At 60.5% G+C, this 260,948-nt stretch overlaps 27 protein-coding genes across 31 annotated transcripts; 9 read left to right on the top strand and 18 right to left on the bottom strand.

Moving 5' to 3' along the window:
• Positions 1-313: 313 nt before the first annotated feature.
• TBC1D20 (TBC1 domain family member 20) lies at positions 314-7,698 on the bottom strand. Its single transcript, XM_032198222.1, has 8 exons — positions 7,564-7,698; positions 6,531-6,716; positions 5,611-5,691; positions 4,524-4,710; positions 3,619-3,720; positions 2,814-2,955; positions 2,365-2,549; positions 314-2,162 (listed from the first exon to the last, which is right to left on the bottom strand). Exons 1-8 carry the CDS (start codon positions 7,604-7,606, stop codon positions 1,907-1,909), a joined length of 1,182 nt encoding a protein of 393 aa, XP_032054113.1. The 5' UTR covers positions 7,607-7,698; the 3' UTR covers positions 314-1,906.
• A 1,255-nt stretch (positions 7,699-8,953) lies between these two features.
• Positions 8,954-26,556, bottom strand: CSNK2A1 (casein kinase 2 alpha 1). The gene is made up of 13 exons (XM_032198223.1): positions 26,492-26,556; positions 17,380-17,591; positions 16,285-16,396; positions 15,269-15,370; positions 14,823-14,873; positions 14,172-14,231; positions 13,445-13,528; positions 12,974-13,084; positions 12,123-12,224; positions 11,460-11,560; positions 10,637-10,785; positions 9,753-9,839; positions 8,954-9,265 (listed from the first exon to the last, which is right to left on the bottom strand). Exons 2-13 carry the CDS (start codon positions 17,478-17,480, stop codon positions 9,150-9,152), a joined length of 1,176 nt encoding a protein of 391 aa, XP_032054114.1. The 5' UTR covers positions 17,481-17,591; positions 26,492-26,556; the 3' UTR covers positions 8,954-9,149.
• Positions 26,557-33,470: 6,914 nt separating this feature from the next.
• Positions 33,471-36,235, bottom strand: TCF15 (transcription factor 15). Its single transcript, XM_032198457.1, has 2 exons — positions 35,759-36,235; positions 33,471-33,654 (listed from the first exon to the last, which is right to left on the bottom strand). Exons 1-2 carry the CDS (start codon positions 36,233-36,235, stop codon positions 33,580-33,582), a joined length of 552 nt encoding a protein of 183 aa, XP_032054348.1. The 3' UTR covers positions 33,471-33,579.
• Positions 36,236-41,307: 5,072 nt separating this feature from the next.
• On the bottom strand, positions 41,308-42,181 carry SRXN1 (sulfiredoxin 1). The gene is made up of 3 exons (XM_032198283.1): positions 41,975-42,181; positions 41,530-41,811; positions 41,308-41,339 (listed from the first exon to the last, which is right to left on the bottom strand). Exons 1-2 carry the CDS (start codon positions 42,170-42,172, stop codon positions 41,608-41,610), a joined length of 402 nt encoding a protein of 133 aa, XP_032054174.1. The 5' UTR covers positions 42,173-42,181; the 3' UTR covers positions 41,308-41,339; positions 41,530-41,607.
• An 819-nt stretch (positions 42,182-43,000) lies between these two features.
• SCRT2 (scratch family transcriptional repressor 2) lies at positions 43,001-47,340 on the bottom strand. The gene is made up of 3 exons (XM_032198320.1): positions 47,217-47,340; positions 44,371-45,057; positions 43,001-43,763 (listed from the first exon to the last, which is right to left on the bottom strand). Exons 1-3 carry the CDS (start codon positions 47,338-47,340, stop codon positions 43,024-43,026), a joined length of 1,551 nt encoding a protein of 516 aa, XP_032054211.1. The 3' UTR covers positions 43,001-43,023.
• A 3,856-nt stretch (positions 47,341-51,196) lies between these two features.
• Positions 51,197-53,903, bottom strand: SLC52A3 (solute carrier family 52 member 3). 2 transcript variants are annotated; one of them, XM_032198341.1, is made up of 4 exons: positions 53,791-53,903; positions 51,785-52,856; positions 51,550-51,673; positions 51,197-51,444 (listed from the first exon to the last, which is right to left on the bottom strand). In XM_032198341.1, exons 2-4 carry the CDS (start codon positions 52,810-52,812, stop codon positions 51,232-51,234), a joined length of 1,365 nt encoding a protein of 454 aa, XP_032054232.1. In that variant the 5' UTR covers positions 52,813-52,856; positions 53,791-53,903; the 3' UTR covers positions 51,197-51,231. The 2 variants fall into 2 exon arrangements, with proteins under 2 accessions (XP_032054232.1, XP_032054233.1); XM_032198342.1 differs by having other exon boundaries at positions 53,841-53,903.
• A 6,665-nt stretch (positions 53,904-60,568) lies between these two features.
• Positions 60,569-61,618, top strand: FAM110A (family with sequence similarity 110 member A). Its single transcript, XM_032198492.1, has one exon. It carries the CDS (start codon positions 60,569-60,571, stop codon positions 61,616-61,618), a length of 1,050 nt encoding a protein of 349 aa, XP_032054383.1.
• Positions 61,619-65,324: 3,706 nt separating this feature from the next.
• Positions 65,325-72,511, bottom strand: ANGPT4 (angiopoietin 4). Its single transcript, XM_032198372.1, has 9 exons — positions 72,102-72,511; positions 68,653-68,808; positions 68,345-68,466; positions 67,829-68,061; positions 67,193-67,308; positions 66,921-67,022; positions 66,677-66,843; positions 66,067-66,197; positions 65,325-65,964 (listed from the first exon to the last, which is right to left on the bottom strand). Exons 1-9 carry the CDS (start codon positions 72,396-72,398, stop codon positions 65,804-65,806), a joined length of 1,485 nt encoding a protein of 494 aa, XP_032054263.1. The 5' UTR covers positions 72,399-72,511; the 3' UTR covers positions 65,325-65,803.
• Positions 72,512-77,129: 4,618 nt separating this feature from the next.
• RSPO4 (R-spondin 4) lies at positions 77,130-81,337 on the bottom strand. Its single transcript, XM_032198564.1, has 5 exons — positions 81,259-81,337; positions 78,505-78,693; positions 78,186-78,329; positions 77,902-78,096; positions 77,130-77,146 (listed from the first exon to the last, which is right to left on the bottom strand). Exons 1-5 carry the CDS (start codon positions 81,335-81,337, stop codon positions 77,130-77,132), a joined length of 624 nt encoding a protein of 207 aa, XP_032054455.1.
• Positions 81,338-100,817: 19,480 nt separating this feature from the next.
• On the top strand, positions 100,818-106,987 carry PSMF1 (proteasome inhibitor subunit 1). The gene is made up of 7 exons (XM_032198632.1): positions 100,818-100,957; positions 101,672-101,824; positions 102,286-102,368; positions 102,851-103,036; positions 103,880-103,933; positions 105,613-105,771; positions 105,910-106,987. The coding sequence occupies exons 1-7, from the start codon at positions 100,829-100,831 to the stop codon at positions 105,959-105,961; spliced, it is 816 nt and encodes a 271-aa protein (XP_032054523.1). The 5' UTR covers positions 100,818-100,828; the 3' UTR covers positions 105,962-106,987.
• Positions 106,988-115,730: 8,743 nt separating this feature from the next.
• LOC116495540 (double-strand-break repair protein rad21-like protein 1) lies at positions 115,731-124,883 on the top strand. Its single transcript, XM_032198074.1, has 7 exons — positions 115,731-115,957; positions 117,497-117,626; positions 118,978-119,077; positions 119,496-119,602; positions 120,718-120,819; positions 121,638-121,751; positions 124,624-124,883. The coding sequence occupies exons 1-7, from the start codon at positions 115,814-115,816 to the stop codon at positions 124,641-124,643; spliced, it is 717 nt and encodes a 238-aa protein (XP_032053965.1). The 5' UTR covers positions 115,731-115,813; the 3' UTR covers positions 124,644-124,883.
• A 194-nt stretch (positions 124,884-125,077) lies between these two features.
• LOC116495845 (double-strand-break repair protein rad21-like protein 1) lies at positions 125,078-128,182 on the top strand. Its single transcript, XM_032198563.1, has 4 exons — positions 125,078-125,189; positions 125,874-125,960; positions 126,655-126,732; positions 127,994-128,182. Exons 1-4 carry the CDS (start codon positions 125,136-125,138, stop codon positions 128,180-128,182), a joined length of 408 nt encoding a protein of 135 aa, XP_032054454.1. The 5' UTR covers positions 125,078-125,135.
• Positions 128,183-131,232: 3,050 nt separating this feature from the next.
• On the top strand, positions 131,233-154,468 carry SNPH (syntaphilin). 3 transcript variants are annotated; one of them, XM_032198303.1, is made up of 8 exons: positions 131,233-131,320; positions 131,430-131,488; positions 138,393-138,470; positions 139,260-139,460; positions 140,635-140,784; positions 141,419-142,675; positions 144,508-144,509; positions 154,457-154,468. In XM_032198303.1, the coding sequence occupies exons 3-6, from the start codon at positions 138,427-138,429 to the stop codon at positions 142,557-142,559; spliced, it is 1,536 nt and encodes a 511-aa protein (XP_032054194.1). In that variant the 5' UTR covers positions 131,233-131,320; positions 131,430-131,488; positions 138,393-138,426; the 3' UTR covers positions 142,560-142,675; positions 144,508-144,509; positions 154,457-154,468. The 3 variants fall into 3 exon arrangements, with proteins under 3 accessions (XP_032054194.1, XP_032054193.1, XP_032054192.1); XM_032198301.1 differs by lacking the exons at positions 131,233-131,320; positions 131,430-131,488 and adding an exon at positions 132,160-132,274; XM_032198302.1 differs by lacking the exons at positions 131,233-131,320; positions 144,508-144,509; positions 154,457-154,468 and having other exon boundaries at positions 131,438-131,488; positions 141,419-142,704.
• SDCBP2 (syndecan binding protein 2) lies at positions 144,489-147,160 on the bottom strand. The gene is made up of 7 exons (XM_032198561.1): positions 147,107-147,160; positions 146,568-146,699; positions 146,208-146,369; positions 145,322-145,497; positions 145,072-145,243; positions 144,658-144,749; positions 144,489-144,543 (listed from the first exon to the last, which is right to left on the bottom strand). Exons 1-7 carry the CDS (start codon positions 147,158-147,160, stop codon positions 144,489-144,491), a joined length of 843 nt encoding a protein of 280 aa, XP_032054452.1.
• Positions 150,092-158,976, bottom strand: FKBP1A (FKBP prolyl isomerase 1A). 2 transcript variants are annotated; one of them, XM_032198304.1, is made up of 5 exons: positions 158,884-158,976; positions 158,688-158,735; positions 152,611-152,723; positions 151,716-151,868; positions 150,092-151,278 (listed from the first exon to the last, which is right to left on the bottom strand). In XM_032198304.1, exons 1-4 carry the CDS (start codon positions 158,918-158,920, stop codon positions 151,740-151,742), a joined length of 327 nt encoding a protein of 108 aa, XP_032054195.1. In that variant the 5' UTR covers positions 158,921-158,976; the 3' UTR covers positions 150,092-151,278; positions 151,716-151,739. The 2 variants fall into 2 exon arrangements, with proteins under 2 accessions (XP_032054195.1, XP_032054196.1); XM_032198305.1 differs by having other exon boundaries at positions 150,092-151,274.
• Positions 158,977-161,307: 2,331 nt separating this feature from the next.
• LOC116495843 (sodium-dependent lysophosphatidylcholine symporter 1-like) lies at positions 161,308-165,662 on the bottom strand. The gene is made up of 11 exons (XM_032198560.1): positions 165,606-165,662; positions 165,156-165,280; positions 164,379-164,511; positions 163,977-164,055; positions 162,914-163,035; positions 162,719-162,802; positions 162,514-162,597; positions 162,241-162,353; positions 161,962-162,105; positions 161,545-161,721; positions 161,308-161,359 (listed from the first exon to the last, which is right to left on the bottom strand). The coding sequence occupies exons 1-11, from the start codon at positions 165,660-165,662 to the stop codon at positions 161,317-161,319; spliced, it is 1,161 nt and encodes a 386-aa protein (XP_032054451.1). The 3' UTR covers positions 161,308-161,316.
• A 9,514-nt stretch (positions 165,663-175,176) lies between these two features.
• On the bottom strand, positions 175,177-182,043 carry NSFL1C (NSFL1 cofactor). Its single transcript, XM_032198232.1, has 9 exons — positions 181,884-182,043; positions 181,401-181,498; positions 180,369-180,443; positions 179,044-179,209; positions 178,593-178,685; positions 177,802-177,911; positions 177,207-177,344; positions 176,538-176,702; positions 175,177-175,511 (listed from the first exon to the last, which is right to left on the bottom strand). Exons 1-9 carry the CDS (start codon positions 181,983-181,985, stop codon positions 175,349-175,351), a joined length of 1,110 nt encoding a protein of 369 aa, XP_032054123.1. The 5' UTR covers positions 181,986-182,043; the 3' UTR covers positions 175,177-175,348.
• Positions 182,044-183,273: 1,230 nt separating this feature from the next.
• Positions 183,274-187,745, bottom strand: LOC116495842 (signal-regulatory protein beta-1-like). Its single transcript, XM_032198559.1, has 6 exons — positions 187,685-187,745; positions 186,977-187,327; positions 186,487-186,801; positions 186,039-186,380; positions 183,604-183,969; positions 183,274-183,377 (listed from the first exon to the last, which is right to left on the bottom strand). The coding sequence occupies exons 1-6, from the start codon at positions 187,743-187,745 to the stop codon at positions 183,274-183,276; spliced, it is 1,539 nt and encodes a 512-aa protein (XP_032054450.1).
• Positions 187,746-189,002: 1,257 nt separating this feature from the next.
• On the bottom strand, positions 189,003-191,096 carry LOC116495841 (tyrosine-protein phosphatase non-receptor type substrate 1-like). The gene is made up of 5 exons (XM_032198558.1): positions 191,036-191,096; positions 190,317-190,664; positions 189,832-190,146; positions 189,384-189,725; positions 189,003-189,106 (listed from the first exon to the last, which is right to left on the bottom strand). Exons 1-5 carry the CDS (start codon positions 191,094-191,096, stop codon positions 189,003-189,005), a joined length of 1,170 nt encoding a protein of 389 aa, XP_032054449.1.
• Positions 191,097-192,353: 1,257 nt separating this feature from the next.
• Positions 192,354-194,026, bottom strand: LOC116495840 (tyrosine-protein phosphatase non-receptor type substrate 1-like). The gene is made up of 4 exons (XM_032198557.1): positions 193,669-194,026; positions 193,184-193,498; positions 192,769-193,077; positions 192,354-192,457 (listed from the first exon to the last, which is right to left on the bottom strand). Exons 1-4 carry the CDS (start codon positions 194,024-194,026, stop codon positions 192,354-192,356), a joined length of 1,086 nt encoding a protein of 361 aa, XP_032054448.1.
• A 2,059-nt stretch (positions 194,027-196,085) lies between these two features.
• Positions 196,086-197,821, bottom strand: LOC116495839 (tyrosine-protein phosphatase non-receptor type substrate 1-like). Its single transcript, XM_032198556.1, has 4 exons — positions 197,755-197,821; positions 197,027-197,383; positions 196,542-196,856; positions 196,086-196,435 (listed from the first exon to the last, which is right to left on the bottom strand). The coding sequence occupies exons 1-4, from the start codon at positions 197,819-197,821 to the stop codon at positions 196,086-196,088; spliced, it is 1,089 nt and encodes a 362-aa protein (XP_032054447.1).
• Positions 197,822-199,076: 1,255 nt separating this feature from the next.
• LOC116495837 (tyrosine-protein phosphatase non-receptor type substrate 1-like) lies at positions 199,077-200,962 on the bottom strand. The gene is made up of 5 exons (XM_032198554.1): positions 200,902-200,962; positions 200,179-200,529; positions 199,694-200,008; positions 199,255-199,587; positions 199,077-199,180 (listed from the first exon to the last, which is right to left on the bottom strand). Exons 1-5 carry the CDS (start codon positions 200,960-200,962, stop codon positions 199,077-199,079), a joined length of 1,164 nt encoding a protein of 387 aa, XP_032054445.1.
• Positions 200,963-201,541: 579 nt separating this feature from the next.
• LOC116495916 (tyrosine-protein phosphatase non-receptor type substrate 1-like) lies at positions 201,542-204,285 on the top strand. Its single transcript, XM_032198659.1, has 5 exons — positions 201,542-201,633; positions 202,352-202,696; positions 202,832-203,027; positions 203,436-203,475; positions 203,749-204,285. Exons 1-5 carry the CDS (start codon positions 201,555-201,557, stop codon positions 203,872-203,874), a joined length of 786 nt encoding a protein of 261 aa, XP_032054550.1. The 5' UTR covers positions 201,542-201,554; the 3' UTR covers positions 203,875-204,285.
• A 10,437-nt stretch (positions 204,286-214,722) lies between these two features.
• Positions 214,723-224,964, top strand: LOC116495915 (tyrosine-protein phosphatase non-receptor type substrate 1-like). Its single transcript, XM_032198658.1, has 9 exons — positions 214,723-214,762; positions 215,115-215,200; positions 220,782-221,126; positions 221,297-221,611; positions 221,718-222,059; positions 222,309-222,410; positions 222,834-222,855; positions 222,966-223,005; positions 223,715-224,964. Exons 2-9 carry the CDS (start codon positions 215,128-215,130, stop codon positions 223,967-223,969), a joined length of 1,494 nt encoding a protein of 497 aa, XP_032054549.1. The 5' UTR covers positions 214,723-214,762; positions 215,115-215,127; the 3' UTR covers positions 223,970-224,964.
• Positions 224,965-226,338: 1,374 nt separating this feature from the next.
• On the bottom strand, positions 226,339-230,413 carry PDYN (prodynorphin). Its single transcript, XM_032198458.1, has 3 exons — positions 230,335-230,413; positions 227,395-227,542; positions 226,339-227,171 (listed from the first exon to the last, which is right to left on the bottom strand). The coding sequence occupies exons 2-3, from the start codon at positions 227,521-227,523 to the stop codon at positions 226,608-226,610; spliced, it is 693 nt and encodes a 230-aa protein (XP_032054349.1). The 5' UTR covers positions 227,524-227,542; positions 230,335-230,413; the 3' UTR covers positions 226,339-226,607.
• A 3,554-nt stretch (positions 230,414-233,967) lies between these two features.
• STK35 (serine/threonine kinase 35) lies at positions 233,968-245,703 on the top strand. Its single transcript, XM_032198312.1, has 3 exons — positions 233,968-234,424; positions 238,631-239,381; positions 243,524-245,703. The coding sequence occupies exons 1-2, from the start codon at positions 233,983-233,985 to the stop codon at positions 239,344-239,346; spliced, it is 1,158 nt and encodes a 385-aa protein (XP_032054203.1). The 5' UTR covers positions 233,968-233,982; the 3' UTR covers positions 239,347-239,381; positions 243,524-245,703.
• Positions 245,704-251,348: 5,645 nt separating this feature from the next.
• Positions 251,349-259,351, top strand: FNDC11 (fibronectin type III domain containing 11). The gene is made up of 4 exons (XM_032198553.1): positions 251,349-251,449; positions 253,275-253,328; positions 256,319-256,380; positions 258,375-259,351. Exons 1-4 carry the CDS (start codon positions 251,349-251,351, stop codon positions 259,349-259,351), a joined length of 1,194 nt encoding a protein of 397 aa, XP_032054444.1.
• The last annotated feature ends 1,597 nt before the right edge of the window (positions 259,352-260,948 follow it).

Raw genomic sequence — 260,948 nt, 5'->3', positions numbered from 1 at the left:
ATAAAAATAACCCCGGCCTCGCTGGTAAACACGGCCCCAGGGCACTGCCAGGGGGGGCACCGTGCCCGGGCAGCACCGGGATCTCCTCCTGCCCTGGGTTATTTCCAGCCCGGTGGCACCGCTGGCGTGGGGACAGCGGGGACGGGGAGCGCGCGGCACGAGCAGGACCTGGCGTCCCCCCAGCCCTGGTGGCAGCACAAAAGCCTCTCCTTTGGCTCTGCTGCTCCCGCTCCTCTTCCCACGCGCTGCAGGATCGGCGCTGCCCCTGCCCAAGGAGAGGGAGAAGAGTTTAGTTAAGTGTTTTATTTTACAGTTTTGAGGGTTTGTACAAATCCGCATTTACACAGGTCTGTATAAGTCTGTACAGAGTCAACTGAAGCACCCCAGGAGACCACCTCCCGCCCCCAAAACAACGCAGGAACTAAAGTGCAGGGTGGGCAGCGCGCGGGACCGCGGGAGCTGCCCCTCAACCGGGGGCAGCGGGGGCCTGAAGTGCCCCGGGTGGGGGGCGGGACCCCCGGCAGCACCCCCGGCTCATGGCACGGCCACCACCAACTCTCCCGTACCACCAATTTCTAAAGTGCTAAGTCACAGCCTGCCCCCCCCTCACCGCTGCTGCCCGGCAGGATCTCACCCCGCTGCCTTCACCCATGGGATCCCAGAGCCCCCAGGAGCAGCGGGGACACCCCCAGGGGTGAGGGAACGGCTCCTGCTGCCCCCCCCCTGCACCAGGTGAGCCCCCGGAGCAACCCGACGCACAATTCGGCTGGGGACAGGAGGGGGCTGAGCCTCACGGGGCTGAGTTCTCCTCCATAACCAGGAATCTGCAACTCCTCCACGCTGGTTTTTGAGGCGTGCAGCCCCCCCCGGGCACGGCACAGGCGGCTTTGGGCACGAGGCATTGAGGGGGGAGAAGCGGCAGGGGGCAGGTAAGGGCACTTGCGGGAGGGTTTAGCAGCTCGGGGGAGAGGTAGAGGCAGGTAGTGTCTGTTGGCTTCGTGTTGGGGGGCAGGGAGATATTTAGGAAAATGCTGCCGAGCTTCCCCAGCAGGCAGGGAGCAGCCAGGCTAGCAGGGGACAGGCAGGGGACGGGGGATGCAGGGGTCGGGGTGGTCTTACGGGAAATCCCTCACGTTATCCCGAGGGGTGATGCTGCTCTGGGCAGTTTGTGGGGGAAGAACTGTGACAGGCTCCTACACCCACGACTCCTGTCCTGTGCAAACTGGTTGGAAAGGTGGAAAAAGGCTTTTTCCACCTCAGAACCCGCTCCCAGAGCTGTGAGAGGCTGCAGGGAGTGCTAGAGGATGAGGGACTCTCATCTCACCTGGTCCAGGACCCTGCTCCCTGCAGTGGTCCCACGGATGTGCCCCTGTCCCCTGTCCCCTGCCCCACAAACTGACCAGACCACAAGGACGAGGGAGCAAACGGAGTCCCGGAGTGTTGGGCGTGGGAGACGGCCTCAGGGCAGGGCGCTGGGACAGGACTGCCTCTACTCAGAGGTGCCTGAAGGAAAGAGAAAGGTCAGAGCACTGGAGGAGGTGAGAGAAGGCAGGAGCCCTGGCAGCGGGAGGCGACGTGGAGCCAGAGGGCTCCTCGGGAGTGTAAGAGCCCCTCTGCCCTGCACACACACACACACACAACATCACCCTGCTGTGACACCCTCGCTCCAACAGAGGCCGTGGGATCGCTTGGGCAGAGCCCTCGTGGTCACCTGCAGGGGGTTGAGGGGACGAGGCGAGCGTGGGTGCGGGCAGCAATCCTCCCGGGCTGCTCACCACCAGTCTCCTGCCAAGGCCAAGAACAGAAACCCTCAGGGAGGTCGCTTCCAGACACGTCCTTTCCTCCACCATCGTCCCGGATCGACGGCGCGGGGTGCGCAGACGGGGGAAAAGCACGGCCCTGGGCTTCAGGGGAAAATCTGCAGCTCGAATTTGGGAGCCCACTCCAGGGCGCTCTTCACCACGGCCAGGGCGGCTGCTCCCAGAGCGACCGTCAGCCCCATCACCGCCAGCTTGACAAAGCGGTTGGTCCTGGGCTTGGTCAGGATGGATTTTGTCCTCTCCTCCCCTCGGAGCCGCTCCCTGAAGCGCTGTCTCAACACAGTGTCCGGTCTCTGCTGCACTGAAGCCAGCTCAAAGTCCTTAAAAGTGGAAGCCGCGGTTCTGCAAGAGAAGGAGAGGGTCGAGGAGTGACCCAGGGGGATGAGGAGCACCCCAGGGGGACGAGGAGCACCCCAGGGGGATGAGGAGTGACCCAGGGGGACGAGGAGTGACCCAGGGGGACGAGGAGTGCTCCCTCCACCAAGGGAGGACCCGGCCAGGGGACCACGCAGGACACAGAGCTCCCCGTGCTCCCTGCACTCACCGTTCAGCCTGCTGCTGCTCTGCCTCCCTGGCGAGCTCGGATGGAGGAAACTGGACAAAAAGGTCCCCGGCTCTGCTGATCAGAGTCTCGTAAGGAAGGTCCTGTGGGATCTGGGACAGGAGGTGGTGCACAGAGGCCATGTCGCACTCGCAGTCCAGGACTTCTTGCTCCCGGTACAGCACGATCTGCGGGGAGGACAGAGAGCCCTGAGCACGGCCAGGGAAGCAGGGCTGACTCCTTGCCACCCGCCAGAACACATTTCAGAGCCAGAAGAGGAAAGAATTTCACTCCTTTCTGGAAGACCTGCCCTTCCTGGAGGGGATGCGCTGCCCCAAAGCACTGCCCCGCTGGGACAGGGCACAGCAGGGCGATGGTTTCACCCTCGGCAGCCCCCAGCACCCCGCCGTGGTTTGGTTAAGCCAACCCCCGTCCCTCCAGCCAGCACCTACCACGGCAGCAAAATAAATGGGCATCAGGGGGTGGCAGGCCAGGAAGAAGTCGTATAATCGCACGACGTGCCTGAAGTCGGACAGAACGTGCCCAAACCAGGTGATCAGCCAGCTGAGAGCAAAGATGGTTCCCACTTCGGCACTGTGGGGAGAGAGAAGCTGTCAGGGTGGCCCCGAGGCAGTGCTAAAACCACCCCGGGAGGTCCCTGCGTGGTGCCTCTGCTCCCAGGAGACAGCCCCGGCTGTCAGAGGAGCATCTGGAGCTCAGCACACATCCACCGACCTCTGACACCCACCCAAAGCAAGGCGCTTCCACTGCTTGGCTCACCCTGGCCTGGTGACACCTGACATCCAGAAGCATGGTCAACTTTCCAGATTCTTTTCCACCCTAAAACTTAACCCATTTCTGGGAATTTGCAACCCGACTTGGTCATTCTGGCCATGAAATGGAACAGAGCCTCGCCCAGAAAAGGACTCTTGTCTGAATCTTCCAACTTACCTCCCTGCTTCTGCTTTACTCTGCCTGTATGGCACGATCTGCAACCCCCAGCTACTCCATAGGGACCGCTGGGGGGAAGATGCTGCCACTGAAAACCCCCCAGTACAGGCAGGATACATTTGGGTCTGCTTGGAAGCAGAGCTCTGTGTGGCTTTGGCCTGTTCCACCTGCTCTGGGCCAACTTATTCTGAAGCCACGGTGGTGCTGGGGCTTGCTGGTGCACTACTGGGGCTTGCTGGTGCAGTACTGGGGCTTGCTGGTGCAGTACTGGGGGTTACTGGGGTTTACTGGCCCTGGTGTGCGTACCTCTGCATGAAGTCGTGCACCTCGGGGTTCACCTGGTCTATGATGGGCATCAGGTAATTCAAGATGTGCTTGGTGTTATCCATCGTTGGGTCCATGAAATCCCTGGGGGAAAAAAAAAAAAAAAGATTTAAAAAGAACTCTGTCAAGCCATGAGGTCAGCGAGCTCTCCTCGGGGGAGGAAGCCAGAAGGTAAATAAATGTACTTGTAATAATCAGCTCTGCTGGAAGGGTGGCCTCCAGCCCCGGGACATTCTCTGTTTTTGGGACTGCCCCCTCCCCACTGACAGGGGCACAGAGATCTGGGATCCAAAGGTTTGGTGTGCACAGAAAACCTGCACCCAGATTTTCATTGTGGTGCCAGCTGACACTTCTTTCTCTGCGGTATGTGTGAGCCCTGAAGCCTTTCCAGCACCCAAAACCCAATTTTGAAGGGGGAAAATCCCTCTGAGGCACTCCCTGGCTGAGGGCTCGTTCCCATTTCGGTGCACAGCCAGGAGAAGCACCTACCCCAGGGCTCAGGGCTGGGCAGACCACACGTTCAGCACACAACTGCCCAGGGCTCTGAGTGGGAAGCCCTGAGAGAGAGGCCCTGACAGGAGAGACAGCCAGGGCACTGTGAATAATGCGTGTGCGCCGGCTGCTTCGTCTGCAGGATGATCTAAATTAACCGACAGCCCTCAATTATCCCTTCCCCACAGCACAGCTCCCTGCAGCTCCACGTGCTCTCACGCAGCCGCGCTGCTCCCCACAGCACCCCTCTGGGGACGGACACGATGGGTGCCAACCCCAGCCTGCAGCTCTGCCTCGCAGGCTCCTGCACCACGCTCTGGGGCAGCCCCCTCTGCCCCCACGGCCCCCCGTGAGCCCCCAGGGGGCTCGCAGCAGCTCCTCGTCCCCCCCAGTACCTGAGGTGGTGCGTCGAGAGCTTCTCCACCAGAGCCGTGGCCAGCCTGTCACCAACCACCAGCAGGAAGGTGACCACGATGTCGTGGTAGCCCTGGTAGTAGTGCAGCTGGGGGTTGCGTTGGAGGACGTGGAGGATGATATCGATGAGCTCCTCCTGCAGCCCTTCCCTCTGGTCATCCGGCATCCCTGCGGGGACAGCAGCGGGGTGACAGGCTGGGGAGGACCCGCGGCACGTTTATCTGCCTGCCCTGTCACAGAGGATGTGGCACAGCCAGCGCTGCTGAGGACATTTTAATCATTTTTAATTTCCCAGGGGCTCTAGGAAAAAATTAGACGGGACCCATTTTCACAGAAACCGTGCCAGCTGCCTCAGATTGCGAGGCCTCAATCAGCTCGGTTTTATACTGGTCTGCTGCTAACAACACGTGTTTAGGGACAGGATGTCACGGGAAAAACATTGTTCCTGCCACGCACAGCTGCAGCCGGGTTTTGGCAGCCCCTGTCAACAGATCAAATGCCCAGAGGCCAAGCAGAAAGTCCCAGCGGAGGTCCCCGCAGCGACAAAGTTCTCCTTTTCCCCTACTTCGCTGATGCTTCTAAAAATAGGCGGGAGGCTGCCATTCAAGGGCAGAAAAAAAAAAAAAAAAAAAGAAAAAGAAAAAAAAATACAGAAATAGCAGCAGACCCTTCAGGAGCCGAGCTCGCACGCTCCGAGAATCGCAGTGAATCAACTGCTTGTGCAAAACAAAGGCGGCAGAAGGGGGAAGCAGCTTCTGGCCAGAAATAACGACTGCTCTGCTCTGCAGTCAGAGAGCTGCTGGATTACAGCTTTTATAAATAGCCCAGCAGGGCCCCCAGCAGAACTAAACAACTGCAGAGGCGTTCCGCTTCCGAAGGTGAGGGGCTCTCTTTGATCTGCTGCTCGAGGCACGGAGGGAAACCCGACTCTGAGCCCGCTCTGAACCAGAATTTGCTCCGATCGCCAGCAACCACGGCTTCCTAGAAGCTCTAAAGCAGAATTTGCTCCGATCACCACCCGTGGCTGTCTGCAGTCAGCCCCTCTGCCCCTCCGTGTGCCCCTCTCACCTGGGGGGAAGCGGCGCAGGGAGCGCCGCACGTCCAGCAGCACCTGCTGGTAATCTTTGTTGTCCTCTCGCAGCTCCTTTCCTGCTGGGAAGAAGAGGAAGGTGGTTAACAGAGAGGGGCAGAGCTGCCAGGATGGGCGCCGGGCAAAGGAGCAGGGAGAAGGGGATGTGCACGGCCTCGTCCTGGCTCGTGCAGGCTTCTCCCTGCATCACACCAGCCCTGGGCACGAGCTGCTCTCAGCGTGAGGAAACCAAACCATTATTTTGTGAAATAACACACATTAGAACACTTGGACACCGCTCCCAGAGCCCCTGGAAGCATCCTGGCTCCAGGTTCGCAGCAGCTCAGCACACCACACTGCGGACACCACGGGGAATGGTTTGCTGAAAGAAATCCGGGGAAAAAAACAAACCCTGGTAGCTGCGATGGCTACAACAGAAGGGAAAAGAATTTGCTGGCGTACCAAGTTACCTCTGCTGGCACAAAAATGAAACGAAATATAAATTAAATTCTCTTCTGACCAAACGCCACGCAAGCTCGGTGCAAACTCTTTCAGCTACGCCTGGCAGACACCCCTCAGGGTATCCGGGCCCGCCTCAGGGCTGGAAGGACAGAAATTAAGCCTGATACTTTGCTACTGATTAACGAGCGTAGGCCAGCCAGCTGCACGAGGCCACAGGAACCCCATCGAGAGCAAATTTGTTTCCAGCGCCGTCCCTGCAGATAACAAGGCCCCCGCAGCACAATGGGAGCGTTGTTTTAGGAAGCCGAGCGCCTCCTGCTCAGCCCTTTAGGTAGGACACGGAGCGTGTGAGGCTCTGGTGCTTGTTCTACAGCACAAATCCCCTTCCCACGTGGGTTCAGGGAGGAAATACGCGCGGGGGGAAGGTGAGGGAGAGCCTCCAAGCCCTGCTCCGTACCTGGCAGGGGGGGCAGCTCGTCCGTGTTGACGCTGAGCAGCTTCGGCCACACTTTGCAGCGGATCTCATCCGTCAGGAGCCCCCCTTCGCTGATGGCCATGCGCCTGAGGGCGGCCACGTCGATGGGGTCGCTGTTGAGGGCCTGGTAGATCTCCGCCACTTTTCTCTTCTTCTTGGCGTCGAAATCTGCGAGGAGAGAACGGGGAGGGGGTCACCATGGGAGAAAGGGGCCAGGGGGGGGGTACACCAGGGGGGGGAGGTGGCACAGGGACACAGCAGGACGGGCCCTGGTGGCACAGCCCCGTGCAGCCGGGAGCCCCCCCGGTGCCCCCAGCTCGGGAGCTGCCCCCCAGACCCGGTACCGGGACCCAGAGGGACGAGGACCTCGATGAGGGGTGGGGGCATTGGGGTTGTGGGGGGGGGATCCAGTCGGTGCCCGCTGCCACCGGGTGCTGTGCTGGGTGGCACCGGGGGCAGGGTCCAAAGCTGCCGTCCTGCCCCCAAAATGGCAATTTTTAGGCACTTTTTGGGTGAAAACGACCCAAAACAGCTTGCTGCAGCCAACAGGTGCCGGTGCAGCCCCGGGGACACCCCCAGCCCCCGGTGCGCCCCCCCAGCAGAAGCTCTGGGAGCAGAAATCAGTCCCGGGGGGGGGGGGGGGGATCCCGTTACCGGGCTGGGGGCAGCCCCGAGGGGGTCCCCCGGTAAAACGGCGGCTGGGCCCGGCCCACAGCCCCTTACCGGCGGCCGGTACGGGCCCCACAGCCTCGGGGGGGGCTTCAGGGGGGGGGGGCGCAGGCCTCAGGCCCCGTGTCCCGGGGCTCGGGGGGGCCCAACGGGGCCGGGCCCGGTCCCACCCCCGGTACCGGGCGCTGCCCACGGTACCGTGTTCCCCCCATCCCCCCTCCTCCCCATCCCCTCCCCTCCCCGTCCCGTGCCCCCCTCACACACACACACCGCCTCCCCTCCCCCCCCACTCCCCCCGGTCCCCGGTATTCCCGGCGGTACCGGAACCACCAGGCCCGGCCCCTACCGTGTCCGCCGACCCCGTTACGAGGCGGGCTCCTTCGGGCCATGTCCCTGGGCGCATACCGGGCCGGGCCGGGCCCAGCACCGGGACCGGGACCGGGACCGGGACAGGGCCGGGGCCTCTCCCGGTGCTCCCGCCCCCACCCCCGCCCCTCCGCCGGCGGCGCGCGGCCGCACGTCACGGGGGCAGCACCGCGCATGCGCCGCCGCGTGGCGCCGCGCTCACGCATGCGCAGTGCCCACCCCGCGCAAGCCCCGCCCCATCTCCCCTTCCCGCCCAATCTCCCCTCATGAGGGGACCGCGCCCCCCCCCCCCCCCCCCCCCCCCCTCAGTGTGTGTGTGTGTGACGGGAGCCGCCCCCGAGACAGGGAGCCGCCAATGTGACCTCGATAAATAAAACCAAATGTTTATTTACACCAAAATTCCAACACTGGAGCTTTCACATATGAAGGACAAAAGGAAGAGATATATACACAGCGGGGCCGGAATAAAGAAGGGGGGGGTGGTGGTGGTGGTGGTGGGTGGGGGGGGTGCTGAGGGACCCCACTGAGGGCACCGGCGGCTGCTGCTGGCTCCTGCCCCGGGCACCGTGAGGGGACCAAAAGGGGACACTGAGGGGACACACCCAGGGCACCGGTGTCCTCCGCCCGTGGCACAGGCTGGGATGGGGGTGAAGAATTCAGGGGTTTGGGTCTGACCCTGGGTGCTGCAGCTCTCAGGTAGCCACGGGCTCAAAACCTAGAGAAATGGCTTAAAAATGAGATTTGTTGAGAAGAAAGGGGGAGCTTGAGGGGTAGGAAAAGCTCTGGGGGGAGAAAGGAGCGGAGCAGGGCGCTGCCTCCTCCCCCCGAGCAGCTGGGGAAGCAGTGGGATGAGGAGCGTGGTGGTTGAGGAACCTCCTGGTTCGTAATTCCGTGGTTTTAAGACTAAAATTACATGCAAAGGGGTGAGGCGGCACCGTGGGTGAGCCAGGAGTCAATCTTTTAGAGATTTAGAGGCAGCTTTTAGGTTTAGGCCACCTCTCTGTGCACCGGGGGTGTCTCCTCAGCGGGCCCCGAGTAAAGCCAGGGGTCAGGAGCCCCCCTCCTGCCTCACGGAGACCTGGGGTGGGGGGCTCCGGGCAGCACGAGCCCCCAGGGCCTTAGGCTGGTGGAGGAGGAATGTGGGAAGGTGGAGAGATTTCCAGCAGGATGCAAGAGCTGGGAAATGCTGTCGATTCGGTTTTGTTCTTAAATGAGGAGTTTTTTGTGTGGTTTTTTTTTTTTTTTTTTTTTTTTTAAGGGGGGAGGGGGAGTGGGTGGGGTGGGGTGGGAAACTGTCCAAGAAATATTCCATCTGTAGGTATTTTCAGGGAATCCCCTGAGTTACGAAAAGTTCAAGTAAAAAAAAAAAAAAAAAAAAAAGAAAAAAAATCAGCCTATAATAATTTTGTATATAATGACTGAACTACTATAAATCCACAAGCAACAGTTCAGACACGGTGCCTCCAAAGCGTTCATCCCCTCCCTTCCCCTGCCAGGCACGAGCTGCGTCCTGAGGAGAGGCGGAGGGGGAAACCTCTTCCCCACCTGACTCGGCAGAGCCCATCACTACTGCTGAGCGCCGGCAGCAGCTGGAACGGGCATCCCCAGCGTGGTGGTGGCAGAAATGACGGGCGAGCCTGCTAGAGGTCCAAGGGGCGAAGGTGTTGGCACTGAAGAAATCCCTGGAACAGAGACGGGTAAGCAAGAATTAGAGGGAAACCGGCGCGTGGCATCAGGACGGCTCAGCTTCCCCAAGGCTGGTAGCTTTGTAGGTCAGTTTGGTGGCACTCGGTTGTATTTTCAGAGCTTCCAAGATTAGCGGAGATGGAAGATCTTTTACTGCTCTCTGCAGCTCAGATTTGTGTATGGTCAAGCGTCACAAAGGGCAGATGTGGCCCTGCGTGGCAGGATCGCTGCCCTTCAAGCTACTGCCAGAACATCCACCTGCAAAGCACTTTTTACAGGCAAGACCAGAAAAGCAGGTCAGGCTGCGGTGAGCCCTCGCTTCTCTCTCCCACCTGCTTCTTCACGGCCCTCCTTGGCCTCGTCCTGAGTGCCAGGAGCTCAGCCCCAGCTGCAGAACTCACCCTCTTGGATCCCTCCACCCACACAGCTCGTACAAAGGCTTTAACACACCACGCACCAGGAGGAGTCAATGGCAGAACTGACCTGACATCATACTCGCACTGCTGACAGGAGTGCTGCCACCCGGCATGTTGGAGGAGCTCATCCGAGCCTGGTCTTTCACAATGGGATCTAGGAAGAGCACACCAACCACCCTTAGGTGCCGCCTTGCCAGACAGCAGCTGAAGCACCCTGCCCGTGAGCACAGCCAGTGCTGGCAAGCTGCCTACATCAAGTAACACCAACCATCATCAACCCCTTTCCCCTCCCAAAACTACTGGAGCAGATGAGGGAATTTCGGATGTGTCCTTCCCCATACTGAGTTCAGTACACCCTGCATCTGTATTTCGACAGATTTAGCTGTTTCTCCAACTCTCACTTTCAAAGCTTTCAGCTGAACCGAGCAAATGTTCATACTGGCACTGCTCCACAGCTGTTCCCAGAAAGCCACATCTTGAGATTTGTGAGACATCGGCAAACATTTGAACATGTTTACTAGCAAAAGTTTCATTTTCGCATGCAAAAGCAAGACCTCGATAAACCATCCACTAAAGATACATATTTAGCCACAAAGTGAGTTAAAAGGACCTGTTTTTCAAACCAGAGCTACCTGGTTTTATCCAACACAGGAGTCGATATGCCCAGACACCTGCTGAAATTAGCACGGGCTTAGCACCAAGGAGTTCTTAACACCGTGCTGCTGATTCACTGGCCTGACACAGGCACGTCACAGTTTCCTCAGCAGCTGCAGGTGGCAGTGGCCTACTTCACCCATCACAGAATCAAGTAGTTTCAGCTCCATCACAATTATTCGCAAAGCCCAGGCTTATTACGTTGCCCTTCTTGGCTCTTATCTGCACAACCGACTGGAATGGAGATTTCCCAGAGGCAGAGGAGGAGCTGTTTGCACAGCAAGAGCTGCTACTTACAGAAGTAGGGGTGTTCCATGGCTTCTCTCGCTGTGAGTCGTGACTGGTGATCATATCGCAACAGCTTATCTAAGAAATCCAGAGCTTCTGGACTCACCAGGTGCTGGTTCTCGCTATGAACAAAGCGCTCCCATCGCTTACGGGAGTGTCTGCAGAAAAACAAACGGATACAAGAATGAAACCAGGCAGAGGACTTCACTTTTGAAAAGCAAGGACTGCACCAGCTGCCCAGCTCCCAGACGGGGTGCTGCTTGGTGTGGCAGCAAGGGGGCAGAGGCACGGAAAAGCAGAGCAGCAGTACACCGTGTCACCACGCGGCGGCACAGCGCCACAGCTGTGGCAGCACGGGAAACCAAGTTTAGAATGAAATTATAAACCTGAAGTCTCAGGTTCTGCTCTTTTGTACCCCCCCAGCATTTGTTCTTTGCAGTTTTGGCACTTCACAAGGAAAAAGATATAAAAATGCTACCAGCAGCAACTGGTTTTCTGTACTGCAGTCCCGAGAAACATAAATTTCTCTTATTTTTCTGCTACAATTCTGAAAGTAGTGTTTGCTCATCATGGTCTATACTCTGGCAGTTCCTTTATTACCTAGATGATATTTAAAAATCTTTCCTCAAGTGCATCTGCAGCTCAAGGCCCGTAGGCAGCACTAGCAAAAGGGACTGAAAGCACAAAGTACCAGGCCTTAAGGGTCCTGGCTCCAAGTTCTCCCTTCAGCAGAAGTTTTTTTGTTTCCTTCAAGCTCTGCTGACAAAGCAGCAGATGTCCAGGTCTAATTAAGAACTCACAAGCATTTAGGCTGCTTCAGAAGTTGGCTCACCTGCCCAGGATGTCATTGAAACGTGGATCCAGTTCGACGTTGTATTTGTCAATGTAGTCATAGAGGTCTTCTGTGCCCAGCACTTTGGCTATCCTCACCAGCTAGGAGCAAACAAAAACGAGTCACTGCTGTGAGGGAATGCCAGAGCAAGCATAAAGACACTGCAGCACATTCCCTTGGAGCTTGTATGTGGTCTCAGTGGTCCCAGCCAGCAGCCACGGGGTCGTCTCGTGGCTCCGACTGCTCCAGCAAAGCAGTCACAGGCACCAGAAACACAGCTCTGCTCAGCTGGGGCTCAGGAAGCCAAGGCAGCCAGGAGGGAGCTGAGTTCTCTGGACACTGAAGCTTAAAGGTGGACAGGGCAGGGGCTTTTCATGTAATATGTAACCTCAGGAGGAGCAGATCTACATACCAGAACACACCAGCCTTAATATAACTACGGTTATAACTTTTCTAGATACCTACTGAGTTCATAAATACAAAGCAAATCTCTTTCTATTTACTGGGTTAGATAATATCGCATGCTTTTAAGAAGGAACGTGGCTTCAAACCAAGCAAAGAAGCCAGTAGAGAAATACTTAAATTCTTTGGATCCCTTGATAGAAGCACGAGCAGAAAACCTTCCTTCCCAGAGAACAGAGATTGAACATGACCAGCTCTCACCTGATCATAGTTGTCATGGCCATGGAAAAATGGCTCCTTTCGGAATATCATACTAGCCAACATGCAACCCAAGCTCCACATATCCAGACTGTAATCATACATCTGTACAAAACCAGAAGGACAATTCAATTTCTAAGGAATTAAGCAGAAAAGACTTCCAATACTAACAGCCCCCCCTCCCTCCCCAGTGGTACAGACATGGCATGTGACACTGGGAACAGACTGAAACGTGTTTATCACCAGACCTCTGCTCAGCTCACTTTCCCAGTCACTCAAACTGGGATTACAGCAATTAGCAGAACCGCAGGGATCCCATTTCCATCTTTCTCCATAAAGATATCAAAGATCCAGTGCCTCTTTCTACTCTCAGTGCAGCCTCCAATGTTATCAATCACCGAGAGACACGGGCGGAGAAGGGAGGCCTAATGGCAAGCACCAGAAAGTGCTGACTCCACAAGGTCTAACACTAACACTGACATTTCCAGCCCACAGCATTTCCATAAAGCAAACTGCCATCGGATTATGGGATGTTTTTATAGCTTTACAAGTTCACACAGCAGTAGCTATTCTCCCGAGGACTTTGTTTCATTCCTGTCACTTACTGCAAAAGTGGCCTTGATAAAAAATAAAATCCAACAGTTGTATTCCAGGATCCATGACAACAGTTCTGCAGCTCATCCTCAGATAATTCACTGGTTTCTTTAATCAGTGGCTCTAAAGCCATTTAGATTTATTTTAGAATAGGTCATATTTAGTTTCAGGTCTCTAAATATCTGAATTTCTTGTTCACTGCCTTGAAATGGCACGGGCTTTCTGTACACACGTCAGTGATAAATGCTGGTCATTCTTACCTGATAATCTACCAGGAGCTCAGGTCCTTTGAAATATCTGGAAGCCACTCTGACATTGTACTCTTGGCCAGGGTGATAGAATTCAGCCAAACCCCAGTCTATTAGTCTAAGCTAGAAACAGAAGAAAACAAAGAAAAATGGCTCAAAGGATGCACCAGCTCTCCATTTTCTGAACCACACTACAAATGAGTTTAGCTGGAAGCTTCATTTACAAGTTTTCTATTTTCGGTTACTTTGAAGCAGATTGGAATCTCTCTTTAGGTATTCTCCCCACACCAACATCAACTGGTCTAAATAAAATTCCTCTCCTTACCAGCCCTCTAGAAACCCATTACAGGATTTCAGTTTTTTCACATGATAGAAGCGCAGTCTCCCTTGAATTTATCTGCTAGTTCCTCTACACAGCAGTACCCAAAATGAAGCCCTGGTCTCCCCAGAGAAAAAAAGCAGGACCCCTCCCTGCCCCGTTACCTTTCTGTGCTCATGGTCAATCATGACGTTGTGAGGTTTCACATCTCTGTGCATGATTCCCATGCTATGGCAGTAATCTAGAGCCTGTAAGTGAAAGCAAAGGACTCGAATAGCAAGAACCTTGCAAGTTCCATCGTATTCAAAGTGAATGTTCCACATATATCAAGGCTAACTAGGTAGCACGACTCTGCTGCCCAGGGTTACATCCTTGACTACTCACAGACAACACCTCTAGAGCCCCCTCTCAAAGTTAAGCATCAGCAACAGAAGCGTTTGGCTTCACCTCGTTTGCTTCCTCATAAAAATGGAATTCCAGAGCCTCTAATAGACCCTAGTGGAAAAAAAAAAAAAGCATCCCCTTCCCCAGACTCCTAAGAGGAAAATAATTGCTTCAGAGGAACAAATACACCCGACCCACATGACATTAAAGCAAAAACCCAGCCAGTTACAGTTTACAGTTTTGTTTTCAGAGGCTTTTGATTTAGGATCCAGAGTTATCTCAGTGTATCCAAACAACAATTTCCTATCCTCAAAAGAGGAGTAGAATTTGTTGCAGAAACAAGGCTAAACAATTGATACTTGACTCGATGTAGATTTTTCTATGCAATTCTTCCAGAGGCTCTCTCTTCCCTTTCCCCCATTAGTGTGACAACACAACCATCCCTATAGGATTAGCTGAGTACAAATCCTAAAAACAACCTGTTGAAGCAGCAAAACACCGTCTTACCTTCAAAATCTCATACATGTAGAATCGAATATCATAATCTGTTAATGTCTGGTATAATTGCTGTGGAAAAAAACACATTACATCAGCGCTCAACACTGAGGACAAACACCACGTCCGTGCCAATCCAGAAAAACCCAGCCCTGTTCTCTGCTGCTGCAGCCCTCCAAGCCCACTTGAATGACCAGGAAACACTCCCCCAGTTACCCTGATCCCACAGACGTTCAGTCTGTTCCTCTCTCCTTACAAATCACATACACAGCTTACTTCCCTCGGGCTGCACTTGCCCACTAGCAGCACGAGGCATTACGCCTGCAGACGGGGTCTCAAAAAAGGCCAAGGGTGCTCTCAGCCCGAGTAAAGCTACGACAGGCACCGGCGGGCCATGAGGTAACAGGAATTTGCTCCAAGGGTTACAATACCACTTGGAATCCGGATTCTCCTCGTGTAACTTCTGTGGCAAAATGGTGCTAAGGGATTAATTACAAACTTCTGCTTTACTTCCCAAGTAAATTCATCTTTAAAGACAGCTGGTATGGCGGAAGGAAGTGAGTAAAGAACTTGCCTGTCCCCTATGTGCTTGCCTCTTCCCAGAACAAGACTACAAGTGGCTTTCGAATGGAAAACATTAGAAGTGCACAACCCATACCGTACCTTAAAGTCTGTGTTGTTTACATGTTCAAAAACCAAAGCAGGGGTCCGAGACTGAAACAGAAAAAAAGTTAAGTCTTGTTGAGATAAATTGCTTTCATTTAGGATAATTCAATCATTTTTACTCTAAAACCCCCCTCTGCCTCAGACATAGTTGCAATTGCCCTCAGATAGGGGGAACAGAGCCAGAGCCTGCAGCAGTACTGCCTGCAGAACAAATTAACTTCTCAGTTCACTGGTACCTCCTCCTTACAGAGTGAGGGGCTGAAGTGACCCGCAGGGGAAGGGCCTCTACAAGGAGTTAATCAGATTAAGGGGTGATCTGATTACGGGATTCAAAAGCACGATTTAAGAGCAGGAGAAAACAAAAAGCCAAATCAGAGCTGAAGCCAAACACAGCAACTTCACCCACGACCCCAAGGAACCCTTTGGGTTCCTTCCATACTCACCACAGGGTCTTTTACTATATCTGCAAGAGTGATTATATTGGGACCGCCTCGCAAGTTTTCTAAGATCTTGATTTCACGCTTGATTTTCTTCTTTTTAACAGGCTGAAGAACAGAAACCCAAAGCATAAGACAAAGTGTCCCAGTAAAGTGAGGCACATAGCTCAACGTCTAGATGGCAAAGGTATGTGACTGTAAGTTCACAAAATACATCAGAAGCTTTGCAAATTAACTCCAAACAGCTGGACTTGTTACCTGACTATGCATCATTCCAGTAAGGGCTCAAGCATCTGCAGGCTCCTTTCTTATGATACATTCTTGACAGCCAGAAACATTAGTTTCATGTGAAAAAGAGTTATGAATTTGGCTTTTTAATTTTTTTTTTTTTAAAGGGAAGTTGTCTGAACATGATCCAATAGTCAAAAACTTGTTAACTGGCGTGTGGTAAACGTCTAACTCTGAGAAGTCCTCCAGCTACCTGAGGGCCACTAAACGAAGGCGTTTCACCAATCACGTCTGTGGAACAACCCGTTTCCAGGAGACCCTAACTCAGTCTGGAAAGATATTATGGCTACAACGGAACGTGCAAAGCAGAAATGAAAAATTTAAGGTTAGCAGTCAGTGAGTTTAATCGTTGGCTTTAAAGGACAACGATCCCCTCAGCTCAGAGGTCTCCATCCACCTGAAAGCACGCCAGGGCACTGGTGGTTGGAGGAGGTGAGAATTCTCTGGTCAGCTCTTGAAGACTTTTCTAGCTCCAAGTAAAAATGTGTTGCACATCAGGGCTTCTTTACGATAAAGGCTAATTCCTTGCAGGCAGAAATTTAACTCAGTAACGAAGCACAGGGTTTCTTATTAGGAGGTTAAAATAACAGCCTGTTTCACCGAATGAGGCTCTGAAGCCAGACTTTAAGGATTTCAGTTTTAGAACATAAAAGCATTTTAGACCAAATGCTGCATTTTCTGACCTCCCAATCACCTCAAGACAGATTCCACGTTTTGCCCAAATCCCTGCTCACCTTGAGAATTTTAACAACTACTTTTTCATTATTTGTTATGTTGATGGCTTCAAATACTTCACTGTATTTGCCCCGGCCTAACTTGCGAACTAGCTGGTAGTCATCTTGATTCCTGCGGAGATAAAAAGGTAAAGTTCCAAAGAGTTCATCATTTGCATCAGAGTTCACATGGCACTCCTCAATCACTGACTCACCTTGCAGACAAGGTGGCTTAACGAGCACCTGAAATCGGAACGTGATGATTAAGAATTAAGAACCAGGCAGCTTCTCTTTGCCCAAGTCAGATTCAATCCACAAACTGTTTCTTTTTGCCGTAAGGGACACGAGCCCATCTGCATTTCAGCAAATTTGAGCCATGCCTTTCAGCAGTCCATAGATTTGGAAGCTACGTTTTCCCTAATATAACATTAAAATATCAATAAAGCCATAAAGGCCAAAACTTCAGGGCTGGCCCGCTTAGAAAGAGTCTGGGCACGAGGCACCAGTAACGCTCAGAAGCCAGCTCGCACTTCAGGAAAGTGGAACTGCAGCAAAGCTGAGGCCAGGCCTCAGCCCGAGCCCTGCTGCACAAAGCAGGAACACAGAGCTAGGAAACTGGCAGCGCTGCCATCTGATTCTTGGACGGTTTAGTCATGAGATCAATTTAGACGCCTCCTTCCTTCAAGGAGGAGCGTACGTGTGTCTTTTGTAGTCACTTGCAGAGAGCAGAGCAACAAGTGAAAAAACACCATGACCTAATTCAGTTTGCTGAGTCTCTTCACTCCTCCAAGTCTGAAACAAAACCTTTTCACTTCTTTTCGGCCCTACACCCAGGACCATTTAGCGTGTTTCAGAGAAAAAAAAGACTTCTTTCCCTCTGGGAGGACAAGTTTCCTGGCTACCTGGCAAAAACTCCTCAAACCAAGCTCTCAAGGGAGATGCTAAAAATGCTTTCGCACTGCTGGGGATCTCAAATTTTGACAAGAAACACTCTCAGGTACGCAACAGGTTATTCCACCATCTGCGATCCCAAAGAAAAGCTGAGATCCCAACACGTGCCACGCACACACATCTGCCAAAGAGCACGAAAGAGCCCAGTGCAGCCCCGGGACTTACCCCCACTCAACAACATGCGACTCGTAGTCCCAGTACTCCCGGGGTCTGTGTGTGTTCACATCCGTGTAAACCCTGGCCCTGCTCGGCACGGGTCCCGACATATCAGACAGGTTGGCAGGTGGGAGTGAGGAGATGTCTGAAACCAGGGGCCACCCGAACTCCGAGGCTGGACAGAGGAGAAAGGCCTCAGACAGGCCTCAAGATTCTTCCAACTGCGGAGAGAAAATAAAACCCAAAGGTTAAAATCTCAAGACACTATAAAAATACTGAAGTTAATCATTAAAAGCTGCTGAAAAGGAGAAGCTGGAGCCCAGCCACGGGTCTGGGATCGTTCGTCGGGCCCTGGAAGCCGCCTGCCTGCCCTCCCTCACACAGCACAGCACCGCTCAGCCCCGCCAGGAGCAGGAACACCCCGCGCACACCTCAGCCACTTTGGGCACCGAGTTCCTGGCTTATGGCTGCAGAGATAACTTCCCCAAGGGGAAGGAACGCGGCGTGCTCCCTATCAGCTCAGGGCCTCCTCCCCTCGGCCCCGCAGCGAGGGCTCCTCCCGCGGCGTGCGGAGCAGAAAATCCACGAGCCGTGCCCCCCTCGCAAGGTGCTGGCCATCGCCGCTGCCAACAGCTGACGGATTTCCAAGGTCACCCGTGCGGCCTAAATTAGGCACATCCCCAAGTCTCGATTTCTGGAAGCACCACTTTGCGTTTAAAGCAGAGCCCTGGGAGTCTTGGGAGTCAGCTCGGCTCCCCTGCTGTCCCCACGTTCAGTTTTTTTGTTAAAAATTCAGCAATCGGAGCTCAGGACCCTGGGAAGATCTCACTGAGGCCGGTCGTTACAAAGCATTTGAAGACGCTCAGAGGATTTTTTGTCAGAGGCAGCCAGGAGCAGTGCTGCTGCTCCCTATATGACAAAGAAACGCCCCAGTCTGTGCCCATTTAGGACTGGGACGCACTGGAAGGACACCGGTCACAGAGCAGCTCTCTGCTGGGCCTCCCCAAGACCAGCCTGGTGTCGGTTCCCTCATCCAGTGATGTAGGGAAGTTTACCTCAACTTTTACTTCCCTTAAAGAGGAATCATGGTCAAAACCTGGGTTCCTCAGTAAAACCAAACTCAGTGGTGCATGGTTGAAGCTTCTTTCTGGAGCACACCGCTTTCTAGGGGCCTTGTGAAGGCCGCAGAGAGCCTCGGCAGGACCTAAATACCCAAATAATGGGGAACATCATCACCTCCCAGCCAGGCTTGGGGCGTGCTTCCAACTCTGCTGATACATACCCTGCAGGGGTACAACGCCCTGAGGTGAGGAAAGACACCTACAGGTGACCCTGGTAGTATTACCCAACGTTAGAAAGCACAGATTTTATGGTGGCATAACAGCATTCAGTCGAGAATCCCAGCTCCTGTATCAAAACCTGATTGTTGAGACTGAATTTAAGCCTCCTAGTTTTTATAAATCCAGCCTAGCTACCACAAGCATGCTTGCCATCACTGGTAAAGTCAATAAAGCCCGCTGAAAACCGGGCAAGATGTCTGATTTTTTAGGGCAGACAGCCCCACACTTCAACAAACGCTGCCAGGCGCTCTGATCTCGTACCAGAGGCACTGCCCTGCCTGACAGCAGGCCCCTGGCACCCCTCAAATCCCCCACCAGATGTGGAAGCTGACACGGGCATAAAACATTTAAATACAAGACTGTCAGCTGCCAAATCCACTCGTGAGGAAGGAAGCCGTGCTGCGGGGTGGAGGAGCTCGGTTGGGGTCTGGCAGGGCTGTGCAGGGGGCAGAGCTGGAATTGAAATCCCCGGGGATGGTTTGCTGGAGGAAGTAACAGCAGCATTCATCAGAAATTAATCAGAGAGAGCTGGAAATGGACTCGGAGCGGCTCGGTGAGGCTATCGGGATGCATTGCACGAGAAAATTCCAGGAGAATCCTGCTGGTGGCAGCTTCCTGCTGGTCCCTTTGGTGCCTGCTGCAAGGATCCCAGCGAGAGCTGCTGGCTACGAGGGCAGGGGGTGACCCAAGGGCAGGGCTCTGACGTCCTTCCCCATTTCACGCTGCTCCCCCAGCAGCTGGTCCCGCATTCAGATGCAGAAACATTCCCATTTCTCTTCTTGCCATGGACTAAGCCTCCTCTAGTGGCACAAAGCCTGGTAACGGGGCTCATTTTGTGACCGACTGACAGGCAAATCCTTCGAGGGCGGCTCCAGGTGGGGCAGGGCAGCAGGAATCCAGCCCCGGGGGCACGAAGGGACACAAAATCCGCAGCAGGGACGGGACCAGGCTCAGCGCAGCAACGCACGGGACACTTCAGCCAGGTGGCGGGTAAGCAAAGAACATGAAATATTACTAAAAATCAATTCCCAAAGCGTTATTCCCCTAACAAAACACATTCCTGAAGATCAGGCAATCACCCAAGACCTCACAGATTTGTGTCCACGACTCGGATGCCCAGGAGGCAGCCGGACACCCAACAGCCACCCGTGGAGGGCAGCAGAAGGGGCAGCTTTACCAGCACACTCCCAATTTCAACATTTCATCCTGGTTTTGTTTCTCCTCGTTCCTTGTGCTTCCAGCTTGCTCTTTCATCTGCCCAGTGCTGGGGTGGGAAGCAACGGAGGCCACGCACGCCTAAGATGACTTGGCAGTTTTGCCCACGGCTGCTCCACGTCGTTCAGCTGAGAAAGATCATTGTTTCAGCAGGGGGGAAAAAAAAAAAAAAGGAGAAATCAATCTCATTATCTAAAGATAGATCAAACTTCAGAGCGGATATTTTCTTGTCATGGAGCTGCAGCCTCGCACAAGCTCCGTGCTGTAACAGACAGCTCAGAGAGGGTTTTTTTTTGTTGTTTTTTTTTCAGGAAATCATCGACTGGAGCTTCTAAGAATGGCACCCAGCGCCCGTGAAGGCAGGTATCGCCGTCTGCTGCTCCTGACGGGGAAAGAGGAAAGAATCTGCAGAGAGGATTTGGGTTTGAAGCAGTTGCTGCCGTGCACAAACTTCCTGGCCTGAGAACTTCCCACTTTGTCTACTCAAAGTGCTAGGGAACCGATTCTGCTTTCCTTGGGGATGATTTCGTAGCGGATCCCAGCTCTCTGAGGTAAAGGACAGCTGAGGACAAGTATCAGGTACAGGTGTGGTCACACAACATCAGTTCAGCTTGCAGTTTTCAGGCCAAAAATCTACAGCAGGAGTGGCAACTACACCTCAACAAACAGTGTCCCGAGCACATTGAAGGGTCAGCTGTGCTGCTGCGGTCAGAAGCTGAAGAGAAGAGGTGATTTATTAATTCCTGCATAAACGAGAGCATCAGAGGATAACTTACAGTGGCAGGGACTGCCCCAAGCTGCTCGGCAGCACCACGGCACCCGCTGCACCCACACGCAGCTCAAGTGCCACCAAGGGGCTGCCTGCAGCTGCCATCGCTGCCACCAGGAGATGCTCCAGCATTTGGGGTGATGTGGAGCCAAGCTGAAGTGTCCAAGGCTCAGGAGAACACAGCACAGCTCTGAAAATCATCCTCTCTCTCTGGCAAAGTGCTCAGCTGAGGAATAGGACACGAGTGCTACACGGCAGGGAGCAGCGAGGACAAAGCCCTCGGTCACCCGCCTGGCACCGCCGGGGCACGGAGCAGCTCCTCTGCTCGGGGTGATGCCCCCAGGCACACCAAAGACATCTCCGGGTGGCTCCTGGTGGCAGCTCTGCCACTTGAGCTCGTGCAGGAGGTGCTGCGGGTGGTTTCACTCAGACCTGCCCTTAGAAAGGCCTCGAAGGATCAGCGTGAGCTCCTTCATCGCTGACAGACCACGGGCAGGCAGCAGCCGGGGCATTTGGCAGCCCGGAACCAAGGGAATGTTCCTGCCCCTCATCCCCAGCTGCAGCCAGGCCTCACCTTTCACTGAAACAGCCCAAAGCCAGGCTCTGAAATCACAATTAGACAACGTGCTTCGTTAGTGGGGAACGTTCCAGTTATCAGCCATGCAGCCCGCCGATCCCTCGCCTATGAAGCCACCCAGGGACGGCGTGCTCGATTCTGCAGCACTCAGAGAACCTCAAACCAGGCAGGTGCCCCTGAAATTAAAAGCTCAGGACATGTTTCAACACCACAGTGCAGCCGACCAGCAGCCAGCATCAAGCAAATCCCGCGTTAACCCTAAAGGAAGAAGCAACAGTAACAGACTTCACCAAAAACCTGTGCTCTGTCTCGCAACAGAAACCCAATTCCTGCATTTTCCTACCGCTGGAACTGCAGCACGACGAGCACGGAGCAGATGACCTCCAGAAGTCCCTCGCAGCCTATATTTTTCTACGATTTTATAGCCGAAATAGAAACAAGCCTGGATTAACAGAGCTGACATTTTACATCCTTTCCCGAAACCCATTTACCTACTAAAGGGACAGCACCAGTAGAGAAGCAGATTTTAAAAACCTAATGGAGCTGAAAAAAAGCTGAGGTTCGAGACCAAACTTTTCTCTTGATATTTTCTGGAACGGCGCTGTCTGCCCGAACTCTGTTTTTTTTCCACCAAAATTATTTTCCAGATTTCTTTTAAATAGCTGCCCGTGTCCGGCTGCGGAGAAATAATAAAGGCTAATGCAGAAAGACCTCGAATTTTCCCTTAAAAAAAGAGACAGAAAGAGTTGTTACTGAGTTGAAAGGAAGACACGATCAGCCATTGGGGAGAAGAGCTGACAGGCTGAGAAACATCTTGGAGCAATTCTGTGCTAGCGAGCGCGGCGCTTCCCCTGCCCGCGTTTCTAATTCCTCCCCCAAATTCCTCGCGGCGCCTGCCAACGACGAAGTCACCCCTTGGAAGAGGGGCCACGAGCTAAGGGGAGTCACAGAACCACGAAAACGTTTTTACTTTAACTCCACGTTTGATGGCAACGCCACAGCCCTGGGTGAAGCTCAGCTCTGCTGCTCCACAAACCCGGCAGCAGCTCAGCCCCAACCTTCCCGCTCTGAGCTCCTCCAGCTCCGTTTTAGGGGAGCTCACAGGGATCCCCCACAGGTTCCCGGAGTCCCAGCCGAGCTGGACAGCCATCCCCCAAAATTCCTCACATTTTCAGAGCTCCGGGGCTGCACGAGTACCTGGGCCAGGCGGCCGGGGTGTCCTCCAGCAACAGGAGGCTGCCAGGGACAGGAAGGTTCCTCGCCGCGTCTCCTCGGGGTTATTCGGAGCAGCTGGGCAGCCCTGAAGCTCTTTTCTTCCCTCCCTCCCATAAAATCGCGGCCTCTCCCTCGTATCTGAGCACCAACCTGGTTCAAAGACCAAGGGAAAGCTTTTCCTGACACACCACCCCCGAGGCTTGCCTGGAACGAGGCGCAGCAGCCGGCGACACCGGGCCCTTGAGGCTCCCAGCCCCTCGGAGCAGGGGGCATCGGCACTGCCACCGCGTCAGAATTGTGCCACAAGCAACGAAAAAGGGCTAAAAAGCCAGCTGGGAACAGCCAACAAATAAAAATGGGATAGCCAAGAGTGGCCAAACGGTGCTGCTGGCAGCCCTCTGCCCTCGGGGGCTCCACCGTCGTAAAAGCTCGACCGTTGTAATTAGCGCTCAGCCAGGGGGTTGTTTCCCCTCCCTAATTAGCATGGGGAGTTCTGCCAGCCCCGTGGCTCAGCTGACTGAGCCCCGTGGCTCCTGGGCGCTGTGATGGAGCAAAAATTTGTTCGGCCAGCCCGGAGGCAGAAGTTCCTGAGGCCAGGGGATAAAAACGGGGCTGTGCGGCGTGGAGCTGCTTCAAAAAATCCTCGGATCCTCTGTGCCCACCACGCAGGCAGTGCTCTGTGTCCCTGCACCCCGCAGGCTCAGGAGGAATCGCCCAGAAAAGCCCCCAGGCAGCGTTCAGAGGTGGCTCGGGATGAAGATGTGTCTCTGTGGCTTGCTGGATGCACTCACAGCTTCCGAAATGCCCCAAATTTGTGGCTTTTAGTTTGCAGCTTGCTTGGTGCTGATATAGGCTCCACACAACTCCGTCAGCGAGCGAGGGGAGCTCCCTGCCTCCTGGCAGGTCACCCGGGCGGTGTACAATGCACGAGGCAGGGCTGAAACGTCACGGGGAGAGAAATCTGGCGAGGCTGTAAGAAAACGAGCGGTGCCCGAGCTTTTCCTTCCCATGCCCGAGGTTCCTTGGCCGTGCTCATCCTCCTCCGGCCCACGGAGACGCCCCGGTGGTGGCTGCAGCACCCCCAAAGCACAGCCACCTCCCAGCCCAGCACGTCCCAGCTCCATCCCTGCCCCTTTTACTGGTCGCTACTGGTGAATAATTCATTTAAAAAAGGGAGAAATCGGCCGTGAGGTCATAACCTACCGCTCAAGCGACAAAATTCTGCGGGAAATTATCGAAATCCTCCCCTCCCCAGTAGGGACCTGGGCCAGTGCTGGCTGCACAGAGCCCCGAGGTGGCCCCTCAGCTCCCCACAGCAGCCTGGACAAGGGGGCAGGCACACGGCGGGCTCCCTTTGGGGCTGAAAAGCAGAGATCCTTGCCCCTACAGGTGCATGGAGAACCCCGTTTCTCCTCAATCCTTCCTGCTGACGGGTCTGGCACCTCGACGGAGCCCAGAACCTGTCCCCAAGGCTGGGGTCGCTCTGTTTGCAGCCCCAGGACCACCGCCAGCTGCGGGCGGCCGCCGCCTCCTCTTCCAAGCAGCTTCCCCGGATCCCAAAGCAGCTCGCCAGCCCCGCAGTCGGGTTCTGCAAATTCCAGGCAAGTCAGCTCTTGGAAAGCCCTGGAAGGAGATACCCAAGCTGAGGAGAGTTATCCAAGGGGCGTCTCGTGGTCACAGACAACGTTTGCAGCCAGCCCGGGGGCACAGCAGCCCCTGCTGACCCTAAAACCCGCGGGGTTATTCTCTCAGGACCAGCAAACCCGAGCAGCTTTGGGGTTTTCTCACCCCTCCAGACCCCAAAGCTGATGCCTCAGGGCACGGGGCTCAGAAATGATGATCCGTGGAGGGGGTGGGTCCCATAACCCAGAAACAGTCCCTGCCCCGCCAGCGATGTGGCACGAATGGAGCCCGCTGCCACAATGTCACCCAAACGCTTCTTGTCTTCCTCCCGTGTTCCTCGGGGGACGCCAGGGAAGGCAGGAGGAGAAAACGAGCTCTGTGAGGAGAGAACGCAGCAAAACCTCGGGTGGAAGGCGTGAGGAGACCGAATTCAACACGGCTGGGAGGAGAGTTACCTCCCCGTGCCCCTCACCGCTTCGGAAATGGTTTCTTTCTCTGTTATCCCACCAATTTGATGGCACATTTCGCTGTTGAAATTCCCCCAATTCCCCCCACGAACCCATTCCACACCCCCTGAGCGGCACTACCTGGAAGCCACCTGGAATCTCACCCTTTTTCCTCAAACACAGGAGCTTCATCAGCCCCCCCTGCACAGATCCCACCTCCAGGACATTTCACAGAATGCCCCTTGAGCCGTTTTCCTTCACATTTTCCAGATTTCAGTGCCGGTGTCACCATCCCTGGTGCAGAGCTGTACCCCCAGACCCTGCCCGCCGGGCTCCTGAGCACCAATTTTGCCGTTTTCTGCACCGTGCCCACACCAACAGCACTCGGGGGGAGCAATTTTTCTCTTTCTACATGCCCTACACCCCAAACCATGCCAGCAGACTCACACCCGACCCCTAAACCGACCAGCAACACAGCACAGCCCCCAACCCTGCAAAAACCCCGATATTTTCCGCAACTATTGCACTTTTAAGGAGCCTCCTGAGCACCAGGAGCTGCTGCCTGCCCCGACACAGCACCACGGCTCCCTCTGCATGCCTGGAGCAGCCCCCAAAGCCCCTCCACAAACGGTGCTGCCACCCCCAGCGGGGTCTGACCCCAAAACCACACACCCAAGCCCCCAGGTGGGTCACAAATCACCCCGAGGACCAACCTCCCGTCACACGGGGGCCCCTCCGAGCCCCCAGACGAGGCACAGAGGGTGGCTCTGCTCCCCGACACGGCTCAGAAGGGACTCAGCGGCCCTCGTGAGCTCTGCCCAGCCCCACCGCTGCCGTCAGCAGAAAGCCCAGCAGCGGCTGTTTGTAATCCAAACTTCACGGGTCGGGCCCCGAGCCCTCGCTAAGGAAGCGTAATCTGCCGGGCGGCACGCACGGGGTTTCATAATCCGAGCTGCCCTTTCGTTTACAGAGCCCATTTCACCAGCAGCCTGCTGCCCCGGGGCACAAGGCGCTGGATTACAGCACTGGGGGGGCACCGACCCCCCCCGGGGTATTTAGGAGAGGGGTGGGTGTGCGATCGCCCCCCGCCCTGCAGCCCCAAGGCTCTCCTCGCCCCTCGATTCGGGGTAAAAAGGGGGGAGCCCCGCCGGGGGCAGGCAGGGGAGGGGAAGCCCTGAGGGTGAGGAACGCTGAGAGGGCCCCTCGGATGGCTGGGGGAGGGGAGAGCTGCCTGGGGCCTCCCTGTGCAGATAAGGGGGAGCCCTGGGACCGGCTCCATAAGCAGCCCCGTAGCCTACCCCACAGCCTGGCCTACATGGGCAGCCCTACAACCAGCCCCATAGACTACCCTACAACGGGGCCCACAGCCTGCCCTACAACCAGCCCCATGGGAAGCCCCATAGGCAGCCCTATAACCTGCCCTACAACCGACCCCATGGGCAGCCCTACAACCAGCCCCATAGACCACCCTACAACCAGCCCCATGAGCAGCCCCATAGGCGGCCCTACAACCAGCCCCAAAGCCTTCCCTATGGGCAGCCCTATAACCTGCCCTACAACCGGCCCCGTAAGCAGCCCTACAACCAGCCCCACACCCTTCCTTATGGGCAGCCCCATAGCCTGCCCTACACCCGGCCCCATAAGCAGCCCCCGGCCAGCCCCACTCCCCCAATGCCCTCACCCCCTCCCAGCACACCCCCCAGCCCCCCCCTTCCCCCCTCCGCCCCCCAACCCCCCCCACTCCCCTCCCCCACCCCCCCACCCCCCTCTGCTCCTCCTGAGGCGCTCCCCCAGGCCCGGCCCCACAGGCGCGGCCCGTGCGAAGCGGGGAGCGCGGCGGCGGCTCCTCCCCCTCGCCCTATGGACCCAGAGAAGTTCGGGGCGAGCCTCGGAGCCTTTCGGGGCCGGGCCGGGCCTCAACGGGCCCCGCCGGTACCTGCCGGAGCCGCCGCCCGCCGGGCGCACACAGACAATATGGCGGAGGCACAAGGCTCGGCCGCCAGCCGCAGGGACCAGAGCGAGGCAGCGCCGGAAGCGGAAGTCACCACAGAGAGGCGCTGGGCGGGAGGGGGTGCGCCGCGGGGGATTCTGGGGGTTGTAGTTCTGATGGGAGGGTGGGGGGGGTTAAAAGGGGAGGCCGCGGTGAGGCCTGGAATAGACAAAGGGGGGTGAAGGGGGTGAAGGGGGTCCCGGGGGGGTGAGGGGGTGAGGGGGTGAGGGGGGGTTCGGGTGGAGGAATGGGGGGGACAGGAGGAGGCCTGGGTGTGAGGCGCGGCCTGTGCGCGGGGCCCGCCGCCAGGGGGCAACTGAGGCCCGTGAGGCCTGAGGGGGGCCCCGGGAACGGGCTCGGGCCTGCACCGGGCACGGTCGGGGCCTCCCCGGCAGCACCGGGCAGGGGGGAGGCTGCGGGCACGGGGCTGGGCTGGGGCAGGAGCCGGGGGGGTGCTCTGAGGGATGAGGGGTGGGGGAGGCAGCGGGGGGACGCGGAGCTGCGGAGTCAGAGAAACGCGGAGTGACAGTGCCAGAGTCACAAAACCACAAAATCCCAGAATCACAAAATCGCAGAATCCCAGAAGGACAGAAACACAAAATCGCAGAATGACAGCCACAGAATCCCAGAGCCGCAGAACCACAGAAACACAGCATGACAGAATCCCAGAATCACAAAGTCCCAGAGTCCCAGAGTAACAAATTCCCGAAATCACAAAATCCCAGAATCATAAAGTCCCAGAATCCCAGAATGACAATCACAAAACCACAGAATCACATAATCACAGAAACACAGAATGACAGTATCCCAGAATCACAAAATCCCAGAATCCCAGAATGACAGAATCACAAAATCACTGAATGACAGAAACACAGAAGCACAAAATCCCGGAATCCCGGAATCACAAAATCACAGAATGACAGAATCCCATAATCGCAGAATCCCAGAACCACAGAATCACATAATCACAGAAAGATGGGACGACAGAATCCTAGAATCCCAGAGTCACAGAATGCCAAAATCCCAGAATCACAGTATCACAGAATGCCAGAATCCCAGAACCACAGAATCCCAGAATCCCAGTATGACAGAATTCCATAATCCCAGAATGACAGAATCCTATAATCACAGAATCACCAAATCCCCGAATCCCATAATCCCAGAACCACCTCGGCCAGAAGACGCCTCCCAGCTCACCCCGTCCCACCTCCACCCTCACACCAACTCCTCCACACCTTAAACCCAGCCTGGCCCCCTCCAAAACCACACCGAGCCCCCCCCAAATCCCCCCCTTGTAGGGCTGCACCCCAACTCGTGCCCCCTGCTTGGGGACACGCGTGGCCTCGTGCTGGAGCACACCATGGAGACCACCCAGTGCCAGCAGCCATCCTATGGGGCCGGGGGGCTCGTGCTCAGCCTCACCCCCAGCCCCCTGCCCTTAGGACCCTACCCGGAGCCCACGTGCCCGAGCCCCCGCGGCCTCGTGGCGAGCCGCACACCCACGGGTGTCCCTCCCTCCCGCAGCCCCCCTCAGCCCCGGGGTCACTGCCATTAGGTAAAGGAGCAGCCCGTCTTGGCGGGGGTATCTCCCTCTTGTGCTTTCCTTGTATTGTACGGGCCTAGGGTCATCGAGGAAATCTTACGGGGCCTTCTGCTGCCGAGCGGTCACGGGGGGAAGCCCGGCCCCCTTCCCCCCATTGTCAGCGGCCGGGCTGTATCCTCGCTCCGAGCCCCGGCCCCTAAAAATAACCCTTTGTCAGGCGATTGTTCCGACACCTTCGCGGCCGCATTGACGTGGGCCGGAGCGGGAGAGAGATGGGGTAGGTGGAGGGGAAGGGCTGGAGGTGCCCCATGGGACCGCTCCGGGTCGTCGCCGCTGATAACAGCTCCTGGCAGGGAAAAAAAAAGGGGGGGTGGGGGGGTGAAAACGGGCTCCAGGCACGCGTGGCTCCGTGCCGAAGGGCTCCAACACGCCCCTGCCCGCTGCTCACCTCTCCCCCACCTGCCCCAACCACGTTTTGGGGTCACCCCGGGTGCCCCCGTGGCCCGGTGGTGGCCGAAGAGGGGACACCTTGCTCGGGGGGGTCACAGAATCAAAGCACTCCACTGGATCCCGTAGCACAGACCCCGTTTGGGGGCCAACCCAACACCCCCAAACCATCGCCACGATTTGGCCAAGCCAACCCCGGCCCCACAAGGAGCCCCTCTTGGTTCCCTATGGAGCTCCCTATGGAGCATGCTGCATTTGGGGTGCCCACAGCTCCTGGGGCTGGGGTCCGAGGGGTCCCTTACACCCCGGGGGACCCCCATCCTATTATCCCTCCTTGCCACTTGCCGTCAGCTGGAGGTGCCCGAGCCCCCCGGGGCCCACCCCAGCTGCAGGAACGGGGCTTTTATTTCCCATGAGCTGGAGCAGGTCTGGATTAAAATAACCCGCTGGCCCTGATCCCTTTTCTCGTGCCACGGGAGACGCCGTGCCTGCACCACCCTGAGCCTCAACCCCGGGCTCTGCACGGCACCGGGGCCATGCCCAGGACCCCCAGGACCCCCAGGACCCCCAGGATTCCCAGATCCCCTCTACCTGCCCGTTTTGGCCAGCCCCAAACCCGACCGAACCCTTTGGGGCCGTGGTGCGGGGCACGGGGCCAGCCCCGCTCTGATTACCCCCCCCCCCTAGCTCTTTTTCCTTTTTCTCCCTTAATTTACCGAGGGCTAAATCCAAATATTACAACTTCCCCTCCTCGCCGCTGGTTTACGCAGGCGGCCCCCGGCCCGGGCATTGTCTTATTGTTTGCGGAGGGAAGCTCCAGCGGGAGATTAACCTGGCGTTCACCCCGCTGCGCCTTCACACCCTGTCCCTACTGGGGGGGGGGGGGGGCCCCGCGCCCCAGGGGAGCACGGGGGGCACGGGGGGACACGGGGACAGGGAGCCACGGGGCGGCCGCAGCGGGGGATGCGGGGGGGTTTGGGGGATTTGGGGGGTTTGGGGGATGTGGAGGGTTTGGGGGATGCAGGGGACGCAGGGGATTTGGGGGATTTGGGGGATTTGGGGGGGGATTTGGGGGATTTGGGGGATTTTGGGGCTCGGCTGCTCCAGGGCTCTGCTGGTCGTGGGGGGGGGGTGAGGAGCTGGGGGGGTGCTCCGGGGGTGCCTTGGTCCTTTTCCTTCCACAGGACCAAGGGGGATGTGGCAGGTTTGGGGGACAGGGGCTGTGGGGTGGGTATCTTGTCCCGTCCCATCCCATCCCATCCCATCCCATCCCATCCCATCCCATCCCATCCCATCCCACCCACCCCTCGTCCTCGCCCCCCATTCCCCTCCCCACCACCCCCTGGGGACCCTTTTAGGGGTCAGCTTCGCTCTGGGGCCATTTAGGACACGATTGGGGGCTGCGTCCTGAGCCCCTGCTCCGGGCAGAGCACAGAGGGGCTGCCACGGCACAGGGCAGGAGGAGGGATGGATCCTGGGGGTGGATCCCAGGGGTGGACCCTGGGGGTGGATCCCAGGGCTGGATCCTGGGGATGAGTCCTTGTGGATGGATCCTGGGGGTGAAATCTGGGGATGGATCCTGAGGATGGATCCCAGGGATGGATCCTTGCGATGGGTCCTGGGGATGGATCTTGAGGTGGATCCCAGACCTCGATCCCAGGGCTGGATCCCATGGGTGGATCCCAGGGGTGGATCCTGGGGATGGGTCCTTGTGGATGGATCCTGGGGGTGAAATCTGGGGATGGGTCCTGGGGGTGGATCCTGGGGTGGATCCTGAGGACGGATCCCAGATATCGATCCTGGGAATGGATCCCAGGGCTGGATCCCAGAGCTGGATCCCAGGGCTGGATCCTGGGGCTGGAATCTGGGGTGGATCCTGAGGACAAATCCCAAATATCGATCCTGGGTGGGGCTGGATCCCGGGGCTGGATCCCATGGGTAGATCCCAGGGATGGATCCTGGGGATGAGTCCTTGTGGATGGATCCTAGGGTTGGAATCTGGGGTGGATCCTGAGGACAAATCCCAAATATCGATCCTGGGTGGGGCTGGATCCCAGAGCTGGATCCCAGGGATAGATCCTGGGGCTGGATCCCGGGGCTGGATCCCATGGGTGGATCCCAGCCCCTTCCAGCAGCCCCACACCAAGCCCCCCCCGGCAGCTCGGCCGCGGCCCCGCTGCATTCCTGCCTCGCCGGCCCGGCAAGGTTACAGTGCTGAAACAGAGGCTGAAATATTTGGGAGGGGAATGGAGCAGGGAGAAAAAAAAAAACAAAAAAAAAAAACAGAGATCTATAAAAAGACCGTTTAAAAACACGAGTTAAAGAAAAAAAAAATAATAAAATAAAATAAAAAAACAACAACTAAAAAATCCAAATAGCAGGCGCGGCGTGCAGCTGCGGTCCTGGTTCCAGTTCCCAGGTGATGTCAGGCCTGGAGCGCCTCCAGCCCCGGCCCCTCGGAGACGGTGTTTGTGGGTTCAGCGCTGAGTGTTTTTCCTTCCTGAGGCTCGGGGACACCTTCCTGTCCCAGAGAGGGCGGCCAAGAAGCCGTTCCGAGGGGGTCGGCGCTCAGGAAAGGGGAGAGGATGGGAGGGGAGCGCGGCAGGCGGCGCGGCGCGGGGCTGGCGGCACCCATGGGTGCCCCCCGCTCGGCCCCCCAGGGTGGGCACCCGGCTCCCATCGGCGCCTCTGAGTCACCGTTTCCCTCTGGTTGCACTGGGAGGGGCTGGAATGCACTGGGACGGGCGGGCTGCTGGCACTGGGACGTGCTGGGAGCCGTGGTTGGGTACTGGGAGGTGCTGGGACATACTGGGATACGTGGCCCTGGCGCTGGGATGTGCAGATTTTGCACTGGGACACACTGGGACCCAAGGCCCTGGCACTGGGACGTGCTGGGATGCACTGATCCTGCACTGGGATTTACTGGGACCCAATGCTCCAGCACTGGGACATGCTGGGATGTGCAGATACTGCACTGGGACACATAGCCCTGGCACTGGGATGTACTGGTATGTGCTGATCCTGCACTGGGACTTGCTGGGATCCGAGACACTGACACTGGGACATACTGGGATGCCCAGACCCTGCACTGGGACACACTGGGACCCAACACCCTGGCACTGGGACATACTGGTGCTCAAGCCCCAGTCCCCGAGAGCCACTGGGACGCCTGACACGCACCGGACCCAGTACTGGGGACACACTGGGACCCGTGCTCGTGCTGCTGGGACCCCCGGGACCCCCGGGACCCCCACCCTCAGCACGGGGACATGGGGGGGAAGGGGGGGGCACAGCGGGACCAGCACCGAGCTCAGCACCGCAGGGACCGGGGGGCACGCGGGGGGGTCCCGGGCAGCCCGGTGGGGACCGAACCCTTTCATCTCCGGGGCTGTTTGCAGAGCGTGCCCCCCCCCCGTGCCCTTGCCCCTGCCCCCCGATAAACCCGAGGGCAGGGATTCTGTGTCCGGGGCTGTTTGGAGAATCTCACGGCTGTTTATTGGGGTCTGGGACGCATTAGACACGCTGAGAACAAACCTCTCCCACCCACCCCGCTCCCTGCCTGGGACTCGCTCTCACAGCTGCGCTGCGCTGTCAGCTCCATAAATCAAACCCGGGGGGGGGGGAATTGGAAAAAGGGGGGGGGGTCACAGCCAGCCCGGCCCCGCTTCACGGGGGGCCGAGGGGTGCCAGAGGGCTCCCACCGTCGCCCCTAATCTAAATTGGGACCCTCGGGGGCACCCCTGCTTCCCTCCTGCCCCGGGGTCGTGCCCCGGGGACCCCCGGCGTGTCCAAGCCCCGTCCGCAGCTGCTTCGGCTCCGTGGGACGCGGGGTCCCTGGGGGCTGCGTGCCCCCGAGCCCGGTGCTGTTCCCAGGCTCAGCTCCCCGTGGCGAGCAGGGTCCTGGGGGGGGGGGGGGTGGGAGCAGGCTGGGAACCCCCCCATGTCCCCGCCTGACCCCGTGTAGGTGCTGCTGCTGCAGCCGTGTCGTGGTGGTGGCGGTGGTGGTGGCGGTGTCCCAAAAAGAAGAAGGGGCAGGAGCAGTGAGATGAGCCCCAACGCATCGCCTGGGCACCACGGCGCTGTGGCAGAGCCGTGGCACAGCCACGGGTCCCACGCATCCCAAATGCCCCACGCATCCCATACATCCCACGCATCCCATACATCCCACGCATCCCAAATGCATCACGCATCCCATGCACACAACGTGTTCCACGCATCCCCTGCATCCCATGCGCCCCAAATGCCCCATCCATCCCATGCATCCCATACAACCCATGCATCCCATGCACCCCATGCATTCCATGCACCCCATGCGCCCCATATATCCCATTCATCCCATGCATCCCATACAACCCATGCACTCCATGCACCCAATGCACCCCATGCACCCCCTATGTCCCATCCATCCCATCCATCCCATGCATCCCACAGCACAGCCCGGTGTTGACCACCTTGGGGCTCTCCACAACCCAAACCCTTTTGGGACCAGAGCCATCTGCAGGGTTTGGGGCCACGGGGACAGCTGTGCCGGGGGTCTCACACCCACAGGACCACGGGGACAGCGCGTGGCTGCGCCCTACCCATGTCACAGAATCACGGAGCTGCTCTGGGCGCAGGGCTTTGGGGCCGTGGCCGTTTTGGGAACCCCACTCCGCGCCGGGACAGCAGGCAGGCAGCATCATATCAGAAAAATAAGATATTTTTTTTATTTTCCAAGCGGCTGCGTGTGCACACAGAGCGCCCGCGGGGCCGCGCCGCCGTCCCCCTCTCCCCGAGCGCGTCGCCACCACCATCCATCCGCACGCGGGCTGCTCGTTGAGCCGGGTCCCCCCCCACTTTTTTCCTTTAACCCCAGGGGTTTTGGGACCAACCCCCCCCCAACAAGTTCTCTCCCGGCCACGGTGCCGGTGCCGGTGCCGGTGCCGGCGTCGGTGCGGTGCCAGCCCGCGGCCCCGCCGGGCTCCGTCGCCTCCCTTCCCCGCTGCGGTCTTTTGGGGGCTGGCTGTGCCACCGCTGTCTCCGGTGGGGTGCCCGCGGCCCCGGTTCATCTCCGTGCCACCCGCAGCGGGGGCACCCCCCGCACCTTCAGGCAGTTGCCCCCGAGGTCCCTGCGGCCGCCCTGCGGAGAGAGGAGGGGAGAGCTGCGGGGCGCCGGGGCAGCGGGGTGCCCGGGGGTCCCTGGGGAGGGGGGATTTAGGGGAAGGGGGGGGGTGCACGGCTCCGGGGGAAGGGGGTGTATTGTGGAGGAACCGTGCTGAAGTGTTTGGGGGGGGGGAACCGTGCCAAAGAATTTGGGGAGGAACCGTGCCAAAACGCTGCCTGGGATGGACGCGGGTGGATGGACGGACGGACGGACGGACGTGGTGGTGCCCCGTGAGCGGCTGTGGGGTGGGAGTGGGGTCGGGGTCCCAGGAAGGTCCCCACGTCCCCGTCACCCACAGGGACATGGCCCCAATGGGGTGAGGGCTTGGCCCCAGCCAGCTTGACCAGCACAGACCAGCATGGCCCAGTATCACCCAGTACCGCCCAGTAGCCCCCAGCACAGCTCAGTATCCCCCAGCACGGCCCAGTGTCACCCAGCACGGCCCAGTGTCCCCCAGTTCCACCCAGTATCCCCCAGCACAACTCAGTAGCCCCCAGCATATCCCAGTGTCACCCAGCACATCCCAGTATCCCCCAGTATGGCCCAGTATCCCCCAGCACAACCCACCAAAGCCCAGTATGGCCCCAGCACGGCTCAGCCCAGCACCACCCAGCATGGCCCAGCCCAGTTCCAGCCCAGCCCAACCCATTTCCAGCCCAGCCCAGTACAGCCCATTCCCTGCCCAGTACAGCCCATTCCCAGCCCAGTACAGCCCATTCCCAGCCCATTTCCAGCCCTGCCCCAGCGCCAGGAGGTGCAGAGCGGGGGCACCTTGGGGACGCTCGGTGACCTTGTCCCCAAGGTCCTGGGTGCCACCAGAGCTCCCGACCCCTGCAGGGGGTCCCAGGCCAGCGGGGGGACACCCAGGATGGGCTGGGGGGGCTGCGGGGTCCAGCCAAATGAGGGGGGGGGGTGAGGGGAAAGGGCACAATAATTAAAAAGGGAGCAGCAGAAAACGAAAGAGCCCCGACGGCCGCTGCTCCGGGTGACCCGAGGGGACAACGAGGGTCCCGTGGGGACGGTGACAGGTCCATGGCCCCTGCCCCGGGGCTCAGCACCCCCCCCACACTGCCTGGGGGTGTCCTGGGGGTTATGGGGGGGCACCAGCCCCGTGCCCTGCAGCAGGGGAATGGTGTGGGTGGCAGGGTGGGCTCTGCGTGGGGACAGTGCCCGCACCCATGGGTGCCAGCTGGGGACAGCACCGGGGTCACCCTGCAGCCCCCGGCCCCGCGCTGCTGTGCTCATGGGGGGGGCACCGAGCCCCCTGCAGGGGTGTTCAGGGCGCCCTGAGCTCTGCTCCATCACCGCACCGGGCTGCTGCCGTGACCAGGAGGGGCTGGAGGGGCGTGGGGATGGGGATAAAATGGGGATGGGGACAAAACAGGGATAAAAAGGGGATGGGGACAAAACGGGGATGGGGATAAAATGGGGATGGGGATGGGGAGGGGATGGGGACAGGGATAAAAAGGGGATGGGGATGGGGAGGAGATGGGGATGGGGTTAAAAAGGGGATGGGGAGGAGACAGGGCTGGGGATAAAACGGGGATGGGGAGGAGATGGGGATGGGGATAAAAAGGGGATGGGGAGGAGATGGGGATGGGGATAAAACGGGGATGGGGACGGGGATAAAAAGGGGATGGGAATAAATAAAACGGGGACAGGGCCAGGGATGAGACGGGGATGGGGACTGGGATAAAGCAGGGATGGGGATGGGGCTGAGCCGGGCACAGCCCTCCAGCTCTGCGTTCCCTCCCATCCCCATCCCATCCCATCCCATCCCATCCTCGTGCCCCCAGCCCCGGGGTGACTTGAACCCCCCGAGACCCCGCGGCCCGGGCCTGGAGGTGTGGGAGCAGCCCGGCCCTCTGACGCCAGCGGGAGCTGTGGGCGTGCGGCCCCGAGCACGATTTGGCCGCGAGCTCCGGCGGGGGCTGGAGAACCGGAGCCCGGCGACGCGCCGAGCCTCCCTCCCTCCCTCTCCCTCCTCTCCCTCTCAGCCCCACGAGGAGCTGCGGATATCCCCGACCCCTTTTTGGGGAGGGGGCCGTGCCGAGCCCCTTTAAACCCTTCCCCAGCTCACCCCTTTGCGCTGGTTGCTGAGGCAGAAGGTGCAGATGCTGCGGGGCTGCTTGCTCTCCAGCTCGCCCTTGGCGCCGTAGATGGCGCTGAAGCAGGGCTGCCCGTCCTCGCAGCCCTCGCCCAGCAGCAGCACGTTGGCCAGGTGCGAGATGTAGCTGGAGGCCAGGCGCAGGGTCTCGATTTTGGACAGCTTGCGGTCCACGGGCTCGGTGGGGATGAGGGTGCGCAGGGCGGTGAAGGCCGTGTTGACGCTTTGGGTCCGGTCCCGCTCGCGGGCGTTGGCCGCCTGCCTCTGCTTCACCATCACCACCGGCCCCGCTTTGCGGGCCACTTTGCGCCGCGCCTCCACGGCCTCGTAGCACCCCAGCGACTGCTCCGAGGCGTCGCTCTCGCTGCGGTTCTCCTCGTCCTCCGACAGCATGCCCAGGTCCGGGTAGAGCACGCGGGCGGCCACGGGGCGCAGCATGGTGAAAGCCATGGCCGGTGCCCCCCTCCCCGTCGGGGGCAGCCCCCGATGCCGCGGGGAGCCCTCGTCCCCCGCCGCCGCCGCCGGCACGGCCGCCTCTCTCTCCGCCAGCTGCTGCGTCCGAGCGGGGCTGGGACGGCCGGCCGCGGGGGGAACCGGCTTTTATATGGCCGGGGAGGGGCTGCGGATGGAGCCCACCCCCAGCCAGCCCCCAGCAGGACCAGGCAGGAGGCCAGCGTCCTCCTCGCCCCGGCTGGCCGGAGCCAAGCGTTGGCCGTGGCCACTGCGCCCTGGCCCCGCTCCGTCTCGCCGCGGTGCCACGCTCCCGGTTGTGCCGCGGGGGGCACCGGACCCCGAGCCCGGCCCAACCCTAGGGGTCTGTGGGGTGATGCCTTGCTCAGGGTCCCCCCCCGGTCCTTGCTGTCCCCTTGCCAGCAGCGGGTCCCGCAGGGCACTGGAGCTGGGATGGGGCTCAACTGGGAGGCCCCTGGAGGATTGGCAGCGGGTTCCTTCACCGGGGGGGACATCAGCCAGCGGGGGGCATGGCCCACGGGGACAGTTTTGTGCCCTGGGGACGTGAGGTGAGGCCGAGCCCCGCAGCCCCTCGCCCTCTGTGTCCCCAGGGCTGGCACCGTGTGTCCAGAAAGGGACAGGGACGAGGTCCCCTTGGACCCCGCACCCTGCCAGGGGCACGGGCAGCGGAGCGTTTCGTCCTGTTGGCTCTGGGAAAACCAAGTCCTGAGCTCCGGGGGGGGGCAGCAGGAGGGGGGAGGCAAAAGGGGAGAAGGACCCGGCCCCGGGCAAATGGCCCTGGGCTGCTGGGGACGTGGCTGCAGGAGCCGCTGGGCTGGGACCGGGGCCGGTGGTGGCCGTGCTCCCCATCTGGCCACCAGCCCCACGGAGGAATGAGGCAAAAAGGGGGAACTCCGGGAGCTGCTGGGGGCTGGGGGCACAGCGGGCAGGCTGCAAATACCCAGGGAGAGAGGGATTGGGGGGGGGCGTCCTGGCACCCAGAGCCCCACGGCCAAAGCCCTGTGGATCAGGACCAGAGCTTGTGGGGCAGCCTCTGGGCTGTCCCCACGTGTTTTGGGGCTGTGCCGGGGGGCCTGCGCTGTGTGTCCCCCCCCCATGGCAGCAAACGGCCCCTCTGCCCCCCGCGGGGTGCGGGCAGCCCCTCGCCGTGGGGCCCCAGCCCTGTTTTCCTTCACCATTTGTCCGCCTGCGCAGAGCCTGTAAATCACGCTGCAGGGGGGGCGAGGGCCACATCGGGGGGCTGGGAGGGCTGGGGGGGGGGGCGTGCAGCCTGCTTTGGGTTTCTGTGGGGGCATGGTGACGTTGCCCTTGCCGGTTCCATGCCCTACAGCCCCTCACGGGGCATGGGGAGCGGGCAGGTGCCTGCACGGGGCAGGGAGACTGGGGTGGATGGATCGGGGGGGGGGCTGCTAATGATCCCTGGGGGGCTGCAACCTCCTGCAACGGGGGGGACACAGCTCTGGCTGCGGCTCGTCTTGAGCAGAGCAGGGAGAGAAAGACCCCACAGACCCCGCAGGAGCCCCCATCTCCATGCCCACCTCCCCCCCCCCCCCAAAACGGGCGCCCTGCCTGCACCCCGCTGGGTGTGAGCTGGGGCCCCCCCGCCCCGGCCCTGACAGCGCCAAGACGGATGGCAGGGGCTGTGTACTCAGGTGCTGCCGCCCACACATGGCCACCAGCTGACGGGGTGGTGGGGGGGGGACAGCAGGGGAGGGGACCCCGAGCCCCCCCAACCCCGCCGGGTGCCCCCGGGGGCACGGCCACGCGCGGGGTGCCGGTGGCCGGCAGCGGCCTCTGCGGATGGGGCACGTGGGGACACGGGGAGGGAGGGAGCAAAAGGCTTTGGGGCGGCTCCGTGTGCGTTAGGGGCAGTGTGGGAGCGTGCACGAGTGTGCACGAGTGTGCACGAGTGCGTGTGAGTGTGCACGGCACAGGGGATTGGGTGTACACGCGTGTGTGCGCGCGCACAATGGTGCACGGATGTGTGCGCACGGGTATGTGAGCACGTGCCCCCGTGTGTGTGCACTTACACGCCACTTGTGCGAGCGTGTGCACGGCTGTGGGTGTGCACAGCACCCGCCCGCAGCCCCACGCACGTTTCCGAGCCCCGCAGCCCCCAGGTTGATGGTTTTGGGGTGTCCCAAAAGGCCCGGGGGGCCGGCAGCCCCAAGCGCTCGCTGGGAAGTGCCCCCTGCCCTCCCGCTCTGGGGAGTGTTTATCCGGGAGGTGATAGTTAAGTGTAGGAAAATAAACAGGGAGCAGATGGCACGGGGGGCCGGGGCTGCCCCCCGCCCCACCGGGCTGCTCCAGCCCTGCTGGGAAAACACCGCTGCCGGCGAGGCAAATGGATTCCAGACCCTGCGGCCGCGCCGAGCATGTGGCTGCCAGGACGCTGTGCCTGGCCCTGCTGAGGGCTGGAGGAGCAGCAGCCAACCTGCCCCATCCCACCCCAAACCTCCCCATCCCACCCCAAAGCTCCCCATCCCATCCCCAACCTGCCCCATCCCACCCCAAACCTCCCCATCCCATCCCATCCCATCCCATCCCATCCCATCCCATCCCATCCCATCCCATCCCATCCCATCCCATCCCATCCCATCCCCAGCACCCCGTGAGCCCCCCTGCAGCAGGGGGTGCCCAGGACCGACCCCTCTGCCTGTTCCCGTGCCCCTTTTCCCAATTTAGGGCCCAAATTGGGCAGTGCAGGGCAGCGAGGGCCGGGGTCTCACCAAGGGGACGCTGCCCCTACTTGTGAACCTCAGCGGGTGAATCCGTGGGTCCTTGGAGACCCCATGGGTGGGGAAGGACAGCGGAGCGGCTGCGTGGTGCTGGGCCCTCGGCTTGCCCAGCAGGACGGGGTTTGAGAAACCCTTTGAAATGGAGCAAGGGTTCCCTGCAGGAGTTGCCCTGAGCGACTGGGATGGGGACACAGGGATGGGGACGGCGGGATGGGGACAGTGGGATGGGGACACTGGGATGGGGAACACTGGGATGGGGACAGCAGGATGGGGACACCGGGATGGGGACATGGGGTTGGAGACACAGGGATGGGGACAACAGGATGGGGATACGGAGATGGGAACACTGGGATGGGGACAGTGGGATGGGGACACCGGGATGGGGACACGGGGATGGGGCTGCTGCTGGTGGCAGCGGTTCCCAGCAGGTCCCCAAGCCGGTGGCCGTGCCCGGGGCAGCACGGGGTGCCCTGTCCCTCACCCGCCCTACGGGGCCGTACCTGCGGGCCGGTCTGGAAGGCATTACACGGCTGTCGTGCGGGGAAGTCTGTCCCAGTTCCGGAGCCGGGACCCTCCCCAGCATGGCCCAGAGCCGGAGCGGGAGGGAGGGAGCCCACAAAGCGCCTTTGTTCCTGCCCTGGAACGAATGGATTGGAGGCAGCCGGGATCGGCTGTCAGCCGGCGACACCGGAGCCCTCCTGGAGGGTCAGGCAGAGGGAAAGGGGGACAGGTGGAGGGACGGACGGACGGACGGACAGACAGACAGACAGACGGAGCCGCTGCGGGGATGGCAGCCCCAGGGCTGATCCACGCTCCCCGCACCGAGCGGTGCCGCCGGGCGCCCGCTGGCCTGGAGAGGGTCCCCAGGGGGGCTTCCAGCTGGGAGAAGCCCCTGTGGGGTGCAGGATTTTTGTTTTTTTTTTTTTGGGGTCGCAGCTCTGCCCCCCACCCCGCTGCCACTTGCGCAGGGCGCAGCTCCTCGTGCCAGGTGAGCAGAGCCCCCACCAGACGCCCCGGGTGCTGGGCGAGGACCCCTCCCCACCCCTCCCCACCCCGGGGGTCCCATTTCAGCAGGCTGGGGACACCCCGTATCCACCTCCTGCGCTACCAACGGAGCTGCCACCTCGTCCCTCCCCCCCCCCCCCCCCCCCCCCCGCGATCTAAGGAGAGGAAACTTTTTAGCACGCCACAATTCTTCGGAGAAATTTATAGCCCATGAGGGAGCCGCAGCCCAGGGCTGCTCTCGGCGCGAGCGCTTGCAGGGCTTCCTCCCGGCGGGGGCGGCTTTGATGCGGCGCATGCAGCGCAGCCGTGCCCCGGACCCCCCCCAGGACCCGGGCCCTTGCCCTCGTGCAGCCCCCAGCCCACCCTGCCCTTCCTCCCCCGTGCCGCGGGCAGCACCGTGGGGCAGCGCTGCCCTGCCCGTGTCCCCCCCCCCCACCGCTGCCAGGCTCATTTTGTGCCCCGGGGGGGGCAGGATCCGGCCGGCACGGAGCGTGGCCAAGGGGGCAGAGCGAGGGCAGAGGCGTCCGGACGCGGTTCCTGTCCCAGCGCCGCGGCTGAGTCACGGCACGGGGGGGTGACTCAGTGGCCTTTCCCCTCCCTGGACCACGGCTCCAGGCTCGGAGGGATGCCGAGGCGCCCCGGGGATGCTCAGAGTGGCTCCTCCAGCCTGCACGGGGGGCGAGGACGTGGCTACAGAACCGACAGCATCCTGGCTCCTGGCTCAGCACCCGTCCCCGTTCCCAAGCCCTCATCTGCCCGCTGTCACCGGTGCCACTCCTGCCCCGTGTCCCTGCTGCCCTGTGCCATCCCATACCTGCTCCTGCCCCCGCTGACCCCCAGCACCATCCCGCAGAGCCACGAGGCTTTGAGCACCTTTATTCCCGGAGCACGAGTGGGGGTCCCCGCAGCGCCGCTCGGAGATGTGCCCCACGGGGAAGGGGGCGCAGGATGCGTCCGAGGATGGGGCAGGCGGATGGGGGGGCAGGCGAGGCGCAGGCTCTTGTGGGGTCAGCACGGGGCTGTAGGGTGAAGCTTGGGGACGTGGCTGGGCTGTGCTCTGGCACAGCTCGGTCCTGGTTCGGTGATGTCTTGGTTTGGCGAGGTCCTGGTTTGGTGAGGTCCTGGTTTGGTGAGGTCCTGGTTTGGTGAGGTCCTGGCTTGGTGAGGTCTTGGTTTGGTGAGGTCCTGGCTTGGAGCTGTCCCGATTCGGAGCTGTCCCGGTTTGGAGCTGTCCTGGCTCGGTGTTGTCCCGTTTCGGAGATATCCCGGTTTGGAGCTGTCCCGTTTCGGATTTGTCCCGATTCGGAGCTGTCCCGATTCGGAGCTGTCCCGGTTCGGAGCTGTCCCGGTTGCGCCCCTCCCGGCCCCATTCCCGCAGCACAACGCCGCCACCTGCCGGCCGCCCCCCTGGAGCCAGGACCCCCCCCGTGCGCCCTACCGGGACTGGGGTGCGCCCACCCCGACCCCATCCCCATCCCACCGCCACCCCATCCCACCCCCCCCAGCAGGGACAGGACCGGGGATGCTCACCGCGGATCGGACGCACGGGGGGACCTCGGGGGACCCCCATGGGAAGGGTCCCGGATTTTTGGGGAGGGGGGGGTCCCGTTAGAGCAGCTGCGGCGTGGAGGAGCCCAGGTAGGTGCGGAGGTCGCTGAGGGTGGACGGGATGATCTTGGCGGGGATGGTGTCCCGGTTGAGCTCCCGGTGGGCGGCGTAGCGGTGGCACCCCCCGAAGGAGTAGAAATAATCCCCCCCCCGGCTGCCCTTCACCCACAGCACATCGATGGGGGGCACCCGCTCGGGATCCTCCTGGGGATGGGGATGGGGAAGGGGGGGAAACACACACACAGCCCCGTAGCCGTGAGCTTCCCCAGCGGTGCCCCGGCACCTCCGGGAGGGGGTATGGGGAGGGGGGCTCACGGCGCCGTGCGCCCCCCCCCCCGGGTCTCATCCTGCCCACCCCGCTGCCTACCTGCAGGGTCTCCACCAGGCTCCGCACCTTGCCGGGGTCCAGCACGGAGGGGATGGGGCGGATCAGGACCCTCATGGGCACGTTGTGCACCGCCGCGATGTGCTGCGTGTGGATGCTCCCGCTCCCGGTATCGATCCCGGTATCGATCCCGGTATCGATCCCGATCCCGATCCCGGTCCCGGTCCCGGTCTCAGCCATGGTCCCGCTGCCCCCCCCCACCCCGGTGCCGCTCCGCCGCTTCCTGGCCCCGCCGCTCCGCCCCGGCCGCTCCCCTCCGCCCCCCCCGGGGTTTTGCAGAGTCACCGTGAAGCGGCAGCACCGGGAGCACCGGGGGCACCGGGGGCACCGGCCCCCCCCGGCTGCTGGTCCTGCTGGGGTCCCATCCCCTGTCTGCGCCCCCCCTCCCCGGCACCTCCAAATGTCCCGAGCTGGACGCCCCCCCCCCAGGATCTCCAGGTCCTGCTCCCGGCTACGACGTCTGAGGGTGTTTTTGGGGGGGTTCTGCAGCCCTGCGCCCCCCCCCAGGGGGGTGAGACCCCAGGAGCCCCCCGCTTCTGCAGCCCCTGCCCAGGTCCTGGGGGGCACTGGCCCCAGAAATGGCAGCACCAACTGGAGGGGGGGGTCTCCTGCCCACTGGGGGGGGGGCTGCTGGTGATGGGGAAGGGTTTGAGGGGCTCTGGGGGGGCCTTTCACTGCTTGGGTGCTGCTGGGGTTCCCCCCAGGACTGACCCCCCCCAGCTTTCTGCTGCTCCTCCCCAGCCAGGTGCTGTCGGCTGCCCTGGGGGCACCCCTCGACCCCCCCCCCCAGCTCCCCTGCCGCCCCCCAGCCCCGTACAGACGGCCCGAAACACCCCTGGTAGTGGCAGAAATCCCTTTTTTATCCCTGAATTGCATTACAAGTAACACCGCGGGCGGCTGGAGCTCGGTCGGGCTCGTCTCGCCGCGGCCGCCCGAATCCAAAAACCGGGCAGAAAACAAAAAAAAAATTTTAAAAATTAAAAAAAAAAAAAAATCGATCATGCACGGAAAAATTATTGCTGTGGTGTCCGCTATGTACACACCGGGGACGGGCGGCGCCACCCCAGGGGGGGAAACCACGAAACGATGTCCCCCTGCGTGGGACGCGGCGCGTGGCCACCGTGCCCGCGGGGTGGCCACCACGGTGCCCTCGGGACCCGCGGCCACGGTGAGAGGAAGACTACGTGGGGAGGAAGACGGCGTGGGGGGCACGCGAGGTCCGGGCTGAACCCCCAAGGTGTTGGGGGCCAGCAGGGGCTGGGGGGGGGCCGTGGCAGCTCGCGGCCCGAGGTAGGAAGAGGCTCGCTGCGGGGCCGGGGGGGTCCGCGGGGAGGTTGCATAGAATGGCTGGGGTGCCCCCACCGGGCCCCCGTGGCTCCGAGGAAGACGAAGGAGAGCGGTTTTGGCCTCGCTGGGGGGCTTGTGGGGTGTAGAGGGGGGGGCTGCTCGGCCTCCTGGCGTCGCCCCCGCCTCCGTGCCCGCTTTTCGGTGGCTCTCGGGGTCCCGTCCCCGTCCTTGTCCCCGCAGCTCTGTCCCGGGCACGGGGGCGCCGCTGCCTCCTGCGAGCCGTGCGGAAGGGCCGGCGGCCCTCCCCCCCCCTCCAGTCTTGGCAAATAAATAGTGAAAAGGGTAAGTAATAAATAATATAAATAAGAAGAGCGATTAAATAGACTCACCCGAGCTCTGCGGCACCACCGACCCGCTCCTCCTGGGGGGCTGGGGGCTGGCCAGGGGGGGCCAGCAGCAGCCCCAGAAGGGGTTGGGGGGGGTGTGGGGCCGCGATTCGGGTGCGGGTCCTGCCCCGGGGCTGCTCCCATGAGGGTGGGGGGAAGGCAGGGGCCTGGGCTGCGGGTCCCAGGCTCGGAGGCAGGTGTCCGTCTGTCCTGCTGAGCCATCGGTCCTGGCTTTTCAGCCCACGGTCCCATCCCTGGTATGGACCAGGGGAGTTTTTTGCTCCTGGGGGGGTGTGGGGGGGGGGAGCAGCGAGCGTCTTTCCTCCCCGGCGCTTCCCGGGAGGAGGAGAAGCAGCAGCTCTAAATAAATAATAGTAATAAATTAAATAAATAAGCATCAGGAGCTGGGGGGGGGGGGGGAGAGGTCTGTGCCGGGGTGGGGGAAGAGGGTCCTGGGCGAGTCCCCACAGAGAGACCCGCCTGGCTGTGGGGCACGGGGCTGGGGGCACGGGGGCACAACCCAGCCCTTCCTGGGGGTGTGGGGGCACCCTTCTCCTGGGGGGGGGGCAACTGGGAGCTGGGGGCACGCGTCCTGCAGCCACCAGGCAGCCACAAGGACGGCACAGGGATGGGATGGGACGGGTGTGGGGGTGCTGGGTTCGGGGTGGGGTGTCGGAGGAGGCTAGTTCCCTATTGCACAGCTGTGTTCGGAGCCCTTGAAGCAGGCGGACTCGTAGTGCTTGTTGAGGTACGACTTGAGGGCGAAGGTCTTCTCGCACTGCTTGCACTTGTAGTGCTTGAAGGCGGAGTGGGTCTGCATGTGGGCGCGCAGGTTGGAGCGGTCGGCGAACGCCTTCCCGCAGTGGGAGCAGCCGAAGGGCTTCTCGCCCGTGTGCGAGCGCATGTGGCCCTGCAGCAGCCAGGGCCGGCTGAACGCCTTGCCACAGACGTCGCACTTGTGCTTGAGGTTGTGGGTGAGGAGGTGCATGGCCAGGGCGGGCATGGAGACGTACGCCTTGCCGCAGGTCGGGCACTTCCTTGCCATCTTGCTGTCCAGGCTGCGGTGCGTCTGCTTGTGCCGGCTGAGGTTGGAGGAGGTGGCGTAGGTCTTGCCGCACTCGGGGCAGGAGTGGCGGTGGCCGGCGCGCCGCTGGCTCTCGCCGCGCCGCCGCGAGCGCCCGTCGGTGATGAAGAAGGCGTCCATGGAGTAGCTGTCCGTCACCGCCGCCTCCCCGTGGAAGTAGCGGGCCGAGAAGCTGGATTGGGGGCTCTCGGGGTCGCTGTACTCCTCCTGCCCGGGGGCGTAGGCTGGGTCCGGTGGGGGTGCCGCCGGCAGCCCCCGCTTCTTGTCCGAGTCGTAGCTGGAGGGAGCCAGGCAGTGCTGGAGGTACCCTGCGGGGATGACACCACGGGGTCACCGTCCCCCCCCCCCGCCAGGGACAGGTTCTGCCCCGTGCACCAGCCCCGCTTGGAGCCAAAAACGCCCAACGGGGGTGCAAACCAAGGTGCCCCCCACCAGGTTCCCCCGTCCTCATCTGCACGAGGGCTCAGCCTGGCCTGGCTCAGCCAGCAGGATGGGACCCCGGGGAGGAGGGCTGGTGGGAACTGGGTGCCCTGGGGGGCTGCAGCCCCACACAGCCCCCAGATCCATCAGCCTCTGAGGGCTGTCAGCCCCCATCCACATCATCCCACTGGGGCAGGCAAGCACAAAAGGGCCTGGGGAGGTCACCCCATCTCCCCCCATCTCCCCCCATTGCCCCCAGGGAATGTGGCACTCGTGGCTCCCAGAGGCTGCTGCGCCCTAACCCTGGGCTCCCACTGGGGACAGGGACCCGCAATCCGCTCCCAGGGCCGGGGGGGCTCCGTGTCACCCCGTGTGGCACTGCTGCACGCCTCCGTGCAGGTGACACTTTCCCCGTGCCACAGCAGGCGCCACGTGGATGTCCCCGTCCCTCTGCTGCCAGCACACCGTGGGCACTGCGCCGCGTGCTCCGAGGGGCTCCGTGCTGGGCCGGTGGCTAAGGACGAGGGGGGGGGACACAGCTGCCACCCTGGGGTCCCTGTCTTGGTCCTGGCATTGTGTGCAGGGCCAGCTGCAGCCCTGCTGCTGGGGACAGCGGGCTGTGCCATGGGCAGGGGCTCGGTGCCGATGTGTGCCACCAGGGCACCGTGCACGCTCCCCCCCTCTGGGACCCTGCAAACCAGTCCCGATCCCGGCCCCCTCCTGCCCGTGGGACCCCCTCATCGCGGCTGGTTTGTCTCCTCGAGGCCAGGGGTCCCTGTGCTGCGGTGGGGAGGGGTCCGTGAGGCAGCCCCCCCCCCCCCCCCTCGCCGTGCTGACAGTGCGCTCGCACGGGCTGTGCAGAAAGCGCTCTGCTCAGCAATTTCTCCCGCTGCCTCCGAGCACGCAGCAAGGTTATTTCCAGGAGAGCAGCGTCGGCAGCTTCTGCCCAGCTGCAGCACATCCCTCCCCCCACCGTCTTCGGGCTCCCCACCGGGTGGAGGGGGCTGAGGACCCCCCCCTCTTTCTTGGCGAGCATCGCACCCCTGCCCTGGTGGCTGAAGCCTCTTTTTTTGGGGAGCAGCGAGCGGCAGAAAGGGGGGGAGCTCAGCAACCCTGCGTGGCAGGATCAGGCCCGTCCGTGCATCCAGAGGGTCCCCGAGCAGTTGGGACCGTCCAGGACATGGCTTGGGATGAAATTCCCTGGTCCCTGCTCCCAGGACAGACCCCGGGGCTGCCCCTCCGGGGGGGCTCTGCCAAGCACCGGTGGCTCCCAGAGCCCTGCCCGGTGTCACCTCGCAGGTCGGGGCTCCGGGGACCCTCTGGGGACTCAGCACCCCTCCTGCCCAGCCCTTCGCACCCCTCCCAGTGTGCTGGGGAGTGTGTGTGTGTGTGTGGGGGGGTGCTGCCCCCTCCCCACACCCCCCCCCCCCTTCCCGCTGTGCGCCCCGGGAGGTGCCAGCCTGCTCCGAGCTCTCCGAGGGGCTGGGGGCACCGCGGCGAACAATGAAAGCCGCAGGCAGGGCGAGCAGCCTGCTCCCGGCCCCTGCCCACCCCCGGCTGCTTTGTGGCCCCCCCCCTCCAAAAAAAAAAATAACTTGAGGTGCGAAGGAACCAGCCCCACAACCCCCTAAATTTGGGGGAGCCGGGTCCGGCCAGGGGTGCCCCCCACGGTGCCGCTGTCACCGAGGGGACGCGTCCCCAAGGACCAACTTGGGCTGGGTGACCCCCGGCCTGGGGAGAGGGGGGCACAAACCCATCAGGGCCGAGCCCCCCCGATGCTGTCACACTGCCCCCTGCCCCCCCCCGACCCCCTCCCGGCTCCCACCCTCGGCACACAGCGGGGGGACCCCCTCCCCTCACGCCCCCCTCGCCCTGCCCCTGCCGCGCGTCCCCGCGCCCCGGAGCCCCCCAAAACCACCCCAGGCACCCCCCGACCCCTCCTTCTCGCCTTCCCCTCTGCCTCACACAATAGCACGGGGAAGGGGTGTGGGGGGGGGGGGCAAGCCCCGGAGCCCCCCCCCTCCCCCCCCCCGGCCCCCGCACTCACCATCACCGGCGGCGGGGCCGGGCAGCGCGTAGGGGGGCTCCAGGGGGGCGTAGGGGGGCGCGGGGACCCCGGCGACGGGGAAGGCGTCCGCCTTCAGCTTCTTCACCAGGAAGGAGCGGGGCATGGCGGGGTCGGGCCGGGAGCCTTCAGCACCGGACAGCACCGGGAACCGGCACCGGGAACCGGGGGGGGGGTCGGGGGAGAGGTGGGGGGGGGGGGGGGCTCCGTGCGCCCCGCTCCGGGCCGGGCGTGCGGGAGGAGAGGAGCGGGGAACCGAGTGCGAGGGGAGGGCGGCGGGAGGAGGAGGAGGAGGAGGAGGAGGAGGAGGAGGAGGAGGAGGAGGAGGAGGAGGAGGAGGAGGAGGGGGAGGAAGGCAGGCAGCGGGGGGGGGGGGTGGGTGGGGAGGGGGCCGCTCCGCCCGGCCGCGCCCCGAGCCCCTCCGAGCGCCCCCCCTACCCACACGGGAGCGCCGGGCGCTGTGGCACCAAAGTGGGGGGGGAGGATACGAGGAAAGGGGGGGGGGTCCCCGGTCCCCGCCTCCCCCCGCCGCGGACAATGGGGACACGCGGGGCCGTGGGGGGGGGGGCGCGGGGGGCGGCTGCCTCCTGCCGCCTTTGTCTCCCCGCCGCCAGCCCCCGGGGCTTGCAAAGGACACGGGTTGGAGAGGGGGGGGGGATGGATGGATGGAGGGATGCGGGGGCGTCCCCGTGGCTGTCCCCGTCCCCGTTCCCTGTCCCGGTTCCCGTCCCCTGTCCCCATCCCCGTTCCCTGCTCCTAACCCTGTTCCCTGTCCCCGTTCCCGTCCCTTCCCGCTGTCCCCTTTCCCCTTTTCCCAATCCTGGTCCCTGTCCCCATTCCCCCCTCCCAGCCCCCCCAGTCCCATCTGTCCTGCCCTCACCCCTTTCCCCCGTCCCCATCCCTTTTCCCCATCCTTTTTCCCACCTCCTGCCCCTTTCCCGTGCCCCTGTCCCCATCCCTGTCCCCATTGTCCCCCCCCAAGCCCCCACTCTCTGCACCCCCCCGGTGCAGGACGAGGCTCTCCATCGGGTGACACGGGGGGACCCTGCTGGAGGGGTTCTGCCCCCAAATTGTGCCCCCTCCTCCCCAAGACCACCCTGAGCCCCCCAAGCTCCCCAGTGAGCCCCGGAGCGTGCCCAGGGCTTCTGCACCAGCTGGAGGTGGCCAAGGGGCCACGTCCAGGCCCCGCTGGTGGCCCCCCCGGAGCCCTTTGGTTGGGGACACGGTGTCGGGGGGACAAGAGCCAGCCCCGGGCTCCTTCTCCTGTGCCAGGGGCTGGGGGCAGCTCTGAACCTGCTTTGTGTGGCACCCCATAACCCAGGGCACCCCCTAGCCTGGCATTGCCCCATATGGTGCAACATCCCATAGCCCAGAGCACCCCACATTGTCCCACAGCCCTTGGCACCCCATAGCCTGCAGCATCCTATAGCTCAGGGCACCCCATTCCCTACAGCACCCCATAGCCCAGGACACCCCATAGCCTGGCATTGCCCCGTATTGTGCAGCATCCCATAACCCTGGGCACCCCATAACCCATAGCATCCCATAGCCTAGGGCACCCCACAGCCCCGGGCACCCCATACCCTGCAGCATCCCATAGACCAGGGCACCCCATAACCCACAGCATCCCATAGCCCAGAGCACCCCACAACCCTGAGCACCCCATAACCCACAGCATCCCATAGCCCAGGGCACCCCATAGCCCTGAGCACCCCATAACCCACAGCATCCCATAGCTCAGAGCACCCCACATTATCCCACAGCCCTGGGCACCCCATAACCCACAGCATCCCATAGCCCAGGGCACCCCATAGCCCTGGGCACCCCATAACCCACATCATCCCATATCCCAGAGCACCCCACAACCCTGGGCACCCCATAACCCTCAGCATCCCATAGCCCAGGGCACCCCACAGCCCTGGGCACCCCATACCCTGCAGCATCCCATAGCCCAGGGCACCCCATAACCCAAAGGATCCCATAGCCCAGGGCACCTCACAACCCTGGGCACCCCATAACCCACAGCTACCCATAGCCTAGGGCACCCCATAGCCCTGGGCACCCCATAACCCACAGCATCCCATAGCTCAGAGCACCCCATAACCCACATCATCCCATATCCCAGAGCACCCCACGACCCTGATCACCCCGTAACCCACAGCATCCCATAACCCAACACCTCCAAAGCCGCCCCACTCCCCCCACAGCCCCAGGGCTGTCTCCCCTCGCAGCCTGACCCCATTTGGCCCGGTGGCACAGCGGGTCCGGCTGCGCCAAGCCCAAGGTCCCATTTCCCCGAGGCGCAGCCCCGGCCCCGCTGCGCCCCCGCTTTATTCCCCCTTCCTCGCAGGCACGTCTGCAGGACGGGCGATTACTTACGCCCTAGTTGGGCCCGCTGCCCTGCCATTTTTTATATATATATATATATTTTTTTTTCTCTCTCTCTCTAGGCCGTGGTGTAATAAGGGAGGTAATTAAGTGTAAAAGACTGGGGGGGGTTGGAGGGAGGGCTGGGAGAAACGGGGGGGGGGTTGGATAGGAACTGGCTCCTTTCAGAGGCAGGGGACTGAGATAATGTATGGTAATAACCCGCAATCAGACCCGCGGAGCTGTGCTAATATTGCTGACTGCAGCACGCCTGGGGCCCCCCCGGCCTGCCCCCGCCACGCTTTTTTTTTATTTTTTGCTTTTTTTCTTTTTTTTTGGGGGGTGGGGGGAGAAGAGCCGAGAAGAAAGGCTCGGGCGCACTCCTGGAGCGCGCCTGGGTGAGGGTTGAAGCCGTCCCTTCCCGAGCAGCTGTATGGAAATAATCCTGCGAGCTCGCGGGGCTGGGGGGCGACCGATCCCCCGTGGAGATGGGGGGGGGGGAAAAGGATGGAAGAGAGGGGGCGGCAGGGGGTCCGATGGGCGAGGGTCTCCGGGGGGTCCTGGTTGTGGGGTTGGGCTCCCCAGGAGCATCCCCAGGGGTGTGCGGGGTGCAGGGAGGGGGCTGGACCCCCCCACCCCGTCAGCTCCTTGCAGGGGCTGTGGGATGCACCCAGCTCCCAGGACGGGACGAGCCCCCCCCTCCCCGCAGTGCCCCCACAGCTCCTGCTGCTCCTCAGCCCCCTCCTCTCTCCCCTCACACCCCCTCTCCATGCCCACGGGGCCGGATCCTGATGGACACCCGGAGCTGGGAAGGGGGCTGCGGGACCCCCCCCCCCCTCACCCCCCCGGCCTTATCAATTATCAATTCCAGCCTCGTCCTTCTCGCAGCCGGGGCCGGGAGCTGGGATCTGCATGGTTAAGGCACAGCGGAGCGGGGGTCCCGAGGGGAGCAGATTGCCAGACAAAGAGCCGGGGACAAAGGCCCGGCTGCCTCGTGCCCCGGGGAAGGGGCGCACGCGCGTGCGGCGACCGGGTGCCGCCCGGTGTCCCCCCCCCCTTGCCCCTTCCTCGGTGCCCCCCTCCCGGTTTCCCCCGTTAACGGGGTCTGGGTGCAGCCGGGCACCGGGTGGCACGGCCCTGGCGTGGGTCCCCGGCTGTCCAGCTCATCCCGACCTGCTTTGGTGTCCCCCGGTGCTATAAAAGCTGCTGTCTGCCCCCCCCCAATGACAGCAAATCTCCTGGTCTCTATATCCCCGGGGTGGGGGGCACATTTATCCCTGCTCTCCTCAGCCCCCTGCAGCCCCCCCTTCATGGCAATGGGGACGGGAATACTGCTGGGGGACGGGGCTGATGGCACAAAGGGTGCACGGGTGGGGGCACCCTTGGGGGGGGGACACCGTGCCAAACACCACCCAGACCCCCCAGGGAAGGGACGAGCGGTGACCCCAGCACCGCTTCGCACCCAACACCCCCATGCTGATTTAGGGGAGTGCCTGGGGGGGGTGAGGGGGAGGTGGCACAGCACCCAGGGGCGCAGGGTCCCGGTGCCGGGGGGGGGGGAGGAAGGCAGCGGGGGGTGGGCGCGGAGGCCGAAGTGCTGAGCAATCTCCTTCTATTTGAACCCGGGCGCTCAGGCCGGGCACCGCAGGCTGCAGTAATCGGCGGAGGTGAAGAACCCGTAGATGTTGACGAGGGGGAACATGAGCAGGGCGCCCAGCAGGGACCCCAGCTGCTCCACCGCCCCGTACCACACCAGCGCGCTGTGGCTGCGGCTCCGCAGGATCACCCCGGCCATCACCTTCACGTAGGAGAGCGTCCCGGTGAACAGCACCCAGGAGAGGACCTGGAGGCGCAGGGGAGAAGCGGTCAAGCGGGGCCGCGGCGGGTTATGGGGTGGGGTGAACCCCCCCGGGGTTGAGGGACCCCCCCCCCCTCTCCAAGGACTTACGATGACGACGTCGCCCCACTGGGACTGCTGCAGGAGCGGGCAGGGGCTCATGACGGCGATGGCCATGTTGTAGGCACCAAAAACTGTCCCTGCCAAGGACAGGGCGCCCAGCAGGACCAGGGACCTGCAAGGGACAGGCGGGTGACACCGGGGAGCGCCAGCCCAGCCCGGGGACGAGGCACCTTTTCTCCCTCAGAACCCCAAAAAGGGGTGGTTTTGGGGGCTCCGTACCCACCTGCCGGGCAGGAACATGGCCACGATGCAGGCGAGGGGGTTGGCCATGGAGCTGAGCGTGGCCGAGAGGTGGTAGGCGGCGTTGCCGTAGGGCAGGCAGGAGTAGGACTGCACCGACGGCAGCACCCCGTTGGTCAGGGAGCTCACCCAGGCGATCAGGAGGTAGATGAAGGCGAGCTTGGCCAGCGGGTGGGACGCCGTCTCCAGGTGGTCCTCCATGGGCCGCTTGTTTTTTTTTGGGCACGGGCAGCCCCCGCCTCGCCCCGAGCCGGCTCCGTCCTCGGGGATGCGGTCGAAGGAACTGAGGATGATGGTGCTGGGGAAGAGCTGCTGCTGCGACAGCTCCCAAACCTTAGGCTGCCTGGCGAGGAAGAAGAAGGCCACCAGGCAGGCCACCATCATCCCAGTCATGAGGAGGAAGAAGAGGAGGGTGGAGAAGTTGGCTGGAAGGTAGCGAGTCTCCATCTGGAAGACGAGGCTCTCCACCGTCGTGTTGCCGGAGGTGATGTTGACCAGGCGGGTGACGTTGATGCAGCTGGAGATGCCGGAGCCCTGTCCCAGGGCGATGAGAGCAGGGATCAGCCCGCTGAGCCCTTCCCCGATGAAGAAGGTGGTGAGGTACTGGGGCTCCAGCTGCATCATGAAGGGCAGGAATGTGACGGAGGAGGTGCAGTCCACCAGGGCCAGGAAGAAGGTGAGGACGAGGAAGGCGGTGCTGTGGGGCGTCCCCGCGATGGGGGACGTCTGGTTCCAGAGGAAAGCCAGCAGCAGGCAGGCCACCACGCCCAGGGACACCACCACGTAGATGACGGCCACCTCCTTCAGCAGGCCGGGCCAGAAGCGGTGCATGAGGGTGACGAAGAGCGGCCCCACGTTGGCCATCTGGATGATGATGGTGATGTAGGAGGGCAGGTCCCACTGCTCCGGCAGCACCCTCACCAGCAGCGGCAGCTCGACCCACAGCCCGTTGATGGCCACCCAGGAGCCCGTGCCAAAAACGCAGGCCAGGAGGTGGGTGAGCAGCGCCATGGCTCAGCCCCCGGCGCCCCCCACTCCAGGGCGATGCCGCCGTGCTGTGGGGAGAGGCTGGGCTCAGCGACACGGCTCAGCACCCCCCCAGGACCCCTATCCCGGCCCCCCCTTGCCCGTGTCACCCCCCTGCAGGCGTCCGCAGCCGCTCCTCTTTTATTGCCAGGTGGGCGCGGGACGCGGAGAGCGGCACGGCGCAGCCCGGCACCCCCCTGTCCCGGGGGTGAGACCCCCCCCAGCACCTCAGGACCCCCTCCTGCTGCCCGCAGCTGGTGCCACGGGACCCCCTTTGCCCTGCCTGCGGCACCTGCCCTGCGCTGGGTTGGGCCCCGTTCCGGAGAGCCAAGGCCACGCAGCGCCAGGCACGGAGCCAGGACGGGGACCTGGAAACGTGTTGGACCTGGCCCTGCTTATGGCACAGCCTGGCACAGCACGGCACAGGAGGCACGTGGATCTCACCTGGGGGCTGCGGGGCTTGTGCAGCCTCTCCCCTGGGACCCCAGACCTCGTCCTTCCCACCGCATCCGCGGGCAACGCCGAGCGGCGCCCTTCTCCTCCCCGCCGGTGCCGTAGGAGCCCAGCAGGCTCCGGTGGCCACGGGGGAGAAGGGCCCCAGGGCCCCACCTGCAAAACTGGCCCTGGCTCATACCAGCCAAGCTGAGTCAGCCCCACACCTCACCCCCTGCCCAACCCCGGCACCTGCTGCCCTTCCGTGCGCCCAGGTTCCTGCGCCCGCTCCCCACCAGCCTCCCGGAGACGTTGGGGGACCCCCAATATCCGTGCCCCCGAGCCCCCGGGGAGGGCAGGGGGGTGCAGGACGAGCGGCCACAACTTCAGGGCTGAGCCCTGGCGGAAGGATCCTGGTGTCCAGGGGCTGAACCCAGGGCAGGGTAACGGCCCACAAACGGCCTCATCCTGGCCGGGAAGTGTCAGGGACGTTGGGAGGGAGCGGAGGTGAGGAAGAGTCGGGCTCCTGACCTGAGAAGTCCCCGGGGAACCTCCGGGGCACCTCCCCTGGGGAAACTCACTGTGCTTTTTGGGAACCGGAGGCAGCACGCTGGCGGCAGCGAGTCCTTGCTGCCTGCCGGGGGGCCGTGACGTGAGCCGGGCACGTCACTGCCTCCGGATGCAGATGGGTGGCAGCACGGTGTGCTCCTGCTCCTGCTCCTGCTCCCAGTAGGCAGACTCACCCCGGCTCTGGGAGCAGCTGGCGGGGGTCCCGCGGGTCTCCTGCCTCCCGCTCGGCTCCGGCGCTGATTTTTCAGGGCACCTGCCCCAGGTCGGGGGGGCGCAGGAGGTGCCGGGGGGGCTCGCGAGCCATGGGGACGGTCGGTTGCTGGTGCAGGGCGAGGTGAGACACAAAGCAGAGGAAAGGATGAGGGAGAATCGCGGTGGTCCTCGGAGAGATGAGCGCCCGGGGGGGTAGGGGGATCAAATCCCACCCTGCCCACCCACCCCAGGGACCCCTGCCCACCCTGCAGGAATGGGAAGAGCCGGAGGGGGCTGGGGCTCAGGGACCCCTTTCCTTCTCCCCCCATCCAGCACTCGTGGGTCCCCTGGGGCTGCCAGCACAGCCCACGTCCCCTGGGCCACCACGGGACCGGCCACCGGGTCCCACTCACCTCCCTGCCACCGAGCCCAGCTCGCCCCACGCAGCCTCTCGGGGGCCTTTAAGCTCCAAACCCAGCCCCGGTGGCCAAAGTCCAGCCGTGTCCCCTCCTAACCCTGTCCCTGCCTGCTCGGGGACAGCCCAGCCCGTGTCCTGTCCCCGTGGGCAGCTGTCCCCTCGTGTCCCCACGTGCTGCCAGGGCCAGCCCCGTGCTCTCCGCCTGCCCCCCGCGCACCCCGCCTGGTGCCGGTGATTATTCCTGGATGTGTCACACGCTTTGCCCTTGTCCCCAGCTGAATGGTGTCCCACCTATTTCGGGCGTGCAAATGTCACCGAGCGGCGGCTGGGATGGCAGCAGGGCCACGGGCTGTGCCGGGTGGCTCGGGGACACCGAGCGCAGCCAGCACGGGGGTGCGTGGCCGGGATGCGGCCGCCCCACGGGGCGCACGCCACGCGTAAATGCTCCTCTGGCACCTCCACCTCACCCTGGGGACCCTGGGGACCCTGTGGGACGTGACCGGGCGCTCAGCCATGCCACGAGCCGGCGGATGAGACGCTCGCATCACCCAGGAGCTGGAGGGGTGCGGGGGGACAGAGGCCAGCTGGTTTTTTTTGGCAACCTGGCGCTGGCTCGTCCCAGCACCCAGCTCCCCGGGACGCCTCGCTCCAGCTCTTCCCCCAGCACCCACAGGGTGTCGCTGGGCGAGCAGGCTGCAAATACCTTGTGCAATGCCCTGCCTGTCCCCTGCCTGTCCCCTGCCTGTCCCCTGCCTGTCCCCTGCCTGTCCCCTGCCTGTCCCCTGCCTGCTCTGCCCATGCCCAGCCCCCCTGGGGTCCTCACCAGCCCCTGCACCAGGCTCAATCCTGCCCCTATCATCCCCATGTGGGATCCAGGAGCGGTGGGGGCCCTTTTTTTGGGGGGTTCCCGTGGTCTCTGGGCCCCGTTTTGGGGGTGGCAGCTCCAGGATGGTGTGCGGGGGCTTGTGCTGGCGCAGCTGAGCCCCCAGCTCCCGGTGGGGCCGGCGATTGTCCTGGGTTAATTCGGCAGCACAAAGGAGCCGCGCAGCCTCCGCCAGCCTTTCCCCAGGGCTAATTGGCTTCGTCGCAGGGGCTCGGGGACGGGGACGGGGAGGGCACAAAGGGGGTGACAGGCGTGGGACCGAGCTCCGTGCCTCTCGCCCCAAATCCTGCCGGCACGTGCCGCCTGCCGTGCCTGGTGGGGAGGGGGCTGTGTCCCCCCCCCCGCCCCGTGCCGTGCAGCAGCTGAGCCCCGGCCCCGGCCCCTCTGCACCCCCCCGGCAGATGCGAGCGAAGGCCCCGGAGGCAGATGGCAACATTTGGTCACCGAGACGTCTTCCACGGGACTTCACCGGGCTCGGGCAGGCCCACCGGGAAGCCCCCTCCGTTTCCCCACGTGCCCCCCCATGGGTGAAACGGCACCGGAGGGTGCAGCGGGGTGCCGGGGATGTGGGTGATGGGGAGGAGCAGCCGGGGAGAGTTGGGGGTCTGTCCTTGAGCCCCCCGCACCCCAGAGACCCCCGATTCCCCCAGGATATCGCGTGCACCCAGCGGTGCCCCAGTTTTCCCAGTCCAAGGGTCCAGTTGGATGGGCACCGGGGAGCCCAACCGGGGCGCAGGGACCTGCTGGCGGGTCACTACCCATGGCCCCTTCCTCCCCTCCATCCTCCTCCTCCTCCTCCTCCTCTCGGCTCCCCCCGTCCCCATTTGCATCCCATTTCCATGTGAATGGAGCAGGTCAAGTTGAAAGTTGAAAGCTGGCGCTGGGGGGGGGGGGGGGGGGGGCGCCTGGGGAAGGGGCCTCTGCCCGAGGTGAGAGCCCAACAAAAGGGGGCCGCATCCCCAGGGCACGGCGCTCGCCAGCCCTCGGCCACGGCCCCGGCCCCGGCCCCGTTGCAGCCACCATCTGCGGGCCTGGTGCTGCTCAGACAAAAGCCTCGCACCCGGCACGGCCCCATCTGGCGGGGCCCCCGCACCCGGGCACGAGCCTGGCTGCGGGGAGCAATTTGGAGAGCCGGGCAGCATCCAGCCCTGAGGGTGATGGGGAGCGAGGCCGTGCCCGTTGGAGCCCCCCCCTGCCAGCCCCGCAGCCCCCGGGGCAGCTCCCTGCGCCCACCCCGGGCAGGGAGAGGAGCGGGGAAACTGAGGCAGGGAGCAGGGGGTGGCTGGCACGGGGCCGCTGCGCGATGCCGGGTCCCTTCCCCAGCTCCAGAGCTGTTTGTAGCCTCGTCTGGGTGAGTGGCTGTAATTAAGAGCCAGCAATTAGCACGTGCCAGGTGAGTGTGGCAGCGGAAGGAAGGGTCCCGTGGGGAGCACAGACCAGGAGACCAAACCCTTCCCCGGATCCGGGGGCTGAGCCGGGCCCCGTGCCAGGCACCCACCACCCCGCAGGGCGATGCCAGGCACCCGCAGCCACCTCCACCCAGCTCCTACAGGGAGGCTTTGGCCTCTGAGCCCTCTTTATTATTATTTTTTTTAGCTCTTTCGTGGCTGCCTTTCACTCCTGGGGGGTCCTGGAAGCTGCACGTGCAGGCACCCAGCCCCGAGCACCCGTGGGAGGCGAGCACGGAGCCAGCACCGGCACCCACCCACCCCTGCCCCGTTCCTGCCCGCTCCGGAGCCGCGGGACGGGCGGTGAATGGGGCGCTCAGGGCATGCTCCTGCGTTGGGCTGCCCTCCCCAAATCCATCCCCGGTTTCCCCCCCCGGGGAGGGCGAGGCAGCGGGGCGCTGTCTGGCTGCAACGCCCTGCTCCGAAAGCACCCGGCGTGCCCGGGCAGCTGCCTGCAGCCGCCTCCTGCAGCCCTCTTGGGTGCTGCTGGCACAAGGGGGGGGGGACACACAGAGCCTGGTTGCTCCCACCGGGCAGATGCCCACAGCTCTGCCCCCACCCGTGGCACCCGGTGGTGCTTTTCCAGCCAAAACCATCCTCCAGGTCCACCTTTATCCGAAAGAACCCCCCCCAGCCCAGTGCAGCTCTGGTGTTTGCTCTCCCAGTTTCGCCCAGCTCTTCTCTCCCGTCGCCTCTTTCTCTTGCTTCCACGAGCGTTTTGCAATGCTCCCTGCTGTCCTGCAGCTCCTGCTCCAAGCCCTGGATGCTCAGCCCCCACCTGAGACCCTCAGCCCCCACCCCGAGGCGCTGCGCTTTGCCGCGGGGACACGCCGGGAGCTGCGGTGCCACCGCTCTGGGCGCAGGCCAGCAGCTCCCTGTGGCTCCAGGCTCGGTGTCCTTGTCACCCGGCTGAGCCGCTTTGTTTGGAGGCACAGAAACCTGCTGGACTTTGGGGACTTTTGGACTGCGGGGGCCAGGAGCTGACCGGGGTGGCAGTGACCTGGGGCCGGGACGGGCACAGGGGACCCATCCCTGCGGAGGCAGCGGGTGCCCGCGCACACCGTGGGGCTTTGGGGAGGGTCCGACCCCTGCCTGGGCGAGGGCAGGGGGTGGTTGGGGACATTTTAGCTCTGGTTGCAGAGCTGTGGTGGGGCCCTTCCCTCCTCCCCGACCAAACCACGAGCGTGCTCCTGCATCCACGCTGCCCAACCGGCACTGCCGGGACGTCAGCGGCCACGGCCACGCTCCATGACGCAGCCGCAATTAAAGCCTGGCCCGGCGTGGAGGAAAACCCCGTGCCTCCGCGGGCACGCTGGCAAGGAGAGGTGTTTTCAATCCCTTCTGAGCACCACCGGGCTGCCTCGGAGGGCGTCTTCTCCCGGCGGTGACTCAGAGGGAGCCGTGAGCCGCCTCGCCGCGGGCAGACCCGCTCCAGTGCCGCCCCGCAGGGAGCAGGGGAGGCCACGGTGCGGGGACGCAGCAGGCACGGGGCCACTGAGCCACCAGGGGACAAGCACGGGCCGGGGAGGCTCCGACGGCGCAGGGCAGATCCAGGTAGGCGGCGGAGGTGGTGCCGTGCCGTGCCGGTCCCGTGCCGCCAGCACGGGGCTGGGTCACCGTGGCCGGGCATAAGTTGGGTGGCCAGCTTCTGTGCCGGGGTGGCCACGCTCTTTTCGGGCTGGGGATAAGCTGGCTTTGTTTTCCGGGCCGTTTGGAGGGCGGCTCAGCTCAGTTTGGGGCGGCCGTGCCAGGCTGGCAGCTCCCCATCGCCAGGAATGCGGAGCAGCAGGTCGTGCCCGGCCGGGCCGTCCGTGCCAGCAGGGAAATGGGAGCCCGTGGTGGGCACGGCGACTTTGCTGAGGGTCCAGACCCCTGCGTGCTCGTCCCTTCACCCATCAGGTGCTCCCCAAAGAGCTCTCCCAGTCCCTGGCACAGGTTGAGGGGCAGCAGGGGGGGCTGCGGGCAGGGTGCTGCCGCGGGGTGCGGGACACGAGGGGTGCTGCGGCACGGGCACCCCGCTGACAGCTTCTCCCCGCAGCCTGGAAAGCACCCAGAGGGGGTGAGTCAGGCTCTCGTGCCCCTTCTCCATCAGGGCTGGGTGACGCAGGGCCTCGGGGGAGCCTGGTGGTGATTTCCTCCCAGCGGGGTTTGCCCCTTGGGCATCTCCCCTCTGGGTTTCGGTGCCCCCGGTCCCCGCAATTAGCCCCGCTTTGCCATGGGGTGTGCGGGCAGGGGGGCACCAAAATCCTTGCCCCCCATGGTGCAGGAGATGGGGACAGGGACAGGAACGGGGACAGGAACGGGGACAATGATGGGGACAAGGACAGGGACACCACCCTCCCCTGGCTGCTCACCCCTCGCGGCGCACCCGGGGGCTGCACCAGGGACCCCCGTAGGGCCGGGGGGTCAGGCTGGTGGGCTCGGGCTGGCGGCCACTGTGGGGCCGTGGGGCTTTGGGGCCGGCTCCTGCCGCCCGCAGCCGCCGTGCCGTGGGCTGTACCCAGGAAGTTGTGCAAGCAGGTGAGCGGCCACAGGTGAGGCAGCCAGCTCGGGGCCGCTGTGGGAGGAGGAAACGGGGCCGTGCTGGCCCCACCGTGCCCCCCCTTTGCATTGGTGAGTGCCTCGGCTCGCCCACAGCTCCCCCAGGCTTGCTCGTGCCCCAAATCAGGCCCTGTGGGGCTGGGGGGAGGCTCGGTGTCAAGGGGGGTGCAGCCACCCTGGTGCTCGGCAAGGCTGGAGCGTTGCCTGGGGGGGCGGATGGCAGAGCCCTAAATTGCAAGGGGGGGACCCTGGGGGCTTCTCGGAGCGGCTGGGGAAGGGTTGGAGGGTGCCAGGGCTGCTCGTGGCTGCAGGGTGGGAGGGCTTTGGGGGGTGTGGGGGGGCACGGGACAGGCTGTGCCCCCCCTCCTATGGGTGGGGAAGCTGCCTCAGCGCAACCGTTGGGGCAGGCGGGTGCTTGCTGTGCCTGGCGGGCTCCCAAGGGTGCGGGGTTCACGGGCCTCCAGCGCGGCTGCTGGTAGGGGAAACGTGGCTGGGAACCCCCCCCCCGGGCTTTTTTTGGGGGGGGGGCTCACAATGCTTGGGAGCAGCCCAGCACCAGCGTGCCGTGTCCTGGGACCCCCACGCGCTGCCCCCTCGCTCCCCATCCACTGCTGCAGATGGCAAAGAGGGGCTGGGAAGGTGGGGGCAGGCAGGTGGGGGCTGCCCCCCCCCACAGGTCTCCTTGCTCCCCATAAAGGAGATCGGGGCAGGGGGATAGGATAGGGGGGGCTCTGCACTCAGCCTGCAGTGGGGCTGAGCACCGGGGGTGCTGCAAAGAGCGGGGACCCCCAGTTTCCCAGCTCGGTGGGGTGCTGAGCGCACGGGGCTGGCGGTGCCCCCCGGCAGGGTGATGCCCCCCCCAGCACGGCCGTCACCGAGGGGCTGCTCTCCTTTCCGGGGCTCCCTTGGTGCTGATGTCGGGGCGCCCTCCCCGCGGCCCCATTGGCCGTGGTGCCGTTTGAAGCAGGCTTTGCTCCGCGGATTGGCCGGGTTTCCTTTCATTTCGGGGACGCCAGCCGGAGGCGTGGTCCCTTGCCTTGAAATAGGAAGCTCGGCGCAGCCGGAGCAGACAGCGCGGCACCGCACAGCCCCGCGCAGCCGCTCGGGCCTTTGTCCGCCCGCCGATCCCCCAACCCCTGGGGCGCGGGCAGGAGGCCCCCAGCGCCCCGCCGACAACCCCTCACCCTGGTCCTTTCCTTGCAGGCCTCGGCGCGTGCCCCCCGCGCCCCCCGAAACCCCCCGCAACCCGCCCGGACGATGCCCGTCGAGGCGCTGAGCGCCGGCGATGCCACGAAGGGGGCGGCGGTGGCGGCGCCCTTCACCTCGGCCATGCCCATCCGCATCCTCAACAAGGGCCCCGAGTATTTCCGACGGCGCCTGGAGCCCGGCGCGCGGAAACCCAGCGCCGTGGAGAGGCTGGAGGCCGACAAGGCCAAGTACGTGAAGAGCCAGCAGGTCGCCAGCACCAAGCAGGAGCCGGTGAAGCCGCCGCTGCTCAAGCAGCCCCTCTTCGCGCCGGGCGTGCGCCGAGCCATGCTCACCCCGAGCCGTAAGACGCCGCCGGGACCACGCCGCACGGAGGCCGGCGCGACGAAGACCTCCCTCAACCTGGAGATCCTCAACAACCTCATCAACATCTGCGACAGCCCCTTCCCCAAGGCGGAGAGCCCGCGGGGCCGGGAGTGGCAGTGCAAAGCGGAGGCGCCTGGCACCGGGGCGGAGGGGGCCGGCAAGGCACCGGAGAGCCCCGCCGCCACCAAGCCCCCCGGCACCGTGGCCGTGCGCAGGGTGGACGTGAGGCCCTGCGGGGCTCTGCCCTCTAGGGTGGCACCCACCGGCCAGGTGACACCGGTGTCCTTGTCGCCCGCCCCGGGCAGGCTGCCTACGGCGGCGGCGGCGGCGGCGGCGGCGGCGGCGGCGCTGAGCTCGCCCAGCCGCCCGGAGAGCGCCCGGCGGCAAACCCTGCTGCACCGCTCCAAGTCGGACCTGAGCGACCGCTTCTCGCGGGCCACCGCCGACCTGGAGCGCTTCTTCAACTACTGCGGCCTCGACCCGGAGGAGGTGAGGGACATGGGCGCCGAGCACTTCGCCCGCGCCAGCTCCGACATCGTCTCCGTCAAGTTTCACAGCGTCAGCACCGCCAGCTCCGAGGGCGGCCGCTCGCCCCGCAGCGCGGCCACGCCGGAGGGCCGGCCGGCCGAGCGCATGCCCTACGGCATCTCGGTGGTGGAGCGCAACGCCCGCGTTATCAAGTGGCTCTACGGGCTGCGCCAAGCCCGCGAGCCCCAGCAGGTCTCCAACGTGTAGCGCCGCTGCGCGCCGGCGCACGGTGCCGATGCCGGAGCGGTGGGGACATCCGGGACCCTCGGACTCGGGCGCCGTGCCTCGTCCCTGCTGCTCTTTGTTACTTCGCCTCCTGATGGAGCTGGCTCTGGGGGGCCCCAAAATCAGCAGCCAGGTCCCCGCCAGCCCGCGGAGGGCTGGGGATGAGGCTGAGCCTGCTGGCATCCTGCTGGCCGGGCCGCGGGGTGCACGGCCGGTGCCACCCGCGCAGAGGGGGCATCCCGGCTGCACCCATGGGTCCCAGAGTGCAGGAGCGCACGGGAGCCCTGAAGGGCACTGCTGGGGACCTTGCATGCGGCCAGGGGGTGAGGATGCATGCGGCTGGGGGGGTGGTCACAGGCGGCCCCCATCCTAACGCTCTGGTGAGTGTCCTGGAGGAGCTGGGTGCTCTGCCGGGGAGGCCAGAACCGAGCTCCCCGGGTGTCTGTGTGTGTGTGCGTGTGTGTGTGTTTGTGTCTCCCTTTTTTGTCTGTCAGCAAGAAAGCCCAGGCATGCTGTGCCCTCTTATTTATGAAGACGGTTTTATCGGTCTCCTCCTCATTTCTACTGGTTTTCCTGATGCGTGATCTGTAAAAGAAAAAAAAAAAAAAAAAAAAAGAAAAAAAGAAAAGTGATAACAATGGAGAAGGTTTTATTAAATTTCTCAGCTTTGGATGCCGTGTGTGTGGCTGTCTCTGGATGCGGTGGGGAAGGACAGCCCCGCTGCTGCCTGAGGGCCTGGCCGGGGAATTACCCGGGCAGAAGGGGGCCAGGAGAAGGGCTGGGCCTTGGTGCTGGAGGAATTCATGCGTTTGGGCATCCCCAGAGCGCTGGGGACCGGGGACAAGAGGGTCACAACGTGCCCCTTCCTTGCAAACCTCTCCTGGAGTCGCCAGCACGAGGCGCACTGCTTCTGGCCCTGGTGGTGCCGAGCCGAGGGGTGCCAGGCGGTGTGCGTGCCGTGCCGTGCCGTGCCGTGCCGTGCCGTGCCGTGCCAGCGCGGGGCCCGGAGGGTGCAGCGGGGCGGTTTTTGGGTCTGGCAGGTCCCGGCAGAGCCCGGCCTCGGGATTCCCCTCGGCACCGCAGCCAGCGCCGCGCCAAGCGCGCAGCCCTGCCGGGCGCTGCCTTCGCGCCCTCTGCAGCGAAACGCCTCGGAGCTTGGAGCTTGGCCGTGTCCTCGCTGCTCCGGGGCTGCGAGATGAGGAGGAGATAGCAGAGACCTCCCAGGCACCGGGGGGATGAAAGGCGGCGCGGGGAGAGCTTTGAAGATGAAAGCGCCCGCGTGTTCTCCCCGGGCAGCCTCGCGCGGCTGTGGGTTCCTGCAGCCCCGGGTTCCTCGCGGGAGGAGAGGCAGGAGGGGGGTCCCAGTGCTGTGCTGCTGGGGAAGGGGGCTCCAAGGGCACCCAGGGAGCCCCCACCTGGGGCACGGGGGGTGTGGGAGGGCTGCGGGATGCTCGCAGGCAGCAGGGATTTGTGCCGCACACAGCACGTGGCGGCAGCTCCCAGCCCAACCCCACTCCCTGCAGGGTGCCCAGAGCCCCCACCCCACACACAGAACCCACTCGGCTCCCCAGAAGAAGCCGGGCAGGTCCAGGGGCCCCCGCCCAGGGCCACGCAGGGATTTGGGGACAGGATGTGGCCAGTGAGTCAGGGCCACCAGCTGGGGAGGCAGCGAGCACCCGAGGGATCCTATAATAATGGTGTGTGGGGCGCTGGGGGCTCCCCAGGGTGCCGGACACGGGGCTGCCACCCCCCCCAGGGGAAGCTCTGCGGGATCCACGTCCCCGTTCCAGGCTGAATCCGGCTGTGCTGCCGAATTCCTCAGCCCGGCATGTCCCTTGAGCTAAATTTACCACGGAGAAGCCCCCCCCTGCAGCCGACCCTCTGCTGGGGAGCGGGGCCGAGCACCCCCCGGCACAGCCGCGGCGAGGCGACGCGTGGCCCCCCAGGGGTGCCCCCTCCCTGGTCCGTGTGTCCCTGTGGGGGACAGGGGGACAGCCCCGGCCCCCCGCTACCCTGGGGGACAGGGGGACGGGGGGACAGCCCTGCCCCACGCTCCCCACGCTCCCTATCACTTTCCCTGGCAGCTGCCTCCCCGCCGGCTCCGGTTTCGGAGCGGAGCCGCAGCTGAGCCCACCGGGTATTTATAGCGGGGAGCAACGATTGGGGGGGGGTCTCCGTGGCCCCCACCCTTCCCCTTTCCCGTGTCCCACATCCCACATCTTGGGGATTTGCCCCCTGGTCCTCATAGGTACCCCAGAGGGAGAGCAGCAGGATTTGGGGAGCTTGGCTCGGCACCCCTGGAATAGGAAGGGGCACTGGGGGGCACCGGGGGGGCACCGGGGGGGCACAGGGCTCGCAGCCAGGATGCTTGCGGCCCGCAGAGCCTCCGGGCGGCCCCATTTGCATTCTCCATTTTTTAATTATCACGCACGGCCCCACTGATGAGCACCTTGTGGGAAGTGGCAGCTGCACCGCCTGTTTTAATCAGCGTTAATTAGCGAAGGCCTTGAGAGCGGGGTTGGGGGCAGGCCCGGGGGGGGGGGGGGCTGCCTGTGGGCTGGGTGCTGTGGGGGCAATGGGGTCAGGGAGGGGGGTCAGGGAGGGGGGTCAGGGGGTCCCTGCTCTGCAGCTGCCACCACCGCTGGTCCCCAGGGCTTCGGGGGCACCGGTGTCACCCCTGTCCCCTACAGAGGATGCTGTGGGGTGGTCCCCGAGCTGTAGGGGACCTCTAGTGGCAGCAGGGCCGAGGGGGACGGGGCTGGGCACCAATTTGGGCACCAGGCTGGGCTCTGAGCCCGCAGCACCCGGCCTCATCCATGCACCGAGCTGCCCGGCCTCAGCGGGGCACGAGGGGAATGGGGCCGGGCGGAGCAGCCCCTTCCCCAGCTGGGTGTGATGGGGCTGGGGGCGCATTTGGGGGTCTCGTTCCTCCCCAAATGACCCAGGCATCACGAGGAGGCTGCCGAAAGCTCCCTTTATGTGGAGTCCGTCTGTGTGGTGTCCAAGGGGCCGAGGCAGCGCCGCGCTGTCCCCAGCCAGCGGTGACCCCAATAAATTTAATTTTTAATTATTATTATTTTTTTTACTGGGGTAATTTTTAAATTGCCCCAGTAAATTTAGCTCAAGGGACACCCCACCGACTGCTCGCTCCTGCTCCTACTCCTGCTCCTGCCCAAATTGCTGAACCAGGGGCAGCAAGGACACCCCCCCAACACACACCACGGGTTCGGGGACGCCTCGCTCTTGGGTAGGGCTGGTGCTGGGGTGGGGGGGGGGACACGGGTGCTGCCCGGCGCAGCTCTGGGACAATAAATATCTCTTTGTACAAAAATAAAAGCGTCTCCGTGCCAAGCTCCGGGGCGCGGGGGCTCCTCTCAGCGGATGGAGACCCGGCTGCGTTTCGCCCCGCGCTTTCCAAACCTCCACCAAACTGGTCTCCGAGTTTGGGATTGCCACGTGCACACAACCACAGGGGCTGGAGCTGGCAGCACGGGGGGGCTCGGCCCTGCCAGCACCCCCCTTCCCCTCCCTCTGACCCCTGCCCCAGCCCCGAGCCACCCCCAGCCTCCAGCCCCCTTCCGCTGCCCCCCAGCCCCTCTCCCCGTGTGCCACCCCCAGCCCCATCCCACCCCTCCCTGGCTGCTGCCCCCCACCAGCACCTCCCAGCCCCCCGGGGCTGTCACCCATCACACCAGACCCAGGTCCCCTGTGCCTCGAGGGACGCCCCTGTCCCTTCCCACCAGCCCCATCCCGCGAGGAGCAGCGCCCAGCGTGCACGGCTGGCACGGGGATGGCACACGCAGGAGGGGACAGCCGTGTCCCCTTGGCTCCCAGCCACCCGTACCTGCTCGATGTGGTGGGGGCAGCCAGAAACCCCACTGACACGTGGGGACGGTGAGAATTTGGGCTGGGAAGGGACGGGTTACGTACACCAAAGCTCGGATTGAGCAGAGCCCCCACGGGTCCCGCAGCCCCCAGCTCCTCGGCACGGCGAGCGCCTCCCTCCCGGCCCTGCCGCCGCTCCGCACGGGCTCCCAGGGGACGAGAGGAAGAAGAGTGAGGAATAATAACTGGGGGAAAAGCTTCCCTGCAGCTCCTGCAGCCGGGTGGCTCAGTTCCATCGGGGTCTGGCACGGGTCTGGGGCCGGCACGGGGTCCGGCAGCGCGCTAGAAGCCCGCGGGCCGTATCAGCATGCGGGTGCCCTTCAGCGAGTAGCTGGGGCCCTGGAAATAATGCCAGCGGATGCCGTTGAGCTTGCGGATGTTGTGCCGGGCCGGGTAGTAGATGCCGTTCAGGTTGGAGAGCCCGCAGGCGTCGAACCACCAGCCTGCGGGAGGAAGGGAGCGGGGCGGGAGCGTGCTGCGGGGCCGAGCGCCGGGAGGTTTTTTGGGGGGTGATTTCGGGACCCCAGCCCCAGCTCCCCGCTCACCTCCCGACAGCATCTGGGCGCATTTGCAGAGGCAGTTGTCGTTGTCGGCGTCGCGGGTGCTGAAGTTGGTGCCCTGCAGGGCCAAGCCGCTCTGCTGCCCGGCCGTGCCGCTGTAGTCCTGCAGCGAGAGCCTGCGGCCGAGGGCGACGCGCGCCGGGCGAGCCATCAGCACCCGTTAGATGCTTTGGGGAGGGGGTTAAAAAGCCCCCCAGGCCCTGTTCTGCCCCCCAGCCCCTGTCCCTGGCACCACAAGGGTTTGGCATCCCCGCGAGGACACGGATGCAGCACCCTGGGGACGAGCCCTTTTGGAGAGGAGCGGCGAGCGGCCGCCAGCGCGCCGGCTGCCTGCTGGGGTGGGAAATCCCTCGGTTTTAATGCAACTTCAGGCATCACAATCTACTTGGGGATTTCGAGAACCAGGGGGAAGAAGGAGCAGGCAGCACAGCCACATCCCCGGGGAGGAAATCCGCTGAGAACCCCAGCGAAACCCCACCGGGAACCCTGCAACCTCCTGGGGACCCGGGGTCCCCCGGGCACCCGCAGCGAGCCGTGCCAGTCCTGGGGGCTGGGGGCTGCGGGGGCCAGGGACAACTCGCCGCCGTTCTCCTACCTGTAGAGCTGCCTCTCGCTGCCCAGCTGGAACTTCCCGTAGTGGGCATAGACCTGGCTGCCCTCCCAGTCCCGCAGCTCCACGCGCAGGGCGTAGGGCGCCCGGCTCGTCAGCAGGTGCACGGCTTCGTTGCCCAGCCAGTGCTCGCCTGCCGCGTCCCCAAAACCCTGGGGGAGCCACGGGGAGGGTGGGCGCGGGCGGTGGGCACGGGGGTGCCCCAACTCGTCCCCGTCCCCGCACAGACCTGCTTGTACTCCCTCCAGCTCCTCTGGAAGCTGAGGCTGCCGTTGGCACGGAGCTGGATGACCGTCCAGCCCCCGCCGTCCGTCTCCATGTCACAAAAAACCTGCAGCGGGGAGCAGAGGGGCTCAGCCCCTGGCTCGGGGGGTGCCCGAGGACACCCCAACTTCAGGCTTGGTGGTGCCACTGGTATGGGGTTTGCACGCATCGGGTGGCTCCTGGGGACAGCAGCACCCCTGGGTGCTGCAGCAGGTTCCCCCCCCAGGCTGCGCTCACCTTTTTGGGCTCGCTGAGGTTGGCGATGTGCAGGGTGTAGACCCCGCTGGTGTGGAAGCCGGCCCGGCGCAGCTCGGCGCAGTCCTGGAAGAGCTGCTCCTCCCCGGGCAGCAAGGCTGGGGGCAGGGGGGAGGCGTTAACACCGAGGAGGGGGGGGCACCGGGGGTGCTGCCTGTCCCAGCCCCACGCCATGCAGGTGGACGTGCAGGGCCCTGGGGTGCCTTCCCCACCTCGCCGTGGGGTGCACTGGTGGCACTGGGGCTTCCCACCGTGCGAGAGGGCAGCGGGGATTTCAGAGCCCCCCCGGTCCCACAGCCCTGCCTGGTTTTTCTGCTTTTCTCCTCTCCCTTTGGATGCTTTTGCATCCCCTGGTTTTCCTTTTTTTGGTGACATTTCTGTGCGTCTGGGCGAGGGGGTGGCCACGCTGCCACCAAACCAAATCCCCGGGGATTTGCCCCGGCTGGTGTGCGCTCTGAAACGGGTGCCAGCCCTTCCCATGGGGGCACGAGGCTCATTTTCTCTTGGGATTCTTCATTTTTTGGGGTGAAATCACCTCTGTGTGAGCCGGGCAGCTGCCAGCACAGGGTCCCCAACCCCCCCAAACCCCCCCCAGTCCCTCTGCCTCTCCTTGCTCACCTCTGCCCTGTGCCACCAGGCGCACCAGGCCCTGCACCGCCTCCAGGAGCTGCAGCTGCTGCCTCTGGAGCAGGCTGGAGTTGGCGCTGGCCGCCAGCAGCGACTTCTCCAGGTCCTCGATGGTGCCGCTCTGCCGGCTCACCACAACCTGCAGCCTCTCCTTCTCCGAGCGCAGCCCCGCCAGCTCCGCCTGGTGCTTCGCCTCCATCTCCAGCACCCGCACCTCCAGGATGCTGAAGGGGACACGTGGCGGTGACACGGGGGAGGGATGCGAGGGGCTGAGTGGGGAAAAAAGCAGCCCCAAACCCTGGCTGTGGATCCCCGGCACCCCTGCGAGCTGTCCCCGTCCCCGGGGGCACCTGGCAATTCTCTACCTCGTGGGTGCCCTTAGCGAGGGAGGGTGAAGGTGAAGGAGGAACCGAGGCCGAAGGGGCTGTGATGGGGCTGTGCCACCCGCAGGGATCCCTGGAGGGGCTCCAGCCCTCCCAGAGAGCAGCCAGAGACCCGGCCCCTTACTTGTTCCTGCTCTGCAGCTTGTGGATCTCGTTCGTCTGCACCAGCAGCTGCTTCTCCAGCTTGTTGGTGGACAGCGAGCTCTCCAGCAGCTGCATCTCGATGCGCGACGTCTGGTTCAGCACCTGCCCGGGAGCAGGGGGAGCGTCGGGGTGGGCAGCGGGGTCCCCAGCCACCAGCGGCAGCCCCCTGGGCACCACCCCGGGGAATCTCCCCGCTTTTAGCAGCACCAAACCTGCCCCTGGGGCGGTCCTGGGGGCAGCAGGGGCACGGGGACACGCGCACTGAGTGCCCCTGCCGCTGCCACCTACCTGGGCCTCCACGTCGGTGAGTTTTCGGGTCTGCTCGGCGCTCTGGTTGAGGAGGGAGCTGCCGATCTCCAGCATGGTGGCCGTCTGGTTCTGCACCGCCGTCTGCTGCAGCTGCGCCATCTCCGGCTTCACGCTGCTCTGGATGTAGCTCTCCAGCTGCAGACAGCAGCGAGGATGGGATGGGATGGGTCAGTCGGGGAGCTCACCCCGTACCCAGCCTCACCACAGCCTCCGTCCTCCAAATTGGCACAGCCCGGGAGGGTTTCAGCATGTCACAACCCCTCCTGGGTGCTTCGGAGCAGCCTGCTTGGCTTTGGCACCAGATTTGGCATCAGCATTGGCCTCGGCACCAGCTTCGGCATCGGCACCAGCGTTGGCCCAGCTGTCCCAGTTTCCCAAGCCTGGTGGCATCTCCCTGCCATCGTCCCCAGCCGCGGTGACAGCAGCTTTTCCGGCACACGGTGCTGCCCCACGGCGGGGCAGCGCTCGGGGCTGGGAAGCAGCCGGCTGCGGACACGGCTCCGAAACATCTTCCGCTTTCCCAGCCCGCGGGGGACGGGCGCTTCCCAGAGGGTTTCTATTTCTGGCATCCTCGCCGTGAGCTTCCCATTCGGGCCCCTCTCCGGGGTGACAGCCTCGCCGAGGGCTGCAGCCCCCGGCCGCCCCGCGGGGGCCGTGGGGAGCGGAAGGGACGCGCTGCCGCCCACGCTGGGAACGCGGCCCCGCGCCGGGGCTGCCCAACCCGACCCTTTTCCCACCCCGAGGGTCCCGAGCTGCCCGCGCCCCCGCATCCAGGTGGCTCCTGGCCCCCCTCCCCGTGAGCTGGTGCAAGGAAAGCCCCCGGTCCCGGTGCTCGTGGCACGGCGGTGCCGGGGTGCCCAGCCCCTCGCCGCACTTGTTAGTGCAAGGTGGAGTGAAATCGCCCCTCTTCGAGCACTTGGGGGGCTGGAGGCGCAGAAAAAATGATGTAAACCCCCCCCAGGGGCTGGAAGGTGAAGCTGGGGGGGGAAGGAGGATCCCAGCGTGGGCACCTCGGGCTGCGCCCAGGTCCCCGGGGGCTTCCCTCGCGGGGAGGAAGCGGGGAGCGTCTGAGAGCCGGGTCTGGAAAACATTTCCCCAGCTGAGTGATTGCTGGAGAGTTTCCCTTTAACCACGTCGTTAATCTTGCTGCTTCTCAGGGCTCGGGGAGGCCTCCTCTCCCTCTCGATCTTGCCTTTTTTTTTTTTTTTTTTTTTTTTTTTTTGTCAAAACAAACATCCCTCTGAGCGCGGGGCAGTACATACCCGTGGAAAAGGTCAGGCTGGCACGGGGAGGGGGGCTGAGAAAGAGCCTGGCTCCAGCCCCAGCCCTGGCCCCGGCTGCTCCCTGCAAGCTGCCTCTTTTGGGGGTCCCTGCCCCTTCTGGGGGAGCCCCCAACCATGGCTCTGCCTAAGGAAAAGGAACTGAAGAGGGGCTGGGGTCACCCCAGGAGGGGGCCGTGGGGCTGTGGGTCACCCCAAAAAGCTCCCTAGACAGGGCCAGCCCCGGGACAGGGTCCCCTCCCCTCAGGAAAGGGACAGGGGGAGCTGGGCAGGGGGACGCACACCAGTGGGACCAAGCCCTGGGGCTGGTCCCATCCCTGTGGCTCCTGGCGGTGTGACACCAAGGACTTGGCTCCAGCACTGCTCCCGAGCTCAGGATCAGCCCCAGGTTTTGTCCTGAGCCCTGCTCAAGCCTGGTGCATGGAGATCAAGATCAGGCACTGCCCAAAATTTGCAGCCTGCTCAAGAATTTCTGCCCAGCAGCAAAACCAAGCAGCGAGCGACCACCGGCCGGGAGCGCGGCACAGCCACCCCGCTGTCCCCACGCTGGGGACACGTTGCCAAAAGGGCTGCCACTGGGGCCGGTCCCTGCAGGGTCTCGGCCCCGTGGTCAGGTTGGTGGCACCGACAGGCACCCAGTGCCCACCCACGTCCTCGGCCAGTGCCACCAGTCTGCGTGCCACGTCCTCACTGGTGTCCCCGGCTGTCCCTCCTGGGCTGCGCTCGGCTGCGTGGAGAGGGTGACCCCGCAGCCAGTGTCCCCAGCGGGGTCTGTGGTGGCAGAGGAGGGGGCTGGTGGGGTGGGGAGCCCTGCAAGGGGCTGGGGGGGGGGGCCCTGCCAGAGCCACGGGCCAGGGCACAGCGTGAATCTGCCCCGCTGGCAGCCGGGGATTTGGCGTTGTTTACAAGCCGTCCCCGAACCCGGTGCCTCCTTCGAGCCCGGTTTGTTTGTTCAGGCCTGGAGTCCAACCAAAACAAGCCTCCTTGCGCAGTTCCAGTTAAATAAGGAAAGCAAAGAAACAGAAAAAGAAAGCAAAAAGCATAAAAAAAAAAAAAGGCAAAAAAAAAATAAAAATCTGCCTGTGCTGGAGGGGCCGTGCTGCGGGAGGGGACGGGCACCGGCCGCTGCCCCCTGCTCCCGGGCTGTGATTTTGGGCACCTCTGCCCAGAGCTGCTCAGGTTTGCGGCTTCATCCTGCCTGCTCCGGGGCTGAGCAGCACCCAGCGGGCCCCGTGGCAGCACCCCAGGGTGCAGGGACCCCGGGATTGCACGGAGCTGAGGTGCGCAAGCGCTGCTGGAGCAGCGTCCCCGCAGCGGGGGGCATCGGTCACCGCCAGCCTGGCCTCGCCGCTCCCTCTGCAGCACCCAGAGCTGGCTTTGAGGGGAGCTGGGGTGCAGCTTTTGAGGAATTTGAGGTCTGAGACAGCCGAGGAGGGGACAGGGACAGCCCTGGGTGTCCCCACGGGTGCCCGCTGCCGCTCTCCGCGTCCCCGGCGGTGCCGCTCGGCTCGGGGGTGGGTGGCACCTGGGGACGAGCCTCTCGCCCCGTCCCCATCGTGGGCACCGCGGGGACGTGGCCCCGGGGGGAGCCTCCCGGGAGCTCTTCCCGGGTGTGACGCAGGCGGCCGCTCGCTCGGCCGCAGATGCGGGGTCAGGAGGCACCGGGAGAGACCTCGGAAAGGAAAAACCTCTTCCTGCCTCGCGCCAAGGGGCCGGGGCTGGGGGGGCGCAGCAGCACCCAGGACGGGGGTCCCCGAGGTGGGTGGGAGTCCCCGTGACCCAGGGGTCCCGTCCTGAGCCGGGATGGGGAGAGCTCAGCCCCACGGGGTGCCCGGCACCGCCGCTGCGGTGGGCACCAGGAGGGGACCCGTGGTGGGGACGGCAGGGGGATGCAGGGCAGTGAGAACTGCTGATCAGTGGCATTTGTGGCACCAAATTTGTTCTCCATCCCCTCTGGTGAAAAATTTGGGGCAGGATCAGGCCCTGGGGCTGAGCCCAGCGGGCAAGGCGCAGAGCTGACCGCAGCAAGCGGCTTCGGTGGGTGTAGGGCAGCTGCAGGGGGGGGGGGGGGGCAAACCCCTTCCCCACCACCCTCCTCACCGCCTCCCCTCACCCCCTGGCACCCACCCCGCCGCCTCCTCCTCCTACCTTCAGCAGCCACTGGGTGCTGTTCTCCAGGATCCTCTCGAGGTGCTGCAGGCGCTGGGCAGCCCCGCGGGCGGCGTGCGCGGTGCCGGCCGGCGAGTCCCGCTGCAGCAGCGCGTTGGAGGGGCCGGGGGCGACGCCGGGAGGGCAGGGAACGGGGTCGGCCTCGGGCAGCACGAAGGTGTAGCTGCAGTGCCCGTGCTGCACGCGGTGGAAACGCCGCCGGCCGCCCCCATCCAGCGCCCGCCGCTGGGCTGCGGCCGCGCACAGCGCCGCCAGGACGAAGCCGAGCGCCCGCATGGCACGGGTACAGGCACGGGGAACCCCTCACCCCGGCACCCAAGGGTGCTGCGGGTGCCAGGAGTCGGTCAGTGGGTGCTGAGCGCCCGGCCCCGGCGCTGCGCCCTCGGCATTTCCTCCCGGCGCGCTCTGAGCGGGCTGCGGCCGCCCCGGCCTCCTTTTATCGCTAGGCTGGGTCTCGCTCAGCAAGGGAAAAAAAAAAAAATGAAAAAGAAAAACAAAAGGGGAAAAAAAAAAATCTGTTTAAAAACAATACTTCTATCTTTTTTTCTCTCCTCCGAGCCCGCTGCGGGGAGATCAAGTTTCACACGTGATCTTTCCATGCCTCACGCACGCAGAGTCCGGCCGCACGCCCTCCCCGCACGGCCACCCCTGGCCCCCCGGCCCCCCACGTCCCCACCGTGCCCTCCCCGGCCCCGAGCCCCTCGTCCCTTTCCCAAAGGGTCCCCCCCCATCCGCCCTCACTGCCCCCTGTCACCCTTGGGACCCCCGGGCCGTGCTCCCCCCGCCTGCAGCTATTTATATCAGGGGAGGAAGCCGGGCGCTGCCTTCGGCTGCTGCGGCCGTGGGACGAGCCCGTGGGGACCGTGGGGACCCAGCAGAGGGTGGTGGGACCCGGTTGGATCCCGTGTGGGGTTTGGGGCTCAGCCAGCGTTTTCCTGCTGCCCCCACAGGGCTCGGGCTGCCCCTTTAGGGTTTAGGATTTGGATGCACACCCCGGCCCCGCAGAGCAAGGAGCAGCTGCTGGGGTGGCCAAGCTGTGTGGGACGGGGACATCCTTGGATATCCCGTCTCCCCCAGCCTCCTAGGGGTATTTCAGTGTTGGGGGGCCGACCCCAAACGCACACCATGCCCCCATTCCACCCACGAGCTACCAAATCCGGGCGCACGCTGCCCGCAGTGCCACAGGGACGTCCCTGCCAGCCCCAGGAGGTGCCGTGCAGACCCTGGTGACCCCCACCTCCGCCTGCCCCATGGATGGGGTGGCCTGGGGACACCCCAAACCCACCCCGGGGTGCGGGATAAAACAAAATACCCCTGCAGCCCACGCTGTGCCGTGCGCCCACGCGGGGCGGCGCAGCCATCCCATGGCCAGCGCGGGGCCCCAGCGCCTGGCGCAGAGCCCACGGGGGCCAGGCTACGTGCCGGGCTATTTCTAAGCTGTCCCAGGAGATTTGGGGCTGGCTGTGGGGACGGGCTGGCATGGCAGAGCAAAAATCCCTCGGCACAGGAACACCCCGGCCACCTTCCCAGGGTTTTCCGCCCGCTTACGCAGCACCGGGGGGGGGGGGGGGGGCTGTGGTGGTCACGGGGTGCTCCGGCCCCTCTGGATAGCGGGGACCCCAACTGGTTTTAAGGGGTGGCCGAGAGCCTTTTTTCCATGTCCTCGTGCCCTGCTCACGGTGCTGCCCCGTCCCAGCATCTCCTGCCTGCAGCACCCCAGCATCTCCAGGGCACCTCCAGCTTCCTCGGGAGCCCCCAGGCATCCCCCTGCCGGCCCCTGGGACCACCCGGAGCAGCCCCGAGCCCCCAGATCCCACCTACAGGACCCCAAGAGCCAGCCCTGGAGGTCCCAAAGCAGCACCTGGGGAAGGGGCAGGGTCCTGGGGACGTTGCTTCTCCTTCTGCTGGCTCAGACGCCGCGAGATGCTGCTGCTGCTCCAAAGAGAAACGCCAAAACAAGATCTTTCCCCAGGGACCCCCCCCCAGTTCCTGAGGGCCTGGGCAGTTCAGAGGGGTCCCAGGTTGACCCAGGCAGCCGCTGGCCACTTTTTTACCCCACCACTTTTGGGGTGGAGGCGTGGGGCTGGGGTTTAATGCCTCGTGGAAACATTTTCTGCAGCGGCAGGGAAGCAGCGAGGCGAGGCGACGGGTGCCGGAGGCTTCGACGCTTTTTATTTGACAGAAAGCAAACGGAGGAGCTGCCCCGTGCCTGCGAGCGAGGCTCCGGGGCTGGCTCGATGCTGACACCCAGCGCTCCCGTCCTGGAAGGGCCCCGCAGCCCCCGTAACCCCCAGGTCCCACGCTGGGAGCAGGGATGGGGCAGCCAGACCCAGGATATTCACAGAGGTGCCCCCGGGGAGGGCAGCAGTTCGAGCAAAACGCGTTTGAAACGTGCCGAGGTGCTTCTCCACGGGCCACACACGCGTCCTGCGTGGGTTTTTTTGGGCGCTGCGCGCACGGTGGCTGGGTCAGAGGGATGGGGACGGGGTCAGCACCCACGGGAGGGGGCCACGAGGTCGATCCTGGTGGCGTGGCCGGGCTGGTGGTGGTGGGGGGCGTCCCCAGGCTGGCACCGGTGGCTCCAGGGTGCGTGGGGAGGGACACCTCCAAATCCTGCGCTCACGCCCGGCACGGAGCTCGTCCAGCTCTCCACAGGCTGTGAGCACGAGGCCGGCAGGATTTGGCCCATGGATGTGCCACAAGGGGACCAAAGGGATGCTGAGGGCCGGGCTGGGCTGCTGTGAGGTCCCCGGCACCCCAGCGCAGTCAGGGTCCCGTGGGGACGGACATCTCCCTGCCCAGGGGACGTGCTGGGGGCAGGCGTCACCTCCATCAGCAGGGTCGAACCCCCCTCCCCGGCCCCATTTCACCCGGCTGCAGCGAGGGAAGGGGCCGAGCAGGCAGGGGGAGAGGGAAAAACAACAAAAAAAAGGAGCCACCCCCCTCCCCGAGCCCCGAGGCATTGCTTTGGACACTGCAAATTAGATTTTCTGAAAAGGAAATGTTTTACAGGCCATAAATTGCCTGAAAAGAAAGGGGGATGGGGGGGGAAGGGGGGAGAGAGAAAATTGTGCAATTTTCTGTGGCTGGGAAGCCGGGGCGACGCGGGCAGGGCAGCACAGGGGGAGCTCGCCTCGCCGTGCCCGCGCCGCTAGGTGCCCGCGTCCGGCTCTGTCTTCTGCTTCTTCTGCCGCTTTTTGCCTTTATTTTTGGGTTTGGTTTTCTCTGGAAGAGAAGAGAAGGAGAAAAGGAGGGCTCGCTCACTGGGGCCGGGCAGCGGAGAGCCTCCTGATGCGAGGCTGGGGGTTACGGCCAGCTCTGCCTCCAGCCACAGCGGGCGCTGCCCGGAGAGACCCCGACCTCTCCGCGAGCAGGAGCAGGACAACGGCCACCCCAAAGCCCCAAAGATCCAAATCCCCAAATCCCCAAGGCCCCAAAGCCCCAAAACCCTGCACAGCACAGCCCCCAGCTGGGCCAGGAAGGGTTGAGGGTGGGACGTGGCTGGCCTCTGGGTGCACCCACCCCTCTCCAAGCACCCCTCCAGCTCCCAGCTCCGCGAGTCGATGGGGACGGTGCTGAGACACCGAAACAAACCGGGACACGGGACAGGACTGTGGGCTCTGATGGGTGAAGTTCTCATGCCTTGGAGTGGGTTGGGGACCCCAAACCAGGCAGCTTCTGCCCCTGTGTCCATCCCAGAGCCGGGGGGCGCAGAACACGAGGCCCACGGCCGGCCCCGCCGCGGGACCCGGCGCTGCTGACGCTGGTTCTTTGCGAGGGCTCCATCTCTTTTCCTGCCCGCCTCTGTTTTTCTGCTCTGATCTCCCAGACAATTGCCACCCACAAAGGAAAGGGCACAGCACGAATGCCAGGCGTCTGGAGAGCGCGGCAGGAACACAAGGCAGATTTACAGCAGCGTGAGCGGTTTTGTGCCGCGGCCAAGCACAGATGCTTCTCGCTTCCAGCTGCCCGGGGACGACGGCTCAGAAGTGGTAGCACAAATCTCTCATCACACAGCCCGGGCTGGGGCCGAGGCAGCGCCTTCCTCCGGCTCTCCGGGTCTTGGGGTGTCTTGGCTGCATCAAGTGAACTCGTTGTCCTCCAGCATCTGGATCCCATAACCGAGCACTCGGCCGGTCGGGACAGGAGCCTGGGAGCGAGGGCAGGCGCACGCTCCGCCGCGGCGGGGACGCCGAGCAGGCTGCCCAGGGCTGGGCTGCCAGACACGAAGGGGGCTGCTCCTGCCCTGCTTACGGGGAGGCCGCTGCCTCCAGCCTCACCACGCTGCGGGGGATTTCCCTCGGCTGTTTTGGGGAGAGACCTGGCTCTGGAGCTGATCCCCACCCGAGCGGGGAGCCCTGCAGTGCCCCCCATCCCCACGGCCTCGGGGCTCACAGAGGGCAGGAGCGGGTGCCTAAGTCACCCCGTGAGATGCGGTGCACCCCAAAAACTGTGATCCCCATGGGTGTAGGGGGGTGGCTGTGGTGGCACCGAGCTCTGGGCACGGTGCCGCAGGCACACGCCGTCAGCCGCCCGGCAGCGTGCCGCGGGACGCCGTGCTCCAGAGCCGCCCGTCCTCGTGCACCACCGCCAAGCTGGCCACATCAACCTGTCACCAGCTTCAAGGGCCCAGGGGCCGCAGAGCCAGGGAGGGAGCCAAACTTCCCCGAAATCGTTGCCACCTGGCGCCCCGAAGCTGCGAGTCAGGGCCTGAGCAGGAAAGGAAATCAGCTCCGCCGCGCTGTCAGCACCGCAACGTTATTTATGATGGATGGTGCCCAGATGAGGACGTTCTCCTGGCTCCGCAGCCCCAGCACGCCCAGCTTTTGTTGTTCCCACCTTCCTCCAACCCCGTCTCTCCTCTCCCCTTCGCACCCCTCTCCTCGGTCGCGCCCTCCCTGCCGCTGCCGTGTAGATACACGGCGAACCCACGGCTCCGCACCGCAAAGCTGTCCAGCGCCGAGGCCGGGGGCTCAGATCTCCTTCCAAGGCCCACAGATCGGTATCTCATGCAATCTGTCTTTCTGCCAGTTATTAAGCAGAGATTTATTAGAACAGCTTCAGCCCAGCCGCTCGCGTCCAAAAATGACATCAGGCTCCTCCTGGTTCCCATCGCCATCCCCGTGCCCGTGCCCGCGCCGCCGGCTGGGCGCTGAGAGGGGCACCGGGGAGCCCCCACGCCGCAGCCCCCCAGCTGGGGACCCCCGAGCCAGGGAACTGCGGTGCCACAGCAATGGGAGGGCCCCCGGGGACGAGGGCGGGGGACAACGTCAGGGAGAGCCACCGGGGAGGACAGGATGGTGCCCAGCCCTGGGGACGGATCCCAGGGTGGGCTGGGGACCTTGGCCATTGCAAATCCCCCCGGGGTGATGCCCTCCAGCTCCACGTGGCTTTCTGGTATTTTGCGGATTTTTGCAGGTATTTCCCCCGAGGAACTCGTGCCTCTCTATTTGCGATTGCCAAGCAGAAAGCCTCGGCCCTGCCTCTCCCTTCACAGGCGGGCAGAACAGCAGCCGGTGCCAGGGGCTGTGGCTCACGGGGCAGGGGGAGCCTCGTCCCCGCCGGCGCCAGCACCGGGGCTGCTCAGCACATGTGCCTGGGAAGGCAGCTTTCTCCAGAACTGCACGCTTACAGCCACCGGCCTCCAAATGCTTGGGAGATGAGATCCAGGCTGGCCGGCCACAACCCCGCAGGACCCCCCGCCACCGCGGGGCTCCTCGCTTTTAGGCAGAGCGGCGGCGGGGCGCCAAGCCGGGGGGCTGCGGGGGGCAGGAGGGGCCGCGCTCACCTCCTGGGCAGTGCTTCCTCAGGCGGCACTTTCGGGTCTCCAGCAGCGCGGGGCACGAAGCCCCCTCCTCTCGCGGGGCGCCCAGGACCTCGCGCACCCGCGTCTCCAGACCCCACTTGCAGCCGCAGGTCCGGCCCTCGTGGGTGCAGGCGCTCCACTCGCCCCAGGGCCCCGGCTCGCACGTCTCTGGGGGGAAAAACGGGGCACGGGGAGGGGGACGGTGGCCACACCACGCTGGGATGAGCCGTGGGGCGCGGGGAGCGGGCGCCGCTTACCTTGGCACTCGCGGGTGCCGGGCTGCGCCGCGGTGCCGGGCGGGCACTGCCGGAAGCACTGGCCCTTGTGCAGGTAAAACTTCTCCTTGCACTTCATGCAGAAGTCTTTGCTGAAGCAGCTCTCGCAGCTGGGCGACCTGCACTCTGCCGGGAAGGGGTGCTGTGAGCTGGGGGCGAGCTCCGAGCCACCAGCCCCGGTGCGCAAAGGGACCCGGAGCCCTTCCCAAACGCAGCTCTGGGCTGGGAGAGGCGCTGAGGGGCAGCGAGGGGACCCCAGGGCGCTCGGAGGCGCAGGGACCCTGGCTCACACACCACGTACTTGTGCATCTGTTGACCTCCAGACCCCGCACGCCGAAGTAGCCGGGGGGGCAGGTGTGGACGCACATCCCGTACTGGCGGATGCCGTCCCTCCAGATGAGCAGGAAGAGCCGGTGGTGGCAGGTGATGCAGCCGTTGTCCTCCGAGCACAGGACGCAGCCCGTGCAGTTCTCAAAGAGGCCAGCGCTCACTGCGGAGACAAGCGGGGCAGAGGGGCTGCGGCGGGGGGCACGGCGGGGTCGGGGATCCCTCCGTGCTGCGCCCAGCTCCGGGTGCCAGCCCGGGCAGCCGTGCCATGGCATCCGACAGGGCGCTGACCCCCGGAGCAGCCGGCGGGGAGAAACGAGCCCTGACCCGGGTTAATTGGCTGCTGCCTGTTATATGTCAAGGGAACAAAGAGCGTTTTGGAAACGTTCAAGTGGAGCCACGATAAGGATCTGTCTGGTGGCTCAAGAGCCGCCGCCGCTGCCTCCTCGGCTGCTCCCGCCGCGCTCCAACCTGCACGGGGGGCAGCGGGTCCCGGGGGGGTCTGCTCCCAGGGACAAGGACATGGGGACAAGGAGAGGGGCCAGACCCATGCAGCCAGCAGCACCTGGAGGTGCCCTCCTGTCCCTGGAGCCAGCTTTCCCCAACAGAGTCACAGCCCGGGGAGATGCTCGTGGCCCGGGGACATTTCAGGAGCTGGTGACTGAGCCCGGAGCACCCACACAGCGGGGTCCTTCTGCACCCCCAGGATAGTGGGGTGTCTCCAAAAAGGGCCCCCCCAGGCTCCTCTGCTCGACCAGCGAGGCGCCTGCTGCACCCGCTGGTGTTTGGAAGAGTTTGTTTGGCTTTTCTGGGACGGAAAGCTCGCTTTTAACACCCCCGAGCAACAGCTCGTGCTGTACAGCCAGCGACAGCGCCAGGAACACGGGTGGTGCGTGCTCGGGGCCCAGGCTGTCTGCTAGCAGGTCTCACAGTGTTAAGATATTGGTTTTTTTGTTTTTTTTTTTGTTTTTTTTTTGGACACGGCAAAGGCTGAAGGAGGAGGCTGCCCTGGGCAGAGCAGAGCTCTGGAGGCTGCGGTTACCGGAGCCTGGTGCACAGCCCTGGGGAAGGGCCCGCAGCCACCGCCTTCCCCCGCATGGGGAGCAGCCCCATGAGGGACTGGATCCCACTGGGAGCAAACTGGGGCCAGCATCTGGGACGTGCCAGGGTGCCGAGAACACGAGCGAAGGGCAATAACTTCGACGTGGTCTCGGACCCCTTGGGCGAGGGAGGGAGCTCAGGGCTGGGGACACGGCGGGGAGACGCACTCAGGGGACACCCCACGGCTCCGGCACGGCTTTCCCAGGTGCTGCTTGTGCCACGCAGCCACCCCTGAGCCCGATCATCCCGGTCCCCTCTCCCCTGGAGGCCAGGGGCTTGCTCAGCGCGGCGGCACGGCGCGGCGCGGCGCGACCCGCTGCGGCCAGGAGGCTGCGTGTGCTGGGAGCCCGCTAATGAAGCACCTTGGATCCATTAAGTTGTTATGGTCTCCGTTACATATTTACCAAACGCTGACAACATTTGTGTTCCTGGCTGCAGCCGGAGCAGCTTCCCAGGAGACCCAGGGATTTACGAGCGTCTTTTCCCTTCCCTGATTCTTTTTGATGATTTTTTTTTTCTTTTTTTTTTTTTTCCTGCTCTCTCTCCAACACCCAGCTGGGGCAGGGAAGGTGCGGAGCCCCATCGTGGGACGGGACGAGCTGTGGCAGTGACATCCGTGCCACCGTCTTTAAAACCAGCTCGAGGGAGGGCTCCGGGCAGCTTTTACTCCCTGCCTGCTGCTCCCAGCCCTTCTTCTCCTCCTGTCTCTCTCCTGCCACCGGGAGCGGTGCCGGGGAGCTACCGCAGAGCCGGCGGAGCCTGGCATCGGCACGGGGCCCCCACCCAGAGCATGGGAGCAGGGAAATGAGGGGCAGCTCCTGGCTTCACCTCCCCGGGCACGGTGGCAGCTGCTGGGCACGGGGCTGAGCTGGGACGGGCACCGGGCAGGAGCTGAGCAGCCAGCAGAGCCCGTACAGGGGTGGAGACACCGCACATTTGAGGCGCAGACCCATGGGTGCCGCGAGGACCCGAGGCCCTCACGCATCCCGTAGCGCTGGCATCTTACAGCAACGTCCAACAGACACGGGGAAAGTTGCCCAGGCTCCAGCCCGAGGCCTCCAAAGGCTCACAAGGTCCCATCCCTGCCCCAGCACCAGTTAAAAAAGGGAGTCCTATCCCCGCACCCCGCAGAGCCCAGGCTGCGGTGGCACCACCCGACGGAGGGGACACGAGCCCGTGCCCCCCGGCACGGCCCCGGGACACCCAAGCAGCAGCTTGGCCAGCCCCTCTGCTCGGGGGGAAGGACGGGGCAGGGGACAGCAGTGCCTGCAGCACCTCCGAGCATCCCCCCAGGACGTTTTGCACCCCACGCATCGAGCAGAAGCACCGGCACCGCGCTGCGCCCTGCGCCCACCACCCACACCCTGCCCCGGGGGGGCTGTGATTTTGGTCCCCGTGCCACCAGCTGCCCCCTGTCCCCCGCCACCCCGGGTGGGACAACGCTGGCACAAGGCAGGTGATGCCGCTGGGGCTGAGCCTTGCCCTCTCCAGGCATAGATGTAGGAAAAAGCCCCAGGGGGCGAGCTGACCCCCCGTGGCACCCCTCCTGCTCCACCTCGGGGACCCGAAGCCACCCACGGGTGGCACCTGGGCAGGACGAGGGAGCCAGGCTCAGCGCGCGCCCTACCTTGCTTCTTCCAGCGGTTCTGCGCGAGCATTTCCACGGAGCTGATGAATAGCAGCACCATGAGGGTTACCCACGGCATCTGGGCAGCCGGGGTTGAGGGGCGGCGAGAAATCACAGCATCCGAGCGGCTGCCGGGCTCGCCTCCCTCCCCGGCCGGCCGACAGGCGGTGGAAGAAGGAAGGGAAGGGAGAGGAAGGGAAAAAAGGAGAGGAAGGGAAAGGAAAGGAAAACCGGGAGGAGAGCGGCGCGGAGCGGGGCGGGGGGCTCACACCACCCCAGCCGCGGGCGGGGGGCATGCCCCGGGCCGCCAGGGCAGGGCAGCGCTCATGGTGCCGGGCAAGCGGCGGCTGCTCGGGGGAGCTCTGCCTTTATAGCCGCTGCCAGCCCACCGCCGCCCCCCCCCCCCGACCCCCCCCCCACCCCCCCCGGCAAGCCCCGGCGATGACAAAACGGCCCCGGCCCCGGCCCCGCGCCCCGCAAACGGCCGGGCCGCGACCCCCGGCCCCGGCGCCGCCGCCGCAGCCTCGGAGCGGGCGCGCCCCCCGCCCGCCGCCTCCATCCCGCTGCGGGGGCACGGAGAAGCCCCCGGCACGGCTCGGCACGGCTCGGCACGGCACGGCACGGGAGGGGCCAAGCCGGGGGGGACACGCCCAGGAGCGGGCGGGGGGCGGCGGGGAGGGGGGATCGGGGAGCTGGGGGGGTGGGGGGGGGAGGCTGGCTTCGGTGCGCCGAGAGATGAGGGAACGGGCCGAGCCGTGCCAAGGCGAGCCGTGCCGAGCTGTGCCAAGCCGTGCCGAGCCGTGCCAAGCCGTGCCGAGCTGTGCCGAGCCGTGCCGAGCTGTGCCGAGCCGTGCCAATTCGTGCCAAGCGGTGCCAAACGCTGTGGGACCGTGCCGAGCCGATCCAACCCAAGCCGAGCTGAGCCGTGCTGAGCCGAACTCAGCCAAGCTGAGCTGAGCTGAGCCAAACTGAGCCAGCCAAGCCGAGCAGAGCCGAGCAGAGCCGTGCCTTGCAATACCTGGCTCCCAAGCAGCTCCCTGCGCCCCTCGCCCCCCCAAATGCCCCCAGGGGGGGTCTCAGCGTGCCCAAGGGAGGGCACAGTGCTGCAGGATGGGGGTGGCCAGGGCTGTGGTACAGAAACTCGGGTCCCCCCCTGCCCCTGCCCTGCCCCATGGGGGCTCAGGACAGGACAGCATCTCCTGGGGACGGCTGCGTCCCTCCGAGCCCCCTGTGGGGTGCACGTGGCCTTGACCCCTGCATGGCTTCGAAGGGTGACCATGGCCCCACAAAGGGCTCCTGCGCTGCTCCACATCCATCCCAGGAGCTCTGTGCCCTCATCCAGCCACGAGGACACGCGTGCCAGCCCCATGCCAGGGGCCGTGCTTCCCAGTGGCCCGGTGGCCCACGGTGACAACCCCGATGGCTGCCCCTGGCCGTGCGCCCACCCCCGGCACCAGCAAGCTCAAAGCAGCAGGGTGAACTGCTCTCCTCCCCCCGGAGAGGGAAATCCTGCCCAGGGCACGCAGGACCCTTGGGAGGGATGCTGAGCCACCTTCCCATCCCGCATCCCAACCAGCTGTGGCGAGCAGGGAAAGAAAAGGGCCGAGTGTTTTCCCCTACCTTTTTTTTGGGGGGGAAATCCAGCCTTTCTGGAGCAGCTGGCTGTGCCCAGGTGGCTCTGCGAGCGCTCTGCATCCTCTCTCGCCCCACGGGGAGATTTGGGTTTGGAGCTGGGAGGGTCAGGGTGCTGCTGAGCCCCGGCTCTCCCACCCGCACCCGCTCCCCGGTGCCTGCAGCGGCCGTGGGGCTGTTGCGGATCCGGCACGGTGCTGCCCGTCCCGGTCCCGATGGCTTCCAGCCGCCCGAAGGAGAGTTTCTGTCTGGTTCCCTCTCGCAGATGCACCAGTTTTAATGGGATTTGCTCACATCCTGCAGACAAGGCTGAAGGCAGCTGGAGCGGGTTAATTCCCACCCCCTGCACATGTCTGCGCGCCGCATCTGCACGCAGGATGCTCCGAGCTTCCCGACGCAGGTGCCGTTCCCACCAGGTCAGGCCCCCCCGAGCCCAGCCTGCCCCGTACCCAAAACCTGGGGCCTGGGATGCCGTGGGGCAGCTCCACCTTGGGGGGAATAAATGGTTTTTTGGGACCGCTGAGCACCAGCAAACTCATTGCACTGGGGAGCGGTGCCTGCGGGGCCGTGGTGGAGGTGTCCCTCAGTGTCTGATGGGGTTGGAGGGGATGCTGTTGCCCCAAATCTGAGCAGGTTTGGGGGTGACTGGGGACATGAGGAGGTGGCTGCCCCGGCTGCTGTACTCCCTCCTGCCCCTGCAGCCCTGCCCAGGGAGGGCTCGTCGGGGCTGCTCTCCGTTTCCCACCTGAATTTCTCCCTCCTGCTCCCCTTTTCTGCCCCCATCCCCCTTAAATGTTTCTCTCTGCCGCTCCCGTTCGGCACCACGGCGTTTCATTCCCAAGGAGTTAACGACTCAGACAACAAAGGAGCCGTTTCAGACCCCTTTGGCCTTGCCATAGGAAACCAGGAGTAATAATGGTTGGGATCGCTTTACGTTTCTTCTAATGCCAATGTGAAATAAATTGAAAAATTACCCATAAAATGCAGGTTTTCAGCATCTGGCTCGGCCTTACTTTCCATAAACAAACATGCCTGCAATAATGCGCCCCCGTCGCGGATCCACGTGGGCTGGCGGGGGCCCCACGCCTGCGCGTGCGTGGCGGCGCGCAGCAGACGTGCGCGGGACCGGGAGGGCACCCGGGGCTCTGCTCCGGGCACGGCCGAGCTCATTCTTCATCCTCATCCTGCTCCCACCACCGGGCACCTCGTGCTTGGGTCCACAACCCCGAGCGCTGGCTGGGGTCACGGTGCCGGGGCTTGGAAGCTGCGAACCTTCCCCTGTGCGTGCTTGTTGCGGGGAGTTTCTGCCTTAATAAACCATGGTTCCTCGGTGGCACAGGGAAAACCAAGAAATGCCCCGTCTGGGAGCGTGCAGAGCTCCAAGGGCGGCTGGCAGCGGGTCAGACAAAGCCCGTGCCCATCACCGTGGCGTGGGGGACTGGAGGCGCAAACCCCAAGCCCCATTGCAGCTCCCTGCTCTGCCTTTGCTCAGAGCATCGTGCAGCAGGGCAGAAAAAACAAAAGCAAAGCCCCTCCGCTCCCCTGGGCAAGGAAACCGAGACCTGGCCTGTGCAGGAAAGCACTTTTGGAGAGGGACAAGTTCAGGTGGCCACGGCGGCGCGACAAGGGGATTTTGGGACGATGCTCCACCTTCACGTTAGCCAAAAGCTGCAGCCTGGAGAGAGGGAAGAGTATGGATGAGTTTTGTGGAGTTTGCTGCGGGTTTATAGGTGACAGACATCACCGAGGGCAGCCCCAGCTTCAGCTCGGCTCGCACCCTGGCCACTGGCAGCTCCTCGCCCCAGCCTAGCTCCCGGCAGGCTGAATTCAATTCTCCTCATCTGGGACTGGAAGGGAGGTGATGTGAAAGGGCCAGGAGAGGGCCCCTTCCCCGGGTAACACTTTCTTTCTTCCAGCATGAGCGAGTGGAGCCCAAGCCAGCGGCATCTCCCAGGCTGGCCGCTGGCACGGTGCAGAGCCAGCACCGTGCCCAGGCACCGCTCCTCCACAGAGCCGCTCAGTTTGCCTGTAAATAACACATTTTATGTATTAAAGCTCAAAACCCCGTGGCCAGCAGCCCCTACCTGCCGGGCATGGCACAGCCCTGCTGGCCACAGCAGCGGGGAGATGGGGAAGGGCGGGGGGCTGAGCCGGGCTCCTGACACCCGTGCCCCTGCCGCAGCATCGCTGCCCTGCTCCCTGCCTCCGAGGCCATGCCCTGTGCTGCATCCTGCTAATTAGGTAGCTCTCGTTAGCAATGGGTCCTCGGGGACGGCACGCAGCGAGTCATTCAGCTCATCACTCTGGCTGTACAATAGCACCAGGAGGCTTTGCCAACCAAAGCAGTGCTACTGTGCCGGCTGCGCGCTTTGCTGCTAACGAGCCCGCGATGGGTGCTGAGTGTCCACGAAGGAGCAGATAAATCCCGTCATTTTCCTTAATTTGCCTATTTATGACTACTCCTCTGAAAATTGCAGTGGGAAGGGATGATTTGTTGTCCGCTAATTAATCAGGCGCCTGTTACCTCTTTGTTCTCCGGAGGCGTTTTGGGGCTGCCGGGGCGAGGTGCCCGGCCGGGGCCCCGGCCAGAGCGGCTGGGCTGACTCACAGATGATACCGGCGAGGAACAAAGGCTGAGCCCGCGGGCGCCACTGGCAGCGAGCAGCTCCCTCATGCAGCTCCTCACCATGCCAGCGCGGAGGGAATGAAATGTTCCTCCACCGTCTTCCAAAGCACCAGGGAGAAAATGTCCAGCAAGAGAATTTGGAAAGTTTGTTTGACACTTGAGCACGCTTTCATCTTTGGAAAATCTTGGTGGCCCTCCAAGGCAGCACCGCCTGCTTCCCCACGCGGCCCAGAGGCACGCGCACACCGGGGCCGTGGCGCACGTGCCTGCCGCCGTGCCGGACGGGTGATTTTGGGATGCTGGGGCTCCAGAGGGGACGGCGGATCAGCCGGGGGCACCGGCACCGGGCACGCACCCAGCCGAGGCAGCGGAGTGGCAAAGAGTCCTGGTGGGGCCGGCTGGAAACGAGGGCAGGAGCTCGTCGGAGGGGTGGAGGGACGTGGGCGAGGCGTCGCCGTCTCCCCAGGTTTCCAGCCGTGCGTGCGGGGCTGGCTGCAGGGAGGGACGGCTCGCTGAAAGCAGAGGCCCTCGTGCATCCAAAGCGATGAATATGGGTTTGATCAGGGGAGGATTTCAACGGATGGTAGTGGATAAGGAAGAAAAATATTTGGCATTCTTCTCCCATCATAACAACCCCAGATGCTTGGACGGTGGCAGCCCACTTCCCACAGGAATGGAAATTCACAGCCGCTCCCCGCGCCAGCTCGGCAGAGGCCCTTTCCCCAGCGCTTACGAAACGCCGGCTCCACCTCGCGCCGCACCGCGGCCTCGCCGGGCATCCCACGGCACCGCCACCTCCTGCTGGCCACCAGCCTCCCCCAGGGCCCTGCCCGGCCGTCCCGCACCACCACGAGCCTGCACGGGGATGGCTGAGCCCTGCGCCCTGCAAATGTGCAGGGAAACGTGCCGGGAAGGCCGAGCTGCGGGTTTATTGCCCTTACACGAGCGGCATATTGGGAACACCTGGGCTGGCGAGACCCAGTGAGGGAGGAGAGCACGGCCGGGGTGGGATCAGCCAGAGCCCCTTGCTGTGGGCTTGGGCAAGCGAAGCTGTTGAGATGCTCGCAGCCCTCTGGAAGAAGTCATCTGTCCCAGCAGGGCGTGAGCGCAGCTTGACCGCAGCACCGACGCCGTGAGTCAGCCGAGCGTGTGGAGCAGCTCGCCGCATCCCCGTGGCACGCTCTCCTCCTCCTCCTCCCACCATGGCCAGGGCCGGGCCCCATTCCTGCCTCCCCCTGGTCCCTCTGGGGACACCAAACCATCAGGTCCGGAGCTCGGATGGGACCTGGGGGCTCGGTTTCCACCTCGTCCCCCCGCAGGGACAGGGCTGCAGCTCCCGCTCCCCTCCTGCCAGCCCGCGGCTCGGCCAGCTCCGCTCGCTCCTGGCCGCTGATGCGGCTGCACAATCTCCGAGCAGCCCGGCTGCCAAAACAGAAGCGAATCCAAGAGATGGAATTGGTCTTGAGAGGTGATGAAGGCAGAGGGGCAGCGGGAGGAGAAGGGAAACAGGAGGAGGAAAGCAAAGGAGAACGGAGAGGTGGGAGCGAAGGTTTGGTGTCGAAACCAAATTCCTCATCCTTGCCAGCGGAGCAGATTTCCAGTGTTTATTTTATCTCTTTAGTTTAGCCCCTTTGAGGCAGAATATATTAAATGGCTTGACTTTATATAATGGAAATAATTGAAACAATACTCCTGCTTCCCAGCCGCAACTTGTCGTGATTTGAGCCAAGAGTGGCCAGCCTCCTCTAGGTGGTGGGGACAGACGCCGCCTTCGGCGCTTGTTCGCTGGTTATTGTTGACACATGTCAGCGTCGCCTTCCAATTTCCGTACAGCTGTCAGAATGGGAAAAACATGACGGCGGCTGGCGCGGGCCGGGCTCGGCGCCGGGTGGCACCGGCGGGCTCGGGGAAGGGCACGGCGAGGTGGCACCGGGGCAGATCCTGCACGGGGATGGCCGCACGCATGGGGTGTGGTGCCGGCGGGATGTGATGCAGGGTTTGGAGATGTCTTGCCACGAGCTCGGTGCTCGCCACGGCAGGTGGAAGAGGGAGGAGGACGGGAGGGCTGGGAGCTGGGGGTGGTTTGGTTCTGAGGAGCGGGAGAGCGTCGGCGCTGGGGCCCCGCGGAAAGCGCCCCCGGTCCCCGGCGTTTCCACAAGTGATCGCACGCCAAGGCCGGCTCACAGCCGATAGCAATCTCCTTCCCACATGTGCTACTGAAATCCTGCAAGCTCTGCTTGGAAGTCGAGAAGCCGCAAAGCTGGCTGGACGAAGTAAAGACCAGCTCGGTGTGGGAAGTGCCCCGCGCCGACCCGGACCACAAACCCATCTCCCGGCTTGGTGGTCGCCTGAGGGTTTTTTGGGAGAGCTGAGCAGAGATGAAACCAAATGCGAAAGGCAGAGGAGAGCTTCGGGGAACTGAAGCACTGCAAAAAAACTGGTTGGAAAGCTCCTCCTGTTGCAGCAATTCCTGCCTCCCCAGCCGTGCCGTGCCGGGACTCCGGGAAGGTTCTGAGAAGAAGGGAAACGGGCTCTGGGGAGCAGGATGGGGCCCCGGGGGCACTTCCCGCAGCAGGTCTGGCTTTGGGCAGCCTGGAAGTGCAGGGAGGTGGTGGGACAGGGCCAGCTGCAGGGACACGGGGACGTTGGAGTGTGCTGCAGGTGGCTTTGCTGCTGTTGCTCCTGAGTGCCCCTTGCCCGTGCTGCTCACACACGGCCGTGATGTTCTGTGCCACAAAGCTGAATATCAGCGGCCACGGAGCATCCTCCTCTCTGCCAGGCGCGGCCAGGGGCTGCCTCTGGCTTTCCTAGCAGCGAAAATCATGTGTTTGTAACTGGAAGGGAGCAAGCCAGTGGTATTTTAGCAGCTGGCCCTCTTCTGGTCTCCTAAGAACCATTTATGCCAAATTCCAGTTGAATTTCTCTTAATATTTATGCTATTTAAGGAAACTATTGGGAAAGACAGATGGAGGCATCAGTCAGATGAGTGTTCCTGGCTCCACGTGATTCAACACTCAGAAGCCCGATCCCTTTTCAAATAATTTGAATGTGACTCCACAGCTCTCGCTCGCACATCATTCCCCAGGAGGGTAAATCCTCTGACTCCAGCGGATGACTCTCGCAAGGAGGAATTCAGCAGAAGACAAAGGCTTTGGGCAGGATTGTGGTCCTGGATGCTGAAATCCCCCCCCCAGACACTCCAGAGCCGGGGGAGGGCTGCGGAGGCAGCTGCTGTGCTCGTGGTCCCCACACCCGGGGCTCTCCTGGCCGCACCAGGGCTTGTGGCACGTGCCGGTGGCCGGGGGGCTCGGTGCGGTGCCGGGACCGGCAGCTCTGCCTGTGGGTGCCCGAGGGAAGGCAAACCCTGACAGCTCAACGTGCATGAGGGCTCAGAGCCTTGGCTGGTGCTCAGATCCCACAAGCCCACCCCACAAAGGCAGCACCGGGGGGGCCACCGGGGCTGCTGCTTCCCCCACTGAGCACCCGCGGCTTGAAGCGCACAGCCTCAAACCCAGTACGGCGCAGGCTGCCGGGAGCAGGATCCAATTTGTAGCAGGACCAACACGAATGGCTCCCTGCTTCCTCTCCTCCTGCCCGCCCTGGCCCCAAACCGAAGGAATTTGGCCATGCTTTTTGGGCAGGGAGCTGGAAGGAAACGGCGTGTCCTGAGGGCCCGCCACCAGCCAGCCCTTGGATCGGCCGCGTGCCGCTGGCAGAAGGATGCGCACCGCACGGCCCATGGCCAGCCACGGGGCCGGGTGCTGCCCTGGGGGGCTAGTCCAGGCTGACCCCACGCAGCCCCTGCCCTGCCGTGCCCCAAGGTGTGTCCCCTCTTGGTCCTTGTCCCTTGTTCCCAAGCTCACCGAGCCCCCCTCAGGCTGTCCTGCGCCCCATCCATGGGAACTGGGGTGTTGGATCCTCCCTGGGGACGCAGGTTTCTCCTCTCGTGTCCCCAAACCCTTCATCCATCCTCCCCCCGTGGACACCCCGTCCCCTGGCCCTGCTCCCCGTGGCCGCGGTGGCTGCTGGTGCCGCAGGGATTTGGGGACACGAGCCCGTCACCCCCGAGGGGGCCGGCGGCACGGCGCAGCGGGGCGGCACCGTGAGTCACGGTGACCCATAAGGGCTTTTCTCAGAATTAATAACAGGAGGGACACAAGCTTTAATATTTCCGAAGTGAAAATAGAGTGATAATTATATTTAGTCGATGTTCAGGAAAATTGTTACCACCTGGCAGTTGGCCCCGCTCGCGGCTGACGTCAGGGAGCACCACCAACCAACGGGAATTTGGGGAGGAAAAAAAAAAAAAAAAAAAGGAAAGTGTGTAAATCATGAAGGGAAGACCTTTGTTTTACGAAAACCCGGAGTGGCAGGAGCAGCCCCGGCACGCTGGATGGAGCCAGCCCCCCAGGGCCCTGATCCGGCTGAGCATCCCCATGGCCAGTGGTAGAGCCAGTCTTCGTATTTTGGGGGAAAAATAAATAAATCCACCACTGATCCCTCTCCCACTGATGGGGGAGGAAGGATAAGCGGGCTGGGAATGTCACCAAAGCCCCTGTGCAATGGGGAGCAGAGCTCATTTGGGCAGCTGGGCTGCAGGTGGCCGCATCCTGCCGTCCTGCTCTCCATCCTAAAGCTGTCCGAGGTTTTTTGGCCAAGGGGGGCTCAGCCCAGAGGGTGCTGCAGGTCCTGGGGCAGGGCTGTGGTGCTGGGTGGCTGCGGGCTTTGGTGACCGAGGGACCCAGCCCAAGAGCTGGCACCGGGACTGCTCCTGCTGAACCTCCCCGGCCCTGCGCTGGCACCGGGGCGTCCAAATCCCAACCCAAAATGAAGGGAAGGAGAAAGGGAGCGGGGCAGCAGGGTCTGCTCACGATTAGGAATGGGATTTTAATAACGAACAGGAGTGATGTGGTCCCCACAGGTCGCTTCCTCCATCGCAGGGAAAGCCACGGAGAAAAGCGCTTCCCACTCTCTCTCTCTTTTTTTTTTTTTTTTCTCCTTTTCAGCCCTTTATATCCTGTTTATGCCACTAACAAATTCAATTTTCGGGAGCTGGAATAGAAACAAAGCTAGCTTTAATACTCCTGATTTGTTTAAAACGCCGTTCCTCTGCGGGCAGCTCCTCTCTCCGGGCGCGCAGCGGAGGCTCAGCGCCGTCACCAGCCCCCGAAACGCCGAAACCACAGCAGGGGGAGGAAAGGGCCGGGGCTGGCGAGCGCCTCGGCCAAGGCACGGCACGGGAAGGTGGCACAGGGCCACGGGTGTCCCCGGCCTCGCCACGAGTGTCACGGGAGGGAGGCGTGGAGGGGACGCGGTGGCACGAGCCCTGGTGGGTCCCCGGTGCCCACGGTGCTCCGGGAGCGGAGCTGCTCCAGCAAGCTCTAGTTGATGGAAAGAATTCTCCGCTTGGGAATCTGAGCAAAAAAAAAGATTAAATGAAGGAAAAATGTCTGCCAGGAGGAGTACGTTTCCACAAATCCCCACCCTCCTCCCTGCCACGCACTCACTCTGGGCGCTCTTAGCGTGCCATCCGGCCTCCCCGCGGTATTTGGGGTATTTACGGCTCCCCACCTGTGGGGACAGCGGGGATGGTGGCAGAGAGGGATGGTGTCACCCTGTGCCCGTGTCCCGGCCTCTCCTCGCAGTTCTCAGCAGGATTTATCTGATGGTTCAGCTCCCGACATTCCCGCACGCACCTGGGCACCCTGGGGTGCACTGGGGCACCTATGGGAAACCTGGGGCTGAGGTCCTGCTGCCACGGGGTCCTGGCACCGCTCAGGGCTGAGACAATTGGTAGGGATGGGATGGGATGGGATGGGATGGGGATATGGGATGGGATGGGGATGGGGATGGGGATGGGATGGGATGGGGATGGGGATGGGGATGGGGATGGGATGGGATGGGATGGGATGGGGATGGGATGGGATGGGGATGGGGATGGGGATGGGGTGGGATGGGGATGGGGATGGGGATGGGGATGGGGATGGGGATGGGATGGGGTGGGATGGGATGGGGATATGGGATATGGGATATGGGATATGGGATATGGGATATGGGATATGGGATATGGGATGGGATGGGATGGGGATGGGGATGGGATGGGATGGGGATGGGATGGGGATATGGGATATGGGATATGGGATATGGGATGGGATGGGATGGGGATATGGGATATGGGATGGAATGGGGATATGGGATATGGGATATGGGATATGGGATATGGGATATGGGATATGGGATATGGGATATGGGATATGGGATGGGATGGGGATGGGATGGGATGGGGCTGGGGATGAGGATGGGGATGGAATGGGGACAGGGACCAACCTCACACCACCTCGTTGCAAAGTCAGGGGCATTTCCATGCGGGGCCGTGCTTTGGTTCAGCTGTGTCAGCCCTTCCCCAAAGCGGGGTCCCATTGGGGGGGGTGGCGGTGCCCCTGGGGGGTCTCGGGGTGGCGGCGCGGAGCAGGGCCGCGCTGCGGGAGCTCGGCTGGTTCCAATCAGCAGCGCTGGGGGAAAATATCATCACACTGCGATGAAAGGGCGATGTGTGGCACGGCCTCCCCCGGGTGCAAAACGCCTCCTCCCGCGAGGAGAGGGGATAATTAGAGGTTACCGACGTTGTCTGCTCTTTAACAATGCTGTTTGCCTGATCTGAGCCCCCCTCGGAAGACCACACAGCAAAAACCCTTCGCTCCCATCCTCTGCCACCAAACCCCCGTGGGGTGAAGCCTCCGGGCTGCCCGTGGGGGCACGGGGTGGGCAGCGGGGCCGGGGGCACCCAGGTTCACCGCCGCCCCTTCGGGGCCGTGCACAGACTGCAGGCGCCCCGGCAGCACCGCGTTGAGCTCCAGACGAAAACAAACACGGCTGGAGACCACTGAGACCACAAAGAAGTAAATAGGTTTTGATTTCATTTTTAAAAAATATTTTATTCCTGAACAAAAAAAAAAAAAAAAAAAAAAGGGGAACTCATATTTCTTGCTCATGAGAAAGGAATTTGCCTGCGCGTGGCGGGGAGAGCGATGGTTGGGGTCCCTGGTCCCAAACGAGCCACCACCCTGTGACCCCAGTGATAAACGGGGCCAGGGCACCCCCAAAGGTGCAGCTGACCCCTGGCAAGGCTCCAGCTCCCCAAAGCAGGCTCCTGGGGTGTGCTCCGATTGCACATTTTTTTTTTCCCAAAGCTGGAGCTCGTGGCAGCAGCACTGGGGATGAGCAGAGCCAGGTGGTGAGCACCCCGCGCTGCCCTGTCCCTGAGGAAACACCGGGCAGGATGATGTGGGCAGGGTGGGACTCGGTCCCCAGCGTCACCAGGGTCTGAACGTCACTGCGGAGACACAGCAGCACTCAGCCAAGGCTTCGAGAAGGAAATTCAGCAAGTTCCTGGTGCGTCCTCTCTTTTCCTAGAACGGATCAAGAGCTGAGCCCTGCTCTGCCCTGCAGCCCTCCCCACCAGCTCCGCCAAGTTCCCCAGCAGGGCCGGGGGCTGAGCTGAGCTGGGCAGGACTCAGCGCCCAGGGAGAGGTCTGCAGGGCAGAGGGATGTGGTGGTCAGAGGGAACATGGTGTTGGGCCTTCCCTTCCCTTCCCTTCCCTTCCCTTCCCTTCCCTTCCCTTCCCTTCCCTTCCCTTCCCTTCCCTTCCCTTCCCTTCCCTTCCCTTCCCTTCCCTTCCCTTCCCTTCCCTTCCCTTCCCTTCCCTTCCCCACCAAACCCGACAATTTGGCTGCGCGCAGACCTGGCATTTTCTCCCTCCTGATTTAAGTTACGCATTCACTGAATTCTTCCTTTCCCTCGTTATTAACGGAGAGTCCCTGATGTCCTCCTTAGCCACCAGCTCGTCCCGTCCAGCTGGAGGTGTAGCACGATCCCCTCCCTCCTGGTGCGGGGAAGCGCACGGTGGCAATTCTGGCCGGGGAGCAGGGATCAGGGAAGGGGGCTCACATCCCCGGTGCCTCAAGCACAGGGATGCTGCTGCCGTGGCTCAGAAGCTCCCAGGGAAGCGGTGGCAGGAGGATGGTGCTGTCCCTGTCCCCATCCCAGTCCCTGTCCCCATCCTGTCCCCGTCCCTGTCTCCGGCGCGGGGCCCTCTGCGCATCCCGGGGGCGAGGGCGGCTGCCGGCTGGAGCGGAGCAGCAGCGTCAGTGGACGGCCAGTTCCCAATTTGCACCAGCCCGAAACAATGACGATGACAGTCGCAGAAATAAAGAGATGAAAAATGTGTCTGCGATTTTAATAAGCTGGAAACACCCAGAGCAAGGGGACGCGAGGGCCGGGAGGGTGGCACGGCTGCGCCACCGCCGCCGCCGCCGCCGTGCGCCCCGGCAGCGAAAGGGCTTGGGAGAGCTTCCAGGAGGCGCAGCCCGGCCGGGCGCCCTCCTGGCTCCCTGCAGCTCGGGGAGCTGGGGCTTTGTCGTGTGGAAAGGGCTCCCGGGGGAGGCAGGTCCCACCACGGCGGGTGCTGGGGCTGCCGGATTCGTCCCACCGAGCCCCAACGCATCGCCAACCCCACAGGGACGACGGAGGCTGGTGCTGGTGGCAGCAGTGGCTGCTCCCAGCTCCAGCCTGGTCACCTTCCCAGGAGCTTCTCCTTCCCTCCCTGGTATGCCTACTTCTTTTTTTTTTTTTCCTTTTTTCCTCTTTTTTTTTTTTTTTTTTTTTTGGTGAATTTTTCATAGTCTTTTAAAGCCCGTAAAAAAAAAAATTTAATACAAAGGAAATTAAAAAACCCAGAGGAACTATTCTCATAATAATTTCACAATCCGCACATATCCCTCAGCAAATTTAATTTGTAGGAAATAAAGAACAAAATACGACAATAAAAGGCTTCTAAACAAATCCTAATGCTTTACATGTGTAAGTGCAAAATGCTGCAGGCACCCGGTGTAGGTGGGCGGGGGGGCCGGGGGCTACCCCCAGCCTTGCCGGGGGGCTCCCCGTGCCCTTGGGGCTGGGTGCAGGAGCTGGGGGCTTTTTGCAGCCCCAGCACCCCCAGACCCCATGGACCCTCTTGTCCCCAGAGGTCGGTGGTGCCAGGAGTGCTCCTGCTTCAGCAGCCCCTTGCTGGGGCAGTTTCCTACGAGTTAAAAAAAGGGAAAATTGGGACAGATCGGGATGAGCCGTGCCAGGATGTCAGCCCCGCAGGGGATGCTCTGGGCACACGGAGGAGCAGGGGGCCTCCTGCCTCGCTGCGATGCCCGGGGCACAGCCACCCACTGCCCCCCAGTGCCTGGGACCCCACAGCCACCAGCATTGGGGTCCCCAGAGGTCCCCAGAGGTGCTGTGCAGGTGAGGGACGCAGGTGCTGCATCCCCCATCCCCGCTGTGTCTCCGCTGTGTCTCGTGCCCTTTTCCCAGCTCACAGCCCTCCCTCGCCGCCTGTTGCTCTCCCCCTTCTTTTAATATACCTGGCACCTCGAGGAGAAGTTTCCCTTTAAGCACACAGCCTCGCATTATAATAACTTTTATTCTATGTCTTAATTAGTGAGCTGGAAAAAGACATCAATTGCTGCACACCATGCGTGAGCCTGCGCCCCAGGCTGCAGAGGGACGAGCTTTGGTCCCAGGGTGTTGCAAACTCAGCTCCCCGTGCGCACGGGGAGGGCGAAACCCGGTGGGCACGGGCAGTGGGGCTGCTCCCTCCTGCTGGGGGGGGCACGGGCAGGGTGTCCCCATCCCCTTGCTAATGTGGACATCAGGGATATTTAGGGTTTTGCACCCAAATCGCTGTGGCACTGCTGCACCCACCGCTCGGGGTGTTGGGGTGCCGTGCCCTGTGCCCCGTGCGGTTACCCCGACCCCACTGTGAGCCCCCAGCGGGCCCTTTCCACCTGGGGCCGTTTGCCACCAGCTCCCCAGAAGAAATGCGAGCGATTGCCCAAGAGCACGGCGCGGGCAAGCTGATACTCCCCGAGCACGCTGCCTCATACCATCCGTGCGTGCCTGAGACGGAGAGAGAAATGCTGGGGAGCTGCAGGCGCCATCCCAAACCGAATGTACTGTCTGCAGCAGCGCCGGGCAGAGCCGCAGGAAGCAACCACCGTGTGTCATGGAAGAAACTGCGAAGGGAAGGCTCTGCTGAGGGGAGCGGGGGCCTTCACGTGGCGTCCAAAGCGCTCCGGGACGAGCTCGACGGCAGCCCGGGGCCGAGGCTGGCTCTTCCTCCGCACGCAGCACCTCTGCCCGCAGCCTCCTCCTCCTCACCCTGGCAGAGGGAAGGGGCAGATAGCAGGATCTGCTCCCCAGCAGCATCCTCTGTGCCTTTGATGCTGTCCCCAAGCGAGGTGGCCTCGGGCATCCCCCACCGTGCCAAGCAGGCACTGGTTTTGCACCCCGGTGCCCGGCGTGGCCGCGGGGGCAGAGGCGGCGCGGGGAGCGCAGGCGGCAGCTGGCAGGCAGGGCGCTGCCCTCCGGGGCCGCTTTGATGCGGGGGGGTCCCCGGCTGTGCACAATGGGAGCCGGCCCTGCCTGCGGGCTGGGGCTGCAGTGAAGCAAGGGTGATTGATGGCCTTGTTTTCCTCCTCCAAAGCCTGTCCCGAGCCGTGCGGATCTATGGCCGAGGTCCCCCGAGAGCTGGAGGAGGACGGCGGCGGCTGCCCGGGCTGCAGGCGGGGGTGTCGGGGGGGCTGAGGTTGCTGCTGCCCTCCAGGCTGCCGGGTCAGGTGCTGGAAGAGCTCCGTGCCTCAGTTTCCCCATCCCTGCTGCCCCTCGGGTATCTCTGGGCGACACACATCCCACAAAGCTGCCCCGGCTCCTCTCAGGTGTGTGGGGCATCCCTAGAATTAAGGCAGGCGCAGGGAGCACAGGAGCCCCATCTGGGATAACTCTGCAGCCAGTTAACCTCCCGAAAACCGAGCTCAGTTCCAGCTGATGAGTCAGGACTGTGTTTGCGCGATGCGCTCCCTGCAAGCAAGGTTTCCACCGCAGAGCTAACAGCCTTTTCTGGGAAGCACTGGGGCTCTGGGCTTCCTAATTATTTTCAAAGCCTATTGGCAACATCCCTCAGACAGGGATTATGCCTGCCTGAAACGCAGCACTCGAGCATGTTCAGAGTCCCGAAAGTGCTAATTGACTTTACGTTTCACATCGCTGTCAAGAGCCTGCTCTCCCGCAGCCTGGTCCCTCCTCCTGCTCCTGCGGCGAACCCGCCCGCATGTGGTTTGAATTTCTTCCGCAGAGAAAAAGCTCCTTTCTCCTGCCTCGGTGTCATCTTTCCCTGGAATTTGGGGGAAACAGAGAGGAGGACAAATTTTCACCGAGCGACTACCTCCCCTCTCAAGGAAACGAAGGAAGAAAGTGAAGGGCGAAACTAATTCCAGGAGCACGAGCCACCGGTGCCCCGTCCCATCCTCAGCCCTTTGGCACGGTGATTTTGGCCACTTTCTGGTGGCTCCTCTCATGCCAGGAGGTGATGGGTGGCTGAGCAGAGCTGCGTGGAGGAGGGCCAAACAGTGGAGCAGGCTCAGGAGTGGGGATCCCATCCCTCGGGCTGCTTGCCGGGGAGGCTCCGTGCGCATGGAGCCGCGTGCGGGCACCCAGCAGGAGCCATCCCCCAGCACCCAGCCCTGCTCGGCCTCAGCCAGGTGATGTGCAGTGGTTTCCCCGTCCGCAGAAAGGATAAACAGCGCGCCGACCCAAGGGCGGGCCGATGCTCTCAAATGACAGCAGCTCCCGACGCCCGCGGAGCCGCCGTGGCTGCTCGCAGGAATCTCAGCCAGGAATTGGCCGTGGCCCCTCGCTGCCTTCTCCTGCCCGGCCCCGTGCCACGGCTGGTGCACGTGGCCCAGCGTGGTGCAGCATGGCACGGCACGGCACGGCATGGCACGGCACGGCACGGCACACCGGTGAGCCAGCCGCCCTGGCCGTGCTGGCTGCCCTTCCCAGCACGGAGGGCTCACGGGCTGCAGGCGATTGGGAAATCGGTTTCCTCTCCTCCTCCTTACGACATTGCAGTGGGCGCATCCACCGGGAGCAGTGAGGCAGTGGGAAAGTATGAAGGTCAGGGGAGGCTGTGGTTTGTGTGACGGAGGTGAGCCCCGGCTGATGCATCCCCTCCACCTGCCGGTGCCCGGCCGGCTCCTGCCTCCTCTCCTTCCACCACGAGGCCCAGATCCTGCCGAGAGCAGCTCTCCACGGCCCCGTGGCTGCTGCTCCTGGGTTAGAGAGGGAGGAGAAGGGGCACACGAGGCTCCTCTGCACTTCCAGCACCGGGAGCAGAAGGGTTGCTACTGGCTCCTGCCAGATCCAGCGGTGGATCCTGAGGAACACGTGTGATGTGCGCAGGGCGCTGGCTGCTCCGGGGGCTTCCCGTGGCTCAATCCACATCGCTCCTGCCCCCAGCTCTGCTCCACCAGCCCACAAAGAGGATGCGGTGCAGAGCCGCCGGCCACCTCGCCTGCTCCAACGCCGGCCCCAGCGTTTGCGGCGGCCGACGTGACGCGCTTGCCTCGCAGCACTAACGAGCCGGCTCTGCAATCCTCGTCACCTCATTAATGACTTGGCTGCCGCATCCCGGCCCAGGCTGTGCTGTCCGCTGCCTCCCACGTAGCTTGCAGGCTGCGAGACCGGCGTTAGGGGAGCTGCTTTCATGTGGCCAGAGGTTTTCATCATCAGCGAGCTGCAGTGAGCCAGGAGCTGGGGCAAAGGAGGGACGAGGGGGGACTGGCACCATGGGCTCGGCAGGGGCAGCTCTGATTTAGGGCAGCCCCAGGCATGGGGGATGCAGCCCTGGGGAGGGGATGCACGGAGGGCATCCTGCTGTACCCCATCAGAGGGCTGCTTGGGGGTCTCAGCCTTGCTCCTGCAGCTCCCCAGGACACCCCCAGTCACCCCTAGTGTGTGGTCCAGCACAGCTGGCACCCGTGGGGATGCAGGAGGCCGTGCCCCAGGTTGGTGTGAGGGTGGAGAGGATCTCAGCCTTCATCCCCGCTGGAGGATCTGCTGGACAAAACGGAGCCAGAAAGTCTCTTAATGTCTGCACGTGCCCAGCTGGCCTCCATCAGCACAGAGGCACCAACCTGGGGACTTGCAGGCAGCTCCAGGTCCCCATCCTGGCCGTGAATCACAGGCCCCGCAATGGAAAAGCCCCAGCTCCAGCATTTCCTGGTGTTCTCATCGAATCCCGATCAGATGAAGCAGACACATCCGTGCGACTGCATTGCTCAAGCCACCCCCAGAAGGATTCAGCCTGCCCAGGAGAGCCCTGAGCCCCCAGGAGCTGCCCACCCTCCAGACCCCATTCCCAGAGCAATGGGCAGCGAGGTCCAGCTGCACCGAGCCCGTGTCCCTGTGTCCCCATGTCCCCATGGCTGGCTTGGCACCCAGTCCATTGCACCCACCACCCCGTGAGGCTCTGCAGGGCTCAGGACAGGGCTCCCGCAGCTCCTGCAGCTCCTGCCCAACAGGCACCGGGACCATATGAGTCTGACAGCCCCACAACACACATCCTGTTCCCCACACTCCCCCCATCACCTCACAAATGAGCAAAGCAGGAGCTGAGTCCCACATTCCTATTGCGAAGCCCTGGCTCCATGGAAATCGGTGCTAATTTCCTGCCCGTTCCCACCTGGCCAGCTCGGCTCTCTTGGCTTCCATGCCATGGGTGTCCTCTGAGGAGCCGGGATTGACGGGGGCATTAGCAAGAGGTGCAACATTTCCACAGCCACCGGGGAAATGATTCACGGGAACGGGCAGCGCTGAGCAGTGAGGACGGTCTGTGGTCAATTGTTCAGCTTCAGTGACTTCTTGAGGGGGAAATGGAAAGAGCGGACAGTGTGAGTTAATTAATAGACGCATAATGAAGTCAAGATGAATCAGAGCATCCCCAAAGGAGCTAGATCTCAGATTGGGAAAGCAGCAGATGATGGCTTTCCCTGGCATGAGGCTGCTTCATCCAGGACCGCTCCAGCCCCAGCCTCCTGCCACCCGCATCGAGGACACGCCAGAGACACCGGCTCCAGCCCCAGGCCACAGCGGGGCCAGGAAACAGAGCCCCTGACTACAGCTCAGTGGCAACTTTAAGGAGAACTCAAGTGTTATAAACAGGGAAAGGAGATGTGGAAAGAACCAGAATAACATTGTCACTAGCTGATTGCACTTTTGGTCCCTTTGGGTGCCAAGGGAAATAATAGGGACGTGCACGTGAGCACAGCCACAGGTTCTTCCAGATTTTTAATAACTGGATCAGCAAATGTTTTGGTCACAGGCTGATCCTTGGTGAGGAAGAGTCCGGGGTTAGGGAGCAGGAACAAGGCAAAATTCCCAACCACGTGGCTGCTTTGGGCACCTCTTGCTCACAGCAGGCGGTGAGGCTGGTGCCACCACATGGAGCCCCCTTGGAGCCCTGCCACGTCCGCAGCCTGGAGAGGCAGTGACACAGACCTGGCATGCAGAAGTGTTAATTTTTTTCAGGGAATAAAAACCCTAGCCTCCCTGCAATCTGAGAGCAGCCCTGCAAAGAGGGACTTTGAGCTACCGATGGGTGAAAAATTGGTTATGAGGCAGCAGTGTGCACTTGTAGGCCAAAAAGCCAGCTGTGTTTTGGGCTGCATCACAAGGAACCTGGCCAGCAGGTCGAGGGAGGTGATCCTCCTCTGCTCCGCTTTCCACCTGGAGTACTACATCCAGCTCGGGGTCCCAGTACAAGACACACACGGACCTGATAGAGGAGGTCTGGAGGAGGCCATGAACATGGAGAAAAGAGTGACAAGAGTTGGGGTTGTTTGGCCAGGAGATGAGCGGTCTCCAGGCTGACGTTATTGCAGCCTTCCAACATACAGAGGGGGCATGTACGGAAGAGAGAGCAAGACTTTACCAGGTCCTGCAGTAACAGGACAAGGGGTTTTGATGCAAAAGAGGGCAGATTTAGGTTGGGTATATGGAAGAAACTACTCTCTGAAGGGGGTGAGATGCTGGAACAGGGCAGCTGTGGATCCTGAAGGGCTCACAGTCTGGTCGGAGGGAGTTTTGCACACCGCCAGAGGGGCAGGAGCCCCTGATCACGGCAGGGGCGGTCTTAACAATATTAATCTTAATAATTAACAACGTCTGCCCCCTTTCCAGCCCAAACCACGCCGTGATCCCCCAGCGAGGGGGCCGGCCCTGGAGCACCGCTGCCCTTCGCTCCCTGCGGCTTCCACTTCACCCCAGCCCCGGGGCTTAAAGCAGGGGACGGGGGCCCCCTAGTGAGGCTCGGCCCGGCCCGCTTTGACTCTCCCCGACCCGATTCGGGCTCTCCCCGGGGATCTCAGCCCCGGCCCGGCCCGGCGGAGGGCGGGGGCCCGGCCCGGCCGCGCCTCCTCGGTGCGGCCATGGCGGGGCTGGAGGCGCTGTACGCCTCGGCCCGGGCCGCCGTGTCCCGGCCGCAAGATGCGCTGCTCTGCGGCCTCCATTGGGAGCTGGTTCGGCACGGCTACCGCTGCCTCGGTGCCGGGGAGCAGGTACGGGTCGGGCATGGCCGGGCCGGGCCTCCCGTTCCCGGCCGACCGCTGCGCTAGGCCCCGCTAGGCCCCGCCGAGCCTCGGACTTTCCTAGCGCCGCTCCCCGCCCACGCTCGGCCCTGGCCGGCCGCCGCGGTCGGGGAGGGCGCTGGGGGGTGCGGGTACCGGAGGGGTCTGGAGCTTTGGGAGTCGAGGGGGGAGGCTGCCGGGTGTTGTTGGGGGGTGTCCTGGTGGTGGGGGGTACAGTGAGGGGTTGGGGTGGTGGTGGGGACCCCATTGGGGGTTTGGTGTAGTGTTGGGGTGGGGAACGGGGCTGGAGGGGTTTGCTGTTGGGTTTGGGTTGGGGGGGTCCCAGTGGGAGGCCAGGGAAGGGGACAGTGTGGTGCTGGGGGGGGAGGAATATTGCTGAGGAGGGGGATATGGGGTCAGGAGCCTGGTTTTGGGGGCACCTGATGTGGTACGGGGGGCAGTGGCACTGGTTTGGCAGAGAAGCCCCCCACTACCTCGGGAGGGGACAGTTTGGGGCAGTGCCATCCTCCAGCTGCTTTGCTGTGGGGCTGGGACAAATAAGGTGACAGCCACGAAACGCTGGGGAGCTGCAGGGTGCCAGGAGACAAAAAGCATCATCCACCGGTCCGGGACTTTGTTGCTTCTGTGCCCCCTTCTGTTCTACCTGGTGGGCAGGGTCTCAGCAGCACGTCTGTCCTGTTGTAGCCACGTCCTGATGAACGAAAGTCGGAGCTGCTGCCCGCTGGCTGGGAAGCCAACAAGGAGGTGTACACGCTGCGCTACAAATCCACAGACGATGCCCGTGAGCTGCTGCTTAAGGCCATCATGGTGGAGGACAGTATGATCGTTAATGTCATGGTGAGTACCCGGGCTGCTCGCTGCGGGAATTGGCGGGTGTGGTAGGGACCTTAAAGATCATCTAATTCCACCTCCCCCACCATGGGCAGGGACTGACTCTGGCCTGGGAGTTGCCCCTTTTGCGTCCCTTTTCCAACTGGGGATGTGTTTGCAGACCATTTCCCAACCAGCACCTGCCCAGGATATTTTTGCCCCATGGCACAGCTTCTTGTCTCTGGCTGTGCCGTGAGATTTTGGTCTTTCACCTTTGCATTCCGGGCTGGGGGAGCGAGCAGGGAGAGCCTTGCTGTACGCTGCAGTTTGTTTGCTTCTGCGATTCAGGCACTGCACCAGGACACAGGCAGGAAACAGGCGAGCTCATTCCTCATGTCCTGAGCCCCTCTCTGTGGCTGTGCCTGCTCCCTGCCCTAGGCCCAGCTTTGCCTGGCTGCTGACACCTTCCTTCCCCTGTCTCTTGCCAGGATCGCACTTCTCAGAAGGTGGCAGATGTGACCTTGGCGGTGGCCGACTACATCAACCCAGAGCACCTGGATGATTTCCACAAGTAATCGCAGTTCCCTGGCATTTTCTGCAGGAGAAAAAGTCCCAGCAGCGTAGGGAGGGGGGCCGATGGAATCAGAGACCAGGCTGGGAAGAGCCTGGAGGACTTTTCTGTCCTGTACAAATCCAGAGGCAGAGCAAGAGAGATTCAGGAGGCAGTGGGGTCCTGATCATAGCCCAGGGGACAGCCACGCCACCCGTGAACGAGCTGTGGCCAGCCTGGAGCTTTTATTTCCAGAGCACTGCCTGCCTGTCTGTGCTGGGGGGAGGCACCTCCGCCCTCTCAAATGGGGCTGGGGCCTCAGAGCTGCCGTGTGCTGTTGCCCCTTCCCATCCCCTCTGTGCTGCCAGCTGGGGGCACGTTTTGTGCCAGGGACGCTTTGGGCATGTCCATCCCCTCACCTCTCCCCTCGCAGCCCGTCCAGCACCCTCACCCCGGGGTGCCGTGGCGTCCCCATCCCACTGCCTCCCCTCTCATCCCTGCAGGGTGTACAAGAACATGGAGGAGCTGAGGGCAAAGATCGCTTCGGGTATCATCACCCCCCTCGGGGGCCCTGCAGAAAAGGAGAAGAAGGAGCCCGAGGCAGAGAAGGAGGACCCTGTCTTGCCCAAGGATTACGACCCCCTCATGGCCCCTCCTCGGCAGCCTGCAGGCACGAGAGCGCCGTTCTGGTGAGTGCCTCTTTCCTCTGGCAAAGCTGAGGACAGGGGACACACACAACCCACTCCATCACCCCTCCTTGGCCCCTTTGTGCCCAGCCATGCCTCGTGTGTGCTGGGCAGGTTCCCCCCTCTCTTCCCTCACAAGCTGTAATCCCTTCTGGCTGCAAGTCAGAGACGCTGCGGTGGCTCCGCTGTCCCTAGGGAGCCGGCTGTGGCTTCTGCCCTGTACGGCACCTCTTGTTTCTTCGGCCCCGCTGCTGTCTGCTGGTGCTCAGGGTGCAAGCTGCTCCTTGGGGAGGCCCCACACGCCCGTGGGCAGACAGGCTGGAGCTGGGCATGGCTCTGAAACCGCGTTATTGGCACATACTGCTGGCAAGGAGTTGTGACAGCTGGCTGCAGGCTCGCCACCCCAAAACCTCCACGCTCCTGGAAGCGGGACTGTCATTGTGTGGCTGCCTGGGACGCGCTGGAGAGCCTGGCACTGCTCGGGGAGCCCCTGGCATGGAAACTGCCAGCATCCACAGCTGCAGCCCGGAGCGGTGGGAGCAGCAGGGCTCCCTTCATCTCTGCAAGCTTCCCGCGAGCCTGCCGTGCGCACCGACATCCCCACCCGGCTGCACCCTGGAGCAGGGAATTGCTGTGTCTGGGCACGGAGCGGCTCCCAGAGCCCGCTCGGTCCCACGGGTCCCAAGACTTTTTGGGTCCTGCCGTGCAGAGCTGCTGCTCTTGCTGTCGGGAAGGCTCCCGTAAGCACACAGCAGCACCAAACACGCTGCCTGCTCGCTCCTGGTGGCTCCGTGGGGCCGGTCAGCCCCTCGCCGACCTCCTCGCTCACTCTGTGCTCTGTTTCAGGCCTCGCCCCCTGAACCCCTTTGCTGTCGGTGGGGAAGACCTGGACCCTTTCGGGTGAGTGTGGCTGGGAGAAGCGGTGCTTCGCGTGCCTGAGAAGAGGAGCGTCCCCTGCTCTGCCCTGGGGAAGGGTGGGGAGGTTGGGGCTGCTCCTCAGACAGCCGGGGTCCGCCTGGCTCAGGCATCCCGCGAAGCGTCTCCGAGGGCGGGCGGCAGCAGGACGGTTCCTCAGCGCACAGCGGTTGGACGGACGGTTCCTAAACCTCAATGTGGTTCTAATATCGTAACAGGATCCCGTCGCTTGCATAGATGATAGGTTGCAATCTGCGTCTGTTTAATAATCAGCCTGTATTCATTTACCATGCACTAATTCCTTCAGTAAATCAAAGCTGAATACGTCGTTAAGTGGATGTAAGCCTCTAATTCAAAATGTTACCAGCTGCTGCGTCTACAGCCCAGCAGTCTGGAGAAGGGGAGGCTTAAATCCACAGATTGCCGAGTCCTGCTTGGGAGCCTCCAGGCTCTTCTGAGGCACTCGAGAGCAGGGATGCTGGAGGAAGCCCTGCTTCCACCCAGGCTGTCTGGGGGACTCGTCTTCACAGATCCCTCTCTGGCTCTTTGGTTTGGGTGGGCGAGGAGAACCTGTCATCCGTCAATCCAGTTAAAAGCACAGCCTCAGACAGAAAACAGGCCTTGGAATTGTTGCAAAGTGCCCTGCAGCCCAGGGGAGTCCTCTCTGGAACCACGCTCCTGTGGGGATCGCATTTTTTCCCCTCTTGCAAGACTCGGTTCTCCGCGGGTTTGGCTAGAAAAGGGCCAGCTCGAAACATCCTGCCCTGCTGGAGGGAGAGGCCCGGAGCCTGGGTGGCTGGAAGGAAACCCGATAGCATGAGGAGAGGGGGTTCAGTTGTGGGGGGGGGGACCCCGTTCTCTCGCCGCCTCCAGCCCTTCATCAGAAGTTTCTCTGTAAAAGGACAAAAAAGACGGTAAATGGAAGCAGATTTGTGTGCTGACACCTGCCAGCGCTGGGGCTGGAGACCCAGACTCCCAGGCATATGCTCGTGGGGCCTGGCTGTCCCGGGGCTCTCTGGGCAGCCAGCCTGGCGTAATGGAACTCATTAGCGCAGTTGTTAATGACTTGTATGATGGCAGCGGTGTCCAGAGGCTCCAGCTGAGTTTGCACAAAGCCGCCTATGAGGAATGGCGCTCGCAGCGTGGGGCAGCTCCGAGGAGCCGCCGTGGTCAGCAAATGACTTCCAGGCAGAGCTCTGGAGAGGCTGGCGGCAGCCCCGGATGGCTCTGCGAGCCCTTGCAGCGCTGCACAAGGGCCAGCAGCTCCTCGGGGACTCCTCAGCCGCTGTCACTGCCCTGACGCTCCTCGAAGGAGCTGGGGGAAGAGGGAAGCTGCCCCTCCACGGCTGCAGCCCCCTCTCGCAGCAGCTGGGGGACACGCAGGGAAAGCCGAGCGTTTATTTTGGCAGGCAGGCACGCACTTTTTCTTCCCTCTGCATGTTTCCATGAGGGGTCGCTGGCACAGTGCTGCCTTGGACCTGGTGCTTTCTGCTGCTCCGGCTTGGGCTTGTGTGCAAGCCTCCACCTTGGCGTGATGCTGAGTTTGGGTTCGCATCCCGGGTCTGCCCCTGAGCACTGCTCGTGGCACAGCGTGGGCAGGGCCGCAGGAGGAGCGCTTTGCTCTTCGTTCAGCTCATCTCCCTCTCTGCCTTTCCTCTCCCCAGAGGTCGGAGCGGGGGAATGATCGTCGATCCTCTCCGGTCTGGGTTCCGGCAGCCGGGCATTGACCCGTCGACAGGTCTGCCCAGCCGCCTTCCCCCAGGAGCAGTCCCCCCAGGAGCCAGATTCGACCCCTTTGGCCCCGTGGGGGCTGGCAGGGGCAGGTAGGTGCCTGCTGACACCTGGGCAGCCACTGCAGTTCCTCATCATGCTCTCTGCAGTCTGCCCTCTCCTCCACCTCCTCCTCCTCCCAGGGTTGTGCTCTTGCTCCTGCTCTGACTCTGCTCCCAATTCCTTTCCAGGCCGGATCCCGACCACCTCCCCCCTCCGGGCTACGACGACATGTTCATGTGAGGACTCACCGAGTGGTTTCTCAGCTGGCTGCAGCCCGAGCGGTCTCCCGGGGAGCAGGAGCACTTTCCCCTCTTCGCTTCCCTCTTTGGTGGACTTTGATCTTTTCAGCAGCGTTTTTCCTCTCCTCACTCGGGGCCACGTTCCCGGGCTTCAGACCGGCCATAAAGGTTTCCATATGTGCAGAACAGAAGAGGGGGCAGTAGGTTTATTTCTTTCTGTGCTCCTCCGAGGGTACCCAGCTGTGGGCACACAGAAGATGTGGGCAGCGTGGGGAGCAGTGGGGAGTGCTGAGAGCAGCCCCGGGCTGTCAGGTTCCCTCCTCTGTTTCTTTTGGGGTGGCATCACTTTCGCTGCTGGGGTAACACGTGCAGGTGGTGCTGGGGAGGGAGCAGGTTCCCCGTGCAGAGGTGTTTTTTCTCATGCTTTTTATCCGAGCAAAGAGCTGATCATCAAGAAGAGCTAAAGCCTGTCCCAGGGGGTCTCTGTGTCGTCAGCTTTGCATGGCCGTGCCCGCTGGATGTGAAGGCCACCAACACCAAGCTGTTCATGTGCATGAGAAGAGAGAGAGAGGTGGGATTCCTGGCCCTGCAGCCACGCTGTCCTTCAGTCCCAGAGCTGCACATCAAACCTGCAGGCAGGCAGCATGGAGGGTGCCCGTTTGGCACCGTGGCAAGGAGGAGGTTTGGTGCTGGCGTGGCCACCGGGACCAGCGTTAGCTGTCTGGGCCTGGCGGAGCTGAAGGATTTGGGATTTGCTCTGCTGCAGGGCTGTACAGGAACACCATTCCCTGCTGTCAGTCCCGTGGTGTGAGGCTGGTGCTGTTCTGCTTGGATGGACTCTGCTGCCCCTCACCAGACAGCGCGGGGAGGAAGGGTGAGGTCTGCACGGCTCGGGATCCGCAGCTCTTTCCAGAGCCCGCCCCGTGTCGGGTAGTTCGGGGGCTGCCGTTTACTGGGTTCATGATTTGTTCTCGTGGTTTGGTTTCTTGGAAGGATGTTGGAGTTTGAAATAAAAACCTGACGACCATGTTGTGTTAGCACTTGCTGAGGGGTCACCCCTCTGCCCCAGCTGGCCTTCCCCTTTCCCCCTTTTCCCCCCCATGAGAAGAGGAGCCCCAAAGGCACCCCGGGAGCTCTGCCCCAGCTGTGCCTGCTCTCCCTGGGGTGCTGGGCTCACACTGGGAGCCCGCTTTGTTCCTTCCCCTGAGCAGCAGCATTTTTCCGAGACGAGTAGACTGTATTTAGTAAATTAAGTGGAGAACGGCCCAGCCCTCGTTCCGGCTGCTCTCCTGGTGGTAATTGGCTCTCCGGGGTATTGAACGCCGTTGTTGCGCTGCGTGCAGCTGCAGAGGCATAAATAAAAACGGGGGAGTGCTCCCCTCTGTCTCTCCCTTTTCCCCCAAAGGCTTTGCCTTTTAAACTGCCTTTGCCTCCAAACACAGCTGATTTCAGCTCAGTTGCAGCGTTTTCGACCCCGGGGCTGTGTGCAGGTGGGAGCGGGGAGGGACCGGCTGCAGAAATTTGGCACTGGGGGAGCCGGAGCATCCCCTGCGTCTCCCCAGGGCTCACATCAGCAGGAGCTGCTGCGTCCCTGCTGTGTCCCTGCTGTTCTCCCAGCTCCTGGAGCAGCCTGAGCCTGCCCACAGCTTCCCCTCCAGGAGAAGGAGCCCCAACCTTGTTGTGGGGGGGCCGAGATGCTCGGTGCTGCGGCTGTGGCCTTATCAGAGGGGCTCCCCCTCTGCGGGAGGCGGCTGCTTTCCGCCGCCTGCATTAATCATGCGCTGCAACCTTTCAGGAGGGAGAGACACAGCCTGCTTTGATGGGGGCTAATTAAAACGAGCCAGCTCCGGGGAGAGGCTGCGTCGGGTCCTGATAAACAATCTTTTGTCTGCAGCACTTAACCCCAGCGGGTTCGTGGGGCCGTGCAGCTGAGGGGGAGCAGGTGGGAGAGGAGAGGCTTTGAGGAGAGGGCGAGCGCCCTGCGTTGAGCCGGGGTGGGTGCAGGCTCATGCCTCAGCCTCGGGGATTTTGGGGGCTCTGCTGCCCGTGCTCCAGAGAGGAGAGGTGGAGGGAGATGCAGGACAAAGAAATGGGGCAGGAGAACAACTGCAGCCCGCTCAGCTCAGCTCCCACCATACGGCGGAGGTGGCTAACGCGCCTCGGGTGAATTTTACAGAGGGCTGTAAAGAGCATCGGGGGCTGGAGTGTGCGATGCTGGCACGGCCCCAGCTCTCCCTCCTCGCCAGGGCGCCGAGGAGGTGCTTCCACGTCAGGTTTGAAGAAAGAGGCTGGGTTATTGGCCATGGCTTGCCGTCCCTGGAGAGCCCTTCAGGCCATCTGCCGTCCCGCCCAGCCCGCAGCACCTGCGCTGCACGCTCCCCAACGCAGAGCCCTCGGCGCTGCTAATTACCCTGCAGCCATGCTCTGTCCCCGGCATCCTGCGTGCCCCGAGGACGGTGTGAGGGAGGAGGAACCAGGGGATGTTACACAGACGGGAAAACAAAGCAGCTCCCGCTACAGCAGCTCGTTGCCACCAGCCTCCCGCCGCGCGCGATGGGGTCCCCACCACCGCCCCGGTGCCAAATCACTCTCCAGTCCTAGAGATCTCGCTGGGGGAGGCTCTTTAATGGCATTCCTTCCTCGACACGCTTTGTTCACCTTAAATATTTTATGTTTCAGTCGCGAGGGTTTTCCCCCAGCCCTCCAGGCCCAGTTAAGGGACAGCACGGCGCTGCGCAGCAGTGGCAGCCTCCTTCCAGTCCAGCCTCCTGGGCAGCCCCCCCGGAATAGCGAGGAGGATTTCTGTGCTCACACAACGCAGGAGTCCAGCAGAACCTCCAACAGGTTCAGCCTCTCATCCCGTGAAGACCCCTTACTCCTTATTCAAAGTGACCAAACCTCCCCCGGGGGCATCCTCGCAGCCCCCAACCCTGGGGCACCCACGGGAACCCCCCTGCCCTGGCGCTGGGACCAAACCTCGGTGACACCCTCGGTGGCATCTGCCCCCCGACCCTTTTTGTGCACCCAGACCCAGCAGGTTTTCTCCCCCCAGGGCACACGGGGATGTGATGTGTGGTTGTGCCTGGCTCAGGGCAGCCGTGTTCTGCTCCAGCCGCTGCTGGAGCCCAGGGAAAGGGGCCCGGGCACTTGTGTGACATGAAGTGCCTACATGAAGCCATCCAGGGCTAATTCCCGAGACCCTACAATAAATACAGAGCACGGACAGGTGACACGGTGACAGGGAGGGGGACACAGCAACAGGAGGAAGCAGCACGTGAAGGCTGGAGGACAAATGCTGGGCAGAGGATGAGAAGGGGGCCACGGGCTGCGGGCTGCCCCCAGCCATCGGGGGGGATGCTCTGGAAGCCCCCGACCACAGTCAGACCCTGGCAGTGGCACCGCATGTAAAAATGACTTTCCTCTTGTGTCGGGCTGTCTGGAGGGATTTGTCTCCACGTGGAAACATTTGAAGCAAGTGATTTACGGGCTGGATTAAAAACCGGCGGCAGTTCATGACAAATGCCACCTTTTGTGGGGCTGCATTTTCCTATGGCATGATTCTTTCCCTTTCTCAGCACCCCGCTCGTACCGATTTCTCTTCCCACAGGATGCTGTGCTTTAATGAGGCTTCACGTTTAATTCCCGAGATGCAATTTTTGCCTTCACGCCGCAGACAATGGCTCCGGCGAGCAGCACAAAGGCTCGGGCACCCGGCGGGGCACAGCTGCTTCTGGAAACCAGGAGAAGAAGCACCACGTTGCTCCGAGGCGCCGAGCGTTATCCTCTCTCTCCCAGACAAGAGCACCATGGGTTTTGGGGCCGTTGTGGGGTTGCTGGTGGGAGCGGGGTCCCAGCCTTCGCCCCGCTCTCCGCAGTGGGGCTGGGGGTGCGCAGAGGCAGGGGGCTGGCGGGAGCTGGCTGCTGCCACGCGGATATCGGTCACGCTGGCTGTCCCCAGAGCGGTGTGAGTGCCACCTCCACGCCACAGTTTTAAAAGAAACTATTGCTAAAAAAGGTCACTGCTGGCAGAGGATTTGGCGCTACGGCCCGGCGAGGAGCAGCCCTGGCTGTCGGGAAGGAGCCGGCTGCTGCTGCCACGGGGAGCTCGGCCTCGTGTCCATGCCCGACCGTGGCGTGGGCGTCCCACGGGTGTCTTGGTGGTGCCATCGTCCCGGTGCTGGTGGCAGGGGCTGTGTTGGCGAGCGGCGTGTCCCCAAGCCGTGTCACCCCGCTGCTGCCGGCCGGGACCCCCACCCCAGAAGGGGTCGAGGCAGCCAGGAGGGTGCCCGAAGCCTCACCGGGCTGTGACAGCACGGGTCCCGAGGCGCTGCGGGGGGAGCCCCGCTTCTGCCGGCGGCTCGGGGGGCCCCGGGGAGGCGCGGGGCTACGAGCCCGGCCCCTCGGGGGGCTGTGGCGGGGGGCTGAGCTGGCTCTCCAGCAGTGCCTGAGCCCCCTCGGCCGACACCCTGCGCATCCTCAGGCGCACCGAGCCGTAGGTGCCCCCGGCGCGGCGAGCGGCTCGGGCTCGGCGGCGAGCGGCGGCGGCGGCCAGCAGGAGGGCGGCGAGCAGGAGCCCCCCCAGGGCCAGCAACGCCAACCCGGCCACGGTGCAGCGATCGAGGCGTGCTCGGAGCCGAGCCGCCCGTGCCTCCAACCTCTCCATCTGCCTCGCCGGCACGGCAGGGTCGGGGCGCGCCGCCCGCGGCACGGCCCCCGCCAGCACCACCAGCGCCGCGCCGCTCAGCGCACAGCCCAAAGCCAGAGCCAGCCCCGGGCCCGGGGCCGGGCCGAACCCCCCCGGACCCCCTCCGCCGCCTCCGTTCCCCGCTGTCGCCGCCGTTTCGACCGGGCTCCGCAGCTCCGCCGCCCGCGGGGCCGCCATGGAGCCGCCGCCCTGCGCGGAGAGAGGTGAGCGGCGCGCACGGAGCGGGTGGCGATGTCCCCGTCCCCGTTCCCCACCCCAAATCCTCCCTCCCCGAGCAGGCTGAGTGTCCCCGTCCCCCCCCAACCCCGAGCTGCTCCCTCCCGCCGAGCCCCGCTCACCCTCACCGGGCTCTGCCCCCTCCCCTGCCCCGTCCCCGCACCCGGGACCGCTCCCCCCGCTGGGACCCGGGTCCCCCAAACCGCGTTGCGCCTCCCCCCCGGGGAGCCGCGTCCCTGTGCCCCCCACCCCACGTTGCTTTCCCCGAATCGGGCTGTGCCCCCCCTCCCCACCTTTCCCCACCCCGGACCTGCTTTCCCCGCTCCGATCTGTCCCCTCCGGTTCCCCGCTTCTCCGAGCCGTGCCGAGCCGTGCCAAGCCGCCTCCCCCCGCTCCCCGCACCGCGCTGGAGCCCCCGGTCCCCGCACCCGGCCCCGCTCCCTCTCCCTCACCCCCCGCTGCCTCCCCGGTCCCTCCTCGGTTTGTGCCCCCCTCCCCAACCTTTTCCCGGCCGCCTACCCCCGCCGGCTGCCCGGTGCCGGTGCCGGTGGCTCGGGATAGAGGGCGGCGGTGCCCCGAGCTGCCGGCCCCGCGGGGCTCCCGGCGCTGCACGCACACACACACACGCTTGCACACGTAGAGCCGCTGCCCCGGGGGGGCTCACGGCCACACACACACACGCACACACGGTACACACCAGCCCCGCTGTGCACCGGCACCGTCTGGGCAACGCTTCCCCACCCGCAGCGGGGACCCCTCCGTGCGCACCCTGGAGGCACCGGGACACCCTCCCCTCGTGGGCACCCCAGGGTGGGCTGCGTGGGGAGGGGTGGGGATGGAAAGGGCAAAGCAGTGGAGAGGGGTCTGTGCCGTGAAGGGTGCGGGATGTGTCCCCGGGATGTGTCCCATGGGGTGCTGGCTGTGCACCCCGCAACCGGCTGGCCCTGCTGGGGACGCGGGGCAGAGGTGGGCTGGGGATGGGGGCTGCAGCAGGGAGGGCTCCACCCCAGCCACCTGCTGAGAGCCCCTTCTAGGGCCAAACCTGACCCCAAATCCCCAGGGAAGCGTTCAGGGCTTGGCCCAGGCTTTGGGCCAGGTGTGGGGTGCTCCAGCCTCGGATGGTGCCAGCCAGGAGAGGTGGCTGCAGTCCCGCAGCCCCCAGCTCCCCGCCACCCCGTCTCTCGCCGCGTTATCCCGTTTTTCCCAGAGCACTCGTGTTGCCGAACACGCTCCGCTTCTCTTTGACCTGAAACTGGATCCGTGCCTGAGCCCCAGCAGTGACCTGCTGGCAGGAGCACGCTTTCAGCCCGTTTGTTAATAAGACATGTGCTATTTCTGCTTCTGGAGCCGTGCCTGGAGATGGTGGTGCGGACGTAAATCCCGAGTGATAGCGGGTGGGCTGCTGAGAGCTGCCGGGAAGATTTGTCCATCACGTTGCCATCCCCTTCAGCACATTCACATGCCTTCAGCGTCTTCAGCAGCTCGTGTGCGATCGCACCAGTTGATGTGTGGATGCCACTGCCAGCACCGGGTGAGCTCGTGTGGCTGGCAGCCCCCACCCCGAGCCCCCCGTGTCCCATCCCCTCATACAAGTCCTGTGGCCACACTCGGCTCCAGCCATTTCATGAAACCAGCAGGGACTCTCTCTGGTCTGTGAAATTCACTTAAAACTGATCAAAAAGGTCCAAAGAGCTTAGAGGATGAGCTTAGCCCAGCACATCGACTGCACGCACCCAGATGCTGGCTCTGGCAAGAGGAGGCTTGGCTCCTGCCCGCACTGCTCACCAGGTTAATGACAGGTGACGACATTATCCTTCCTTGAGCATCTCCTGCATTAAACTCTAAAGTTTGTGTTAAAAATTACCCCCCGGATAATTTTTACCCCTTTTCTTGCTTTTTTTTCCCTTCCCTTTATTTTCCTCCAAGGTGCCCTGCAAGGTTTTCTGCCTGCTTTAATTATTTGTGCAGCTCCACAACATGGCTTTACAGCTCCCCCCAGCTCCCTGCCCATTAGTGCCCACACAGTGGCTGTTGCAGACCTGCACCACCCGAAAAGGGACCAAAACCGGTGCTCCAATACCTGAGCTCTGACAGGGGAAAAAAAGGGGGGCTGCTTACTCCCTTTTTCTGTGTCAGGGACGCGGATACACACAATTTTATTAATTTTTGTTTGCAGTGAGCGTTGTGTGGCTGCGACCCACCCGCTCGCTCCTCCTGTCTCCTCTCCAAGCGCAGTGTCGAAAGGCACAGGCTTCCCAGCACAGCGTCCCCGGGGACACATCCAGAACTGGGCTGAGAAAGAGGCAGAATTAAAAATAAATGTAAGTGCATCCTGACATGTTAACCACATTTAGAGCGGCTTCAGTGCCAACCCACTCGGCGGGAAGGCAGAAGATGCTCAGAGACAAGTAGGTCACGGGACACAGATTGTCCCGAATCAGCAGGAAAAGATGGATCTGGAGCAGGCGGGCACATTGTGCCACCAGACGGGCAGACGGCAGCGAGGACGGGAGGAGAGAGCGTCAGCACCGAGCTCTGCCACCTCGAACATTGCTGAATTTGGGAGAAACAGCAGTGGCACAGGTGTGCTCCTGAGCAGAGCAATGCACGCCGTCATCCCCTGTGTTTTGGGGTCCCCAAGCCCTGTGGTGCTGAAGCACCCGAATGTGCCCAGTCTATATGTGGACAGGGATGAGCCCACAAGTGCTGTAGCAGTGGTTTAGGGCTGGGGTCTGCGCCCACTCTGCCATGGGGTCAATGTGTCAGGGCACTGCTCCTGCACCCCCAAACCCACAGCTGTGCTCTCAAGGACACTGCTAATGGATGAGGTAGAGCGATGTTCCCTGCACATTGCTGCTTTTGCTGTGCTGCTCCTGGATCTGCTGCATTTACTGGGTGGGTGCTGGACCTTTTCAGGGCTGGTGGGAGCGGGATGTGCAGCCCCAAAATCTGCCCCGAGCCCGCCTGGGGCTGGCAGGGCCACAGCATCCCCAGGGCGCTGGCACCAGGAAGGGGAGGAGAGAGGGAGACAGCCAAGATTGATGCTGCCAGCGCAGGAGCACAGAGAGGAGGGAGACAGCCAAGGTCAGAGGCAGCACTGCCAAAACGCAGAGGGAATCTGCGAGAGAGCTGGAAATAAATAGAAAGAGGAGGGAGGGGAGGAGGCAGCCTGGGAGACGGAGCGGGGCGAGGGGGTGGGATGGGGCTGTGGAGACAGGGACAGGCCGCTGGGACAAAATGATTAAATCGGGATGAAGGGGACAGCAAGCTGGAGCCCCAGGCGGGCAGAGGACAAGAGGGAAGGGGACAAGAGGACAAGGATGGGGAGAGCAAGGAGGGCTGTGGATGCAGGTGTCCCCCTTTGGTCCCCTCCAGAACATCCCCTTGCAGCACAGCCCAGGTGATACTGGCCCTGCAGAGGCTCCTGGCACCCACGGGCCCCGATCCAGCCTTGTAGAGGAAAATTTTTGTCCCTGCCTCTTTCTGCTTGCAGCATCCCTCGGCGGAGCAGGGCTCAAGGTGACGCAGAGGACAGGGACAGCAGCTGGGCAATTCGGGCACCAGCCGCTGGCTGCCACGCAGGTGGGGACACCTGGTGATTTAGGGGGATTGATTTATGTCTGGTGCTGGCTCTGGACCCAGGATTGTAAATCAATTTTGGCACTGGGAAGGCTGGAGCTGACACAGCCTGGCTCCAGCACCAGCCCCAGGATGGGCAGCGCTGGGCACCCGGGCAGGATTAGTGGGTGTCACTGGGGCTCCTCCATGTCCCCAGGGGGATGCCTGGCTCCAGGGGGGCTTTATGACAGAAAACCCTCTCCTGCCCTTCCTCCCAGCCCCTGATCCAGGCTGGGAAGGGGCTGCAAACACCTTGTGGTGACAACCGAGGGCTGATTTTCGTCAGCCAACAGCGAGGTGACAGGGGAGCCGCGGGCGCCTCACGATACAGCTGCGGCTGCCACGCTGGGCTCAGGACTCACGGGGCTGCCCCCGGCTGCAGAGCAAAGCCCCCCGGGACCCGGGGCAGGGGGTTTGAGGCTCGTTTGTCCCCCCCCCAGCACCATCCCCGTTGTGCCGGGACCGGGCCGGGGGCTGCGGGGACCGGGCTGGGCTGTGCCCGCCGCCCGCCGCCCTCCCCTTTTGGCGGGAGCTGCCCTCAGGCCTCAGCCCCGGCTCCGCGGCCGCCCTCAGCGCCCTGCCGGGCACCGCCATCCCCTCGGGACCCTGCTGAGCTCCCCCCGCTGTCCCCTCAGGGCTCCGCTGGGCATTGCCACCCCCTGGGGACCCTGGCGAGTCGTCTCCATCCCCTCAGTGCCTTTCTGGGTACCGCGGTCCCCTCAGGAATCCCCCTTCTCCTCAGCTCTCCTCAGCGTCCATCGCCTCAGGACCAGGTTGGGTTCCTCCGTCCCCTCAGTGCCACGCTAAGTCCCCACAGGCCCTGGCAGCCATTTGAAGCCCCCCCCATCCCCTCAGCACCCTACAGCCCCCCATGTCCCCAGCAACAGGCTAGGGACCCCCGTCCCTGTCCCCATCCCCTCAGAGCCCCGCTAAGTCCCCTCATCCCCTCCACTCCCCAGGGCTTTCCCCATTCCACCTCCCGCCCTTCACTGCAGCCCCATCCCTCCCCAAACCCCGTCCTTTGTGCCCCCCAACAAGCCCCTCGCAGTCTGTTTGTCTCCCATGACATCTCTCCTTGTGCCTGCAGGTGTGCTGCTCCTCTGCTGCTGTTTGCTCTGCCAGCTCCGACCCACAGCTCCAGCTCTCCTCGAGGCCCTGACGGACATTTTCCCTTGGAGCTTCACATCCTCTGCTCACCCGCTCTCCCCTTGTGCCCCAGGACCTTCCTCTGCTTCGTCTGCAAGACTAGGGAAAAACAGAAAAGCCCAGGAAAAGTGGCAGCACAGGTGACCTGCGAGCCTCAGCCCCGACACCATGTTCTACATGCATTTGCTCGTGAACAAGCGTGGGCCGTTGGCCAAAATATGGCTTGCCGCCCACTGGGAGAAGAAGCTCACCAAAGCTCATATATTCGAGTGTAATTTAGAGACTACGGTTGAAAACATCATCTCACCAAAGGTAGGTTATTAAAGTGTCTTCTGGTAAGTTCTGGGGTAGAGCTGTAAATCTTCTGTAGGGAAATGGACTCGCTGTTGTGAAGACTTAGTAAGACAAATTTGTGGCTGTTTCGAAACCAGTGTGAGAGATTCCTACTGTGATTTTATTCAGTTTTCACTCAGATAAAATCTCTGTTCCATTAAATTAAATTGATATAAATATTTTACTTGCTATTTAGCCCTTGGAGATCTGTGGAATATATTTAACTACAGTATAAGAAAAATTTTACCACAACATATTCAAACGTATTTTTTCTACATACTGATGGAGCTCCGGAGTGTGCTCTGTGGGCACAGCTGGCCACGGGATTGTGGTAAGTGGGTTTGAGCTACTGCATGAAACGAGACGAGCTTGTCAATATCATGTACTAGCAATGGTCTTTCTTCAGAGACTTTAAACACTAGCTGCGGCTATGAGACATAGTTTGGGAACTGCCAAGTATTTGAGGAAATTTTCTCAAAAACAACAACAAAAAAAGCCAGCTGCTTAACCAAAGTAAAGGGACTGAGAAAAATACCACAAAATTGTACACAGACCATTCAAGAAGAACTTTTTTTCTGATCTTAAGATAAATAACCTTTGACATATCACAACCATCCTTGAACTGTCAGTGGAATTCTTCCAGGCCCACCATTATAGGCAGATAAATATATAATTAAACATAATTGGTGCTTATGACAGATTCTGTATTAATCCTCTGTGTACCACAGATAAGGTATGATTCAAACAAGCGCAGATGCAAGCAGTCGAGTCTCCATGACTCAGTCCTTGGCCTCTCTGTTGCAATTGCATCCAAGGGAACAGTAAGGAACATTTTGCACTGTCACTAATCGATGCCTAAGGAGATCCAAGGCTTTCTGCTGGTGCAAGCAGGATTTTTATTCTTTTTCCCTGTGAAAATACCTGCTTGGCAATTGGTAGTCTGATTTTCATTTTCTGTCTTGCACGGGTTATGATTAATTGAACTTTGTCAAAACGATCTTGGTATTATTATTTGGAAGAGTTTTCAAATAGGTTGTAGTCTTCTCCTCGCACGCTGTTCTGTCCAGCATTAGAATGGCCAAAGGGAGAGTTCTTGGTGCAGGAAGACTGCATAAATAAGAGCATATAAATAAGAGCATATATGTTGGTATAACATCCTCTCACTTGAATAAACAAAGTGTCAAATACTAGAATATGTGCAGCTACTTTCCTTTTCAAGATGTGTTACACTGTTCACTGGTAGTCAGCTGAGACCTTGTCGATGAAACAAGAGCATTGATTCAGGGCTTAGGCTTCTGCATGGCAATGCTTCAGGACAGAAGCAACTAGAAGTTCCTAGCTCTGGAAATTTGTTTGTCTGTGATCCTCTATAACAGTACAAAGCCTTGTTGAATTTCTTAGAGTTCTCTACTAGTGTATTTTACTATAATTCTGTTACTGCTGTGTAATATTTTTTATTTTTATTTTTTGGCCAAAAATATTAACTCCTGAACAACTTTTGTGTTGTAAATTTCAAAGTTTACAATAGCTCTGCGAACCTCCGGACACTTGCTCTTAGGAGTGGTGCGGATTTACCACAGGAAAGCAAAGTACCTCTTGGCAGACTGTAGTGAAGCTTTGACAAAAATGAAGACAGCTTTTCGCCCAGGTAGGTACAGAATTCTGCATTTTTTCCATCTGTGTCCTTTTCTGCTCTTATCTTAAAACTTAATTTTGGAAGCTTCTGTTAAATACAGCTTATTGATCCCAAAGGACATTGAATTTATTGGTGCCTACTGCCAAGGTTTAGTCTGGTTTATTTCAATGCAATTTCAGGTCTTTGACACCTTTAAAAGAAGCAGTATCTTAAACAGTCATACTAGAAGAAGCTTGAATTCAGCCCCCATTGCTAGATAATTAATTTTCCTGTCTAATGACACCAACAACATGTCTAACAATGTGTTAGTGCCAGATCTGACTGTGATTTGAGCTCTAGCCACAAAGCCAGCAAGAAACGAACCGAGATGACTGAATCCTTTTCAAACAGGCTGCATGTTTGTTGTTTTAAGGCACAAATGGGGAGGCACTGTTGTCTAAAAAAAGATTGCAAACAGGACACTGGCCTCTATTGCCAACCTTAATGTGCTTTGTGACCTGGCCTGTGTGCAGAATAGCAAATAACTGCTCTACATGATTTTCAAGGATATGATGGAGATTAGTTAGGTAATGTTTGTAAATATTTGGAAAATGCTAGAAGAAACACTTGCAATAAATACATAGTATTATTTTTAACAGTTACTATAGGAGTTGGTAGAGGACCACATAGCACAAGAACAAAAGATAACGGTCACAACTGCAGTAAGACAAACTCTGACTAGATGTAAGCAGGAAAAAAATCACACTTGAAATAGTAAAATGCTGAAACATGTTGTCCAGGGATGCTGTGGAAACTCCAGCATCAGAAATAGTCAAAAGTGACCTAGCTTAGAAATTAATTTTGTTTTGAGCCAAAGGTTGGATTAGGCGACCTTCAGAAATCCCTTCTAACCTGAATTGTTCCGGGATTTTCCGACTACTGCGTATTTGCAGCCTGGTTTTGTAATTATTTGATGCTGGTGAATATTGTAATATAGACACAGGTTAGAAAAATAAAACACAGTAATTAATTTTAAATGGTATGAAAGACTCTAGACTGAATGTCAGCTGAGAATCTTTCAGTGACGTTAATTAACTGTTCATAAACACAGTGTATTTACAGCATTTCAGCACCTGTAGCAGTTTCCAACAGCAGCATACTCTTCTCTATCTGTCTATAAAAAATGTGGCTTCTAATAGATATGTAAATTGAGAATTTTAATTTCACTTTTGGGTCCTGTTGACAAACTGCCTAAACTTTACTTTTTTGTTCTTTATAAAGGCAGCATACCTCCCTGACAGCTTTATAGCCTTACTATACCTACTTGGGAGAATGTTACTTTTATTTTATTGATACTTACTGTGTTTTGTTTTGTTTCTTTTAGGACTTGTTGACCTTCCAGAAGAGAGCTTTGAAGCTACTTATCAGTCCATTACATTACCTGAAGAATTTCATGATTTTGATACTCCACTACCTGATTTAAAGTAAGTTCTTCCCTACCTTTTATTCATCATTTTAGTAATTTAAGAAGCAAAATATATCCTTACAGTTATCTGATCAAGACTTGTGTGGAATTGTTTTGATTTGGTAACTGATTTCTTCAAAACCCTGAGTCAAACTTTACAAGGCTACGGTCACGAGAATTGTGTTTTTGTAGAGTTAATCTAACTCCATTTAATCAACATACCTTTACAATAAAATAATATTTTGAACTTATCCATCAAGATTTTCTCATTTAAAATTGTCCGAGTGAGCCCTGCAAACAACTTACTGACCTTGGGAGGAGATACAAAAATTAGTATAAATACTGGCCCTAGTATAAATACTAGTTTAAATAGTGGCTTTCTGGTCATTCTAAATTTGTACAATGTTTTTTGTTTGTTTGTTTGTTTTTTCCATCAGTGCTATTGATGTTGCAGAACATTTTACCTTGAATCGGAGCAGAGCTGAAGACATCACACTTACAGAGGATTACGAAAGCAACATACTTCTCTGTGACAGAAACTTTGGTGAGAGAAGTAGAGAAATTAGAAATATTCTGTAAGGGAAAGTATGTGTTTGTTTTTTTGTTTTTTTTTTTTTTGCAAAATATACAGTCTGAATAATTCCCCCATACAAAAAAGCTATTATTAAAAGAGTGTTTGTTTGTTTTTCTGCTGATTGGCCTATTATATGCTCTCATGCTTAAATTTTTGTGTAAGTAATATAGTATGATACTGAAGACTGAGAATCACACCCAATATTTGGTGGTTTTTACTGAGTTAGCTAAAGTTGACTTTTTTTTTTTAATTTAATTTGAGGTATGGAAAATCTTACAATCTTTTGAAATTTATTTGAAAAAATAGGAAATGGATAAATATGTTTCACATAAATTTATGCAGATGAAGCATCAGAAATTCTGTATTTATTCAGATGAGGAACCAGAAACACTAAGAAAACAGAGCTGCTTTGATGGCAGCTTCTTAATGAGCAGCAACAATCTCATGGCTGATCATACCTCTGCGAGCATAAATGGAGACAAGTCTGCACTGCATGAAGATGCTTACTGTTTTGAGCAGGATTGTTTTGGAGATGAGGAGGCTGGTGCAGATATGATTGGTAGGGTTTGCCACAGATTAACAGAATTTTTGCTATTTATCACTGTATGATCATTTAGACATTGCCAAGTAAAAATAAATTAGAGAAGACAGTATTTTATTTTATTTTATTTTATTTAGAACTAAAAGCATTTAATTTATATTTATTTTTTAGTATTTTAGTTTATATTTTAAAAGGTGAAAAGCTGCATCCTTTTTTATCCTGGTTGTTGTAATAACAAAGGCAATGAAGTAGCTTCTACATGTTTATCGTTTAGGGTATTTATGTAAATTGTTATAAACTTATACCTTTTAAACAGTTTCAATACCATACTTTTCAAAGAAAAGATGGAAACCTCAAAATTAAGACTAATCATAGAATCAGTAAGGTTGGAAAAGACATCCAGGGTTATCTAGTCCAACTGTCCTCCCACCACCACCATTACCCATTAACCACGTCCCTAAATGTTCTCCTTCTCTTACTGTTGAAACTACTTCATGACTACTAAGACTTGGCATGATTTAAAACTATGTGTTTTATATTTAAGAAATCCTGCTGAGGGATGAGCAAAATGGCCTAATTAATGACATTCTTGATATGGAGGAAGAACTTCCTTCATCACAAGATCTTCCAGAGAACACCACAGCCAGTGAGTTTGCAGTCTCTTCTCCTTGCTCACGTGAACACTCTGTTCTGCAATAAAGTTACTCACATTCAGCCTTTTTCCTTTGTTAATTTCTCTTCCTTTTTTTCTCATATACTTCTTCCACCATTTTAGGTATAATTTAATTTGGCCTAGGAATTCTAGATTTGTAATGTGACATTGCTTAGAAACACTTTTATATGATATCCTGTGTTGGATATGCTTCAAATCCACTCTGCTGCTTAGGCAGTACGATATCACTTTTGTAGAGGAGAGGAAACAGGATAAGGGTTTGTTGAATTTTGAACATTACCTACCAGCTTTTCTGACTTCATATTTCAGCTATAAATTACTCTTTAGTAGTTCATACAGGTGTTCTTAGTCTTATTTTTATTGGACATTGGTGAATAAAGCTGCTGAAATATAAATTAATTTTTGAAAAGTGCTTCTGGAAAAATCTTTTTTATTTTTATTTTTATTTTATTTTTAAACTTTAAATCTTCAATCCTTATACCACCATTGCACAGTGACATTAAAACTGCGTAATCTGGAACACCTTTAATGAGAAACAGTTTAGTTCTTCAGTCTGTTTCACTACCTGATTATACAGCTTCTTGTGTCAGCAAAAGGAAGTGCAGTGCAGGACATAAGCAGCAGCAGTGTCAGACAGTACTCCTTAAAGTAATTGTGAGATTATGGACTCAACCATAGTTTTCTAATTCTGATCTTTTTTTTTTGGTCTGGTATCAGCCTTATATGTCATGAGGTCAAGAAATGATTCCATCTTTTTTTTTAACTGGGCTTTTTGCTGGGTTTTCTTATAGTTGAATCCAACTGCGAAGACACTGCGATTAAGACAGAAAGCCATCTAATGAACGAAACAATACTTTTGTCTAAAGAAGATGAAGGATTTGTGCTTGCGCCAGTTGATGATACAGGTCAGAACTTGACTGTTTTTTTGCTGACAGACTGTTTTTTTGCACTGCTAGGTTTGTTTTTCTTCTTGTTAGTGTAAATATTTGAAAAATAAATTATTCTCACTTTCATCTGCTGTCAAAGTTCTATCTTATGATATTTATTATACAAAAACAGTACCAGGTTGATCAGGATCGTCTGATCTGCCCGTATCTCTGCTTACAGTTCCTTCCACATACCAAATCAAGTGTTACTGGTCCGCAGTTCTGCTAGCAGTGCAAGCCCAGCCTATTCATGAGTGCTACTGAAATTTCAGAACTTCTATTGCCAGTGACATGCCAGTGATCCTTTGGGTGTAAAATAATGACCTTAAAAATTTCAGGCCTTTGTAAATTTTTGTTTCATGATCTTTTAACTTTATTAAGATGCAAAAAGAAAAATGTTCCTTTTCTCCTGTGAGTACATCTAAGCCTCACCTATTGTGTTGGTGGATGTTAGCAAGTAAACAAGATTGTATTGATATAGTTTTTAGAATACTATACTGGAATTTTCCAGTAAAAGAAGATTTTTCAGGAAACTATGGATATGCAACCAATTAGTGTCTCTATTTTTTGTTTACAACGTGCATCTTAATTTTATTGCGAAAGTATAAAGCTGACAAATACAGATATTAATTATGAGATAATGAAACCTGTTGAGCACATCAGCAATTGTTGGAATAATTAACTTCCTGATGGATTAAAGATAGCTCACTTGGGCTTGTTGGTATCTCATGTGTTCTCATTAAGTCATTGTGTTCCTGATTCTTTAGTACAATATTCATGCCTTCTGTAATTAAACATATGGCAATTTCCTGTACAAGAATACAAAGGGCAAACTTTATGGAAACTTTTGGAAAAACGTTCCATCCACCTGTAGTTTAATTTTAAAGCCTGTGCAGCTATTCGGGAGGTCAGCAACCTGTCGATTAGACTCACAGTGGGTATTTTCATGCTTAAGTTTTCTGTGGACTAGACCTTATTTATGTATATTCACTGTGTAACAGCTATCAATGAAAAACAGGGCTAGATCAGAAATGGGAGGCTGAAACACTCCTTCTGAGTTTTGAATATTGTAATTCCAAACAATAAATACATGGCTAAAGGGGAGAATTCTGTAAGTTTCTTCAGTAATACCCTTTCCTGCTAGGTAGTCCCTTCAGTGCTGGAATACATTACAGACAGGTATGTCAGTGAACTAAGTCACAGGATCAGGGATATATTGAGGTCAATACCTTTATTTATTTATTTATTTATTTATTTATTTATTATTTTTATTTTTATTTTTTTAATATATATGTATGTTTTTAATAAATGCTTGCTCTACTTAGCTTTCAACCAGAGGAAAAAAAATAAAAGAAAGAGGAAGTTGCTGGTGGATGCAGACAAGGAGCTCAGCTGCAGTGTTATATACAACCAACTTAACAACTGCGTAGACATCCTTGTTACATTAGACCTTGCACCCCCAACAAAAAAGACAATGGCATGGAAAGAATCAGGAGGAGTGGACACACTCCTGTCCAACCCTACACAGCCTGTGGTTCATGCTGAGCTACAAACGGTAAAGTTTTATTCCTTGTAGGTTTTTATTCCACTGTGTAGATTATGGGATTGTTGCACTTCTAAGATCTAACTGTGAGAGATTTTGCAGTCTTGGTTTTATGTGAACTCCAAGGATACTTACAATCATCATCGTAAGTATCATTTTGCAGTACAGTTCGGTTGGATACCTAATGATTATTTGTGTCCTCATCATTAATTACTTCAGCAGAAAGTCCACCTGTAGAGCTCCTGGCTCCAGTCTTCAGTGCTCCAACATCAAGTAGAAAATGACAAAGAAACTTGAGAATTGATACTTCATTTCACATACCAGCACCTGACTGACTGTACACTAACATACCTTTTTTAATGATTTCTGTCAATTTTGTTCCTTTTTAAATTGTTCTTATTTTATTTTTTGTTTCTGCTCTGTGATCAATATGGCATATCTTTCTTCTGCATTTATTTTAAAGGTACTTAAGGCCTAAACATTATTATTTCATCTTTAATTAATTTAATTTCATTTTAGAAAAATGGTATACCGATCTGTTTTGTACTTTCCCAACTGGAGTTTAAGCTTCCACCTGGACAGCAATTCAGAGACCTTGCCTTTCAGAAGGCCAAGAGTTTCCTGATCACTATATCCCTTGGGCTAGACAGGTGGGCCAGAACACCCTTACTTGTGGTTGTAGACCTTACTGCTCTTTTTATTTATATTTGTTTCATGGAAATATGGTCTATCAAGCCTTTCATGTCCCCACATATGATCTGACAGATCATTCAAATAAGTTATATTTAGGGATAATGATAAGACAAAGAAAAGAGATCAGCTTGTACACAAGGTGATACAGAAAGATATGCTGTAAACCATGTGCAGCAGCCTCGTGTTAATCGCGCTGTGTTTCTTCTGCTGTATAGCTGAGAGCTCAGAGGCAGGTTCTCCAGGCAAACAGTTCTGCAGGTTTATTAGAGCAGAGCAGCTTCACCTCTTAGAGTCGAGATGCAGAATTACAACTTGCTCTTTACGAGGAAGAAAAATACTCTCACACCGGTACATGTGGAGAGAAATCAAAACTCAGATAAATGTGGATTTTTCCTTCTTTCTTCCCTCCTTACTGTCTAGCATCGGGGAAAAATGATCCTAGCTGTTCCTAAGATGACTTTGTGGATTTCACTGCCAAAGATGACCTAATTAAATTATCTAAATTCTGAGTTATGGTAATTAATATACAGTTCATATTCATACCTTTGTTTTGGTGCTTGCAAATAATAATCTAACTTTATAGACTGAAAAAAAAATAATAATAATTCTTTCCAGTTGTTTGCAAAATGCTTTGAGAGTCGCGGATTTAAGATGGCAAAAAATGTAATGCAGGTGGAGTCTGAAATGGAAGAAACAAGAAAAGAACAAGATACCTCAGGTAACAGTTTAATTCTAATGCTGCAACATTGTCTATTGACAAATATTATCTAGTTTATGTGTTTCAGACACATGCATGGTGTGCACACACACTTTGTGTGCAGTATTCTATGAATCGTAGGCCAAATAAGTTGAAATGTTAATGAAATTGGCTATGTTAATTTTAAAAACAGAAGGTTGTGTAAGTATTTTTATTTTTATTTAATTATTTATTTTATAAGGACAGAGATTAACAGTTGTTTCCTCTTAAGCCTTTGGGATTTTTTGTTGTTGTTGTTTTTGTTTTTTTTCATCTTCTTTATTTATTTATTTTTGTTAATACAGAGATGCTGATAATAGAAGAACCAAGTTACCTGCAGCAGTCAGCTCATTCAGAAACTGAGAGAAAAATTAGAAATGATTCATTTGTAATGACATCACAGAGTAACAGAAATGAAACTGATAATAACTTTGGCGAAATTTTAGTGAGCAGTTTCCATAAATTTTACAGACCTAAATGTATTTATATTTTTCATTTTATGTTAGGATTCCATTTAAAATAAATTAAGAATTTATTAATATATGCTTGAAAAGCCTGTTACAGAGACAGCAAGTATAGCATTAATTAGTTTGTGTTGGGAAAGTTTTATTTATAAACACTTTGGCAGACTCTCACAATGAATGAACTGTTAATTAAAATATCTGTTAATCTGTATAGGTTACACTGAGTATAATTGGAACTTTAATATAAAATATAACCTGTTGGTACTGAAAATATATTTTATCATTTCTAAAGATGATTATTCTTTTCTTGTCTCAAATTGAGAAAGAAACAATAAGAAATGATCTATTTCTGCCATCTTTATTTAGGCTAAAGTGAAGGGGGAGTTTTTAGAGAATAGGAGACTCTCCAAAGTTGACAAGGAATGACAAAACTGGCCCCAATGTCAACAGAAAATTTAAGGCCTGTGCCTGAACAGAGTCCATATTTGTAGGATAAATACTGTAGCAAAGACCTTTCCTATTTGAGAAAAGATGTGGTAGAAATATCAACTATTAAATCATTTTGGAAAACATTTATTATATATATATTTTAAGCAGAATTATGTGATAGAGAATGATACTGTATGCAAAAATTGTAATGCCAATTGATCTTTCTGTTCTAACAGCAGGATGCAACAGCTTTCTCTGAGAGCTCCTCATTTGTGAATAATTCACTGGGCCAGGAAGCTCCGACACAGCAAGCTGAGTTAAATGTATGTGCACTCAAAGCTGGTAGTTCTCACTTATTTCAGAACAGAACTACATTATTTCACAGAAACATTAAAAAAAAAAAAAAAAAAAAAAGAATTTGCCAGTCAAACATTTTAATAGCTTGGTAATCAGGGATGGATGTACTCTTATCTTCAGAGGTTACAGATTCAGTGAGGAAAACAGCTCCTTATTTAGAAACTTATTTAGAAACTGTGCTTCCATGTAAGAAGGAAACTTTCTGAACTTACTGACTGCGAGGATACTCAGACACTCTGAAAACTCTGGAGTTGTCTCCAGGCAACTGCAGAGGCTAAGTCCAAAACCTAAAGCTGAATTTTTGAACATCCTTTTTGACTTCTAACCACTACAAATCCTGTCAGAATCCCAGTTACACAGAGTGGTCTCTTATTGTGAAGCTGCCTACCTGGGGCTCACTGGGACCAGTTTCATAGTGCATAATGTGGTTTTGCACCTGATATCTCTAGTTGTAGCAGAAAAAAAAAACATGGTTAACATTCTTTTCTCTGTTTCACAAAGCCTGCAGAGGTATCAGAAGTCCCACATAATCTGTGTATGGCCATCAGAGTGCCCAGCTTCAGCTGAATTTTCAACTAACCTAGAACTCTTGTCCTTTTTTTCATCATGGTGTTTGAATTTTTACACATGCTGTCTAACTTTCTGTTTTATGTCCTACAGAAGATAACAACGAAAAACAAAAACAATGAAGAAATTAAGCAGAGCAAGAGAACTCTTCAGTTCTTAAAAACTTTACAGGTAACAGTAGTGGATTTTGTAATCAACACCAAGCACAGCTATCGATTTCAGTTGGATGAAGTCAGAAAACCTCCTGCTTATACTGTTCAGCATATTGCTGCATGTCATGTGCAGTGTGTAGCTGGATTTTACTGGCTGTTTATGTAGGAAACCAGGATTCTGAGTGCCTGACACGATGTCCACTCTCCCACAGCTGCTGGAATCACTAGAATTTTCTAAACTGTTGTTTTCACAGCAGCGTTTGCTGTACTGCTAAGCCCTTGTTTTCTTCCTTCTATGAGGATGCTCTAGAGCATCGCTACAAAGCCCAGTTCCTAGCTGCCCACAGGTTTGCCAGATCTCTGCTATGCACTGCAGGGTGCCTTCATTTGGCTATTCATCTGCTTGAGTCGTTTCTGAGTTTAAGGCTATGGAAACGAGTGATAGTTATGCTACAAAGAAAGCTGGTAACCCCTTCTTTAAGAGAGCTTTTAATGCCCCAGTGCTTTCAAGGTGTTTCAAAATTATCAGGGAGGGTAGTCTTTGTGTCAGGGAGGCTTATTCTACCTTTCTTGCAGAAATCATTTCAAAAGTGGTGGAGCTGTAAGGAATGATTCAGTATCAAGACATTAACAGGCACCTCAGAGGCAGCACCGGCTGTCCTGATGGTGAATGTTCAAACCCTTGCCCTGTCATCTCAATGCTGAGCTTCTGCCAAAGCAAAATCCACCAAACTTTGCTCCAAGCCCAGCTTTTCCCCAGTGCTAGAGTTCGACTCAGCAGCTTTCTTGTTCTTTCAATTATTCTATATGAATATTTTTAAAAGGTTGAGTGCAACACCCATAAATAACTACTTACATATATGTGCAGCCCTTAAAAACCAGGCAATAATAACAGTAAATTATCTGTGACTGAAATTGTCTATAGATGGTATTCCGAAGAGCAGGGTATGCAATGATTTTTATAGTTTTGAATCATGAAAACCATTACAGCTTGCTTCATCGTATGCCTCGGTGCTGTCTCATTGAACTCAGTAGAACTGTGGGCATATGTAGATGTTAGTAACATATGTAGGTGCTAGCAATATTATGGCAATAAAATGTTAAGAGCCGCTATGTAAATGTAAATGCCAAGGCAAGATCCTGTTCTAGGCCTTCAACCAGGAAACAATCACTCTGAGCAACCCTCTTCAATTTAGACTGGATGAGATCCATTTAATTTTTTTTTTTTTTTCTAGCAGTTAAACTGACCCAGCAGAATTTCTTTTTTCTTCCTTCCGCAGCACCTGAACAAATCAGGAGTGAATTCCTTCAGCTTACGGGAGCTCTGTCGGAAAAATAACCGGAAAGAAGTTGCGGCCAAGTTCTACATCTTCCTCGTTCTGAAGAAACAGCTCATTATCGAGCTCGCTCAGAGCGCTCCGTTTGCAGACATTACAGCCACTGCCGGCCGAATGTTCAATGCTTACTGAAATCACACAGTGTTCAGATAAGCTAATAGAAAGATGTTTTTTTTAGAAAATATTTTTCGTGAAAAAATTAAAGTCCTGTCAAACCAGGGTGAACTCAGCAGAGCTTCCCCTCATTTATGTGACCTCTCAGGACTGCAAAGTAACTAGCTTGGGCAGGCGTGCTGCTGCAGCATTGGGTACCCAGGTGGTCACTAGTACCTTTACTCTTGCATATGTGTTTCTAAAATGAGCAGTTACTTACTCTGTTAATATTAGATAGCAAAAATACATATTCCACATAAGACATTTACGTTATGAAGGGCTTCATGGAAGTTCTTTAAAGCCTTTCTTAGAGTCCAGCTTTGGAAATTAAATTATTTTTTTTGCAGGGCTCATGTGTGTTAATTGTCTTACTCCATCCGTAAGAGAAAAGAAATCTGTCAAACTATACTTATCAAAATCTTTAGTCTATTTAAAATTATTTCTTTTAAATAAATAATTTATTTCAAAGAATGTTCAGTTTTTGATGTTTTAAGGTCTAACAAGCTACTGTCTCCAGCATTATCTTCATGTCTTGACATAGACAATTATGTTGTCCTTGAAGTCATGCAAGCATCAGGAAGAAATCCTACTTCCTAGAAATCCTGCAATTTTAGATTTTGTGGAGCAAATTTACGTAAAGACTAACAGTTCTATTTATGTGTAGATAGACCTAGTTAGAAAAAGATGTTGAACTGAAATATTATTAATCCTTGGCACTTTTAATCTAATTTATGGGGAGTTTTAACACCTTTACTGTCATTTTGTAAAGATAATATTTTTCCTGTGGTGAAGGCAGGTTAACGGAGCCTGCTCAGCCCGGAATGCTTTGTACGTTCGGTGCTCCACGCAAAGTGTCACAGTGCTTTGGGTATGTTGACGGCTCTTTATATGAAATCAATAAAAATCAAACAAAGATGTTTCCTTAGCTCACTGGCGTTTGTTCTGAAGGCTCAGAACTGGCAGCCACCTAGCTGTTGTTCGGGTTCCCCTTCTCAGCCTTTGCTGTGAAGTTCTTAAAATTCAAACGGGCGGATGCTATTGTTCTCCTGACTTTCCAGATGTGCGTTTCGGTTTCACCCCGGTGTGTCTAGTCATGCCAACATGCGGCGTTCCCTGCTGTGCGCTAATTTGTTTGTATATGTGAGGTTTAGGGGATAGGAGGAAGAGCAGCCCTCACTGATTTCAATGTCTCTATTTACAAGGATAAAAAAAAAAAAAAGCTTTAAAATTACTTAAGATTTGCCCTGGGCAGGAAGGGATGAGCTGGGGTGTTTGGTTGGCTGATGGAGGGATGTTGGTTCAGCTTTTTTTATTTTTTCCATTTTCGACTGTTTGACAAAATAAGTAATAAAAAAACCTTTGCTGCTGTTCTGTGATGGGTTACTTTTCTGGGTGCAAGGGAGGGAAAAATGAGCCGGTTTGGGGAAACTTTCCCATTCTCTGCAAAAGAAACCAAATTTTCCTTTTCTGACTTAACAGTATTCAAGTTCTGCTCTGCTCTTTAACACCGCAGCAATCTTGTGATAAGTCACAAATTCTCTGCACCCAGACGTGATGGGCAGGGGGACCGGTGAGGCAGTGCCAGAGACTTGGCAGAGGCACTGTGTGTGTGCTAGGGGCAGAGACAACGACCGCAAGAGGGGTCAGGAAGGAAACAAAATTCAGAGCAGGGAGAGAAGAAGGAAGCATTTTTCCCCCCCAGGTTGAATCTGAAATGAAAGTGCACCTTAAACACCAGAGCTGCTGCCATTGCCACGATAGTGAGAGGAGCTCCGGTGGCAGCAGATGTGATAATTCATTAATTTTGTCTTTCGGGGGGCCAGGCTGTGCATGGCATTCAGTGGGAAACACAGAAACAAAAGGAGGTTGGAGGCGAGCAGAAGGAACAAACAAGAGACAGGTTGTCAGGACATACAGGCATTGAAAGCAGCCTGTATGGCAGAATAAATGAGGTACAAACCTTGCTGGAAACAGTACCTGAAGAAAGACTGGAGTGGATTCACAAAACAGGTTTGTCAGAATCCCAAAATAACCGGCTGGGACTTCCAAATGGAGGCTGCAAAGGCAGGGGAAGTGCAAGGAGCTGGTGAGCGGCTGGCTCTGAGACTTTGTGCGTGGCTGGGACCTGGGACTCGGGTTTTTATTCTTGGCCAAGCGTGCTCAGGTGTTGGACTCTGACCCAGTGCAGGAGCCAGTCCTCTGGCCTTGCTGGCACACCAACAGTTTCCTTCCCTAAATCCTCTGGCACACGCATGTGGGCTGTCAGATGTTGGTGTGTAAGAGCAGCGGGGGCACGGGGACACCCCCCTTGCTCTCCTGCTCCCTGCAGCCACCCTGGGGCACTCGTGGGGCCGCAGAGCAGAGCTGGAGGCCAGGCCAGGCCCCGTGCCGACCTCAGGAAGCCTCACACTAGGGTCCCAGGAGGCACGGAGCAGCCTCACCCTCTACGGTCACTCTCTGAATAATTTGGGAGGTTTATCTGGCTCGCCATGGAAGGCAGCACCGGGTGGTAGCACCAGGAGCCACCGGACCGTGCCGGAGAGCTTCGGCTCCGTGCCAGCGGCCACCAGCACTCGTCCACCTCACCCAAGGGGAGCCCTCCTTCCTTTCCCGGGGGGCTGCTCCCCAGCCCTGCTGCTGCTTTTTGCTGCTCGCCCCAGTGCCCAGCTCCAGCCCCGGCTCGGGTGAGGCGCAGATTTTTGTGGTTTCGCTGCTCCTCGGCCCCAGTGCGCCATCAGCGAGCCCCGGGCGCATCCAGGGCTGGGGCGGAGAGGGCAGAGCCGGGAGACGGGGGGGCGCGGATGGGGCTGGGTGGGGGACGCGAGCGCGACCCCCGGGCTGGGCTCTTTTGGGGAGTTGCCATAGAAACGGAGGGGAAACCCCGCGGGGGGGGGGGGCACCCGCGCCGCCGTCGCTTTAAGAGCGCAGAGGAGCGAGGCAAATTACGCAGCTGCAAGGCTCATCCCTCCCTCCCTGCCTGCCTCCATCCCCGTCCCTGCCTCCATCCCTGCCTCCCTCCATCCCTCCCTGCCTCCCTCCCTGCCTCCATCCCCATCCCTGCCTCCATCGCCGCCGAGGAGCCGAGCCGCCCCGCCGCACCCATGGAGGCCGGCGCAGGTGATGGAGGCTGGGGAGGGCGCGGGGCTGGGGGGGTCCCCTAAATTTTCCTCCCCTCCCCGCGCATCCCCCCCCCCGCTCACCGCCCGCTCTCTCCCTTCCCCACCAGGTCGCTGAGGCCGCCGGCTGGCCCTGCCGCCCCCACCCTCGCCGGGGGGCTCCGTGCAGGTGAGCGGGGCGGGGGGCACCAAGGGGCCGGGGGCTCGCCCCCCTCCTGGCTGCGGGATTGGGGATGGGGATGGGGACCCGCACCCCGCGGGCTGCCAGCGCCCCTCTCCGCAATGGGGGGGGCTCAAAAAGGGGGGGGGGCGTTAAGTGCAGAGGATGCTTGGGGTGGGTCACGCGTCGGGCCCGCAGCACACCCGCATCGCATGCAGCAGACCCCGCGGCACGCACCGGACACACGTCACGCTCAGCGGACCCGCACTGCCTGCACCAGCACCCCGGGGTGGGCACCGGACCCACAGCCTCTGCAGCAGACTCACTGCACACACCCACGGCACGCCACTGGCCCCGCATCGCAAAGACTGGACCCGTGTGGCATCCACCAGACCCCCACGGCATGCATCAGACACATGTCGTGGTCACCAGACCCCCATCACCTGCACCAGACCCATATGGCATGCACCAGACCCCCATCACCTGCACCACACCCCCACCCCACTCACCAGACCCACCCTGCACCCCCCAGCCATACGGCACACCCCGGACCCCCACCACACGCACTGGACACACCCTGCATGCACCAGACCCTCCCCGCGGGCACCGGCCCCGCATCTGCTCCCTGCAGAGCCCAAACGTTTCTCCCAGCTCTGCGGGGCGTTGCAGGAGCTGGAGCTGCTGGGCGATGGCGATTTTATTGCTTAATGGCCTGTAGCTCCGTCTCCGAAGGGATACAGAAAACGCACGGGGTGATGGATGAGCCCTGCGCTCCTTTTCTCTCCTCCCCGCAAGGTCAGTGCTGCCCGCCCGTAGGAACCCGCTGCTGTGCGTTTGTTGTGCCTGGGAAGTGGCAGTGCGCCCACCCCCGCTAGGAAACGTGTGGGTCGTGTCGTGACCTTGTGCGAGGAGGGGAAAATGATGCTTTGCAGGGCTCCGGGGGTCCCTGGGCTGCGAGCTTCTCCGCCTGGGCTCAGAGGGGGGCAGTGCCCGCGCTGGGGGGTGTCGGCGGCGGAAAGCCGGGGTGGTGCAAGCAGCGTGCCATTAAATGTGCCGTTAAATGTGCTGTTAAATGTGCCATTAAACGTGCTGTTAAATGGGCCGGGACCTCATCCTCCACCACCACCGCCGCCTTTCCCAGCCCCGATTTGAGGTGGATCGTGGCTAGGGCAGGCGTCCTTCCGCCACGCCGAGGCTGCGTGTGCGCGGAGGGGAGGAGTAGCTGAATTTCTCTCCCATATCGCTGCCTTCCTACCCCGAAGGAGAGCTCTCTCCTCTCTGCTTGCTGGTCCTCAGCTCGGCTCCAAGCACAGGAGGGGCTGAGAGCTGTAACTGCCCCCCCGCCTGCTGTCCTGCCAGTCTGAGCTGAGACCAGAGTGCCTGGGTGCCAGGCACTTTGCTCCTGCCCTCGGCACGGTCGCTGCCACTGTGGGGTTTGTACCAGGCTCTTTTTTCCCTTTCCTTCTGGGGGTGCAGCTCAGGACCAGCCTGGCCCCATGGCTCAGGCCCCGTGGGGCTCCCTCGGGGAGCCAGGAGGTGCCGCGAGTGCCCCCGTGGCCGTGCTGGGTTGGAGAGCCTGGGAAAAGGGGTGAGGAGGGGAGCGCATGGGGGCTCAACACAGCACGGGAAGGTCAGCTGGAAAAGTGGTGAGCTGCATGACCCGGCCTCTAATGGTCTCTATTTTCCTGTAATCTCTGGGTGTAAGCTCAGCATTTTATAACAAAACAAGAGAATAAAAGGAAATACTGCCGTGTTTCGTGACGCGCTATAACAACTCTTAGCAGAATGGATTTTTTGGCGGTGTTGCATAAACCCCCCGTGCGTTTTGCCCCGAGCCCTCTGCATCTGCCCTGTGCGGCCGGCAGGTGAGGGTCTGCCTGCTTTGGGACCCAGGTCCCTGCTGGAGCAGGTTTTCAAGCCCCCAGGGACCTCGATGCCCCCCTGCAAGCTGCCAAGCAGGAGCAAAGCGGCCCCTAACCCTGATGGAGGTGGCGAGGGAGCGCGGCACAAAGTGGGCACCGGGGTGGCCTCGGCTGTTACAATTTACTCGGTGAATTTCCCCCGGTGTCTCTGTCCCCAAAAGCCCCCCTGGGGCTGAAGCAGGAGCGCGGTCGTGGTCCCGGCCGTGCACCAGGCTGGGTGTGATACCGACAGCTGCGGGTCTGGGGGTCCCCTGGGGACCCCTCCCTGCCCATACATCTCATCATCAGCCCTGATGGCCTCATCCTGCTTCTCTCCACAGCCTCCCAGACAGGTCCCGGGTCCCCTTTTACACCCCAAAGGATTCTGGCCCCACTGCTGTTTTCTGGGCCGCAGCACCCACTTTGTCCCAAGCGCAGCTCGTGGCTGTTTACCACGCTTCGTGCTTTGTTTATTTGTAGCGTGAAGGAAAAGCAAAGCCAGAGAGGGCTCCTCGCGATGCTTTCCTTCCTCCTTGGGAAGCCAAAGCTGTGATTTGCCTTCCCTCTCGGCTCTCTGCTTTTGATGGGGTTGTCTCGGGGAGGCTGGAAACGCCGCAGCAGCCCCCAGCCCCGGGTGCCAGCGGGGTGCCACAGGGTGCTTGGTGCCCCCGCGGCAGAGCAGGGCAAGGAAACCAAGGAAACGTGCGGCTCAGCCAGCGGAGGAGCGACACCAAACCCTTCTCGTGGGGCTTTGGAGAGGCCTGGTGAGGTGTCTGGGCACCCCCCCAGCCCAAACACGTCCCTTCGCCTCGCCGCAGCGCGGATCTGCGCCGACAGCCCCGGGTGCCGTGCGTGCGCTGCATCTGTCTGGGGCTCGGCCAGCCCCGTTTTTGGGGCCGTTTTTGCAGCTATTTCGAGCCCTGCGTGGGTGGCACGCGGCAAAGGCAGGCTGCTAGCACCGCGCTGAGGAAAATCCGACGTCTGTCCCGGTTCGCAGGGAGCAGCGAGGCGAGCAGGGAGCATATTCACCCCGGGGGGGGGGGGTGGCGACAAAAAGAAGCAGCAGGCGAGAAAACCGGGGAAAGCCGAGCGGCGGCTGGCAAGGCACCGCGCCGGGAGGCAGCCACCGCAGCGCCAGGGCTGGGATTCGGGCTGCGAAACGAGCCCGCCCGCCCCTGCGTGCCCACCACACGTTCCCCGGGGAGGACAGGCTGAGCTGGTGGGGCAGCTCGGGGCAGGGCAGCAGCCGGTCTTACTGCGGGCGTGGAGAAATGGAGAGAGAGGCGAGGTGTCTCCGGAGCTGGCAGGAGTGAACTCGGGAGCCTGCGATAGCGAAAGCCCTGGGGGAAGGAGCTGAGGAGCCTTCAGAGGCCTCACCGGGGTTCCTTGGCACCGTTTGCCGTGCAGGAAGGAATGTAGGAGGGAGAGTGAAGCTGGTCCAGCCCCGTCTTTCCATCGCTGGCTCGGCGGGGAACCAGCCTGGCATGGGGAGGTGGCAGCGGTCGAGCCAAAGAGGTTTCCCTGCAGGGCAGCAGCTGCGAAGTGAAGGCTGAGCTGCTCATCCTGGGGAAATCCTCCTCGGAGCTTCGGCTCGCCCTTCCCAGCGCTCTGCCCCCCTCCTCCCTTTGCATCGTCATCACTGCACGGTTTTTAGGTCGGTGGTGGTGGGAGCCTGCATCCCTGTGCGATGTCCCTGCAGTGCCCGGAGCCCTCTGGGGGGGGGAGGCCTTGGCCCTGGGAAGCCACTGGGGGGGCTCGGGTGGGTGCCCTGAGCTGGTGGGGAGATGCTTTGTGCAGTGTCCTGGGGTGCTGGTGCCTGGCACTGCTACCGGTGCAGGCGTCAGCACCAGCAGCCCTCTGAGCCCTGCCTGCTGCTGACCGCAGCGGTTTGGGGAGGCGCTTCCAACGTGGTCACGGCCAGAAAAAGGGGAGGACGGCCGTGACGGCCACGGGCACGGAGGCTGTGAGCATCTGGGCAGCAGGCGGAGGTCGCTGGGTGCTGCAGGGTCCCCGTCCCCACACGGGCACCAGCACCCATTTCTTGCGGTGCTGCCGCAGCCCAGGCTCGCGGGGTCAGGCTGGGAGGTTTATGGGGAGCTTTGCTCTTGGTTGGCTCTGGGAGGCAGGATTAGAGCTCATCCTGCTGCTCCCCCAAGCCCCATTTTGGCCCAGGCAGCAGCTCCGGCTCCTCCACACCAGGATTTGCCAGCACGCCCCGAATCTCATTCCCGTTGTGGGGCTCAGGTGCAGCTTTGTGGTGCCGGGGTAGAGCCGCTCGGGGTCTGCGCCGCGGGCACGTCTCTGCTGGGGCACAACCCGCTGCCTCCAGCTCTGTAAGCAGCATCCCACCAGCAAGGGATCCTCCCATGGTTTGTCTGTGCCCTGCTAGGCATTCCTCCTGTTCCTCCTGCTGCAAAAAAAGATGGAAATAAGGTCTTGGTCAAGGAGGTCTCGAGCTCCATTGCGCAGCCGAGCACGGTGAAGTTTCGCTGGGTCCTGCTCTGGGTTCACCCCTTGCACGACTCGGGCTGTGCAGCCGGCTGCAGCACGCCATCCCGCTGGGCCCTAGGTCTCCTATCCCACTGCCCAGGCTCCTGATGCTCATTTCTGTTTCTTTTTGGGGTGCAGAGCCGCTGCTGGAGCTGCCTGGTGGCGCAGGACCCTCTGCCCCCTGCGCTTCTGACATGGAGAAACGAACCCGCCCATCCCCTGCCCTAGCACGGGTCGCCTTCCACCCCGATGTTTTTATGGGATTTCTTCTCTCCTGCAGCTTTGCTCTGACTCCTTTCAGAAGCCTCCTGCCTTGGATGATTTGGGATTGCTGTGACCTGCTCTCCATCACCCCGCTGCGTTTCCTGGCCCTCCCCGCGGCCGCTCGCGGCTGCCATTGTCTTCCTGGCTGGCGAGCGCACAGCGCGCTCGGGGCCTCGCTCATTTATCTTTGAACACTTTCCATTTCCTCTCTGTGTATTTCTCCTAATGCCTAATGGACGAGCCGCCGCCGCAGAGAGCCAGAGCCGCTGTGCACGGGCTGCCTGCCACGGCGGCGCTGGGAAAGCTCTCGCCCAGGCTGCCACCAGCGGCACGCGGCGTTTCGGCTCCAGGCTGGCTGGGGCGATGGCTCTGCCCCTGAAAATCCCCTCCTGGGTGCTGGGCAGCTGCCCGGCGGAGCACAGAGTGGACAGGCTCAGTCCCTGTGTCAGTTTTCCCCCTGGAAAGCCCTGGCTGGGGTTGCAGCAGAGCTCCCTGCGCTCTTGCCGTGCTGGGGAGCTGCAGCGGGGTCCTTGCTTCTTGTGCCTCTCTCACATTCAGAGCGCTGAGATCGTCCCGTGCTGCCACGGCAAGGCTCGCTCCTCACCGTAGGTCCTCGCCCTGCTTCCCACAGTTGTTTTAATTCTGCCTGCAGACAGTAATTACCTCGGCCCTCAGAGGCAGGGCATTACCACAACCACTTGGGATCGGGGTGGTGGCTTTGGCCCCGAGTCTGCCAAACCTGCCCGACCTTGGCAGCCCCCAGGCACTCACTGGAGCCCCACTGCAGACCCAGCCCGTGCCATGAGGGTGCTGAGTGCCACACGGAGGGCTCCCTTCCAAGCAGAGCCTCGTCGTGCACCCGTAACCTTGCAGTGGAGCAGGAGGCAGCGGCGCTGCCGGGTGCTGCTCGGCCGCCGTGAGCCAGCGCACGCTGCTCGGGGCTACGAGAGGGCCAGGAGTTAATCTGTGCGGCTGCAAATCCCCACAAAGCCCTGCCCGGGGGCTGCTCGGGGGAGCGGGGTGACATTAGAGGAGCAGGGACAGGCTGTGCCGTGCTGCAGTGCGCGGCGCTGCCGGAGGGCCAGGCTCTGCTGGATGCTGATTCACGCTGCTGCAGCAGCACAGCCCCGCGGCCGCGCACGCTGCCGGTCCCGGAGCTCTGACCCAGAGGGGCTCAGCACCACTGCTCCTGCCCCAGGACTTCCCCCCGTGCACATCCAGGACCCCCAAATCCTCTGGGGCTGGACCCTTGGGTGCTGAGCGTGGAGCTCGCCACGGCTGCGCGCTGCCAGCCCTTCTGCTGCAGCTCCCTGAGCCCGTCGGAGCCCTGCTTTGGGGAGCAGGTAGCAGCAAAACCTGGGGAGAGACGGGGGGGGGGAGCTCGGTTTTGGGCAGGGATTAGCCTGGGAGAGAAAATCTGGGATTGCCAACGCCAAAGGCCACATCGGGTGCGAGCTGGCAGGGCGCCCTCCTTTCCTCCAGCCTCCCCCCCCCCCCTCTCCCTGCTTCTCTCCCTCCCCGGGAGCGGAGCCCAAGCAGCACTCAGCGCTCCCAACCCATCGATTTCCAGCTCCCATCGCTGGGGCTGCTCGGGGCTGAAGCTGCCAAAATCTGGGACAGATGCCAGCAGCTTGAATATGCCGGGGATGGGGGTCCCATGTGGTGTCCCCCGCTGTCCCCAGCAGCCCGCGAGCACGGGATCCAGCCGACAGCTCCGGACCCCTGGGTCTGCCCTATTTATTGACAGGCAAAGATCTGGGGTTCTCACGGGCTTAGGGCTGCTGCTGCATCACGCAGGGATCCGTGCTTCCTTACCTGCTTTCCCTGCTGAACGGGTCATCCTGGCTTAATTAATGACAAGCAAGAAATGTCCCAGCCCGCAGCAGGGACAGCAGCGTGCCACGGTCACCCGTGGGGTGGGACATGGCGAGGTGCAGGGCTGGGTGTCAGGGCCACGAGATTTCATCCCATTTCTGCCCAGGGTGGGCGTCTGGGCTGCTTCTGCTTGGCCTTGCAGTGAAGAAAACCCTCACCCCGGGTGTGCTGCCGGGGCAGGACCCCGTGCACGCAGCATCCCGGCGTTTGTGAGCCGTGAGAGGCTGGCAGAGAGCAGAGCTGGGATGTGCACGGGATGCAGCCCACGTCCGTCCCCATAAAGGTGACCCCGAGGCTTCAATCGATGCCCTCGTGCTGGGGCTGACCTCTGCGTGGGTGCTTCCCCACCCTGACCTCCTCTCTCTGTTGCGTTTACCCCGCAGTTCCCCCGCGCCCAGGACCCGCGGCACCGTGGCCATGTCTCTGCCGGGGAGCAGACGCTCGTCCACCGGATCCCGAAGGTGAATATGCTTCAGCCTCTCGTCCCCGGAGCCCGGCCGGCTCTCCTCGTGGTTAGCAGCAGGGCAGGAGCCTCCCCGTCCTCCCGTGCACCCAGCCCGGGGCTGCTGCTCCACGGCACGGCCGCCCAAACCTGGGTTTGGGGCGCCGCATGGCACCGCTGCACCGCGTCCCCGTCTCCGCATGGAGCACCCCCAGCACCGCACCCCGTCCCTCTCTGTGTGTCTCTGACCTCCCCATGTCATCGATAACTTGGTCCTGGGATCAATCCTTGGTCCCAGGATCAGCTCTTTGGGATCTGGGTCGAGTTCTTGGTCCCGTCTGCCAAAGGCAGGTGCCGGAGGGGGCCCCGTCCCCAGCCAGCGGCATGAGGGCGCAGGGGGCAGGCGGTGACACTGGGAGGTGCGCACCCCTGGGAAGGTCCCTCCTTGGGCTCCAGTGATAGAAAGCAAAAGGGAAAAAGCGATTAAAAAAAGGCATTTATTCCCCTCTGAGTATTTCCATGTCCTGGGCTGCAGCTTTGGAGTGAGGGGCTGCAGCCAGCGCCGGCACCAAAAGGCAGCGTGGGCGCCACAGCAAAGCTCTGCCCCCGGGGGGGGCTCCTGGTGCCGGTCCCTGGGGTCTGGGGGTGCCGTGCCGGTGCCCGGGGGGGTGCCACATTTTGGGGAGGGGAGCGGGTGGGCAGCCCCCCTGCCCTGCCTTTGCGCCCGTCAGCGTGTCCGTGCCATTTTGATCCCCGCTGTTTGTTTTGTCCTTTTGTCTTGTGCGCTCTCGGCGTGGTGGTTTGGCAGTCGCGGGCTTTATGGACGGAGTGGCTTGGCCTCCTTCTTTAAGTCTTCGGCGCCCTCAGCCACTCGGCCTGAGACACAGCCTCTTCTCCCTGCCTCCAGGCGCCCCTCGCCCCCCGGGAGGGACACCTACGGCACCTCCTCGCTGAGCAGCAGCAGCAATTCTGGCTCCTGCAAGGGCAGCGACAGCAGCCCCACCCCAAGGTAACCCATCGCCCGCAGCCCCCTCATGGCACCCATGGGAGCTCTGCCCCCAGTGCTGCCGGAGCGCCCCCGGGGCAGGGGCCGCAGAGCGAGGCTGTGCTGCTGCCGTGGCGGCTGGGCGAGCTGCCCGTGGGGCTGCGAGCCCCCCACCGCCATCCCCAGCACCCCCCCGCTGCCGTTGTTGTGTCTCCTTTCCCTCCCGTCCTTCCCGTGGCTGTGGCTTGCGCGCTGCACGCATCCCCCCCCCCCCCGCTGCGCCCCGGCTCATTTCGGGACAGGAGGTGCAGTGGCAGGGCTTTGTTTCATCCCCTTCGTGCTGTGGGGCAGGGTTTGGGGCTGCCTGTGCCTTGCACCAAGCTGGGGCTGCCCCCACCAGCCCCCAGCCACGTTCCAGCTCCCGGAGGTGGCACCAAATCTGGGAGGCAACGACGGGTCTGGGGGCAAGCTGGGGAACGGAGACGGTGCCGGAGCACAGATGGAGTGGCCACGGGTATTGCGAGGCCCCGTTCTGCCTGGCTGCCCCTCACGGAGCTGCTGCGATGGGCAGAGGGCTCAGACCACCCCGCTGCGACCTGCGGGGGCTTTGGTTCACCCTGCTGCACTGCGACAGCTCCTCGTGCTGCCCGCAGGTCCCTGCGCCTCCCCCTGCTCCTCTCGTGCACCCACAGAGCTGCAGCCGCTCCCCATCCCCTCCTACTCCTGGCCACCCCCTGCTTGCCCCGGGCTTTAAACCAGTGCCACCAGCCTCATCTGTCCTGGTGGCAACACAAGAAGGGCCCCGAGGTGCTGCGCCACGTGCTGGGTGCCCCGGCTTGCTCTCCACGGGCTCCCCAGACCTGCCCCATCCTGAGCCATCCCATCGCGCATCCTTCAGACCCTCATCCGACGGGCCTGATCCCACCCTGGGGTCTCCCCCCTCGTTGTGCATTCCCCAGCAAGCTTGCTCGGGGCCCCCAGCACCACCAGCACCCCGCTCTGCTCGTGCAGGGCCTCGGAGAGCCACCGCCGAGCGGTGCCCAGGGTGGCACGGCCGCCTTGCCGCCCGCATCCCTTCCCCTCGCACCCGTGGGGCTCTTTTGGGGTGCTTGACGGGGCTGGCACCACCCTACAAAAGAGACAGCAGCCTCTCCACCGAGCCCCACGCTGGCGGTGGGTGACGGCCGTGTCCCCGCAGGCGCTCGGCCAAGTACAACCTGTGCAGCGACAACCACGGCATAAAGCCGCCCACGCCGGAGCAGTACCTGACGCCCCTCCAGCAGAAGGAGGTCTGCATCCGGCACCTCAAGGCTCGCCTGAAGGACACGCAGGAGCGGCTGCAGGACAGGTGAGCCCCGCGCCGTCACCCCCAGTGCGCTGCAGGACCCGGCTGCCCGTGTCCCCTCGGTGACACCTCGCCCTCGGGTTCGTGCCCACCCTGTTCCTAGGGAGCACCACGGGGCTGCAGGGCATCGCGGGCGCAGCTCCCCCCCTGTTCTTTTCCCATGCAATCCGAATTCACTGCCAACCCGGCGAGCAGATTTCGGGGCTGCAGAACTTGTAAATCTCACCGGAGGTGACTGTGCCTCTTCCCTTCGCCGCCGGTTTTTCCCTCCCACAGTTTTTTTCTGGATCGCAGCGTGACGGAGTGGCTGAGCTCCATCTGCTCCTCGCTGCCTCCCCAGCTGCCGTGCGCCCGCCTTGGGCACCTGCCTGGCCCCATGCAGCCCTCTCCAGCCCCTCCATGAAGGGGCCGGGCACCTCTCCCGGGGGTCCCTGAGCCTCTGGACCCAACCCTGGGTCCCAACCGTGGCTTTTTCAGGGTGGTCTCACCCCAAATCACTGCTCCAAGCACCGATGATAATGGCTGGGCACGCGAGCGCTCGGCTCCGTGGCATCCCCAGCGCTGTCGCGGTGCCCTGGCACGGCAGGGACCTTGGTGACCCTCTGCGTGCCCACGCACCCGCCCCTGTCTCTTGCAGGGATGCTGAGATCGAGGACCTGAAAACGCAGCTGTCGAGGATGCAGGAGGACTGGATCGAGGAGGAGTGCCACCGCGTGGAGGCCCAGCTGGCGCTGAAGGAGGCGCGCAAGGAGATCAAGCAGCTGAAGCAGGTGATCGACACGGTGAAGAACAACCTGATGGAGAAGGACAAGGGCCTCCAGAAGTACTTCGTGGACATCAACATCCAGAACAAGAAGCTGGAGACGCTGCTGCACAGCATGGAGATCGCGCAGAACGGGGCGCTGAAGGAGGAGGGGGCCGGCGAGTCGGCGGGGGGGTCCCCAGCCCGCTCCCTCACCCGCAGCTCCACCTACACCAAGCTGAGCGACCAGGCGGCCGGGGACCGCAACGTGGGCGGCTCGCAGACCATCTCGGTGGACGAGGGGGCCGACAGCGGCTTCGCGGGGGCGGACGAAGCCCCCGGCCGCCCGGACTTGCTGGAGGGGGGGGAGCCGTGCGCCCGGCTGCCCCCCAGCTCCACCTACGAGAAGCTGCTGGGGCTGCGGGGCGGCGTGGAGGCGGGGGTGCAGGCCAGCTGCATGCAGGAGCGAGCCATCCAGACGGACTTTGCGCACTGCCAGCCCGACCTGGACACCCTGTTGGAGAAGGTGATCAAGTCCCAGGCTTGCAGCTTGGGCAGCCCCACCTCCGCCTGGGTCTCCGAGTTGGAAGACGGCTGCGAGCAACCCAACCCCGCCGGGGCCATGGACCTGGTGGCCGCGGACCCCGAAACCGTGCCGGCGGAGGCGGGGACCCCCCACAACAACCCCACGGTGCAGCAGCCCCACGGCACCGGCTCGTCCGTGGCCATCACCTGCGTGGCGGCGGCGGCGGCGGCGGCGGCGGCGGAGGTGGAGGAGGAGGCGACGGAGGCGAGCTGCGACGCCGCAGCCCCGGCCAAGAGCTACTGGAGCCGCCACTTCCTCGTGGATCTGCTGGCCGTGGTGGTGCCGGCGGTGCCCACGGTGGCCTGGCTGTGCCGCTCGCAGCGCCGGCAGGGCCAGCCCATTTACAACATCAGCTCGCTGCTGCGGGGCTGCTGCACCGTGGCCCTGCACTCCATCCGCAGGATGGGCTGCCACGCCGTCGGCACCCCGGGGGGCAGCGCCCAGCCCTGACCCCCACCCTGTCCCCAAATCGCCGCCGCCACCCCCTGCCCGCCCCCACGGACCCGACCGTGCTGATTGTAAAGCCCCGTGCCAGCGGTGTCCCCGCTCCCCGGTGGGGGCACCTCGTCTCCTCCGGCTCCTTATGCAACCCCAAGGAGGGGGCAAAAAGGGGCGCGGGGTGGGGTTGGGGGGGTTCTGCTGCTGCTCTGACACCTCTGTCCCAAAGGATGCCAAGGACCGTTCGTGGAGGGGCGGTGACACACGGGGTGGCCAAGCCCTGTGCCACCCCCCGGCACTGTTCCTGTGGCTGTGGGGGTGCCACCCTGCTGGGGGGGTCACTTCATTGCACTTGCTTTCTTTTCGGATGTCCCCATGTGGCCCAGGGGACAGCTCTCTGATGGCGAGGAGCCGTCGGGCACCGGGGGGGCCAGCATGGGGCCGTGGTGGATCCCCCCACCCCACGGGCACCTTCCTTGCGCCGGGTGCAGCTCCGCGCAGAGACGGCAAATTGCGGCTGCTGGCGGGGGGGGCCAGCGGGGAGCCCCCGGATAACTGAGATGGAATCGGATGGAATTGGATGGAATTGGATGAAATCGGATGGAATTGGGTGAAATTGGGTGGAACTGGCTATACCATTGGATATACCTCACGCGTCAGAGCAAGGCTGAGCCGCCCGCGGCGCCGTCGGTCCCGTACCGCTCGTTCGTTTGCTTTGCACTAGGGTCACTTTTTTTTTTCTTCTGGTAAGGACAAAAGCTCCGGGGTGGGGGCCCAGGTGGTGGTGGGGGGGTGAGGACGAGCTGGCAGAGCCCAGGGGAACGGGGGTCCCGGCCCCAGTGCTGGTGTGGGGCTGGGACCCTCGGTGTGGGCAGCGGCGATGCCACGGGTTCGGAGGGACGCGGGCAGGGCCAAGCTCCCTCGCCCACCCCCGCCTGGCCACAACACCCCCCCCCCCCTTGCTGGCAGCCTCCAGAAAATGCCTTTTTTTTTCTTTTTTTCTTTCTTTTTTTTTTGTTTTGAAAAGCAAAGACAGCAAAGGTTGGTCAGCGGGGGGCCGGCGAGGCACCAGACTTCAGGCTCCCTCCTGGGTGTGCCGAGGGGCGCGGGCCCCGGCCCCCACCACGAATGTCTGCGGCTCCTTCGTGACTTGAATTAACAATGTGTCCCCCCGCCTGGCCCCCCAGCTCCGTTCTAGCACCCATGGGTGCTGCAGGAGCTGGCGACGCTCATGGGGCCCCGGCTGCTGCCCACTCGCCTTGGCCCCCGCCGTGTCCTGCATGCCCCGAGCCTCCCCGCGCCCCCCCTGTCCATGGGGCCGGGGGGGGGGCACCGTGTAAAATATTCGGGGAGAAGCGGTGGGAACGCAGCCAGGATATCAGCCTCTCGTGCAATGTAGTTGTGGATCCGTGTACGCGTCTGTCTGACTATCCAAAGCTTTGCCAAGAAATAAATGTAACGACTATATTTGAAAGACAAATCTATATAATATATTTTTTAAATACAGAAGTGAAAAAAAAAAAGCTGTAACCTCCCCCCCCCAATCCCCCTTTCTCTCATTCTCCACTGTCCTGTACTCGCTGTCTGTGGTGGATGTAATAAACGTCGCTGGGTCTGTGTCTGCTTTCGCTGGAGCCAGCTTTTGGCGTCTGCCCCGAGGGCAGCTGAGTGGCCACAGGGGACACGAGGGGACGTGGGGGGGGACCCTGGGACAAGGGGGGGCAGCGTGGAGGTGGGGGCACCTTCCCCATCCCCGCTGCTGAGAGCGAGGATGCAGGACGGCGCTGCGCTGCCCTGCGCTGCCCTGCAGCCCCAGGCTCTTTATGGGTTTCTGTGCTACAACAGCTACTTTGGGGGGCTGCAGGGGTCCCTCCGAGCCCCCCCACTTCCAGGCTCGGCCGGGGGGGTGCCCACACCGGTGTCGGGACGGCGGCGATCGCATCAGAGGTCGGGGATGGAGTGGTCCATGGACGACTTCACCAGCCCCGCCGACAGCCTGGGCGCAGGGGAGGTGCTCAGTGGAGAGCCCCCGGGTCCCCGCGGGGGTAACCCTGGGGCTTTTTTGGGGGGAGAACAAGGGGCAGGGGTTGCGGGAACCCCACGGTCTCACCGTTTGACCATGTGCTCGTAGATCACGGCGGGGATGATGGTGAGCGTGACGACGTTCCCCGCGTCCGCCAGCACCTCCATGAGCTGCTTATCCTGGGGGCGAGAGGGTGGTGGGAGGCGAGCGGTGGCCCCCGTGGCCCCCCCCCGGCACAGCAGCTCGCAGTGCCTGCCCTGGCCACATCCCGGGCACAGGACAGGTGTGTTTTGCACCGATGGTTGTGCAAAAACTAAAAACTAAAAGGGATAAAAACGCGGGGGTGCAACAACCCAACCTCCCCAACCCACACCTCCCCCGGGGTGGCAGCACCCTGGTGGCTCCGAGTCTTTAAATCCTGCTGTTTGAACCCAAAAAAGACCCTACAAAAGGCCGCAGGGCAGCACCTCACTGCCAGCAGCCACGTTTTGGGGTCCCCACCTTCATGCCGATGACGTTCTGGCCGTTGACCTCGCAGATGTAGTGGTGGGTCAGGAGGCCGTTGCGGGCGGCCGAGCTGTCCTTGGCCAGCGACACGATCTTCCCCTTCTTCACCACGACGCCCACGTGGCCGGTGCTGTCCTTGTGCACCGTGACCGTGCGCTGGAACGGCCTGAGGGGACAGCAGGGTCAACGCCAGCCCCGTGCGTGGCACCGTGCGCCCGGGGGTCCCCCCCCCGGTGCCGCTCACCTGTCCCGCACCACCATGACGATTTTCTCCGGGGACGCCTTCTTCAGCGCCCGGTGCGCCTTGTCGCTGCTCCAGCCCGTGCAGTTCTTGCCGTCGATCTGCAGGATCTGGTCGCCGAAGCGCAGCCCCACCAGCGAGGCCGGCGAGTTGGCCTTCACCAGCTGCACGAAGATGCCCTGGGGACGAGCGGGGAGAGATGGCACGGGGCTGGCACCGGGGACCGGGTGGCCGTGCCGTGCTGTGGTGTGCCAGGCTGTGCAGCGGTGCACCGTGCCATGCCGTGCTGTGCCGTGCCATGGAGCACCACACCGTGGAGCACCACGCCGTGCCGTGCTGTGCCGTGCCATGCCATGGAGCACCGTGCTGTGCCGTGCCATGCCGTGCCATGCCATGCCATGCCGTGCCATGGAGCACTGTGCCGTGCCATGGAGCACCATGCCATGCTGTGCTGTGCCATGCCATGCCGTGCCGTGGAGCACCATGCCGTGCCATGCTATGCCATGCCATGCCGTGCCATGCCATGCCGTGCCGTGCCGTGGAGCACTGTGCCATGCCGTGCCATGCCATGCCATGGAGCACTGTGCTGTGCCATGCTATGCCGTGCCATGCCATGGAGCTCCACACCGTGCCGTGCTGTGGAGCACTGTGCCGTGCCATACCTTGCCATGCCGTGCCATAAAGCACCATGCCATGCCATGGAGCACTGTGCCATGCCGTGCGATGCCATGCCATGCCATGATATGCCGTGGAGCACCGTGCCATGCCATGCTATGCCATACCATGCCATGCCATGCTGTGCCATGCCGTGCCATGCCCTAGAGCACCGTGCCATGCCATGGAGCACCACACCGTGCCGTGCCCAGCCCCTACCAGCCCAGCCCCTCACCTGGTCGATGTTTCTCAGCTGCAGCCCCGTCTTGCCCCTCTCGTCCTTGCAGAGGTGGATCTCCCGCACGCCCGGCTTGATCTCCGCCCGCCGTAGCCCCGCGTTGTTCCCGCTCAGGGGGGCGACCAGCTGGCCCGGCAGGGGGCCGGCGGGGGTCAGCGCCTGCGTTGGAGCCAGATTTCAGCGGGGCCAGCAGGGGTGCGGGGCCCTGCGATGTCCCCAACCTCACATCAGCCCTCGGGGGACACCGTGCCCCTGCCCCGGGCAGGATGTGGCTGCGGGAGGGGACCCCCCGGGAGGTGTTTGTGTTTTTTTTTGGGGGGGTCCCGGCACCCGGCAGGTGGGAGCCCCAGCCCGGACACCTACGGTGCTGCTGTCCGGGAAGAGTTTTTTCTGGATCTCTTCGCTGGAGAGAGCGAGTCCCATGTAGTCCTCCAGCTCCGCCAGGTTGGGGTACAGCATGGGCGGTGCTGTGGGGCACAGCGAGGGTGGCTTTAGTGGGGGGGGGTCCCCAGTTTACAGCCACCCCCCCGCACACATCAGGGAGCCCCCCAGGACCAGGAGCCAGCAACTGGCACAAGGGGCATGGAGAGAGCCCCCTCGGGATGAGCCAAAGGGGAGAAACCCCCAAACCCCATCCCCTACCCGTACACCAAGCTGTGGGGGGGTCTCTGCCGAGCCCCCCGCCCGTGGTGGGCGACCCCCCAACCCACACAGCCCCTCGACACCGAGGGCTGATCGTTACCAGAGGGGAGTTTTGGCTTCTCCGTGAGCACCGTCGTGGCGGGGGTGCCGACACCAGCGGCTGCCTGTGCCTGGAGAGAGAGGGGGGGTGCTCGGGGTGAGCCCCTCGGGGTCAGTCCCTCCCCACCCCATAGGGACGTCGATCTGACACCAACCTGCAGGACCTGGTGGCCTTTCATGTCCTCCAGCGAGGGGTAGAGCGTTGCCATCGCTGCTGCTGCTGCTGCGCCCGCGTCCTGGGACAGGAACGGGGACGGGGTTGGGGCAGTTTGGGGACGGGGGCGCCTCTCCCCGAGCATCCCTCGTGGCCCCACGGGGAATGGCACCGGGACAGGAGCCTGCCTTAACCCCAACCCCAGCTGCTGCCCCCACAAAGCTGGGGCTCGCCCCGCTCCCTGCGTGCCTGGCTCTGTGCCCTGGCTGTCACCCACGGGCTCTGGAGTGACTCAGGGCCGTGTCACCGCCTCCGTCACCTCCCGGGGATGGGACACGGGCGGCCGCGTGCCGGGCACGAGCACGGGCACGAGCGTCCCGGTGGCTGCTGCTCCATGGGGAACCGACCCCGCCGTCCCCCGGCACCCATCGGGGCTGTGCCAACATCCCCAAACGTGGCAGGGTGACGTCCCCATGGGCGGTGTCCCCATGGGCACAGCCCTCCCCTCGCTGCCCCTCGCTGCCTTTCCCCCCTTTCCCCCAGCCCCCTCCACCCCAATGTCCCAGCGCGGTGCCCCCAGAAGCATCCCCCAAACCTCGGTGCGTGGGGGGGGGACAAACCCAGACCCTGCTCTGACCCCTTGAGCCCCGTGGGAGCTGGGCAGGGTCCTGCCTGGCAGTGGCACCCCCAAGATGTGAGCAAGCCCCCCCCAGGACCCAACCCAGCTCCCCCCAAGCCCGGATCACCCCAAACTCACCTGCGATCAGCTCCGGCTCCTGCGCGCACTGCCCCGTGCCTGGCCCCGGGGCTTTATAGCAGTGCCTGGCCCGGGGAGGGGCCTGGTGGCTTCAGCTGACTGCCACCACCCCCAGGTGAGGCACAGGTGAGGAGGAGGAAGAGGAAGATGAAGGCAACGCAGCCCAGAGAACCGATATTATGGGGGTTTCAGGGGGTGCTGACCCCCAGCCAGAAGCACGCGGGGATGGGGACGGGGACGGGGGCAGCTTTCCGTGGTTCCAGCCGTGCTGGGTGCTGCAGATTTGGGGCTGTGCACCCCTACGTCCACCACGGAGACCCCCACCCCTCCCGGCATCGCCACCCCAGGTGCCCCCAGCACCCAGCTGGGTGCCACCACGGTCACCGTGCCCCAGCCTGGGGCCACCACGGCTCCGTGCCCCCGGGGTGTGGGGTGGGCGCAGGGGGGTGCCCGTGCCAGGAGCCCCGCGTGGGCGGCCGCCTCCCGTGACCCCAGTTTGGGGCACGTGGGGTTGACGTGCCCCATCCCACACCCTTCCATCCAGCCACCAGGCCCCGTGGGCACGTCCCAGAGCTGGGAAAACCGAGGCAGTGCCACGCTCGGTGAGTCAGGGCGCAGGCGGAGGGTGTCCCGCTGCCGTGGGACATCGCCGCGTCACCCCGCTCCCCAATCCGTGTGGCACCGACCCACACGATGCCATCGTGTCCCCAGGTCCTTGGGGAGCAGAAATGGGGTCCCAAAGGCGCCCAGAGCTGGTGGCAGCAGCCTGGGAACGGGGCCAGCAGGAGCCGGGCACGTCCCAGCCCTGCCCGCCGGGCCAGGAGGAAGCGATTTATTTACTGGCGGTGGTTTTTTATTTATTTACTGGAGGTATTTTTAGCCCGGCCGTGCCCAGGACGGGAGCGGCCCCACGGCTGAGAAAACGGGGTCAGGAGCAAGCGTCGGGGAAGGGAGGCAGAGCCAGGAACCCTCCTGGATGGGACGGGTCCACGGGCAGGAGGCTGCGCCTGCCCCGGACACCGCACGGGGACGGGGCTGGGGGGGCCCTGGTGCAGGCTGAGGCTTCAGGGGGGCACGGGGAGAGCCTGGGGACACGCTGCTGGTGCCACACACACCTTGCACACACCTTGTGCACTCACACTCCTTCTCCGTGTCCCCGGTGCCACCTCTCCGAGCCACCAGCCCCCTGGCCACGCAACCCCTTGGACAGACGGCTAGGAGCAGCAGGACAGGAGGACAGGGACAGCCCCAAGCAGCCCCCTCCAGCCCCTTCCTCCTCCCAGCCCCCCCCTCGCTGCTGCCTTATCTCTGCTCCCAGCGCCTCGGCACAGCCTGGCACCGGTTAATAATTAAGGCAAAAGGCTGCAGGAAGAGAAACCCGAGCTCACCAGGAGTTTCCGCCCAGGTGCGGTCACCAGGACGCTTGGGAACATCCATCCCGAGGCACCCAGGCGAAAACGTTCCCAAATTGGGTGCTGCGGGCACGGGGAGCCCAGAGGGTGGCAGCCCAGCCTGCAGACTCCGCGTCTTCTCCCAAGGCACCAGCTCCCTCCAGCGCCTTTTCCAGCCTCCCCGCAGCCCCCCTGAAACACAAACGTGGCTCCCACGGCCCTGCTGCAGCTCGGGGACTCGCCCCGGCCGCGTTATCGATCGTGGCAAACGGAGCAAAGGCCGGAACCAGGCACCAACCCTGGGGACCTTGAGCCTTGAATTCGATGTTCAGCCCCGTGCCCTGTGGGCTCCTCGACCCCGAAACGGGCAGCGAGAGCAGCAGCACCCACGCCCCGAGCCCCCAGATGATTCCCCACCACCGAGCGTGCAAGCTTCTGCAAGAAAAGACCAAAAAAAGGAGGGGCTGCAGGTGAGGAACCACAGCATCGCCCCAGCCACCCCCTTGGAGCAAAGCTCCTGCCAAACGTGGCAGGCAGGAGTGCTATTTCCAGCCCCCAAAAGACCCAAAAGACCCAAAAACGGACAAAATAAGACTTCCCTGGGGCAGTGAGCACCCATCAGAGCTGTCGCAGCCCTAAGGCCGGATGCTGAGGGCGATGCTCAGCGGGGTTGTGGTGAAGAGATGCTGCAAAACCAGCAGGACACCGCTTCATTATTTGCGCCAAATAATTATTGGGGGGGGGCCCAAATTATTCCCTCTGCACCCCAGGGCAGGAGGCCGGCCCTCCCCAGCGCCCCGCGAGCCGGAAAAAAACAAAAACCTGGGAGACACAGGGCTGAGAAAAGCCAGCATAAAGCGTTTTTATTGCAATAATAAAACTTGATACCTTTAGGCGGCGGAGAAGGAAGTGAACGGCGGCGATTTCTCAATTTCTCTCACCAAATCACTACGCGGGGCAGAGGGAGGAGGGGCAGGAGGACAGCAGCAGGGGGGGGGGGAAGCTACGCGGCGCAGGAGACCAGACGAAGCGGCGATGACCAGCATCAGGTGGCAGGAGAAAAAAGGCCGGGGGGGCTCAGACCGGGGACAACCGGGATCTGGTGTTTCCTTCCCAAAAGGGAGAGGAGGAGGGGGGGTCACACACACACACGCACGCACACACACACATGGGGGGGGTGTTTCCATGCGAGCTGACCCCCACCAGCCCCCCCGCCACCTCCCCTGCCGACAGCACCTTCCGTTTGTCTGCCGATTGTTGTGGTTTTATTCAAAAAAAAAAAAAAAAAAAGCTCGACGTAAGTTTTTTTTTGAATTTCTAGGGCGCAACGGAGCTCCCACGGGCACCCCGTCCCCGCAAACCCAAAACGTGGGTTTGGGGACGGACCTGCTGAGCCGGGAGGGGGGCGCGGGGGCAGAGCAGCCCCCGGCGATGCTGCGCTGGCCCCCGGGGAGCAGGGGGAGGACTCGCTGCTTCCTCGGGTGCAGGCGGGGTGACTACACACCATCCTAGCACTGCTGCGCTCCCCGCATCCGTTCCGCCTCGCCAGCCTCACCCTGCTATGGCTTTTTTTTTTTTTTATTTTTTTATTTTTTTATTTTTTTTTTTGCAGCAGCAATTTTCTGGTTTGAGAACACCGCAGAGATCTGCGCACCGAAGCGAGTAACCAGCGGGTTTTCCTCGCCTTCAAATGACTCCTAGCTAAAAGGTCAGCCCGTCTGCGTGCTGCCGGTCAAAACTACACCTGGAACAAAAATAAGATGAAGGACCTGACCCCCCCCAATTTAAAAAAAAAATAAAAATAAAAATAAAAAGAGTTGAGGTTTACGGCGTATAGTTTAAAAAGACATAAAAACACGATACGAGGAGGAAGAGTCAGACGCAAAGCTTAGTGACCAAAGGCATTCAATCAAGGTGTAAGGTTATACAATGAGTGTAGTGGACTATCAGGAAAAGCTCCGTACAAAGTCATGTGCACTCTTCTTGAAGCTGAGAATTCTGGATTCCTCCATGTGCCAAACCTGCCTGGGGGAAGAGAGGAGGCACCGTGACCAAGCCCCGCAGGGGGAAGGAGCACGCTCAGCCGGAGTGGCTCTCGCTGCAAACCGCAGGGTTTGCTCAAAGCAGAAGTCGAGCCCTGGTGACGAGGGGGGGTGGGAAATGGCTCGGAGAGCACGGCCCCATCCTGCCTGCACCGTGGGACCCACGCGGGGGTGGAGATGAGGTGCAAAAGGCAGCGGGGACACAGCGTGAAGGAATTGAGGCACGATCAGCCAGCGCCAGAACGTCCCCGAGGCATGAGCCTGCTGGGAACTGCCTGTGTCACCAGAGGGATCCCCAAATCACCAAGCCTCCCACAGCCAGAAATCCTTCTCACAGCCCCAGCCACCCCCCTCCCCAAAAGGCAGAAGATGGGGGGGGCCTCGAGTCTTCCCCCAGCCCCCCTGCAGCCCCCTCCTTACCCGAGGACGGGGCGTTGGGGTAGGTCATTCCAATTTCATGAGCTCCACGTCGAAAATTAGAGTGGCGTTGGGTGGGATGATCCCCGGGTGGCCGGTGGAGCCGTAGGCGTAATCTGGGGAGATGGTCATCTTCGCCCGCTGACCAACGCTCATCTGGGGGCAGGGAAAGGGACAGGGATGTCAGGAGATGTGCAAATATTGTGAGAGTGGCAGCAGGAGGGACACAGACCGGCCTCTGCTCCTCTCCCTGCGCTGGGAAGGAGCGAGGGCAGAAGAGGAACGGGAAAACCATCAGAAGGGGAAGGCACAGGCTGCCAAAGGAGCAGGGCTGCCACAGACGGAGCCGGGCTAGCCACGTCCTTCAGGCACGTGTTTTTGGGGCCAGGCAGGGACTGCCAGACCGTTCCCTCCAGATGGCAGCATCCTCGTGCTGCGCGCGGCGTGGGCGCCGGCTCCCAGCCGCAGTCACGCACGCTGGGGCCGAACCGTGCCACCGAGAAGCCTCCCTCCATCCCTCCTTTCATCCCTCCATCCCTCATTTCATCCCTCCATCCTTCCATCCATCCCTCCCAGCCTCCGCGTGGGTTTTGCAGCCCGGGAGCCGTCGCTGCCGGGAGCTGGGGGCCCCCCGAGTGCTCCCCGCGGAGCTGACTCAGTCGAGAAATGTCACCGCTGAGTCACCGGCGCGCGCCGTAGGTGTTCCTCAGGCCCGGCCCTGCTCCGTTCCTGCCATCTGGCAGGTGGCAAACGCAGGAGGTGATGATATTCACGCCCACGCCTCCCGTGGCGGAGGGGGAGGAAAGCACGGAACGGGGGGGGGGCGAGATAAAAGAGCTGCCCGCAGCCATCCGCGCCCACGCCGGTGCGCCCGCGCGCGGAGAGAGGCGGCAGGTACCTGGGCGACTCCTTCCTCCCAGCCCCGGATCACCTCCTGCTTGCCCATCACGAACTTGAAGGGCTTGTTCCTGTCGCGGGAGGAATCGAACTTCTTCCCGTCCTCCAGCATACCTGGGGAGAGAAAAGAGGAAGGGAAGGAGAGGAGGGATGAGGCTCGTCACCAGGAACGGAGCCACGCAAACGCAGCCGGGCCGTTTGTCACCTGGCGGTGACGGTCGCCCCGGTGGAGCTCACGTGGCCCTGAGTTAAAAGGGATTTGCAGCAGCCTCATTTCCCAGCCTGAGGGTGAGCCCCCCTTCACCGGCACCTCCTGTTGCAGACCTGTTGCGGGAGCACCCTTGGGTGAGCAGGATGGGACCCCCCCAGCACCGGCTGCTCCCCACGGCACGGCATGAGCCACCCGGGCAGGTTTCCATCCTCGCACGCTGCTGGCCCCACAGGAGCCAAACCGTGCCCAGGAGTGCTGGGGAGGGGGGAAAACGGTGCCACGTGGCCCGGGCAGCCCCCGTCCTGCAGCCCCCACCACGTAGCGCAGGCTCCACGGCTCCGACTGATACCCCAGGGCTAAATATAACTCCCCCGGCACGGCACGAGCAAGGGAGGAATTTCCTCCCTTCGCCGCGGTCCCTCCCTTGCTCCCTGCGTGACCTTCTTGGGGAATCTCGCAGCCGGAGCTGCCTCATAGGGGCTGAGGCTTTGCTGGGAGAAATTTGGCTGCTGGGCAGGCGACGGCCACGCCGGGAGCCCTGCACGGCCACCAAGAGCCCGGAGAAGTTGGTTTTGTACCTGGGGTGTCCACACCGCCGGCACACGGAGCTGGGAGAGGGCTGTGGGCACAGGAACCAGAGCTGAGGGCTCGCAGACCCCAAAAGCAGCAGCTCCGAGGGCTCTGGCGGCGCTGCAGCAGCGTTGGGATGGAGCCTGCAGAGCCACGTCTGGGGTTGTGGGGTCCTGAGGCTGCTGCCAGCTCCCCGTGCCCCTGCCCGGGTCCAGGAACAGCCACGTCCCCTCTCTCCTGAGGCTGCCGCGGCCATAAAAAGGCAGAGGCTGTGCCCGTGGCAGCTGCTGACGAGCAGCACCCAAGGGTTTGAAATCTAAGAGCAACCATCGGCTGCTGCAAACGTTTCTGGCTTCTCGACTTCCCCAAAAAAGCCCGGAACTTGTTTTTTTTTTTTCTGGCTGAAAAAAAAAGGTCTCTCGAGAAACAAACCTGTCGCCTCGTCCAGCAGCGCACGGGCTGCGGTGATTTCCCCAAACCCTTGAGTCGCTGCCCAGGGGCGAGGGAAAACACGAAACAGGGCACCTGCACGGAGGGCAGGACGCAGCCACACGGGTACAGGACACCCACGGTCCCTGGGGACGGGGCCAGCACCCCCCTGAGCCCACCCAGGGCAGGATTTTCTCCAGCAGCTCATCGTGGCAGGCTGCTGCACGTCCCCCTTGGCCTCCCAGAGCAGCCTGTCCCCATTTAGCACCACACCACGGCGCAGGGGACCCTGCTGCCCCATTTTTGGGAAGGAGAGGTGAGATTTGAGCTCCACAGAAAGCAAAAAGCTCCCCGCGGGGGCCCCAGGCTCCGAGAGCATCAGCAGCAGCTCAGCCGCTCACCCCCCGTTGCAGCCCTGGACTTTGGAACAGCAAATCTGGCTTTTTCTCGTTTCCTCCTTCCAGGACAAACCTCTCGGTGCTCAGCCTGCTCCCAGCCCTGCCTGGCACCGCTCCTGTCCTGGGGACAGCTGAGGAAGGCTGAGGAAGGCCAGGAGGGGTGGTGAAGGCTGCCCCGGGCTGCCCCGAGCTCAGCTCCGTGCCCTCTGGGGTCACAGGGAGCCGGGGAGGTGCAGGAGGGGGCACCTCGTGCCCACCCTTTTTCCCCCTCCCTGCTGCAGGGAAAGGGAAGAGGCTGCGGCCGTGGTTTCCCCACCCCAAAATCGGGTGATGAAAACGAGCACGGCCCTCACCCTGCCAGCAGAAAGCAGAGGCCACGCTCTCCCCTCATCCCCTCCACGCTTCGGTTCCGTGCCCAAAGCCCCCGGGACCTGGAGGCAGCCAAAAACCCTCTCGTATGGGAAACCCTTGGGGCACCTGCTTCCTGCAGCAGCATGGAACGAGCCAGCTGAGAGCGACCCCAAAAGCACCGCTGGTGCTGTGGGAGTCGCCACGCACCCTTTGGCACAGGTCTCACCTTCCCAAAACCTGGCCTCGGGGAGAATTTCCAAGCGGGCAGCTCCCCGCCCGCAGGACAGAGGGGTTACCCCCATGGAGATGCCTGCGCCAGCCCAGAGGATCCATCCCCCGAGCCAGGAAGGTGCTGGTTGCACGTGGGGCTCATCCTGCTCCGTGTTACGGGGCCGTGGGATGCCCCCCACCACCACGGCAGCGGTGAAACAAAAAAAAAAGGCTGCAGCCCTTCGGAGGTGGCATCCTCATCTCCGGCACATCCTCCGCCGGAGAGGCTCCCAGGAGATTTCTTCCTCCAGCCTCCGACGTGTATGAGCAACCATTTCCTCATCCCTGCCGGCCCCGAGCGAGGCGATAATGAGATCTCAAAGCCATTAGTAAGGCCGAGCATCCTCTGGATGCAGGCAGAGCCCCAAGACTCTGCGGGCAGCCAGCAGCAGGAGCCGGCCCAGGCCACGTCCCGGCTCGTCGCGGTGACGCCGCCTTGGGGACCCCACAGCGGGGCCACCACGGCTCCTGGAGCCACCCCAAAGACACCGGGGGGCTCGGAGGAGACGAAGCAAAGAGGAGAGCAGGGAGATCGTGGCCGAGACGGGCTGCTGCCGTCACAGTGGGGGCTCTGGGGAGCAGCCGCGGCGCTGCCAGGTCTCTGCCACACTTGGCACGCTGCGGCCGGGAGCAACGCATGGCTTGGCCCTGCTGCTCCAGCTGGAGGAAGGGACGGCACGGAAAACCCTTTAAGACTTTCCCATTAAGACTCGAGGGCCCTGAGACACCTGAGGAGCGACCAGGACCCGCTCCAGCCACGTGCCAGGAGGTTGAAGCCCGCCTCTGCTCCGCGCAGCGCTTCGGGTTTTGAGCTTCGGTGTTGGAGCTGCTCGCAGCCGCTCCGAAGCCACAACCCAGCAGGTTCCTACAGCCGGAGGTGGAAGAGGCTCTGCAGGAGGACGGGACCCCACACACGGCTTGGGGACAGGCACTTTGGGCTCCTGCGAGCGCCGGGCTGCTGCTCACCCCCGTAGGAAACGTCTCGCGACCGCAGGCTGCTACTGGGCGAGCGTGGCAGCGCGCGAGGTGCTGCGCAAAACAGGAAGAGCCCTGAGCCCTGCCGAGCCCTGCTCAGCCCTCACAGCAATTCTGGGGACAGATCCTGCTCCCTCTGCGCCCATCCTGCCAAAAAAAAAAAAAAGTCAGAGCTCTCCAGCATCAATCCCTGCTCTGAGCCCAGCTCCCTCCGAGGTGCTGGGCCAGTCCCGGTGCTCCCCAGCACGGCCACCGCTCCCCCAGGTCCTTTCCTCTCTTCTCTTCTCTTCCACCCTGCTCCCAGCACCAGGAGGGCTGAAACCCCAAGCCTGGCTGTGTTTTGGGGTGCTGAGTGCCCCCACCCTGCCAGCAAAGCCCCCCACGAGCCCGATCCAGGCAGGATCAGGGCTGCAGCCACCAGCCACGCGCTCCCCACGCTCCCCAGCGACCCTCCCATCCCACTGCCATCGCTCCTCAGCGCATCAGAGGACTTTACCCTCCGTTTGGTTTCCTTTAACAGCCTCCTGTAGCAGATTTCACATCAAAGGCTCTTTCGAAAGCCCCGCTGTGCCAGCTCCTCCATTCCCCTGCAGGCTCGACTCCAACTGAGAGGCAGAGCAGGCTCCCCGCTGCCCACCCCACGGGGACCTCCCAAATCCCCAATTCCCTCAGCCCAGCGGTGCTGGAGCAGCTTTTCTCCCTGCCTGACTGGGACCAGAAGAAAGGGACAAGGTTCAGCTGCCCCAAATCCCCCCCCACACACACTTCTGCTGCTGCTGGGACAATCCCAGCACGAGGGGTTGGTGGCTCCCGAGCCGAGAGGCACGAGGATGCTGTGCTCTCCGCATCCTTCCCTGAGCATTGCCCTGTCCGTCTGTCCATCCCTCACAAACCTGGGATGAAAAAACTGCTCTCACCCACGCAGAGGAGCTGCTGAGGGGCAGAAAACCCCGGTTCTGGGGCGAGGGGACAGCAGCCCTGCGCCTGCCCTAAATTAAGCAATCAGCCCCGAAGCACCCAGGGGTGCAAAGGATGGGAAAAGCCGGCTCCCCGTAATCCCCCCTCCTCCCTCAGCTCCCTGGCTTTTTTTTTTTTGCTTTTTTTTTTTTTTTTCCCCCAAAAAATGGATTTTAATCAAGCGACTGCAAATCTATAGCTCGGGGAGGGAGAGTGGAGGCGCTGCACGCCCAGCAGGGCTCGTGGTGCCCAACGCTCCCTGTGGGTTTCTGCGCAGGGACAGCCACCGACGCGCCCCTACTGCTGCCCCCGCGCTGCTCCGGGCTCGATAGATGTCACAGCGAGCCACAGGGCTGAGGAAATCAACCGTTTCCCCTATTTTTGGGAAGCTAAACTCGCTTCTCTGCTCTCGGGGACGCGGGGAGCATCCAGCGACACAGCAGGGGCACGGTGGCCGGAGGGCACCACGCGCGGTGGACTGGGGGGCTTTCCATTTCGGCTGCCTGCCCGGGGTGGGTGGGATAAATGCCAAAAGGAGACAACGGTAACAACAAAAAAAATATATAAAAATGAAACGGAGAACCACTCCCAAGCCCAGCTTATCACCTGCTGCTGCCGGGAAGGGGCTGGCAGGAGAGGAGCCGGCGTTGGGAGCCGCGAGGGCTGGCAGGAGGCAGGGCTGGCCCACCGAGAGCCACTTGACTGCCTGCCAGCGTCCCTTTGTTCTTCCACCGGCGGAGGAAACGGGGGCTGCCGGCAGAGCCCGAGCTGCTTCCTCTCCTCCCGAGCAGGGAATTAAAAATGATGCAGGGTGGGGTGTGGGGGGAGAAGGAGGAGAAGCAGATGGGCCGGACGGCGAGCTCAGACAGCCCCGCGGGAGCTTTTTGGGGGCCCGCAGAGCCCTCCTGCTCCTCTGTAGGGCTTCGCTGTGCACGGCCCGGCACCATCATCCTCATCCTCATCTTCCTCCTGCCGGGGGAGGGCAGGAATTAGCAGAGCCAGATGGGCCGAGCCCTGCTCATCGCGGGGTTTCAGGGGCTGACACGCTGAGCTGGAGCTGCAGGAGAGGAGGCGAGACCCCCTTTGGGGAGGAGAGACCCCCTTTGGGGGAGGCGAGACCCTCTCCATTTGGGGCGTTTTCCAGGCTGGCGACGTCGATTTATTCGCGAAATCCACAGAAACCGTCAAAGTGCAGCGCGTGGAACGTCACCCGCCTCGGCTATGGGGCTGCCCTCCCAAAAAACCCCGCAGGAGAGCCCTCGCGGGGGGGGATCCCGCAGAGCTGGGGACACCCAGTGCGCCCCCACCCCAAATCCAGCCCGGGCTGGGCCGGGGGTCCCCGGTTGCACCCCACAAGATACCCCCAAGGGGAATATTGGGGAGGGGGCCACGGGAACGGCACTGCTCCCCTACTCCCCAGGGACCCCCCCTCTGTAGCAGGAGGGTCCCAAGGGGGCACACCGAGCACCGGGGGTCTCACCCCGACCCCTCACAGCCCCCCGAGGGGGGGGTCTCCTACCCCAAAACCCCCCCGGTGCCACGGGGGAGAGTCCCCCCGTGCTCAAATCAACTCCCACAGGAACAACCGGGGGCACCCCCCCCGGCCCTAAAACCAACCGGGGGCACCCCGGGGCCCCCCACCCCCGCCGGGGGCCGCCCCTCGCCCACCCCAAGCCCCTCACGGGGCCGCCGCGGGGCCCCCCCCGCCCCGTTCCCTCGGGGAGCGCCGCGGCCCAGCCCGGCCGCCCACACGCCCGGGGGTCCCCGCAGGCTCCCGGGATGTTTTTTGGGGGGATAGGGGGGCACATCCCGGTGGGGGCCGTTCTCCTATATCGCGACATTTTGTCGCGGGGCCGACACGAATCGCGATACCCCCCCCTTCCCCGGTACCGGCAGCGGGGGGAGGGGGGTACTCACCCGTGTAATGCACCACGCAGGTCTGGCCGCGTTTAGGGAATGTCCGCCCTACGGGGAGAAACACACACACACACACACCATCAGCCAACCGGGCCCGGTACCGGCACCAACACCGGAGCACCGGGCCGAGCACCGGGGAGGAGAAGGGGGAAGAAAAAGAAAAAGAAGACCTAAAAATCCCCGGGCACCGACTCACCGTCGCCGGGGGCGATGGTCTCCACGTGCACACCCATCCCGGTGCCGGTGCTGCCGCCGGTGCCGCTCGTCGCGCACCCGCAGCGGCCGCAGCCCGAGGAAGGAGGGGCCCGGGGCTGCGCAGCCGCCGCCACAGCCGCCATGGAGCCCGCCCGCCAGCCCGCCCCGCCCCGCCGCCATCTTGCCCGCTTCCCCCCCCCCCCTCCTCCTTCCTGCCCGGCCCTCGGCCGCCATCTTGGCACCGCGCGGTTGCCGGGGAAACCGGAGCCGGGCTCGGTGCAGCCCCCCCCCCCCCCCCGTCCCCTTTTTTTTCCCTCTCTATAATAAATGTTTCAGTCTTCAAAATAGGACTGTGAATATATCTCACATCCCCGTTCCTGTGCCCTCAAGGGTTTTGGGTGTCCCCAGGGTCAGCAGCACAGTGCAGGGGTTTGGGCAATTCCACGTTAAAAAGGGCAGCTTTGGGCAATTCAGGGGGCTTTCTAACGGGAACAGAAACTGCTTCTTCTTTTTATTATTATTTAGCTTATAAAACTCATCTGTCCAGGCACAGGTTTCGCTTCAGAGTGGCCTCATTTCTCACTCAGCAGCCCCAGGGGAGCAGAAGTGCCAAGGACAGGCAGGAGGTGAATAAAAACCCAGGATTTTCTGCAAGTGCGTGAAAATGGGACACGAGGAGACACTCGAAACCTGCTTCATCCCATTATCTGTTACTTTAATTGCTTCTCTTCCTTGCCTGCATTCTTTTAAATACCAAAATACCCAATTGTGTGTGCCTTTTTCCCCTTCTTTAAGCTGCAGCGTTATTATTTCACATTAAAAGTGTAAGGTGCAGCTCCTGCCCGTGGTCTCTGACTTTCCTTGAGCACCACCAGGGCAGAAAATAAACGAGGGTGGAAGAAAATAAACGAGGAGGAGAAGGGGCAGACCTCAGCCCCTGGGTCCGACCTGCCCTGGTCCGGAGCAAGGGAGGGCTCAGCTCAGGTTCTGGTGTTCAAACTCTGGGGAAAAACACAACAGCCCCCCCAAAAATAAATAAATTCTGCTCCAAGCTCTCCCTGCCCTTTGGATCAGCTGCTGGCAGAACACGCGGAGGAATAAAGACCAGGAGGGAAAAGCGTGATCGCTCAGATTTAATAGCATAAAAAACAAATGAGATTTATTTTTTTTTGGTGTATAGAAATATCTCCCCGTATAACAGGCACCATAGAGGCCAGCAGCCACCCCGTGCTGCAGGAGTCTGGAGCCCACTGCCCGCACGTGCTGCAGGGTGGGAGCCCCCACGCAGACCCTGCCTCTGGCCCGATTAATGTGTGCCTTCGAACATAATTAATGCTTGCTTCGGGGCGTTAAAACCCCAGGAAGCAGGGTGTTGCCTTGTGGTTCGAAGGCTCTTGCTCGTTCGTAAACCTGCGGGCAGCGAGGCTGAAAAGCGACGTGGTGGCGGAGGGCAGCACATCCCAGCACCCGGCCGTGGAGTCGGGCACTCGCAAGAAACATCCTTCATGCTCCAAAAAACAAACAAAAAAAAAAAGTAAAAAAAGTAAAAGGGCAAAAAAAAAAAAAAAGGAAGCACTTTGTGTTTCTGAGAAATTACTCTGAAGCTGGGCTGTTGCGATGATCCTGCAGATGCCCTGATGTGTCTCTAAAGCACGATCTCCCCCCGCCCGTGGCGAAGCTGTGCCGCGAGGCTTCAAATTAATTCAGCGCCCAACCGGGGAGTAATTTGCTCAGATCCTGCCAGTGTGCACCGGACCGGAGAGCTGCAAGGTCAGCCAGCGGTCAGACACAGCCCTAGCCCTAAAAATCCCCGGTCTCTCCCGCTGCCTCGGCGCGGTGCTGAGCGGAGCCGTGGTGCTGGTGGCTGGAGGGCCGATTCTGCTCTCCCCCTGCTGCCAGGAGGGACGTGGGGGTGCCGAGAAGCGCTGGGGGAGATGTGGCCGTGGGCTGCGATTTAAAAGCCACTCAGCTGCTCCTGACTGAGCTGCTCCCCCAATATCACCGCTCCTGCACGAGCTTTATGCTCCTGGCTGGAACTTCACCCACGCTCAAAGTAATTGTAAACCTTTTTTCCTATAAAAAGGCAGCCTAAGCACAGAGAGACGCACTATCCAGGTGGTATTTTCCCTAAAAAATCGAGTTTCTGTCAATAACAACCCCCGTGGTCTTTGTGCATCCCACATGTTTAGGTGCCACCTCCTCACTGCAGCGCGTTTGAGCATCGTGGTGAGGCTGGCGGGGCCCCTTCTCCCCTGCACAGCACGGATCTTGCCCAGATCTGTTGGGACCTGCAGGAATTCGAGGCCGAGGACCCCTGCCAGCCTGGCCTTTGGGGCATGGAAATGGGAAACAAGAGGAAACGAGGGCTGTCCCTGACCCCAGCACATCCTGAAAGCACAGCAAACCCCTGCCCATCCCGCTGAACTCACCCGGGTCAGCCCTGGTGGTGCTCTGAGCTGCCGCACCGCGCCTGACGCCTGTTAAAAGGAACACAAGCATTCATGAAACCTGGAAGCAACCCCCGAAATAACCCTAAAACCCTTGGGAAAGGCATCCCAAGAGAGCCGGGCACACGCAGTCCTTCCCCTGCGCCCAATTTCTGCGGGGCTGGGACCGACGCAGGCACCCGGTGCCGCGGCTCCTTTGGGGAGCTCGCATTTACCCCATCGCCTCCAGCTCCATCCTCATCTGCTTCCTCCGCTCCTCGTTGATGGGATGGAGGCAGAAGAGGGTGATGGCAATGAGCAGCAGGGTGATCGGGACCGGGGCCATGAGAAGCTTCAGGGCCAGGGTGACGGAGGGGTTGTACGTGCAGTCCCCGGCGCGGTAACCTGCAAAACTAAACAATATTTCTCCTTCCCCACCAGGCCCCAGCACAAAGGCAAGCAGGCACCTCCATCGCTCTCCTCTAGAGGCTGTATTGGGGGAATTCCCTCTCCTTTCTGCTCCTTTCCTATGTTGGAAAGGCAAATTTGGGTGCCCCTGCAATTCATTCCAGCATCTCCACTCGGATGCTCCAGAAAATTGTGCTGGGCTGCCAAAGCTGGGGGGAGGGAGGTAGTGCTCGGTGGGGGCTTACTGTAAACCCAGCGTCGATATCCCCACGGCAAGGCCGCCTGCAAACTTGTTGAAGAAGACGTAGAAGGAGTAGAAGAGAGCCTCCAGGTTGAGGCAGCTGGGGTTCCTCAGCATGAAGTCATCCACTGCGTCGGGCAGCATGGACCTGGGCGCAGACAGCCCCATGGGCATGGTGAAACCCATGTTGGTGCTGCCTGAGCTCGGCCACCGCTGCTCCCAGAGCTTTCCAGGCAGCAGAAAGGGAAATCCCTTGCAGAAGCCCGGAGGTGCCCTCACTCACCAGGGCAGGAGGTAGAGCACGGCCATGCTGCAGCCTGCCACCACCATCAGGAGGATGAAGGCCGGGAAGTTGTGGCTCACCTGGGTGATGGCCACCAGGGCCGGGATGATCAGCTGGGGAAGCGAGAGGAAGAGGAGAAACAAAAGCACTTGGGCACTTTCTGCTGCTCATGGCTCTGCCGAACCTCGAGCCACGCTGCCCCTGCCCCACACATTTTGTGATGGGTCCTGGGCAGGCTCCTCGATCCACAGCCACAACCGGGGGCAAACTCACCGCCAGGCCAACCGTCACTGCCGTTTTCTTCCCAAATCTCCCCAAAAACCACTGCCAGAAGGGGATAGAGAGGGAAGCTGTGACCTGAGGAGGAACCAAAGGAGCTCAGCGATGTCCCCCAGGATTGCTGGTCTCTGCCCTGGGGACATCCTTGCGGGTTGGCAGCGGTGCCGAGGGCTGTGGGGTGAGGCTGGCGCCCACTCACCAGCATGACGAGCACCAAATGCTGGAATTTCCCGGCCAGCCCCGCGGCGTGGATACAGAAGAAAGCAAAAATCCCCTGCATGACCTGGGAAGGTGACACGGGGACATTCGTAGGGTCCCGAATTCGCTGCCGTGATAGCGTGCGGGGTCACCTTCCCCCCCCCGAGCTCTCCTCCTGCCGAAGCAGCTCTCGCACCTGGAAGGCCAGGGAGGCGAAGAGGAAGCCACAGAGCAGCTGGGTGTAGGGTTTGTGTCCCACGATCATCCTCAGGCAGCGGGTGAAGGGCAGCCCAGCCTTCCCCAGCGGGCTGAGGGGTCCTGGGGAGAGACAGCGGGGTCGCAGGGGCGGCGATGGGAGGCACAGGGGGACGGTGCCACCGTGTCCGGGTGCAGCTCAGCTGGGCGAGGAGCTGGAGTTTGACATCTCGGTGTGGAGATGACCACAGAGGTGCCAGCTGCGTGCAGGATTTTGCTTCTCCGCAGGCTGCTCCCCCTTTTTAGGAACCCATAAAACCTCTGCAAATCCCCCCATTCGCCACCCGGCTGCACCCGCACGGACTTACCCGGCTGCTCCCTGACCCCGAAAACCAGAACCAGACAGGAGAGGCAGTAGATGGAGCCCAGCACCAGGGAGGCAGACACGTAGGCTCTGCGCTGGAAAGCGAGAGGCAGCGCGGTGGCACCGCGGCTACCGCGGGCGACCCCTGCCCCGCGTCGGGACCCGTCCTTACCGTGCCCTCCAGCCATCCCGCGAGGCTGGGGGTGCTGCCGTTGGGCTGGGTCCCGTTCCCCAGCGAGCAGCCGTGCGTCAGGCGGCCGTGGGATGCGCCCACCATCTGCCCTTGGATCCCCGAGCCGAGCAGCGTGCTGAACACCTCCAGCCCCATCCCTGCCGGGCGGCCGGGAGAGGAACCTCAGCCCCACAGCCCCCCCGGCTGCTGGGACGCGGCCCTCAGGACCACGGAGCAGCTTTGGGGATGGAATTGGAGGCACCAGCATCCACAGCTGTCCCAGGAGGAGAAGAGACCTGCTGTTTCTACCTGTTCTCATTTTTTTTTTCCCTTTCTCTCCAGCAGTGACTGCTGGAATGCATTTAGGATTCCTAATCATGAATCTGGGTCCTGTGCCCTGCAGAAGACCACGCTGGTCTCATGGCATCCTGCTTCACCCCACCTGCTTTGTGGCTTGTTCAAAGCTGAGAAACTCCTTCCCCTCTGCTCCGGGGAGGGTCTCCGGGTTATAGGGACACGGGCACTTACTGTAGGCGGTGGCCGAGTCTCGGTCCCTCTGGGTTCCTCCCAGAAACATCGTCAGGGACGAGTAGGGCACGTGGTAGCACTGGGAAGAGCACCGAGCACTCAGCTCCGGCTGCTGCTCCCCTGCTCCACCGCCACAACCCGCCCGGGCCCCCCTCCCCTGCTCTCGGGTGGCTTTTTGCCCTCTTTTTCTTTTTTTTTTTTTTTTGCTTTTCCAACAGTGCAGCGATGGAGAGGTTTGTATCACCGTAGACAGGCTGCCCAGCACTAAAATTCACCGCTCCAGCTCCCCATCCCCTGCTCCCCATCTCCCAGACCCAGCTCCAGCTCCCTCGCAGCAGGGGCTGTGGCCGGGACACCCCGGCAGCAGAGGATGATGCCCCGGGAAGGAACCGTGTCCCTTACAGTCATGCAAATCTGGAAGAAGTTGTAGGTGAAGAGGTACCACAGGAATTTCAGGGAGGCGGGGGCGCCGTCCGCGAGGGTGGACCACAGCAGGCAGTAGCAGAGCACCCCGAATGGCGTGGAGCACGCAATCCTGGGGAGGAAGCAGAGCTGGTCAGATGTGCCTCCGGATAAGCAGGCAGGCTTCCCATTGCACAAGCTGCAGCCTCGTCCCCAGCTTCCAAACCGCAGCCCGGCTGTGAGATGGGGATCTGCGAGGGGCAGCTCCGCTCGAGGGCACCTCCAGCACTCGGGCTGGGAGGAGAAAGGGGGTGAGAACAAAAAGATTGCCAAAAAAAGTCATTCCCGAGTTGTTCACAGCTTCTTATTCTGCTGAAACACCCGAAGTCCTCGCTCGCCCTGCGGCAGAAAGCTGGGGGCTTTCTGTGGGCAATATCTGCTCATGGAGAGCGCCTGGTGGAGAGCTCCTGGCACAGCCCCAGTGCCAAAACCTGCGTGTGCCCCCGCAGGGCTCCAGGACACCAACCACCACGGCCTGAAACACGGGAGGCCTCGGGGAATCAGCAAGCACCCAGGTGTGCAGCACACTCCTCCTGTCACTGCAGCGACACGCGGACCCACTGCAAGGTTTGTTACCCTCAGGACCTGAGGATGTTTGGCTTTCATAGTTCTCCTAAGCCACAACCACGTCAAAGTCTCAGAGCAGCATCCCAGCTGCCTCCTTGGAAGGTTTTTGAGCCCAAAACCCCACCCCTGAGGCGCCGCACGGACGCTCACCATGGGATCAGCTTGCCGTATTTTCTCCTGGGGCTCTTGCTGACCAGGAAGCCAACAGCAGGGTCAGTAACTGCGTCCCAGGCTCTTCCGAGGAAAAGGATCAGAGAGGCGTGGAAGGGCTCCAGCTGGAGGGGAACCAGAAAGCACGGCTCGAAAGAGAAAAAAAAAAGTCCTGGTGGAAGCTGCGAGCAGCCAGCACGACGCAGCTGGCTCCAGCCAGCATCCTCTGGAGATCGCTTCAGGCACCGAAATGGCCTGGGGACACCTCCCGTGTGCCCACCGACGGTGTTTGCATCGAGAAATTGGGATTTGGAGTGAACAACTCATTCTGGAGAGCATTTCCAGGGGCTTTGGACACCTTTGGACACCTCTTGAACTCCACCCCTGCGCCTGCCTGCTGGGTTTACGCCGAGCCCCTTGGCAGAGAACCGCACCGCGCGCGGCGCTCACCTGCACCACATCCAGCAGGAAAATCTGGAGGAAAAACCCCAAGGCGTTGCCCGTCATCTGGTAGGGGATGCCCCCGACGGCGTAGCAGAGCTTCCTGCACAGCGGCAGTCCTGGCTTCTCCTGCAAGGGAGACGTGGGGAAGAAGCCCACCCGAGCACCACCAGTCCCTGGTGCCCCTTACCGCTGCTCCCCACAACCCGCCGGGCCCCCCGAGGCCAGCTGAGACCCTGCACCACGTCCTAGCCCTCAGATCACCCATCCTAGCCATCCTTTCCCCTCCTGTTGAGCCACAGTTTCGTGGTTTGAATTCTTTAACACGAAGCACAAAAGGTACCACGCTGCCAGCGGCTGTGGCAGAGGCCATCCACGCGGAGATCCAGGATCCGGGGATCCCCATGGGTCATCCGGGGAAGCACAGGGAAGGTTTCAGTGCGTGGCAAAAGGGCAGATGGCAAAGCCTCTGTTTTATTTGGCTGTGGTGAGCGTCAGTAAATACCACACCAAGCCTCAAATACCTGGCAAGCTCCCAGCAGCAGCCTCCAGCCCCGACGTGGAGCCGCTGCCTGGTGCCGTGCACTCTGCGCCGTGGGGAGCATGCGGTGGGACACGGGGTGACACCACGGGGAGCACAGAGAGGGACACGGGGTGACCCCGTGGGGAGCGGGTGGCCAGCCCGGGCTCAGCTTTCTGCTTGGATCTCGTGAGCAAATTGCCACCGTTATGCCCAGGGGTGCAGCGCAGGTGCCCATGCCGACCTCCAACCCCACCGCAGGCTGTCTTGGGGGGAGCACACTCATTGGGACCTCAGGTCCCAGGCTGAAAACAACACTTTTTGGGCTTTCCCAAGGCATCGAGCAGCTCCAGTGTTGTTGGGGAGGTGCTGGCCTTGTCCAGCCGTGGCTATAAAAGGCCACGGGCTCCTGCAGCAGGAGCTGAGCAGAAGAGCAGAGCGTGACAAGGGACGAGAGCTTGGCTCGGAGGCAGCTGGATGGAGCGGCAGACCGCGGGGTCACGCCAGCAGCAGGGTCAGAGGGGAATGGAGCCAGGGATCGCTTCGTTCCCACGTGCCCTCAGACCCTGCGGGGTGAGAGGGCAGCAGCAGCTCCCCAGCCCACGCAGGCTCGCTGCGATGCTGACCGCTGTCCCCACGGGGTGACGGAGCTCCGCACAGCACTACCCAGGGGCAGCCCCCAAAAACACTGCCCGGACACCAGGAGCAGCGTTCCAGCAGGCCCCGAGCGCCTTCCCTTTGTGCAACAATTAGCAGCAGCTCCTCTACAGCCCGTGCCATGGAAAAACCACCGGCACCGCTGTGCCTGCCGGGGTACCGGCCCCTTCCTGCGCCCGCTGGCCCCCGTGGGCCCCGCTCCCTGCCCATATCACCGGGCTCCAGCCTCACCCCGCGGGGACGGCTGCAGCACGAGGCTTGCAGCACCGCCGAGCAGCACTTGCTCCTACACCACACCATTTCCGCAGCAGCTCAGCGTCTGAAACCACGGAGGCATTTCTCTCCGTTATTTCTCTCCTCCGTTATTTCTCTCCGTTCCGCGGCAGCTTTTGTTGCCTTGACGCTCTCCGCAGCTCGCAGGGCGCCCCGCACGCCTCTGCCCCTTTCTCCTGAGAGGCAGCAGCAGCAGCGGCAGCAGCAGGCAGAGCCTTGCTCTAACAACATCTTCCCCAGCTTGAGTCATAAAAACGCTCCGAAACACCCCCGCAGCCTGTGCCTGCTCGAGCCGTGCGGCGCTGCGGGGGTGCCTGCGCTCGCGAGGCTTGGTGCGCACGTGTGAGACGCGCTCCTGTGCGTGAGGCCGCGGCACCCCAAAGGCCACAGCACCCCAAAAGCTCCTACCTCGCCCTGGGACGCTCTCCCCTGCGGGACTGCTCCCTCCTGGCCCTCAGCATCTCCGTGAGCGCCGCGAAGCATGACCGTGTCCTTCGCCCGCGCGTGGCCGCGGCGGCGCAGAGGCTTCCTCGCGCAGGGAGAGGAAGAAGGCGGCGAGGAGCGCACCGCAGGCACCGAGCAGAGCGAGATGGAGGTTTGGCAAGGGAAGATGCAACATCTGAGAGGCCCCCGGGGCGGGGAGGGGGCTGATGGAGGAGAAGCGAGAGGCACCGAGGGAGGAGCGTGGCCGGAGCCTGCCCACGCAGCGGCGGCGGGATGGGAGCTCCAGGATTTTGGCAGCCATGTGGAGAAACGTGGTGCTCTTCGACTGTCAGACTGGGTCTGGCACCTTCTCCCTGTCCCAGGGCTGCTGCCACACCAGGATCTCAGGGTATGGAGGAGGAGGCGCTTGCCCAAGCTCCAACCCATCCCAGGAGCAGCTCCAGCCACAGCAGCAGCGAGCACCAGTGCGCAAAGCCCAGCACGGGCAAGGAAAGCACAGAGAGCACAGCAGGACCAGGGAGGTTCTCGCCCCAGGTTGCTCCCAAAAAGCTCCTCTCCCCCGGGGGCTCCAGCAAGAGCAGGAGCCCAGCTCTGGCTTCTTATCTGGGGCTGCACAACCCTCAGCACCTCTCTTTGCCCTCTCCTTAACGGGTGCGAGACGTTGGCGCTGCCCTAGCCCAGAGCAGAGCAGGAGGCGTGGGATGTGAGATCAGTAATTACCAGCCTCTTTCAGCCTGCGCTCCTGAGAGATCTCCCACGGCAAGGCAGACCCCACATGGCATAATTTGAGCCCAGCGAGGAGAAATTTGCTTTTCTTCGGCACCTTTCACAGCCCAGCGGTGGAGCCCAGCAGTCTCGGTGCCACAGCCAAAAAATTACCCCTGCATTAGGAGCGGCAGGAGCCCGGGGGCTGCGTGGGAGAGCTCACGGCACGCAGCCTGGCAGGAGAAGGCAGAAATCAGCTCGAGGAGGCGGGCAGGAGGAGGGGGGGGGGTCCTTGTGCTCGGCCACCCGCTCGCAGCAGTCAGCTTTTTACAAATGCTGCTCCAAATCGGTCGCAGGATCCTCGCCCTGCTCCTGCCCAGGGCACCAAGAGCCAGTCCCAAGGGGAATGCAAGCACCCCTTCTGCAAGGCTGATCAACACGCTGGTAAAAAATAAATTAATTAATTAAAAAGCATCATCTCCAGCTCAGCCTTGCCTTGTCCAGCGGGGGTTAATCTAAAAACAAAAAAACAACCCAAATTTTGCAGGCTGAGTCAGAACTTGGTTAATAAGCCGCAGCACAACTGAGTCAGCGGCATCTCTTTTCACTACTATTTTTCTGACATCTCAGATAACAAATATCGCTGGCGCTGGACCACAGCCAGTGCCGTGGGAGCCAAATCGCTGTCTCCCACCAGCATATCTGAGCACGCATCTCCATAAGAAAGCAAAATGCATCCCTACCCACCCGAGAGGAAAGGGGAAACTCAGAAGGAAACATAAAAGCCTGGATTTTATTATTTTATTCTATTTTTTTCTAGGCCATTTTGTACCCGCTCAGTACGCAAACCTACATAGGGGCAGAGACAAGGCACCTTTTGCAGTTGTACTCGGCACTTAAAATCCGGCTCCTTGGCACTCATTTACTCCCCAGGTGCAAATAGCTGCATTTTCTGCGTATGCACCAGAAATCCAGCAGGCGACCAAGCCACCTCCCAGAGTAGCTGCCTCTATTGCTCCCTGGCTGTGTCAGAGCACAATTCTCGTCGACGCAGGCAGGGAAGCTTTATTTCTTTATTTTTGCTCTGCTCAGATCCTCCCAGAGCCCTTTTTCCTGTTGCTCGGTGCCTTGTGCAAGACGCCGTTACCCATCTCGTCTAGACAGCACGTCCTGGCCGCTGGTGCAGCGCGGGGAGCTCTCATCCTGCCTCTGCGTGACAGCGTGGCTCAGCTTTGTGCCAGAGAGACAGATTTCGGAGCACGCTCCCCCGGGGAGTTCAGTTGTACCCAAAGGCTTCCGTTGGGGGCACTTTTTGATCAAAAAAAAAAGTGCAGCACCCACCTCCCCGGCTGCTAACGGGCTGCTGCAGGCGGTAAGCTCCCCAACAACGCCGTGCACCAAAGCCCCAAAGCTGACCCAGCGAGCTCACCACGCACACCACGGGTCCTGGAGCGAAAGGACGATGCTTTTTCCATCTCCACCTCGACTTTTTGCTGTCAGTTGCTTAGGAATAGGCTTTGAACAAGGAGGGAGGGAAGGCAGCAGTGCTGCAGCTGCACAAAAACCCTGAGCCTTGTGCCGAGGGAAGCCAGAGCTCTGCTGCTAAAGGAACGGGGTCATGCTGGAAGTTACTCACTGCACGGGCAAGGTCCCTTCCCCAGAACCCAGTTCCCTGCTGCAGAAGCACGAGATCTTATCTCCGAGCCCGGGGCCCAGGAACGCGTGATTCAGACAACCCCAAGCCCTGCCGGTTCCACAGCTTTTCGCAGGGTGCCGTGACCTGGAGAGGGGCTGCTCAGGCAAGGCAGCCCCACTGGAAAAAATAAATAAATAAATACATACATACATAAATACATAAATAAATAAATAAATAAATAAAAAAGGCTGAAGCCAGTCCCATCTGGAACCTATTCAGGAGCTCCCTGCACTGCGAGGCAGGCTCGGCGCAGACAAGGCAGCGCGGCGAGTAAGGTAAGCGTTTAGGAATGCAGTAAATAAGTCAGGAAAAAAAAAAGGCTAAATCAGTAAATCGAGAGGTGCTTGACACGGGAGCCGCTCAGCTGCCGAAGACGTGGGCCTGTGGCATGATTTGCAATACACTGCTCTCTGCAGAAGTGCGTAATTGGGAAACGTGGGATTCGTGTGGCAAACCTTCCACCGGTAGGTTCTGAGGATGGGTCTCCCCTCCCGGCTCTGTGGGTTCCTGCTGCCAGCCCCACCACCCCAAGGCAGCTCCCTGGCTTCAGGAAGCTCGTGTTTGCTTCCTCCTGTGGCCGGAGCAGTGGCGAGAACCCCGTGGGCACAGAAGCCCCCAGGGGGGCACCCCACAACGAGACGCTCCCGGAGCCGTTTTGCCCTGCGGAGCAGCGCGCACCTGAGTTACCGGAGCAAGAACAGGAGCTGCAGCCCAACCCTCAGCTAAAGCCGACTAACCTCAGGCTTTTCTCCTTCCTGAAGCGAACTGAAACTGCCCCAAAAAGCCCCAAAACCGGCAGGAATGGCCTCGCCTCATTAACAAGAGCGCCCTGTTCCGCACCATTCGGCAAGCGCGTGCAGCAGCTCGCCCCCCCTGAGAGCTCACACCTTCATTGCCGCTGTGCCTGCAGGATGAGCAGCGAAGTGTGTGGCTCTGAGAAGCCTGGATTGAGGCTTAAAGCACGAGAGGAGCTGAAGGGCTGTCCCCATCCCCTGGGGACACAGCTGGGGTGGCACGGGCACGGCTGGCAGCGCCTGCTTGGGTGACACCGGGTGCTTACGGTACGAGCAGCGGTGGGAGCGCATGGCCTGGTAAGAAAAATAACCTCGCTGCCTAATTAGAGCTGTCACTTAAAATTACCAGCCTCCATCCATCAATGTTCTGGTTCAGGAACAGAAATGAGACCGTTCAGAGGCTGCGAGGGGGCTGCGCTGTCCTCTCCCCACAGCACTGGTCTGCCTGGAGCAGCGAACTGGAACAGCAGCTCCTGCCCAAGGACCTAACGGAGCCATCGCAGCCTCCCCATGCGGTGGAAGCTTTGGAGAAAGCCACACGTGTCTTGTTTTGTGTGACAACGACACCAATCCCCCAAGCCACTTTTCCATTCTAAGGACAGAGGCAGAAGAAACGTCACCACAAGGTCATTTTTTCTGGACAACAGAGGACGTGCAGAGCAGTGCTGCTTGCAGAAGAAAATGCTCCTGACCAAATAGCCGAAAACATCCCGGGAGCAGGCTGAGATCCTTTCAATCACTCCTCCAAACAAACACATCGGGGAGCTGAAGACCCACCCGGGAATAGGGCATCGCATCAAGGTCACCTCCCTCCTCCTGGAACCATTTAGCGTTGTCCAGCAACGGGGAGCAAAGATTAAAATTAGGCTATAACAACCAGAACCAGCAGCAAAAATAGGCCAGAACGTACAGCCATCCTCTTCCAGCTGCAGGTGCACCCACTGGGATTTCTCGCTCCCTGTCTCGTTGCTGCTGCTTTTTGCCTGCCAGCCGAGCCAGCTGGTTTGTGCCGTGATGGTCACGTTTTTACCCAAACGAGCAGCTGAAGGCGCAGCTGTACCTAGAAGCTGGTGCAGCTACGCCAAGATCTTTGGCCAGTGCTTGGCCAGAGGTGCTGGGACAGAAGCTCCGAGGCAGGAAACACGGACCAGGAAACGTCCGACAGCGACAGCAGCGCTGCAGAGAGCAGGCAGCGTTCCCAGGAAATTGTGCAAAGCAGGCTTCAGAGAGGAAACGCTATCAGAAAACACAGGAACTAAATCTTAGCAACACCGACGTGAAAAGGAAGAGGAGGAAACAATGAGCTGGGTATGGAGGAAAAAAAAAACAACAAGGAAATCCTACAGCTGCCAGGCTGAGGAAGGGAAAACTGCACTCTGCAAAAACCAAAGGGACAGGGACAGGCATCGGCCGCAGTCAGGACAGCTCAATTATAAAACCGAGCTGCCTCTTAGGCAGAAATTGAAATTTTTTGCTTTAGAAATTGAGGTCTGCCTTAGCGTGTGCGTGAAAGACCAGGAAGACGGACAAAACTCTCTCGTGGAGAGAATAATTAGAGGAAAAAAAATCCCAAAGTGGAAAAGTTGTTGGTGCAAAGGACAAAGAATCACTTCTTCACAGGCGCAAACGTCGGTTTTAGAAGAGCCGAATCGCAGCCAACGACTGTTAAAATAAAGAAAAAAAAAAAAAAAGAAGAAGGAGATTTAACTAAAGAGAAGGTAAAATCATCTCATTTTCAGTAATGATGAGGTATGGGAGTGAGAGAAGGGAGCAGTCACCTTCCTGCAGTAGGTGCAGGTGACAACTGACCCTGCTCACGTCCTTCTTCACAAGACCAGGGCGTCCTGCTCCACCATCCCATTTTTTTTCCTCTTCTTGCATCTCTTCCCCATTGAGAAGCCCAGCTTTTTCCTTTAGAGCTTATTTCGTACAGAAACATGTTCCTAGGATCCTGTTTAACACAGCAGGGCCCATGCACGATGCTTCCTGCTGTTTCCACGGGCTCTCAGCCCTCTCTGGCAGCAGATATCCCTATCGTGGTTGCTGATACCACGTCGGCGTCCTTCAGATAGCCCCGCGGCCGGACAAAGCCGGCCCTGCTCACCAGCAGATAAGGGCAGCTCACTACTCACCAAAACAAAACCCCAAAACCAGAGGAAGGTCACCCAGGAGCTTAACCCTAACCCTAACCCCACAAGCAGCGGGGTGCTCGCAGCCGGAGCCGTGCCGGGGAACTGCGGCTTCTCTGCAGCACTGCCACCCTCCGGCTCCCGGGGAGAAATTCCTTTTTTTTTTTTAGGCAGAGAAGCAGCTGACAGCCCGCAGTCCATCTGAATTTACCGCTTTAGCCCGCTGGCAGAAGAGAAGCCAGAGGAAACCTGGCCGTGAAGCTCCCCAGCGTGGAGCAGAAGCCGTGCGACGAAATCCTCGGTGGGACCTGAGCTGCTGCCCGGCTGCCAACCCCATTTCAGTTGGGGTCAAGACCCAAGACCCCAAAGGCCAGCTTGCCATCACCCCAGCCCTCCCATGGCACCAGCTAACGGAGGCAGAAACATGGATCGAGCAATTCGTACTCGCTTCCCTCCTGGCTCCGTGTCCAGGACTCGAAGGCGTTGACCCATGTCCCCAAAACAGCCCTCGTGGGGACCGGGACAACTCTGACGACGAGCAATTAAAGATGAGCGCCTTGCCACGAGGCAATTACGACTATATTTAGCTGGGAGGGAAACACCCTGAATTCTCTTGTGCTGGTTCACAGAGATGGCTGAGTGGTGATAACACGGAGCGCCAAGTGACGCAGGTGGGCAAACCCCGAGTTCACCCCTCGGAAAAGGGCTTTAGCAGCGCTGCCCAGACTTTTTCTCTCATTTAGCTGAAGATATCTCAGCACTGGGAAGCCCAAGCAGTAAGAGCAGACGTCAGCATACACATCATCCAGAACGGGAGAACAGATGGCAGCCGTTATTAGAAAGGGTCAAACGACGTTTTCCTATTTTGCGGGCTTTAATGATCATTTTCACAATTTACAGATATGCTGTTACGCACGTTATATACCCACTCGGTAACGAAAACTGTAAGTTAATTCAACTCTCAGCTGAGAAACTGCTATTGAAATGCCCTTGCTAAGGTCTGGTACTCCTGCAGCTTTGCATTAACGCATCCAGCCAAGCGGGTTCCTCGTGCTCAACCTGCCCAACCCGCTGGCCCTCCCCAGGCTGCACGCACCCACAGCTCGTCCTCTGCCCCGCCAAGGCGAGGACCTGGAAGTTCAGAGCATGAAGGGTTGGAGCTGCAGAGCTCCAGGGTGACTAAGGCAAGAGGACTGCACGCTGTAACACTGGGCATGGCTGCAAGCCAGCCCCTTTCATACGATACCGTGGTGTCAGCGCAGCTCCCAGTCGGCTGACGTCGGGATACCTGTGACGTTTGGATACCTACGGTTCAGCTCGGCTCCAAAGCCTGGGGCTAGGGCAGTAAGCACGCTTTGGATCAGTGCAAAGTGCCGTGGCACGACGCTAGATGGCAACTCGCACGTGTGATGCTATCTATGCCAGAGCTACCAGCCCCTCGTCTAACAGCAATGAATTGACCCGCAGGATTCTGGTCAAAGAAAAGGAAAAAAATGGAGACCTGAGCCCAAAACACAACCAGCGGACAGACTAAAGGTGGAAAAATCCAGGCGTTTGGCTGTGTGGTCCTCAGCAGATGAAAGGAAATAAACCAAAGGGTACTACAGCCTTGAGCTTTTCACCTGAAAAGTTTCCAACACAATGATAATTCATCGTAAGATAAAATTTGCTTTCCATTAAGACCATTTGCCTTGTACTTTCAGTCACTTCAAGCTGATTCAGCTTTGTGCCTTCTCTGAAATAATTAAAAAAAAAATCAGCAGCAAGTTGGATTTCTCAAAGAAATGCAATACAGCAAATTAAAGCTGCAGTCGGTCTGGACTGCTGGAGGAAGTGCAGGCAGAGCAGGTGGGTGCTGCTGTGAACACCCCTAAGAGTTCTGCTGAGGACAGGAAAGTCAGGACTTTCTCTTCAGAAAAGGCCAGGAATAGTGCTAACTTTTGCACCTGCACACAGGCAGAGCTTTTTCCACGTTGAGCAGTAACTGTTTCACAAACATTTCCCCCACAGTGCTTTTTTACAGCAGCGTAACCGTCATCCTGACAATAAGATCACCCATTCTTGTGCAGTTTATATTTAATGTGCAAAAATAAAGGGAGTACTTTGCAGCAGGCCCTGGAGGAGAGTAACAGATTGTGATGAGCAGCTGATTGGCATGGAAGGAAACTGCTCTGAGAGCTCCCTTGCCCCCAGTACCTTCCTCCCCTCTAAAGAGCACAGAAATGCAACACAAAGGTAACTCAACTCTCCTGGGAGAACGTGTGGCACAACAGGCTGCAGCTCCTTTCAAAACGGGTTCGTTTCGTTTATTTATTTTAAAGTCCACTGATCATCACCAAAAAAAAAAAAAAACAAAAAAAAAAACAGAACAAAACAAATGGGAAACGCAACTAAAGAGAAAAGAGTCCAACCAAGACCTAAGAACCCAGAGCTATGAGGAGATGTGAGCCTGTGTTTGCACGGCGCAGGTGCACGCACAGGACGAGACGACGCATGCGCACTGCGAGCAGGCGTGTGGCGAGAGGTGGGTTCCTTTATGTTAACCGCTGAACGATGACAGCGTTGAGCAGGTTGGCTTCCTTCAGGGTTTGGTTCTCATCAGTCAGCTCTTTATTTGGGAAGGTGGTCATCAGGACGAAGCTGGTCGCAGCCATCGCTGGCCGGGCATCGACTATGAAGAGCCGGATGTCACGGATCCTGTGCAGAGGGATCAAACACACAAGGGCAATCCTGTTATTGAGCATCCCGGAGAATTGCACAACAAAAGCCTAAATTCACCCTTTCCAGAGTCTGCAACCCTGCACTCATGGCTCTTGCTTTCCAGGTAACAATAGAGACCACAGCCACACAATTCTGTGATTTAAGGTACTTCTCTACAGGCTCCTGTTTAATGAAATAAGCTGCTTTAGAGGTTAAAGATTCTCAGCAGGATGTTCTTTTATGCTGCCCATCTTCTGTGGTTTTGAAACTGAAGGGTTCGAGGCCCTCAAGACGAACAGATTAATAAATTGCTTGATGCTAAGCTGCTATAAGCAGCTGTGCCCATCACTCACAGCATAACCTAGATGATTTCAGCTCCCAAGAGCAGTCACAACAGTGACGCTGGATCTATTTCCTGCACCTGATCCCAGAGGAAGGTTTCTGTAACTTTCGGAAGTGTACTTGATTCTCTTATGGAGATAAGAAGAACAAGCATGGACAAACAGCCACGTTCTCCAAGATCAGGTAGTTGAGAAGGACTTTAAGACAGAACTCTAACAAATCAGTAGGGTATGTCAGCCACCTTGACAAGCAAACCAAGCTGTTTAAGAGCACACCTTGGTGCTACAATCAATATAGGGGAAAACCCAGCAGAAGTATGAACTGACAGAATAACAAAACCAATTCCTAATTATCTGATAGATTCTAAAGCCCTCTGAATAGTTTTAGCTTTTCTTATAGCTGACATTAACAAAAGTTCTGCTGTTCATACTGAAGCTGCCACACACAGCATCGTTGCCTACAATCCATCACTATTTGGAAAGCAAACCCTATCCTTCCAACAGTCAGCATCTGCCTTAAAACCCCACAATAATTTTATTCCTATTCACCTATACAGAAGGATCCCCAGAGCTCCCTTTAGCAGGCTAGTCAGGATTCTAACATCTGCTCCATCTGTGCACAGTTCGCAGTGTCATTCAGGCCTTCCCAGTTAGTAACCTGTGTTTCCTGTTGCCTTTGTACCTGTGATTATGATTAAATTTCTGGACCAGTCGCCCACCATCAGCGAGCCGGATTTGGATGTTGGTGACGGGCTCCGACTCATCAATAGTGATGGCAGAACTGGCTTTGGCTTCATTCTCTGCCTGCTGGGCTGGCGAGCTGGTGCCCAACACCTGAGGTGCAGTGCTGAGAACAGGAAGACACAAAGAGAGTTGTTAAAAACCAAACCACTCACCTGGCTGCAGGGTGCCACGAATCAGGCAGTGAGCTTATCACCTGCCGGGCCCAACTACTAGGGCTCCTAAGCAAGAGATGTCAGTATAGGTTGGAAATGAGAATTCAGGATTCGGTGAGCACTTGGCTGTAACTTCGCCCCTATCATCATCTGTTACAGCACCACAGCTTGGTTCTGCACAGCCACACAGAACAGCAGCATCATAACAAGCATGCCCTGCTTCTACACGACACGCCGTAGTGGTTCCAGACTGGAGAACTGCCTCCTGCCACTAAAAGATCCCACAGCACACATAGCCAAGCCCCATTTTTTGTTAGAGGAATACCTCACAGACCACAGGCACTGAGTACCTTCTCTTCAGGAAGACAAGTCAGTAGGCTCATCCCACAAAAAATCTGAAGTGACTTTCTCACATCACACACACACAGATCAAAACAGCGCTGCTGTTTCCTCACCTGCCCAGTTTTTGTCCTTCTCCAGTAAAAGCTTTGAAGACACTTTTAGGTTTCACGTACTCCTCATCACGGTGATCCTCCATATCCAGGTTCACCTGCCCGCCTCGTGCTAACCTGCGCAGCTCTGCTGGGACTTCCCTGCAATGACAGTGTCCAATAAAATTGTCCTGAAAAAGCAAGTCAGGAACAGCACCTGCCACAGAACCCAATACAACCATAGATGTCTGAATTTCAGGAATTACTGTGTGCTCCTGCTAACTAACAAAGCAGGTGCACACCTCCCCACTGACAGACACAAGCTAAAGGTTACTTTTCCCTGACCCTTACCAGAAGTGACATGACACATCAGAAATTCTCAGCCCAAACGTGAAAGTGTTTGTTCACTTCAAAACCTCAAGGCCCCATACAAACCAGCGCCACTTCCCAATTCATTTGAAGTAGATCTTCCAGTCTGCCCTCCCTTCGTTTACACATTAAGAACCTAGCCCTTGTAAGAAAGCTCAGGACAAATGCACCATTGATTCACCAATGTGGATTCCACAAACACCTGTGTTTCAAAATACAGCCCTTCTTTCACTGCCCTCTTGCTACATACCCTCTGCGGATGTCATCAAGAAACTGGGCATTGGATGGATCCTGGTAGCTCCTCAGTTCTCCGCTGTCCAGGCTGAATCCACTCTTCCAGAGCTTCAGTACAACATGCACCTGCAGCAGTCCCCAAACAACAATCAGCCTCACTAAACATCATACTAAGAATAACTGGACGCAAAGAGAAAAGCTGCTGACTGGCAGGGAATTTCAAGCTGCAGAAAACACTCCAGCAAGGTTCGTCTTGATCAGTACATTCAGCAGTGAGGAAAAAATCTGAAGCGTTGGCTATGGAGTGGTCATGCATCAGCTCCTAGAAGGTGACAACACAGACCCCTTTGCTGATGAATATGGCTGAAAAGCCCAAGGTATGTCAGACAACGAGGCCAAACCAAGCTCTCACCAAGGATATTTGCTCACAACCCAAGCACAGGAGGATCGTGTACTGATGTTGTCAGCTCTGCATCTCTTCAATGAATAAAGCAGCTTTACTGCGCAGTGCTCTTTGCACAGCACTTTTCACAATCCATATAATCACAGTACAGAGGCTGAGAAAAGATCCCCATGCTTCTAAGGAACACGCAAATTCTTAACCAGAAGTTCACGAGAAAACTGCTTACCCAAGTCTCAAGTATGGGCTATTTTTTCCCCCCAGTCAGAAATCCCACAAGAAGTGGGGTTTACCATCCTCCTGAATTGCAGTCAACCTTTATATTCTCTGGCTCACAAGCTTTGTAGCTATAGCAGAGAAATGACATCTACAGTGACATCTACAAAACAGACCAGAGAGCTACTCACATCCTGAACAGAGCTCTGCCTCCTCTCCCCTGCCACATAGGCAGACTCTTCCTCTGGAGTAGCCCCAAGGCGATATCCTCCCCCTGCAAAAGGCTGTAAGAGAGACAGGCAAAGAGGTTACAGGGTGACACAGAGCCAGCACAGCTTGCTTCTCCTTCCCCAACACCGTTCTGAAGAACAGGGAGGCCCTCAGGGTAGCAGCAACATCTGCCACTCTGCAGGCACAGTGACCAGCATGGAACAGTCAGTAAATATGGCTCAAAGTGACTTTTCTTGCCACTACGACACATGAATTAGAGCTGCACTAACAGCCAAACCCACACTTCACTTTCTTTTAAAATAGTTTCAGGACTCCACAGTACCCAACAGCTGCCACAGTGGGAACCACACACAGATGGCTACAACATAAAACAACTGAAAGAGGGGAAAAAAAAAACTCAGCACTCCTCACTTTAGGCTTGCTGCTCTCGCCGCTGCTTTTGGCTGTCCGATCAACGGCCACAGCACCGTGCTCCTTCGCTCCTTTGAAGAGATCTTCCACCAGCTCGTTGGGACTCTTCTTCCTTGGAGGACCAACGATCTGCTGTCCACTTCTCTCTGAGCCACCAGCATAAAACCTAGACAGAAAGCACACCGCTGCTGGGTAAGACTGGACCACAGCTTCTCCAGGATTCAGCAGTTTTATACCAGGAATTAGTTGTGCACTTTTGTGCAGCTTAATGAAACAGTTTGAATCCACAAATATTAGTTATGACCAGTGTATCTGCCACTTACAGTAACTGATATAAATAAAAATAAAAGTCTCTGTGCCTCAGGAAATTGTAAAGTTACCCACTGATCAGCAGTCATGAAACGATAACGACTCTCTCAGACCTAGAAAGAGATATAGTCTAGCACTGGAAGAGCTTTATCAGTCTAGTCCCAGCCAGGCTACTAACTTCACACGAGACTTTTAGCAGGTCTCTGACCTCTCAGATGGAAGAAGGCAGGCAATGACTACAGGAAACGGCCTTACTCACTGAGGAAATAACTGGTACTTGGAGGGAAGGTATTAACACTGTGCTGAAAGTTCAGAGCACATGGGACAGGACTGAGCAGAAAGCAATAAACACACACTCAATGAAGTGCAATTAAACACTTCTGGAAGATTGGGTTGATTAGATTCCAGCTGGTTTCCAACACATACAGAGCTCACAGCTGAGTGCAGAAGACCAGGTGGCCTACCTATACCGAGCCACTTCTAGTTACATCAGTTCCATTCAATTTACCTTGCCCGTTAACCTTAAGTGTTTGCAACTACTTGCAGCTGACACAGGGGAAAACTTCTCTGCTAGTGGGCCACGTCCCCACTGAAAAAAGGGACCTACATTTTTCCTTTCCACCTCCACATTCCATTATGTTCTCCTTAAGCAGCGCTTAAAGCCACACAGACAAGCAAAATGAAAAACAGTCCCTGCGTTATTCCCACATTTCTGTTCTCCAGGGACACAAGTGGTGATGATTTGGGTTTTTTCCCCAAGGGTTCCCACATCCTACCTCAGACTTTCTCTCAACAGCAAAAATGAGAGATGAAAAAAGGTGTTTATACAGCAACATGGAGCACGTGCTCGCACACAGAATTTACACTGACCAAAGTTTGGGTCAGACCTGAGATTTTTCTGCACAGGAATGACACATCTGCTTAAATCTGCTTTTGAAAAATAACCTGTACGCATGCAGCAAGCCATAAAAAAAAAAAAAAAAGGCAGGGTTTTAATTCTTTGACTGAAAACTTACCGCTGTCCCTCTTCCTCTTCGTCATCATCCTCCTGTGCATGAACAAGGTCTCTAAACGACGTTACTCGATGGTCACTGCAAAAGTCAATCAAAGCACGTCAGCCCCATGACACAGCTCAACCACGTGCGCAGAAGCTGCTGAGCACGGCATGTTAGGTTTGACTCTGCTCTACTTTTAGGGTCTGAATGAGATCACAGGTCAGCGCTGGTGTAACCAAGCAGTGAACAAAGTTCTTGGGCATCTGTAGCAATCACCGCAACCAAAAACAACAGCGAGAGCACCCGAGGAGGCTCGGAAGGTGGCTGCAGGCCCAGCAGATGAGGTAACTCCTCAGTCATCTTCCCTGTCACGTAATGGATTCGGTTGCCTCTTTCAGAGGGCAGTCATTTCCAAACCTGTACAGACACAGGTTGCTCTGCCAGGCCCCAGTAAAGGCCAGCCTCCAACAACGCTCCTGTGGTCTGAGGCAAAATAATGGTTCTTCAGCAGTATGGAATTTACTCAAAGTCTGAAATACGAGCGCTTTGTCCTCACCATACAGCCAGTAACCCCTTCTCTTTAAAAGTAGCATTCCCCTGAGAGATTGAGAAATCCAGTCTGAGAACTCCTAGCACAGGAATTTGGTAGGGACAAATTATTTAACTTATTTTTGTAAAACTCTTAATCTGGTGCAACACAAAATCTGAAAATATTTTTCCCGTGGATATACAACCTGCTTAAATACAAGTGTTACCGACTGCCTGATTGTCTTCTAACCTCAAAACACAATTTTTTCCTGAGCAATGAAGCGCATTACTCTAACTGGCCTATAGATCAGCTGTGGAATAACACCCGTGCTTGCGATGTAGAAAAGTGGATATTTTCACAATTTCTGGAGTCATATAGGGTGAATTAAATCTAAAAGCACTGCGGAGTTTCAGAATAAATATCTAGCACCCGTGCTTTAGGCAGAGCATGGGTTTTGATGGGATTAATCGCTGTGAGGTTTTAAAAAGCCTTGGTGAACACGTCAGCCAGAGCTCCCCCCTCACCTGGCCCCGGTGCCTCTGGACACGGCGCTGGGTGCCGGCTGGGGAAGGGTCAGGATGTCCTCGTCGCCCCCGTCCTCGTAGAAACTGGCGAGCGCAATCTGCAAAAAAACACACGGGGAATTATCCAGGAGGGCAGCAACCATCCCTGGGCACCCCAAACCCACGGCAATAATAACACATCTCTTGAGGGACGCCGTCGCTGAAGCCGTTTTATGGGATTTGGAAGCCCAGGCAATGCTTGGGCTCTGTTAACACAAGGGCAGCCACCACCACGGCTCATCCCAGCCCCCAAAACAGCGGCCTGGCAGCACCCAAAGGCGGCCTGGCAGCACCCATGGGTGCTGAGGGGGCTCCTTGGGGGGCGAGGAGGGGAAGGGGGGAGAGAGGTCGAGCACCCCCAAGGGGGTCGCGGAGATGGGGCCGAGCCCTCCCTTCAGCGGGGACCCTTCAGCCAAGCCCCGAGGTGACGGGGCCGGGGGCTACCTGCAGATCCCAGCCGGCCGACTCGAGGAAGAAGCGGGCCCGCTCCTCCTCGGCGCCCGTCACGGCCACGAACTCCCTCAGCGCCTCCTCCCTGGCCGCCATCTTACGGCGCTGCCGGGACCCGCCCCGGTACGGCTCGGCTCGGCTCGGCCCGGCACGGCCCGGCACGGCTGGTAAAGAGCTCCGGATGGGAAACGGGGCCCAGAGCCCCGCACCGGTAACAGCTCCCCCCGGCGGACCGGCGGAGTGCCGAGAGGAGCCGTGCCGAGCCGTGCTGAGCCGTGCCGAGCTCTGCTGCCTTGTGCCGAGCCGTGCTGACCCGTGCCAAACTGTGCCATGCCACCCCATGCCATGCCATGCCATGCCATTCCGTGCCATGCCGTGCCATGCCATGCCGAGCTGTGCCACCCTGTGCCATCCCATGCAGCCCCATGCAGCCCCATGCCATGCCATGCTGAGCCCGTGCCACCCCGTGCCATACTGTGCCACCCTGTGCCATGCCATGCAGCCCCGTGCCATGCCGTGCTGAGCCATGCTGCCCCGTGCCATGTTGTGCCACCCCGTGCCGTGCCATACCATTCAGAGCCATGCTTCCCAGTGCCATGCCGTGCTGCCACATGCCATGCCGTGCCACCCCATGCCATGCCATGCTGAGCTGTGCTGCCCCGTGCTGAGCCAAGCCATGCTGCCCCATGCGATGCTGTACTGCCCCGTGCCATGCTGTGCCACGCCATACCATGCCGTGCCAAGCCATGCTGTCCCATACCATGTTGTGCCACCCCATGCCATGCCATGCTGTGCCAAGCTGTCCTGCCCCGTGCCATGCCACACTGCCCTGTTCTGAGCCGTGCCCCGCGTTCCCCGTACAGGCGGCGCAGCACGGCCCCTTCCCCCGGTGAGGAAGAAGAGGCTGAGGCCGAGGAGCCCAGGGGGGAACAGTGGGGACCAGGGGGGGCCCTGCCTGGAAGTGGCCCTGTATTGGAAGTGTTGTGCTGGAGGAAAATGCCGTGAAGGTGCTTTTTGCAAGGATTTGTATTGATGGTGATAACCACGTGCAGAGCAGTGCAAAAAAGGGATGGGAACCGTGGGGGGGACGTGGACAGCCAGTGGGGGACAGGGACAGCCAGGAGAGGATGGGGATGGCCAGGAGGGTCCGGGACCCTCGGCCCAGGGAGCTGCCAAGGGATGCAGCAACACTGGGGGCCAAGGAGACAGAGGGGGGAGGCAGCAGGGGTGGTGGTGCAGGAACCCCGAAAGAAGCAGCGGGTCTGCTTGTGCAGCACCACCATCCCGATGCTGGCACTCTCATCTCGGAGGTGACGGAGCTCTGACAACGCTCTCCTGCATCTCTCCCGTCTCGGTGGCCTCGCTGTGCCGCGCTGGCCTCTCTTCAGGCCTGCCAGCGCTTGAAGAGGAAGAAGAGGACGAGGCCGAGGATCGCCTTCTCAAGCAGCATGCAGAGCCACAGGCCGGGGCTGGACAGGAGATGGAAACCTGCAGGAGCAGGGCAGTGAGCGCAGGGCGTGGGGAACGCAGCCCCCAGCCCCATAGCCCCCCTGAAGCGCGGGTCCATCAGTCAGGCTCTGTGCCCCTGGCCCCGGGACCCTCTCCCTGGGCTGGCTCCTGAGCCCCTGCCCCAGAGCAGAGCCCAGGGGACAGGACGGGGGCTGAGCCGGCAGGGCTGGCTCCTGCTGGGAGCTGTACTGGGAGCCCCACTCACCCTGCACCGCCAACACCACCACCACCGTGCCCTCACCACGCCGATACAACTCGTCATCACCGGTGGGTGTTTTGCAAAACTTCACACAGTAATAGGTGCCGGCGTCCTCAGGGCGGACGTCCCTGATGAGGATGGTGAAGTCTGTGTTGGACACACCCACTGCTCTTGTTCCCCGGGATGATGAGAGGTATTTTTGGTCATAAACGGTCTCATTGCCACTGCCCAAGCCCTTCAACCAATTCACGGGGCCGATGGGACCCCCTTCAGTCACGGTGCAGATCAGGAACAGCGTCTCCCCCACTCTCACCGACACCTCCTTCTGGGGCTGGTGCAGCTCGAAGACATGAACCACCTGGGCATTGGCACCTGGGGACAGTGAGAGGAGGGTTTGGTGCTGCTGAGGGGCCCTGGAGCCAGGGCGCAGCATGGGGCCTCCCCCGACCCCCAGCACAAAGCTGGGGGCAGTGACATCCCTGTCCCTTGCCCCCCAGGGCAGACGGCTCTGTGAGCCTGCGCCTGCCCCCGGGCTGCAGTGTGGGATGGAGAAAGCAGGGGGCCTGGAGATGCTCGAATAAAGAAAAAATAAAGCAAACCTTTGAGCTGGGGATAAAAGCAAGCTGGAAGAGGGCAGGGAAGAGCCCCAGATCCCTGTGGGCAGAGGGAAGGGTTGCTCTGCCAGCAGCAGGGGGGAGCAGGCCCTGGCAAAGGCGCCGGGGCTGTGCAGGGCTGGGCACTCACCCGGGGCACTGCCGAGCAGCAGCAGGCAGGCAAGAGGCAGCGCCTGTGTCACCGGAGCCATGGCGAGTGGCTTCGTCCCCCTCCAAGCTGTGTCTCGGTGTGCCTCAACTTGGTGGGGCCCTGGGAACCCTTCCTACTAAAGGGGAAGGAAGCGGTTTGGGTTTAGCCTCTGGCCGTACTCCTCTGCGGTGCCCTGCGCAAGCCCAGAGGCTTCCCACTCCCTCGGTGTTTGTGCCGTCGTGAGACTGAGATTGGGTCCAACACAGATTTCACCATCCTCATCAGAGATGTCAGCAGTGAGGACGCCGGCACCTGTTGCTGTGTGAAGTATTGGAAAAGGAACGCTGGCGATGAGTTGTATCGGAGTGGTGATGGCACGGAGGTGGTGGTGGTGGTGCAGGGTGAGTGGGGCTCCCAGGACAGCCCAGCACGACCCCACTGTGACCACCCCAGCTTGGCCCCAGCCCTGCCTGCGGCCAGACCCACGCTGCCCCGCGCCCACCACCCTCTCTGCACTCTGTGTTGTGTCTTCACAGGGACTTCTCCATTTCCCTGCATGGAGGTTGCAGCTGCCGTGCTCTTCTTCCTCCTCCTTATCTTCATCCTCATCTTCTGCGTGTACCACATGAAGTGTTGAGTTGTGGGGCAGAGCCAGGGAGCAGCCGGGGCATGATGCTCAACCATCGCCATCCCGTGCTGTGCAGGGAGCCCAGGGACCTCCTTGCCCCCAGCAGCAAAAGCTGGGATGCAGAGACCCCGAGGCCGCGCCAGCAGGTAGGAGCGAGCTGTGGGTACGGGGCAGGGCTCCCAGCACTGATGCCCTGACGTGGGGGAGCTGCTGGGCACCTGTGCCTTTGGCCGGGAGCCCCGGGGATGCCGCGGCCCCAGGGCCAGGGCAAGCGCTGGGCGAGCAGCAGCTGCTGCAGGGGGGCTGTGAGTTGTGGGGAGGGGTGTCCATGGGGCTGTGGCATGGCCGACCCATTATGAAGAAGCCGTGAGGGTGCTTTTATGAAGGATTTGTATTTTTGGTGATAACCATGTACGGAGCAGCGCAAGGAGGGGATGGGGACAGTGGGGGGGTCCGGGACCCCTGGCCTAGGGAGCTGCCAAGGGACGGTCCCTCGCCGGATGCTGAGGAGGCAGAAGAACGAGCCAGCAGGGGAGGTGGTGCAGGACCCCCGAAAGAATCAGCGGGTCTGCTCGTGCAGCACCACGATCCTGAGCGTAGCACGCTCGGCTTGGAGGTGACGGAGCTCTGACAACGCTCTCCTGCGTCTCTCCCGTCTTGGTGGCCTCGCTGTGCAGCCCTGGCCTCTCTTCAGGCCTGCCAGCGCTTGAAGAGGAAGAAGAGGACGAGGCCGAGGGTCGCCTTCTCAAGCAGCATGCAGAGCCACAGGCCGGGGCTGGACAGGAGATGGAAACCTGCAGGAGCAGAGGAGTGAGCGCGGGGCGTGGGGAACGCAGCCCCCAGCCCCACAGCCCCCGGGTGCCGGTACCTTCCGAGCTGGGTCGGCACCACAGGACCCTGCAGCCTTGCAGCTGGGGTCGGTGCAGAGACTCTAAGCAGCAGGGACAACATTTGGGTTCCCAGCAGCACCCCCCAAGGACACAAAGACCTTGGACCGAATTCTGGTGGGACTTCGAGCTCTCCCAGGGGGGTGACATCCCACAGCCTTGCCCTCAGGGGCCACACGCACCGTTAGTGTAGGGGGAGCTGGATTCCTTCTGGCCTGAGGCGGCGACCCACAGCGTGGCATTCCTGCTGAGGGGGTCCTGGCCCTCGTGCAGCACCCGGCAGGTGAACACGGAGCCGTTCTTCTCCGGCATAGCTTGCACCGCCACCGTGCTCCTCAGCTCGAACAAGCCCTCGGGGGTCTCTGTTGGCTGAGGAGTGCTCCCCGTGTTCATCTCCTTCCCATTCTCCAGCCAGGTGACGGTCACGCTTCCCGGGTAGAAGCCCTGCACGTAGCAGGTGAAGCTCACTCTCTCGTTCAGCCCCACGGGACCTGGAGGCTCAGCCATGACCACTTTGGGGGGAACTGGGAAGAGAAGCAGTGGCTGGAGCTGGAGTCCCCCGGCCTCATTCCCATGGGGGCCCTGTCCCAGCCGCGGGGCCGTGAGCACCGGTCCCCACCGAGCCCTCACCTCGCAGGACCTGGCTCAGACGGTAACTCCTCGTCAGCGGGGCCGTCAGCGTGGTGTGCAGCACCTGGCAGGTGAGCTCTGAGCGGATGTCGTCCTTCTGCAGCGTCACCGTCACGGTGCTGGACAGGCTGTAGGTGAAGTTCGATGGCTCAGGGGTGACATTGGGCAGCTGAGACTGAATCAGGGTCTTGTCCTTGAACCACTTCACACGGATGTCACTGGGGAAGAACCCCCAGGAGTTGCAGGTGAAGGATGCCGTCTTCCCTGGCTCCACTCGGTCACTGGGCCCGGACACAGTGGGGTTGGAGGGTCTGGCTGTGGGAGAAGCGCGGGTCCATCAGCCGGGCTCTGACCCTGCAGCCCCGGGACCCTCTCCCTGGGCTGGCTCCTGAGCCCCTGCCCCAGAGCAGAGCCCAGGGGATGGGACGGGACGGGGGCTGAGCCGGCAGGGCTGGCTCCTGCTGGGAGCTGTACTGGGAGCCCCACTCACCCTGCACCACCACCACCGTGCCCTCGCCACGCCGATACAACTCATCACCGGTGGGTGTTTTGCGAAACTTCACACAGTAATAGGTGCCGGCGTCCTCGGGGCGGACGTCCATGATGAGGATGGTGAAGTCCGTGCTGGAATCACTCACTATCCTCGTCCCGCGGGATGAGGAGGGGTCTTTTTGGTCATAAACGGTCTCATTGCCACTGCCCCAGCCCTTCAGCCACTTCATGGGGCCAATGGGACCCCCTGCAGTCACGGTGCAGCTCAGGGTCAGCGTCTCCCCCGCCATCACTGATATCATCTGGGGCTGTTGCAGCTGAAAGCCCTGACCCGCCTGGGCATCGGCACCTGGGGACAGCGAGAGGAAGGTTTGGGGCTGCTGAGGGGCCCTGGAGCCAGGGCACAGCATGGGGCCTCCCCAGACCCCCAGCACAAAGCTGGGGGCAGTGACATCCCTGTCCCTTGCCCCCCAGGGCAGACGGCTCTGTGCTGGCTCTGCCCCCGGGCTACAGTGCGGGATGGAGAAAGCAGGGGCCTGGAGATGCTCGAGTAAAGCAAACCTTTGAGCTGGGGATAAAAGCAAGCTGGAAGAGGGCAGGGAAGAGCCCCAGATCCCTGTGGGCAGAGGGAAGGGTTGCTCTGCCAGCAGCAGGGGGGAGCAGGCCCTGGCAAAGGCGCCGGGGCTGTGCAGGGCTGGGCACTCACCCGGGGCACTGCCGAGCAGCAGCAGGCAGGCAAGAGGCAGCGCCTGTGTCACCGGAGCCATGGCGAGTGGCTTCGTCCCCCTCCAAGCTGTGTCTCGGTGTGCCTCAACTTGGTGGGGCCCTGGGAACCCTTCCTGCTAAAGGGGAAGGAAGCGGTTTGGGTTTTGCCTCTGGCCGAGCTCCTCTACATAGCCCTGCGCAAGCCCAGAGGCTTCCCACTCCCTCGGTGTTTGTGCCATCGTGAGGTTGAGATTGGGTCCAACACAGATTTCACCATCCTCATCAGAGATGTCAGCAGTGAGGACGCCGGCACCTGTTGCTGTGTGAAGTATTGGAAAACGAACGGTGGCGATGAGTTGTATCGGAGTGGTGATGGCACGGAGGTGGTGGTGGTGGTGCAGGGTGAGTGGGGCTCCCAGGACAGCCCAGCACGACCCCACTGTGACCACCCCAGCTTGGCCCCAGCCCTGCCTGCGGCCAGACCCACGCTGCCCCGCGCCCACCACCCTCTCTGCACTCTGTGTTGTGTCTTCACAGGGACTTCTCCATTTCCCTGCGTGGAGGTTGCAGCTGCCGTGCTCTTCTTCCTCCTCCTTATCTTCATCCTCATCTTCTGCGTGTACCACATGAAGTGTTGAGTTGTGGGGCAGAGCCAGGGAGCAGCCGGGGCATGATGCTCAACCATCGCCATCCCGTGCTGTGCAGGGAGCCCAGGGACCTCCTTGCCCCCAGCAGCAAAAGCTGGGATGCAGAGACCCCGAGGCCGCGCCAGCAGGTAGGAGCGAGCTGTGGGTACGGGGCAGGGCTCCCAGCACTGATGCCCTGACGTGGGGGAGCTGCTGGGCACCTGTGCCTTTGGCCGGGAGCCCCGGGGATGCCGCGGCCCCAGGGCCAGGGCAGGCGCTGGGCGAGCAGCAGCTGCTGCAGGGGGGCTGTGAGTTGTGGGGAGGGATGTCCATGGGGCTGTGGCATGGCCGACCCATTATGAAGAAGCCGTGAGGGTGCTTTTTTGAAGGATTTGTATTTTTGGTGATAACCATGTACGGAGCAGCGCAAGGAGGGGATGGGGACAGTGGGGGGGTCCGGGACCCCTGGCCTAGGGAGCTGCCAAGGGACGGTCCCTCGCCGGATGCTGAGGAGGCAGAAGAACGAGCCAGCAGGGGAGGTGGTGCAGGACCCCCGAAAGAATCAGCGGGTCTGCTCGTGCAGCACCACGATCCTGAGCGTAGCACGCTCGGCTTGGAGGTGACGGAGCTCTGACAACGCTCTCCTGCGTCTCTCCCGTCTCGGTGGCCTCGCTGTGCAGCCCTGGCCTCTCTTCAGGCCTGCCAGCGCTTGAAGAGGAAGAAGAGCACGAGGCCGAGGGTCGCCTTCTCAAGCAGCATGCAGAGCCACAGGCCGGGGCTGGACAGGAGATGGAAACCTGCAGGAGCAGGGCAGTGAGCGCGGGGCATGGGGAACGCAGCCCCCAGCCCCACAGCCCCAGGGTGCCGGTACCTTCCGAGCTGGGTCGGCACCACAGGACCCTGCAGCCTTGCAGCTGGGGTCGGTGCAGAGACGCTCTAAGCAGCAGGGACAGGATTTGGGTTCCCAGCAGCACCCCCCAAGGACACAAAGACCTTGGACTGAATTCTCGTGGGACTTCGAGCTCTCCCAGGGGGGTGACATCCCACAGCCTTGCCCTCAGGGGCCACACGCACCGTTTGTGTAGGGGGAGTTGGATTCCTTCTGGCCTGAGGCGGCGACCCACAGCGTGGCATTCCTGCTGAGGGGGTCCTGGCCCTCGTGCACCACCCGGCAGGTGAACACGGAGCCGTTCTTCTCCGGCATAGCTTGCACCGCCACCGTGCTCCTCAGCTCGAACAAGCCCTCAGGGGTCTCTGTCGGCTGAGGAGTGCTCCCCGTGTTCATCTCCTTCCCATTCTCCAGCCAGGTGATGGTCACGCTTCCCGGGTAGAAGCCCTGCACCTCGCAGGTGAAGCTCACCGTCTCGTTCAGCCCCACGGGACCTGGAGGCTCAGCCATGACCACTTTGGGGGGAACTGGGAAGAGAAGAAGCGGCTGGAACTGGTTTCCTCCAGCCCCATGCCTGCGGGGGCCCTGTCCCAGCCGCGGGGCCGTGAGCACCGGTCCCCACCGAGCCCTCACCTCTCAGGACCTGGCTCAGATGGTAACTCCTCGTCAGCGGGGCCGTCAGCGTGGTGTGCAGCACCTGGCAGGTGAGCTCTGAGCGGATGTCGTCCTTCTGCAGCGTCACCGTCACGGTGCTGGACAGCCTGTAGGTGAAGTTCAAGGGCCCAGGGGTAATGAGGTTTGGCTGAGGCTGAATCAGGGTCCTGTCCTTGTACCACTTCACGCGGATGTCACTGGGGAAGAACCCCCAGGAGTTGCAGGTGAAGGATGCCATATTCCCTGGCTCCACTCGGTCACTGGGCCCGGACACAGTGGGGTTGGAGGGTCTGGCTGTGGGAGAAGCGTGGGTCCATCAGCCAGGCTTTGACCCTGTGGCCCCGGGACCCTCTCCCTGGGCCGGCTCCTGAGCCCCTGCCCCAGAGCAGAGCCCAGGGGACGGGACAGGGGCTGAGCCGGCAGGGCTGGCTCCTGCTGGGAGCTGTACTGGGAGCCCCACTCACCCTGCACCACAACCACCGTGCCCTCGCCACGCCGATACAACTCTTCACCGCTGACTGTTTTGCGAAACTTCACACAATAATAGGTGCCGGCGTCCTCGGGGCGGACGTCCCTGATGAGGATGGTGAAGTCTGTGTTGGACTCATTCACTGCCATTGTCCCCCAGGATGAGGAGGGGTCTTTTTGGTCGTAAATGGTCTTGTTGTCACTGCCCCAGCCCTTCAGCCACTTCACGGGGCCGATGGGACCCCCTTCAGTCACGGTGCAGCTCAGGGTCAGCGTCTCCCCCACTCTCACCGACACCTCCTTCTGGGGCTGTTGCAGCTGAAAGCCTGCCTGGGCATCGGCACCTGGGGACAGCGAGAGGAGGGTTTGGGGCTGCTGAGGGGCCCTGGAGCCAGGGCACAGCATGGGGCCTCCCCAGACCCCCAGCACAAAGCTGGGGGCAGTGACATCCCTGTCCCTTGCCCCCCAGGGCAGACGGCTTTGTGAGCCTGCGCCTGCCACCGGGCTGCAGTGTGGGATGGAGAAAACAGGGGCCTGGAGATGCTTGAATAAAGCAAAAATAAAGCAAACCTTTGAGCTGGGGATAAAAGCAAGCTGGAAGAGGGCAGGGAAGAGCCCCAGATCCCTGTGAGCAGAGGGAAGGGTTGCTCTGCCAGCAGCAGGGGGGAGCAGGCCCTGGCAAAGGCGCCGGGGCTGTGCAGGGCTGGGCACTCACCCGGGGCACTGCCGAGCAGCAGCAGGCAGGCAAGAGGCAGCGCCTGTGTCACCGGAGCCATGGCGAGTGGCTTCGTCCCCCTCCAAGGTGCGGCTCGGTGTGCCTCAACTTGGTGGGGCCCTGGGAACCCTTCCTACTAAAGGGGAAGGAAGCGGTTTGGGTTTAGCCTCTGGCCGTACTCCTCTGCATTGCCCTGCGCAAGCCCAGAGGCTTCCCACTCCCTCGGTGTTTGTGCCATCGTGAGGTTGAGATTGGGTCCAACACAGATTTCACCATCGTTGTCAGAGATGTCAGCAGTGAGGACGCCGGCACCTGTTGCTGTGTGAAGTATTGGAAAAGGAACGCTGGCGATGAGTTGTATCGGAGTGGTGATGGCACGGAGGTGGTGGTGGTGGTGCAGGGTGAGTGGGGCTCCCAGGACAGCCCAGCACGACCCCACTGTGACCACCCCAGCTTGGCCCCAGCCCTGCCTGCGGCCAGACCCACGCTGCCCCGCGCCCACCACCCTCTCTGCACTCTGTGTTGTGTCTTCACAGGGACTTCTCCATTTCCCTGCATGGAGGTTGCAGCTGCCGTGCTCTTCTTCCTCCTCCTTATCTTCATCCTCATCTTCTGCGTGTACCACATGAAGTGTTGAGTTGTGGGGCAGAGCCAGGGAGCAGCCGGGGCATGATGCTCAACCATCGCCATCCCGTGCTGTGCAGGGAGCCCAGGGACCTCCTTGCCCCCAGCAGCAAAAGCTGGGATGCAGAGACCCCGAGGCCGCCCCAGCAGGTAGGAGCGAGCTGTGGGTACGGGGCAGGGCTCCCAGCACTGATGCCCTGACGTGGGGGAGCTGCTGGGCACCTGTGCCTTTGGCCGGGAGCCCCGGGGATGCCGCGGCCCCAGGGCCAGGGCAGGCGCTGGGCGAGCAGAGGCTGCTGCAGGGGGGCTGTGAGTTGTGGGGAGGGGAGTCCATGGGGCTGTGGCATGGCCGACCCATTATGAAGAAGCCGTGAGGGTGCTTTTTTGAAGGATTTGTATTTTTGGTGATAACCATGTACGGAGCAGCGCAAGGAGGGGATGGGGACAGTGGGGGGGTCCGGGACCCCTGGCCTAGGGAGCTGCCAAGGGACGGTCCCTCGCCGGATGCTGAGGAGGCAGAAGAACGAGCCAGCAGGGGAGGTGGTGCAGGACCCCCGAAAGAATCAGCGGGTCTGCTTGTGCAGCACCACGATCCTGAGCGTAGCACGCTCGGCTTGGAGGTGACGGAGCTCTGACAACGCTCTCCTGCGTCTCTCCCGTCTCGGCGGCCTCGCTGTGCAGCCCTGGCCTCTCTTCAGGCCTGCCAGTGCTTGAAGAGGAAGAAGAGGACGAGGCCGAGGGTCGCCTTCTCAAGCAGCATGCAGAGCCACAGGCCGGGGCTGGACAGGAGATGGAAACCTGCAGGAGCAGGGCAGTGAGCGCGGGGCGTGGGGAGCGCAGCCCCCAGCCCCACAGCCCCCGGGTGCCGGTACCTTCCGAGCTGGGTCGGCACCACAGGACCCTGCAGCCTTGCAGCTGGGGTCGGTGCAGAGACGCTCTAAGCAGCAGGGACAGGATTTGGGTTCCCAGCAGCACCCCCCAAAGGACACAAAGACCTTGGACCAAATTCTGGTGGGACTTCGAGCTCTCCCAGGGGGGTGACATCCCACAGCCTTGCCCTCAGGGGCCACACGCACCGTTTGTGTAGGGGGAGTTGGATTCCTTCTGGCCTGAGGCGGTGACCCACAGCGTGGCATTCCTGCTGAGGGGGTCCTGGCCCTCGTGCACCACCCGGCAGGTGAACACGGAGCCGTTCTTCTCCGGCATAGCTTGCACCGCCACCGTGCTCCTCAGCTCGAACAAGCCCTCGGGGGTCTCCATTGGCCTGGGGGTGCTCCCCGTGTTCATCTCCTTCCCATTCTCCAGCCAGGTGACGGTCACGCTTCCCGGGTAGAAGCCCTGCACCTCGCAGGTGAAGCTCACTGTCTCGTTCAGCCCCACGGGACCTGGAGGCTCAGCCATGACCACTTTGGGGGGAACTGGGAAGAGAAGCAGCGGCTGGAGCTGGAGTCCCCCGGCCCCATTCCGATGGGGGCCCTGTCCCAGCCGCGGGGCCGTGAGCACCGGTCCCCACCGAGCCCTCACCTCTCAGGACCTGGCTCAGATGGTAACTCCTCGTCAGCGGGGCCGTCAGCGTGGTGTGCAGCACCTGGCAGGTGAGCTCTGAGCGGATGTCGTCCTTCTGCAGCGTCACCGTCACGGTGCTGGACAGCCTGTAGGTGAAGTTCAAGGGCCCAGGGGTAATGAGGTTTGGCTGAGGTTGAATCAGGGTCCTGTCCTTGTACCACTTCACGCGGATGTCACTGGGGAAGAACCCCCAGGAGTTGCAGGTGAAGGATGCCATATTCCCTGGCTCCACTCGGTCACTGGGCCCGGACACAGTGGGGTTGGAGGGTCTGGCTGTGGGAGAAGCGTGGGTCCATCAGCCAGGCTCTGACCCTGTGGCCCCGGGACCCTCTCCCTGGGCCGGCTCCTGAGCCCCTGCCCCAGAGCAGAGCCCAGGGGATGGGATGGGGGCTGAGCCGGCAGGGCTGGCTCCTGCTGGGAGCTGTACTGGGAGCCCCACTCACCCTGCACCACCACCACCGTGCCCTCGCCACGCCGATACAACTCGTCATCACCGGTGGGTGTTTTGCGAAACTTCACACAGTAATAGGTGCCGGCGTCCTCAGGGCGGACGTCCCTGATGAGGATGGTGAAGTCTGTGTTGGAATCATTCACTGCCCTCTTTCCCCGGGTTGAGGGGTCTTTTTGGTCATAAACGGTCTCATTGCCACTGCCCCAGCCCTTCAGCCACTTCATGGGGCCGATGGGACCCCCTTCAGTCACGGTGCAGCTCAGGGTCAGCGTCTCCCCCACTCTCACTGACACCTCCTTCTGGGGCTGGTGCAGCTGAAAGCCTGCCTGGGCATCGGCACCTGGGGACATCGAGAGGAAGGTTTGGGGCTGCTGAGGGGCCCTGGAGCCAGGGCACAGCATGGGGCCTCCCCAGACCCCCAGCACAAAGCTGGGGGCAGTGACATCCCTGTCCCTTGCCCCCCAGGGCAGACGGCTTTGTGAGCCTGCGCCTGCCACCGGGCTGCAGTGCGGGATGGAGAAAACAGGGGCCTGGAGATGCTTGAATAAAGCAAAAATAAAGCAAACCTTTGAGCTGGGGATAAAAGCAAGCTGGAAGAGGGCAGGGAAGAGCCCCAGATCCCTGTGGGCAGAGGGAAGGGTTGCTCTGCCAGCAGCAGGGGGGAGCAGGCCCTGGCAAAGGCGCCGGGGCTGTGCAGGGCTGGGCACTCACCCGGGGCACTGCCGAGCAGCAGCAGGCAGGCAAGAGGCAGCGCCTGTGTCACCGGAGCCATGGCAAGTGGCTTCGTCCCCCTCCAAGCTGTGTCTCGGTGTGCCTCAACTTGGTGGGGCCCTGGGAACCTCCCGCTAAAGGGGAAGGAAGCGGGTTGGGTTTTGCCTCTGGCCGTACTCCTCTGCGGTGCCCTGCGCAAGCCCAGAGGCTTCCCACTCCCTCGGTGTTTGTGCCATCGTGAGACTGAGATTGGGTCCAACACAGATTTCACCATCCTCGTCAGAGATGTCTGCCCCGAGGAGGCTGGCACCTATTATAGTGTGAAGTTTTGCAAAACAGCCACCAGTGAAGAGTTTTATCGGCGTGGTGAGGGCACGGTGGTGTCAGTGCAGGTGAGTGGGGCTCCCAGTACAGCCCAGCACGACCCCACTGTGACCACCCCAGCTTGGCCCCAGCCCTGCCTGTGGCCAGACCCACGCTGCCCCGCGCCCACCACCCTCTCCGTGCTCCGCCTTGTGTCTTCACAGGGACTTCTCCATTTCCCTGCGTGGAGGTTGCAGCTGCCGTGCTCTTCTTCCTCGTCTCTTTCTCCATCCTCATCTTCTGCGTGTACCACATGAAGTGTCGGGCTGTGGGGCAGAGCCAGGGAGCAGCCGGGGCATGATGCTCACCCATCCCCATCCCGTGCTGTGCAGGGACCCTAGGGACCTCCTTGCCCCCAGCAGCAAAAGCTGGGATGCAGAGACCCCGAGGCCGCCCCAGCAGGTAGGAGCGAGCTGTGGGTACGGGGCAGGGCTCCCAGCACTGATGCCCTGACGTGGGCGAGCTGCTGGGCACCTGCGCCTTTGTCCGGGAGACCCGGGGATGCTGCGGCCCCAGGGCCAGGGCAGGCACTGGGCGAGCAGCAGCTGCTGGAGGGGGGCTGAGCATCATGGGGAGGGGAGTCCGTGGGGATGTGCTATGGTTGACACATTATGAAGGTACCGTGAGCATGTTTTTTTCCAAGGATTTGTATTTCTGTTGATAACCACGTGCAGAGCAGCACAGCGAGGGGATGGGGACAGTGGGGGGGACTGGGACCCATGGCCTAGGGAGCTGCCAAGGGACGGGGCCTCGCCGGGTGATGAGCAGGCAGTAGGGAGAGGCAGCAGGGGCGGTGGTGCAGAGCCCCCGAAAAAAGCAGCAGATCTGTTCATGCAGCACCACCGGCCTGATCTTGACACACTCAGCTCGGAGGTGATGGAGCTCTGACAACGCTCTCCTGCGTCTCTCCCATCAAGGTGGCCTCGCTGTGCAGCCCTGGCCTCTCTTCAGGCCTGCCAGCGCTTGAAGAGGAAGAAGAGGACGAGGCCGAGGATCGCCTTCTCAAGCAGCATGCAGAGCCACAGGCCGGGGCTGGACAGGAGATGGAAACCTGCAGGAGCAGGGCAGTGAGCGCGGGGCGTGGGGAGCGCAGCCCCCAGCCCCACAGCCCCCGGGTGCCGGTACCTTCCGAGCTGGGTCGGCACCACAGGACCCTGCAGCCTTGCAGCTGGGGTCGGTGCAGAGACGCTCTAAGCAGCAGGGACAGGATTTGGGTTCCCAGCAGCACCCCCCCAAGGACATAAAGACCTTGGACTGAATTCTGGTGGGACTACAAGCTCTCCCAGGGGGTGACATCCCACAACATTCCCCTCAGGGGCCCCATCGCATGGGCTCTCACCCACCGTTTGTGTAGGGGGAGTTGGATTCCTTCTGGCCTGAGGCGGCGACCCACAGCGTGGCATTCCTGCTGAGGGGGTCCTGGCCCTCGTGCACCACCCGGCAGGTGAACACGGAGCCGTTCTTCTCCGGCATGGCTTGCACCGCCACCGTGCTCCTCAGATCGAACAAGCCCTCGGGGGTCTCTGTCGGCTGAGGAGTGCTCCCCCTGTTCATCTCCTTCCCATTCTCCAGCCTGGTGACGGTCACGTTTCCCGGGTAGAAGCCCTGCACGTAGCAGGTGAAGCTCACCATCTCGTTCAGCCCCACGGGGCCTAGAGGCTGAACCACAACCTTGCTGGGGGGAACTGGGAAGAGAAGCAGCGGCTGGAGACGGCGTCCCCCGGCCCTGTGTCCACGGGGGCCCTGTCCCAGCCGCGGGGCCGTGAGCACCGGTCCCCACTGATCCCTCACCTCGCAGGATCTGGCTCAGATGGTAACTCCTCGTCAGCGGGGCCGTCAGCGTGGTGTGCAGCACCTGGCAGGTGAGCTCTGAGCGGATGTCGTCCTTCTGCAGCGTCACCGTCATGGTGCTGGACAGCCTGTAGGTGAATTTCGATGGCTCAGGGGTGACATTGGGCAGCTGAGACTGAATCAGGGTCGTGTCCTTGAACCACTTCACACGGATGTCACGGGGGAAGAACCCCCCAGACTTGCAGGTGAAGGATGCCGTCTTCCCCGGCTGCACGCGGTCACTGGGCCCGGACACAGTGGGGTTGGAGGGTCTGGCTGTGGGAGAAGCGCGGGTCCATCAGCCGGGCCTTTCCCCCCTGGCCCCGGGACCCTCTCCCTGGGCCGGCTCCTGAGCCCCTGCCCCAGAGCAGAGCCCAGGGGACGGGACGTGGGCTGAGCCGGCAGGGCTGGCTCCTGCTGGGAGCTGTACTGGGAGCCCCACTCACCCTGCACCACCACCACCGTGCCCTCGCCACGCCGATACAACACGTCATCACCGGTGGGTGTTTTGCGAAACTTCACACAGTAATAGGTGCCAGCATCCTCGGGGCGAACGTCCCTGATGAGGATGGTGAAGTCTGTGTTGGACTCATCCACTGCCCTCGTCCCCCGGGATGATGAGGGGTCTTTTAGGTCATAAATGGTCTCGTTGCCACTGCCCCAGCCCTTCAGCCACTTCACAGGGCCGATGGGACCCCATCCAGTCACGGTGCAGCTCAGGGTCAGCGTCTCCCCCACTCTCACTGACACCTCCTTCTGGGGCTGCTGCAGCTCGAAGCCCTGACCCGCCTGGGCATCGGCACCTGGGGACAGCAAGAGGAGGGTTTGGGGCTGCTGAGGGGCCCTGGAGCCAGGGCTCAGCATGGGGCCTCCACAGACCTCCAGCACAAAGCTGGGGGCAGTGACATCCCTGTCCCTTGTCCCCCAGGGCAGGCGGCTCTGTGAGCCTGTGCCTGCCACCAGGCTGCAGTGCGGGATGGAGAAAACAGGGGCCTGGAGATGCTCGAATAAAGCAAAAATAAAGCAAACCTTTGAGCTGGGGATAAAAGCAAGCTGGAAGAGGGCAGGGAAGAGCCCCAGATCCCTGTGGGCAGAGGGAAGGGTTGCTCTGCCAGCAGCAGGGGGGAGCAGGCCCTGGCAAAGGCGCCGGGGCTGTGCAGGGCTGGGCACTCACCCGGGGCACTGCCGAGCAGCAGCAGCAGCAGGCAGGCAAGAGGCAGCGCCTGTGTCACCGGAGCCATGGCGAGTGGCTTCGTCCCCCTCCAAGCTGTGTCTCGGTGTGCCTCAACTTGGTGGGGCCCTGGGAACCCTTCCTGCTAAAGGGGAAGGAAGCGGTTTGGGTTTTGCCTCTGGCCGTACTCCTCTGCGGTGCCCTGCGCAAGCCCAGAGGCTTCCCACTCCCTCGGTGTTTGTGCCATCGTGAGGTTGAGATTGGGTCCAACACAGATTTCACCATCGTTGTCAGAGATGTCTGCCCCGAGGAGGCTGGCACCTATTATAGTGTGAAGTTTCACAAAACATCCATCAGTGAAGAGTTTTATCGGCGTGGTGAGGGCACGGTGGTGTCAGTGCAGGTGAGTGGGGCTCCCAGTACAGCCCAGCATGACCCCACTGTGACCACCCCAGCTTGGCCCCAGCCCTGCCTGCGGCCAGACCCACGCTGCCCCGCGCCCACCACCCTCTCTGCACTCTGCCTTGTGTCTTCACAGGGACTTCTCCATTTCCCTGCGTGGAGGTTGCAGCTGCCGTGCTCTTCTTCCTCCTCCTTATCTTCATCCTCATCTTCTGCGTGTACCACATGAAGTGTTGAGTTGTGGGGCAGAGCCAGGGTGCAGCCGGGGCATGATGCTCACCCATCGCCATCCCGTGCTGTGCAGGGAGCCCAGGGACCTCCTTGCCCCCAGCAGCAATGTCCAGGATGCAGAGACCCCGAGGCCGCCCCAGCAGGTAGGAGCGAGCTGTGGGTACAGGGCAGGGCCCCCAGCACTGATGCCCTGACGTGGGCGAGCTGCTGGGCACCTGCGCCTTTGGCCAGGACCCTTGGGGATGCCACGGCCCCAGGGCCAGGGCAGGCGCTGGGCGAGCAGAGGCTGCTGCAGGGGGGCTGAGCATCGTGGGGAGGGGAGTCCGTGGGGATGTGCTATGGTCGACACATTATGAAGGTACCGTGAGCATGTTTTTTCCAAGGATTTGTATTTCTGTTGATAACCACGTGCAGAGCAGCACAGCGAGGGGATGGGGACAGTGGGGGGGTCCGGGACCCCTGGCCTAGGGAGCTGCCAAGGGATGGGGCCTCGCCGGGTGATGAGCAGGCAGTAGGGAGAGGCAGCAGGGGCGGTGGTGCATGGTCCCCAAAAAAAGCAGCGAATCTGTTCATGCAGCACCACCGGCCTGATCTTGACACACTCAGCTCGGCTTGGAGGTGACGGAGCTCTGACAACGCTCTCCTGCGTCTCTCCCGTCTCGGCGGCCTCGCTGTGCAGCCCTGGCCTCTCTTCAGGCCTGCCAGCGCTTGAAGAGGAAGAAGAGGACGAGGACGAGGATCGCCTTCTCAAGCAGCATGCAGAGCCACAGGCCGGGGCTGGACAGGAGATGGAAACCTGCAGGAGCAGAGGAGTGAGCGCGGGGTGTGGGGAACGCAGCCCCCAGCCCCACAGCCCCCGGGTGCCAGTACCTTCTGAGCTGCGTCCCTGTTGGCCCGAGGCATCCACCCACAGCATGGCACTGCTGCTGACGGGGTCCTGGCCCTCGTGCACCACCCGGCAGGTGAACAAAGATATGTTCTTCTCCTGAATGGCTTGCACCGCCACCGTGCTCCTCAGCTCGAACAAGCCCTCAGGGGTCTTTGTCGGCCGGGGGCTGCTCCCCCTGTTCATCTCCTTCCCATTCTCCAGCCAGGTGACGGTCACGTTTCCCGGGTAGAAGCCCTGCACGTAGCAGGTGAAGCTCACTGTCTCGTTCAGCCCCACGGGGCCTAGAGGCTGAACCACAACTGTGCTGGGGGGAACTGGGAAGAGAAGTAGTGTCTGGAGACGGCGTCCCCCGGCCCCATGTCCGCGGGGGCCCTGTCCCAGCCGCAGGGCCGTGAGCACCAGTCCCCACTGATCCCTCACCTCGCAGGACCTGGCTCAGACGGTAACTCCTCGTCAGCGGGGCCGTCAGCGTGGTGTGCAGCACCTGGCAGGTGAGCTCTGAGCGGATGTCGTCCTTCTGCAGCGTCACCGTCACGGTACTGGACAGGCTGTAGGTGAAGTTCGATGGCTCAGGGGTGACATTGGGCAGCTGAGACTGAATCGGGGTCTTGTCCTTGAACCACTTCACATTGATGTCACTGGGGAAGAACCCCCAGGAGTTGCAGGTGAAGGATACCGTATACCCCGGCTGCACGCGGTAACTGGGCCCGGATACAGTGGGGTTGGAGGGTCTGGCTGTGGGAGAAGCGCGGGTCCATCAGCCAGGCTCTGACCCTGCAGCCCCGGGACCCTCTCCCTGGGCCGGCTCCTGAGCCCCTGCCCCAGAGCAGAGCCCAGGGGACGGGACGGGGGCTGAGCCGGCAGGGCTGGCTCCTGCTGGGAGCTGTACTGGGAGCCCCACTCACCCTGCACCACCACCACCGTGCCCTCGCCACGCCGATACAACTCATCACCGGTGGGTGTTTTGCGAAACTTCACACAGTAATAGGTGCCGGCGTCCTCGGGGCAGACGTCCCTGATGAGGATGGTGAAGTCTGTGTTGGACCCAGCCACTGCCTTCGTCACACGGGATGAGGGGTCTTTTTGGTCATAAACGGTCTCATTGCCACTGCCCCAGACCTTCAGCCACTTAACGGCGCCGGGGGGACCCCCTGCAGCCACGGTGCAGCTCAGGGTCAGCGTCTCCCCCGCCATCACTGACACCTCCTTCTGGGGCTGCTGCAGCTCGAAGCCCTGACCCGCCTGGGCATCCGCACCTGGGGACAGCGAGAGGAAGGTTTGGGGCTGCTGAGGGGCCCTGGAGCCAGGGCTCAGCATGGGGCCTCCCCCGACCCCCAGCACAAAGCTGGGGGCAGTGACATCCCTGTCCCTTGTCCCCCAGGGCAGACGGCTCTGTGAGCCTGGGCCTGTCCCCAGGCTGCAGTGCGGGAAGGAGAAAGCAGGGGGCCTGGAGATGCTCGAGTAAAGCAAAAATAAAGCAAACCTTTGAGCTGGGGATAAAAGCAAGCTGGAAGAGGGCAGGGAAGAGCCCCAGATCCCTGTGGGCAGAGGGAAGGGTTGCTCTGCCAGCAGCAGGGGGGAGCAGGCCCTGGCAAAGGCGCCGGGGCTGTGCAGGGCTGGGCACTCACCCGGGGCACTGCCGAGCAGCAGCAGGCAGGCAAGAGGCAGCGCCTGTGTCACCGGAGCCATGGCGAGTGGCTTCGTCCCCCTCCAAGGTGCGGCTCGGTGTGCCTCAACTTGGTGGGGCCCTGGGAACCTCCCGCTAAAGGGGAAGGAAGCGGTTTGGGTTTTGCCTCTGGCCGTACTCCTCTGCGGTGCCCTGCGCAAGCCCAGAGGCTTCCCTCTCCCTCGGTGTTTGTGCCATCGTGAGGTTGTTCCTCACCAGCCATGGCAGCCCACAGATGGGCGGCACTGCCACGACCACCGGCACGGGGCAGCAGGAGCGAGGGGCCCAAATCCACACACACCCCGGGCTTTGTTGGAGCCTCCCTGCAGCCGGGGCTGTCCTGCTGAAACCAGGGGCACCCCGTGCCCACCGCAGCCCCTCCAGGCCCTGTCTCTGAGCAGGCATCGGGGTGAGCGCAGGGTGGCTACCAGCCAGGACGCGTTTCAGGGGTTAAGTCCCGCTGTGCTCCTGCCCAGCTCGGCCTCCCGCTGCCTGCCCCGTCCGTCCGGCAGAGGGGCAGGCACCAGAAGCGTTAACAGCACGCGCCCGTGTCCATTTCCTGTGCAGCTTCTCGTTTTCCTTCTGCAGTTGGAGCGCAGATTTTCGGCAGCACCGATGGCTGCGCTCCGCGCCGCGCTGCTGCTGGCTCGGCTCCTGCTGGGGCAGCTCAGCCTCGTCCCGGTGTGGCTCTCGGGTGAGTACGGGGCAGCGGCACGGCAGGGGCCACGCATGGGTGTCCTGCTTCCCAGCCCCGCTGCCTGCTTGCTGCCTCTCGGGGGGCCGGGGTGGGTGACCCGGCCACCACCGCAAACCGCTGCCACGTGCACGGCTGCAGAAACCTTCCCCGTGCGGGGGTTTTCCTCCTCCGACCACCTCCGGGCTGGTGCGGGGCTGTCTGGGGCACGGTGGTCTCCTGAAGTGCCCGCTGCCTGCTCGGGAGCCCCTTGGCCATTTCCCCCAATGCCGGGACGTGGCGCTGGGCCCCGGGGATGTGCCCGATGGTGAGGGGTGTGCGAGGTGCCGGGTGCTGCGCTTTGCTGCCCTGGGGGGAGCTCGTGCGGAAAAGCAGCCGGGGGCTTTGGGCAGGAGGGACCACGGGGCGGGATTCGGGCTCCTGTTGCACAAGTTTCGCAGCACTGGAGAGTTTTTCCTGCCTGGAATTCCCCCGTCTCCCTCTGGCGCCTCGCATCAGTGGCACAGTGGGAAGGGATCTCTCCCCGTGCCCGTTTTGAAGCTGGCTTCCACCGCTCCCGTTTAGCGCTGCTTTCTCCCCCACACCCTGCACTATTTCTGGGCTAAAGCGCTGAGCAAGCTGCGGGTGCTGTGCCTGTGCCGGGCAGGGGGGACAGAGCAAGCTCTCGCCTCCTTCGGGAGCTCAGCCCCTGCTGTGCTGTCGCTGTCCCCAGGTGCAGATGCCCAGGCGGGTCAGGGCTTTCAGCTGCACCAGCCCCAGAAGATATCAGTGATGGCAGGGGAGACGCTGACCCTGAACTGCACCGTGACTGCAGGGGGTCCCATTGGCCCCGTGAAGTGGCTGAAGGGCTGGGGCAGTGGCAATGAGACCATTTATGACCAAAAAGGCTCCTCATCCCGTGTGACGAGGGCAGTGAATGGGTCCAACACAGACTTCACCATCCTCATCAGCGACGTTCGCCCCGAGGACGATGGTACCTATTACTGTGTGAAGTATCGCAAAACACCCACCGGTGATGATGAGTTGTATCGGCGTGGTGAGGGCACGGTGGTGGTGGTGCGGGGTGAGTGGGGCTCCCAGTACAACCCAGCATGACCCCACTGTGACCACCCCAGCTTGGCCCCAGCCCTGCCTGCGGCCAGACCCACGCTGCCCCGCGCCCACCACCCTCTCCGCGCTCCGCCTTGTGTCTTCACAGGGACTTCTCCATTTCCCAGCGTGGAGGTTGCAACTGCCGTGCTCTTCTTCCTCCTCCTTATCTTCATCCTCATCTTCTGCGTGTACCACAAGAAGTGTCGGGGTGAGGGGCAGAGCCAGGGTGCAGCCGGGGCACCCGCAGGCGGCTGCTCACCCATCGCCATCCCGTGCTGTGCAGGGAGCCCGGGGACCCCCAGGTTGGTACCCCCACCTCCTTACTCTGCACGCTGAAGGCAAGCAAACAGCCTCACACCTCTGGCTCCTGCTTTCTGCTCCCCCCAGAGCACTGATTTGACCCAGAAAAGATCCTTCATTCATTCACTGGTGCCTCGCTGCGCTGCACTGCATCCCTCATGTCCGTGGCCGGCTGGTGTTTTGTGCCCCAGTCCCTGCAGGGCCTGAGGCCAGCCCGGGCACTGGGAGCATGCTGGCCCTCTGCTACACATCCAGTTTTGGCACAGTGCAGCTGTGTGCTGGGGAGCTGAGCTGAAATTCGGGCGAGAAATCGTACCCTTCTGTACTGTCCACGCGTGCTGTGTGCCGTGGGTGCGGTGGGGAGGGCGGCTGCCTGGCCCTGGCTCTAACATCCTCCTTTCCCCCAGCAGCGATGTCCGGGATGCAGAGACCCCGAGGCCGCCCCAGCAGGTAGGAGCGAGCTGTGGGTACAGGGCAGGGCCCCCAGCCCCGATGCCCCGACGTGGGGGAGCTGCTGGGCACCTGCGCCTTTGGCCAGGAGCCCCGGGGATGCCGTGGCCCCGGGGCCAGGGCAGGCGCTGGGCGAGCAGCAGCTGCTGCAGGGGGGCTGCTCCTTGTGGTGAGGGGCATCCGTGGGGCTGTGGCATGGCCGACCCAATATTAAGGTGCTGTAAGGGAGCTTTTTCCAAGGTTTTGTACTGAAGGTATTAACCATTTGCACAGCAGAGCAGCGAGCAGAAGGACATCCACTACGCCGACCTGCAGCCCCTGCACGAGGCACCGCAGCGCAGCCAGAGCCCCGGCACCGACCGCTCCGAGTACGCCAGCATCAGGGCAGCTGCCAAGTGACGCACGGCCCCGCCACGGCCCCGCCGGGGGCTGAGGAGCCAGCGCCGGGGGAGGAAGCCAAGACGTCCCTGAAGGGCACCCGAAAGAAGAAGTTTATCTGTCTGCACAGCACAGCCGGCCCGAGCTCGGTATCCGAGCCTCAAAGCTCTCCTAATTCATTCCCATCTCGGTGGCTGTGCCATGCAGGGGGAGGCTCGGTGCCCGAGCTGCCCTGCCCGGGCTCGCAGCAGCCACCCCGAGGGCCAGCAGCCACCTCGAGTGCAGGATCGGGGCCCCGTGCTGAGCAGCTCTGCCTCGTGCGAGCGCCGTGTGGTGCCGATGGCTCCGCGAGGACTTTGTGCACACCAAACTCTGCCAGAACAGGCAACTGGAACTTGCCCAGCCCGGCAGATCCATGATTTGTGTAGTGTCTGAGCCCGTCCTCATTAAAGCCTGCTAGCAGCCGTGCTGCCCAGTCCTGCCGTGTGAGAGTGAGAGCGAGAGCGATGCGCCTGGCCTGCGGGGTCCGGGGAGATGTGAGGCTTCCACAGCCCTGTGCCCACTCACTGCTGTCAGCTTTGTGCCAAGCTGCCACCACCCCAAGCCCCCCTGGGGGCAGCTCCCAAGCCCAGCAGGGTTGGGACAAAACGGAGCAGGCTGGGGACAAAGAGCAGGACCCCAGCTCTGCTCCGACCTGTGCCCCAAGTGCCCGGCTGCTGGGCGAGGGGCAGGCTGGACACCCCAACCCCGCAACCCCAGCACTTGTGATGCTGATTCCTCAACCCACTCCTTCCCTATTCTTAGCCATTTTTAACCTCCTTCTTCTGACCACGCGCCAGGAGAAGGAGGACGGGGTGAAGCGAGGCAGGAAGCCGCGTGGCGAGCGCTCCATGGCGCAGCTGCAGCAGCCGGGTGTGCCTTGGCACGGATCCCCCCGGCGCAGGCACCTCAAACACTTGGGTTAGGGGCTCAACACACTCCTCCCGCAGAGAAACCATCGCTGCTGCCTCTCCGGTCCTGAGATTTGTTCGCAGTTGCCAGCTTCCAACTCCCTTTGTCTGTTGTTCTCTGTGAAATCAAAAAAAAAAAAAGGAGAACCGAAAGAGGACAGCGCGACGTGTCTGCGAGCCTGGGTGCGCGGGGGAGCCTTATCTGCTCAGAGCTCCTGTCAAGGGGCAAGTTGTGGTGGGGGGAGAGAAGCCACTTGTGAAATGAATTTGCATGGCTGAAGCAACATCCCGTGCACCAGGGGACATGCCTTGGGGGACAGTTTGAGGACATTTCCTTCAGGAGCACTGCTGGAGGCACTCAGCACCCAGCGCCAAGCGCTCGGAGCACGGTTTGGGGGGATTTTACCAGGCAGGGGGCTGCCACCAGCACAGCCCCCTCTGCCCAAGCCCCCGGGGGACTCGGGGCGGTGGCACCAGGTAAGTGGGGAGCCAGGACAAAACTCTGCGGTCCAGTGGAGCTCACGCAGAGGCAGCAGCTGCTGCAGCCAGGGCTGGGAGATCTGCCTCGTCCCCTGCTCGGGGAGAACCGCGCGGGGACGGTGCTGAGAGTCCCGAAAACGATCGCGAGCAGGAGTATGTAAAACGTGTGGGTGAGACTGAAACCGGGGAGAGACCTCGCAGACAAGGGGAAATGAAATCTGAGGGCACGCAGGGCTTTTGAAGCACCGGGCTGGGCCGGGAGGGGGGAAATCCAGTTTGACTCGAGCATATGTGAGGCGGCGAGGAGCACAGCGCCGCGGAGAGCCGTGCACCTAGGAAAGGCCCAGGTCTGCGGCTTACAGCCCAGGAGAGGGATTTGGTGGTTATTATAGGAAAATCCTTTAAGCCAGCAGCCTGGGGTGTGCCGGCAGTGAAAGCACAAACAAGCACCCGAGCGTGGCACCAAGGTAGGACCGTGCTGGGCAGCGCCTCGGGGGGCGGCAGCGGGGGTCCAGCGCTGCCGGCGGTGGCACGGGGGGGGGGGACACGAGGGACTTGTTGCTCATCCTTCCTCCGTTTGGTTCGTGGTGCTGCCGGGTGTCACGTCCTGCTGGGTCACACGCTGGGCGCTGGGGTGAGAAACGCAGGTGCTGGAGCCAGCCCGAGAGCTGCCGGGGGCTGACGCAGTTCGGCGGGTGCAGGCGGTGCCGGAGGGGGGGGCTGAGAGGAGGCAGAGCAGAAAAGCTGGTTGGGTGCAGGGTGGGGAGCAGCTCCCCCAGCCCCAGCTCGGGGTTGTGTTGTGTTGGGGTGAGGGTGCAGGGGGGGACAGGGGGCCTGGTCATGGCCCCACCACGTGTGTGCGCTTCAGTTGAGCACAGGAGCGCAGCGCGGGGCTGTCTGCATGGAGGTAAAGCCCAGCAGAGGGGCTGGGGAGAGGCTGAGCCGTGGGGAGGGGTCTGCAGAGCCCCCCGCTCGGAGGAGAAGCAGAAAGCAGCAGTCAGAGAAGGGCTGAGGGGTGCTCAGGGGCTGCCCCAGCATCTGCTCCGCGCCTGTGCCGAAACCAGCAGGGAGCACGGGCCTCCGGCAGCAAGCGTGCAAAGACAGCGAGCGGGCTGGGGGAGAGCTGATAGACGAGGATGGGCCAGCACCCAAAAACACAGGGCGCCCTGCCATCGGGTCCCAGAGGTGTTTTGGGGTCCCAGTGCTGTCCTGGGGACCCTGCGGTGCCACGGGGACCCTGCAGTGCCCTGGGATTGCTGTGCCAGGACACCGACGACGGGGAGCAGCACCAGGAGCTGGAGGAGTGCCTGGGGTACCCTGAGGGAAAAGGAAAGGGCACCAAGATCTCAGGGACATTTCAAAGGGCCCCAGGAAAAACCACGCGGGTCTCGTTTGTGCCTGCTGCCTCTCCGGGGCCATGCTGCTGCCGGGAGAAGCGCGGGGATGCTGCATGGCCAGCACCCTGCACACACCGATGTCCACGGGACATTTTGGGGTGCCAGCACTTACTGGGGAGCAGGAGCTGGCCGCCCACCGGGACGCATTCAAGCCTTGGCTCCTTTTTGGGGCCAGGCTGGCAAGAAGAGGCAGGTGGGAGCGATGCTGGGAGCAGGGCTGGGATCCAGCCCGGGGCTCAGCGCCGACGATGCCGAGCGCAGGCTGCCCAGGCGTGCCTTCGTGTGACGCCGCTGCCTGTCCCCACGCACCCGCCGGGCTCCGTTTTTGCCGTCTCAGGGGGCAGAGCAACTCGAAACCCCGCCAGCTCGCCATTTATCAGGGCAGCACTTTAATTGGAAAGCGAGGGCTGGAGCAGAAGCAAAGCGGTGACACGCTTTGTGCTGGTCCTGATTTATTTCGCGTCTTACTTATTGAATCTTATTCCCCAGTTTCATGGTTATTGTGGATTTTTATTAAAGGGGATAAACAGGGCTGGGATTTGGGGTTGTCATAGGAACCGCTTCCGTGCCGCAGCCTCGGTGCCAGCTCCATCCTTCCCCCCAATTTCCTGAGATGGGGGGGGGGCTCAGCTCTCTGTGGCACACCAGATATTTTTCCAGCCCCTAAGCTCAGCCTCATCCATGGGGACATCAGCGGGACCCCAGGGCTGCGAGCTGAGCAGAAGCATCCCGTGGATGCTGCTCGTCCCTGTGGATTCTCCGGTGTCTGATAGGAGGCTGTGCCATTGCAGTTATCACTGCTGGGAACCTCCCTGCCCTACCTGCTCGCAGTTTTTGTGACACCCCTGGGGACAGCACAGGGCAGGCTGGGGACTGCCCTTCTGGCCGTCCTCCGTCTTTCCTGCCACAGGCACGAGGGGACAGAGAGTGAAAACGAAAGCTGTCAAACCCCTTTAAACCCAGCGATGGAAGGAAATCCTTCACACCCAGCGCTCGTTTAGCCCGCTGCTGCTTCGCCATAGGATGTCGGTGAGGCCACGAAGTTGGCAAGGATTACGGAGGGATTTCCAGGGCCGTGGGACGAACAGGAACATCCAGTGCTGAGGGAAGACTCGCTTTGTGCTCTCGGCATCTGACGGGCCGCTGCTCAGGGACCGCTGCCAGCCGGAGCCGGCACGGGGAGCGCAGCCCCTGCATGGGGCCGGCACCCATGGGGGTGGCAGGGTGGGCAGGGGGTGTCCCACCGGCTCCAGTGGTGCCCCTTGTGTCAGACCAGCTGAAGGTGGCACAATGCTGTGGTCCTTGTCCCCCCCCCAGCACCCCCACGTGCATCGTGCCCCAAAGGAGCCGCGCACAGGGGCTCGGCTCAGCTCAGCCTCCCGGGGATGCTCTGGTGGGGCTGCAGCACCGTGAGCAGGATTTACGCAGGGAAAAGAGCCCAGGGCTGCTGCTCGGACTGGGGAGATGATTTTGGGTCACCCACGGCGAGGGCAGGGTGAGGGGGGGACTCCAGAACCCAGCTCCTCCCGGCACAGAGCGACCTTAAAGCTCGGCTGCGCTTGGCCGCGGCCGCGGTGCTGGCAGCGCCCCGAGCCCAGCACAAGTGCCCCTCTCAGGAGAAGTGCAAGGGGAAGAGAAAAAAAATATTTAGAGAGGCAGGAGAGCTGCGGGAGGCAGCCAAGGCACAGGCTGAAAGCGCTTTCTCCGTGGCAGCGGCCACCCTGGCCAGGATGCTCTTGGCTGTGGATGTGCCCGGGGGTGCTGCCAGCCCCCAGGGGCCGTGCCGGCGCCGGCAGCTCCCGGCACGGTGCCGGTGGATGAGCTCGGTGGCGCCTGGACGTAGGGATGCAGGAAGAGCATCGTGGGCAGGATGCAGCCCTGAAGGGCCCTCGGTGGGGAGCACGGCCCTGCTGGGGCTGGGGGCGCGGCAGGGAAAGCAAGGCGCCCTGTAAAATAATTGCTCCTGACAGATGCGTTTCTTCCGCGAGGCTCGGGCTTAATTTTATCATGGTATCCGTAACCATGGCGACGTGTAAAAATATAACGTCTCCCCGAGCAAGGCGAATTCCCCGTAAACATCGCCCGTTTCCAGGAGCCACGGGAGTGTGGATGGGGGACTCCCGGCCCTGGGGTCAGCACAGCATCGCCCAAAATCCACCACCACCACCATCACCGTGCTCCCATGGGTGGCAGCACCCCGGGGCCTGATGGTGCTCGCGGCCCCGCTCCGGCCTCCCCGGCTGCTGGGACGGGTTCAGTGTTTGGGTGAGGGATTCGCTCGCTGACTAATTAACGGTGTTAACTGCTTACGCCTCTCGATGATGATTTCATTTGCTAATCCTTCGGGCTACCCGGGGCTCGCAGCGGCTAATTGGGTGGATGTCATTAACGCTCGCGGTCAGGAGCGGCTGCTGAAGGGCTGCGCTGCGATGAGCACCGGAGCGCTTCGTCGTGCTGCACACAAGTGGATTTCGCTCCTCGGGACTGAGCTTGGTGCCCTGGTGATGTCCCTCCTGTCCCCACAGCAGGGCAAGGACCCAAAGGTGCGCTTTTGGTTGCCCTTTGGCTTCGGGGAAAGAAAAACAAAAAACAAAAAAAAAGGCAAAACAAACCAAAGCCTTGCAGAAGCATTTTCCTCACGCTCCCGGCAGCAGCACGGATGTGCCTGGCGTCTCTAGGGCCAAAGCAAACAGCCCCGAGCTGCAAGGCCACTGTGGGGACATCGACCGCGGGGACGGTGAGCGCAGGGACAGCAGTGCCAGGGCTGGTGGCAGTGCTGGTGGTGCCAGGGGCTGTTCGAGCACCAGTTTGGGGGGGTGCAGCCACGAGCAGCCCTGCTCAATGCTGGGCTTGGCCGCTTTGGGCAGGCACAACGCCGTCCATCCCGGCTGCGGAGCGCTTCCCATCTCCACCACGATGCCTTGGACGTGGCCGTGGGCTCAGGAATAACCCTAACAGCACCCAGCACCACGCCGGGGGGGCACAGCGGGTCTCCAGCCCCTCACCAGCTCCCCATCGTGGCCGGAGCTGCCCCCTAAACCTCCACCAGCACAAATCCACCACCAAGCCCGGCTCCGAGTCCTGCAGCAGTCCCGGCACCTCCAGTGAGGGCTCTGACAAGCAGGAAGCGATGGGCAGAGATAGCCCAAGGTGATCAATCCCCCGGCGTTCGCAGTTTTCTTTTCCTCTGAGGGATTTTGCCAGGCAGCCCGGCCAGCAAGGAGTTACAGCAGCCGTGCCTGGGAGCGCGCTGAGCATTTATCTGCCGCTGCAGCCTCGGATGCGCTCTCACGATAACAATTTGCAATCAACAAAGAACTTTGAGGGGATACAGAAACAAAAAAGGCAGAAGAAAATCAAGATAATATTGCTCCTCCCTCGGCCGCATCCTCACCCCGTCGCAGATATCGTGCCGCCAAGGGGGGACCAAGGTCTTCTCCAGCATCTCTCCAAGGGGCAGTGGGCTCAGGGACCCCCGATGTCCCCATGGGCACCCCGTCTGCACCCCATCCACCCACCCGCAGCACCCAGGAGCCTTCGGCCTCAGAGCCTGACCCTTTGGCATCCCCGGGGGGTTTCAAGATCAGCCCTAGATGCAGACACCCCCCAACATCTTTCCATGGCCCCCTGAGCCTTGCAGCCGAGGGGTGCAGGATTGGGGCCCCCCTGTGCCCTCCTGGTGAGCTGCCCTGGCTTTACGGGGTGCAGGCAGGGCTCTGTGGCATCGCAGCACCCCCAGCCAGCGAGCAAAACTTCCTCCAGAGCAAGGGGCAGGATCCTGCCCGCAACCCAGCACGACCGAGGGCTCCCGGCAGCCAGCCAGGCAGCGAGTGTTTTTCCCACCGTGTCAGCATTTCCACCCCGAAACCCTGCGTCCCTCTGTCCAGCTCCCGGCCCTATGGCCTCCAGGTCTGGCCGGGGGGGGGCAGGCAGGCTGCCAGGCCAGGCACAGGATATAAAACCACCTTTCCTGCCGTGACACAGCCTGGCAGGAATTCCCCGTAGGAACCGTGCCGGGCTGCGTTAAGGACGCCCGGTGGAATTACCCGGCTCCGGCACCCACTGGGTGCTGCTCAGCATCCCGTGGGGGCTGCATTGCCTGGGAATGGGTGAGCCCCAGCACGGCACCGGGGCACGGGAGCACTGCTCCCCCTGCTCGCAGCCAGCCGTGGGGATGATCCGTCACTGCTCCGCATGGGGTGAGGGGGAATAAACCCCACAAATGCTCTCAGAGCATCGCTCCCTGCACCGGCATCCCTGCCTCCTTCCCTCTTTCTCCCGGCGCAGAGAGCAGCAGGAATCAATCAGAGCTAAACTGGTCCATAAACGGCGTTTTATGGGTTTCAAGGGCACCCCCTGATCCTGGCAGAGCGCTTGAGCAACGCTATAATTAATCGGGCCGTGATGAGAAATGTGCCCCGGCCCCGCTGGGCTGGGAGAGCGCTCAGCCCCGGCACCACCACAGCCCCTTGGCGCAGGGAGCTCGGGCTGCGAGGTCCCAGCTGAGCCCTAAATCACACCCTAAAAGTTTAACCAAAGCAGTAGCAGATCCCACAAGGTCCCTGAGATGCTTTTTGGGCACGGCCAGGCTCTTGGCACTGGGAGGAAGCCGCCCCCGGACTCCACAGCTGCTCCCGGTGCCCTAACGAGGCACCTGCAGCTAATTGCCCCTGGGATAATGGGATGCCTGGGGGCTCTCCCCTCCTTTTTACAGCAGTGTGGTGCTGGTGGTGGATGCTGCAGCAGGAGCAGGCAGGTACGATGCCCCCCTCATCCCTTATATGATGTTTGTGGGGCCGGGGTGCTTCCCCCACTATTTTTGCTGCCTTTGTCCCTTCCCCGTGGTCCAGCTCAGCTGGGTTTGTGTCCGTGGTGCCCCGTGAAGCAGGCTGAAGGTCGCTTCCTTCCACCCCTGTGTTGGCGTATCGCTCGTTAGAAGTTAACATCAGATAAACTAATTTAAGCTCTTTCTGTACTGGATGTCTTGGGCTAAGTTGGCAGGGTACCTAATGAAGCTGAAGCTCCATTTGTTGTGCTGGAAGCCCTAAATATCAGCGGTGTAATTGGAGCTACCTACTTTAGAAGCCATTTGTGTGTTTTTTCTTCCAAGCTGGAAGAAAAGCCCGGGGAGGGTGCTGGATCCGAGGCTCAGGGGGTCTGCAGGACGTGCACCCTGCCTGGCGAGCTGGAAGGGGCTCGATTTTTGGTGCTGGAGCTGGAGGACGGCGGTGCTGAGCGTGCTGCGGGGTGGCTGAGCTCCTCGTTTTGCTGCAGGAGCATGAGGCGGTGTCGTGGCATGGTCGGGTCACTGTAGGGCTGGGATGTGATGGAGCAGGGGGGGGTCCCTGCAACCCTCAGCACCTTGCTGTGGGGAGCTGTGCGCGTTATCGGTGGCTGTCACCTGCCTGGGGACAGTTCTGAGCCCACACCCTGCTGCTGGATGTTTGCTCAAGGTGTTTTCTAATGGTCTGCTGCCACCTCCATCGTCGGGCTTGCTACCAAGCCTGTGTTTGGCACACATTTGGGAACTGAAACCTCTCCCACCCTGGTCACCTTTGAATTCCCCTCCAGCCAGGCAAGCTGCTGCCATGCAGACGGAGCAGAGGGGATCTGACAGGCTGATGGGGGAATAAAAGAGCCTGGGCAAAACCAGCGCTGCAAAACCTTTGTCTGGGACTGCCCCGTTGGGTGCTGCCGGGCTCTGATTCACCATCTGCCCCAAACCCTCCCCGCCAGGCGCTGCCGCCCAGCTGTGGCTCACCTCAACCCACGCAGCCCTTTGAGGAAGCCACCCGCTGCCTCGAAGCCCCAGAAGAGCACCGATCCCCCCCCCAAAAAAAAAAGCCCTGCTCAAACCCTTCCCCAGCCCTCCACCCAGCTCCGGGGTGGGATGCCGGAGCAGGGGCTTCTCCTGGAGGCGCGTGGGTGCTGGAGCAGACGGAGCTGTGCGTGATGGTGCCGTGCATCCGACACATCGTGCTCCTGCTCCTCTCCCCTCGCTGCAGGACGGGGGCTGCCCACCCGGGGTGGCTCCTTCCAGGCCCCCCAGCAGCGAGCGGAGGGGCCGTGGGCAGGAGGCGGGTGGTGGTGGTGGGGGGGGGGCGCAGCGCAGCCTGCCCATATGCTCCCTGATGGGGAGCACTCGCAGCTCTTCCCGGGAAGCTCGAGCTGCACCATCTGCTCTGCCTCGGTGCCTTCTTCTCGCGGAGCTTTTTTTTTAAGCCCCAACTTCTCCTTCCCCGGCGCTCCGTGGTGGCGGCTGCCTGCGCGCGGGCTGTCTGCGCTCTGCCATCGCCTCCCAACAGGTTGTCTGAACCCTCGGCGCCGGGCTGAAACCCAGCAGGCCTTCAAGAGCTCTAGTTAAAAATAACCTGGGAAGCACAGAAGGGCTGCGGGGCGTCCCGACAGCACCTATTCTCTCTCTGGGTTCCTGCTCCCAGAGGTGGTTTGGGAGGGGATGCACGGCGCCGCAGGGTTTCCACAAACCCGCAGCTAATCCCGTGTCCTCTCCCCCCATGCAAAGCCATTATTTATCCCCACGCCTCGCTGCCTGTGCAGCAAGCCAAAGGCCAAACCAAATGGCTCCTCCGGGCCCCTGCTGCTTGCTCACGTGCTCGCCAGATGTGGGAAGGGGAAATAAAAGCAGCAGCTGCCCTGGGCTCCTGGGGACGGCGGTGGCCGCGTGTTAGATCTCTCCTGGGCTCCCTGGGAATTGCAGGGGCCAGAGCAAAGGAGCGCAACCCCCAGCTGTTCCGGGGAGGTCCCTGGGGTCTGTCCTGGCTCCTAACCGAGTTAAATCAGGGCTGGATGCAACATGTGGGTGTAGCTGCACCCGGCAGGGCCGATGGGGAAGCTCACAGGGACGGGGACGAGAACGCGCCTGGGCTGAGACGTGCGCAGATTGACGGTGCCAAGTCACTTCAGCTATCTTTGCTGGTTGTTTATGGGAAGCTCTAAATAAAGCCGACAGCCCCAGCGGCTGCCGGGGAAGGAGGCAGGAGCTGCTGGTGCCTGTAGTGGTCCCGGCACAGCCCCGGCTGCTGCCCTCGGGTCGAGCTTGGTGTGAGAGACCCCTCGGCTGTGATGGGTGCTGCGGAGCTGAGGCCGGGTGCTGCTGCTCAGCTCCTGCCTGCAGAGCTCGTACCTGTCCCGGGGGGGCTGAATTATCTTCAGGACCTGCTGCGGCTCCTGCTTGGAGCTGCCGGTGTCGTGTGTGGCTGCCCAGGGTGCTGGGGACCGAGCTGGTCCCCGGCCTTGCTGAAGCACCCACGGGTGCTGGGAGAAGCTGCGGCAGGAGCAGGCTGTGGAGGACGTGTCCTTGTGCCTCCCCTGGGAGGGACTCTGTGCTGGTTGAAGCAGGGAGCTGCAGGGACACGCATCCTGGGGATGCTCACGTCCAGGCGCCCTCTTCCTTTGCTCCCTCCCTCGTCACCATTTCCCATCGCTGCTGTTCCCGTCCCCTCCCAGCAGCTGGGCTCACCCTGCTCACCCCATTTCCCCGCTTGGGGGGGTCCTGGGGGGGCTGTCCTGCTGTCCCCAGGAGCCCTGCAGGGCTGGCTGCAGGCACCTCCAGGAGGGTCCCCATCCTGACCCCAACGCGCACCTCCGGACCCCCACTCGTGCACCTGCAGCGGGTCCTGTGCAGCCCCTTGGGAGCCCCCAGACCCCTCGTGCAGCCCCCAAGGGGCTTTTCCCCCCCAATTCTACCCTGGGCTGCGTGTTGAGGGTGGGGGGGCTCCAGCCACCGACCCCCGATCCTGGATGTGCGCCCCTGCTTCTTCCCGTGCGCCTTGGCCAGGGGGGCTCGGGGGGGGGGTCGGATCCTTCCGTAGCCCACCTTAAGAGGGCGGCGTGCACCCGGGCTGCCCCCCGCAACTTCTCCGGGAGCCAGGCGGGGCCGGGCAGCTCGGAGCCCCCCCCCCACCCCTCCCCAATCCTCCGCCACCGGGGCCGGCCCCAGTCCCGGTGCCAAGCAACGGAGGCGGCGCCGCGGCGGGGCAGGGGCGGAACGGGCTCGGCACGGCTCGGAGCGGCTCGGCACGGAACGGAACGGCCCGGGGGGGGTGGGGGGGGCTCGGCCAGGTCGGTGTCCGTGGCTTGGGGGGGGGGTTGGATACCGGGAATGGGGGGGTACAGGGGTTGGGGGGGGGTGGGTGCTGCGTGGGCGCAAGCCGGCCGTGCGCCTGCAGCGGAGCGCGGAGGGGAGAGGGGAGGGGGGAGTCGCACGGCCATCCTTCCTCATTTTGGGGCTGCGAAGTGCAATTTCCTTCTCCATCTGCAATTCTGCATTTTAAAGGGGGAAGGAGAGAGAGGGAAGAAAAAAAAAAAAAAAAAAAAAAAAAACGAATAAAAACCAAAACCAATCAACGAAAGCCAAGCCCCGGGGGTGCGCGCTCTGAAACCTTCTCGTGTCTGTTCCCCCCCCCCCTCTCAGGAAGAGCCCGGCCATGGAGCTCCTGCCCCGCCGCCCTGCCTGGCCGCTGACCTGCCTGGTGCTGCTCAGCCTGCGCCCCTGGCCAGGTAAGGTGCTGGGCCTGCTCCCTGCTGCTTTTTCCCTGCGTCCTGCCGGGTGCTGCCCGCTCCCTGCTCCCCAACCTTCCCCCACCGTGTGCCGTGCGCTCCCCGCGCCGGCTTTGACCTTTTTCCTGGGTGACCTAGAGCGTGCCAATGGCGAGCGAACTTGCGGGGAGAGCGTGGTTGCTTTTTTTTTTTTCCCCTTCCTTGGGGAAAAGATGCGGGGAGCAGGCAGGGCTGGGAAGAGGCATGGTGATCCCAGCCGTTTGCCAGCACCCCCCCCTTGCCAGCCGTGGGAGAGGCGAATCTCGGCGAGCAGCCGGCGCTGCTGCTCCCAGGCTGCCCCGAGCGGCACAGCAGCGTGGTGGAGGTGCTGGGGAGGCTCCACGCCAGGAGCTCGTTTTCCCTGCTGCCCCCCAGGCTCCCCCCCCGTGACTGCGTGCACCTCCTGCTGCGCTCTGCCCAAGCGTTGAGCACCGGGGTTGCAGGATTGTGCCATGCCGGGCACCCCACGCCTCCCAGCCCTCCTTCCTGGGCCACCTTTGGGTGCCCCCAGGTTGCTGCAGCCTGCCCGGGGGTGTCTCTGCCCTCCCCAGGGCTCACGGCACTGCCAGTCCCTGGGAGAAGCTCGGGGCTGCAGCATGGGAAGGGCCAGCGGAGCAGAGCTCGTGCCGCTCCCTGGCTGTTTCTCTTCCCTCGTGCGAGTGGGAAGTTTCTTGTCCTGCCAGGAGGAAGCCCTGTGGTGGAGGCTGCTTTCAAGGATGTTTCATTTCTAGAATATTTAATTTCGGTGCTGTTTATCTCGAGCGAAACTGCTGAGGAATCACTCTCCTGGCCCGGTGTCTTCTGCTCCTCTGGGGAGGAACGGGGCGTTTCGTGCGAACCTCGTGGGGCGAAAGCGGTGCGCCGTGTTCAGGAGCGTCTCCCCAGTGGGCGTTTTGCCTGCTCCGTCCAAATTTTTGCACCCCTCAGCTGGAGCCCCCTGCGAATTGCCCACCTCCAGCTGGGCTGAAACGCCTCGGTGCTGTGCGGGGGGAGCTCCCCAGGGCCTTTTGGAGACGTTTGCTGTCGGAGCTTCGCTTCGGCGGGGAGTTGAGCGCAAACTCGAACAGAAAGCAAATGCTTTCGCCACAGCGCTGCTTGTTTGCTCGATTGCCTGATCACGACTGAGGAGTGTTGGCCCCAAGCTGGAAACTCCTGGTTGCTGAAAGCCAGCGAGGCTCTGGCTGTGAGCTCCGCTTCAGTGAACCGCTGCGATTTCCTGCCACAAATGAATGGCTCAAGCGAAGCTGTCGAGCTTAATCAAATGTCGCCCCGGAGGGAGAACCCCTTTTTTCCAAGCCAGTGGTAGGGAAAAAAAACAAAAAACCATCCTGGCCTCCCAACAGGGCAAAAGGTGCTGGGTTGCCAGCTGGTGAGAGCGGTGGTTTGTGCGAATGGTTTTGGGTGCAGGCATGCAAATCTCTTTCCACGTGGGTTTGGTGGAGACGCTGCAGGGAGCTCTCCTGCCCCCGTGGTCAAACCCAGCCTGACCTCGAGGAGCTGGCACGGGCTCCTGCTGCTGCAGGAAGCCATCGCCGAGCAAAGGGGAAAAGAGATGAGGCTGCAGGATGCCTTTCTGTAGGGCAGAGGGGAGCGATGTGCTGGAAAACCCAACTGCAAAGCCCCCTTGTGAAACCTCCGCTGCTCCCAGCCCTTGGCTGCAGGCTCTGCTCAACGAAGGGCTTTGGGGGCGCTTCCCGGAGGCTCCGAGGAGGAGGAAATCTGTTCGGTCGCGGGGCTCTGGCTTGAGATCTGTTAAATTTCTGTTAACGCTGTAGGAGGGGAGCTCGCAAGTGGTGGCTGTGCGTGATCCGAGGCTTCCTCTGATGTCATTCTGTAAAATATAGCCCTACTACGGCCCTCCCCGCGCCCGCCTGGGATCCGCGCGGCGCTGGGTGACTATCTCGCTCCCTTTTTCTTCCCCCCAAACTGCAGCTTCCAGGCTCTTTTTATAGCCGGCACCTGTTAGTTTCCCCGGCAGCCTCCCTGCTGCAGGTGAAATTCCAGGAGGATTATTTTGGGGTGCCTCTGCCCATCCGCGCCCGGATGCCGGCGGCCAGCTGCACGGCGCCCTCCCCTCGCCATCCCCAAACTCCTTCCCCGGCGCCTTCTGAAGAAAATCTATTTTTACCGGGACTCATTCGAGCGCTCTCGCTCCAATTCAAACCCTGGCCTCTTACAATCTGTGCGCTATCAAATACTTCAAAAAGGTGGAGTTAGAGGGGAAAAAAAAATGTGTCACCGAGATGGAAAACTTTCACCGCAGCGGGAGAGCGAGGTGGTGGTGTGCTCTTGATTGAAATCGAATAAAGGACGAGGGCTCCAGCAGCCCGGGCAGCATGGTGCCTGTGCTCCTGCCCTCTCCTTGGGCCTGCAAAAAGCCCTTTGGTAATTTGGGAGTGTAGGGCAGAGCAGGTGACAAGGGCAGAGCACCTGAACTCCCCTCGACCTTGGTGGCAAGAGGGAGAGGGCTGCGCTCCCTCCCCAGGAGGTTTGGGGTCTGGCTTGTCTGTCCTCTAAGAAAAGAGCTTTATGGGGTGGCACTGCGGGATGTGGCAGGTAGGAAGCTGGCTTTGCTGGGCTGTTGCTCGTTGTGGGGCAAAACACGGTGGGAAGAGGTAAAGGCACGGGGCGGCACGAGGAAGAGGAGATGTGAAAGTCTGAGATCTCGTACATGATGCGAGGGGAAGCTGCCCTCAGGGGGAGGGAGAGAAGGAGCCTCGGTGGAAACTTTGCATTTTTCAAGCTTGCATGTTCTGGGGTTTTCAATCAACTTCCCCTTTGTGATTTCCCATCACGAGGGGGGTGGGGGCATGGCTCTGTGGGGTGCTGCCGATGTTGGGAACCGCTTGTGCCCGACCAGGGGATGTGGGGCAATGAGCAGGGGACGTGGGGAAGCCTGCACGGTGCCTCGAGGGGCTGCCGGGGGGGCTCCCAGCACCTCGTTAGGGCAGCGTGGTGTTAACACGACGTATCATGGCTGAAGCTCATGGATAATAAATCTCCTGCGAATCCCGAATGTGGCGATCCGAGCAGAGCTGCGTGAAAAATCTCTGAATTAGCACAGTGCCTCACAGCAGAACTCACGGGGGGGGGGGGGGGGAAATAGCCAAAAAGCCTCGTCTCAGCCCGATCGGAGGGGCTATTTTGGAGCCGTGAAATGTTTTATGTAACGACCAAGACCGAGAGCTGCCAGCACCCGAGGCAGCACAGAGCCCCGTGCTCCCTGGCTGCTCTCGGGTGCCGGGGCCAGCAGCAGCCCCTCGCCTCGCTGCCCAGCGAGGAGGCAGAACCGAGAAATACTCTCAGCAGCTGAGCGGTGCTTGTGCCTTGACCCTGTTCTGAAACCCCTCTCAGAGACCCCAAAGCGGGTGTTTTTTCCCCCCACCGCCTTCCTCCCCTCCGGGCACGACGCGTGCCTCGCCGAGAGCTCGACAGATGGAGAGAGGGAGGATGCAGAGGGAGCGCGTGGCTCCGCGCGGGCTGTGCTGGTCCCCGGGAGCTGGGCAGCTCCTGCAGCGCACGGGGCCCTCCGGGTGCCCATGGGGATGAGGCTGAGGATGCTTTTAGGCAGGATTGCAGCGGGGAGGAGCGAGCAAAGCTTTTGTCACGCGGTGCAGAGGGGGCCCAGCTCCGGTCCCCGCTTCCCGCAGCCACCCACGGCTGTGCCCGGCCCTTTTTGCAGCACCCCGTGCTGATGAGCCACGGGGCAACGTGGGTGTTGTTGGCCAGATGGGGCAGGAAGCAGATAGCAGCACGCATCCTGCAGCCAGGCGGCTGCCCTGGGTCTGCAAAGGGGTCGTGGGTTTGTGCTGGGGGTGGCGATCCCGGTGCCTGGAGCTGCCCCATCCCCTGTCTGTGCTCCGTTCCTGCTCCACTGGAGGCTTTCCAACTTCTGTGCCATGCTCAGATGCTCTCAGGAGAAGCTGCACCAGAAGTTGTGCCGCGTATTGGCCCTCTCTGGGTTCAGGGTCTCTGCTCTGGGGCTGCTCCCCCCCCTCCCCAGCCACGCATCACCCCAAAATCTCAGGCTCTGCTTGCAGAAGCCCAGCCCGTTGTGCACAGGCAGGAAATGGAGGCTCAGCCTGAAGGGCGCGCTCAGGTGTGACACAAACCTGTTTTCCACCTTTCCACACCTGTTTTTTGGCACAAGCTTGTTTTGGCATTGTGTGCTGCTACCACACTGGCCTTGCTGTGGCTTGGAAGGGAAGTGCTGAGGCCTGAAGCTTTTGGCTGCGAGCGTCGGCCCGCGCAGAGCTTCAGCGAGCTGCTGCCCTGGTCAAAAAGCCTCAAAGATGAGATCTCCATGCCTGTCTCTTCCTGTGGCTTGGCACGGAGCTGCCCCCGCGTGGGACTGAGGTGCGTGGGGCTGCAGGGTGCGTGGGCAGCCTCGTGGGAGCCCCTGCCCTGGGATTTTCTGGTTCAAGAGTCGGGGCGCAGCCGCAACCCAAACGGAGCTGAGGAGCAGGCTGGGCTGGTTGCACCACAGCTCGTACAAAGTCCTTTCTGGAGGCCCGTGGCCTTCATCCGTGTGCTCCCAGTGCTGGCAGCTGCAGCAGGAGCTGCCTGCCCAGGTCTGGCAGCCTTCACACAGCCGTGGCACCGCTCCTGCACGCCGCTCACCAGCCCCGGGGTTACGGCGTGGTCAGCAGCACCCGGCTGTCCCTTATCAGCAGGGGAATTCAGGCAGTGCTCCCACCTCCACGCTGCTTAAAAACCTTCCCTCAGACGCTCATTGAGTTCAGGTGCAGTAACTACAGCCCTACGACAAGCGTCACCAAAATTAATAGGTGGTAGAGCCGCGGGGGGCTCTGCCTGCGGTGCTGCGGCTCCCTCGCCCCATGGGGAGCGGGGACGTGGCCGGCTCCTGCTGGGCTGAGCCGTGCCTGCTGCAGTCACTGCCCGGCCGTGGGGAAGAGCAGAGCTTTTGCCCTTCCCCTGGAGCCCTCGGGGATTTTGCCCTGCTGAGGGTGCATGCGGGAAGGGGCACGGGGTCGGCTGCATCAGGGCGCCGCGGTGCAGAGCCGCTCGGAAGGTGACGGGTTTCCTCTGCCGGTGGTGAGGAGGAACAGCGGCTGCCTCACGGGCTTCAGCTAACAGCTGGGCTCTGCTGGGGCTGAATTTGGTGCACACGGAGATGTTCAGTGCAGAATGTGGTGGTACAGCCCCAGTCTGCGAGGGGAGACCGCGGCTTGGCGTTTGGCATTGCGTGCCCTTGAGTCCTCTTGGCTGATGGCAGCGAGATGCGCCAGGAGGGGGAGGCAGCGGGGCTCGGCTCGAGGTTTGGGCTGCGCAGAGCGTGAAATGCGTTTGTGCAGCTGGGCTCTGGTCGACTCCCCAGCTGAGACCTGCAGGCACGGGCTGTGCCTGCTCCTGACCTTCTGCCTCGGGGTGTCGGCACAGAGCTGCCCACGAGTCCTGTGTCGTGGGGACAGGCACGGAGCCGGGGCTGGCAGATGCTGTCGGGGGGACAGGCACTGGGATGGGGGCCACGGGGCTGCTTCTGCAGTTGGAAGGGACCTGATGGAGTTTGGTTTGTCCCCAGGTGCCGATGCCCAGGCAGGCTTTCAGCTGCACCAGCCCCAGAAGGAGGTGTCAGTGAGAGTGGGGGAGACGCTGACCCTGAGCTGCACCGTGACTGCAGGGGGTCCCATCGGTGCTGTGAAGTGGCTGAAGGGCTGGGGCAGTGGCAATGAGACCATTTATGACCAAAAAGACCCCTCAACCTGGGGAAAGAGGGCAGGGAATGATTCCAGCACGGACTTCACCATCCTCATCAGGGACGTCCGCCCCGAGGACACCGGCACCTATTACTGTGTGAAGTTTCACAAAACAACCGCCGGTGAAGAGTTGTATCAGCGTGGCGAGGGCACGGTGGTGGTGGTGCAGGGTGAGTGGGGCTCCCAGTACAGCTCCCAGCAGGAGCCAGCCCTGCCGGCTCAGCCCCCGTCCCGTCCCCTGGGCTCTGCTCTGGGGCAGGGGCTCAGGAGCCGGCCCAGGGAGAGGGTCCCGGGGCCAGGGGGGCACAGCCTGGCTGATGGACCCACGCTTCTCCCACAGCCAGACCCTCCAACCCCACTGTGTCCGGGCCCAGAGACCGAGTGGAGCCGGGGAAGACGGCATCCTTCACCTGCAACTCCTGGGGGTTCTTCCCCAGTGACATCAATGTGAAGTGGTTCAAGGACAAGACCCTGATTCAGTCTCAGCTGCCCAATGTCACCCCTGAGCCATCGAACTTCACCTACAGCCTGTCCAGTACCGTGACGGTGATGCTGCAGAAGGACGACATCCGCTCAGAGCTCACCTGCCAGGTGCTGCACACCACGCTGACGGCCCCGCTGACGAGGAGTTACCGTCTGAGCCAGGTCCTGCGAGGTGAGGGATCAGTGGGGACCGGTGCTCACGGCCCCGGGGTTGGGACAGGGCCCCCGCCGGCACGAGGCCGGGGGACGCCGTCTCCAGCCACTGCTTCTCTTCCCAGTTCCCCCCAGCAAGGTTGTGGTTCAGCCTTCAGGCTCCGTGGGGCTGAACGAGACGGTGAACTTCACCTGCGAGGTGCAGGGCTTCTACCCGGGAAGTGTGACCATCACCTGGCTGGAGAATGGGAAGGAGATGAACACGGGGAGCACTCCTCAGCTGACGGAGACCCCTGAGGGCTTGTTCGAGCTGAGGAGCATGGTCGCAGTGCAAGCTGTGCAGGAGAAGAACGGCTCCGTGTTCACCTGCCGGGTGCTGCACGAGGGCCAGGACCCCCTCAGCAGGAATGCCACGCTGTGGGTCACCGCCTCAGGCCAGAAGGAATCCAACTCCCCCTACACAAACGGTGGGTGAGAGCCCATGCGATCTGGCCCCTGAGGGCAAGGCTGTGGGATGTCACCCCCCTGGGAGAGCTCGAAGTCCCACCAGAATTCGGTCCAAGGTCTTTGTGTCCTTGGGGGGGTGCTGCTGGGAACCCAAATGTTGTCCCTGCTGCTTAGAGCGTCTCTGCACCGACCCCAGCTGCAGGGGCTCGTAGTGCTGCCATTGCCTCTGGGCCCATGGTGATATTTTTGACCTGTGATTCACGTTTTAGGCAGTTCACTCTTCATCTACGTTGCGGTGGGAGTGGTCTGCACTGTGCTGGCGCTGCTGGTGGTTGCAATTCTCTACCTCATCCGGGTGAAGCAGAGCAAGGGTAAGGGAAAACACACGTGCGTGGCAGGGAAGCAGCTGCCTCCAGCCCCTTCTTCTCGAGCATCGGAGCTTTGATGCTGAAATTCACGGCTGCAGCTCCTGCAGATAGGGGAGGACAGAGCAGAACTCGCAGGGTGTTTGCAGGCTGCGGGGAAAGCTCTGCCTGGTGCAGAACCAAATGCGCTCAGTTCTCCTTGTGCCCAAAACACCTGATGCCACCCCGCATCTCCTGCTCTGCACCAGGAAAAGTTCTGCACCAAATGAAGTCAAACTTCTGAAAAATGCAGCCGCTTGTCTCTAGGAAAATATGCATCTGCTCTTGATTTATTATTTTTTTTGTGCGTGTGGGCTAGCATTCCTTGGGAAGTGGGGGTTACTTCATTTCCTGAACCATTTCTTTCCTAACCTATTTCTCTTCTGGCAGGTAAAAGCTCGCCATCTGCTAGGTAAGTGCAGATCTTCTCCCCTCACTGAGTCACCCATCGCCCGCTCCATCTCTAGAGAAGAGGCAAACGGGGTGCTCGGTTGGTCTGACCTGTCTCCTTTCCCCTTCCAGGTTACATGAGCCGGAGAAGAGCAGCGGGACAACCACCCAGGTGTGTCCCTTACCTGTGGCACCCGGGGAGGGGCGAGCAGCCGGGAGCCAGCAGATGTGGGAGCGTAGGGTGGTGGTGGTGGCTCCTGTGTGAAGCATCTCAGTGTCTCCACGCTGTGGCCAAAGAGGGAGAGGGAGGAGAAGCTGCCCTGGGGATGGATGCTCGCTTCCCAGCATCTCTTCTTCTGCCTTTGCCTCTTTTCCTTCTCCTCCTGGGAGAAGTTGGGTTGCGATGACTGGAACCAGCTGCGCGGTGGCGAAGGAGGCTCTTCGTGGAGGAGTTCTGTGTTTGGTGACGTGGTTGTGTGCGATGTCGTGATCAGCAGCAATCTGTCCGTCCCACCCAGCCTGTGCTGGCTCCCGTGTGGGCTGCGTGCAGCTGGTGTCATTAGAAGGGTTGGGGGCTGTTGCGTGAGGCCCTGACCAGGATGGTGGTGACGGGGTTGGCATCAGCAAGGGACCCCTCGGGAGACACCTCTGCAAGGCCTGGTGGTGGCTCTTGGCTCCTGCTGGCTCTGAGCCGTGTCAGTGGCCACTAGTTTGAAGGCACGAGGTGAAAACGTTGCTGCAGGGTTGTCCCAGCTGGCTGCTGGCATAGCTCCTGCTGCATGAGTAGAGGCTGAGCTGTCCTGGGGCAAGCAGCAGTGGGGTGGGCACATGGGGGTCCTCACTTGTGCCCTCAGAGGAAAACCTTTTGGTATCTCGCGCAGGACTCCGACCCCAACAACATGACCTACGCTGACCTGAACTTCACCAAAGAGAAGAAGAACGTCCAGCGGGTCATCGAAGTGAGCCAGCAGTCGGAGTACGCCTGCATCCAGGGCAGCCAGGCGCCCGCCAGCAACGACAACCTCACCTATGCAGACCTGGACATGGTGCACCTCAGCAAGGCGCCCCGGCGGCCTGCCCCGTGCCCCGAGGAGACCACCTCCGAGTACGCCAGCGTCCAGATCCAGCGGCAGTGAGCGGGGCTGCACCGGCTGGGGCTCGCGGGGTCCAGGTCCTCCCCAGGGGCGGCTTTCTCGGCAGCACCGACTGCTACGGTACCTGCGGTTTGGGATGGAAGCGCAGCCTTTGGCACCGCAGCCGCTCCCGGGGGCTGACTTCTGTCCGCAGAGACTTGGTTTTTGGGGCAGCGTTGGGGACTCCTTGCCTGTGGGACTCCCCCTTGGCCGAGAGGGCCCCTGAGCTGTGATGCGTTGGGTTTGCTTGCGAAACCCAAGGATTCATCGCTGGAAAGCGCTGCAGCTCGTCAGGAAACCCTGGCTGGGCTTGGGGGGGGACCAGGACAGTGCCTCCGAGCCAGATGCTGTGGGGATGCTGCTGCCACGGCTTCCTGCAGCTGGGGGGCCCCTGCTCTGCCTTCGGGGGCTCTCTTGCCTGGAAAAACTCTGGCTTTAAAGGAAGGACGTGAGCGTCCACCTCTCTCTTCCCAAGTGTCTCTTTTGCGGGCTCTCACGCCGTGGCCACCGAGGCTGGGGAGGTGTGTGGGGTGTGCGAGGCGAGCCGGGGCTGTGCTGGCTTTCCCATATCGTGCTGCCTGGGGCACTGCAGCTCCCTGGCACCAAACATCTTCCTCCTCCTCCTCTTCCTCAGTCTTGCCCTGCTCCAGGACCGAGCCGTGCTCCCTCCACAGCCACGCAGCCCCAGCCAGGCCTGGGGGGCCGCAGCGAGGCCCTGCTCTCCCCCCCCCTTGGGCACAGCTCCCCCCCCAGGCACTGTTTAACATGTTTTGACTGTTCGACATGTAACTCTTAATTTTTAGAGCTTCAAACCCAATGTTTCTTGTGTCGTACGTGGGTGTACTGCCGTGTTATGTAGCACTAGAATAAGATGTGCAAAATTAAGGACGAGGCCTACGTTAAAAAAAACAAACCCTAAACCCTGTAGAGCTTGAGCGTCTCACATGCCCCCTTCCACCCCCCCCCCAGGCTTGGCTGGGGGGCCAGGCCAGCTCCCTGCAGCCAGGGACGGGGGGGGACACGTGTCTTTGTGTCCCCCCCACCCCAGGACATGGTGTGGGGACACCCCCCGCATGGTACCCACGGGGCCCGCGTGGGGCATTAGGGAGCCTCGATGCTGCTTTGGGATCTGTGTGACTGCTTGTACTGACCACAACTTGTTTCTCTTTTCTTTTTGCTTGCGAGATATTTTTATAATAAAAGTGAAAAGTCCTGCGCCGGCCCTGCGTAGCAGCAGGTCTCTGTGCTTGGGGGGGGTCACTGTGTCACCTCCTGGGGGGGTTACATGGTGGGCTGGGGGGTCACAGTGGGCCTGCAATGGGGGGCAAGGCCTCATCCAGCACTATGAGGAGAGGAGTTTGGGGTCAGGGTGCTGTGCCAGGGCACCATGAGGAGGGGGCAGCTCTGCATGTGGCCCCCCAATGTCTTTAGGTGCTTTGCAGCCCCAGGAGGGGACGTGGAGCAGCCCCAGATGGGTATGGGGTGGTTCTGTGCTGGGGGTGAGCTTCTGCCATGGGGCCTCTCCCCCCCCAACCCAAGACTTTGGGGCTTGGCTGGGGCTGGTGGTGTCCTGCTTGGAACAGGGGCTGAGATGTTCAAAAGGTTGTTTTCTGCCTGGCTTTGGCTTTCCTGGCACGGAGCTGCTGCCAGCGGGGTCATGCTGTCCTGGAAGCACAAGCAGCAAGGGAAAGGCTTCACAGGCAGGGCACGGCTCCAGGGGCAGCAGCAGTGGGGTTTGGGGGCACCCACTGTGGTATGGTGTGTGGAGTACATCAGGTGCTGCCTGCAGGCACTCATGGCCCTCCTGGACCTGGTTTGGGGTGCACGATCACCTCGTGGCAAGGGCCGGATCCACGTGGAGGAAGCAGAGGTTCAGCACCGGGCACGACATCGTTGGCATCTGCCTTTTATTGGCTGCGGGGGGAGCAGGGGGCTGGGGAAGCAGGACTGACCCCTGCGAGCAAACCTCAAGGGTGTTCTCGGAACGGGGAAGGTGACGGGGCTGGGTGGGTGCTGGGATGAGGGGGACACAACGAGCAGCTCCAGGAGGGGATGAGGTGCTCAGCCAAGCACAGCAGCCTGCCCCCATGGCAGGGGTATGGTGTGAGCCCTGCCCAGCTGCCTCTCCCCGTGGATGTCTGCAGCCCCCGTGGGACCTGCTGGTTGCATGGCCATATCCCAGCCTATAGGGCCTGATCCTGCTCCGGCTCATCCTTCCCAGCCCTCAGGAGCTGTTGTCCCATACGTCAGCTGTGATGGTTTCCAGACCCTGCTGTGCTTCTGCAGCCACAGGAGGGCAGGGGATGCATCCCCAGTGGGTTTGCCCCCATGTTACGGGGAGCACGGGGGCTGCACCACCAGCAGCCGGAGGAGTGACAACGTCCCCTGGGTGCACGGGGTCCTGGAGGAGAGGGCAGAGGAGCTGGAGAGGAACAAATGGGGACGGAGACAGGGCTGCCTCCATCGGGTGTGCTGGGCTGGGGCTGGGGGCGGCAGATCCCAGCCCGTGCCCCGTGGTGGGGACGAGGTGGGGACGATGCCAGCCTCGCCAGGCTGGGCAGGGGACAGGGGTTGGGGGGTGATGGCATCATCTGGGCTGTCGGCGTGGGGCCCCGCGGGGTCTCCTGTCCTGTGCTGGGCTCTATAGGTCTAAGACCTCCGCTGAGTAGGCACTGGGGTCCTCGTCCGACCGCGTGGTCACCTTGAACTGCCGCCGCAGGAAGCCCCCATAGCGCTTCTGATTGTCCCACTTCAGCTTGGGCCGGATCCGGCGCATGAAGCCGCCGTAGCGCTTGTGCAGCTCCGCCAGCTCCTGCCCCTCGGCCCCCGGCCCCGCGGACTCCTCGCTGCCCACGTCCCCCGGCCCCGGGTAGTCCTCGGGGGCCGCCCGCTCCCCCGGTTTGCGGCTGAAGCCCCCGAACTTCTTGCTGAGGCTGCCCTTGCTGTGGGCGTTCTCGCGCAGCAGGGACAGCAGCTTCCCCTTGGCCAGCTTCTTCATGAAGCCCCCGTAGCGCTTGGCCGGTGCCAGTGGCAGCTCCCCGGGGCTGAGCTCCTGCTCCGGCTCTGCCTCGTCCTCTGCCTCCGCAGGGGACGGGTCTGTCCCTTCGGCCAGGGCCACCAGCGGGGCCAGCAGCGCCAGCGCCTTCCTGCAGGTCTCCCACTCGGCGCCAGGCGGCGAGGAGCCCTGGCACTCCCGCAGGCACATCTGCAAGACAGCAGCCACGGCGCCTGCTGGCATCACCCTGGCACTCAGGGCCAAAGCTTGTGCACCCCCAGCACCCTTGGGTGCCTGCGACCACCCATACAAGCCCCCAGCTTGACCACGCACCATCACCCTGCGACATCCCCGAGCATCTCCAGCAACCCCCCAACCCTCATTTTTTTCCCTCCCTGCTAAATTCCAGGGGGTGCTCGGGACCTGCACTCACCAGGGGCCGCACGCTGCTCTCGCTGCCCCGTCCCTGGCCGGCGCACAGGGAGCACTGGGTCGCGCAGTCGGCGGAGGCTGCCGCAGCCAGGGAGAGGCAGAGCACCAGCACCAGCGCCCGCCGCGCCATCCTGCCCTGCAGCCGCTGCCTGGGGAGGGCGAGACAGCACAGGGACCGTCACCTCCCCGTGTCCAGCACCCAAAACCCTCACCCCGCCGTGCCCGGAGCCCCTGGTCACCCCATAGTATGGAGCGAGCCACCTGCTGCTTCCACCCGCTCCTGGGGCCGCGTGCCCTCACCACTCACCTCTGGGAGCTGCTCCTGGGCACCAGGAGGGACAGGAGTGACCCGTGGGGACACCGCAGGACGCCTGGACGCTGCACTGCCTGCAGCCTGGCCCTTGGCACAAGCCTCGAGGACCCAAGTCCCACCCCGAGCCCCCCATCACCGCTCGTGCGTTGTCTGCGAGGACGGTCCCTTTTTCTTTTAGCGTCACATTGCTCTGCAACACCGCGAGCGTGCGTTTGCGCGGCGTGGAGGGGATGAATCAGCGCCGCTCCCCTTGGCCTTGGGGAAGAACAACGCCGAGCCGTGGAGCCGCCAGCAGAAGGGGTTTGGGGAGCCGTGGGCAGAACCGGGAGCTGGGCTGTCCTCCGCCAGTACGGCCTCACCCCGCTGCTCCAACCCACGCTGCTTCTGCGTGGGGAGTACAACGGGAGGGAGGGAGGGAGGGGAAAAAGCTGATTTGGGGATGGAGCCTACCTGCCAGCCACGATTGCCATCCACCAGCCTACCAAGAGCCCTGCCACGGGGTGTCTCGCCTCCGTGGATGTGGCCAGGAGGGCTGGGTGCTCCGTGCCATGGCTCGGAGAGGGGCTGTGCCGGTGTCAGCGCCCGGTGCCACCCCTGAACCCCCCCAGAGATGCTGGAGGGGCTGGTGGTTGGCACCAGTGGCAGCAGCTGGGAACGGTGGTGACTTTGGGCCCTCAATGGCCCTGGGAGGGAGAGCTGAACCCGAAGGGGTGAGCTGGCAGCAAGCACCCTCCTGCCTCCGTGGCTGCTTTTATCTGGGGTGGAAAGGCATGACCCAGAGGGATCTGTATCACGTTAATGACGCATGTCAGAGACTATTGTATTCTCCGGCAGCGCCCGCTAATGTACTGTAATTGGCGCTGATGAAGAAATGTTAATGCCACGGTATTAATTCACGCTAAATTAAATTTTAATTTGAATTATCTGCACCATCCTGTGTCAAGCGAGCTGCATTCCTCGGCTGCGCCCACCGCACGCCGGCTCCGCCACCACTCACCCCGGCAGAGCGGTGGGCACGGGGCTGGTGGCCCCCCCAAGGTGGGCACGGGCACGGAGAGGGGCACAACGGGACGGGCTGCCTTGCCCCACACCGCCAAGACCCCACAGGGTGTCCCTTATCACCTCCCTGCCACCGAGACGGGGCTGAGAGAGGAGTCCCCAGCCACCGAGGTAAGCGCGAGCCACGATACCGGGGGAAACGAAGCTCACTAATTGCATCCGTCGGCTGCACGGCAGCGCTGCTGCTGGGATCCTGCTCGCTGGCATCCCCTGAGCAGCCCGGGGAATTTGCCCCACACCTGTCTGGAAGCAGGGAAGAAGCTGCAGCCCCCCAGCACCGCCGCGAACCTACCTTGTCCCCGCACTGCCACCAAGGTCCCCACGGCGCTCTGCCGTGCTCCCGTGCTGCGGGAGGGAGGAGAGGAACGGGGAGGCAGGGGAACGGGGGGAAAAACGCAGAGCTGAAGGCAAAAGTGAAAAAAAGGAGCACGCAAAGGGCAGAGAAAAAAGGAGGATGGAGAGCAGCGGGGTTGGAGCATGACACCGCGGCACCTGGGGGCACCCCGAGGTTGGGCATCTCTGCTCGGGCTCGTGTCCCGGGGCCACGTCCCGTCCACACGATCTCAGCCACCGCTGGAAGTGCCCCTGGTGGCTCCGGGTTCCTGCATCCACCCTCAGCACACCCGACCTGTGTCCCGTGTGCCCCGCATGGCCCCTCCATCTCTGCCCCTTTTTCTGCTCAGGGTTTTGATGCCCACCTGGGCTTTGCTTGTGCGGAAAAGCCCCAAGAGCATCCGTGTACCACGGGGCTGGGTTAGGATCTCGGCTGTACCGGCACCGGAGGGACAGGGAACAGGCACCAGGCAGGCAGCAGGTGACAGAGACCGGCAGCACGGCCAGGAGGAGGCTTTGCTCCCTGCCACCACCCCCGTAACCGTGAGCATTTCTAGCACAGAGACGTCCCCAGCCCTCACGCAGCTCCTCAGGCACGCTCCGTGCACCCAGGCTTGCAGCTTTCTCCTCCTAGGGAAGTCTAACCCGGCCAGCTTGGGACCCTACAGGTGTGTGGTGGAGAGGCAGAACCACCTTCCAGCAGCTCCCATCCTCTCCGTTTTAAAAATCACCCGACGACAAGTTCAGGCCAACGTTTCTCCAAAAAAAAAAAAAAAAAAAAAAAACCAACAAAAAAACAATGACTTTTGGACCAGAATCGTGGCAAAACCCAGCAACGCCGCGGCGCAGCGGGGTCTGGTCGAGGGCGCACAGCCAGAGACACCCCGAGGGCATTTCCCCAGCTGCCCTCGGCTCTGTCCCAGGTTTCGAGCTCTCCACGTGGGCAGGTGGCTGCATCACCAGCATGGAAACGAGCCCCAGAGAGGTGAGGGACGAGCGGGGCACCTGCGCCGAGGAGCCCCGGCCGCGCTTCCGAGCCTCAATAACGCACGGAGCGCGAGGTGCTCCCGGCACAGCAGCTCGGGAGATGGTTTTTAAACACCCTGAGTCACGCTCCTGCGAGCAGAAGCGGTGCCCAGCTGCAGCGAGGGGACCACGGCGAGGCGTGCTGGTGAGGGAAAGGGAGCGAGGCGGCGACCCGAACCCCAAATCCGCGGCCGTGCGCCCCGGCCCTACCTGCTGGCGCTGCCCGTCCCGCCGAGCTCTCCCCCTTGGCCAAACCCTGCGGAGCTGGGGGGCACGCGGAGCCCCTCGCCCGGGCTTTCTGGAGGCTCTCCCGCGTCAAGCTGAGCCGGGCATCGGCGGCGAGGCTGGGCTGGAGGCCGTGGAGCTCTCGGGTGCCCGCTGGACTCGCCGCCCCGTCGGCTCCCAAGCCCGCTTTTATGGCCACCGAGTCTCCTCCTGCTGCGGGGCCCGGCTCCGCTCAGCGCCGCAGAGCCAATCGGGGTGAGGGAAGCTGTGAATAATCAGCCCCGCAGCATCCCCGCCACCTCCCGAGCAGGCTCTCCCGCCTCGCCACGGCCTCGCCAAGAGCCCTGGGGACCGGCTGCGAGCCCCCCGGCCGGCCCCACAACCCCTGCATCCCCCCCCGGGACCTCCGACGGGGTGGGAACGTGGGTCCCCAGCACGGCGGGTGGCAGGCGGGGGTCTCTGAGCTGCATGGGTGTGAATCTCTCCAGGGTGTTCACGCGAACCGTGCCCGAGATGCAGGGCAGCTCGGGGAGCCCTCGGTGCTGCACCCCGTAATTTGGGCTCCGGAGAAGCCCCGTCCTCGTGGCGGTGCCGGGGAGAGGACGGAGCCCACCCGAAGGCACCGGGGGTGGGTTTGTGCCCCCCGGAGAGGCCAAGGAGCCGCTCAGGGCTGGCTCCCCCCACCAAACCCGGCTGCAATCAGGCAGCAAAGACCTCGCAGAGACCCCCCCCACACACCGCAGACCCCCCGTCTTCCCCCATCGCCCTCCTCCTCCCGGGAACAAACCCAAAATGCTGAGCCTGAAGGGGCTGAGGGGGCAGGTGAAGGCAAGGCAGAGCCCCCCCCGCACCCCCTGCTTGGCTCTGCCCCCCTGCCCACCCATTTCCAAGCCCAGTTCGGGGCTGGGCAGCGCTGGGACACCCCATAAAGCCGTGCCAAACCGTGCCCCGCATCCTGACGCCCCCCCAGCATCCCCCCTTTTGCCGGGGCCCGGCCGCCCCGTCCCCAGCAGCTCCAGCCCATCCTCGCCTTGAAGACGGAGCTATTTTTATCGGTGCTCAAGAGGGATGTTTCCCAGCAACCCGACTTTTCTCCCCGGCTTCAGCACCAGCTGCCGGACCCGGTGCTTGTGAGGGGCACGGGGGGGGGCCATCGGCACAGCCGGGACCCTCCGGAGCTGGGCAAGGAGGCACCGGTTGCCCACGGTCCCATGGCACTGGTGCCACCTTCTTCACTGGCCTCCTCGTTTGGGGCACCCAGAAGCTGGTGGGGTCTCGTGGGGTGGGGTTTGGGGCAGCCAAGCCGGGGGTGAACCCAAATGGGGGGACCCAGGGAGCAGGGAAAAGGGGGGGGAAGCAAGGGTGGAGCACCCTGGGACTGGTGGAGGGGACTGGAGGGGACTGGGGGAGACTGGAGGGGACTGGAGGGGACTGGGGGAGACTGGGGGGGGACTGGAGGGGACTGGAGGGGACTGGGGGGGAATTGGAGAGGACTGGGGGGGGACTGGAGAGGACTGAAGGAGACTGGGGGGACTGGGGGAGACTGGGGTGGGAATGGAGGGGACTGGGGGGGACTGGAGGGGACTGGGGGGGACTGGGGGGGGACTGGAGGGGACTGGAGGGGACTGGGGGGGACTGGGGGAGACTGGAGGGGACTGGAGGGGACTGGAGGAGACTGGGGGGGACTGGAGGGGACTGGAGGGGACTGGCGGGGACTGGGGGGGACTGGGGGAAACTGGAAGAGACTGGGGGAGACTGGAGAGGACTGTGGGGGACTGGAGGGGACTGTGGGGCTGTGCAGGCACAGCAGGAGAGAACAAAGCGGAGAACAAAAAAAAGCAGCTGCAAACCACAGCCGGCACCCTCAGCCCTGCGGCTGCTGCGGGCGGCCCCGGGAGGTTTACCCCGTGCTGCCGGAGCCAGCAGCCCTGCGGGAACCACGAGGAGGCTTTTCTCACCCCAAAACCACCCCGTCTATCAGCTCGCCCTCCCAAAATCACCAAAAGCAGCACCCGGGGGGGCTGCAGGACCCCGGCACCTATTGCTCAGCACCACATCACGGCCCCAAACGGCACCAGTGATTGCACCGCGGGGAAAGGAATTTGGGGAGCCCCCGAGCACGGGGACGGGATGGGGGCAACGAGGTTGGATTTCTCCCAAATCCCAGCTGCAAAAGGCTGGGTCCCAGGGCTGATCCCAGCCCGGGTGGGCGCCGGGGTCCTTTCGGGAAAGGCGCTGCCAGCGAGCCCACCCACCAGCGCCTTTAATTAACGTTCATCTCGTCGCTTCCTAACGAGGGAACCGGGTCTCTGAGTCACGCTGACGTTTCCCTGGGACGAGGGTAACGAAGCACCTGGGTGAGGGATGTGCCAAAACGGGGAATGGGGAACTTTTCTCAACTCCAGCCCTCAAAAGCGGCTTCGTGGGGGACGGGACGGGACGGGTGTGCGCAGTGACGTGGGAGAGAGATAACAGATAGCGATAGCTGATAACAGATAGCGATAGCTGATAACGGCAGCCAGCCCCTGCAGGCACCGGGGGGGCTCCGCCACCCCCCAACCCCAATCCCTGGGGGTCCTCCGAGCCCCCCCGGCAGCAGAGGGTGGCGGTGCCGGGGGGGTTGATGGCAGCTTTGGGATCACAGTGATGAAATTTGATCAAATTTGGGTGATGTCCCAAATTTGGGGACGGAGTGGGGCAGGGAGTTTGGGGCTGGAGCTTGGTGAGCTTCGTGCCCCGTGCATGGGGCTGGAATGGGACCGGGACCGGGACCGGGACCGGGACCCGGTGCCCGCCCCCCCCCCCCGGTGCCCGGCCCCGCCCCCCGGCCCTGGCCCGCGCCCCCCCGGCCCTGGCCCCGCCCACCCCCGGCCCTGGCCCCGCCCACCCCCGGTGCCCGGCCCCGCCCCTCCCGGCTGCACACGCGGCCGACGTCACCGGGATCAGCCCCTCCCCTCCCTCTAAACCCCGCCCCCTTCCCCCTAAACCCCGCCCCTCCCCATAAACCACTCCCCTTTCATCATAAACCCCGCCCCCTCCCTCTAAACCCCGCCCCTTTACCCTTAAACCCCTCATCTCCCACCTAAACCCCGCCCCCTCCCTCTAAACCCCACCCCTTCTCTCTAAACCCCGCCCCATCTCTCCAAACCCCGCCCCCTCCCTTAAACCCCGCCCCCTCCCCCAAACCCCGCCCCTCCCCGCTCTGTTTACACCGGCCCGGCCCATACCAACCCACCGCGCGGCGGGAGGAGGGGGGGGGGGGGGGAGACAAGCGATTCCACACCCCCCCCCACCCCATTACCCCCCCAACTCCCCCTATAACCCCCCTCCCTCTCCCTAACTCCCCATTAAACCTCCCCCACCTCCCCCCATCCCCTCCCAGTCCCGCCGGCGACCCCTTTTCCAACCTCCCCCTTTTACCCCACCCCCCCCCGCGCCTCCCCGCAGTGGTTCGCCCCGCCGCTCGCTGATTGGCCGCTTGCTTAAAGGGGCCGGCAGCGCGCGCTTTTCCCCCCCACCCTCCAACCAGCGGCGCGCGCGCCCCCCTCGCGCGGGCGCGCCCCAAGCGCGCGGGGGGAGCGCGCGCAACCCCCCCCCCCCCCGTTTAGACCCCCCCCCAACGGTGGCGTTGCCATGGAGACGGCGGACGGTGGCCGCCGAGGGACACAAAGGGCGGCGCGGCGGCGGCGGGCGGCGAGGCGCGGGGCCATGGCGGCGGCGGCGGCGGGGCCGGGAGGTGCCGGTGCCGGTCCCGGTGGTGGTACCGGTCCCGGTGGGGTCCCCCGGTACCGGCTGCTGGCCGAGATCGGCCGCGGGGCGTACGGCGTGGTGTACGAGGCGGTGTCGGGCCGCAGCGGAGCCCGGCTGGCCGTGAAGCGGATCCGTTGCGACGCCCCCGAGAACGTGGAGCTGGCCCTGGCCGAGTTCTGGGCCCTCACCAGCCTGAGGAGGCAGCACCCCAACGTGGTGCGCTTCGAGGAGTGCGTGCTGCAGCGCCACGGCCTGGGGCAGCGCATGAGCCACGGCAACAAGCGCAGCCAGCTCTACCTGCGCCTCGTCGAGACCTCCCTCAAAGGTACGGCCGGGCACGGACCCCCCCGGGCCATCCCCGGTACCGGCACGGCATCCCCAGGGCACCCCCGGTACCGGCTTGGCCTCCCCTGACCCCCCCAGGTACCAGCACCACAACCCCAGGGCACCCCTAATCCATCCCCGGTACCGGTATGGGCTCCCCAGGGCCCCCCCGGTACCGGCACTGTACCCTCGGGCACCCCCAGGGCACCCCCGGTACCGGCTTGGCCTCCCCTGACCCCCCCAGGTACCGGCACGGCACCCCTGGGCCATCCCCGGTACCGGTACGGGCTCCCCAGGCCCCCCCTGATACCGACACGGCCCCCCCGGTACCGGCACAGCACCCCCAGGGCACCCCCAAGCCATCCCCGGTACCGGCACGCCCCCCTCCAGACCCCCCCAGTACCTGTATGGCCCCTCAGGGCCCCCCCTGGTACCTGTACGGACCCCTCCTGTACCAGCATGCCCCCCCCGGTACCTGTACACCCCCCCCGGTACCAGCATAGCACCCCCGGATCCCCCCCGGTTCCCCCCTGCCTCCTTCCTTCCCTCCCCCCCACCTCTGAGCTCCCCGGACCCCCCCCAGGTACCTCCATGGAGCCCCCAGCCCCTGCTTTCATCCCCCCCCAGTGCCCTCTCCCCTTAGGGAGCAGCCCTGTCCCCCCCTTTATCTCCCCCCTCTCCTTATTCACCTCCCTGCCCTTCCCATATAACCCTGGCTCACCCCAGTGCCCCCCTGCTTGTCTCAGTCCCCCCCCCCCCCATAATCTGTGCCCCCCACCCTGCTGACACCCACCCCGATCACCCCTATGGGACCCCGCACACACCCAGCCCCCTGTCACCTCTCCTGGCCCCTCTGCTGCCCCCCCATCCCCTCCCCTCTGCCCCCTTCCTCATTGTGCCCCCCCTAGGGACCCCCCCAGCCCCGTGTCCCCCTCCCAGGGCTCCCCTTGCTGTTACCCCAGGCTCAGGTGCCCCCTGGGGACGTCCCCAAATGCTGCCCCCACCCCTTCCCTGTGTGTTCCTTCTCCATCCCACCCCAATTCCCAGCTGCTGTGCCCCCTGCGCCCCCCCTGCAGCCCTGACACCCCCCCCCACAGCCTGCCAGCACCCTTGGGGACCTCCCCTATGCCCAGTCCCATCCCTGAGCACCCCGAGCAGCCCCTCTCCTGTGACACTGGGGGGTTCTTACGCTTTTGGGGCCAGGGGAGCACAAAGAACAGCCTCAATTTCCCCCCACCACCACCCCCCAGGGGTCCCTCGCAGCGTCACGGAGCCGTTGGGGTCACCACCATGCTGGTGACATCCCCCAAAACGCTCCCTCCCTCTGCTCCCTTGGCTGCCTGTGGGGTGAGCTGCCTGGGGGTGGGCCAGCTCACCCCCAACACCTCCCCAAAAATCTTCGAGGTGCCAGGACCCCACACACACCCCTCAGGGGGCTCGGTCTCCCCGTTCCTGCTCCGCACCCATGCAGCCTTTTTCCTCCAGACCCCCGTGGCAAGCTGTGGGGCCGTTCCCCGAGCAGATAATCAGCTCCCAAACCCATAGGGACATGGCTGGGCTTGTAGGGCCGTCCCCACACGGCCCTAATGCTGGCCTCCCTCCTCTCCCCGTGCTCAACCCCTCGAGGCAACATCTTGCAGGAGGACGGGGACCAATTTCCTCCTGTTTTTGGGGTGCCCAGCTGCAGCGAGGAGACCTCCCGCACGGAGAGCTCTGCCCGCCCTGCCCCTGCCGCCTCCTCCAGCCCTGATTTTGATAAATATTTATTTATTTAAAAAAAAAACAGAGCTAGGAGGGTGCTGAGCTGCGTCCCCGAGGTGCCGGCGTGTGGCCGTGCCGCTCCGCACGACCGCAGCGCGGCTATTTACGGGCTGCACAGATGCTGTGCCAGGGCACGGGGAGGGGGGGGGAAGATTAATCAGAGGCTCTTTCTGAATCGGGGGCATAACTGCCTGGCTGCCGGGCTGTGCCAGGTCGCCCTCGTTTTAAATTTATCGTCCTGCATCTCCGTTTTGGGCAGGATGCAGAAGGAAGCCTCGAGGAGAGGTGGGCACGTGAGCAGTGCGCTCGGTGCCCCGATGTGCGCGCACCTCCAGGGTTTGTGCGTGGCTGCGTGCCCTGTTTTTCACTCCTGACCCATGGTAGATGAGCAGAGCTGCCCCTCTCGGTGAGGGTCGCTTCCTAGCACCCCTTTTTCCGAGCCACCAACCCCCACCGTGCTCGTGGGTGCCCGGGCGTCACCCGTGGGTCCAAGCACCCGGCTCTGCGCCGCCGGCACCGCTCTCCAGCGCAGCCTCTTTGCACAGAGGGACTCAGGACGCTGCTTCTGCTGTCATTATGCTGCTCCCTGCGATGCTGGGCGAGTCAGCGAGCTGGTAATGAGCTCCCAGGACAGGCTGCAGGGATATAGAAGGGTTTGGCAGAGGATTGGGGCCGGCAGCACAGGGACCCCCGCTCGGTGAGGAGGTGCTCGGAGGCCAGGTTTGGCCTCTCCTGCATCCCTTCAGCTCCTGGCAGCCCAACAGGCTACAAATCTCATCTTTCAGAAGCGCCTTGCCAGCTCTTTATGTTTAAGGCTGTTTGTTTTGAAGGCAGGAAGATGATTTAACAGCTGAAACACTTTGAGATTATAGGAAGAAAATGAGGAAATGTTACTCTTGGCTTCGGGCTCCCCCAGCAGCGCTCCACCCAAGGCGAAGCGCGGCTACTGCCGGGTCAGTGGCGTCCTCCAGAGGGTCGGGGGCCAGGTTTTTAACTCAGAGCCTTCTTTCTAACACCAAACCTCTCGTTGGAGCCAGCGGGACCTCGTCCCATGAGAGCAGCACAAAGAACGAGCTCCGTGCCCTGCTGCTGGGCTTCAGCATGTCCTGGGTGTGAACCAGGACGAGCAGCTTCTGCCTCAGCTCCCCGCTGGCATGTCCTCACCCCGGAGGAGCTGCAGATTTCTGTCCTGCAGAGCTGAGGTTCCCTTTCCCTCTCCCCACCACGCAGGACCAAGGTGTCACCCCCTCATCCACCCCTCGCGGTGCCCCAGCGCCGCGTCCCCACCCCATTGATGCTCCCCCGTGCCCCGGCCCTAATCCCTGGGCCCTGCTGAGGGCAGGGAGGTGCAGCCAGCCCCCGGTGTTGTGCCGTGTTTCATCTCCATAGCAGTAGCCATGGCTACAGACTGTTTGTGCAAATAACCCCCATTCCCACCCGATTCCCACCCGCTCCCACCGCTGACCGCTGCGCGCCCGGGTGCCAGGGTTGGTGGCCCTGGTAATCCTTGGCTCTACCTGCTGCTGGAAGGTGGCTTTCCCTGATGGTCTCTAGGGCTTTGCTTTAAAAAAAAAAAAAACCCACAACACGACTTTGTCAGGCGGGTGGAGTGAGTTTACTGGCCTCAGATCACATTTGTCTGGGCTGTGCTTGCTGTGGCAGAGCGAGCGGCGTCCTGCTGCCTCTCCCCCTGGTCCTCGAGGGAAAACCGATTCCCGGAGCAAAGCAAAGCTTGTGGCTCGTGTGTGCGGGCTCCTGCAGTCCTGGGGGCACGGTTTGTGTCCCGAAATGGCAGTGCCAGCAGCTGGCTGGCTCAGGGAGAGGTCTGGTGAAGGGAGAAGTTGGTCGGGCCATGATAAATAGCGGTGGCACTGCTCAGCAGGGCAGCAGGTGTGCCCGTGGGCATGGCTGAGATGGCATTTCAGCCTCCAGTTTCCTCTTCGAAGCCTTGCTGACACTTAACCAGCGCTGTGTGAGGTGGCAGAGCCTCCCGAGCACAAACCCAGTGCTCCTCGAGCACAAACCCAGTGCTCCCAGTCAACGTTTCCAGCCTGAGAGCCGCCAGCAGGGCCGTGACACCGGCGTGTCTCCGTGCAGCACAGCTTGGCTGGCTATTGGGGTGATTTACAGCCCTGTGGCAGCCACACCAATGAGCACAAGGCTAAAAAAAAATAAAGCACAAGGCTATCACCAACCTCTGCCTGCTGTAAAGCTCAGTGGTGGAGCTGGTGTCCACCTGGAAATAGTTTTCCCCTAGATTTGCCACCGAACCCCCTGGGCTTTTCCCCCCCTGGGCTGCTTTGGCTTTCGGAGCCCAAAGCACATTGCCCCGTGGCAAGTTCCTGGGACCCCGACTGTCTTTGTGAGCCTTGCTGAGCTCACCTGGCTGCTTTGCAACGTTCCTGAAAAACTCACTCTTCTTTTTTTTTTCCCCCTTTTTGGTAAGGCGAGAGGATCCTGGGCTACGCGGAGGAGCCGTGCTACCTCTGGTTCGTGATGGAGTTCTGCGAGGGGGGGGACCTCAACCAGTACGTGCTGTCGCGACGGCCCGACCCGGCCACCAACAGGAGCTTCATGCTGCAGCTGACCAGCGCCATCGCCTTCCTGCACAAGAACCACATCGTCCACCGCGACCTCAAACCGGACAACATCCTCATCACCGAAAAATCCGGCACCCCCGTTCTCAAAGTGGCCGATTTCGGGCTCAGCAAGGTGTGCGCCGGCCTCGGGGCTCGGGGCAAGAAAGGGGGGGGCCAGGAGAACAGGAACGTGAACGTGAACAAGTACTGGCTGTCCTCGGCTTGTGGCTCCGACTTCTACATGGCCCCCGAGGTCTGGGAGGGACACTACACGGCCAAGGCTGACATCTTCGCCCTCGGCATCATCATCTGGGCCATGATCGAGAGGATCACCTTCATCGACGCCGAGACCAAGAAGGAGCTGCTGGGGACCTACATCAAGCAGGGGACTGAGATTGTGCCCGTCGGGGAAGCGCTGCTAGAAAACCCAAAGATGGAGCTGCACATCCCTCAGAAACGCAGGACTTCCATGTCTGAGGGGATCAAGCAGCTCCTGAAAGACATGTTGGCTGCTAACCCGCAGGATCGACCTGATGCCTTTGAGCTTGAAACCAGGATGGACCAGGTTACGTGTGCTGCTTAAATTCAGGGCAGGGCACCGCCGTGCTCTGCAGCTGGGTAAGTGATCGGACATTTTTTTATTTTTTTTATGTTATTCCGTCCGTTTTTGTGTTATTCCGGCCCTGTACCAACCCGTTAACGCACTTTGTGGTGACACAATGGAGTCTTTTATGTTCCCAAAGCTATTTCTACGGTGACTCATCAGAGCGCAGCTTCTGAGGGCTCTTTTTCCACCTATTCTATTGCAGAAATAAAGCAGAGGTGGGAAGCAGAATTAGCAGCTGGTGCAGCCCAAAGCCCCGGCACAGCCACGGGGCTCTCAGGAGCCCTGCTCCTCAGGGCCTGGCCAGGTTTTTGTGGTGGGGGGGACGTGTGAGCACCCCCTGACACCCAGCTTTGGGTCCGTGCTGTGATTTGGGCTTCTCCTGGCCAAACGCTTCAATGAAATCAAAAAAATCACAGATCACGAGGGGCAAGGATGGTGTTTTTCCAGCCCTGGTCCCTCACGAGCTGGCACAGCACCTCCAAGTCCTTGCCCAGACACCAAGCAGATCCCTCTGGATCAAAGTAAGCCACAGGTACGAGACAGCAAAGACCCAAAACTGCTGCTGTAGCCAGGAAAACCCTGGCTGGCAGCCTTGTGATGGATGGCTGAGTGCTGTTCCCGTGTGGATGTACCCTTTGGGGACAGGGGCTCTGGGATTTACCCAGCTCCTGGCACCCTGGGGGGCTCCCCAACTCTGTGTGTGTGCACAGCAAGTGTTTGATGCACCCCCCAAAAGTGAAGCCCGAGGAGATAGGAACACAGGAATGGAAAAGCCCACTGGGTAGGTGCAGTGCTGTCACTGCTGGTTTGTCCAAACCGATCCACGAGCCGTCTCCTTCGTGTTCCTGGCACAAAAGATTTTGGCTCCCTTAAGCTCTCCTGCGCCAAAAAACTGATGTGACCTGACAGCTTCTGCCAGGGGCTGGGGCTCGGCGCTGGTCCTGGGGCGAGCATGGGCTGGGGATCAGGGCATGGGAATGAGTCTGCAGGAGCGTGAGTGCTTCAGGAGGGCATAAAAAAGCCCCGGGGCCAGGGCAGGACACCTACTTCATGCCCTGGAGCATGGGAGGAGGCGTTTCTGGGAGCTGCTGCTGCCTGGTGAGGGTCTGGGCTCGCCGCTGCTGCCATCTGCTCGTGCCCGACACGATGCTGAGTTATGCAAGCAGCCCGTGCCCTCCGGGGAGAATTCATCCCTTGCATATCTGCAGAATAGGACATGCAGGGATAACAAACACGCAGGGGACAGTCCTACCCCGGGGCTGTTTGCATAAAACCCAGCTGCCTCCCCGGCCATCCTTCCCCTCCCCTCCCCTCCCCTCCGCAGTCAGCCTGCACCGATTGTCTGCCGGTGACGCAGCTGCAGCAGCGATGCTGGGCTTATATAACGCAGCGTGGCCCAGATAGGAGCCCGGCCGTGTGTCCCTGCACACCCACAGCCTCACACGGCACGGCAGGAGCATCCCTCTGCTTCGTTCATGGGGCTGCACATCGGTAATTGTGCTCCCCTGTAGGGCTTTTTTAATGCGCCCTGTCCGGGTGCGCTGGAACCAGCCTGGCTCCGTCTGCACGGAGCTTTTGTTTCATGCAAATCTCAAATCCAGAAGCCCGCTTGAGAAGCTTAAAATTGGGATTTAGGGCAGGGCCTGAATTCTGCTCCCAGGTAATTTCAGCTGACCGGGAAACTGAAGTAACCTCCTGCCACGAGGCTGTGGCACCCGGGCGCAGGGACGTGCAGCAAGTTCCCCTTCCCTGAGACCTGCTCAGGCTTGGTTCACGTCACAGCCTGGAAAACTCTAACCCTGATCCTGGCAATCAGATTTTCGCTTATCCTGTGCTCCGCCACTGACCTCTTTCTGCTTCACATCCCGGCAGCTCTGCCTTGCCTTCTGGTGCAGGTGCTGCCAGAGGGCTCCGTACTCCGGTACCCTTCTAAAACACAGGCATTAAATCCAGTTCCCAGCCAGGAAAGTGTTTCTGGCGTGGTTTCAGCTGAACGCAGGGATGGAGACGAGCCTGCTTATCACCTCCTTATCACCTTGTCATCCTCACCAGCAATTCCCGTGGCCCCAGGGGCAGCAGGTCCTGCAGAGGTGGGCAGCATCCCTTGGGGAAAAATGGTTCTGCCCTTCCCCAAACTGCTTCCCCGTGCCCTACAGCAGGGATTTTACATAAATCCTGCCTTTGCTGCTCCACAAACGTGCCTTCTGGGCAAAGGGTGCAGATGTAGTGCAGTTAGCAGCTGGATTGTGTCGGGTACCTGCTGATGGTCTCCTGATTGCTGTGCGATAGCGTGGTTTAAGCACTATTTCACCCTCCTTACTGATATGGGAAGGCTTCCCCTAAGTCAGAAGGTTGTAAAGCAGCCGAATCTCGGCTTGTCCTGCTGTGCCTCGTGGCTCTGTTGCCTTCCTCAGCCCCCACAACCCCCCGGCCATGTCCCTGGCTGCCCTCCCTTCCTGAACGATGTCCAGCTGCAGTGGCATTGCTCAGCGTGGAAGGCAGCTTGTGGTAAATCATTCTGCATTTTGTGTTTTGGGTTAATCAGGTCCGATTTTGGGGTGGGAGGCAGGGAGCTGTGCGTGCAGGGCGCTTGCCTCCTCTCCCCGCTGAGCACATCTGCAGGGCAGGGACCTGGGGCAGACCAGAAACATCCCTGGTTGTGTCGGTGAGGCTTCCCCTGCAGGTGCTGGGCTCTTCTCCCGTGGCTGACACCCTCAGCTCCCACCAGGACCTCGTTGCCACCTCCTGCCCGCCGTGCCCAGCGCGTCAGTGCCACCCTCATCAGGTGTTGGTCACATCCTGCCGGTGCCGGGCGAGCGTTCGAGCTGCTTAAAACCCCCAAATGGCGTCAGCGCAGGGATTAAAAGCTCTCCAGCAAGCCCCAGGAACAACGTGCGTCAGCGTGGTGAGCTCTCTCTCGTCTCCGAGCTCGGAGCTGCTCAGACAAGGAGCTTCCTGAAGCTGCTCCGGGGAACGCGGACGGCAGCGCTGCCCTACTTGCTGATCGAGCTGTACCCCGGGAGAAATCTTCCAGCAAATTCCTCGCACCATCGCCCCTGCCCTGACGTCCCGGTGGCTCTCACAAGCCTGCCTCGTTCGGCAGAAAGGCTTTTTTCTTGCTGCAGCCCAGAAAAGTGGTGTTTTCGGGCAGCCTCCCCTGAAATGCAGCATGCGCCTGGCCCCGGCCCCTGCTCCGAGCGGTGGAGGCAGCCTCGTCCTAAAACCTGCTCTGAGGTGTGGGCTTCTGTACGATTTCCTAGGAGTAGAAATCTTAAATCCCAGGACTTAGGAATCGGACTTGATGATCCTTATGGATCCCTTCCAACTCGGGATATTCAGTGATGCTGTGACTGAGGGATTGGAGCACTTGGCAGCAGCAGTTTTCTTTCAGCAGCTCTCTCCTGCTTCTGTTTGTGCCAGGGGGGACCTGAACCCCACTTTTATCCACAAAACTTGGCTCAGGGCTTTAGTTTTAACTACTGCTAATTGCAGGGAAATCGCAGCACAGGGTGCAAAGCACCGCACTCCCCTTGCTCTGAGTTTTTTTTTGGGGTTAAACTAGGGAAAGGCAGCTGCTGGCTTTTGTTCCTCGCTTCTTCCCACAAACCCAGGCACCCAGCACCCCGGCGGGCAGCGCTTTGTGCCCATCCTGCTCGGCTCTCGGTCGTGCTGAAACGGGTTTCGACGGCCTCTTGCAGAGCCACTTGAGAGCCCGAGCTGCTGCTGACGCACGGGGCGAGAGGCTCCGAGCAGCTCCCAAGTCACGGCGTGTTCCACACCTCCCGGCAGTGCCTCACGTGGGCCCTCAAGGATGGGCGCTGTCACCCCGAGTGACAGCGTTTTGGGGCTGCGGGATGCCTGCTCCGTGCGGGGCTCTCTGAGTCACTTCTAAGAAGAAAAAAAAAGAGGAAAAAATGACCACAAACTGTGAGGCTTGACCCCAGCAGCAGGGCTGGACTGATAATAAAAGAGGTAAAGGTAGAGACGTGGAGCTCTCAGCCCTTCCACCCAGCTGGGGGGCTCCAGCACAGCCCAGTTATCCCATCACCTCCTTCCTCCTAATTGGGGTAAAACCACTGATGTACCTGATCACCAAAACCGACAGACCTGGTCACAATTTCTCCTTTCTTGTTTTTTTTTTTTTTTCTTGCAGGTTTATCTACCAGGGACCCGTAATCTCCAATATTTACGTGCAACGGGGGATGTCAAAGATAAGGGAAGAAAGACGAGGCAGAAGATCCCTGGTCTGCAGGATCTCTGGCAATGTGAATTTTTGGGGTGTTGCTTTTTGTTGGGAAGAGGTGTTTTGGGGCGGCGGGGGAGGGCTGCAGGGGCCTGCAGAAGAGCACAGGCTGGGCAATCACCGTGCTCACTGCTCCTGAACGAGACCCAGGGAGCAGAGCTGCCCCTGCCCAGCCCTCCCCACGTCCCCTGTGCTGCAGTTTGACTCGGTAGATGTTAATCAAGAAGATCTGGTGCCATAAGGAGGTGGCAATCAGCTGCCAGGCACGAGCACTGAGCCCAGCTGGGCACGGTTTGGGGTTAAAAGCTCTTGTTTCCACCTTGGGAAACGGGAGCGAGGCGATTGCTGGGTTTGCACCGGGACTGCAATGCTTTAGGAAAGGTGAGGCTCTTGAGCTGGGTATTGCAAGCAGTAAAACGATGCCATAGCCACGCAGCCTCACGCTGCTTGGGCTGCAGGCAGTTGGCGTTAGGATAGAGCAGCATAAACGAGCTGGAAAGGTGCTGGGGAAGGGAGGTCTGCCCCGGCCGTGGGCAGACCTAGACAGAGGGTGATGGGGAGCCCCTAGGTACATTTTTAGGCAGACGTTGTCTGCAGACAAGAGAAATAGAAAGCAATCCACTGCTCTGAACCATTTACTGCCAAACTTCAGTGCTGAGGAACGCCTGGGAGAAGAGGTTTGGCCTAAATGGCTCGTGGGCTGGATTCCAGCCTCCTGCAGATCACTTCTTCGTGCTAGGTGACTGTCTCCAGACGGTAAAGGCAACGCTGCTGTTCAGCTCTGGTCACTCGGTTACAGTTCAGTACAGGGCAGGCAGGGAGATGGGAACCTCAGGCTGAGCAATTAGCCCTCCATCTCCCCCCCTGTAATTAGAGCAACACTAATAATGTTCTGGGGCTGCCCCTGTCTCGACGGTCTTTAGACTTTGCTCACTGTAAATGCAATGTACAGCACCACCTCTACCACCTCTCCTCCATCCTGCAGGCTCAGAGCTAACTAAAACGCTTCCTAGCAGGCTAAATCCTCTGGCACAGGTCTGGGGAGCAGGAGCAGGCACCTCCTTGTGCCCAGCGTGCTTTACTGACCTCCTGGGAACAAATGGAAAAGGAGTAGGCTCCGTAGGGGCTAAGGCAGAGCTAAAATAGGGAAAGAGGAGGACAGAGCTGTTTTTTCTCCTCCATCCCTCTGTTACTGGGCGTAGCACTGAGGCTACTGCTGTGGGGAGGCCAACTCCTTACAAAAATGATGCCAGCAGGCTCCAGCCCCTCTGTGCTCTGGTTTTCCAGCAGCAGACCCTGCAGCAGCCCAGCCGAGAGCTGAAGCCCCTCGCTCACAGGTACAGCGTTAGTGCCCTGACCTCTGGCCCGTCGTTCCTCCACCCAGCAGAGCTTTTGCTCCGTACTGACTGTTACAACCTGACCCTGGCTTGAGCTGGTGGCCACGGGGGGCTTCACCCTCCTGCTCTGCACACAGGTTTCCCTGCTGGAAGGGCTCTTCGCTGGGTGTTACGTGCCAGGAGAAGGGAGCTGCCCAGCAAGGAGGCTTGTGTGCACAGAGCAAGCCCCAAAATTCAGGGCGTGGAGGTGGAAGGCGAGGGGCTGCCCTGCAGGAGCACTGCTGAGAGCCACGTGCAAGCACCCTGCTCCTCCCTGGGGGGGGCTGGCAAGCCTCAGAGCAGCCTCTGGAAAGTCACCCCTCGTGGCCCTCCCAGCCTCAAGCCACCTCCCAGCCACACGTCTCCACCTCAGCTTTTGCATTGCAGATGTGTTTTTAAAGCAGCTTGATGTTCGTGAGCTAGACCGTAGTGCCTTACTTAGGAGTTAGCAAACACTTCCAAGGACGAGTCCTAGGGCTGCTAGCCTTCGGCCAACGTGGCTGTTTCCCCGTTTAGTTTGTCCTTAAAAGCGTTTTTTTTTCCCCCCCCCCTGATGATTTTGCTGCTGTTCGTGCTCGACTCCCCCAGCCGATAGACGAAGCTGCCTTGTGTTTACAGCTCCTAGCATCTCTCCTCCCAGGTACGTTGGCTCAGACCCCAAAATTCTTGCTCGCCAGAGCGAGGGTTGTGCTGGGAGCAGCTGAAAACCTGCGGGCGCGCTGCTGGGAAATTCAAGCTAAGGAAAGCAAACACTAAACCTGCAGCGCCTTGCCCAGCTCTTGGAAGCATCTGTGGGGGCTGGTGATTTTTTTTGGGGAGGGGGAGGGAGCCGAGTGCCCTCTCCCCAAATTTTACCACCCTCGAGGCTTGCGGAGCCCAGCCGGAGCCGTGCTGGGGGCGATTGTATGAAACTGTTTACTTCTGACTCTGCTGTTTACAAGAGGGAAGCGGGGTGGGTGGGGAGGGGGGGGGATAAGCCAAGCCTCAGGAGGATTGGGAAACGCGTTATCTGCACCAGCCTGCAGCCAGCCCGACGGTGCTGCTGCTATGGGACCTCCGGGGCAGCTGCAGGCCGTGGGGAGGAGAGAGCAGAGGTGGCTCTAGCCTGGAGGGGTTAGATTAGCTCCCCCTTGTCCCCGTGCTGCTGTGTTCCAGGTTCAGCGGTGCTAGTGACAGATAAGAGTTACCCCTGTGGTCTTCCTTTACTCCTCAGGACCCGGCTCCTTCACATATCAGAGGCTCCCGGAGCCTTTTTGGAGCAATAAGACTTCAAAACGAGCGTTACCATCGTCGTGGAAATCCTCCATCGCGCGCGTTGTGTGTCTTCTCTGTATGCAGTACCGGGTCTGGGTTTAAGCCTGTTAAATTTATGGGGCCGTTGCTTATGGGGCACGCACTGGGACACCTCTCCTTGGGATTTTCCACGGGTGATGAGAGCCGGGAAGGACGCTGCTGCTCTGCTTTGGTACCCAGGGCGTGCGCTGCCAAAGCCTGGTGCTGCGGCTGTTTGGGGCAAGCGCTGTGGCCGGTCCCGCTGGAGCTCCCCCTTAGAGCTCCAGCAGCCTCCCCTTTACCCATTTTACCCCAAAATGGGTAAATTTTGCCAGATTCACCCATTTCTCTGCCATCTGCCCCAGGGCTTTGAGCTCCGAGGGTGACGCTCAGGCTGAGCTGCTCCGGGAGCGCGCAGGGGCCGTACGGGGGCTCTTGGTGTCCCCAGCCCGGTGCCTGCCCCCTCCCCAGCAGCTCCCTGGGTCTCCTGCTCCATCCTCCAGCAGAACCCAACTGCTCTGCAGCACAGCCAGGTCCTGGCCACACCAGGAGGTGCTGGAGCCCCAGCAGCAACGTGCGCACCGGGGGCATGGGGGCTGCCTGCCCCAGGACCCCTGCAGCCCTGCCCCAAGGTAGTGATGAGAGCACAAGGCTTAAACCCAGACTCCCAACTAAAGATAATGACGTTAGCAAATGAATCTGTATTTTTTTTTTTATTTTTTTTTTTTGCACAGAAGCTGGTAATCTAGGACCTACGTGTGAACAACTTTATATAAATATTTTTTGTACTTGGTTTACTCGGGTTGGTATGAGATGTTCTATTTAAGTTCTTTGAACACTGTGGATGCCCTGATGTGAATGAGTGGCAGAGGCTTTGTAAATTAAGAGACGTTTGTGTGAATAAAGCTATGTGATGGGGTTGAAAAGCCACACACAATTTGAAACACGAGCGTTGCGTGTTTGTCCTCATTCCCCGAGCAGCACGCTTTAAGGTCCTCGTCTGCATCAAGCCAGCTCCCCACAGCCCCACGTGTTCTCACCACGGTGTAGAAACCAGGTACGGAGCCAACAGCACACATCTCCTCTGCCTTGAGGCAGATCACCGAGACCTTCTGAGCCAGCAGCCAGGTTTGGCAATGCCCTCTGAAAACACAACACCGAGCGGTTAAGGTTCAATGCTCCTCTCCCTTACCTAGAGCAGGATTAACATGAAGCACGTTTCTCTGCTTGATCTTTAATAAATCTGCGTGTGTCTCGTGGCCATGAAGGTACAGAAACCATCTGCACTGTCACAGCCACGGTCACACATCCCCCTCGGTGCTGTGGTGACTCCTTCCAAGCCAGCTGAGCCTGGCACGGTGACACCTGTGAAGTGTCACGGGCTCCATCCCAAAGGGCTCAGCCAGCGGTCCCAGCTGGGGGATTAGGGCACTGACCCAGGGCAGCTGTGGCCATTTATCTCACCCCACACTGGGACCAGCTCTGCTCTGGCTGCAGGCACCAGTAGGCCAAGTCACCGAGCGTCACCGCAATCATCCAGACAGGTGAGCTCTGCCCCACTTCACATGCTGCCTGCAGAAATCTTCCCCTGTCCCTCTGCTTCCCAGCAGCTCAGAAGGCAAAAAGGATGAGCAGCCTCTTGCCCAGCCTGCCTCCAGCTCCAGAGGTGGCTCCCAAACCCGACAAGGAAAATACCCCACAGAACTGAGGTTTAGGACCGCAGGTGCCGTCTCTCTTTGCACAAACATTTGAGATGCACAAGCCAAAACTCCCAGTGAGGATGAGCCACATCCTGCGGTGACAAGAAACCTTTGTGCGGAGAAAGGCAGCCAGCGATGTCCTGAGTGCCAAGGACATGGGGCTGGTGTGGGACACAGGGTGTCCCGGCACACAGGGCCACGCAGCATCGCCTGCCAGCCCTTGTGTAACAGCCCTGCATGACCCGGGGCAGCTGCAGTGCTCAGGGCCATCCTCCCCTCCTGCTCCCCCCAGAACTGCCGGCAGCACAGCCACAAGCTCCCTGCATTCGCCCATCACCATTGTGCTCTGTAATTGCTGCCGACAGGGACCTAAAATGGAAGCTTTCAGCCCAGTGGGGCCGTCTTGGGGCTGGCTGGACCCAGCCAGAGCGATGCTATGGGGCTGGAGCTGCCTCGCTGCCCTCACTGGGGTGGCTGAGCCGGGGAATCGTGGGGCTGAAGGACACAGGCTGATCGTGGCACCCACCTCGAGCACAGCCCAGGGTGCTCGGAGCCCCCCGGTCCTGCCCCAGAGCCCCTTTCCTGCAGGTGGGGAAGGGGCTGGTGGCTGTGGTTTGCACCTCCAGCCCCAGTGCCACTGGGCGAGCTGCTTATCCAAAAAGTGCACATGCAGCAAAGGGCAGCTCTGCTGGGCGAGGAGCACGAGGCCGTCCAGGGGCGCAGCTTCGGCAGCTGCTTTCAGAGCACAGCTCTCAAAAAAGCCCCCGCTTTGTGCGGTTTTGTTTCCTGGAACAATAGTCGGGCGGAAACAAAAGCCCACTCTGCCCGCCTGCGGCACGTGCCAGGTGAAAGCGGTCTCTAAGCAAAGCAGCCCCCCTCGTGCATGAGGACTTGGCTCGTTTCCCACCAAAAAAGCCCCCACACATGGGATTTTGGTCCCAGGAGACACCAGCACCGCATCCCTCCGCGGTGCCAGCCTCCAGGCTCACGGCACAACATGCTGGAGACGTGGCGTCCCCTCTAGCCCCTGCACACCCCGGTGCTGTTATCTCAGCCCCTGTAAATGTGATGAAGTTTTAAGTCCCCGGGAGCTCGGGGATGGCTCAGCCCGCACGTGTTGCCCCCGCGCTGCAGGAGCAGGCGACCGCGCCGCCGACAGCCAAAAAGCTTTTAACATCATTAGCAGAGTTTGGTGTCAGTCACCAGGAGAGATGTTTCGCTCCGGATTCGCTCTCTGGGGACCTATTTCATATGCAAAAGAGGGCTGCTATACTCCATAAAGACACTTCAATTGCTTGACAGCACACACAAAAAAGAAAATACCCTGGCAGCCATCCCCTGCGCCAGGAGGGCACACGTGCGTCTGCAGGAGCTTCACGTGGCCAAAGCAGGGCCAGGGTGGGACAAGCACCTGCAAAAAAACCTACGGCCACCACAGCTCCACGGCCACCAACAGCCCCTGGTGCTGTCCGTGCAAGCCTCAACCTCCCCCCCAAGGGATTTAATCCCTGAGGTGCTGCCCCCACCGCTCCCCCTCTCCCCGGACCCGCTTTGGACACGTGTGCTGGAAACATTTTCAAGAGCCTGCTCTCGGCAGAGGCTCTGGCACTGCTTTAGAGCTGGAGCATGAAGTCACCCCGCGCAAAGCACAGGTCCCTGTTTCTTTCGAGATCTCTTGAGCTCCCCAGCAGCCAGCACTTCAGCGCTCCTCGCTGGAGCACTCCACCAGCAGCTGGCCCAGCGGGTAGGAGGGGAGCAAGGCCTGCACTGCGGCACAGGACATCCATCTCGCCTCGTCCCCGCGCTGATGAATTGCTGGTTTACCCCGTGTCAGGCTCCGGGAAGCAGAGGATGAAGAGCCTGAAGCTACAGCGAGCCCACACACTCCATTTAGCTGGGAGATGACTCACGCCAAGCTCTTCACGCAGGAGGAGGTGACAATGACACGCCAGGGCACTCTGGAAGGGGGATGGCCGAGCTCGCCCGGAGCCGGGGCCTCCTCGTCCTGCACCCTCTGGTGCTGCTGTGGGACAAGCACAGGAGGCTCAGCACAGGGCCAGAGCAGCCCCAGCAGGCTGTGGAAGGTAATTAGCCAGCCCTCGTTAGGTAACTCCGTCCCATCAGCCACAGCACGGCGGCACTTCTCCAGCACCAGCTCAGGCAGGAGCAGTGAAGCCCACGATGGCCACGATCACCCTGTCTCCCCTAACACAGCCCCAGAGAGGGAGCATAGGGAGAAACATCACCCAAAACACCTCCTGAACAAAGCCAAGGCCTCAGAAAAGAAAGGTGGCCAGGTCAGGAAACCAAGTGCATTTTCTGCCCGGCACCCATCCCATCGCACACTCGTGGAGGTGCGCGGGGTGCCCACACTCCCCTGCCCGTCCCCACACCAGCGACTTCACTTCGCATGCAACCACTTCAGGTCGGTCCCAGCTCCTCAAACAAAGCCACTTCTCATCCACAGTTCATTTCCTGGCAGAATTAATGGCCTGCACTACTCTGGGGACCAAGAGACGCGCTGGGAGGCAAGCAGCGAGGGAGCGAATTAAGACATTATTTCCTCTGCCAGAGAGGGATCTTTAAACAAGCTCTTCAGCCGAGAACTTTAATTTTTCTTTCTTTTTTTTTTTTTTTTTGTTGTCGTTAAGGTTTTGCAAGGGAATCTTGTTCTCCAGAATTACATCCGCCTCCAACCCCACTTAGAGCTGCCAAAGCCCGCGCGTCCCCAGGGACCAGCGTGTGAGCAGCAAGAGTTGGATGAGCTGACACGGGCATGACTTCACCTCTGCCGTCCTGCCGCCGGAGCCCTGCAGCATTCCCAGAGCAACGCCCCAGCCCCGCGGATCAGCCACAAGGACCCGGCTGCGTGGTGCCGCTGCCAAGCAGCTGCCGCGTCCCCGTGCCCAGCGGCAGGGCTGGATGAGCCCCCGGGGTGAGCATCCCTGGGCAAAGCCCGGAGGACTCTGTGGGAACGGAGGCTTCAGGCTGATTTATGCAGCACTTCAGGGCTGCAGATTAACGTGGCAGCCCTGAGAGATGGAAGGGAGCGCCAGGAAGCTGGGCAGGTGATAAATTTCACGACGCGGGCTCCAGCTCTGCCCGCTGGTATTAAAGGTGCTGGCCACCGTGTTCCCAGCAGGGTGAGTGCAGGGATGCTTTGTGCGCTGGGGAGAGCAGGGACCTTGCACGGGGCCGTGGATGCCACCTCTCTAGGAGCACCACATCCTGCTCCTTTGTGAGATTTTCATAGAAAAGGGGCACGCATGCTTCTGAGCTCACACGAGCCTGCCAGCACCAGCCATCCCGTGGGATCTGGGACATGACAGCCTGCCTCGAGCTCGTGCTCAGGGATGGCTGCTCCGCAAGCTGCAGCACAGCGCGAGGATGTCCAAACGGGGTTTTGATGAACTTCCAGCAAGACAAATGAGCTCCCGTGACCCCGCTCCATCTCCCCGAGCTGGATCATCTGCAAACCAGCCTCTGCTGTAAGCCTGAAGCTCAGCCCAGCGTTCATCTCTCACGTCCACCACAAGTGCCTTAGATTAATGAGGTCTCAGATTAATGAGAAAACATTAATCAGTGAACAACTGGAGAAAGGAAGGTCTGCGTGTCCCTGGACTCCCCTTCGGAGCTGAAGAGCTGCCCAGCCTGCCAAAACACCACCAAGTGAGGAAATGAGAGCCAGGAGACAAAGGCTTCCTTACCCGAGGAAATCCCAAGCTCTCAGCCCTGCCCGTAGCAGATCTCGTGGCTGAGCACTGAGCCAGGTCCAGACCAGGGCAACTTTTGCCCCAAATCACCTCCAGACCCAGCTCCAGCACAGGCCATGGCCGTTGGCCTCCTCCCAGCTGTGGGCTCTTTCCCTGGGGGTTGTCAGAGGGTGCAATTAGCTGGAGATAATTGGTGCCTTGAGGGTGCAATTAACTCCTTCCTGGCCTGGCCCAGCTGGGGCTCCTGTACCCCAGAAGAGCAGTTCTGCCCCCAGCTCCCCTCCTCCTCCCCGTGAGCCTTCTGAATCACCTGCTGAGCAAACCACGTTCGCTGCTGCGTGGTGATGATTTCGATCTGGGGACATAATATAGCTGGAATGTATAATTTATTTCAGGTATATGAGGCACCAGTGAAACTGGGGGGTAGGAGCAGTGAGTAAATCAGTCACACCCTTGTGATAAGGGGGTTTGAAGAAGCAGGGAGCAGCCAGCTGACAGGCAGCTCTGCTCTGCAAGACACACTCTTGGCTCTTGGGATCAGAGCTCTGTCCCCAGGACAGGGGCCACAGTGCAGCAGGTGCTGCCCAAATTTCTGCTGGCATCCACCTTCACCCAGCAAGACCCTGTGTGAAAGCAGAGAGGAAGACCGTGCACCTCCTCATCACTAAGCCCACCGTCCTCTCTGCTCCTGCAGAGGTTTCCTTTGCGGCAGATGACTATTTCATAATGCAATAGATGTGAAATATGAAGACAGAAATTGCCAGCGACTTTTAATTTGGATTCTGCCAATTTCTCTGTTCCAGCTATTGATTTTCCATAAAGATGAATTCCAGCTCCCAGGTCTCTCTGACAGGCATTATCTGGGTGTTTTGCTTGCTCCGGGAGTGGAAATATATGTTTTATTAAGTGTCAGAAGTCACTAATGAGAAGAAGGAGGAAAATCAATTGTCTGCTCATATCTTGATCCCAAAGACAGGGCTAACAAGTTCTTTATTTTGATGCTGTGGGCAGGAGGACAGGGCAGAATGACAAACGTGACAGACAACAGCTGTCAGCTCCTCTATAGGGAGAGCTCAGATGATGAGAGGGGGGAAAAGGAGAGTATTGCATTTGATTGCCTCAAACACGTTTGTATTTGCATTAATTCAAATAAATTCATGGAGTGCCAAAAAATCCTACAGCTGAATTGATCCCTGCGGTGAAGGTACTGAAAACACTGAAATTACAGCTTGAAGACTATCGGCAGGTTTATGCTCACATTCCTAACATCAGGACAGAAACTGGGCCAGCTGTTTAGGATAGGGGCAACCAGAAGAGTTCAATTTCTCCATGCTAATTTCGGATGAAGATTAGCATTTATAACTATGAGAATCACAAGCAAACTGAGTATAGAAGTCTCTGCATGACTTCAGCTATAAACCCAGTTTCAATCTCGCACCATACCGTGCTCATGGAAAGTGCTCAGGTGGCTTCTACCCCTACCAAAAGGCAGAGCAACCCTGGCTAGACCCAGGGCTTCAGCTCTGCTGTTTGAAAAGCTCACCTATTTCACGTGGTTCAGTTGTGCTATATTTTCATCTTATACCTCTGTAATTTTCAGGTCACTTCTGGGGTTCAACCCCACCATAGACCTCCTCATCTCAAAGACAGGCGTGTAAGGGAGGTGTAAATACAAAGAGACCCCCACATATCCAGAAATTGCTGGATGGGGGGGTGCCGAGGGAACTGCACACAAAGCTTAAGCCCTGTTCTCAACTCTTCCCCAGGCACCTAGAGCAGGAGGAGAGGTGAGATGGACCCTGTGCAACTCTTCTTATGTCTTCAAGTCCCCAGACTGCCCAGGCTGAGGTCCAGTTCTGAGCACACTTTGCCCAAATGACAGGTTTCAGATCGATGACATGAGCATCTCAGCGCATTCGTTCCCTGCAGGAACTTGGCATACTTATCACAGAAGTGATTTCTGTTAACCTCTTCCAAGCACGGACATCAACCTTCTTCCACTTACATTTGTTATCTTCCACGTCTGTTACAGAATCACAGCTGACAATTGTATGGTTAATCTCTTGGCAGCTGTGAAATGAAATGGTAAGCTCCGGCTGCCTGCAGAAGATGCATTGATTTCTTAAAATGACAGATCGTGTCCTCGCTCAGTGCTCGAGCACAAGCTCAGGGCCGGGGTTATGGATCCTGACTATCATTCAATTAAAAAAGCTTAGCGGAGACGCACCAGCTAAGCATACAAGGCAGCATTAAGGCTAAGCCCTGACCCAAAGACTTAATCACGGGGAGTATGAAAGCACCTTCAGATGCAGGACGCCTGTCCAGTTTGCTGATGAAAGCACCAGTCATGGTATCGAGCTTACTGCCATGAACCAGACGAGCCTTTCTCTTCTCTGCGATAAAACAGAGGTGACTGGCCAGACGGGTCCCTCAGCAAAGGAGAACAGGAAAATCCCTTTCTACCCAAAAGGAATCTTGTATTGCTTAATGGAGCAGTTTATATCCTATTTCAACACATCTTTCTAATAAGGATTATGTGTTTAAGTTAACAAAACTCCTAGACACTTTGTGAAAGAGCCTCAGTCTCCCTGCAGAGAGCAAAACCTGCAGTAAGTCTGGCCACAGCTGTAAAACTGCCAGATTCACCGCTGAGAAGTGAAAATATCCACCACCCCACCCCGCAGCATGTCATAAAGCCCAGCAGATCCCACTGTTATCCCGAATCACCTGTGCTTTCCTGGGGAGTGGTAACATCTACAGAATAGCAAAGAGCAGACCTGAAGCCTGTCTATGGATATCCCAAATCCCACTCTGGGCTCAGAGCAGGTGTTAAGCAGAGCAGCAGGGGGGTGCTGGCAGATGATGTTCCAGCATTCGGGGATTCAGGGCACAGTCATTCACAATCATCCTCCCAGAAACGTGCTATTCTTTGGACTGGTCCATGCAGCTGGGGCTGAGAGGATTCACCAGACACAGGCAGACAAAGATGTACCTCCACTTGGCAATTCACAGCCCCAGAAAGGTGCCTCCAGTGCAAGTGTGTCAGCGTGGCACTTCACCACAGCCACCGTGCAGGGTGCAGGAGGCAGCAGCTAGGGCTTCCCAGGATGGAGCCAGCTTTTCTGCTCAGTGTTGCGTGTACTACACCCTGCTCTGAGCTGGTGTGTCCTTGTTTTGGCTGGCATAGACTTAATTTTCTCCCTAATAGCTGCTGTGGTGCTGTGTTTTGGATTCAGGATGAGAATAACGTTGATAACACACCAATGTTTTAGCTGCTGCTGAGCAGTGCTTACACCAAGTCAAGGATCTTTCAGCTCCTCACACCCCCCTGCCACTGAGGAGCCTGGGGGTGCACGAGGAGCTGGGAGGGGACAGAATGAGGACAGCTGCCCCAAACTGGCCACGGGGATGTCCCATCCCACATGGCATCATGCAGAAAATAAATGTGGGGGAGTTGGCTGGGGAGGGTGGCTGCTGCTCAGGGATGGGCATCAGTCAGCAAGTGCAATTGCGTTGTGCATTTGCCTTGTATACTCCTTTATAATAATAATATTTTTTTTCCTTTCCCTTTCTGTCCTATTAAACTGCGTTTATCTAAATCCATGTGTTTTGCTTTTTTTTTTTTTTTTTTTTTTTTTTTTTTTTTTTTTTTTTTTTTTTTTTCTGATTCTCTCCCCCACTGGGGGCAGGAGAGAGGGAATGAAAGGCTTTTTTGGCACTTAGCTGCCTGCCAGGTTAAACCACGACAGCCAGACTCCTCAGAACACAGTCCCTTCACCAGCTGAGCACTCCCATAGCCCACAGCAAGGGCACAAAATGGGAGGGAAACAGAACTTGCTTGTTACAGAGAAGGGCAGAAGACAGGAGCCCTCACACTCCTGCTCTTTTCTTCAGTGCACTCCAGGAAACCAAGCTGGCAGCCCAGGACTCCTTGGCACAGCCCTTGGCGATGGTGAGGAAGCACACAAAACACAGCCCAAAGCCGGTTCCAAGTCCCTTAGCCCCATGACTGGTGCACCACGACACCGTTACAACCAGCCATTGTGCACCTGGCTTGTTAAAGCAACCTGAGATGCTGCTTCCAGAGTGCAAATAAACACCGCTGATTGAACAGGGAGAAACAAATGATTTGGAGAGGAATCCCTAATGCTACAGCCCTTGAGACAGCCAGGGTGTGACCCTAAACCCAACCCAGCCAAGCCGATGGGTGTGCTAGGAAAGGCACCTCTGTACAAAGGGGATGCCTGGGGGAGACATAGCAAGACCACGTGTGTTTGGTCCCACCAGCAGAGATTGGAGATGGAAACCAGCTGCTACCCAACTGTAGGGAATGGGAACAACTCCTGCACCCAGCCATGGGTTCCCTGCCGCGGACATTGCTCTTCCTGCAGCCTAGGGACAGTGCATGGAGCAGTGCTTTGGGAGCATGCCATGTTTATTGCCACATCTGTACAACCAACAACCTCCTCGCGTTGCAATCCTCATCCTCACCCCACAACCCCAGCCGTGGGCATGGAACAGGCCTCGGCCCCGGAACAGCCCCCGTATGCCACAATGCACCACCATGGCAACCCCCATGGCCTGCTGCGGGCAGCCAGGCCGCGGGTGCAGGCCAGGCTGGGACGGGGCCACTGGGGACTGAAGAAGTGGGACGGGACTCCTTGGGGCTGGTCAAGGTAAAGTGGACATCCCTGAGATTGGGCAAGGTGGGTCAGGGCTGCCCTGAGCTGGGCAATGTGATTTGGGGTTGTCCTGAGCAAGAGCCTCCAGCTGCAGCTTTTCTGAGCTGGTGAGGGGGCCTTGGCCCTTGCTGAAGGGGTCAGGGCTTCCCCAGGGCTGGGTTTCAGCCATGGGGAAGGTGTTGGGGTGACTCTATCTTCCTTTAGTTCCCCTTTTCAACCCCAGCCCTATCCTTGGGGTGCCCAGGGCCACACAGCCCCAAGCTGGTGCGTCTGCAGCCTCCGTGCTTGCAAGCATAGCGGTGCTACTGAAAAACAGGCATTTCTGGCAAGAAAAAAAGGATACGAAAACAGAAAGGAAAACAACTGCAATCACATCTCTGTCTGTGGGCAAACAAACTGCTCTAGACAGCCAAATTGCTCTGAAAGCGGGGTGGTGTAACCTGTTGCATTTGCTGTCCCTGTTCCACTCCATACCGGGCTGCCAAGAACTGTCACTGCTTTGATTTAGGGTATTTTTGTGGAAAGAAAAAGTGAAAAGAAAATACAGCTTGTTTTTTAAGTTGACAGCTTTCTTGGAAGAAAAAAAAAAAAAAAAAAAGAGTTGCTGTGGATGAGTGAATTAGTATAAAATGCAGGGAGGCCAGTCATCTGAAAGGTTTACTAACTCCTGAAATTGCTGTGAGGAAGTATTATTAGTTCCATTATCTATTTAGGGAAAGGGAGGCTAAGAAAAAACTGTTTGTCAACTAGATAACACCATCTAGCTTCTACAAGACATGTAGGGATTAAAATATCACAGTTAGATACTACAATAATTTATATACAACTAGACGGTTACGTAGAGCAAGTTGCTAGATCACGTCATTGCAGTATGACTGGGGCCACAAAAGTTTGCTTTCAGAATTCCACATTTATTTCTCTTACAAATCAAGCGTGTTCAGTTTGTGAAAACCACATTCTCGGTATCAAGTTGGGCTCTATGGGAACATAAGAATTTAGCTAATTTCTGCCTATGATACATGAGCCAGAGACTCCTCAGCTAAGACACACTAGAGAAACACTTCCCACCTCAGCTCATCTGGCACCACCAAGGACACATCTTTGTCAGTAAACGAAACAGCTGAGACTAAGGGAGCAGATACAGACTTTTAAAAGACCACTACTGAAGCACCTTACCGGTGCTTTACATGAAATGTAAATAATGGTTCAAAGGTGCTTTACATGAAATTTCATCCTTTTATCATAAATTGCTTGTGGACTACTGGCGCCATGGCTCTAAAGGCAAGGGAAAACGAGTTGCTATGAGGGGCTGGGGTGATGACGTAAACTATAACCAAAGAAAGGGGACGCAATACATCACTGTGCACGTTGCCAGGTTACGATTGTCCAGCAGCTGCTTAAAGCTGAGGTGCAAGGAGAAGTGTGGGCTTACCTCTTGAAAGCTGTTGTGAGGCTGCACTCAGAGCATCGCCTGGTTCTGCCTGCTGCATACCTGCTCACGTGGAGGAATCACCAAGGTGATTATGTAGCTTTAGGAACTGGCTTAGAAAATGGGGTTTAGAGGCTCTCAAACCTCAATAACCCAGCAGATTACAAGAGAATAATAGACATCTCCAGAGATGTAGAAGAATGGAATTGCTTACAGGAGTACAAACACATCTAATTAAAATGAAAGCGAAGATAAAAAGATAGAGAACAAATTTGGTAGAGTATACTGGAGAATAATTCCTGACAGTTAATCTATTATACAGAGGTATAACCTCTCCAGGGGTGGGTAGCAGGAGATAAGTTGATTAGAATATATAAAACATCATTAACGTACAAAACATTAGAAACCATACAACTATAAAGGAAAATTCCTTTAAAACTACATCTAGTCCAATAGGTCTTTCTCATCTATAAATTTATAAGTTAAGCTTTAGTTAAGAGAGGAGAGAAGAGTCACAGCCATGATTACGCTCCCTTCACAGTCGCTTTTCCTTTGGTTTGTAATTTTCTTATAGGTACTTTTTACACAGCAAATTTTGGAATCATGAATGTGAATCCAAATGAATTTGGAACCAGTTTGGAAAGCACTGTGCGCAGCCAAGAGGAACAAGACAATGCTATCTTGAACATGTACATGGAGAGAAAAAGCCTTGTTCTACAATTCCTGCAATCTAACCTGAGCCCCCAGCTCCTTGAGCATCATCTCAATAAAGTTGAGCTTCTGAAGAAGTGTTACTACTATATTGAGGTTATGCCCTCACGCATAATCCTGAGAGACCAGAACCATGTATTGATTTCCACTGACGTCTTCCAAGTAATCGACCCCTGGAGACTGCAGAGGATGAAGAAGGTTGCAAGAACCCAGACTGAAATCCAGCTGGTACTTTTAACTGACCTGTTAGAACAGCTGCAACGAGGTCGGGAGGAGCTGGTCTGCTACATAGAGACAAGCGACGTGATGACTTTCCTCTCCAAGTGGGACTTGGTTATGCAGAAGCTGTCAGATCTCTCTGAGCTGATGAACAAAGTCCTTTCCCTGCAAGTCCCAGGAAAGCTCCATGCCAAGCACCGTTTGGTGTCACATGCAGACATCAAAGGTACCAGAATCCCAAACATTAAGCTTTTTCTCACTACAAAGATGCCAGTGGTGTTTGATCGAAAAGAATCGGTTGCTTACAAGAACTGGGCCCTTCTCAAATGGTTTACTGAAAATCAGGAGTCACCCCTTGAGCAGTATGAGCTGCATTTTAGGTTACTGAAGCATGGAACTCAGACGGAATTGGGACAAAGGGGGATTGTTGCCATCAGCTCCAACACATGTATCGTCTGTGATCTGCTGCCTGACAGATCATACGAATTCACAGTTAGAAGAGCAGAGACCTACACACTTGTCTATGAAACATGGCATGACACCATTACACTGACGACAGTGAGCACAGCTGAAGACAGCAGCACCTGTGATCCAGAACTAGCAGACAGAAAGGGTTTACTCATTTTTTCCACTTGAAAAAGGTAAATGAGAAAATAAATAAATAAATAAATAAATAAAACACTGCGTATATCTGATTTTTTTTTTTCTGTTTTCATCAGCAACTTTGTAAATGCCTTCTGCAAATCCTTCCAGGTTAACAGTAAGCAATTCCAAATTTCGCAGAAAAAATAAATACCATTTATTTTTTACTAAAAATGAAGTAAAACTAAATAAAATTTATTTTATTTTTTCAATGCTCACTTCCTACTGGCCACAACTCCTAGGTGGATGTAGCTAGAAGCGGATAGGCAGCCTTGCAGGCCACCTCAGATGCAAAGCACTGGAGGTAGAAACATCTCTATCATCCAGTGCTTGCCTTCCACTGAAAGATGCCCAATGCTGGCTTCTTGCAGTTCTGTGTTTTTGTTTTTTTTTTGGTTGTTTGCTTGTTCATTTGTTTGTTTGTTTTCCCCAATTTCTTTTTCCCAGCATCCTTCCACCAGAATACCTGAACTGAATCTCAAACTCCTCAAATCACTCACCGCACCTTGTCACCGTCACTGGCTCCTCTCCCCACTATGCCTTGTAATTACCTAATCATGATTTCATGCTCACCCCCTACAGAGCATGAAAAGTTCAGTCTGATTTTTAAAATTATCAAATAAAACAAGCAGGTAAGGGTAATACATCCAGAAGACCAATATCTAGAAGGCAATCTTTTTCTGCCATGTACTGCTGTCAATGCTAATTTTCTTTTTTTAACATTTGTTTCAGTCCAAATATAGGTGTTCCCACACAGATTCAATTCAAACTGTCACACAAACAGACCTTTCAGTAATAAAATTTATTATTTAAATAAGTTCAAATCACTTTTACAATTATGGCTTGAATATCAAAAAAAAAAAAAAAAAAGGAATGTTGAGGTTCATTCTTACAAACATTATAAGCAGGTAAAAATATTTGTATCCAAAGAGTCATCTGAGATCTTCTGCAAGTTACAGACATACAAAAAATAAAAACCTGCCACATTTAAAGTTCATTAATTTACACTTCATGACACTTACATTTCTATTAAAAAATAATAATAATAATTATTGCAGTAAATTGACCATTCTACACAGATCTGTCCAAATCCTCAGAAACAGTCCATGGGGCTTCTCCTTTGCCAGCTGGAGCCAAGGAGAGGTTTCCTAGCGCTGCACATCTGCAATTTCACTGCCAGTTGGAGCAGGACGCAAGGTGATTGCGGTAACCAAGCAGACCGCTTACTGCATGTGCTGGTTCCCGTTGTTGAAATCAGGCTCTAGCTCTAGTTAATCCAGGGGAAATTAAATCATCCTGCTGGACGTGTGTCCTGAAACAATGTTCTTGTGTCTGGGAGCTATGGAAAATCTAGAGCCTGTGATCCAGCAAAATACCCTGTGCACCGTGCTGCCAGTTGTTTCCTATTGGAATTAGCAAGGTGAGTTGTTTTGGTTTTTGTTCTTTTTTTTTTTTTTTTTTTTTTTTAAAAAAAAAAGTATTTTAAGAATATTTGCTTGAACATAAAATTAATTCAAAAGTAAATTCAAAGCTCTGTATGCAAATGAAACCAAACAACTTTCATTTTTTTTCCTATGCTAATTTCTATGAT

Source organism: Aythya fuligula, chromosome 16, assembly GCF_009819795.1.
Source record: "Aythya fuligula isolate bAytFul2 chromosome 16, bAytFul2.pri, whole genome shotgun sequence".
In the NCBI taxonomy this organism is placed as follows: domain Eukaryota; kingdom Metazoa; phylum Chordata; class Aves; order Anseriformes; family Anatidae; genus Aythya; species Aythya fuligula.
Note: the sequence above shows the minus strand (reverse complement) of the source record. Positions and strands in the feature narration are given on the sequence as shown.

What these genes read in the sequence shown, in the direction of transcription:
- TBC1D20 (XM_032198222.1), bottom strand. Translation starts at nt 7,606, where the DNA reads ATGGCCCGAAGGAGCCCGCCTCGTAACGGGGTCGGCGGACACG. An exon ending in TAACGGGGTCGGCGGACACG is followed by an intron (nt 6,717 to 7,563) that starts GTAGGGGCCGGG and finishes CTCTCCTCGCAG; the next exon opens with ATTTCGACGCCAAGAAGAAG. An exon ending in CCATTTATTTTGCTGCCGTG is followed by an intron (nt 2,550 to 2,813) that starts GTAGGTGCTGGC and finishes TCCTCCCCGCAG; the next exon opens with ATCGTGCTGTACCGGGAGCA.
- CSNK2A1 (XM_032198223.1), bottom strand. Translation starts at nt 17,480, where the DNA reads ATGTCGGGACCCGTGCCGAGCAGGGCCAGGGTTTACACGGATGTGAAC. An exon ending in TCGCATGTTGTTGAGTGGGG is followed by an intron (nt 16,397 to 17,379) that starts GTAAGTCCCGGG and finishes TTATCTCCGCAG; the next exon opens with GAATCAAGATGACTACCAGC. An exon ending in CAGTGCGAGTATGATGTCAG is followed by an intron (nt 9,266 to 9,752) that starts GTCAGTTCTGCC and finishes TCTCTGTTCCAG; the next exon opens with GGATTTCTTCAGTGCCAACA.
- TCF15 (XM_032198457.1), bottom strand. Translation starts at nt 36,235, where the DNA reads ATGGCTTTCACCATGCTGCGCCCCGTGGCCGCCCGCGTGCTCTACCCG. An exon ending in TCAGCAACCAGCGCAAAGGG is followed by an intron (nt 33,655 to 35,758) that starts GTGAGCTGGGGA and finishes CTCTCTCCGCAG; the next exon opens with GGCGGCCGCAGGGACCTCGG.
- SRXN1 (XM_032198283.1), bottom strand. Translation starts at nt 42,172, where the DNA reads ATGGCTGAGACCGGGACCGGGACCGGGATCGGGATCGGGATCGATACC. An exon ending in GCCTGGTGGAGACCCTGCAG is followed by an intron (nt 41,812 to 41,974) that starts GTAGGCAGCGGG and finishes CCCCATCCCCAG; the next exon opens with GAGGATCCCGAGCGGGTGCC.
- SCRT2 (XM_032198320.1), bottom strand. Translation starts at nt 47,340, where the DNA reads ATGCCCCGCTCCTTCCTGGTGAAGAAGCTGAAGGCGGACGCCTTCCCC. An exon ending in CGGCCCCGCCGCCGGTGATG is followed by an intron (nt 45,058 to 47,216) that starts GTGAGTGCGGGG and finishes TCATCCCCGCAG; the next exon opens with GGTACCTCCAGCACTGCCTG. An exon ending in CTGCTTCAAGGGCTCCGAAC is followed by an intron (nt 43,764 to 44,370) that starts ACAGCTGTGCAA and finishes ATCGCGGCCCCA; the next exon opens with CACCCCCCCCAACCCCTTCT.
- SLC52A3 (XM_032198341.1), bottom strand. Translation starts at nt 52,812, where the DNA reads ATGGCGCTGCTCACCCACCTCCTGGCCTGCGTTTTTGGCACGGGCTCC. An exon ending in GCCATGTTCCTGCCCGGCAG is followed by an intron (nt 51,674 to 51,784) that starts GTGGGTACGGAG and finishes TGTCCCTTGCAG; the next exon opens with GTCCCTGGTCCTGCTGGGCG. An exon ending in AGTGGGGCGACGTCGTCATC is followed by an intron (nt 51,445 to 51,549) that starts GTAAGTCCTTGG and finishes CTGCGCCTCCAG; the next exon opens with GTCCTCTCCTGGGTGCTGTT.
- FAM110A (XM_032198492.1), top strand. Translation starts at nt 60,569, where the DNA reads ATGCCCGTCGAGGCGCTGAGCGCCGGCGATGCCACGAAGGGGGCGGCG.
- ANGPT4 (XM_032198372.1), bottom strand. Translation starts at nt 72,398, where the DNA reads ATGCGGGCGCTCGGCTTCGTCCTGGCGGCGCTGTGCGCGGCCGCAGCC. An exon ending in GCTGGAGGGAGTACAAGCAG is followed by an intron (nt 66,844 to 66,920) that starts GTCTGTGCGGGG and finishes TGGCTCCCCCAG; the next exon opens with GGTTTTGGGGACGCGGCAGG. An exon ending in CGCCCAGATGCTGTCGGGAG is followed by an intron (nt 65,965 to 66,066) that starts GTGAGCGGGGAG and finishes TTCCTCCCGCAG; the next exon opens with GCTGGTGGTTCGACGCCTGC.
- RSPO4 (XM_032198564.1), bottom strand. Translation starts at nt 81,337, where the DNA reads ATGCCGTGGGTAACCCTCATGGTGCTGCTATTCATCAGCTCCGTGGAA. An exon ending in GGAGGTCAACAGATGCACAA is followed by an intron (nt 78,330 to 78,504) that starts GTACGTGGTGTG and finishes CCTTCCCGGCAG; the next exon opens with AGTGCAGGTCGCCCAGCTGC. An exon ending in CGGCACCCGCGAGTGCCAAG is followed by an intron (nt 78,097 to 78,185) that starts GTAAGCGGCGCC and finishes TTTTCCCCCCAG; the next exon opens with AGACGTGCGAGCCGGGGCCC.
- PSMF1 (XM_032198632.1), top strand. Translation starts at nt 100,829, where the DNA reads ATGGCGGGGCTGGAGGCGCTGTACGCCTCGGCCCGGGCCGCCGTGTCC. An exon ending in GTATGATCGTTAATGTCATG is followed by an intron (nt 101,825 to 102,285) that starts GTGAGTACCCGG and finishes GTCTCTTGCCAG; the next exon opens with GATCGCACTTCTCAGAAGGT. An exon ending in GTGGGGGCTGGCAGGGGCAG is followed by an intron (nt 105,772 to 105,909) that starts GTAGGTGCCTGC and finishes ATTCCTTTCCAG; the next exon opens with GCCGGATCCCGACCACCTCC.
- LOC116495540 (XM_032198074.1), top strand. Translation starts at nt 115,814, where the DNA reads ATGTTCTACATGCATTTGCTCGTGAACAAGCGTGGGCCGTTGGCCAAA. An exon ending in GAAGACAGCTTTTCGCCCAG is followed by an intron (nt 117,627 to 118,977) that starts GTAGGTACAGAA and finishes TGTTTCTTTTAG; the next exon opens with GACTTGTTGACCTTCCAGAA. An exon ending in TCCAGAGAACACCACAGCCA is followed by an intron (nt 120,820 to 121,637) that starts GTGAGTTTGCAG and finishes GTTTTCTTATAG; the next exon opens with TTGAATCCAACTGCGAAGAC.
- LOC116495845 (XM_032198563.1), top strand. Translation starts at nt 125,136, where the DNA reads ATGACATCACAGAGTAACAGAAATGAAACTGATAATAACTTTGGCGAA. An exon ending in ATAACTTTGGCGAAATTTTA is followed by an intron (nt 125,190 to 125,873) that starts GTGAGCAGTTTC and finishes CTGTTCTAACAG; the next exon opens with CAGGATGCAACAGCTTTCTC. An exon ending in CACAGCAAGCTGAGTTAAAT is followed by an intron (nt 125,961 to 126,654) that starts GTATGTGCACTC and finishes TATGTCCTACAG; the next exon opens with AAGATAACAACGAAAAACAA.
- SNPH (XM_032198303.1), top strand. Translation starts at nt 138,427, where the DNA reads ATGTCTCTGCCGGGGAGCAGACGCTCGTCCACCGGATCCCGAAG. An exon ending in TCGTCCACCGGATCCCGAAG is followed by an intron (nt 138,471 to 139,259) that starts GTGAATATGCTT and finishes GTGGTTTGGCAG; the next exon opens with TCGCGGGCTTTATGGACGGA. An exon ending in CAGGAGCGGCTGCAGGACAG is followed by an intron (nt 140,785 to 141,418) that starts GTGAGCCCCGCG and finishes TGTCTCTTGCAG; the next exon opens with GGATGCTGAGATCGAGGACC.
- SDCBP2 (XM_032198561.1), bottom strand. Translation starts at nt 147,160, where the DNA reads ATGGCAACGCTCTACCCCTCGCTGGAGGACATGAAAGGCCACCAGGTC. An exon ending in AGCTGAGAAACATCGACCAG is followed by an intron (nt 145,498 to 146,207) that starts GTGAGGGGCTGG and finishes GCTCGTCCCCAG; the next exon opens with GGCATCTTCGTGCAGCTGGT. An exon ending in TACGAGCACATGGTCAAACG is followed by an intron (nt 144,544 to 144,657) that starts GTGAGACCGTGG and finishes CCCTGCGCCCAG; the next exon opens with GCTGTCGGCGGGGCTGGTGA.
- FKBP1A (XM_032198304.1), bottom strand. Translation starts at nt 158,920, where the DNA reads ATGGGTGTGCACGTGGAGACCATCGCCCCCGGCGACG. An exon ending in GACCATCGCCCCCGGCGACG is followed by an intron (nt 158,736 to 158,883) that starts GTGAGTCGGTGC and finishes TTCTCCCCGTAG; the next exon opens with GGCGGACATTCCCTAAACGC. An exon ending in CTGCGTGGTGCATTACACGG is followed by an intron (nt 152,724 to 158,687) that starts GTGAGTACCCCC and finishes TTCTCTCCCCAG; the next exon opens with GTATGCTGGAGGACGGGAAG.
- LOC116495843 (XM_032198560.1), bottom strand. Translation starts at nt 165,662, where the DNA reads ATGACGGGCAACGCCTTGGGGTTTTTCCTCCAGATTTTCCTGCTGGAT. An exon ending in TACGGCAAGCTGATCCCATG is followed by an intron (nt 164,512 to 165,155) that starts GTGAGCGTCCGT and finishes CTTCCTCCCCAG; the next exon opens with GATTGCGTGCTCCACGCCAT. An exon ending in ATTTGGTGCTCGTCATGCTG is followed by an intron (nt 162,598 to 162,718) that starts GTGAGTGGGCGC and finishes GTTCCTCCTCAG; the next exon opens with GTCACAGCTTCCCTCTCTAT.
- NSFL1C (XM_032198232.1), bottom strand. Translation starts at nt 181,985, where the DNA reads ATGGCGGCCAGGGAGGAGGCGCTGAGGGAGTTCGTGGCCGTGACGGGC. An exon ending in TCCAGAGGCACCGGGGCCAG is followed by an intron (nt 180,444 to 181,400) that starts GTGAGGGGGGAG and finishes TGACTTTTGCAG; the next exon opens with TGACCATCGAGTAACGTCGT. An exon ending in AAATTTAATCATAATCACAG is followed by an intron (nt 175,512 to 176,537) that starts GTACAAAGGCAA and finishes CCCTCTGCACAG; the next exon opens with GATCCGTGACATCCGGCTCT.
- LOC116495842 (XM_032198559.1), bottom strand. Translation starts at nt 187,745, where the DNA reads ATGGCTCCGGTGACACAGGCGCTGCCTCTTGCCTGCCTGCTGCTGCTC. An exon ending in GCTGCTCGGCAGTGCCCCGG is followed by an intron (nt 187,328 to 187,684) that starts GTGAGTGCCCAG and finishes CGCTGTCCCCAG; the next exon opens with GTGCCGATGCCCAGGCGGGT. An exon ending in CACGGTGGTGGTGGTGCAGG is followed by an intron (nt 186,802 to 186,976) that starts GTGAGTGGGGCT and finishes CTTCTCCCACAG; the next exon opens with CCAGACCCTCCAACCCCACT.
- LOC116495841 (XM_032198558.1), bottom strand. Translation starts at nt 191,096, where the DNA reads ATGGCTCCGGTGACACAGGCGCTGCCTCTTGCCTGCCTGCTGCTGCTC. An exon ending in GCTGCTCGGCAGTGCCCCGG is followed by an intron (nt 190,665 to 191,035) that starts GTGAGTGCCCAG and finishes CGCTGTCCCCAG; the next exon opens with GTGCCGATGCCCAGGCAGGC. An exon ending in CAACTCCCCCTACACAAACG is followed by an intron (nt 189,107 to 189,383) that starts GTGCGTGTGGCC and finishes CTGCTCCTGCAG; the next exon opens with GTTTCCATCTCCTGTCCAGC.
- LOC116495840 (XM_032198557.1), bottom strand. Translation starts at nt 194,026, where the DNA reads ATGTCCCCAGGTGCCGATGCCCAGGCAGGCTTTCAGCTGCACCAGCCC. An exon ending in CACGGTGGTGGTGGTGCAGG is followed by an intron (nt 193,499 to 193,668) that starts GTGAGTGGGGCT and finishes CTTCTCCCACAG; the next exon opens with CCAGACCCTCCAACCCCACT. An exon ending in TCTGAGCCAGGTCCTGAGAG is followed by an intron (nt 193,078 to 193,183) that starts GTGAGGGCTCGG and finishes TTCTCTTCCCAG; the next exon opens with TTCCCCCCAAAGTGGTCATG.
- LOC116495839 (XM_032198556.1), bottom strand. Translation starts at nt 197,821, where the DNA reads ATGGCTCCGGTGACACAGGCGCTGCCTCTTGCCTGCCTGCTGCTGCTG. An exon ending in CACGGTGGTGGTGGTGCAGG is followed by an intron (nt 196,857 to 197,026) that starts GTGAGTGGGGCT and finishes CTTCTCCCACAG; the next exon opens with CCAGACCCTCCAACCCCACT. An exon ending in TCTGAGCCAGATCCTGCGAG is followed by an intron (nt 196,436 to 196,541) that starts GTGAGGGATCAG and finishes TTCTCTTCCCAG; the next exon opens with TTCCCCCCAGCAAGGTTGTG.
- LOC116495837 (XM_032198554.1), bottom strand. Translation starts at nt 200,962, where the DNA reads ATGGCTCCGGTGACACAGGCGCTGCCTCTTGCCTGCCTGCTGCTGCTC. An exon ending in GCTGCTCGGCAGTGCCCCGG is followed by an intron (nt 200,530 to 200,901) that starts GTGAGTGCCCAG and finishes CGCTGTCCCCAG; the next exon opens with GTGCGGATGCCCAGGCGGGT. An exon ending in TCTGAGCCAGGTCCTGCGAG is followed by an intron (nt 199,588 to 199,693) that starts GTGAGGGATCAG and finishes TTCTCTTCCCAG; the next exon opens with TTCCCCCCAGCACAGTTGTG.
- LOC116495916 (XM_032198659.1), top strand. Translation starts at nt 201,555, where the DNA reads ATGGCTGCGCTCCGCGCCGCGCTGCTGCTGGCTCGGCTCCTGCTGGGG. An exon ending in CACGGTGGTGGTGGTGCGGG is followed by an intron (nt 202,697 to 202,831) that starts GTGAGTGGGGCT and finishes GTGTCTTCACAG; the next exon opens with GGACTTCTCCATTTCCCAGC. An exon ending in GGGAGCCCGGGGACCCCCAG is followed by an intron (nt 203,028 to 203,435) that starts GTTGGTACCCCC and finishes TTCCCCCAGCAG; the next exon opens with CGATGTCCGGGATGCAGAGA.
- LOC116495915 (XM_032198658.1), top strand. Translation starts at nt 215,128, where the DNA reads ATGGAGCTCCTGCCCCGCCGCCCTGCCTGGCCGCTGACCTGCCTGGTG. An exon ending in CAGCCTGCGCCCCTGGCCAG is followed by an intron (nt 215,201 to 220,781) that starts GTAAGGTGCTGG and finishes GTTTGTCCCCAG; the next exon opens with GTGCCGATGCCCAGGCAGGC. An exon ending in TCTGAGCCAGGTCCTGCGAG is followed by an intron (nt 221,612 to 221,717) that starts GTGAGGGATCAG and finishes TTCTCTTCCCAG; the next exon opens with TTCCCCCCAGCAAGGTTGTG.
- PDYN (XM_032198458.1), bottom strand. Translation starts at nt 227,523, where the DNA reads ATGGCGCGGCGGGCGCTGGTGCTGGTGCTCTGCCTCTCCCTGGCTGCG. An exon ending in AGAGCAGCGTGCGGCCCCTG is followed by an intron (nt 227,172 to 227,394) that starts GTGAGTGCAGGT and finishes GCTGTCTTGCAG; the next exon opens with ATGTGCCTGCGGGAGTGCCA.
- STK35 (XM_032198312.1), top strand. Translation starts at nt 233,983, where the DNA reads ATGGAGACGGCGGACGGTGGCCGCCGAGGGACACAAAGGGCGGCGCGG. An exon ending in CGTCGAGACCTCCCTCAAAG is followed by an intron (nt 234,425 to 238,630) that starts GTACGGCCGGGC and finishes CTTTTTGGTAAG; the next exon opens with GCGAGAGGATCCTGGGCTAC.
- FNDC11 (XM_032198553.1), top strand. Translation starts at nt 251,349, where the DNA reads ATGTCCAAACGGGGTTTTGATGAACTTCCAGCAAGACAAATGAGCTCC. An exon ending in TCTGCAAACCAGCCTCTGCT is followed by an intron (nt 251,450 to 253,274) that starts GTAAGCCTGAAG and finishes TGTAATTTTCAG; the next exon opens with GTCACTTCTGGGGTTCAACC. An exon ending in CATCCCTGAGATTGGGCAAG is followed by an intron (nt 256,381 to 258,374) that starts GTGGGTCAGGGC and finishes CTTTTTACACAG; the next exon opens with CAAATTTTGGAATCATGAAT.